Here is a 242,462-nt window from a genome sequence, read left to right as displayed (position 1 = left end):
GTCTGTCTTAGTTGGTGGTGTAAGTTCTGATGATGCTCCTAGTGACTGTTCTGGTGATGGGAGTCTGAGTAAAGCTCTTTGAAAACCCTGGTGAATATAGCTGGTCTTAAAAAGCAGAGGCCTGTTCCACAAAACAATTTTACCATATAAGCCAGGCTTTTTTTTCAGTTCGTCTGACTCAATGTCAGGTGATTTGGTTCCAAAAAGCAAATTTAACATAGCTCAAGCTCAGTCCCTCTGGTGCTGGGCAGGCTAACTGGCCGACAGTAACACAATAATATCCCCACTCACTCTTGCGCATACCATGATTTGACTTTATTAACCACTATCAGTATTTGTACTAAGATTTACAGATGTAGAATATAGTTATGCACTGAGGAATACAGCATTAAAATGCACAAATATAGTTTGACATAGTGGATAGATTTAATCCATGATAGACCTTTAGGGCTACTTAATTAAGAACACATCAAATGATCTTGACTCATTAAACATGGGTCAAATTAGTGGGATTGCGTGAACTTAAATGCTCCTTTATGGAACCGCTTTAGCCCCAACTGATTTGTTAGGTTAATTCAATTCAGGTTTTGGACAGTAATTTTCTAAGTGCACTTTATGGAACAGACCTAATAAGTTGAGGATGGGCTTGCTTGTATATAGAGAATGTAATTTTCTGAATGAGCTACTCATGCAGCTTTATGTAACTAAAAACTGTGCTGAATCAATAGGTTTTTATAACTTTTAGTACATTCAAAGTCTTTAAACATTCAGACAAGGCTGTCAAACCTTAATGTAACACTCATTTCAGTGACATGAATTAAAATGTCAATAAAATTTCAATTTAAAAAAGATTTCTAAATTCAGTTCAGTCCTGTTGTGCATTCTCAATGCACCATATTATAAAATGTGGAGATTGTGGATCGAAAAATTGTACCAATCGAGCCGTCTTCATGAGGTTCACGAGGTCTATCACACTTCCCCATATTGTAAAAATGGGCCCGGCAGTACGAGTCTCTGTGAAGGACATGTGGACAGTAGACAGATTGTCTTTGTTGGTTCCCATCTGTGGTTGGAACCCCTTCAAAAGCGGTGCCCTCTCTTCTTGGGTTCCCTATACACATCCTGCTGGCAAGATTCTCAGACAAATGTCCAGCTGCACTCTTCGGTAATAACAAGACCCTTCCCTCAAAAATGCATTGAATTAACACTTTTTAAACTTAAACAGTTCAGCTAATATTCTAAAAAGGTCATTTTTAAAAGGAGGATCACATGTATAGACAGCAAGGAGATCAGCTGTGACCTTGGATATGCTGTGTTTGTGTGCTGTGCTGTGTTGTGAGAAAGATGGCTGCCTCTCTAGCAAATCCTGATCCACAGTTTAAACAAAGGGGAAATGTATACAATACATTTGGACATTTAAGATTTATAACAAAATTGTCATTCATTTCTCTTTGACTGTTTCATTTATGCTCCAGCAATTGATGAGCAAATACAAAACTGAAGTGATTTGAAATGTTTTATTTTGGATGAACCTAGGAAACTTTGCTAATATTTATGAAATGTATATTATATAGCCAACACATATTGCTTTGCATTATTGCTTTGCCAGCTATACCAGGTGATTTATCTATTGCTTTCGCCATGTGTTGATTAAGCAGTAAATAATGAATTAGCCATGCAGGAGCCTATTATTGTTGTGATTTGTTTTTAATAATTACATTGTTTCACATTTTACACGGCTGCAGTGGGTTTTAAAAAAAAAAAAAAAATTCCAAAGAGCCTTGTACTATGAGATACTTATTGAAGTATATAAAAAAAATATTGAAAACTTTCCCTCTGTTGTGTTTCTCAAAAAAACAACAACAACAAAAACAATAATTAAACAATATTTAGACTTAATTGTTTATTCTTTTTTTAATACCCCACTGCTAATCTGAGAGATATCAGTGAAATTGGTGTCCTGAGAAATAACACTGGTCTCTGTGGCAGCTTTAGGCTCCACCAAAAAAAAGAAAAAAAGAGAAACCTTTAACAGCCTTTAGTGTTTTCATCTTTCAGGCCTGAAATAACCCCCCAATGATAACACAATTACCTTATTAAAATAACTACATTTAAAAAAACAGATATTATTCAGGTTGTGAATCTAAAAGCCAAGCTGTAAGAATAAAGAGTAAAGACCCTTTTAAAAGATAATATAAATAATATAAAAAACATATCTAAGTGTTTGGTCTCAGGGGGCACTTTTGACTCAATTATCAGGAAATAGGTTTTATCAAACAGCACAGATTCTGCCTAGAAAAGGTCAACCTCTAAAGTTTCTCAAACAAGAAGGATAGAGAAGCCACAGAGAAGCCAACAATCACTTTAAAAGAGTTAAGTGGCTGAGAAACGGAGTGAAAGTGAACCAGTCAACCACAGCTACAGGGCTGTTTACTTCCAAAAAGGGACTGCTAAAATATATTAGGGAGGGTATTGACAGATTAATCCTCTCATTCCCACACACTTTAAACCATATACAAATTTAGGGATCAAATATTATTTGTAAACGAAAACAAAAATATTTAAATAATACAAAAATTATTTGTATTATTTAAATATTTAATTGAACTTCAGAATGTATTTGGTTTGTCCCTCTATTATATCACTGATAGCAGCATTTTAGGGTGCTTTCACAAATGCCTCATTTAGTTCGGTTGAATCGTACTAGAGTTCGTTTCCCTCTTTGGTGCGGTTCGTTTGGTCAGGTGTGAAAGCAGAAATCGCACTCGGGTGCGCTCCAAAAGCGGACCAAACAAGTGTACTGAGACGTCCTTGAAGAGGTGGTCTCGGTACGCTTTCAAACGAACTCTGGAGCGGTTCGTTTGTGGTGAGAATGTGATCCGACCTCGAACAGAACCAACTGCAAAAGTACTGATCATTTTTAAACTAAACCAGCTGCCGTGTTTTGCTGCGCTGACATTATGTGCATGACATTACCTGATAGATTCTTGGCAATATTTTTGGAAGATGAGCATGTCAGAGTTAAGAATAATTAATGCACGCCTCCGCTTGAAGTGATGAGCGATGCGCGCTCTCCGTTTGCAGTGCGTTAGAACTTTGTTTTCAAGTCGCATTCAGACTTCATTACAGAAATATATTGTTTGCATAGTGTGGTAAATACACACAATGTAGTAGATTATGGCCAGGGACAAAACCAGCCCGTGCAGTCGTCTCTCCATAGTTTTGTTGTTTGCTGGCTTTTCCTCTTCTGTTGGAATTTTCCCACATGTAAATTTTGACCAATCAAAAAGCAGTTTAGGATATACGCTATTGCCAATAAGTGATGTGGATGTTGTCATGTGCCTGTATTTTGGTTAGTTTCAACTGGATCGGACCAAAGCAATCAGTGTGGTGTGAAAAAAACCCAAAAAAGCAGAAAAATTTAACAATTTTAAATTGTTTGCCCTTGGTTCGGACCAAATGAACCGAATTAGAAATGTGAATGCACCCTTAGGGTCTGTTTACACTTGTCATGTTTGGTTCGATTAAAACAAACCCTGGTGCGATTGCTCGGTTAATGCCGTTCATTTGATCATATGTGAACACTGCCACCCGAACCCTGGTGAGCACCAAGTGGACCGAGACTGCTAAAAAGATGGATCTCAGTCCACTTCAAAATGAACTCTGGTGCGGCTCGATTGATATATGAATGCTACACGGACCAAAGACATGTAAACGAACCAAAAACAGAACGTAATGTCACAAAATGTGACGCTACAAGTCAGCTGATTTGACGAAGCGGAAAGATCAGTGTATCCAAAATGAGTAGAGGGCGACGTATGTGGAGCAACGAGGAGGTAAAGTGCCTCATCAATATTTGGTCCGACGAGCATGTTTTGAAAATGCTCGAAAAACGCACAAAAAGCATACCTGGTTCTTCTCATCAAAGGACCTGTGTTGCCCATTAGTCGGTACAGACGACGAAACTACCGTCTCTTTTGCAGCAGATCTGTGTCTCTGAATACAACGGAGGAACTCCTGCTGCTGTTTTAATTGTTTTGAACATTTTATGAGCTCTGTGTGAGCTGGTAAAAATAAAACCATATGTACACGCATAAGATGATCGTGTTTAATCCAGCACACAGCATTGTTTTGAATGTTTGGTAAGCAAGTTCTGTTGCAAATTATACAACATAAAGCCAACCAAACTAACTAGTTAAGTTTGGTAACTTAAGGTTCGCTGTTAAAAATGCCAATGTGAAAGCTAAGCAGACCAGGGGTTTATTGCACAAAACTAGGATAAGGGACTAAGCCGGGATATCTTGGTGATCTTGTCATCTGTATGCAAAATTTAGTACACCGCTGTAAGTGTAAACGTACCCTGAAGGCACACTCACACCACGAACAATAACGATAACGAAAGATAACTGTAAATTAGCGAATTCAGCCAGGATCACCAAGATATCCCGGTTTAATCCCTTATCCTAGTTTTGTGCAATAGGCCCCTTGACTATATGTTTTATTTTTGTTTGTTTTTTTGTCCGTAAATAAACCAAACAAACCAAACTACCTGTGAATGCAAACCTTAATGTAAAACCTGATTATCATATTCTTTAGCATGATTTGAGAATTATTCAATCCTGAAAACATATTTTTTTTGAGGATATTTGTGTGTGTATTTATTTTTGTACTTTGATTTTCTAAAGTGTGTATAGAGACACTAAAGCTCGACTTGACTTGTATACACTATATTGCTAAAAGTATTGGGATATGCCTTCACTTCATTGAATTCAGATGTTCCAATAACTTTAATGGCCAAATGTGTATAAAATCAAGCACCTAGGCATGCAGACTGCTTCTACAAACATTTGCACAAACAAAAAAATGGGGTCGCTCTCAGGAGCTCAGTAATAGGTTGTCAGTGGAAATTTTTGACCATTCTGAATCTAGAAGAGCATTTATGAGGTCAGGAACAGATGTTGAACGATAAGGCCTGGCTCGCAGTCCCCACTCTAATTCATGTGTTCTATCAACAAAAAACATATAATAATAATAATAATAATAATAATAATTATATATATATATATATATATATATATATATATATATATATATATATATATATATATATATATATATATATATATATATATATATATATATATATACACTGTAAAAAAAATTTGCTCCAATTGAAAATTTTCTAGTGACTGATCACATCTAAATTTTTCAGTTGGCCGAACTGAAATTTTGTGAATTAATACATTTTTCAGTTGGCCAAATTGAAATTCTGTGAATCGATGCAATTTAAATCACAGGGAATTCAATTTGGCTAACTGAACAATTTAGATGTGATAGGTCACTTGAAATTTTTCAATTGGAGCAACTTTTTTGTTTTTTTACAGTATATAAAACAAAACAATCTGAAATCACAATATATGATTTTTTTTTTTTTTTTTTTTTACGATTTATTTGTATGATACAGCTGCAAATAGGTATTTGACCACCTGTCTATTAGCTAGAATTCTGACCCTCAAAGACCTGTTAGTCTGCCTTTAAAATGTCCACCTCCACTCCATTTATTATCCTAAATTAGATGCACCTGTTTGAGGTCATTAGCTGCATAAAGACACCTGTCCACCCCATACAATCAGTAAGAATCCAACTACTAACATGGCCAAGACCAAAGAGCTGTCCAAAGACACTAGTGACAAAATTGTACACCTCCACAAGGCTGGAAAGGGCCACGGGAAATTGCCAAGCAGCTTGGTGAAAAAAGGTCCACTTCTGGAGCAATCATTAGAAAATGGAAGCAAATAAATATGACTGTCAATCTCCCTCGGACTGGGGCTCCATGCAAGATCTCACCTCGTGGGGTCTTAATGATCCTAAGAAAGGTATGAAATCAGCCCAGAACTACACATGAGCAGCTGGTCAATGACCTGAAAAGAGCTGGGACCACCGTTTCCAAGGTTACTGTTGGTAATACACTAAGACGTCATGGTTTGAAATCATGCATGGCACGGAAAGTTCCCCTGCTTAAACCAACACATGTCCAGGTCTGTCTTAAGTTTGCCAATGACCATTTGGATGATCCAGAGAAGTCATGGGAGAAAGTCATGTGGTCAGATGAGACCAAAATAGAACTTTTTGGTCATAATTCCACTAAACGTGTTTGGAGGAAGAAGAATGATGAGTACCATCCCCGAGAACACCATCCCTACTGTGAAGCATGGGGGTGGTAGCATCATGCTTTGGAGGTGTTTTTCTGCACATGGGACAGGGTGACTGCACTGTATTAAGGAGAGGATGACCGGGACCATGTATTGCGAGATTTTGGGGAACAACCTCCTTCCCTCAGTTAAAGCATTGAAGATGGGTCGAGGCTGGGTCTTCCAACATGATAATGACCTGAAGCACACAGCCAGGATAACCAAGGAGTGGCTCTGTAAAAATAATTTCAAAATTCTGACGTGGCGTCTCCAGACCTAAACCCAATAGAGAATCTTTGGAGGGAGCTCAAAATCCGTGTTTCTCAGTGACAGGCCAGAAACCTGACTGATCTAGAGAAGATCTGTGTTGAGGAGTGGGCCAAAATCCCTCCTGCAGTGTGTGCAAACCTGGTGAAAAACTACAGGAAACGTTTGACCTCTGTAATTGCAAACAAAGGCTACTGTACGAAATATTAACATTGATTTTTTTGGGTGTTCAAATACTCATTTGCAGCTGTATCACACAAATAAATAGTTAAAAAATCAAACATTGTGATTTCTGGATTTTATTTTATTTTTTTATAGTTTACGTCTCTCACAGTGGACATGCACCTACGATGACAATTTCAGACCCCTCCATGATTTCTAAGTGGGAGAACTTGCAAAATAGCAGGGTGTTCAAATACTTATTTTCCTCACTATATTACAAAAACATTTCAAACATATAATAGTGATATCAACGGGTGCTATAGTTAGTAGGATATATCATAAAACTTGACCTATCATTATGCATCTATGTCAATATATGATCAGAGCACACAAGTTATCATAATTACTATAAATTGCCAAGGCACTCAGTGAATTTTTAATCCCAGAATTCCAACCTGATTTGGCCTGATGCCACTCAGCATGTCATTCTCTTCCAAAGTAAAGTAAAAAGAGGAAGAATTTACTTAGCACGATTGACAGCGAGAGAGGGAGTGAAAGACAGACAGCGAGAGGGTGGGGGGGGGAGAGAGAGAGAGAGACAGCTGGACGGGGGATGGGAAGGATACAGAAATAGACATTCAGAGAGATAAATAGTTACCCCCTTCCTCTTACGTCCACTCTCAGATCTCAAAACTCAGCACAGAGGTGCATCATGGGGCAGGCGACTCCTCCCACCTCTGACCTAGCTCTAATTCACCTGCTGGATCAAGCATTTGTTTGTTTGTGCAGATCTTGTTATATATGTGCCACAAACAGTGATTGCATTATTGACTAGGATAGTGAACAGTGTATGTTATGTGAACAGTGTATGCCTATTTCATCCTTTATGAGAGAAATTGACATCCAAGTGCTGCAATTTAGGACAAAAAAATGTTGGTTTTACAGTCATAAACTGAGATATATAATCCACAGAGTAACACTGCACAATCCTTAAGGTGGGAAACTCAGGCTTAAAAGTGTTATAAGTGAAATACAAAGACTGTATTTGAAATAAAGTATTGCAAATATAGTTTTTATTGTATAGTAATACTTTTTTTTCTTTCAGTTTTGCAGTTGAGAATACAGAACCGCAAACAGCAGAATGAGCTTAATGCAGAGTCTGGTGAGTCTCTGTGTGTGTGAATTTTGATCATTGTGCTTGACCACAGTAAGTCAATGAAATTTCCCCTTATGGGGCAGGAAGATCATAATATATTTGATTCACACTTTTCAAACCAGCTGGACTGCTCTCTTTATGCATTTTAGTTATAAATAATAGCTTTATAACAGCTTGTCTTTTTGTTCTTTCTCAATTTCTCTGTGCTCTCTAGGTACAAAGGCGTCTGTCCCTGATAAAGTTGGGGAGAAAGAACCCAGCAGTGCTTTGGTGAGCTATTATTTATCTATGTTTTTGGAGAAATAGTAAAATATAGACCAAATTTTAAATATATATTTCCATGAAATGATTATGTAAAACTGGATTTGAGGAAGAAGTTCTAAACTAAAACTATAGTCGGATCTAATGGCTTTCCCGCTTGACACACTCCAGGCACAGTATGTGTATTCCTTTGGTTTATATGAAAACAGACTGATGTGAAACAGAGTGCCAGTGTAGATAAGAAAACTACTTAGAGATGCCAAAATGGTCTGATAACTGACATGACTTGGTCTTCAAACTCTTTAGCATAATTTAATGTTTGTAATTACATGTCTAGTTACTGTCGCAAACTATTAGTATTAGCCGTGAAACACTGTTAGCTCAGTTAATTATGTTTAGTAAGACAGTAAACAGCAGCTGGTTCAAGATAATTACTGTCAGGAGGGAAAATGTATTCTTACAGGAGAATGTTACCACACAAAGCAAACAATTAGTTCTTTTCAGAAACCTCACCCACGTGCTACCTTTCATTAACAGTCAGAGAAAATAAAGGTTTACAGTATTTGTTGATGTTTGTTTTCTGATGTTGATTTGACTGGGTTTTTTTTCCCAACGCAGCGTCAGACAGATGATGATGCCACTCAGAAGTCGCCCCCTAGTGGCCTGACTGCTCAAACTGCACCAGGTGATGCCACTGACAGTTTGCCGATATTTCCTGACCTTCAGTTATTAAAGAATATCCCAATACTAGTACTGAACAAAGCTGTAACCTTCCTTAAAGCTGGAACGAGCGGTCTGTCCATTAGCCATTCACGTATCCATCGGTCCCCATTCATCAAACAGCTCTTTGTGTTTGCAAATCATTCAGCTGAAGGTCCTTCTGTACTGCACTTATTATCAGTAGCTTTCTGAATGCCTGAATTGGATTACCCAACAACAAAATCTTTTGTGAAAAATCATTCATATCTGTCTTTAAAATATTCCTCCTCTTCTCCTCTCTTATTATAAAGCAGAGCAATTGATCTTCCATTTACATTCCCCATCTTTCACTATTAATTTTGTTCTCTCTCTGAATCTCTTTTTTCATGTTTTCACTTTCTCTCTTCGTATGTGTCTCGCTCACAGACAGGAGTTATAGTGGAGCTCACAGGCAGAAGAAGGCTCGTCTGGCTGAGGATCTGAGTGACAAAATTCAGAGTCGACCTGGACCACTTGAACTCCTACAGAGGCACATTCTGCCTCTAGAGAACAGTGAGTCATTCAAAATAACTGAAACTGATGCCTAACAAAATACTAAACTCAAACTAAATATGGTATGTACACACACACACACACACACACACACACACACACACACACACACACACACACACACACAGAAACAAATACTCTCTTATATAATAGTTATATATACTTATCATAATTTTTTTTGTGATTAACTAATTATTTTTGGAACTAAGAGAGAACGCTATAATGCATATTTACAAAAATGTTGGCATCATCAATGAGTGTATATACTGTACGTACAGTAAAAACACCAGTCAGATGTAAAATGTATGCAACAGTAAAAATCAGTGACAGTATTTATACAAACAAAAAATTTTTGGAGTACATGCTAAGCAAGAAGGCTAATCGGTTAGCGGTATGCTAGGCCTGTATGCTAAGTTGATAGCTTGTAAAACATCAACCTACTAAAAATAAATTCAGTCTATAGCTTCGGGTTATGTTAATTAATTTTAACATTAATGATAATAGTTTTAATGGACATCAATCAATCAATCAACTTTATTCATATAGCGCTTTTACAATCACGATTGTGTCAAAGCAGCTTCACAGTGTCAAACAGGACAATATTGCATAAAATTAGATTTGGCTGTAGTCGTTCTGGAGAAAACAGTGATGTTATCAGCTTATTTTAATTTATCATATAGCGACAATGTTGGCAGATCAGTATAATAGTTTATAGAATTAAATAAAACCTAATTCATTCATTTTATTTGTATATTTAGTTAAATAAATTTGATCATAATTTTAGTGTCCCCAACTGAGCAAGCCAAGCCAAAGGCGACAGTGGCAAGGAACCAAAACTCCATCAGGGCATGATGGAGAAAAATAAAACTTGGGAGAAACCAGACTCAGTCGGGGTGCCAGTTCTCCTCTGGCCTATTAACACACCGTGTATGATTATTATTCTGGCAACCTTACAGGTCAGAAATCATATTAGGAATATTCATATATTTTCAAATACATATCGGAATATTCAAATTTTCAGGGTATCACGCAATAGAGGGGTCGCCATCTAACCTATGACATGATAGAATAGGTCAGATGGCATACACATCATAAAATAGCCTACACTGTAAAAAAATTGTGTTGGTTTTTGTTGGTTTAACTTAAAAAAGTAAGTACCCTGGTTGCCTTAAAATTTTGAGTTTATTGAAATTAAAAATGTGAGTTTATACAATGAAGGAAATTTGTTTAATAAATAGAAACTTAAAATATTATTGTATCTAAACCACATACAAAATGTGATAAATCATCTATTTGGCATGTTTCTCTGCGTCATCAGAAATCAAACACACACAATTACCCAATATGCTTACAAAGTCTTTTAATAATATTTTAATGAATGTTGCCAAATCTCAAAAATTTTTCATTGTATTAACTCAAAATTTTAATTTCAATGAACTCAAAATTTTAAGGCAACCAGGTAACTTTTTCTAAATATTTTTTTATAGTGTACTAATTAAGAGTTTTTTTAGCTAATGAAATTCACTTCTAGGCAGACTCGATTCAGCGAGCAGACCACATTGTTCATAATATCAGCCCTGATCAGATCCAGTTGACTTAGAGGCTTTCAAAAGATTTCACACAGAGTGAAATGCAAATTTAAAAAAAATGATAAAAATTTAATTGTAATGCATATTGTACATTGCTATTACAGATAAAGCTACATTTTTGTTCATATGGTTATGCCACCAAAAATCATAAAAATAAATCTTTAAAAAAAATACTCACAATGTTTAAAAAACCTGCATTATTATCTATTACCGTTCCACATTTCCACATAACATTTAACTTATACCCAGCATTGTTACAGAAAGCTTCACACATAACCATTTTCTCTGCCTCAGCTGCTTCTTTGCCATCAGATGTTTTTGAAGATGACAACTCCTCTTCTGCTTCTGCATCTCCCGAGCAACTCGGGATGCACCAGTCTCCTGGCTTCTTATCGTCACCTGGGCAAGGAGGTGACCAATCACCAAGTGATGCGTCACCTATTACTACTCCCATCAGCTCAAACAATGTACAGGTATAAGAGGCGTATAACACCTACCCAACATTAAACACTAAATATTTTGACAAATTACTTTTTGCCTTGTATCTTCTTCTTCAGTTTAAAGATGAAGTCTAATTTTGCAAGCACTGTGGAGCTATCAAATATTTCTCTGTTCATTTGAGCATCCCTACAAGCCGAATATAGCAACACTAGGTCAACCAATGTGGTGATATTTGTTGCTATCTGTTTGCAGTATTTGGGAACTGATGGGCCATTAGTGTCACAGAAATTGCACATTTTACCATTAAAGGGTTATTTCACCCAAAAATGAAAATTTTCTTATTAATTACTTACCCTAATGTCATTCAACACCCCTAAGACCTCCGTTCATCTTCGGAAACACAAATGAAGATATTTTTGTTAAAATCCGATGGCTCAGAAATGCTTTTATTGACACCAATGTCATTTCCTGTCTCAAGACCCATAAAGGCACTAAAGACGTCATTACAAAGTCCATCTCACTACAGTGATTCTACAATAATTTTATGAAGCGACGAGAATATTTTTTGTGCACAAAAAAACTAAATAACGACTTATATAGTGATGGGCCGAATTCAAAACAAAGTTTCAAATGGTTATGAATCAGCGTATAGATTCATGATTCGGATCGCGTGTCAAACTACTGAAATCACATGACATAGGCGATCCGATTGATACACTGATTCATAACGTTCAAAACTTTGTTTTGAAATCAGCCCATCACTATTTAAGTCATTATTTAGTTTTTTTTTCTGCACAAAAACTATTCTCGTCGCTTCATAAAATTATTGTAGAGCCACTGTAGTGATATGGACTTTGTAATGACGTCTTTAGTGCCTTTTAAGCCTAGTTCAGACTACACGATTTTCAAACTCGTTGGGTCACTGCTCTTTTCACACTGCATGACTATCTGGGGTATCATTCAGTCACTGCTGTGTTCACACTGCACGATGGTTTGACGACAGAGGAGTTCACCCTGCATGACTGAACAAGAGGAAGAATCGCCGACAACTCTCTCTCTCCGATGCACAAACTACGTTTCCCAAACACACGTGCGAGGTGACAAGTAAACAACGCAAGATCACATGTGCGTCAGACCGGCGTTCTCACGCGAGATTTAGAATTGTTATTAAAAATGATAAACTGCACAAAGTTTGCTTCAAATTGTATGTGCGCTGATTTGTAGAGAAAAAGAAAAAAGATTATGGCGGAAGAAATTGTTGGAGAGACAGAGGGAGCCAGGATTATGTTCTGCAAAGACAGTTTAAGGGTAAATAAACAATTTTGTAATGTGCTGCTGCTGCTGTGGCTGGATGTGCAAATGTTTGGCCTTTGTTTCTGTTTGATAGAATTATAAATATATATATATTAAAATACTGAAATTCTGCTCTATAACTCCTCCTTGAACCTCCCGCTGCCCTGTATCTCACTCTTTCATTGGCTGTCAGTCATCGCCAAAGTAATTTTCAGTCAGAACGCAGTTCACACAGGAGGAGTTGGAATCGCCGACAGGTCCAGATATTTAGCATGCCAAATATCTCACCGGCATCGGTGACTCATGGGCGATTCTCTCTGATTGTGTCTTTGATTATTCACACTGCGTGATTTTCACTCGCATGCACGAGCACCGATTTGCCTATGATCTCGGGCATTTGTTAGCATGGCGATTTCACAAGACCTGTCGGCGACTCAAAATCGGGCAGTGTGAACTAGGCTTTATGGGTCTTGAGAGAGGAAATGACATTGGTGTCAATTAAGGCCTGTCTAAGCCATCGGATTTCAACAAAAATATCTTCATCTGTGCCTGAAAACGAACGGAGGTCTTATGGGTGTCGAATGACAATTTGGGTAAGTAATTATTGAAAGAATTTTTGGGTGAACTAACCCTTTAAGTTCAGGTTAAATGGCTGGAAGATGTTTACTCAGAATTTTCACCAACAATCATCTCATCTTTTCAAAACAGTGCAGATTGGCGTTGCTCCCGGCAACCGAGTGCATCAGCCAACCAATGACCATGACAGTAACGGGGTCAAACTCCATATCAACAACTGGGCGACCCAAAGGGATGTATATGCCCTCCCAGACACCACCACTGCTGCCAAAGGTAGAGATTTCAAATAATGATTTGTTTTACTCCTTGCCCCATTTCATCATTCATTATTTCCCTCATCCACTCGCTCCTGTAATTTTTCCAAATTATATTACTCACATTCTCCCTCTGTATTCCTCAAGACTGCACAACCTCCAGCTCCATCTTCTCATTCCATTCTGGGTGGGTCCTTAACTTCATCCCGCCCTCCAAGGCCACGAAAGCCTCGTGATTCCAAACCTAAAATGAGGAAGCTGAAATACCATCAGTACATTCCCCCAGATCAAAGGACTGGGACTGGAAGTGGAGCCGGAAATGCTTCGCAAAAAAATAACAACAGTCAGGCTCCGTCCACGGATTCCTCTTACTCCCACCTCTTGCAACAACAGCAGGTGTTCTTACAACTACAAATTCTTAACCAGCAACAACAGCTTACGGTGACAAACAGGTAAACATCCAAACAAAGCTTCCATGAAAAAGACCATGATTTGTACAACTGAAGCCAGGTTGCACAATTCATGATTTTGACATCATCTTGAGTAAAAGCCATGCCATACTGTGCAAAATCATTCTTTCATGCTAGTCTGTTCAGTCAGAGCTGCTGCTGGCCAAATTAGGTGGGTGGGATGGGGTTGAAATCCTCAGACTAGATGGCTGTAACCATCATACACAATATGAAATCTAGCAAATACAATCTCCCAAAATGTGTAGACTGGCTCTGACTCAAGGCACTAGCATCAACTTGTAAATTGGGGGCTAAAGTCTGGGTAATAGTGTAATTCAATGCTTTGTGATCTAATATTGACGGTTTTACCTATAACACATCGTTTGCGATCCCCAAAATCTGTCTAAGAGAGCAAAATCGTAGATAGCATAGAAATCGTACAGTGCAAACAAAGTGTAAGATATCCTACTCTGTGATGTGAATGGTATTGTGGAAACAATTACTTACCTATACTCTACATTTAAATAATAGTGAGAACCATTTGAAGATTTCTGGAACTACACCTCAAAGTTCCCCACAATCTGGAACCCCTTCAACAAACCCCTCTACTCCTGATACAAGTCCCGTCCACCAGGCAGAGTTACTCCCCTCAAACCTTGACGACTTAACGGTAAGAATCTCATTGGTTAAGATTACTTAATCTAGATCCAGGTGAGTAGGTGTCCAATCCTGCTCTGTGAGGGCTACTTCCTCCAGAATTCCAATACTTCTCCAAAACACCTACATATTATTTTCAGTTAATCATGAACACTTTGATTACCTGCTTCTTGGGTGTTTGATTAGGGATAGAGCTAAACTCTGCAGGACAGTGCCCCTCTGGAAGTAGGTTTGGACACACTTGCTCTATTGTCTAGTCTTCATAAACTGTTTGTATGAACAAGCTTTGTATAGAATACTGACTTTATTTCCTCCTTCTCAGGTGTCAGTTCTTCGTCAGCAGTTGCGGAAACGTGGACTCCCAGTTTCCGGCACTAAGCCAGCGCTACTAGAGAGACTCCGTCCTTTCCAGATGCCTCGTCCCCCGTTAACCCCTGCTCCACTTTGCCAGCTAGGGGCCACACCAGAAACCTCCCACCCTGCTGGCCTCAACCAAATCCCTACCAGCGTAGACACCGCCACCAAGCCTGCTCAAATGTACATCCACCCTTCGGGTTCAGCAGAGCAAAGCATAGGTAGTGATAGTTACCTCACTTCTCCTTCTTCAGCTGGCTCCAGTCCTACCTTACATACACCCTCTCCTCCAATGCCTTCTGGCACTACGTGGAGGCCAGGCCAGGCAGTAGATGAACTTAGTGTGGAGCTGGAAATGAGAGAGAGGATGAGGAGCAGACCCAGAGAAGGAGCGAAGGACCCTCAGGTGAGAATGAATAATTGACTATGAGTTAGATTTTTTTGACAATTACTAAAACTGGCACTTTTTTATTCTCTGAATCTATTTAGTCATAAGTACTTTAAGAATTGAATGTACTATTTCATTTTTTTTCAGCTGTGTGGAAGTTCCCTTCATTCGTTCCTGCAACAGGAGCCAGGATGCACCAGAGGGAAACCAGACACAAGCGGACAGGAACTGCTTTTTACGTACTGCACTGGTGAAGGAAAAGTACGTACTTTGAGTATTTAGTAAGACAAGCAGGGACATACTAGTAAGACAGTACTATGACATACTTCTGCACCATTACATGGTTAGTGCACCCAAAAATGAAAATTCTGTCCATTAATTACTCACCCTCATGTCGTTCCAGACCTGTAAGATTTTTGTTCATCTTCGCAACACAAAAGATATTTTTTGAAGATATTTTTTGATCAAATCTGAGCGATTTCTGTCCCTCCATTGAGAGCTACGCAACTACCACTTTGATGCTTTAAAAAGTTCATAAAGAGATAGCAAAACTAATGAATTGAGTGGTTCGGTCAAAATTTTCTGAAGAGACACAATCACTTTAAATGTTGAACAGATAAAAAAAAAAAAATGTATTTACATATAAACATTCATCAACGCACACCTCAGTTATGATAAACGGAAACTCAAGCATGTTCACTTGACGTGCGGGAACCAACGAGGTTCATTCTTGTGTTACGCAGCACGTTTGAGTACCAGACGATTGTTCTCATGGATCAAGCAGGTTTGGTTAAGCCACTCAATTAATATGGATTAGTTTTATGATCTCTTTGTGAACTTTTTGAAGTGTCAAGGTGGTAGTTGCATAGTCTGTAAATGGAGAGTACAGAACTGCCTCAGTTATACCACAAATATAAAGTCTTACGGGTTTGCAACGACATGAAGGTAAGTCAATTTTGAAAGAATTTTGAATGCGGGTAATATTAGGCACACACAAAAAAAATCACAAAAATATATTTCACCACTAAAATAAATTATATTCTTTGTATTTTTTCCTAATATTAGGTGAACTGCTGTCAGCTTTGTGATGCAATTGGTCAAGACTTTGATTTGCCTATGCAAATCACTGCCAGTCCAGCACAGGCATCACCCACTGTCCGAAGTTTGGAAGAGGAACTACAGGAGGCTATTCAAAGAGTGCAGGTGAGTGTTTTTGAGTTTGTGTGCTGTCTGCTGTCTCACAATTACCTATGTTATGCAACTATTGACGTATTGATTGCTGTTCATTAACAATGAGCACTGAGCATTCGACTTCCTGTCCACTCTTTTTCTCACCATGTAAGATGGATCCCACTCAATCCATAGAAGACATTCTGGATGAGACTATTGGTTGTTCAGGTGAGTGAAAATTTGAAAAGTGGTGGGTGAAATATTTCAGGAGAGAGGAGGCAAAGATGTTGCTTACCAATGGCTAAAAACATTTAATTTGAGTACATTTTGATGACATTTTTGGTTAAACGGACATAAGCCCCTTTCACACAGAAATTCCGGGAAATATACTTGTTTGATTTTGGTTCATTCAAACTGCCAGTGATTTTCTGGAATCTGTCTGTGCGTACACACACATCCCTTAAAGATCCCATAAAGACAATGTCTCTGTGGCATCTTAAGTTTGCTTATGATCTGCGATTTCACTTTCTCTTGATTTTTTTTTTGGCATAAACTAGCAGATCACGTACAGATCCACTAAGCCGGTGAGCGATCTCAGCTTTAGCATCATCACTATGACAGACCCCTTATAGCATTGATCCAGCCTTTTGTTCACACAAGCTGCGTTCCAGGACTGATCTCAGCAGTGTTACCATGGCCCCATCCCGGGACAAGTTTGTGTTCACACAGAGGACACTCTAGCAATTTTATGGCAATTTTGGGATAAACGTGCTGTGTGAAAAGGGCTATACTGATATGCCTGTGTTCTCACAGCTGGCAAATAGGTTACATCCGACTAATATTTCAAACACCACTAAGGCCACATTTACACTGCATGGTTCAAGTGACCCAATTCCGATTTTTTCCTCTCATGTCGCACAGATCGGATATGACGTGAACGTGTAAGCAGGAAAAAAATGCATGAATTCCGATATCCTCAGATCGGATTCAGGCCTCACTCATATGTGGTAATAAAGCCGATATGAATCGGATACGTGCATTAAAAAAGGGACGGAGGTAAATGATGTCAACTCAGGTGGACACAAACTGCGATGAAGAGCTCTCCTCTTTTATGAGAGAAATGTTTTGCTGACCTTAAAAGATGTGTGGGAAAGTGCGGAAAGTAAAACAATGAATAATAATTTTGACTGCGTCCATTGCATAACGCGCCGTTTTACTTCCTTTTCCGATTACGAACATCTGGGCTTTTTCGCCAGTGTACAGTTTAAATGAAAATATTGAATACAGGACGCTTTTAAAAGATTATGTAAACGGATTGTCAAAAAAATCTGATATAGTCACCAGTCACGGAATTGTGCATCAAGAACTGCAGTGTAAATGTGGCTTAAGTAACCATGAACTCATGTCTTTATCTTTCAGATAACTCCTCACTCATCACAGACGTCCAATCAGCCACTACCATCCTCTCAGGTTCCTCCCCTGCCTCGCAGCCTGACCAATCACAGCTCACCAAGCGGCAAAAAGAAGACAACTTTCTTTCCTCTCCTCTGTGCTCTTCGCTTCTTTTAGAGCTTCCTCCCTCACCTAACAACGCTCCACCCCTCGGTTCAACCCCAACTCCACTTCCTCCTCCCCCCATCTGCACCACTCCACCATCCAGGTCACTGTCCAGGAAAAGAAGGTCAGAGGTTCTTGTTTTTGACCCTGCTGATTGGCTGGAGACCTTGACCTCTGGCCTGCACCCGTTGACGCCCCCCGCCGCCCCATTTTTAGAGAGCGACTTTGGCCTTGACTCAGACCTGAACGTCAACAGGGTCCTCGACCTGATGGTGGAGCAATGGTGAGGAGGGGGCGTACTGTGTGTGTCTGTATGTGTGTGTGTGGCTAATTGGATGCCTGATTGGAAATTAACCACCTTTCAAATCGTGTACCCTCGAGAGGCGACCCCTCATCCTCTCACGCGTTCCTCCGTTTTCGCATCCATCCATCTCTGTCAACTGATGTGACCAAACAGATCTGACTGGCGTTGACTGCTAACCTCTACTCCACGCAATGTCGAGAGAAAGAGGGAAATTGAAAAAGAGATATGCTTTGGTAACTTGTTGAGAAAGAGCCACAAAGAGCATGCGCACATACACCACACTTTCACAATGATTGTATTTTTATAAAAGCTTTAAAAATGAAAAAAGATTATAATATACAAAAAAGCGGGTTTCCCAGTTGATTTGCCTCTTGCTTCGGTGCCAGACAAACTGTCGGCATGTGGCAACTGTGTGGAGCAGTGGGAGCTTCAAACAATCTGTGTGTATTTACAGGGAAGTGTATGCGCTCCCTGTATGTGTGAGCACGCTTCTCTTGGCTGCTTTATCTGCGCGTGTGTGTGTGTTTGTGTTGGCGCGTACACACTTGCCAGTATTTTCTGTATCTACAATTTCAATGCAACATAAATTAGGTGCCTAAAGCATCCAAATGCACTTGTTTCTGTCTATATTGGTGTACATTTTTTCCATTTAGTATCAAGTTACGATCTGCTTTGTCTGGACTCGTGCATCATGGTACTGATGTTAACCTAAAAGCATTGGCCACACAACAGATCCTCTTTAGATATTAGGGTAGTATAACTCAAGCTACTTTTAGGCAACAATACAGTGCAAAATAAAGCTGGTCTGACGCCAGTATGCACCTTCAGCAGGATTGAAATTCATATTAGGAGAAAATGTGTTTTTAAAAAGCCTAACGTAATTAAGTTGGGAAATCTAAAGGCTTTTAAGCTGATTGATCAGGCTGCCCAGAAAACACTGTGAAAAAGTTAAAGAAGAAATCTTTCAACTGCTACTGTTTGAATTTTCTTAATGGGACCCATATAACATCATCTGCCATTGTTGTTTACAGACAGTTGACCTTTTGACTGCCCGTTGCTTTTATGCATTACTACACAGAGATACGACATATCTGAAATTTCCAAAGAAAGAGAAACATGAACTCCTTATTCTGTCCCAGTCTTATATGTGAATGTATGTGTAAATAGGACAATGTGTTTGATAATCAAATATATTGCCTTGCATTCAGTATGCAGACAGGTGCAAGAGAATCTCAGCATTTGTGCAGCTGGCCATTGTTTATTCTCAAATGAGGATTTTTATGTAACCCTACAAAACACAACTATTGTTTCTTTTAAGCCACATGTCTAAATCAATGACCAATTAACCAGCCAACAAAAGTAGTAATTTATTTAAACTGTCAACTATCCACGTTAAAGTCATACAACTTAAAATAGTAAAATTAAAGTCTTAATTGATTTTCCCACTTGTGTCTGTTTCTTTGTCTCTTCGATTTTTGATTTGGTTACATTTTTATTTTGTGATATTGGTGAGCTCAGTATACAAAAAAGGTTTTATTGTTAAATACATTTGGGTCAAATTACTCTAAGCAATCATGGTGATCACTGTGCTTTCATTTTCTTTTAAATGTCCCTTAGGCTGCCTCATTGATTCATTTCACTGCCCATAATGTTCCTGTAGTGTGGTGTCAGCAGTAAATTTGCTGTACACCATTTCAGTCTATGCCTTCGCTCCTGCTGAAAGTGGGTTGAGCCTCTGTGAAGTTTATTCTTTTAGTTCCCAACATTTCAAGTCAACATTTGTAGATGGTTAGAACTTAGCTGGAGCTTGATTGCCTTTCTGTCTAAATCATAGCGTTAAACTGCACTATAAATCATCTAAGCAGAGGCGGCTTTTGAAGATGCTGGATGGTAGAAATGAAACATACATCAGGCAACCCTTATGAAAAGATCTGCTTTCATATTTGAAACACACTTCACACCAATCATATTAATTCACACCAGCTGATTAACTATTCAGTGATCCTAATAAATACAGTTTACAGAACCATGCATTATGCATTTTTGCTACCTTTTGCAAAGCAGAATTGCTTTAATTACTTCAATGTGTTAATTAGATCGCTCGAAATGTTTGACACGGGCTGTGAGCTCACTAACACAACGTGACAAAGTCAATATACATCTTGATCAAAGAAAATATGTCAAATTGGTGGCAGCTTATAAGAGACATGGCATAATATTAGGATTTATTACAGGTAAAAAATATGTTTCCTTGTTTGGTATAGATTTGGAGAAAATTATGAAGTTTTAATATGCATTACTCTGCAGTAGAGCATATAGATTTTATTTTTATTATAATTTTATAGTTTTAGATTATTATTTATTTTATTACACAGCTTTCTGGAACACTTATTGTGTCTGGTTGACTAGATATGACTCCACTGTCTCCCACTTTTCATACCAATGCAACTAGAAATAGTTCATTGCTGCATATTGTAACTCATCAGCACTAGGTAACTTTTGCTCTCGCGGTCCCCCTACAGTTGGGAAAAAATATTGTCCTCTACTACTGTCGTAAACTGTCATCCTACATCAGGGGATGCGCGCGTGCATTTGTTGACATGACAACCATGATAGCCCTGAACTAGTGATGAGCGGGTTGTCTCATAACTCGCGGACCTAGTATGTCTATTTAATGGTCGTGGTGCGGGCCAAATACCTTCATAAAAGCGGGACCCCCACGGGGTGGAAAAAAGCAGACCCGCGCATCACTAACAGTTACCCTGAACACTGTTCACATGCAGGTGTTCTGCTTGTGCCGCGTGTGAAATGTCTTCATCCCAGGTACAGTGGCATATGTTTCAGCATGTGATATGAATATAATTTCATGAGTTTTATTTTTTTCAAACACCAAATGATCGCGATGCTCATGTTTACAATCCAGCGTCATTATAGTAGCCTAGTCTATCTATTGGTTACCATTTTACAGAATCTATGATACTTCAATTCAATGTTTGAGTGGTAAGTATTAACCATAGCAAGCATGACAGCCAAGTCAGCATCGGTCAAGCACGCCTCCCTCAGCTCACGCCAACGAGCAAATGCTGGCCCAATGTTGATCCTCGTCCTGCCTTTAATCCAAACACTTTTTCATTTCCTCTTATTATTTTCCTCCAACAAAACCGTTGCTTTCTTTTTTTTCTGTGCTGCTTCGGACATGACTCTAACGTAAAACAAACAAACGATAGTTGGGCTCGCACGTCTGAATGTAACCAAGTGGTGGTGGTGGTGGAAGTGACGTGTATGCCATAAAGCAGTCGAATTTTGTAGTTCTTTTTTGTATGATTTAAAACGATACAGACTATGGCAGTGGCAGACGTGTCATTCAACCTATTGTGAGTTGATGTATCATCACAAGAGTCTTGAAAATATATTATGAAGGTTGAAAAGTTACCTAGTGCTTGTTTAAAATGACTCGAGAACAACAGGTTTGAGTCTTTCATTCATCAAGTCCCAGCCTCATAGACAAGGCTGTGCAGTCACCGGAAACAGAAAAGATTAGTTCATCTTAAGTCTTCAGTCCCAGTCTTGTTCTTTTGTCATGTGACGTGACAGCCGTGTTGGATACAGAAATTTGTTTATTCGCAACCTTCCTCACAAACAAGTGCATTTTTTTTTTGTTGTTGTTAAGGTCTTATTTTTTATTTTTTTAGCAAGTTAAATAATTGATTTTCCTATGAATTCTGGACACATTGGGTTGGTCAGAATGGATAGGCATAATACAAGTTTATTGCCCATATCTTCTGATGATTTTATAATAATAAATATATTACAACATGTAGTCAATAATAGGACTGTAATGTTGTATACGTTGCGAGACACTGGGATGAACTGGGAAGTGGTCATGTGACCAAAGAACGAGACTCAAAGTCAGATCCTTGAGAGATGAACTAATGATTTCGGTTTCTGCATTCAGCCTATGAGGACTACTTCTACTTTGAACATGAAGACACGAGAGATGAACAAATTTTTTTTTGTTTCCGGTGACTGCCTTGCCTATGGGGCTGGGACTTGAACGAAGAACTCAAAGACTAGCCTGGCGAGATGAACGTACTCGGTTACTTTCGTAACCTCGGTTCCCTGAGAGAGAGGAACGAGTATTACGTATGGGAAAAACTCCTTTTCTCGAGAATGTGAAGCAAAACTTTTAATAAAGGTATCTATGTAAAGCGCAGTGAGCTGCACGGCCATAGCCCAGCGCGAGGAGCGCTCTGATTGGCCGGGCAGCGGCAACTGCAGGAACCTATGGTGAGGCGGCTGAGAGGAACGAACCAATGGGGGGGCGTTCCAGAAGCCCGCCGAAAAAGGTGCTTATATTTGCATACAGGAGGCTATATAAGACCCTAATTCACCATAGGTGTCAGGTTTTAAGATCGACTGAAGCGATACCTGAGAAGCATAAACACGGCACGGAACGTAATACTCGTTCCTCTCTCTCAGGGAACCGAGGTTACGAAAGTAACCGAGTACGTTCCCTTTCGAGAGAGGTTCCTCGTATTAAGTATGGGAACACAATGTAAAGCGCCGTGTGTGCTGACTGACCCAGTATACCCAAAGCACATGTTATAAACCCCCGAGACACCGACAGAGGCGGCTTATAAGGGGAATGAAGAACCGGAAGAGTCGGTTCGTTTGAACAGCTGATCGGACATAGTCGGATCTTATGATGAAAGAATAGTGCTTAAGGACTAATGTGTACAGGCCAAAACGTAAGGCAATCTGTTTGCCAGGGTCAAGATAGAGCCTAGATGGAGAGAAGCCCTGCTTGTAGAGCTGGAACCTCCAACTTGTAGAATCTGATAAAAGTGGACGGAGAGGCCCAGCCTGCCGCCGCACAGATATCTTCCAAAGAAATGTAACACGACCAAGCCCAAGATGAGGCCATGCCTCTAGAGGAGTGGGCTTAAATGCCTGTAGGACAGGTTAGGTCCTAGACCTATATGCTAGTGGGACTGCATCCACTATCCAGTGTGAGAGACTGTTTCATGACAGCACAAACTTTAGTGCGGCCACCGAAGCAATGAAGAGCTGATCCGACTGCCTGAAGGGGGCGGAGCGCTCTAGATACAATCTCAATGCTCTGACTGGGCAGAATAGGTTTGCGTCTTATTCTCTCTGAGACGCGGGTTAAGCAGTGAAAAGACCTGCATACTGAAGGGGTTGATAGCACTTTCAGCATAAACCATGCCTCGGTTTGAGCACAACCTTGAAGTTGCTGGACCCAAACTCAAGACAGGAAGGGCTCACGGAGAGTGCAGGTAAGCCACCCACTCGGTTAACTGAGGCCACAGCCAGCAGAAAAACGGTTTTGAGTGATATGTGCTTCGTGTTCTGAAGTGGTTAGGAGGGGGAACCCTTCACGGCCTCCAAAACCATGGCGAGGTCCCAAATAGGGACCGAGGTAGGGGCAAGGCGGGCTGAATCTCCTGGCCCCTTTAAGAAAACACACAATAAGATCACTTTTCCCTAGTGAATGTGCCGCGATCGGAGCGTGGCTAGCTGCTATGGCGGAGACACACACCCCGAGTATGGAGGGGGGACGACCCGCATCCATTAGCTCTTGGAGAAAGCGAGCAGTTCCGCCAGTTCGCATGAGTGTGCGTCGATGTTTCGCGTAGCACATTGGTTAGAAAACCACTGACCACTTCAAAGCAGAGCTGCCAGATAGCAGGGGCTCTAGCTTCCGAAATAGTGTTCATAACTTGTCAGATAGGTTCCCGGATACCGTTGATGGGCCATACGTGGAGGGCCCACAGCTCGGGATTGGGATGCCAGACCTTCCCTTTCATTGGCAGAATAGGCCATAGGGCTGTGTCTGACAGCTGAAACAGTTTGGAGAACCATGTGCGGTTCTTCCAAAGTGGGGCTATTAAAAAGCACAGGCTTGCAGCTGGATCGCGATCGGAGGGAACATATAGAGGGAGTCTGGGCCAACATGGGCCAGGGCATCCCTGCGTTTGCAGAAAAAATATTGGGCAGCGTGTGCTGTGCGAGCTGAATCGTTTGCGGGTAAAGGGACCATCCCCCTGGGGACATGGGTCCTCTGGATAACATGTCCGGACCCTGATTCAGAATACCTGGCACGTAAGCCGCCCTTAGGGAGCTCAGATTGTGCTCTGCCCATAAAAGGAGATGCTTAGCCATGCAGTGAAGAGAGTCTGATCTCGGCTGCCCTAGCGATTTTATGTACATTATTAAGACGTGGTGGTTCTTATGCCGTAAGACGCTCGTTGAGTCTTGAGTCTATGACAATGACTGTACTGATAAGCCTGCCCCTCGAAGGCGAATCTCAAGAATGGCCTGTAGTGGGGGTGGGGGGTTATCGTAACGTGAAGTATGCGTTTTTCAGATCTATTGAGAAAACCCAATCCCCGGGGCGAATGTGCGCGAGGATTTGTTTCACCGTCAGCACCTTGAAACGAGCGTGTCATAAGTGCTTTGTTCAGATGCCTGGAAAATGGGCCTGAGACCGCCACCCTTTTTCGGCATGAGGAATTAGCGGCAGTAAAAACGTGACTCGCTAGCGTCGGGTGTACTGTTTCCGCCGCTCTCTCCTTTAACAGTCTCAATGCCTCAGCGAGAAGCACGTGACTGACACTGCTTCTTACAGAGGGCTCGACCACGGCTTGAATCGCGGGGTCTGCGAGCAAAACTGTAGGGAGAACCTCGTTTTATATGTTCAACACCCAATATTATATACCAGGAATGGCCTGCCAGGCCTGGGCTCGTAAAGCCAGGGGTTGAATTAGATTCGGGGGCTGGCCGCTTAGTAATAGGGGCCTGTTAGCCGGGTTGCTTGTGCTGTAACACTGCTTGTAACATGTGGGGATAGTGTTAGTTTTGGCGGTGCAGGCTTTGCAGTGCGCGCGCGCCTCACATTTATATTGTGTGTGCGAGAGTGAACTTTGTGAAAAGTGCTTGGGTGCAGGAGTGCAGACTGTAAAGTGGGCACATTTCCTACATAGAAAGCTCTTTTGTGTGTAGTGTAAACAATGTGCAGTGGCGCACAACCTACGTAGAATACCCACGGTGCAAACCAGTGAGCAAATCCACAGGGGTAAACGCACACAGCATTAGTGTGCAGACGAGCGTGTTAACACAGGCTAGTTGACTGCAATATTTCATCTCCAGTCACTTAACTTAAGGGAACTGGGAGAATGTAAGGAAGTGCGGGTGGTATGTGAGCCATTCCACAATGCCGTTATGCTCTAGTCTAGACTGAAAGCACGCATGCAGACAAGCGTGTTTGACCACAGGCTAGTTGACTGCAATAAGGCTAGTTGACTTTATATGGTGTAATCCAGCCGCGGCGGGATTTATTTGTGATTTTGTGAGGCTGAATTAACAGTGCTTATGTAGGGGTGCACACTGTGTAGTGGACACTTTGTCTACAGTGTAAAAACCTTTCCAGCCGCCTGAATAAAGGGGACTGGAAGTGATAGAGTGAAAAAAGGGCTTAGCTTGGCAGCCATTTTCCAACGCCCTTATGCTCTGACAGTGAGCGCGTGCTATGACGTAAGCCGCGCTCTAGTCAGCAACGCGCTGTGGAAGGGGCGCGCGCTATCATGACAAGGCAGCCATTACAACTTCCTTGGCAGTAAGCGCGCGCTGCAGCGACATTGTTCTTGACATACCCAACAGCCCGAGCTCGCTCGTCTAACTTACTCTAGTATTCTCTGTCCGCAGCGCTTCAGCACGGCGGCGGTAGAATGAGCACGGCGAGAGCTTCGGCTCGAGTTTGTTTATTCACTCTAGTATTCTCTGTCCGCGGCGACAGCGCGACTGAACGAGAATTGGAAGCGTGAGGAAAAACTCTGTCCGCGGCGCTTCTAGCACGGCGAGAGCTTCGGCTCGAGTTTGTTTATTCACTCTAGTATTCTCTGTCCGCGGCGACAGCGCGACTGAACGAGAATTGGAAGCGTGAGGAAAAACTCTGTCCGCGGCGCTTCTAGCACGGCGAGAGCTTCGGCTCGAGTTTGCTTATTCACTCTAGTATTCTCTGCTCGCGGCGATAGAGCGACAGAACGAGAGAATTGGAAGCGTGAGTTAAAACTCTGTCCGCGGCGCTTCTAGCACGGCGAGAGCTTCGGCTCGAGTTAGTTTATTCACTTTAGTATTCTCTGTCCGCGGCGATATCGCGACTGAACTAGAGAAGAGGAAGAGTGAGGAAAAACTCCGTCTGTCCGCGGCGCCTCCTCAGCGCGACGGTATAGTGACGAGAGCTTAGGCTCGAGTTCGCCTATTCACTCTAGTATTCTCTGTCCGCGGCTGTAGCGCGACGGAATGAGAGAAGAGTGAGAACAACTCACAAAGAAGAGCCGCGGCGGCGGCAGAGTGAAGAGAGCTTCGGCTTGAGTGTGCTCATGTCCTCTAACATTCTCTCTTTCCGCGGCGCTATACAGCGCGACGTAACGAGAGCAGAGGGAGAGTGAGAAGAGCTCCGTCTTTCCGCGGCGCTAAACGACGCGGCGGAACGAGAGAGTCCTCGAATAGAACAAGCCTGTAAGCTCTAGAAGTGGCGTTGCAGCGGCAACACACACACAAACACATACAACACTCAACATAGACACAGTATAAAGGATATATAACGCCGGATGGCGTAGCTGGAACGGCAGAGATGGCGGAGAGGGAGTCCGTCCTCCTCAGCTGCAGGTTCCGCTGGTGCCTTTTCAACGGCGGTGCTTCTTCCGGAGGTCAGCGAAGGTATCGCTGAAGGAGATAAAATCTGACACCTATGGCGAATTAGGGTCTTATATAGCCTCCTGTATGCAAATATAAGCACCTTTTTCGGCGGGCTTCTGGAACGCCCCCCCATTGGTTCGTTCCTCTCAGCCGCCTCACCATAGGTTCCTGCAGTTGCCGCTGCCCGGCCAATCAGAGCGCTCCTCGCGCTGGGCTATGGCCGTGCAGCTCACTGCGCTTTACATAGATACCTTTATTAAAAGTTTTGCTTCACACTCTCGAGAAAAGGAGTTTTTCCCATACGTAATACGAGGAACCTCTCTCGAAAGGGAACTAATATTTTCTGTTTCCGGACGCATGTAGCCTGCATGAGGCTGTCACGGACAGACATGATGACGGAACTAACGGCTCGAACCAAAAGTCATCATGAGGTGTACTAATCTTTCTAGGGAACAGACGTGGTTAAATGTGAAGTGACGAAAGAAAGAAATATTTGGGAGGTGAGGTGAACTGCCTAAAGCAAGCTGAGCAATTAATTAATCATTTCTTTCTTAAAGTTTGGCCATGACTGACTGCATTAGCTTATAATTTATTTTTTATTCCAAAAGTAAATGTGTTGAAAAATGTAGGCTAACGTGTAACATGTTAATTAGATTCTGCTTAAATAAACGAAATTGCTTAATTTTGCAGAACGTGATTCAAAGATCCAGTAAAATGATCCGAACTTCCCACTAATGTCCCGAATCGCAATGAGCCTGGAGTCTCCAGCCTCTGACAGCGTGCTACGGTATGTTCAGTTAGACATGTACACAAAATCAATACTATCTAACAATGCAATAAGCCTACTGTCACATATAAAAAAAATAAACAAAAAACATACTCACATTGCTTCATTCATGCTTCCCCACATGAGCTGAATATTCCTTACAAATAAAGTTCATCCACGTATTCATAATATTAGAATCCGAATGAAGCTTTTGTGGTATGTTTACTGCTTAGAAATTCGATGCGGTTTAACCTAACTAGGGGCACGAGATGGTGGGCGTGGCTACAGAATCAGGCGTTCTTTTTCTGTTATCAAGGTGTGTGGCATATTCTGAAATTGATAATTTACTGGGCCTGGTGTCAATAAAAGCTTTTCTTTGACTAACAAGGAAGTGTTCAGCTCTAAAACTTACAGGATATTTTTATATCACCGTGACCTTTTATAGGCTATATCAAAAGATCAAGGGAAAGTTGATTTCTCAATTCATGACCCCTCCAAGTTTTTTGGCTTTTAGTCTTATTTACTGTTTTCTATAAGCTAGTCTGCTCCAAAACAATGTCAAAATTCAAATTTAGAAGATAGCATTCAAAACTAACAGTCTATCACTTCCATGGATCAATAATTTTGATGACATCACTCTGCATTTTAACTTCCCATCAGATTTCCTGTCCAATCAAATCTCTCTTGAATCAGCGTCCTTCCACTACATTATAAATAGACGCTAGAGCTGAGGCTGAAATCACTTGTTCACACATTACTATTTTGTAGGTGCACTATATAGGACACTAGGGATAGGGAATGATTGAGACAGTGTAAATATTTTCCATTGGGGCAAATGAAGTCTGGTTTCACGTTAGCGTCACGCGAACCTAGCCTGACAAACCAGACCCACATCAAGATGTTTGGTCTGGAAACTCACCATAGAAAGGGCTCAATCCGAGGGGCGGGATAAACGGTTGTCTTTCAAACTTCCTCTGCACGCGATAGGATAGCGCTACAACAGACCAGAGCAACGAAGGTGAAACAGAGCTTGTTAATAGATTAAACATTCACCGTCGGCTAAACTCCGAACACATCTTCCCTTTTTAAGAATGACTTCAGTGCCGTTCTTTGTTCTTTTCTCAGAGAAAAGCTCAACTCCAAGTCTTCCAGAATCGCAGTCAAAGCTGATTCGAAAGACCGCCGCCGTTCGCCAGTTTCTGTGTTTACAACAGAGGTGGACAAAGTACACAACTCTATTACTTGAGTAAAAGTAAAAGTACTACTGGTCAAATATTACTCCGTTACAAGTGAAAGTTGTAAAAACAGATTTTTACTCAAGTAAAAGTACACAAGTATTTGTTTTCAAAAGTACTTTAGTATAAAAGTAAATTTCCTTTTTTATGCCAATGCATTATTTTATTATAGTTGTATAAATGCACACTGTCATCATGGTTTAAGCCATTCAGTGATGCTCCATCTGACATACTACCATATGACTATCTTAAACTCATTTAAATACTTGTATAGAAGTTACAAAAGCTGCTGTCACTTTAGGGCCGAATGCACGGATCCAATACACTGATACACATCTGATATTCTCCCTACTTTGCCATTCTCTTTCTCACAGATGTTTATATTTTTAATATTTTATAAGACATGCACCAAGTGTATGCCAACTAAACTAATCTTGATTTTTTTTTTTTTTTAAACTGAAACATACTTTCAAAGTATGGCTATGGGTGCACACACTTGTGCCTAAGAACAGTCTTCTTCCATTTTGCTATGAAGAGATCAGTGTTCAAAAAAAGTTGGGGAAATGTATATGACCCTATAAGAGTGATTCCTGATAGACTGTCTGAAACAACAACAACAACAACAACAACAACAAAAAACCTTTTAAAGAAGGAAAAAATCATCCACCGACTTTCAGAGCTGCAACAGAAACGACTTTTGACCTTGATAGAAATGTAGAGGAGTAAAAAGTACGATATTTTTCTTTAGAATGTAGTGAAGTAAAAGTCATAAGTTTCCAGAAAAAATAATACTCCAGTAATGCACAGATACTCAAAAAGTGTACTTAAGTACAGTACTCAAGTAAATGTACTTAGTTACTGTCCACCTCTGCTTTACAAGAAGCACGCAAACGCAACTCGGCGGTCATCATTATGGCCCCGCCCGCCGACTCTATACACGATGTGATTGGCCCGTCCAGATTGAGAGGAAGACAGCTCAGAAGGGTATTGAGAGTTCCTAGACGACACTTGCGGGCAGATTAAATTTGCTGCCGCTAGGGTGCGTCTAGATTTCTAGGCTAACCTACCCTACCTTTAATTCTGAAGCCTGAATGCAGTCGCCAGAAGTAAAAAGCTAAAGGTAACCATGCTAACTCAAATTCAGCGTCACCATCACTAAACTTCCCACAACTCTTTCAGTTTTTATCCTCAGTTTACCTGTTCTGTGTGATGACGTTTAATCTCTTCGACAGCCTCTATAGTTCCATTTAGCCACTTGTTAGCAACCGCCTTTTTCAGACGCATAACAGCGTCAAACAAACTACGAGCCAATTAAACAAAATACCATTAAAAAAAACATTGATGAACAAATTGACAATTCAGGACGATAAAACCGGAGGTTCTAAAATGCATACCTGCACCACTCTATAATGCTGCACGTATCAAGGCACTTCAGTGGGCCTTTAAACTATACAATTAAGATAAAACATTTAAATCAAATCATGATTTCATGTTCATGAATTTATATTGCCTTGTAACATGCAGGATAATGTAGCCTACAGATATTATCTCCAAATAAAGTACTGATGTGAAGTGGACATTATGCCTCACTTAACGCCTTTGAAATATACTGATGTACTTCACGTCTGAAAAATGGGCCTACGATAGTGACTTTACAAATGAGTGTTGAAATAGAAGGCTTACTGCAAATTTCACAACATGGAAACATGCACCTCATGCAAATACCAATACCAACAAATTCAATTTGACATACTCAGGCAAATTAAGATGAATAACATAGTACTGGGGATTTTATTTTTATGTGTATATATTTCACAGATTTTTGAAAAGTAGTATGTTCAGAGAGATAAAAGGTTTTTAAACATGAACTGTGTAAAACGAAGATAACCATCAAACAAGCAGCCTAATCCAACATAAATCAAGCAACCATTCATCCGTTTCCAATTCGAAGACCTCGCTCGAGCCAATCCAGCGATTTAACGCTCTGCTCACGTGAACTGTATGTAATGAGTTTCCGTATAATGACTTATGCTGTCACGGATAACCTGCTTTCTTGCTTGGTGCTGAGTTTTACTCCAGCTTCATGGAAATTAACCGCTAACAGGTACATTTCATGTGTAAAGCAGCCGAGTAGAGATGGAGTCTTTTTGCATATTCTTTTTGCTTCCACCACGTGAATCTACTGGGATGCGCTGTGGCTGATTAGAACACAGAAAAAAGGTCAGGTTAGTTCGATCAGATGCTATACTGACCCTGATCAAGTCATGTGAATGAGGAGAAGGAGCGTTTAATTGTTTGGATTTGGAGCAACAGAGCGTGATCATCAGACAATTGAAGCAGGTTTAACGGCTGATTCCCTTCCTTATACACACTCATACATTGCATATCCAATCTACCTTACCTGCATATTTTTGGACTGTGTGGGGAAACCGGAACACACTGAGAAAACCCACACAGACATGGGGAGAACATGCAAACATAAATGAATAAATACATTTTCAAAAGAAACTACTTATATTATATATGGCTTTGGCTGATTTATAAACCCAAAATATGGTCATTTATGGTCATATTTAAATTGATAAAGTAAAAAAAATAGCAAGTCCACATAACAACGATAATGCCACAGAAAAACAATATAATTAAAATCACTTTAACAATTTTTTATGCGCACATATTTTTTTGTTTGGTTTACAAACAATAAAGAAAATGGCAGCCAATCAGAATCCATCCCGCTTTAAAAAGAAACATTTAAAGAGGCAGACAACCTGACGTGTGTGCATATAATAAACAGAATTATATTGTTAACAAATCAATCAATCAATCAATCAATCAATCAATCAATCAATCAATCAATCAATCAATCAATCAATCAATCAATCAATCAATCAATCAATCAATCAATCAACCAATCAATCAATCAACCAATCAATCAATCAATCAATCAATCAATCATTCTATCCTTTTGTGGTCAAAAAAAATGTAAGGTCAAATTTGTAGTCATTTTTTTATTTGTCTCTATAATAGGAGTTTGCAGTCATAAGATGCATCCTCTATTGATGGTCCTGTGAATGGATATTGATAAGATGCAACTAAACTAAAACACTAATGGGTTCTGTTCGGTGAGCCCTAAAACCCAATTTCTTTCACACTTCTATGCCTACCTGAATAGAGTATCATTTAACCAGGTTGGACAGGTTTTAACAGAAGTTGGACTTTTGGACCCTTGAAACATTCTGTCTATGATAAATTGTGATTTTCAAATGTTCCGTTTAAAATGGAATGTGTAGTACTGTTTAATGATTTAAAGAGTTAGAGTTAATGTGTGTAGTGTTTTTGGAATCGTGAATCCATCATTAGGTACAATGGGCTTGTCACTGGGGCAGGAGAAATTTGTACAATTTTTAGGAGTATTTGCCATGTGTGTGCTGTGTGTGTGTGTGTGTGTGTATGAGAGAGAGAGAGAGAGAGAGAGAGAGAGAGAGAGAGAGAGAGAGAGAGAGAGAGAGAGAGAGAGAGAGAGAGAGAGAGAGAGAGAGAGAGAGAGAGAGAGAGAGAGAGAGAGAGAGAGAGAGAGAGAGAGAGAGAGGCCATGAGTTAGAGGAGCTCATGATCCATGCTGCCTGCCTGAGCTTTTACTGATCCCTTTAGATTCTCTTACCTTGACCGATCATAATTTTTACAACTTGAGTCATATTCACTCCATTACACACTGAAGACAGACCACACATTATGTGTGACAGCCCTGCTGGGAACTGGAGAAATGTATATTACTCAGTCAGTGGTCTGGTGTGATTTTGATGATATTTTTGTTTCAACTTCCCCTGTTTTAGACTTAAAATATGTTGTCTCTACAGTATCTTCAAAAGCCATGCGTGTTTTGAAATGAAGAGGAGATACAGTTTACACTATAAAAATGTCTATAAAATTGGGTCCAATGTTATTAACTTAATAGGGAATTTTGTCTATTGCTTTTTCACAGGAGTTTACCCAGTAGTTTGAATTATGTTGTATGTTTTAAGGTCAAAGTAATTTTATGGAATTATGGAATGTGATTTGGAATTTCCTTTCTTACAGTGCACTTCAATGCCTCCCTTAAGCAGGAAAGTCCATGTGCCCCTTTATTACTGAACAGTTAATTAAAATGTTAAATCAAGAAACATAAGTATGGGAAAGAAAATCTCCCTTTGATTTTATGCTTCTTGATATTATCATTGAACATGTCCAAATTAAGGCCAACCTCCTCCTGCTGACTTTATATAACTGCGGTAAAATGGAGGAGTTTCTACACAGGGTATCAGATTATGAATAAACAGGTTTCGTTCCAGGTGATAAGTAGATGCAATTATGTATTCAAGAGCTCATCATGCATGTATTATGTAAACGAAAGTTGCCATCTGATCTGTCAGCACTTCTTAACCACTTGCATTACTGCCATTTTCAAAGAAAGTGCAATAATGGTTAATCATCATGTTAAACAGCAATTTTTTTCAGCTGTCCACAGGCAATGTTTGGATTTGCAGTGTCTCCATCTTCCCTAATGGTCAATAGTCCCAGAGAGTCCATTTATAAATCAGCCACTAAACATGAAAGAATTGATGGGTTAGTTATAATAACCAATTAGCACAGTGCTGGAAAACCCAAAGCAATTACACTCTTAATCAGCTGCACTCACTGACCCTCAGTTCCTCTCAGGTTTGATGAGTCATCAGCACCATTGTAAAGAAGCAGCCCATGGGGGAATGAGCTAGCCTGACCTCCTCCGACACTGATAAACACACATAGGGGAGGCTGGGAACTGGTTCAAAACATTTCTACATCTTTATTTCTGTGGGGTTTTCCCTTGCATTATGCCTCATATTTGTCTCATATTTATGTCTCATACATGTCATTCTCAAATATGTCTCATATTTGTCTGCAATTAAATAGTTTAGAACTGATGAAATCAACCCGATCTCACGGGAATTCATACACATTTTACGAGGTGGCTAATTCATACGAATTTGTAAGATTTTTGCTAAATTGTACGTATTTGATGAGTTACCAAATTCGTATGAATTCGTATGAATGACCTACCTCAAACCCAGCCCCAAAACCCATCACTGGGGTTTAGAAAAAAATGTACAAATTCGTACGAATTAGAATTATTGACGAATTAGTAAAATACGTATTCTGATCCTGCCCATTGAAGCATTTTATTGAAATATGGTATAAACATAAAGGAAATATTTTCATTCAAAATAGCACATAATTTGAAAAATAAATATAGAACAAAAGGTGGGCCAACTCCATATTAACCCCTACAGGTTAAGAATAGGATGTCATTAAAGTTCATGTGCATGTAAAGACAGGCGTCCCAAAACCTTTGCCAAAACCTCCCCCAGTCCAGGAGTACATTGAAAAGTCTGGTCAATTAATATTTCTAGTCTTTTCGACAATTCAAAAGTTTGGTCAGTAAGATTTTTTTTGTCTCTTATCCTCACAAAGGCTGCATTTATTTGATCAAAGTTACAGTAAAAAGTAGTACTCATAAATGCTACATTAAAATTTTTATGTCACGGTATTACCTGTTTTACTGTATTTTTTTTTACCAAATAAATGCACTACAATGTAATTTATTCCTGTGATGGCAAAGCTGAATTTTCAGCATCATTACTCAAGTCACATGATCCTCCAGAATTTTGGATTCAGCCCCAGTTTCCTAGTGTGTGCCCTTAAGTGTATATCCCCTTCACCTGTTGCCCATTAATTGGCTCTTTTGTTCCTCTGTGTATTTAATGCAGCGTTCCAGTCAACCCGTAACCCGTGTTTTTCCGATCTTCTTCCCATGAAAGTGCCCTGGAACGGCAGCCAAACCCATGACTTCTCACCTGTGAACTCGTACTAGATCGATGTACTCCCAGTTACGCGCTCTGGTGGCACATAGCCCGCGAAACAACAATGGCAGCCCTACGGATGCTGTGTTTATTAACCAAATATACAACTAAACGTAAAATAAAAGGTATAACAGATTATATGCACCGTTTTTTCCTCTTCTGTTGGTTTGAAGTCGTAACTTACAGGCTGCCAAAATTACCTAAAATGCAGCATAAGTCCTGTCTTCCTTCAATTCGCTGTTCGGTGTCATCAACTTTAAGGTGTGTTTTGTTTCCTTGAGTTCACCTGCAATATTTTTGGATTAAAGACTATTTCGTTTGAATCTTATAGGCTGAAACTAAAATCACCCCCCTAAACCCTCAATTACTATTTCCTATAGTGCACTAATACAGTTAAATTGAAGGAGTTAATGAAAACAATTGAGTAAATTTGGACAGCCATTGAGTGTACATTGCTGTACCAATACTATGACCTCACTCGTACGGTTTTTCGAAACCCCAGTGATGGGTAGGATTTGGGGCGGGGGTTAGGGGGAGGTAATTCGTTAAGAATTGGGCAACTCGTAAAATACGTACGGTTTGAAGTGAGATCCACACATTATTGTGGCGAATGTGTAATAGAATGAGTGCACTCGATAATGTCCACTATGGTTTCGGACACCAATACAAATGGCTGTACCCTCAAATAATGCCCTATTTGAAGGTATTGGGGGCGATTTCAGATTCAGCCAGTCTTTGTGTGCTTCCTGGTAGCACCTTATATACCCCTGTCTGACATATACTCTCATTTCACCTCAAGAAGATGGTGATTATAGTATTATGATTACTATTTACAGTGTCACTATTTTACTACTATTATACAGTGGCTGGATGGCTTCTGAATAATGATTGAAACCCACACACTGTCGTCAAAATCAGAGGAAATGGAGCACCTTGTACTTGTTCCTTGGAGAAAAAAAAATGTCATCATTGGCCAGCACGCAGAATCAAACCCAACACCTGTTTACTCAAGGCTCTCACTTTTCATCACCATCCTGGAATCAGATTATAGTCAGTGATAAACTATATGATTTATATATCACACGGTTTAAAATGCATTTAGAATGAAGTAGGAATCACACTTAACTCATTTAAATGAGTTTATTTGGACACTTCTTGTTGGCTATGTTGTTGTATTGCTATTGTCATGTAAATTAGAACTCAGCGGCAATAAACATTCAAATGAATCGAATCTAGTTTGTTGTTGATATTCCAAGCCATTTATGCCGAAGTGTAAGTTAACAATGCTGTGGAACCTACCATTTAAACTATAAGAGCCTGCCTGAAACCAAGACATTGATATACTGGTGTGACATTGCATCGAGAACGAGGTGATACTAGAATTACCTACAAGTGGTTACAGCTGTGGGACAGCATGATTCACCTGACCTGTCCTTCTTGCTTTCACTTCGTCTTTTTTTGTCTGAAGCACAGTGAATCACTAGAGTAGAGGTCAACATATGAAGCAGGCGAGCGGTGTGTCAGTGTTTGAGCGTTAGCTGAGTAGAAACACATTGTGGTGGATCTGTTGTCCCTGCTGGATGCCTGTTTGAACAGGTGGGACCGTGGGGGGCCAAATGAACCCAGGGAAAATGATTACATAATGACCAACACATCATTACCTTACATATGTCAACTCGGCCAAGCATGCAAGGTCAATTCAGCTTTGAATCTCTCCTTCTGTTGGCCGATCAGTTCCATTCAGCACGAGGCTGTTTATTCTGATGGAGCTGTTGTATTCCGTCAGCGGCGTTTCAATTGAAATGTTCTGATCCACAGTCAAGGACTTAACGCTCAGTTAAGCGAAGTCATGTTTAATACGATTAAGCTTTTTTAAGCTCTGAAATGATGTAATGGATGGTGTTTGAATGCAACAAAATGCAGTGGAGACGGGGTGTGAATTTGTAGGTCAGACAGAGAGGAAAGGAGGGATAGAGTCAAGAGAAGAGGTATAAAAGATTCTTTAGTGTAGAGAGGGGAGGAGAGAAAGTGAGAGGGCCCTCTAAGTCTCAGGAGATGTGCCTCTTGAGTTAGTGATTATAAGCTCTTTCAGTATGTAGATAACAACCTGAACAGCATGGCGGGAGTGAATGAGAGAGAGAACGATAGAGAGAAAGAGTGAGTGAGAGAGTGAGTGAGTAATTACAACCTCAATTAAACAAGAGAATCTGAGATTAGGGTCAAGAGCCCTATCGCACTACATCACTGATACAACTCTGCCACTTTATCTCTCTCTTTGTCTTTTCTCTTTCTTTTTCTGTTTTCCCTCCGCCCATGTTCTCTACTCTCGATGACTCTGGTTTTTGTTGCTAGTCATTTTTAGTTTTATAGTAATGAAACTTTTGATATGAGCTGCAGCATTAAGCCCACAGGGAGGTCTCACCCCAATAAATATTCATGAGCGCACAGTCGACCATCTCCCCCATCTACTGAAGGTCAGCCTTTCTGTTTTTTCCACAAGGGCCCTGACTTATCGGAGAATCTGTACATCGAAAAAACGCTTCAGGGCCCTTTGTATCCTATGGGAGGTGTTTCAAGATTATATGAATGAACAGCAATGCATTACCAGTTTAAATTTGCTACCAGTCAAATTTTTTACTCAATATTCAATAAAATGCGTGCTCCATTTTTTAAATTTTGGCAAATGTGATTTTTGTTGTTGTTGTAATTCATGATAACTGAGTTAATGGATTAATTATTGAATAATTATTTCAATAATATTTTTTTATGGAAATGCTCTTGAAATATCACCTGAATGAATGCACTCGGTTAACTGTAGGCTAAGGTTCTAGATGTTCTAATTTTCTGTATGGAAAACCTTCAGGAATTAAAATAAATAAATATTTATGTAATTCATTTATTCTCACATGTATTTAATTCCAGATTTATTTACATTTATTTGTTTGTACTTTTTCAAGTGCAACACGGAAATTATGGAGGCTGTCCTTTTTCTAGCTCCAGTGTATGATTGGTTGAGCGCTGTACATTTTTGGGATTAATGCTGCCGTCACGTGCAATCGTAATTATCGTAAATACAAGTTTCCTAGGTAAAAATTGCACATAAATGCCCTCCCATTTGAAATTTCCGACAGCAGTGAAGGCAGCATAACAATAGCATTTACTTACAAGTGTGTGAGTCTCAATGTCCCGTTCCTTGTAGTAGCGTCTGCGTCTCAATACTGTTGTATTAGCTAATTTACCAAGCGGCAAGCCTGCCTCTTAAACCAGTTTGTTTTTGTGACATATGGGGACATTCCATATAGGCGTGATCAGAGATGGGCATAAATACATGGAAATGTATTTAAAATACAAATACAAAATACTGTGAGGAAAAATGTATTTAAATACAAATACAAAATACTGTGAGGAAAAATGTATTTAAATACAAATACAGTATTTTGTATTTTGAAAATACACCAAATACATGTGAAATTGGCAATTCAGTGAAGGTATCCATATTAGGCTGTAATCTATCTGGGCCTATTCTGAATGCCAACAAGCATTTAGATGTGTGCAACTGCTTAGAAACTTTCGTTTTCAATTTGAATTTGAATTTCCTTTAGCGGCAGTTATAATAACACAAATTACACCAATAACTCATTCGCCCTCACTTCTTTTTCCACTCCAAAATTCCAATTATTCCTGCCCACTAAAAGCTGCACAGATATATGTGCTTACCCCGATAGGCCTATCTATGTAAATGATTTAGAAAAAGTTCCATCGATTCACATTTTATATTATTGCTACGAATCTACGATATGTATTGTCATATGATATCACTCATCCCTAACATGCAGTAACGTTAATACTTCAAACACATTTGACAAGCTACTTTAATCAACAAGTAGAATTGACCATGACATCCTCACCTTATTCCAACAATTTTGTAAAGTTGCCGATCCAAGGCTGGGTTGTACTGGGTTGTACTAGCCTAGAAATCTAGACGCACCCTAGCGGCAGCAAATCTAATCTGCCACGAGTGCCGTCTAGCAACTCTCAATACACTTCTGAGCTGTAAAAACCTAAATCTGGTCGGGCCAATCACATCGTGTATAGAGTCGGTGGGCGGGGCTTAACATAATGACGGCAGAGTTGCGTTTGCGTGCTTCTAGTAAACACAGACGCTGGCGAACGGCGGTCTTTCGAATCAGCTTTGGCCGTGACTCTGGAAGACTTGAGTTAAGCTTTTCTCTGAGAAAAGAACAAAGAACGGCACTGAAGTCATTCTTAAAAAGCGAAGATGTGTTCTGAGTTTTGCCGACCGGATACGGCGAATGTTTAATCTATCAATGAGCTCCGCTTCATGTTGCTCTGGATGGTTGTAGCGCTATCCTATCGCGTGCAGAGGGAGTTTGAAAGACAACCGTTTATCCGCCCCTCGGATTGAGCTGTCAATGGTGAGTTTCCAGACCAAACATCTTGATGTGGGTCTGGCTTGTCAGGCTAGGGTTGTACAGCTGCGGCTCACCTGAATGAATGTTGGGGGGAGGGGCGTGTCTGGTCTGAACTAGTAGATGCATGAAAACAGCTCCTGATAAAGAGGTTGCCTGGCTCAAAGTATTTTGAAAATACAAAAATACTCATCTTAAATGTATTTAAATACAAATTACATTCGATTTTTTCCAAAGGCTTTAAAATACAAAATACAAAATAGTATTTTGTATTTCAGATACGTATTTTAAATACATGTATTTGAAATACTGCCCATCCCTGGGCGTGATGGTTTTTATACCATACAAACCTAACTAAACCTACCCATCACTGAAAACATTCTGCATTTTTACTTTCTAAAAAAACTCATCCTGTATGCATTTTGAAAAGTGAGGACATGGCCAATGTCCTCATAGTTCACTCTCTCCTTGTAATACCTATGTCCATTAGCCTAGAAATCTAGACGCACCCTAGCGGCAGCAAATCTAATCTGCCCGCGAGTGTCGTCTAGCAACTCTCAATACGGGCTGTGAATGTTTGGGTAGGCATTTGGGTAGGCATTTCGATTCACGATTCATAGGTTTCGATTTGATTCAAAAACATTTTTTTGTCAATTCAGAACGATTCGATTCGAGACGATTCACATCAAAATTCGATACGATTCAATTAATTTTATTCGATTATGCATTTTCTTATATGCATTCATATTGAAATGCTTCCCCTAATGTGTCTTATTCAGGGTGTGAATCACACAGCGGCCTTCAGAGGTGAGAGAGTGGGCAAAAAACCCAGTAACACTTTACAATAAGGTTTATTAGTTAGCATGAACTAATAATGAACTGCTCATTTATTTATCTTTGTTAATATTAATTTTACCATTTGCAAATGCATTATTAAAATCTGGGTAACATTAGTTAATGCCTAACAAACCATGAACAGCTTATGTTAAAAAGATTAACTAATGCTGAAACAGAGGTGTTGTTCGTGTTAACTAATGCATTAACTAATGAAACAATGTAAAATGTAAACCAAAAAAAAAAAAAAAAAAAACTAACAATGAGCTGTAGGCTACATTTGTTACTGTGTTTGTTCATCTTTGTTAAAAATCCAGCATTTCATGGTTTGTTCACAGTGCATTCATTTAACAAGATTTTAATAAAGTAAATGTTGAAATTAACATTAACAAAGATAAAAAATGCTTCATAAGTGCAGTTTATTATAATTGTGTGAACTAATGAACCTTTCTTTAAAGTGTTACCAAAAAAAAAAACCTTTGTCCACTGTTAATGTTAATTCATATTACTAACATTACTTTATTGTTTTATTATTATTACACTTTACTTTAATAAAGAAATTAAAATAAGCCAAATTTTAAAAAGAATTTAAAAGTATTGTTAGTTAATGCTAACTCTTGTGTATTATAGTGTCAATTGCTACACAACCGTTCCTGGCATTAAACATGCAATGCTTCCAGAGAGGAAATATCAGGCACTTTCCCAGCTAATCCTAAACTAACTTTTCTTCACGTAATATAAAAGAAAATCCCTCTTTGTTCTCTTTATACCGAGCATTTTCCTTATGTTGATAATTGTGAAATAAACGCACAGGTCTGTTGCTATAGTATCGGACGTAACTTTAATGCGCCTCTGATAAGATAAACCGCGCGCTCTTATTTCAGTGTTGGTAATGTTGTAGTTACTTTAGCAGTTTGCTTCGTATATTCAGTTAAACGATATTAAGTTAGATTTCATGTATCATTCACCAGAACTTTGCGTATGCATTTTAGACACTTACAAATGTGTTTTATGGTCCATCCATGCAATAAATGTAACGTTACATCCTTGAATAAGCAGGGTTTTACTTCAGTAGCTCAGGTATGACCCATTTCCTTAAAACAATATTTAATTTTATATAAATGAGCAACGAGCAGAGCGCGAGGGCAATCCAGTGATGTGGTAAAGAGCGCGTGCATGTCTGTGAAGGAGATCAACTGTGAGGGCGTGGATGACGCAGCTGTCGCTGCACAACGTCTCTTAATTCGCATGCAGTAGATATAATCAAATGTTTATTTTAAGCACTTCATCGTTATTGAATCGCGATTCATCCGATTCTTAGCATTTGACATCGAGTATTGGCGAGAAAACGAGTGAATCGTTACACCGCGGCGCTACTCAATACCCATCTCTGAGCTGTAAACGCCAATCAAATGGTGTATAGAGTCGGTGGGCGGGGCTTAACATAATGACGCCAGAGTTGCGCTTGCGTGCTTCTAGTCAACAAAGAAGCTGGCGAACGGTGTTGCAGTCGATTCTGTTCCCTTCGGAATGTCTGTTTCCCTTTACGCAAACATACTGCAAGTCACTCGTAGTTGCCGAGTTACCATGCGTACCGTCAGAAATAACGTGAGCACGAAGCACAACTGGATGTACGGGAAGCCGAAAGGTTCAGAAAGGTTTTTTTTTTTTTTTTTTTAGAAGCGAGGGTTTCCAGCTGCCAGTTTAACCCTGCTTATTTCTTGTCAGTTTTAAAATGTATTATCGATTTCAATGTATTGTTTACTAAGGCTTTGGTTAGATGTTCACAGGTGTTTGTCACATTTTATATTTTGAAAGTAAAGACATACTGCTTGTTTTCAGACACCGATTTTCAGGTGTAACGGTTTACCAAAAGTGAAAAATAAACACAAACTCCAAAAACAATTGCTTCATAATAGTCATTTAATGCAAGAAGCACATTTGTATTCATCTTCTGTAGATGGATTGCCCACACACTTCATGTGGAACCAGCGCCCACAGTAGTCACAGGAAATCTGTAAAAAAAGAAAAATTTGTTATTATTATTTAGTGTATGCAACACCAACTAAAAATGCAGCCATAGTTACCCATTGGATATCTCCATCTGCATCTTTTGCGTCATCCTCCGAATCATCATCTGTGTCTTTTGCCTCATCATCATCTTTGGCATCTTCAAAGATTTCTGCCTCCCCACAAAAGTGGCACAGATCACTTAGGTCATCTATAAGGTACAGTACAACACTAATGAAAGTGATGCACATCAAAAAGAATAGGTCAATAACAGTCAAGAGCTTATAAAGCCATACCAGATTGGCGGAGCAAAAATAAAGCAATCTCCATTCTGTATTGGGTTACATCTTGTGGCCTGTTGGAGAAGTCAACTGCAGTGTTTTGCAGAATGTGTTCTGCAAACTAAGGAAGTAACCACAAAAATAAAACCACTGCAAGGTATCATACCATTTTAATGAACATTATTTACTGCTATTGAAAAAAAAAACCTTTAAAGCGAAAACGCCACATGACGTAACATCCCTCTGAAGTGGGTGAGGCAGGCTTTCACACACCCATTGTGAAGCTGAAATGCCATTTTCTGTCATCAGGGCTCTACAAACAAGAGTTTTCTCAAGAATACATAATTTCACAATAACACTACATCTGACTGTGGTGCAAAAATACCTTGTTGTCTCCAAACACCTTTTCTTCTTGATGTTGGACTCTCCCATTGAGTCAAGCAGAATGGATTTTTTTTTAGATGGGTATACAGCCTAAATAAAATGCAAAAAATATCCAGACAACACGATACGACAACAGGAATATTGGAGAATATCAACAGGAAAACTATTCACTACCACAAATACTTACAACTAGGAACCAGTGGTGGCCCTTGTTCACAATGCCCACTATTAGCTCATAGTTTGCTGGGTCCACCTGAAAGAAAATGTGATGCATATACCTTGCTCACTAAAGCCTATGTACCAATAAACAAATGAATTTTCACAGTCCCAAACAAAGATGGATATTAACACCAATAATAAAATGCAAAATAACAACATTAAAATTTACAGGACACCTTGAGCCGTCGATACTTTTTCTTCCACATGTCGGTCATGGCAAAGGTGTCCATATGGAAGGCTTTTCCCGGTGAGGTCAAATTGTGGTCCCTCACCTTCAGTGACAGATATGCATTTATAACCTTGACAAACATAGCAAAATTAAACATTAATACAAAATATTAATGTGCAGATGAAAGGCTTAGCTGTTAAAAATCAATTAAATGTGTACCTCACTCTCCAACTCCTTCCCAGGGCCAATCTGAAAGTCTTTATAAAATAATTTATATGGTCCCACTCTGGACAGCAGTACATAGCTGTTGTTTCCAGCCCAGGCACTTTTGATATCTACAGAGGATAACCAAAAAGAGCATTGCACCTACCACCATACAAATATATTAGAATTCAGACTAATATGGAGCTTTTATAAGATCTGACTTTACATCACTTACAGCTATGCACAGTGTCTGTTTTGTCAGCTGGTACAACTGAAGTGGTGTGGGACACAGGTGAGGAATGTGGCATTTCCAGTGTTGATTTTTTTGACAAGTCCAGTGGAGACAGGGGAGAGGAAATGGTAGATTGTGTGGATGTAGGTGATTGTGGGGGCTGGTTTTCTTGTGACTTAGTGATGGTGAGGTCTACAGGTGGGAGTGAATGGCATGGTCCAGTTTCTTTGTGCGATCTTTTATGTTGTGATTCTTGGGTAATTCTGTGGGGTATCCGGGGGGTGTCTTCTTTAAATGGTTTGAGGTGATCGGTGTTGATTTTCGGGAATATCTTCCCTTTTTCATCCCTTAAATCAGCACTTTTTTCTTCAACATGCGTTATTTCATAAGGTCCCAACCAGCTGCGCTCAAGCTTGCCCCCTTTCCTTTGCTGGGACCTTATGTTTTTTCTTAGGACCTTCTGGCCTAAGGAGAATGGTACCTGATTTACCACCTTCTGTGTCCTGTCCTGTTTTTTTGTTACATTTTTTTTGACAATGTTGTCCATTTTCTCCTTTAGAGAAATGGCCTTGGATATTGTGTCCTCTGCAATGACAGATTCCACTGTGCTGTTGATCTTTTCAGAAACAATATTGAAGATTGAAATAATTTCATTAACTTTTAATTGATACTATAATGATAGTTATATGGAACATGTAAATTATAACATACCTCATAAGTCTCAGGAACCTCACAGGGATATCTCGCCTCCATGCCAAACATTAAGAAAAACGGTGAGTACCTAGTTGTTAGCTGCGTCTTGGTTCTAAGACCAAACATTACCGCATCTAGGTACTCATCCCATTTTTCAGGCCTTGTATCCACTAGTTTACATAAGGCTCTAGAGTCAGAACCAAAATAAGTTGAAAGTTATGAGTAACCAGTTGCAAAGACAACTATTTCCTTGAATTTTGCACACCCACAAAGCAACCTGTTAATGAAGATTTACCTCTGAATGGTTCCATTTAATTTTTCCACAAGCCCATTTGTTTGTGGATGGTATGGGGCACAGAGGCTTCTCTCCACACTGAGGAATGTGCATAGTTCTTCATTGATCTGTTTGCAAAACATACATTAAAAATTAATTTAAATAGATTAGAATCATAAATGTGCGCAAATCATAATCCAACAAATCTTATGAACATGACATTTCTCATGCATACTTAATTTGGTTCATTCAACAAACTACAAACCTGGTTCACAAACTCAGTGCCTTGGTCTGTAAGTATCCTCTTTGGTGCCCCAAACCTATAGAAAAAGTTAACTATGCAGCGTGACACAACTGCTGCCGATTTGTTGGGGATGGCATAGGCCTCGGACCATTTTGTATAATAGTCAACAAGGACACAAATGTATTCATTGCCCTGGTTGGTCCTGTTGACTTTTCCCACCAAATCCATGCCCAGCAGTTCCAGAGGTTTATCCACCTTAAAAATAATATAGCCCAATGAATACATTTCAATTTGGTGACCCCAAGAATTACCCATCTCAAACTCCATATACATGTGGACAAGTTTACATACACATATTGGGATGTACTTGGGCTCCTGCTTGATGGTCAGTCTGCTGAACTGGCACTGGGCACACTGCAAAATCTAATGTTCAGAAATAGGCAAGACATTAATTCCAAAACAATCCATTTGTATGTCAAACAGCAAAGTTAAAAGGGAACAATTTAGTATTTACCCATTTATCAATGTCCACCCCCATTCCAGGCCAGTAAAACCTTGCTGAAATGGCAAGCTTTGTCTTCTCCATTCCACAGTGTGCTCCGTAGGGGCTGGCGTGGAATTCTGAGAATATTTGGTTGGCCTCTTTTTGTCCAACGACCACTTTTCGTCGTACATTTTTGGAGGAAATGTGGAAAAGTTGGCCATCTAATGAAATAGCTTTATTGTTAGTAAAATCTAAACAGGTAACCTGCAAGGAGGTTTTGAAGGCCCAATGGAAGGAGGCAAAATTAAACAACATATTTTTTAAATGTTTTAGTTGCTAGCAAGTCCATTATACATATAGTTCATTGACAAGTATTTACTTTTTGATTGTACCAAGTCTTGGTGTATCACTACTTCACTCCTGTCAGTGGAGCTATGTGTAGAGGAATTATCATTTATTTTGAGTATTTAGAATTTTGCTTACCATCAACTTGAAAATTGTAGCAACGTCTCCGGATAACATATTTATGCTCTTTTTTTATGCCAAACGGATATGTGCCTTGAGTTTTATAATTAAAGATCTCCTCATACATTTTTGGATCCATTGTTGGAGTTCGCCAGCAAGAATAGAAATTCAGGTGACAATGTTGTGTGGTCATCTCCCCAATTTATAACACCATTTATTTACCTTTTTGATTGATTAATTGATTTAATTAGTGCCCTCTGAAGCTGTATGGTAATTATGATAAGAATGTTATGTTGCACCCTTGCATCTTGCATGTGACAAATATTAAAGGTAATAATAGCCATATATGGTTTTATTCAAATGTATTTATTTATTTCATTTTAGACAGGGAACATAACACTGAAATTAAATGAGCAAAAAGTTATCAAAAGATGTGTTTTTACATTGTTTTACCTCATCAAAATAGGTTCAACTCATTTCAGGTCAATTTAATGTAATTTCCATTGAAAAAAAACGTAAACATCTGAATATGTGTTTCCCTTATGACAATAATATGAGGCATTGAGTTTTGAAGTCAGCATGGACAAATTAGACTAATTCGCATAGGTAGAATTCAACTGCATACATTCAGACATAATAGGCCTACAAGAACAAGTGCAAAATTAAATTCACAGAATAAATGGAGTGTGTGTGAGAGAATCATTTTATTATGCTGCAGTGCGTGTGACATTTGGAAGTAGCGCCAACACTTTTGGCCTTTTTCGCTTTCCGTACACCCAGCTGTGCTTAGCTGCTTCTGCATCCGCTATCAACAGACATGCTTCGTTGAGGGGGAACAGGAATTCCGGAAGGGAACGGAATCGACTGCTTCAACGGCGGTCATTCGAATCAGCTTTGACCGCGACTCTGGAGTTAAGCTTTTCTCTTAGAAAAGAACAAAGAACGGCACTGAAGTCTTTCTTAAGAAGGGAAGATGTGTTCGGAGTTTTGCTGACCGGATACGGCGAATGTTTAATCTATCAACGAGCTCCGCTTCACCTTTGTTGCTCTGGTTGGTTGTAGCGCTTAACTATCGCGAGCAGAGGGAGTTTGAAAGACAACCGTTTCCGCCCCTCGGATTGATCCCTGTCAATGGTGAGTCTCCAGACCAAACATCTTGATGTGGGTCTGGCTTGTCAGACTATGTCCATGTCATTTTACACATTTGTGTCCTCATATGTCACCCCACAAACACACACACACACACACACACACACCCACCCACCCAGAGCTGCTCTCTCTGTATGACACATGACGTGACAGACAGCTAACTTTAGTTGTCTCGTGCGGTTCCCTCCAAACTGCGCGGATTTACCGAGAATGCGGTTGAGTCCTGAAAATCTACCGGAGTGGTTATAGAATGCGATTTCACTCCCGTAAATAACCGTACTGTCTGTGGATGTAACCGTATTAACGACTATACATGACTGACGTAACTTATTCTGCTGCTGCATGAAGCGTGAGGTCGTAATTTGCTTTATTTATTTTACTATTATTAATTTTATTTATCCATATACCGGTTTTTAACTATGTAAAATGTAGGCTATTCCATATCTGTAAACTACAAAAAATAATACATTAAATAAAATGAACAGTTTTGGCGGCAGTTCCAAAACAGCAAAGGCATCCAGCCCTTTTAATAATTAATTCATGAATAATTTATATTGATTATAGTGATGTCGAACCTCTCAAGGGCTTAAACAAATCACACAGATACAGTATGTCCTGGTGATGGAGTCAGAAAAAAAGCTTAAACAGCATTCCTAAGGCAGGTCCAAGATGAATCAAAAAGTTCTGGGGGTTTAAAGCTTTGATGATGTAGCAATTGCATCATTTTTTTGTTTATTTATAGTCCTCAAGTGTGCAATGACCCTTTATTAAATATTTAATATTTAGAGTAAATTACTTCCCTTGTGCAGCCTTGTGTAGCCTTGTGTTTGTGTCTGGCTTTGTTGAAAATAAGATGGTATTACCATCCATCCATCCATCCATCCATCCATCCATCCATCCATCCATCCACCCACCCACCCAGCCACCCATCCATCCACCCATCCACCCATCCATCCATCCATCCATCCATCCATCCATCCATCCACCCATCCACCCATCCATCCATCCATCCATCCATCCATCCATCCATCCATCGGTATTAACATTGCTTTTGTCGGTCTGCCATCTATGGAATAAAAAGGAAATTCAAATGGTGTGAAAAGGAATGAGGTAAGAGAAAGGAAAGATAAGGCAGAATTGCAATATTTGCTGGTGGCTATCTGATGTTTTAATAGAAGATAAGTGCTGATGAGGAATCAGATGAAAATTGTGGAGAATTCCTGGTTTCCTGAATAGGATCTCATTACTATTAGGGCCATGTTTAGGGCGGAGAGGCTTTTTGGCTGCTTGCTGGTGGAGTCTCATTATGTAATGACATATGATGACCCCTGTATGTCATGCCCTGTGTGTTTTTGTGTGTGCATTCACATTATGTCCATATAATGACCAATCTAACCGTTTTATTTTCTACCCTTGTTTGTGACCATGACAACACTAAAGGGTGTATGTGTGTAAGCTTATGTTAATATGTGTGTGTGAGTATATAATTATCGCATTGTGTGCTTTTTAGGTTCTCTGCTTATATGGAAAAGTGTAATTCCACCTTTGTGAATCAATAATACATCTCTATTAAGATCCATTGGGCTTTATTAGGCAACATATGCTGTGTTGTAGTGCAGTTCTGGCTATGTAATTAATGGGCTGGGTGGGCCAATTAAATTTTGGTCCTTTATGGTTGTGCTGATTGCTATGTTTAGGGCCTGAATTTCAATGAATGCCTCCCAAACATTCCCACCCTCTTTGGGGAATATGTGCGTGCATGTGTAACTCTCTGCATTTGCTTGCATGAGGGGATGCTTGTACGTGTGCCCGTGTGTGTGTCGGCTGGGGGTGGCTCCAGCAATATAATTACTGCTCATAAATTACCCTTGAGATCTTTTTAACCCACCTATACATTTTTATGATAATAATGATTAGAGACAGACAATAAAGGCATCACTGTCTGGGTTAGTTCACAGGGCTTGGGTCAGTCTGTCTGGGTCAGCAGCTGGTAAGATCAACAGATCTGCTCTGTGAGATCCATATTGCAGTTACAGTGAATTCTATGAGAAAATGAGTGATGTTATCTTTGTCTTGTAAGTCTAATGTTAAATATCAATTGTCTGTTGACATTTAATGGTTGTGGATGTTCTGCATTTCATTCCAGTTTATCATACTTCGAGATAATACGGGCTGTCAGATATAATGACATTCATGCTATGGTGTAGATACACCTCTGTGAAACACAAAATGTGCAATTTTGATGAATCTCAAATAGCTGCTTGATAGAAAATGTATTATGGAAAACCAAATCATGCACAATATTAGTAGCGTTTTAATGACACTAGTATTGTGTAGGTCCTATATACGATTTAAAGCATTTTATTTAATTGGTCTGTTTATTCTATTCTGAACTGATCTTTTAATCTGCCTGCACTAGTGGTAGTGCCTTAGAAGCTTTCTTTTAATGAAATTTATACATCAGAAATGCTCTCCTGAGAGCAATAGAATTTGGGATGTGAAGGAGGGGCAGCAAGGAAACGATGAGAGAGAGAATGCAGATACTGATAAATTGAAGGAAGAGAGAGTCAGAGCTGTAACAGAACAGCCTGGAGTCCTTTGAGTGCTACTAGAGGACTTCAGGAACCATGGATTCAATCTTTGCCTTCCATATCCCTTCGTCAGAGAGATAAAAAGAAGGAAATAAAACGCTAGTAATGAATGAATATGGCAATTGCCACAGGAGGAAGCAGCAGCGAGGATCTTTGCAATTAAATGTGATGAGAAAAGGTGAATGTACCGATGACAGCAAAAATGCAAACGCTTAAAGCTTACAACATGCCTGCGTTTAGACTTTTGTTTACAAAGTAACTTTTTATTAATGCTTTTTCTAGGTCTTTTACCCCAAGTAGCAAGTAGGGATGCTGTGTTAAAACTTGATAATGTGTATATATATATATATCAGGGTTTTTCCTGGGTCAGAAATGGTCTTTGGTGGTGGCTGTCTAGCTGACCAGACATGGTCATACACACACACACACACACACACACACACAGACACACACACACACACACACACACACACACACACACACACACACACACACACACACACACACACACACACACACACACACACACACACCACACACACACACTAAAAGTACCTACCCTTGTGATATTTGATCCCAATACAGACAATACATGTAAAATAAATGCAAAAAATCTTTTTTTTTTTCTCATTATGTATGATGTCTTGATGTGTTTCTTTTGTTCCCCGTTTTTACCCAGTTTGTATGGTTTACTGATTAATTATTTTGGTTAATTAATTACAACAATCATTAAAAAATAGCATTAAAAATGTAATAACAAATAGTCTCATTCTCTACCATATCTACAATTTAATAACATTATCAGCCAGCTATTAACAACTTGTGTTGCTCTGGTTTCACCTTATTCCAGTCTAAACTTAGCCTAGAAATCTAGACGCACCCTAGCGGCAGCAAATTTAATCTGCCCGCAAGTGTCGTCTAGGAACTCTCAATACCCTTCTGAGCTGTGTTCCTCAAAATCTGGACGGCCCAATCACATCGTGTATAGAGTCGGCGGGCGGGGCATAATGACGACGGCCGAGTTGCGCTTACGTGCTTCTAGTAAACACAGAAACTGGCGAATGGCGGTCTTTCGAATCAGCTCTGACCGCGATTCTGGAAGACTTGGAGTTAAGCTTTTCTCTGAGAAAAGACCAAAGAACGGCACTGAAGTCATTCTTAAAAAGGGAAGATGTGTTCGGAGTTTAACCGACCGGATACGGTGAATGTTTACTCTATCAAACAAGCTCTGTTTCACCTTCGTTGCTCTGGTTGGTGGTAGCGCTATCCTATCACGTGCAGAGGGAGTTTGAAAGACAACCGTTTATCCCGGCCCTCGGATTGAGCCCTGTCTATGGTGAGTTTCCAGACCAAACATCTTGATGTGGGTCTGGCTTGTCAGGCTAGTCTAAACTATTGTTTTTGTGGTAATTTACTACACATATTCATTTACATATATTAATATAAATACCCAAAATAAATAGGCCTACAGGAAAATACTGTGGATTAGTAAAACTAATTCTGACTAACCCCTCTTGTTTAATGGGGTAAGCACACTTGCATTCTCATTTCAGAGTTGTTGTGAGTAATTGGTTCAAATGAGTCATTAGTTTCCCGTGAATCGGACAATAGCGGACGTGTAATGTGTGAATCCAGACTGTTAAAACAACGCAAAAGATTGGTCATCACAGAAAACACTTTATAAGGATATATTTTTCCGTGTATTTGAAAGTATGGTTCATGGCCACTGCGTGTGCAAAACGTCTGTCAGAAGAGTTGCGTTTATTGAGCGCAATTCACACCCAACAGCAATTCAGGGGGAAAAAAATTGCAAACGTGCCACGTGGAACATGGAATCAGTCTTCCGACCTTTTACTTTTGTGTAAGTTCAGCTGATTTTGATTGATATGCGCGAGTGAGAAAGAGCTCAGACGGTGATCATTTTGAAGACAGAGTGTGCGCAGCTCTCTGCTCGTTATCTGTCACTCTGTTAACGTGTGCCCTGTCACGCCCATTAGTCATCCACATCAATATATAAAGCACAATAACTCATCAAATAAGGCTTTGGCGGGACAAAAATTTGTTTTGGCGGCCGCCAAAAAAATTTCAATGTAGGAAAAACCTTGTATATATATATATCTTTTAAAGAAATTAATACTTATTCAGCAAGGATATATTAAATTGATTAAAAGTGAAAGACATTTATAATATTACAAAAGATTTAATTTTTATTTTAACTTTCTATGCAGTTTAACCAAAGATAGGAGGGTCCTAACTATTGTCTGTAGTTTGATGAAATTAAAAGTTTTTTAACATTTGTAATTTAACAATGAGGCCGAACCCCCCCAAAAAACTAGCCTAGAAATCTAGACGCACCCTAGCGGCAGCAAATCTAATCTGCCTCGAGTGTCATCTAGCAACTCTCAATACACTTCTGAACTGTAAACGCCAAACTCTGGTCAGGCCAATCACATAATTTATAGAGTCGGTGGGCGGGGCTTAACATAATGATGGCCGAGTTGCGCTTGCGTGCTTCTAGTAAACACAGAAACTGGAAGACTTGGAGTTAAGCTTTTCTCTGAGAAAAGATCAAAGAACGGCCCTGAAGTAATTCTTAAGAAGGGAAGATGTGTTCTGAGTTTTGCCGACCGGATACGGCGAAAGTTTAATCTTTCATCTAGCTCTGCTTCACCTTCGTTGCTCTGGTTGGTTGTAGCGCTATCCAATTGCGTGCAGAGGGAGTTTAAAAGACAACCGTTTATCCTGCCCCTCGGATTGATCAATGATTCGGATCACCACTGTAACATGATTTCAGCAGTTTGGCACGCGATCCGAATCATGAATCAATATACTGATTCAAAACCGTTTGAATCTTTAATTGAGGATTGAACACAAATGCCGAAGAGAAGACAATGCTGAATAGTCGTAGTCGTAGTTTTTGTGATTTTTGGACCAAAATGTATTTTCGATGCTTCAAGAGATTCTAACTAACTGATGTCACATACGGACTACTTTGATGATGTTTTATTACCTTTCTGAACATGGACAGTATAGTGTGTATGCACTTTGATACGCTCTCAGACTAAACATAAAATATCTTAAACTGTTTTCCGAAGATGAACAGGGTGAGTCATTAATGACATCAATTTCATTTTTGGTTGAACTAACCCTTTAAACCCTACTTTTGGTCAATCTGCACAAATACCTCCTTTATTGCTTGTTTGCTTTGTGGCCCCTTTACATACAGTTAAAAAAAAGACCAAGCATTCGATCTACGTCAGAGTGTCCACAAATCTACAGCGTCGTTGGCAGGGCGGCAGTGTGAACGCACGGTAAGACACTAGGTACTACTCTTTTGTACCGTATGCCGTAGGGATGGGACGAAATATCATTTGACAAAATATCGCGATACAAAACGTGACGAAACGTATCGAGGTCGAAAAAAATGTATCGTAGGGATGGCTCGATACCACAATTTTGGCTTCGGTACGGTACCACAATCTAATACCGAAGTACCGATATTAAATCGATACCACAAGGTCTGATATTAGCGCGGGTATATTGCACGCAAATGAGAACAATTATGCAAGTTTTGAGTTTATAAAGTGGGAAATTACCACAAATGTTTATTAGTAAATTAATCAGCAAAGCTTATCACATCAAATCAGTCATTTGAAAACTTTCTTGTGAGAAATAATTTCAGCAAAAATCTCTCAAAATTAGCAAATTGCATCTGGTTTCAAAAGACATCGCACTACACTAAAGCAATCTGCATAATCCGATTCAACATTTCACGCTCGTCTCGGGATGGAGAACGGAAATCATTTGAACACGCAAGAGATTTTATAGCATTTCGTAACAGTTACAGGAGATATTAGCTCATACGACACACACACACACACACACACGCCTGTCACTTAGTCACGCTCGCACATTACACATTAAGTTTCCTTAAACAGTCAAATACACAGAATTATGTACAAATGTCCGTCTTTAGTGAGTAAGTTATTCACATAAACACAGGCGGTTGTGTCTAACGCGGATGTAAATAGTGCAATAGTACGCGTGCAAATATAATGAGATCTAAATGTCATTGGTTGAAACGAACGCTGGAGATTGTGATATTCGATCTTATGTTAGGCTGTGTGTGTGCGTTGATCAGTGTTAAAAGAAAATAAATGTCTAAATGAGATGGTTTGAATGATCCACTGACCTGTCGATCTCTTAAGAAGTCCTAAAGTCAGGATAGTGACAGATGCTTCTTGGCTAGGTTTGATGGTTCTTCATCAGTTTTATAAGCAAAGTCATTACAAATGTCACTTCTACTCCTCTCTTTATTAATTCGTTTTGGGCATCTTGAGTGAGATTCAACTGCTTTATCCATTTTGTCCGTCTATGTTGTTGTCACATTTGCCGGTTGTTTCGGGTCAGTTTGGGTAGCGCGCTGCCATCTAGCGGTGAACTTCGGAAAAGCAGCATATACCGAAATGTGCCAAATCATGATATCGTACCGTTTTAAATAAAATATATACCGGTATTTTTCCAGTACCGGTATATCGCGCATCCCTAATGTATCGCGAAATAAAGATAGATGGCACTGCTGCATGATTTGCGTAGAATGAGGGTGGGGTGCAGCAGCAAACATTAATAGGGAAAGAAAAGGGTTGACATTAGCATTAATATTCTAAACCAAAAATGCAGTTATTGCCTACATAAACTACCATATTTTCTGTTTAACTTTTATTAGACTCCAGAAAGAAAAGGGCGTTTTTTCACTGAGCACATTCTCTGCAGTCTGAGCGCGATGCACTGCAGCTCACTCTCGCTCATGTCTGAGGTAAATCATTTACACCATCACCCCGCTTACAGTACACCTGTTTTATTGAACTAAATACATTACAATCGCCTAAAACGAATGCACAAGTTACTTTCCTGAACAAGCGCGCTCCCGAGTCCGTGTTCTTCACACTGTCCACGTGAATCGCGGTTCGCGGCCCAGTTCGGCGCGCAGCGCACACGCAAAATACCGGCAGTTCAACAGGAAATGCGGATCTCTTAAAGGGGCCGCACTATATTCCTACTCATGTAATATGGACCTCCTCCAGGTATGGTGTGGTTCTGGTGCGCTCACTGGTACACATTAACAATTTTTCATACGAACTTTGCCCTGCTCTGAATTAAACTGCCAGTGTAAAAATTCCCTTTAATGAGAGAAATCACTAACAGTTACTTACTCATTATTTTTAAGTTTAGGCTTAAGAGAACAATTTCTTAGATAAACATATCTATGACCTTTGAAATGTCTAGTCTTCATGCTGTATTGATTATTATTGAATAAGTATGGTTTCACTAATAATAAATGTACATTTGCATAAAGCATGCATATTTGCCCATACCTATGTTGATTAGAGTATTAAAAACTTAATTTAAACTTAATTTAAGATACATTTACAATTGCTAAAAAGGTGCGATTTAAAATCGAGTTAACTCATGACAATCATGCAGTTAATTGCGATTCAATATTTTAATCGATTGACATCCCTACAGTGCCCTCAACAATTATTGGCACCCCTGTTTAAGATGTGATCGCGGACTTCTAAAAATTCTTCTTTTTTTTAAAACAACATAGAACCAAAATGCAAAAAAAGAGAAAAATCCTAACTTTCGTTTAAGTACATTACTTTGGTGGTAAAAAAATCACAGATTTGAAAAAAATAAAAATAAAATTTGATATCGTATCGTGACGTATCGTATCGTAACCCTGGCATATCGAGGTGCATCGTATCGTGAGTTTAAGTGTATCGTCCCATCCCTAGTATGCCAGGAGCGCCGACCATTTTTTCAGTCGTTCAACTAGCAAAAGTGGATTAGTGCACCTGTGCCATGCACTTCAGACCACGCGCTTAGATCTTTAAAATAGGGCCCAGAATATCATTGTGTCATGTATCCAATAAAGAGATGTGATATCAATGTCAAATAACAGATAATGTTCAGAGTTTTTAATCTTCTCACCAAAAGTACTACTGATAATGTTCTTATATGTGCTGCGTGACTAAACAATCAATCACGTTCCTTCAAAGTATTGATACAGGGTCAAAGGTTAGTCTTAATAACCCTTAACTAACTAGAAATTGTGGATAGTTGCTCACAATCACCAGAATCAATATAAATTTGGGTTTCACTGAACCGGTCTATTGATTTCATCATGATGTCAATAGAGGCTTTTTATATCCATTCGGTGCTCAGTTGGGTCTGTGGTCCCCTTCATGTCCATTGGCAGTGGAATAGACTGCTTTGCTCAATCCATTTAGGTGATGTGGGCTTGTCTGTGAAAATTGTCTTCACTTAACGTAGAGCCAGAGTCTTTTATAATATCTCAAAATCTTTAGCAAGATGTTTTTGTAAATGTCGATCTCTGCTTGAAGTCCAGTGTGAATGGAGATCAGAGAGTGACACTTTGGAATGTCTTTCTATCAGTTTTGGTAAGAAGAGAAAGTCCATGTTGAGAGAATTTTGGCAAATGTTTCAAGATGTTGTACTGGCAGTGGTCCTTGTGGGTCTTACTCCGGGGTAGAGTTTAATCTCAAGGGACTTTTGAGGGAGGAAGGGCTGGATGAAGAGTCTGGCATGTCAACAGTCTTTACCCCCATCTTTTTCAGTGACGATTCATCCGTAACAGAGATGGAGCGAGTGAAGCTGGGTCGCATTGGAGGAGCAGAGTCTGAAAGGCAGACGAGAGAATCAGTTTTTGCCACAAATGCTTCAGATTTATTGTGTCATGTTGCAACAGTTTTGTTAGATGAGTCATGATGACTTCCATATTAATAGTGAAGTTGCATCACAGTGCTGACTAAACTGTAACAGCTGTGATGTGGTGTAAAACATTCACCAATAGAGGGCAGTGAGAGATGACAGAGTTCACATTGGAAATCCATTCAAACTCTAAATCCAGAAATGTTATAATGAAAATGATATAAAATGGCACTGTTTCTAGGTCACTAATCAATAAGCACATTTGTGATATTCCACATTTTTTACTCTCACTCTTATGCTGATAATACAATTTCAGCAATTTGCTTGCGTTTTCTCGGAGATGTTACCTGTGAAGGTAATGTCACTCTTGAGCTGGCAGTTGGTTTCCTCCTGCTGTTTTCTCTCGTACTCTCTCACCTGCTCGATCGTCATTCCTGCATGCACACACATTTGTTATACGTTTGCTGTGTATTTGTGAAGAATTAAGACAGATGACGTACAGCTTTCGAGAGCCAAGTAAGGGATCAGGATCCTTGTGTGTACTTAACAGAGCATGTGATAAATTATGGTAATGAACAGAGCGTGTGATAAATTATGGTAATGAAGCATTACAATACGTCTCATTTACCATGCCACTCGTCAATCCATGCCACCGCCTGTCTGTGTCCCACCAACAGAATGTCACGAATGTTCTATGGTGAATCATAACATGCTGTAATATGACACATGATGGGATTACATGACTAACAGCATGACGTAATGGGACGTTATAGTCAGTACCCTGTGAATGAAGTCCTCTGTTCTTCCCTGGAAGCCGTAGACCTCAAAGCTACAGGTGACTCTCTTGTAGGAGCACATGATGGGTTTAGTGGTGTTCCTCCAGCCATCCACTAGGGGTCCCCGGCCTGTTTTCTCTGACACCCAGTGTCTCAGATCCTATTTGTTTTTAAGTAGATACACATTACCTGCTGAGTGAGCAGATCATTGCTTGTGCGTGTGTGTGTGTGTTGCATGCTGCGCATGAATCACTGTGCAGGGGTGACATTACTTTTCACAGTTGGTCATGTGGTGTCCCATTTTTAAAGCGTTAGAGGCACAAATTCCATGCTTTTTGTTGTGTGACCTATTAGATATGTTTGATAAATGATCATCTAGCATAAAATTAACCTAGCATGAAAAGTAGCTAGTATTAAACCCCTGGGCAAAATGAGTGATTTTGGCTTGATCGTTTAACGTACTAAAATCTTTAACATTTTAACAATTTGTTTAATAATTAGCTTTGTCCCATTTTTTTTTTTTGCTTGGTGCATTAATATTTTCCTATTGCAAAAAGTGTAACATGTAACACTGTGGATAATCAGGCTCTGTTTTTGTTTATTTATTACAGTAATTGAGAATATAACTCATATTAATAATATAATTATAATAATATAATTATAATATATAATTAGTATTGGGCAGTCGATTAATTGCATCCAAAAATAAAAGTTTTAATACATTTAAAATTAGTAGGTATATATAAATACACACACACTTCTTTATGTATATATTTAAGAAATATTCACATGTATATACTGTATACATTTATATATTATATATTTAAATCTCTTTTTCTTAAATGTATACATGCGTGTGTGTGTTTATATATACATAATAATTATACATTTTATGTAAACACAAACTTTTATTTTGGATGTGATTAATCGATTGCCCAGCATTTAATATAATATATTAATATAATATAATATATTAATATAATATAATATAATATAATATAATATAATATAATATAATATAATATAATATAATATAATATAATAATTTTAAATATTGATTGATATATGACTCGTGTCCATATTTTAAGGTTTTGTTTTTGTCCCTTTTGTCTGGAGGACTGGTAGGCTCTAATAATAGTTTGTCTTTTGTCAACAAGTCTGAGTATTTCTTTGGTGTATAGCTGTATTTTTTTTTTGCTCATTGAAAAACTAATCCTTGGATTTGTCTTATTCCTAACTTGGCATATGACAGCTATGGATTTGAGGTTGTGCATGACTGAATCTGAGAGTGTAAAATGAAAACATGCTTTCCTCTGATGTATTATTTGTCCACTGAAAAAGCAGCAGAGTCCAATAAACTGTATCTCTAAGTAGAGCACACCGAGGAATGTGGTTTTTATGTAATGTTTGTCTTGTGGTTTTTGTTTCTGCAGATGTGTGTGCACGTACTTAGAGCTGTGAGAGTCTCTGTTGTGTCATTTAAATGCTTTGAAGACATTTGCACTGCTGTAAGGGCACAAAGACTTCGAGAACACAGTAGACTGGATGATTATTTATTTGTGAGTCAAAGTTGTTCACTGTTCAGATTCAACCAGAAGATTCAAAATTTAGGGAAGAACAAGCAATTATATCTGTAATTGCTGTTTATAATAATAACATCGTTCAGTTTGACCCTTATCATAAACAAAGCATAAACAATACAGTCAGTATTTGAAATGCCACATATAGACATTATTTAATTGTATATGTCATGGTGGAATAACATTTAATTTCACAGAATTCTCTGATTAATTCAGTGTATTACATTTTTCATTTTGTAAAGTTGTCTGAAAACAATGTGTCTAATTAGTTTTTTCAAAAAATAAAAATGAATCCATTTTAAAAGATTTGAATTTTTTACATTTGTTTCCACCTTTTGTTTCTGATTACATCAGATACACTTTGCTCTTTCTTGTTGATTTTAATACACTAACAGCACAAAGCCAGCTAATTAATTTATATAAAATTTAATGCCTTAATAAAATCACCTTTTAATATTTTTCTCTCTCTCAGTATAAATTGCTCTTTATACGTAGGACTGCACGATTATGACAACATAATAACTGTCGATTTATTCCCTAGAAATTTACATTGAATGCTATTTTGAATGGCCTTATGCCACTGTTTGAAGCGCCTGCGTGCCATATTGTTATATCAAAATAAACAAGCTGAAAACACTCTTCCTGAAAAACTTGTATTGCTTTTCTGTAGCATTAAGCCTCAAATGTCGAATATACATTGGTTTGGTTTCTTTAAATAAAAAAAAGTAAAAACACGCATGTTATTATAATATTATGCTATAATTAAAACAATGGGGAAAACCCCTTAAGATACCCTGCTGTAGAAGCTCAGAAGCTCTGCTGTATGTCATATCTGTTTTGATGTTCATGTTAACTTGACAGCACTCCATTTAGACTCAGTTTAGTCTAATGAGCTGAGCATTTTTTTAGCCTGCATATTAGGAGATAAATAGGCATAATTAGTCAAAATGTATGATTTATGTATGTTTTGACGAAACTTGTGTTAGACTAATGAAATTCCTCTTATGTAGACTGCTGTTCTATACATTCCTCTTTCTGACGTTCCCGATTCAAATCCCAATTTAGCCTCTGGTGGCGTGTGGCCAATTCAATTTACATTCTAACTCATGAATTGGAAATGAAACCACTCATAAATTCTGAATTTTTACCCACCCCTGATTTAGTTTTGCCATGTATTTATGCATATGAATATGTACCTCTGATGTCTTGTAATGCTTATCAGGGATTGGATCGCTTAAAATATCCAAAAAGCAGACACTGTCCTTTGGAGTTGGGTCATCACCAAACACCTGCACAGGAGACATCAGATGGCTTGGTCAGACAAATCAAACCAAATCAAATCAAATCAAATCAAATCAAAGAAAACACTCCTTTCTTATTCCAGCAAGTCGCCCAAGTATTATATGATACTAACTTAAAGTCTTCTGAACATAGAAGAATAGAAATGCTTCAAAGTTCTGCATCTGATTCAAGACAAATGGAAGTGCTCAGCATTGCTCACAGCAATCTTAATATAAAATACCACACAATGCAATGCAAACGGTTAAACATTCTGTAGTGTAGCCCATTACAGAACCTTGACACACTACATAACAGAAAGACCGTAGGGCATAGGCAGAGACTCTGAATTAATGCAAAAAAACATGGAAACAAAGAGGGCAAAATCAAGCCTACTATAGGCAGAAGTACTGAATTATGCAAACTACTGCAGGCCAATGGAGAAAGATAACTGATAACAAGCCTTAACTTAAAGAGTGCTGCCTTGACTGCAGCATTGCAGGTGCTTTTTGCACCCGCTGGAGTCTAAGAGAAGAGAATGAATGAAAAATAAGCAATTAAGAAAAGCGGTGTTCTGATCTCTCTATTGTGGTCTCTCTGTTTCAAAACCTGTTTTGTCTTTTTCAAAGTTGTTTATGGGTTAAAAAAAAAACCAAGTGTTTAAGCAAACCCCTGCTCTTTTCCCTCTCCTGTTCTTTCCTCTCTCTCTTTTTCTTTTTATCTCTGTCTCCTCGTGAGAGAAGCTGTTTACTGTTCCTCTTGTCTGCTGTGTTGACACTTGCACCAGTAATATTTTGATTTGTTTGACTGTGCTGGGGTTGCATAGCCTGTATGCAAAATGGATATGTTGGTGATCATTTGGAGGTTAAGTGCGCATGTGTGCGCAATATACACAGTGCTGGGTAAATGACTTACAAATTGTCTGTTACTGATTCCAAATTACATGACAAAAATTTTAATTGCCGTTGTGGACGAGCGAGAGACGTGGGAGGAGCGAGGAGACCAGTGGGTGATTGAGCGTCACCTGCGAGTTACACCGGTCTCAAGTCCTCTCATGAGGGAGCTTAGTCTGAAAAGCCAGACCCAAGATGTTTGATTTGGGAACTCACAATTGACAGGGCTCAATCCGAGGGGCGGGATAAACGGTTGTCTTTTAAACTCCCTCTGCACGCAATTGTATAGCGCTACAACCAACCCGAGCAACGAAGGTGAAGCGGAGATAGTTGATAATTAAACTTTCTCCATATCTGGTCGGCAAAACTCTGAACACATCTTCCCTTTTTAAGAATGACTTCAGTGACGTTCTTTATTCTTTTCTCAAAGAAAAGCTTAACTCCAAGTCTTCAAGAGTCACTCCCAAAGCTGATTCTGTGATTCTTTGTTTACAAGTAGCATGCGGAACCTCCACAGCTCTGCCATCATTATGTTAAGCCCACTCACTGACTCTATAAACAATGTGATTGGCCTGACCAGAGTTTGGTTTTTCCAGTTCACAAGTCTATGGAGAGTTGCTAGACGACACTTGCTGCAAATTAGATTTGCTGCGGCTAGTGTGCAAGCTTAACAAGAATGTGTCTCCCTCATCTACTTGTGATCTGAGCGCATCTTAAAGGAGTGATGAATTGAGAAATCAACTTTTCATTCAGCCTTTAAATAAGTTTGTTGTGATATAAGAATATCCTGTAAATTTTGGAGCTGAAAACTTCCTTGTTAGTCAAAGAAAAGCTTTTATTGACATCAGGCCCAGCAAATGTTCAATCTCAGAATATGCTAACCCTTGACGCCAACGTGTGGTGAAATGCCGCCTCAACATAAGAATAAGTAAGCTTAATTCTGTAGCCCCGCCCACCGTCTCTTGGAGCTAAACGGATCGTTTTGTGTGTTAAGACATCAATGTGACGCCACGAGCTGCAGAGTTTAATATGGATTTGTATGTCTATTTGTTTTTTACTCTCATAGTGGCTCTCATAGAAATACATCCCATTGACATGCATTATACGAGCAACGGTTGGAGTTAAAAATCTTAATTTGTTTTCGACTGAAGAACCAAACACACCTACATCTTGAATGCCCGGGGGGTAAGCAAATACTAGGGCTGTCAAGATAGCGTGTTCATTTCAATTAATTAATCTGAGAAAAAATAACGCATAAAAAAAATAACGCAGATTAATCCATTCCGTATTGAACTTTGACCCTGAGCAGTTCTTGCCGCCATTCAACTGTAAAATGAAGATGAGAACGTGTTGTCTAGATCATTGATTGGAACATTTACTTATAGAAAAAAAAACGGACTTGATGGAAGTGTTGATAAAAGTACCAAATGCACAGCATCCAGGAATTAAAGTTAATCCGGAGGTACGACCTAACGTCCCGTGATAACAACTGTCAACAGTCAACGTCATCTTCAGACCGCACTGTAAGTACAAACTGCCTGGGACAAACGCTGTCAAGATGAGATGTAGCTGGGCTATGCCTGTTATTATGCCAAAATTATCTTCATGTCTTGTTATGAAATAAAAAGTTTAACACCTCAGAAAAATGAACTTTCCTCTCTTGTCAACAAGCCTGTTAGCGCGCTTTTCAGTGGTGGAGGCGCGCGCCGTATATTACTATATATTACCGTATATTACTATATATTACCGTATATTACTAATAATACTATTACGCCGTATATATTTTATATATTACTGTCTATGTGTATATAACAGTTTATGATCACGTAACAAAAGGACTTACACAGTAAACGGATCAGGTCGTTTACATGGTGGAACATCATCGTTACATCGTTTACAATATTTGAACAGTGAAAATAATAATAAAAGAGTTTTTGAACTTTAATATCACTAATGCTAATAATTAATAGATTCATTTGAATTTAAATATTTAATATACTTTCACAGCAAAAATGATGTATGCGATTTAATTTAGATTAATTAATCACAAAGTATGTGATTAATTAGATACATTTTTTTAATCGATTGACAGCCCTAGCAAATACACAAATGAATTTTCATTTTGGGGAGAACTATCCCTTGCTTTAAATATTACTTTTTTTTCTTTTTTAGTAAATATATATATATATATATATATATATATATATATATATATATATATATATATATATATATATATATATATATATATATATATATATATATATATATATATATATATATATATATATATATATATATATATATATATATATATATATATATATATATATATATATATATATATATATATAAAATCTATCATTTACTCACCCTCAAGTTGTTCCCAACCTGTATGTTTTTCTTTTTTCTGCTAAACACAAAAGAAAATATTTTGAAGAATATGGGTAACCAAACAGTTCGGGCCTCAGTGACTTCCATTTAGTAGAAAAAAAGCTATGGAATTCAATGGGGACCCTCACATGCTTGGTTACTCTAAATATTTTCTTTTGTGTTCAGCAGAAAATTCATACAGATTGTACAACTTGAGCGTGAGTAAATGATGGCAGAATTTTTATTTCTGGGTGAACTATCCCTTTAAGTGATGTGTTTGTGAATGAGCGAGTGTGTCTGCTGGTATGTGGAGAGAAAGTTGGATGACTTGGAGGAAACTGTATCATTTACAAAGTATCAATAACAACCCCCATCCCCCACCTCCCTCTCTCTTTCTCACAGGCAGACTTGCTCATAAATCTAGAGTTTCTTTGTGGCAGGTTGGATCTTGTTTAAGTCGTATTTTTCATTTCTTAATAACAAGGAGCACTCCGGGGCACAACGTCCTCTCCACCAGCCACCACCCACCACCCCACCCACTCTCTCGCTCATTCGCTCTATGCAAATAAACAAACGCAAACCAGTAATAACTCAACTCATCTCAATAAGTGCTAAGTAAAAAGTCTGAATGTCAACACAGCTAAATGAATTGTCTGTTTGCAGCTATACTGTCTGTTTGTTCAATGTATTAAGCAGGAGTCTCATATTACCTGAAGGCCAGTAAAAAACAAACCCAAAAACATTTTTTACAACCTAAAACTACTTTAACTGTCTTAGTGCGGTTTTATGATTGTTGATGCACTAAAAGACCTCAGAGCGACTCATTAGATTGAATTTCCCGAGAACTGCAATTTTGTCCTTTCAGGTATCATCCCAATAAGAAGTCAGAAAAAGTTATTTAAACAGATAAATACGAATGCACAACTTTAAGATGATAATTATTTTATTCTTGTTTTGCCATTTATTTCTAAATAAGTTAAAAATAAAATACTAAAAATGCTACATGCTACATGAATTTAGCTAAATCACAACATTTTATGAAAAATATGTTGTTAAATACTGTTGACACCTTAAACAATGAAAAATGCAATATCATCCAAAACAATATCAAATAAATCTCTAATATTGTTGATTAGTTTATATGGTCCAAATATATTGTGTATCCCTAAAATAATTAGCAGACTACAAAAGTAAATCAATCAATTTGCATATATATTTCTTAATAAACGCATATTATTTTTACTCAGATGGGCAAGCTAAATAAAGGTTCCAGAGTACACTATAGTTTAAATGGTTGAGGTCAGTAAACCAAAAAAACAAAAAAAGTTTATTACCATTCGATGCTCAACAAAGATGGAATTAATTTGACCAGTAATACAGTAAAAACAGTACAATTGTGCATTTTTATTATTAACATTTAAAGTAACTGTTTTCTATTGAAATACATTTTAAAATGTAATTCTTTGCTGTCATGGCAAAGCTGAATTTTCAGCACCTTTCTCCAGTCTTCAGTCACATGATGCTTCATAAATAATACAGAATTTGTGCTCAATAATATTATTATGTAAGTGTTGAAAACAATTATGCTGCTTAATATTTTCGTGGAAACCAGTATTCAGGATTCTTTGAATAGAAAGTAAAAATAAAAATGCATTTATTTGAAATTATTATAAAATCCTTTTACAATATAAAGCCTTCAATATAAATCAATTTAATACATCCTTTCTCAATAAAAGTACCAGTTTCTTTTTTCTTTTCTTTTCCTTTTTTGAATGGTAATGTACTGTAGCTGTACTGAAAAATCAAAATGCATTAAAAATAAAAATGATAACTTGAAGGCGGGTCACACTGCAGTGCATTCTGGTGCAAACAACTTTGTTGACTTTTAAATACAAAAGCCCTGTAGCTTCGTCTAATGTCTGACCAATACCAGTATTTGAGACTCTGCTTTAAAGGCACTGGTGTCCTGTGTCTCAAGAGTGAGGTGGAGTGTTTGGATCTGCTTACTTGACTGTTACTACTGAACTGAGTGCTTCAGAGACAGACACAGGCACAATGGCCTTTACAAGGACGCAGCCGCTACGTGTGCCTCTGATGAATCGTCCTCCTTTAAGAGGATTATCTCCTGGAAGAACACACACACTGTTTGTGTGTGTGTGTGTGTGTGTGTGTGCATGTGTGTTGCCATCTCTTACTCACATTTTCACTGCAACCATTGTCATTTGCAAAGTGTGTCTCGATCCGGACACGGAACTTCGGTAGGAAGGAACACTTTTGGAAGGAGCAAAGAAACGAGAAGGAGGAAGAGTGAGGTGATTATGTTGTCTGCTCAGTGTGAGCCAAGAGCAAACTGCATGAGTTAGAGCTGACATGTGAGAATACTTACAGAGTACTCTGTGGTAAAACACCAGTGGACGGAAACAGAGAAAAGTATGCAAAAGAGAAATAAAGTGTTAGGTTATGGCTGGTTACTGATGCATTTAAAACACAAGATTAATGTTTGTGCCATGTGACTGCACGTTAAAATTCAAACACTGGTGTGTTTATTGTAACAAAATGCTTCAACTGACCCGTAATGGTGTAAGGGTAGAAGTTCCAGGCAGTTTCTGTTACATAAAAAGCCATGGGAACAAACTTTCTCATCCAGGTTGGCAATTTGCTGAACACAGACAAAATGGGAAACGAGAAGATGTTATGAGGCAACAGATGCGTTATACAAAGACAAACACTGACTAGAGTCAGTAAGATTTTAATGCTTTTATTCAGCAAGGATGCATTATATTGATCAAAAGTGACAGTAAAGACATTTGTTATGTTACAAAAGATTTGCATTTCAAATAAATGGTCATTGAAAAATTCTGAAATTCTGATAATGAAAAATCTGAATATTAGGATATTAGAATGATTTATGAAGGATTATGTGACATTAAAGACATGTTTGCTTTACTGCAAAAATATCAGGCCCTTTTGCTTTGTGTTTACTGTATTTTTAATATATCCGACCTCAGACTTTTGAACGGCAGTGCACATTTTCTTCATTGTTTGACTGATCCACCCTGAAAAAAGTTATTTCTGAGAAATTGTCTTGCATTGTTTGTTTGCAGTTGCCTGTTGTTTTGATATTTTGTGTCTTGTGAAGTAAAGATCGTTTAAAGTTTGTCTTAAGTGTCCAGAAACATTTAGGGACTGCTGTAGATGTGTATGTGTGCTGGGGTGAGAGGTCAGGCAGCCGTCACAATAGCTATAAGTCTCATTTCCAGAGGTGTCTGGTGCCATCTGTCCCCCACGAGAGAGAGAGAGAGAGAGAGAGAGAGAGAGAGAGAGAGAGAGAGAGAGAGAGAGAGAGAGAGAGAGAGAGAGAGAGAGAGAGAGAGAGAGAGAGAGAGAGAGAGAGAGAGAGAGAGAGAGAGAGAGAGAGAGAGAGAGAGAGAGAGAGAGAGAGAGAGAGAGAGAGAGAGAGAGAGAGAGAGAGAGAGAGATAATGAACTCAGCGCTGTAAGATAAGGCAGCACAGACAGCGGTTGAGATTTACAGCCTGAGGACTTGAGTGATGGATGGATGGACAGAGGATGAGAAGAGAGGGGTGGAGAAGAGAAGATGTAGATCATTCACGGTCAGCCAGTCGTGTCGAGCTCCACGGATGTGGCCGCGCGTTCTCACACTCTCTCTTTCCCATTTCTGAAGTGACAGACATTTCCACAGTGTGTCCGGCGGAACGGCACATTCCCACCAAACAACTGCCATTACGTTTACAATCCTTTGACGCTTGTATCTTGATGATACAAGTTAAATTATTCATAATTACAATGCAGTGGTTCAGCATGATGCACTTGTAAACAGCATATAATGATCTCGTCTGCGGTAATATCAGCATTTGAATTAGACTCACATGCTCCACGATAAGATTTATTTGACCATTAGGAACTTAATGCTCTGCCCTTTTGGTCTTTGCTAACACATTAATGGCTTGAAAAATTTGTTTTACTGCTAGAGGTGCAGTAATTCATATTCACAACAGCATCTAATGACTGAGTGTGTGTGTGGGGTGGGGAAGTGTTTTGTCCTTGTAGGGCGAGAGTGTAAAGAATGTAAGAAAACGGGCAATTACAATACGTGTGTATGTATGTTCATAGCGTGGGATGATATCAGACTGAATGCCTACGTGATTTTGCTCGGGACGGTTATGTTGCTGTGCAATTCAGCTTGAAGCCCAAAGAAGGGGAGAGAAAAGGCGTTTTTGGAGGTAAAGTGAGCGATGGCTGGAGCTCTGCTGCATGCATAAAGGTGTTAGCTGCAGTCATCAATAATAGCTGATCGCTGGCACGTTGACAGGTGGTTAATGTAAGCCGTGAACAAAACAGGATTGCTTACGCGTGCATGTGTGTGTGGGGGTGTGCGTGCGTTCTCACCTGTTGAGGTAGATGCGTTTCTCTGTGATCTGGCCGGCTCCGTGTTTGTGGTCTGTGCAAGGTTCATTACGGACGACCTCCACCCCTTCGCCGCCTCCGCTCTGCTCTCTGCTGTGCTTGCTGATCATGTATAACTGGCCGATTTTGTACTGAGGAAGAGAGAGAGAGAGAGAAATTGCTGACCTCTGTTTGTGACCTCATGTTTCATTTCTCTTTTTTTGGCCTTGTTTTTTAGCTAGGTTGAGCAAAATCCTGGATTTTAGAAATGGCTCCCTTTCAGCTCACGATTTGAAATGTGAATTGAATCGGACACTTTCCACATGGATGTTGAAGTAGAATTTAAATCAGAATGGCAGGAAGCCATTCTGAAAAAACATAATCCAAAATGTATTTACAATACATTTCAAGTATTACTACAAACCATTAGCATATTTACTGACATATCCCTTAAGGCTCACTCATATAAAGTGGGGCAAAAAAGTATTTAGTCAGCCACCATTTGTGCAAGTTCTCCCCCTTAAATCTCCAGTAGGTAACTTTTGTAGTAGGTAACTTTTAGAATTTTTTTTTTGTATATATTTGTTCAGCCTTTCATTATGTCCTGACAGTAGAATATGAGAGGAGATCTGTGATAAAATCAAACTCCTCTGTCTCCTCCCACTTGTCCTATTGCCATTTGCAGGAATACACCGCTCCCGGTAAGAAACAACCAATCAGAGCCAGGAGGAGTGTCTTAGCAGTGTCAATCATGCTCGTGCGTGCTGATCACAACCCCCTCTCGTGCACAGCGTGTACAGGCGTTCAATATTAAGATGACCGGTGTGCAGCAGCTTTGCTTATGACGAACAATCCAAACTGCCAATTCCTTGAGTGGCACCTGCTCATAAAATAAAGACGGGCAAACGGAAAAAGACAGATGATAATGCTAAAAAAGACAAAAAGAAATAAATCGATAGACCCCGAAATGAAACGAGGGTAAATATCGGAGCGGCTTTTCCGAGACGGAGGGAGCTAACGTTACGTGTCCTGAAAGGATTAAAAACAGTTGCAGAGTTAGCAATATTTCTGCTTGACAAGTATCCCTGCTTGAATGGTTTCATTCCTTGAAGTCTCTGTGGGTGTGAATTCCTCGTCGGAGCCCATTGACTCAAAACTTTAGCCGCATAACATACAGATAAAATGTCACGCACTGTGCAAAGCATTTATTGAAACCTACTAATTCACTGGCTTGTCATGTTGCTGAAATAATGTACTAGTGTACCTTATTTAGCATTACATATCGATAAAATAATTACTTGCATACTGTAACGTTAGTTACCGTCATATTATCTTACTAGCTACTTATTACTTAAAGAAATAGTGCAACGTCATATAGTTATTTTGCATGTATTGTAAAATACGTAATGTTTTGAGGACCAAGTTTGTAGTCAAAGTATGGGCAGGCCATAGTCAATGTAAATCATATTGTTGATGTTTCGTCCGTTCTCCATGCCAGTGAATGTGCCATAACTGTTTATGCACCGGTAGCCTTGTTTGCTTACTAGCCTGCGCGTTCACGGCGGCTCCGTTGTGATGGGGAGGAGCTGTGGAGGGGGAGGGGCTGTGAAGGGGGATGAGCTATGGAGGGGGAGGGGCTGTGAAGGGGGATGAGCTATGGAGGGGCTGTGGGGGGAGGGGCTGATGAGGGGGAGGAGCTGTGGAAGGAGAGCTGTAGCGCAGCACAGAGCAAGGGGGAGTGACCTGTGAGTTGTGCTTGTTCAAATTTTCAGGCTAAGTCAACGTTTCTAAAAACTCCCTACTACAGCTTTATAAAGATGAGAGAGACCTATGATTTTCATCAGGTACACTTCAACTATGAGAGAAAGAATGAGAAAAAAAAAATCCAGAAAATCTCATTTTCAGATTTTTAAAGAATTTATTTACAAATTATGGTGGAAAATAAGTATTTGGTCAATAACAAAGTTCGTCTCAATATTTAGTTATACTCTTTGTTGGCAATGACAGAGGTCAAACGTTCACTGTAAGTCTCTACAAGCTTTTTTCGCTGGTAGTAGTTTGGCCCATTCCTCCATGCAGATCTCCTCTGTAATGTTTGGGGCTGTCACTGGGCATCCCAAGTCACCATTTTACACTGGCATGCTCTAAACGGGCAAACTGCTCTACAGAGCGCTAGCCACTCAGACAACATATCTGGCCTGTGTCGGCCACCGTAGCTTCTCACAGATTCTTCTGTGCATCAAAAGCGAGGGGATAGATGATGCTAAAATGTACACAGTGCACCTTTAAATTATTACATTTCTATAGGTGCAATTTTGCAGTCAATTAGATATTTTTGTTTTATTAATATAATATAATATTTTATATGTTGTGATGTGATGTGCTATTATGACATATAACAGTTTATGGCTAATTTATTCTGAGGAATACGTTTTAGTTTAAAGGCTTTTTTAAAATACAAAACAGTTACTTTAACACCACTAGCGATATCCATTGTTGTGAATTTAACTTATGCGCAAATGGAATGTTGCATAAAACTTTTGCAAATAAACTAGTATTTCCATCCCATGTGTTCAAGAGAACAAAATGGTCACTTCCTGGGAAATTTGGATGACTTTGGCTCAGGCATTTCAAAATGAGCAAAACCAATATTTGAGATGCTGCATGTGCAATGAAATTGGCAGTTATCCAAGTTATCTAATCCCATCCACTGTTGAGGCAAATTCACAAAATCTATGTTTTTTTTGTTGTTCAGTGGGAGATTTATTTGGTAAATGTGTCTTTATCGTTACACGCATGTCTTATCAAATAATTGTATTGTTTTATCCATCGTAATTAAGCACATATTTTATTTTTTAAATCCAGGGTTGAATGGATTTAGGTTAAATTTTTATCGTCAGCGTGCTTGATCTTTCATTGCCACATGTTATTTTATTTTTTTATATATATTTTTTTGTCTAAAGATTGATATTCACAGAAGAGCACACATTTTTTTAAGGAAAAATACACCCCCCCATAACACCCACACACACACACCCACACCCACACGTGCACACACGCACACACACACACACACACACACACACACACACACACACACACACACACACACACACACACACACACACACGTATTCTCCTAAAAAAAACATGCTGGCAGCACTGACAATGTTCCTGCTGTTTGTCTGAGGACTAGTTCTTTTGAAATCTGTTAATGTGAAAACTCACTCCAACAATCACTGATGATGACGACAGAGACCTTGTGAGGCTTGGAGTATAAAACCGCTGTCTGTACGCACAACTGAGCTTCTCCAGAAAAAGGGGGCGGAGCTCCTGTCTGGAAACTATGCAGTCTAGTGCTGATGTAGTCCATAGATTTAGAATTCTAGGGCAGACTTTTAGGTCAGGTGTGCTTGTGTGGGCTTGTCTGATCTGGAGGAGCACAAGTTGGCTATTCGAAGGTGAAACATAGACAGACTAAACAATCCCTGAATCTGACCCTTGTTTAGAAATCCCAAGCTGTTTGTGGAGAAAGCCTTTGTGTTTTGTTTATAACAAGGTGAATGCCTCAGTCCTGCCTTCGGAATAAAAGCACGTAACTGGTCAGACCCGTTTAAGCAAAGGAAACGGCTGAATTGGGGAGATTATGAAATGCAACCCACAGACATACACAGAACTAAATTAAGGTTTCATCTGCATAAACAGAGTGGAATAAACATCTTAATAATGTTTACTTTCATGCACACTAATCACGTGGACAACTGCAGTATACACAAACATATGGAAGCAAACCCAAACACATGTAAAAAGTTACAAACTTACCTCATCGACAGTGAGCGGCATGCATATCCGGTATTCTTTGATCAACATGATTTGGTTTCAATGAGATTTGTTTTATCTTTTTGTCTTTCGTTCTTTCTCTTTCTGTCTCTCGGAAGTGTCTATTTCCTACTTTCACACTGTGTCAGCGCATAAAACAAGTGGTTTCCGTAAAGCAATGCTGCACCCCTCTTCCTCTTTCCCTTCACTGATGTCAGAGCTGGTCCTGTAAACTCTGCCAATGTGTATCCGCCGTGTTTATTTTATTGTTCTCATAGTCTCTCTGTCTTTTGTCTGTCTTTCTCTTGCAGTATCCCTCTTTCCTGGCTCTCTGTGTCATGGATGTTACTCACTCCCTTAGCATTCAGTTCTTCCGTTCTGTTTTTAATTTATGGTTTGGTGCGATATTGCAGAGATGAGAGCAAAAGCGAGGCTTCCTCTCTCTACTTCTCTCTTTCTGTCTGTCAAAGAAGAAAACAGACTGCAGTTCATGTGTAACCTTGCTATGTTCTTTGCCCCTCCCTCTTCCCTCCCCTCGTCTCTGTTCTCTGTACATTCTTTTCTTCTGTGCTTATCTTTATTCTTTCTCTCCTCCCCTTCCCTCCTCCACCTGACTTTACTTTTCTCTGCTGATTTCCCACACAATACCAGTTCTCCATCTTTTAGATTTTCTCATACTTAGTCCTACTTTAGCTTTCTCCCTCTTTCCCTCTTTGTCCTGCTCTCTCAATATATCAATATAACTTCACTTTGCCCCCAGATTAAACAACCACACTCTGTTTACAATACAAAATGTTCAATCCTTTCTGCCAGATTCACAGGTTTACACTATCGTTCAAAAGGTCTGGTTCAGTAAGATTTTTTATTAAAGAAATTAATGCTTTGTTTGCCTTTTTTGTTTTGTTTTGCAAGGACACGTTAAATTGACCAAAAGTGACTGTAGAGACATTTATAATTAAACAAAAGATTGTCATTTCAAATAAATGCTTTACTTTTGAGCTTTGTATTCATCAAAGAATCCTGAAAAAAATGTATCGTGCTGCTGAAAAATATCAGCAGCACAACTGTTTTCAACATAATCGGATACGTTTATTGAGTTTATTAGAATGATTTCTGTAAGGATCATGTGACATTAAAAATTTGTCTTTGCCATCACAACAATAAACCGATACCAGTATCTGTATCGGGCCTGATACCAAACTCATGTACTCGTAGAAATACCCCCGAAACCAAAGACCGATACCATACGTGATGTAACTGACAAAATTTTCACACTGACACAATGTCAGCCTCAGGGGTGTGGAACTATACAACAAGCCAGTACTCAAAAGAAGCCAGTACTCAGTACTCTGCTTACCATTCACAATGCTAAGCTTGTAATAATGTGTTATAATTAGAGTGGTATGTTGGATTTCCTTGGGAAATTCAAGCATTTCTTTGCATCATTACGTCACGTCTGTATACACAAAGAAAGAGTCCGGCTAGTAGGCTATTGCATGTGAGGAGCGGATCACATGTTCTGCAACGGATCATTTATAGCCTTTTCTCACAGCAGTTGGAGAAATCAAACTTATCATTTTGATGGTGGATTGTAATCCAGAAAGGCCCAAATGATGACTATACAGAATCTACTGGTAATGCGAATACACACTAAATACACAGTCATGCAATGCCAAGGCTGTTAACATTAACAACTTGACAATGAAGTATAATAATAATAATAATAATTTGCAAGGTTTGATGTTGCGATCGGTAGCTTTAATTACCGGTAGTGCAATTTTTTTGCAATGTTTTGTTCCCAAAAGTGGCAGAATGTTACTTTGTTCAGATGACATTTTCCCGTGAAAATTCTTATTTAGGTTATACTCCAGAATGTAGAATCTGTTATTCTGAAGTACATCATCTACACCGGTGCTGTGACTGACATCAAGCCACACTAACTCCTCAAAAGATTAGATTCTTCCGCGCTGAGGAGCCGCTGATGCACAACTCACTCAAAGATAGCTCTGCAAATAATTGCAATTGCAGCTTTCAAACCAAGATGGTGACACAGAAGCAAAACTTAAAGGTGTCATGAACTGGCTTTTCAAAAATGTTTATACTGTTGTCTAGGTCAAATTATGACGTACGAATGGTTTTTACATTCAAAAACATCATAACTAATAAGTAATAGGCTATTTTCTACACTGGATTTGAGGCTCTCTAAAAAACGCTGGGTTTTGATGGGCGTGCCACACTGAAGACTTAGTCTTAGAAGTAAATGCCCACGGCTAGGATTCAATAAGATTTGCATATTTAATGAGCTTCTGCTCCTGTTAGTTCATGTGAGGGAGGAAGTGTTTTGAAGGCAGCCGGAATAATTATCTGACGGGGCTCAGTTTTTTTTTTTTTTTTTGTATTACTTGGCCCGGCCAATCGGTGGATATAAGCGCCAACCGCTCTTCAAATGCAATGAGATTAAGAAATGAATGTTATTTCATTATTTAAGATTCACCGGCCTGCCGACGTGCTTATGTTTTGGCAACCCGTCTGGAAAACATATAATGTTAGCCCCTGGACATTGGGCTTTGCGAGCTCTGGGAGTCTGAACCCGGATCGCAATGAACCAACATATAAGGGATTCCAGCCTGTGACAGTGTGCTGGTATGTTCTGTTAGACATGTCACATACACAATCAGTACAATCTGTAACAATGCAATACTATTGCATATAAACAACGTGTTTTACTCACGTGTTGCACCATTCCTGTCGTATAATATTCCAATATATAAGGCACAGGATTATGTTTTAATCTCAATTCTTTAATGTCTGCAAATCCAGTGTCAACCTGTGTCTTGTTTACAAACGATTATCTTGCTATCTTTGGCGTTTTTATTGCTCGGTAATGCGATCAGTTTAGCTACAGAAGCAGTGTATACACATAGAGGCGGCGTTCTACTCTTGTAATACGTCATTGATTAGAGAGCCTCATTTTCTCGGCCTGGTATGTATAAAAGCTTTTCTTTTACTAACAAGGAAGTTTTCAGCTCTGAAACTTACAGGATATTCTTATATTACCATGACGTTTTATATATCAAAGGCTCAAGGGAAAGTTGATATCTCAATTCATCACCCATTTAAGGACTGCAGCTTTTAAAAACATTTTTTTGGGGCAGTGGTAATTATGCCCTTCGCAGGTAATTGGATGCTGAAATTTGTGCTTTAAGTTTGTGATAAGCACATAAAAATAATACTTTTTTTTAATTTGAGTAATAATAAAGAAGCTGTCCTTCATTCATTAGTGTCACTGTGTTGCGCTTGGAAAATGGCCACATCACCAAAAATTTTTTTTAATAAATGTATAGGTAACGGTATCAGCAAGTATGAGAAAACAAATATCGGTACTCCTACTTGGTCCTTAAAAAATGGTATCCATGCATACCTAATTAAAATATATTAAAATAGAAACCAGGTATTATATATTTTACAATACAAGTAAATGAAAATAATTTTTTTTGAACTATTTTTGAAAATTGAGACTTCATTCAAAAACATAGAATAAAAATGACTTGAACATTTTATAATGAGCATTTTTTTTATTTCTGAGTTTAATGTGTTTTGATATTTTTGGGGCATAACTTTCATGATATTGTAAAGAAGAAAAAAAAAGCTTTATTAAGAGAAAAGAAGAAATCGTATAGAGAGGACATGATTGTGTCACGGTCAATAACTTTTAAAATATCAGATAATTTGAAATAAATGTCATCTCTTGCGACTCCCCAAAATTGTAATGATTATTAATGAATAAATAATTCATGAAATTTGTAAATAATCTTAAATATATTTAAAAATAATTGTTGTGTACATTGACAAGACAAAAAGTTGTACTACTGTTTGCTTGATTGTTATTTGCCAGATGACATTTTAGTCATTAAATGAAAATTGAAAATGGTATAAAAGTTAAGGACTTGATTAATGAGTAGTGATATGGAATCAAAATATCATTAGCTCAGTAAAAAAACAAAAACAATATAAATCTATGGATATTCCCCACTATGGTAGAAAAACAAACCATGCGTGCGTGAATTTTCTCAGAGGCGGCTGCAGGGCACTCGGAGTCCATGGTGCTCATCTGATTAAAGATTACCTCAAGTACAGGAGAGAGGTAATTAAGCATTACAGGAGGAAGTCTATCTCCCCCACCATACCCTCACTCAGCAGATCCAGCCCCCATTTGCAATTTGAACGCCCCAAGCAAAACATAATAGTTTTCTGCTCTGGTGATTTTGGTTTCACTGTAAACTGCCCAGTATTCTTTACTTAGCATAACTATGTTGTCTTCTCAAAGCACAATAGTTTTAAACATTCAGTCCTCAAACAAAAGGAACCGGCTCAGCTTGAGCAAATGGTAATGTCTTTTGGTTTCTGTTCTATTCAGTTGTTTTATCAGCTTAACTGGATCAGGCTAAACTAAACCCTGTCATCTTGTAGGCAGCAGCAGAGTCAATATGTCTTATTTTGGGTAGAGATACCAGTGGGCTGTGTAGAATGGAAACCATGAAAGAGAAAACTGAGGGGGAACGAGGGAGAACTGAACACAGTCTAGCCTGCTGTGATCTGAATGAATCTGTGAGAGCTGGCTGAGTGACTATGTCAGTGGAGTGTGCATACTTTTTTGATCTTTATTTACAATGTATTTTTTACAACATGACAGTTATGACGCTACAACGTCTCTACATCTGCTGCTCTTATTCCTTGTGGGTTTTTTAGGGCAAAAGATAGATTAATAGTAGATATCAGCAGGACAAAGTTAGCATGGTTGTAATGTTTTTGTTGTTTTTTTTACTGTAAAATATCAAAATTGCAGTAGGTGTTAAAGGTCTTGTTGGTTTGCATTCCGCACTGGATTAATGAAATAATGAAATGAAACCAGTTTGACAATTGTACATTCTTTCTCTTTATTACTTGCACCCCTGCAAAAATGTATTTACGATGCTCTCCTTTTCAGTATATGTATTTTTTGGGAAGGTGCCACCTCAGAGATTGGCAGTAGTTTAGAACTGTGGGTGGCACTCAGAGTGGCCAAGTTTTTTTAATGAAATTTTATTTTGTAGCTACACCTTTTGTGTGTTGTTTTTTGTATAGTTTGTACAGCATTTTGGGACAATATGTTTACAACATTAATACAATGAAAATATTCAATTTCTTGGTAGAGGCAGTTATTTAAAGTTGAGATTAATCATAAGGAGCGACAGATCTTTTGTTTTTCATTTTGACGTACATCTAAGTGTAACGGCTTATCATAAAAGAAAGAATGCAGGATGGAGACTTTGTTCTGGCTTGGCTCACTTGTTGTTGATTAGTTTAAGATGCGGGCCTTTTGACAAAGTTGCATTGAAGTAGCGAGGTTAAGTTCAGTCAGTCAACTCATGTTTTCTTTTTAAACAAAATCAAGGTTGAGGTGCTTGAAATTGAAGTGAATGAGGCCAAATATTAAAAAGAAATGTGAAGCTTATCTTATAAAAGCATGTACAATAATTCTTGTTATGACTACAGGCTCTGGTCATATAATTAGAATATCATCAAAAAGTTGATTTATTCATTACACAGACTGATATATTTCAAATGCTTATTTATTTTAATTTTAATGATTATAACTGAAAACTAAGGAAAATCCCAAATTCAGTATCTCAGAAAATGTGAATATTGTGGAAAGGTTCAATAATGAAGACACCTGGTACACTCTAATCAGCTAATTAACTCAAAACACCTGCAAATGCCTTTAAATGTTTTCTCATGCTGCGTCCCAATTCGCCTACTTATACTACGTCCTAAAAGTATGTACTCTTTTTGTGAAGAAAAAGTATATACTTTTGAGAGTGTAGCAGAAAAGTATGCAAGCTTCGGGACATACTACTTCGCCATCTTTAACGGACTCTGTCGCTTAGTTACAAGCATACCGTCACCGTTTAACTGCCCTGTCAATCATCGTCAGATTCGTCACAGTTCAAATCCTCCACATTCAGTTTTTTTTCCTACCGTATGGGAGAGAAATGTAGTAGCACGTTTATACGCCGGGTCTTTAGTGCAGACTCCCCTCATGTGTTTGCAGTTTAAATATAATGACGCATTTAAAAGTTAATGGGCAAACATATCATTACAAAAAATATAATGTAGATAGCACTGAATAAAAATATATTTTCGTCAGGTTAAATACTGATAATTGATCACTCACCTTTATCTAAACCGCTCTACTTAACCGTCTGACACGCACATCTGTCATGTTTGTAGTTCTAATCGAATCCCCGTCCAACTTGCAATGGGTTGTGGGCAATATCAGCCTGTGCATCGATTTGCACTTATAATTCTGACCGGAAATAGTAAACCATCTGGGTATCTTTGGAATACTCTTTTCAACATACTACGATTTGGGACATACTAATTCTGTTTTCGAATACTATTTAGTATGGATAGTATGTGAATTGGGACGCAGGGTCAGTTAAGTTCTGTAGGCCAGTGTTTCCCAACTTCTTTTCAGTCATGGCACCCTTTGAAAATTTTTGGCAATTTTGTGGCACCCCCTCACCAGGGGCGGAGCCAGACGATGTAAACATTCGGGGCTTAGCCCAAACCTAGGGGGGTCCGGGGGCATACTCCCCCGGGGAGATTTTTTCCATTTACATCAGCTAAATGCACTATTTTTCAGGCTGTTGGAGATAATAGAATGCCTAAAAATCTACATACTATCTGGGAAAATAAGTTACTCAATAAAAAATAAAAAAATAAAATTCACCCAGTAGAGCCTACAACCTGTTTTGTATTTAACTGTTCTCCAGCTGTAGTGAATCCAAAACACCAAACATGTTAAGGATGACTCATTGGCAAATAAAAAGGCAACCATTATCTGACTACCTTTAAGTTGGCTTGCATAGGTGAAATTGGAATTTGGTGTAAACATCATTATTAATCTTTAGAGTTCAGTTTGGTTTACTTTGTGCTTAGCTGACAGATTTGCTACATCAGAATCCATGACCAATCAGATGTTGTTTTCGGCTGCAAACTTTTGCGGTTGGTGAGTTCTACAAAGGAAATGCCCATATTTGGATTAGACAGCGCTGTGTGTGAGACTGAGAGCTTTATAATGACACCAGGCATGACATGCTTCTGTGAATGGAGACGGCACGGGAGCTCGCGTTAGAGTAACTTTGGATGATTTCAGGTAGAAATCTAAAGGCGCACGGTAACAAAGTATAATGAAATAACCACCTTAAATGTGTAATGTTGCCTTTTTTTATTGTGACATGAAAGCTTACATGTTAAGGGAGTAAACTGGCCCAAAATCTAAAAATTGACTATGTTTTCACCTGTCGTGTCTCGCCTTAATAAGTAAAACCTAACGTTAACTCTAGCTAGCCAGCAATACAGTCATGTAACTCAAGTGTTACAACAGCGGATTCACAAACCTGTAACACTTTCGTCTGACGCAGAATCTCTCTCTGGCCGGTGAGGTTTAGTGTTCCTTTAAAAAAAATGTGTAGTGTCCATTAACTATAGTTAACTACGACGCCGGTGAAATACAAAACCCGCCAATCCCTGATGACAACGACGAAGAAGAAGATGTATATTCTTCTTCGTTAGTTTTTATTGGCAGTTGGCATTGGCAAACAAGCTGAGTGGTGTGCGACGCATTGCCGACTGCCACACACACACACACACGGTAAAGGAGCTTTTGTTTCATTTTTTTGCCGCTCCAGTCTGAAAGACTGAGAGGAAATGAAACAAAATTATTATTATTTTACTAAAAGATTCGGGGCTTTTGACAAAACATTCGGGGCTTAAGCCCCATTAGCCACCCCCCCGCTCCGCCCCTGCCCCTCACATACGTTACGCTAGGGGTGTAACGGTACAGATTGCTCACGGTTCAGTTTTAGGTTCACGGTTTCGGTACGGTTCGGTATTTGTTATATTCAGGGGAAATAGGACTACTGTCAAATAAAAATAAAGAAAATAAGAACAAATAACTTAAATGCAAGCAGCAGTACAAATAAATACTATTGAGAAAAGATACTAATAAAATAAACAATGCTTTACAGGTTTTTTAGGTAGGTCTAACATTGCTTTCCAGGTAGAGAAGTTGAATAAAGTAATCAAATTTACTTTATTTTCTAAAGATTATTCATTATTAAACTTACAAAAGCTATTAAATCAAGAGCAGTAAGTGATGTCCTATAGTGTTAATTTTGTCACATTTTTTATTTAGTCTTAGTCTTGTGCTAAATGTCCTAAAATGTTAGTTTTAGTCATATTTAGTCATTCACATATCTTTTGTAGTTAGTCAAGTTTTAGTCGACTAAAAGTCTTGCATTTTAGTCTAGTTTTAGTCAAAAGACGACTTAATGTATCTTAGTCACGTTTTAGTCGATTAAAAGTCTTGTCATTTTAGTTTTAGTCAAAAGAAAACTCATTATTTCTTAGTCAAGTTTTAGTTAAAACATCACAGAAATAAATGATAATTTAAAGTATAATAAATTGAAAACCAAATATTTAAAATTGTAATAATATATCAAAATATTTTTTTTAATTCTGTATTTTTGATCAAATAAATGAGGAGCAGAAGAAACTTCTTTCAAAAACATTACAAATAGAAATGTATATATAGCCTACTGTACATATAAGGGAAGTTTGCCTTTTTAAGCACTATTTTAAACTTTTCTTAGGTTAAATTATATTTGCTTGCATTCATGTATATTCACTCTATTTTAACCTTAATCACTACACTAATAGTAATATAAATAATAAATATATTAGAAAAGAAAAAGGAAAATATTTTAAGTGCTCATTAATGGACCATAATTATTGCACAAATAGTTTTTCTAACAAAAGCTCTCATCAAAATGTTCATTACTTTACTGTTTACCTGTATGGTGAAGCTGTTGTCTATTCAAATGTATTGCCAATTTTCTCTTTATCTGACTCCATTTAATCATAATTTAGAATTTAGGTTAGAATGCCAATTGGTTATTTGGTCATTTATATTTAATAGTTTAACTACACATTTAATTATTCTGTTTAACCCTTTGTTGAAATTATACCCAACCTGAATAATTCCAGAGCAAGTCAGAATCAATCAAAGTGTAACAATTTATTAACAGTCAGGCAAATGTATAATGCCAATTACATAATCAATTCAAAGGTAGCCTAATCCATATAACATCAAACACTCTGAAATAAAGAATGAAATGTATACCTGACTTCTGAAAATTACATAATGCTGGCTATCTTGAAACATCCAGCATTACGGGCTGACCTGTTTAAAGTGTCAAGACCCGATCTCTTTGCAACTTTTCCTTAAATACCCAGAAACAAATGCACAAACTCTTTCAAATGTTAACACGAGTTCACAATGGGAATTTGCATTAATCAAGTCTTATAGACTTGTATGGATGCAAAGTCCAAATGGCTGAAATCCACACTCACCATACTAAGACAAGATATCTCTAAACTCTTAAAACATTGATTATCTTTTGGTTAACTTCTTTGGGGATGAGATCTTTGTACCAGTAGCACTGAGACATTTCAAATGATATCAAACACATATAATATTGTATTGTGTGGATTGACATTGTAATATAGAGATTTTGGGTGTGTTTTCAGTGATCTCAGCATGAGAGAGGGAAGGAATTGGGGGAGAGGGGGTCAACAGGGAAAGATGTAAGGCTTGTTCGACTTTACCTAGCGATGCGCAGACCGATCGGCGGCTGACTTGAAGCAGTACATGCTGGTTAGAAATTTTTTTCCGACTTGAGACCATAGACAGTAAAAGAAATCGACAGAGCGTTCCCATAGACTTCAACGGCGGAAAATGAGGTAAATTAGAGGCACTCACTTCCTGATGGCTGAGCGAACTGCGCAGGCTCAGCTTGAGCTTGACGACGTAGATGTGACGTAAGCAACCTGTCTGACAGCTGTAGGCCTTCTAGTAGTTTTGGAAAGTGAAATCTGAATCACGTTGTTTAAATATTTTCTCCCGTTGCTTTTGGCTCACTATCGGCTTCTCCCCTTTCTTCTTCCTTGACTTTATCGGACTTTATGTTTCTACGGGCCCCCCGACTACCTTATAGACAGTAAAAGATTGTTTCTAAGTGTCTCCTCCTGTCTATATGGTAATTTTTCAACTGTGCGACAGAGTCGCGTTGGTTATGATGCAATTGTTAGCCTATTTTTACAGAAACAGCTTCTACGGGGCGATAGTGTAAGATACAAGGTAATGGAGCCTTTTATGCATTGTCGTGTTTCTTTATAAATAAACAATATACAAATAGAGTCTTTAAACGCCTCAGATGTAAAGTTATTCACTGTCAAAGTGACTCAAAAATGAATAGGAGTCAATGGGATGCTAACAGCAGGTGATGGCTTGGTTAGCCTCCCTATGGGTGGAACGCTTTCCGAGTGCTAGATTACCCCCTTGCTTGAGACAGCGCCAACAGCACGTGACTGTGACGTATGTCAACAAAGTACCGCGAGAGCGATTCGAGAGTAGCCAGCTAATGCAGCCGGTGCAGATTCTTAAGGGGGACTGCAGGAGGCTGCTCGAGCTCTGATGACGACACAGCTGATCCACGATTGGCCGGATTCACCGCATGACAGCGAACACATGTGTTTCGTGTTTATTCTAAAACCTTATGTTACAATAATGCTCACAAATCATTTATTTATAATAGCAAAACCTCTTTTTATATAGTCGCAATGTTATATTCTCATGTTTATCAAACTAAAACTGATAAAAACCATTGACAACACTTCATTGATAGTGTAGGTTAATATGTTGAACATTAATCTTGTCCAAATAGACGCTTTATTAAGCTGTATATGCTCCTGAATGTTTTCTCCGGACCAGAAAAACCATGCTTCATCTGATGCCTTAGATGTCTTCAATGTTTATTGTCTTCAGGACAATCCACATCACACATATCAAATGGACAACATGAAAAAACTGAAAATAAATAAAAATTACAATCAAATTCGTGATAAAGTTGTTTTTTCCATGACGTTGTTCGATTACGACCATAGCTTATGAAACTGAAATTAATACACATAGTACATTAAATTATAAACAAACAATAACCAAGCTATAAACAAACATACCGTGTGCTTTCCAATTAGGATTCAGGAGACATTAGGAGACATCTTATCAAACACTCTTTTCAATCTTCAGAACTCTCAATTCGTGTGCGCAACACCTCATGTTTTCCATGTTTTATGCTAATCAAATCACATGACTGGTACATATTATTTTACTCATTTTCTCCTGTAGGTGTCACTATTGCCAAACTATCATGCAAAATAAATATACTATTCTCAAATAAGTATTCATGAATCACAACATTTTGAAACAAACAAAACAAAACTTTCAAGAAGTGACCAAAATATTCAGAAAGAAAAATACTTTATCTGCGACAGCTACACTGCCACCAAAATTACAAGGATTTATGTCAGCAATATTTTGATCAACTCAAAGCCTGTAATTTTCCTTTAAGCTGTTATTTAACTTTCATTCACCTTTAAAAACTTTCACAACCAGTGTTGATGACTTCTATTTAAACCCTATTTGTTCAGCACTATTTTAGATGTCAAGATTACTTTGTCTAATCCCAGTTTCTGGTCCCTCTACTAATTTTAGGAGTTATTTTCAATGATTACCACTAATTTTTGGATTGGACGCTCCAAAAGGGACAAAAGGGACGTCAATCATTAAACTTTTTTTCCTAACTTACTTTGTCCCATTTGGAGTTTAACCTTTCGCACAAACCCATCATCGTCTGCATTTGTCTCCACAACTCTAGCTAGCCTACGTTCATTTCTGGGAACATTGTCCTCTTTGACAATTACGACATCTTCAATGTGAACATTTCTTCTAGGCGTGTGCCACTGTTGTCTGAGGCTTATGTTGGCCAGGTATTCTTTGCGCAATCTGCTCCAAAACTGCTCAGACAAGTACTGCACTCTTCTCCATCTTTTCCTAGCATACAGATCTTCACAGACAAATTTGCCAGGAGGAGGAAGAGGCACTGAAGTCTTCATCGTGAACAGATGAGTAGGTGTCAAAGGCTCAACACTCTTTGGGTCATTTATTGTGTTAGTGGTAAGCCACCGACTATTTACAATTACCATTGCCTCATAGAAAAATTTCCTTAATGAGCTGTCATCCAGTCTTCCTTTAGCTTGAGCCAGAACAGCATTCATCACACTCCTAACTGTCCTTAGTTGGCGTTCCCACACGCCTCCCATGTGGCTTGCTTCAGGAACATTCATAAGGAAATCACATTGTTTACTTGCAAGATAGGTCGAGATCCTCTCTTGGTCCAGATCCTTCAAACCTTTTTTCCAGCTCATTCTTCGCCCCCCATGAAATTCCTGCCTTGGTCGGATCTAATCTGTCGAACGGCTCCTCTGATTGCTATGAAACATCTTATAGCATTAAGAAATGCATCGGTAGTAAGATCCTCTAACATTTCTAAATGTACAGCCCTGGAGCTTAAACACGTAAACAACAGACCATACCTTTTGAATTCCTTCCGACCTTGTTTCGTGTAGAAGGGCCTGAAACAGTCAATACCAGAATGCGAGAATGGGGGAGAGGGTTCCACTCTGTCTGCTGGAAGGTCAGCCATACGTGTTCTTCAACTGGTCTACGCAGCTTTCTGCAAGTAACAAAATTTTTGATGTACTTGGCCACTACATTGCTGGCACCTAATATCCAATATCCATTGGCTCTGAGCTCATTCAAGGTCTGACCTCGGCTTTGATGTTGAGTTTTCTTGTGACAATGGTCAAGGATTAGTTGCATGACAATGCCTTCCTTGGGAAGAATTAATGGATGTTTCACCTCAAATGCTGCATTAGATTTTCTTAAGCGTCCACCAACCCTGAGCAGTTCATTCTGGAGGATATGATCAAGTTGGTATAACTTGTTATTCTTTGGCAGCTTAGCAGGGTTTTGATCGAGCCATTTACGTTCTTCTTTGAAGGCTTCTTTTTGTGCTGCTTTGACATACACTAATGAACCCTGACATGTCTCTGTTCACCAGTCTTTTAATCCTTGCAATTGTATTAAGGGCTGTATTCCAATTTGAGAATCTTGATAGTCTTTCAAGAAAGCTGCTTCTTACACAGGCATCTATTTTCAATACCTTTACCTCAGGGTCACCTACAAGAAGATCTGGGGGATTTTCATGAGTGATAATATCTCGTTCCCATAAGAACTTGGGACCCATCAACCAACTTGAGTCCATCAGGTCTGCCACCTTGAGACCCCTAGATGCACAGTCTGCAGGATTTTGACTTGTTTCCACATAGAACCATTGCCCTGGACCCGTAGAGTCTCTAATCTTCTGGACACGATTAGCTACAAAGACATGAAAGCGCCGGGCTTCATTCTTGATATACCCTAGGACTACCTGGGAATCGGTCCAGAAAACTCCTCATTTACCTTCAGATCAAGCTCCTCTCTAAGAACATGACTTACTGCTGCAGAAACTGTGGCTGCGGTCAGCTCAAGGCGTGGTATGCTGAAAACTTTCGTAGGGGCTACTCTAGCCTTACCCATAACCAGTGCGCAATGCACTTGTTTATCAGCAACAATCCTAATGTATGAACACTGCCCATAACCCTCACTGCTGGCATCTGAAAAATGATGCAGCTCTATTTTCTGGATTCTGCCCATATTTTCAGGAATGAAGCATCTTGGTATTTGAACCCTTTGGAGATTTTCCAAGTCATGGAGCCATGTATCCCACTTTGGTTTCAGATCAGAGGGAAGAGGTTCATCCCATCCTACCCCTTGTTTGCACATCTCTTGGAGCACTCTTTTCCCAATCAAGACATAGGGAGCGATAAAACCTAATGGGTCGTACACACTTGCAACCACTGACAGAATGTGTCATAGTCTGTTCGCTACTCCTGCTGGTTTCTCCTCCTCTCTTCTCGTTTCCCTCCTCAGCTGTTCCCCATTAGCGGGGTTCCTCTGATCCGTTGCACCTGCCTCTCTCTCCCTGCTTCTTGCTATTTAACCCTCCCTTTCTTCTCGTCAGTTGCCGGATTATTTTGCTGAGTAAGCTGATGTTGACGATCTATTACTCTCCTGTCGGGTGTCCACTATCTGGATCAGGTCAGCCCTAACACCTTGCTGCTTTATAACCTCTCTACCACTCTGTGTCCAGCCCCCGCAGTAGACGATCTCCCGGAGCGGTGCTCTGCACATTGCAGCCGCCTGGTGCGCAGATACGAGGGGGTTAGTCCCGCTCGCTGGTCTCCCGGACTCACGGCCACCTTCCCCGTCTCCATCCTAACCCGAGAGAGAGAGAGACTGTCCCGTTTGCAGGGGAATCTTCTAAAGACTGTGCTGCTAAACCTTTGTTATATTTCTGCTCTGCCTTTGTTCCAGTTACAAGGGATTCCCGGTCCCGCAGCTACTTGCTTTCTAATTTAACGAGATATGTTGCAGCACTCCCTAAATAAACTATCTCTCTGTGCATTTTTGGATCCTGTCTGTTCCTTACAACAGAATGCCTCGCCGAGTGGCAGCTCTTTCAGGAAGGTCAACTTTGAATGAGAATGTATCAGTCTCTATGTTCCATTTTACTCCAAGTACAGTCTGCATTGGAAGCTCATTGTAGTTCAGATCCACATCCTTCACAACACTGGCACGTTCGCTCTCTGGAATTGCACTCAAGACTTCTCTGACATTAGACACAAACTTGTGCAAACGCAGTTTTCCTTTTGCCAAGACTTCTTTCGCTTCACCAACCAACCTGTTGGCCTTCTCGGTGGAATCAACACTGACCAGTCCATCATCCACATGGACATTTTTGCGAATGAAGCTTGCTGCCAGTGGATAGTCCTTTTCATATTTACTGGTAAGATATTTCATGCAGTAGTTCGCACAACCCGGAGAGGATGCTGCTCCAAAAATATGCACTCACATGCGGTATTCCTTAGGTTCCTTTTCAGTGTTCCCTTCTTCCCACCATAGGAATCTCAAGAAATCACGATCATCTGGACTGACGTGAAAGCGATGAAACATCATCTCCACATCGCAAACAATCGCAATCTGATGCTCACGAAATCTACACAACACTCCTGTCAGAGCATTTGTTAAGTCTGCACCTGCGGGTAAGTGGTCATTTAGAGACGTACCTTCAAATTTGGCAGAGCAGTCAAATGCCACTCTTATTTTTTCTGGCTTCCTGGGATGATACACCCAGTGGTGCGGAATGTTTCATGTATTGCCTTCCTTTGATGTGGCCTCTGCTCTTCGGCATCACCATCTCTAAATACACTCTCCATAAACCTCTCTGTACTTGGTATTTCTCTCCAGTTTTCTTTTCAAATGTTTCAAGCGAACCGTAGCAAGCTGCTTATTGTTCGGTAATTGAGGACGTTCTCTAAAAGGTAAGGGCATTTCCACATGCCCTTCTCTGTTGTGCTGAGTTGTTTCATCCAGATGTTGAAGAAACTGAATGTCTTCCTGAGATATTGTCTTTTCTCTTGAGTCTGTATCCCGAAAGTCTGCTTCTAATGCCCTGATCACAGAGGCAGGTGTGATAGCTGGGAGTTCCTTTACAGAAATGCAATGACAGAACCCTACTACATTTCTAGAGCAAGTACTGGGTGTTATGGATCCCACTATACTCCATCCTAAGTCTGTCTTGACTGCGTATGGTTCGTGATCCTTTCCTGCCCTTGGACAATCATAGCCAATTAGAAGTCCTACAAATCCGGCATCTTGCCTGAAACACTGAGCAGGTGACTCCATCTTTGAGCCTTTTTGCAAGTAGGAATGTTATCTCGTTCCAAGGGAATGTATTCTCGAGTGTATACAGGTGGCAACTCAATGTACTCTTGCAGATTATAACCTCTCACTCTTAGCCCAATAGCTCTCTGACAATTCTCAATTAAAGCTCTATCCGTCATTGTGGACAGCTTTAATTTCACAGATTCTGTGTTTGCTTGCAGTTTGTCACAGATGTCCTGACTGATAAATGTATTACTGCTCTGCGTGTCCAGTAATGCATAGGATAGAATTTCTGGGCTGTCCTTTGTTGCACAAGAGAGCATGATCAGATGAGAGCAAATGATTGTTGCACTGGAATGATCATCGAAGTATGATTACCATTGTCCATCTCTACACTGCATAAACTAGTGGAAGCCCTTTCCTCAAGTGAAGCTTCTGGTTTTACTCCTTGAGAGCGTTCTTCGTGTAGTGGAGAGGGGTGACGCTGTCTACAGATGTTGCAAGTAGCTCGCTTTTTACAGTTTTTGGAGATATGACTGATTCTGAGGCAACCAAAGTACATCTTATTGTTGATGACGAACCTTTTCTTCTCCTCAAGAGGCATTGCCGCAAACTTTTCACATTTGTATATAAAGTGATTTTGCTGACAGCAGACACATTCTATTTGCCTCTTATCCTGAGTGGAAGAAGGGCTGGGTTTGAAGCCTTTCTCTCTTTCCAATGCACTCAAGCTCTTTGCAATGGGTTTAACATTTTCCGCCAGAGCACTGGCCTTGAGACGTTTCTGCTCCTTTGCAGGCCTTTCATCTGCATGTTTTAAAGCAAGTAGTGAGGACACAGGATTACATGCAATATGTGCCTCCTCTGCCACAAAGTCTGAAAACTCTGTGAAATTTGGATATGGCTTCTCTTCGTCTAGTGTTTTAGTGACATACCTATTCCAGCGAGTTGTTTCCCAGTCAGGAAGTTTCTGCAGAAATTTCTGGTTTTCTTCACAATCTTCCAAAACCCCCAAACCATGTACAAGCGGCATTGCATTTTTGCAAGAGATGAGGAAATCACTAAACTCCCTTAAATTCAGCGATTCTTTGGGTCCAATTTTTTGCCAGTTACTCAGCTTTGCCCTAAAAGCCCTTTGAACTACAAAGGGGTGTCCATAACGTTTGTTCAGGGTATCCCAAGCTTGCATGTATGCATCCTCATCACTCCTATAAAATGTTCCCTCTAGTACAATAAGCGCATCTCCACTTATGTACATTTTCAGATAGAACAGCCTATGTGCGGGAGTTGTACAGTTCGTTTTGATCAAAGCTTTAAAGCAAGTGCGCCTGTAAACGTGAACGGCAATGGAGCTGGAAGTTTAGTCATGGCCAGAGATTCTTTTAGTGCTTTCACTAACAAGACCTCATCTACTTTTTTCTCTGACTCATTTTCAGAGCATGGTTGAGTTTTTTGGAAACCTTGTCGCATGAAGGGTTATTGTGCTGCAGTGGATGCTGACGTGGAGGTAAAGTGATTTTTTCTTTAGTATCTCCTATTTCAGCATTCAATCTTGATTCCTCTTCTGCATACACAATGTATTCAGCTTCCATAACTTCAAAATTTCTTTGCTCCTCCAGCATTTTCAACCTCTTGTTGAGCTAGCACCTCTTTTCTTTGAGCTGAGATTTCTTTTTCTCTGTTTAGTTCAGCGCGCTTTGCAGCTAAACGTGCCGCTGCTTCCGCCCTTTTTACTGACATATGACTTCCCTGCTGACTATCTCTTTCAGCTCTCGACTCAGTTGATCCATAAATTGACCTGGCGTCATCTCTTTGCAGTAACTGGGTGAGTGTTTCTTTTACAGCTTCAGCATCAAACGCCTTAGTGCCAACTTCTGCGCAACGTCTTTTCAGTAGTGCGGTTATTTCACTAGTAACTGAAGTGCAGCTGTCCATTCTCCTTCTGATATCTTGAGATGGGACGTTCAATGCACGTATACTCTCATATGTTTGTTTCAACTCTGCCTCACTTTCCTCTACCGTTCCCATCATGTCATTCAACTCCTTTTTAGAGCATTCTTCTTTTAGTTTAGATCTGATAAACTGCGCTTCAGCTTTAAAGTTTAAGTATGTGAACATAAAGTTTCGTTCTTTTTTTGCTAACCCGTCACGTCGCGACACTGCCTACTATCATTCGTCACTGCAGCAATAATCTTTTTGCGTTGCTTTTCTGCGCGGCAAGGAATGAAGACACGTAAAACGCAATGGAGTTTTAATGCAACGAAATCGCGACGCTCCCTTGAATGGCGACATCTTCACTTTCACCAATGGCCACATTTTCCACCGTGCTGAATATGCTCTTCACATCGAGGGCTGGCAATGATCTTTCCTTTTCCATGATGAACTCTTGCACTCTTCCAAGGGGTACACGTTTTTTCACTATAACGGCTCCTGAATGTTTTCTCCGGACCAGAAAAACCATGCTTCAACTGATGCCTTAGATGTCTTCAATGTTTATTGTCTTCAGGACAATCCACATCACACATATCAAATGGACAACGTGAAAAAACTGAAAATAAATAAAAATTACAATCAAATTCGTGATGAAGTTGTTTTTTCCATAACGTTGTTCGATTACGACCATAGCTTATGAAACTGAAATTAATAATAATAATAAATTAATAATACACATAGTACATTAAATTATAAACAAACAATAACCAAGCTATAAACAAACATACCGTGTGCTTTCCAATCAGGATTCAGGAGACATTAGACGTTACTCATTTTCTCCTGTAGGTGTCACTATTGCCAAACTATCATGCAAAATAAATATACTATTCTCAAATAAGTATTCATGAATCAAAACATTTTGAAACAAACAAAACAAAACTTTCAAGAAGTGACCAAAATATTCAGAAAGAAAAATACTTTATCTGCGACAGCTACACAGTACATAAAGTGTTGAATGAAAATGTAATTTGAAACATCTGTGTATTTGAGAAATACTGCATTTATTTAACTTCAGTTGTGATAAAGTTTGCAAACGCAGCACTGCGGGAGGAAGAAAGTGTCCGACTTCACGTCTCCGTTTGCAGCTCCTCCCCGCCTGCACTCGGCTACTCTTGCCGATCGCATACATCCAGCCGCAGCCGATGTCGAACACACCTGTAGATTAGCTGATAGTGAGGTGAGACTTGCGTCTCTAGTGGTGCGTGAGGGACAGTTCAGATGTTAATTTCCTTAATTTTCTCAGAGAGTCCTTGTGCTGCTGTCTCTGGATGAGCTCCTCAAATTGTCTCACAGACTTTTGAAAGTAAGTGCAGAACCGGCCATTATAAAGTTTTAGCTACTGTACAAGATTTGCATCCTCATCCCCTTCAGACTCTGTTCTTTAAGACTGGCTACACCCAAAACCTTCTTTTCGGTTCTTTAAATAAAATGAAAAGCTTGTCTTAACTGAATGATGAATTGTCCGTCCCCCCCTTTTTCGTTAAGCTTTTTCGTTACGTGTCCGGTGTGAAAGGGCCTTTAGTCAGCATTTTTGGACATTGGTGCAGTCTCAGTATCATCTCGTCTTAGTCATGGAAAAAAAGTTTGTCGTCTGACGAAATTAACACTATGATGTCCTTATCTTTTGTTTGACATTAAACACACAGCAGTAAAGGCTACTGCTCCTTTAAGACCTAATGCAGGGATATGCGTTGTCTTTCTCGACTGTATAAAGTTCACTAATGGCATATACAGACTATGTCTGTTTGGATACTCATCTAAATGGACATGTTGACATACTTTTTGTGTGAGTTTGTCCGTTAAGGTGAAAGACTTGAAAGAGAACTCAAAAATTGCACGCTATTTGCCTATGTGCACGCGCTTTCAGATGAGTGCACAGAGACAGATCTTCTCACAGCGCACGCAAGTTCTCATTCGCGTCTTCTGGCTCTACATCCGGGTGATGATGGAGAAAATGACTGGTCACATTCAAACATATGGCAGCACTCGCATACATTAAAGTTTACAAAGAGAGACCGTTTTTGCCCGCGTTTTTCTTTTATTATGGCTGTTGTAATGTTTCACTGAGGAGCCAGTACTTGTATCCATTGACAGAAACATACATAAATAAATTAGATCAACAATAAAGTGCACTTCCACAATCTCTTGAAAACAAGTAGGCAACATTTTGGCAAAATATATTCAACAAATTCCAGCTAGTAACTCGATCAGAATATTAAAGGCTGGTTCACCATCAGCCAATTCCAACGTATTGACCATCTCCTTGAATCCAGCATTGTCAACTGTGCTAGTGGGGCGCATATCTTTACCTAAATGATAGGCAACGGAATCAGTTTTTTTTTTTTTGCCTTTCCGAATTCAACGGATAGGGAGTTGCGTTGTAGAGTGTGTCTGTTATGGAGGCCTGGGTTATGGAGGATGTTGAGTGGGTTGTGGATTACTGTTTTTGTTTCTTTATAAGATTGACATAGGTCACTCTGTGTTTAATTATTTAAGTGGTTAAACAAATTTGTTGTGTTCCCTTGCGTTGCAGCCACTACCATGTAGCAAATCTTGCACTTAGCATGTTTCTGCTCGTCGTCTGATTCCTCGAAGCCAAACTTTTCCCAGACAACGGAGTTGGTTTTGCATTTTTTGCTTACTAAACGCTGCTGTAACTGCTCTCCTTCTGCCATCTTTACTTGTGCCGAGTTTTTAAATTCCAGCGGATGATATGCACACGAGTCACGACCTGAGAGAGTTTGTGGCTTCGGGAGGGGCGGATGTGCACATTTCATTCAGAACACAAGACAAATAAGAGTGTTCTTGCAAAACAGAACATGGCAAAATATTGTGGTCATTTTGTACTATTTTTTGTACAATCCGAAATTCAATGAATTTCACAGCCCTACATTATAGATATTCATCATGTATATTCATTCTTTTATTCACCTTTTATCATTTAAAACAAAATTATTTGAAGTACTTTTACACGTCACCCCTGCTTTTGTCAGGCGGCACCCAAGTTGGGAAACACTGCTGTAGACTACACAATCATGGGGAAGACCAAAAGACCACCATTGACACCTTGCAAAAGGAGGGGAAGACACAAAAGGTCATTGCAAAATAGGCTGGCTGTTCACAGAGCTCTGTGTCCAAGCACATTAATAGAGAGGCAAAGGGAAGGAAAATATGTGGTAGAAAAAATTGTACAAGCAGTAGAGTTAACCGCACCCTGTAGAGCATTGTGAAACCAAACTCATTCAAAAATGTGGGGGAGATTCACAAAGAGTGGACTGCAGCTGGAGTCAGTGCTTCAAGAACCACCACACACAGACATATGCAAGACATGGGTTTCAGCTGTTGCATTCCTTGTGTCAAGCCACTCTAGAACAACAGACAGCGTCATAAGCGTGTTGCATGGGCTAAAGACAAAAAGGACTTGACTGCTGCTGAGTGGTCCAAAGTTATGCTCTCTGATGAAAGTAAATTTTGCATTCCCTTTGAAATTCAGGGTCCCAGAGTCTGGAGGAAGAGAGGAGAGGCACACAATCCACATGGCTTGAGGTCCAGTGTAAAGTTTCCACGGTCAGTGATGGTTTGGGGTGCCATGCCATCTGCTGGTGTTGGTCCACTGACATAGAAAGTCTATAGGGTATTGTGAAGAGGAAGATGCGATATGCCAGACCCAACAATGTAGAAGAGCTGAAGGCCACTTCTGCAACCTGGGCTCTCATAACACCTGTTTTAAGTTCAATACAAATACAATGTATTATTATTCTTATTATATAGCTATTACATAAGAAAAATTTGCCATTATCATGAGACTTACAGGACTAGTAAGCATATAAGCTAACTTCAACATTGAAGTCTATGGAGAAACGCTAATTGTGATTATTATGCTAAAAACAGACAATACACAAAGACTATAGCAAAGTAGCATAGGACTTTGTACTGAAATACTTACAGACTTAGACCTTCATAAAATACCAAAGGCAAAGAGAACAGGATAACAGCTGCATGTCCTGTCCGTAGATTATGCTGCCTTCACGTGCTATCGGAATTATAGTACATACGAGTTTCCTAGTTAAAAATTGCACATGAACGGCCTTTGAAGTCACTCACTTCAATGCAATGAGGTCGTAATTGCTATTTTGGAAATGGGAATTATGAAATTTCCGATAGCACATAAAAGCAGCATTAGAGTCAGAAGCGAACAGGAAAAACTACGGCAAGAGAGGAGGGACTAAAATATAAAAACTTGAATGCAATACAAAATTAAACCACTAGATGTCTCTAATGCAACACAAAGTGGGGGCAGAACACTCCCCACCTGGTATTAAATAGTACCACTAACTACCTTTACTAAAAAGCAGCACAACTTCTGAAACAGGTCTTGAATACACATTGGGAATACCCTGTCTCATGATCATCACTTTGACTTTCCCAATCCTGCCATCACAGCTGGGGAAGGTTTCCACAATAACACCTGTGGGCCACTCATTCCTTTTAACTTGAGTGTCTTTAAGGAGTCCCACGTCTCCAACTTGCAGGTTTGGTCTTTCTGATTTCCATTTTTTGCAAATCTGGAGCGTCTCCAAGTACTCTTTCTTCCAGTGTCTCCAGAAAGTTTCAGCAAGGCTTCGGACTTGCCTATATTGCTTGCTATAGAGATGTTTGAGATCCATGTTCCCCAGAGGAGCAGTTACTGGGTCAATCTTCTGAGTGAGCAGTATTGCTGGTGAGAGAACAGCTGGCATTCCTGGATCAGAGGACACTGGAACTAGAGGTCTTGCATTCATGATTGCCATGACTTTAGCCATGAGAGTCAAAAGTACTTCATGAGAGAGGCGACAGTTCTCCTTCAACAACATAGCATCCAAAATGTGGCGGGCAACACCAATCATCCTCTCCCACACTCCACCAATGTGAGAGGAGTGTGGAGGATTAAATGTCCAGGTGCAACTTTTTTCTTGCAGGTGAGCTTTCAACTCTGTATCTTCTGAGTTTATTTGCAGTTCTTTGCAAGCTCAAACAAAGTTTGTGCCTCTATCAGAACAGAGCTGTCTCACAGGACTGTTAGCGGTAAATCTCCTCAAAGCATTGATAAAGCTGGAGGTTGACATGGTCTCTATGATCTCAATATGCACCGCTTGCGTACTCAGACAGGTGAACATAACTGCCCAGCATTTGTTTTCTACATGACCACCTCTGGTTCTGGGCGAGGAGATGGTCCAAGGTTCGAAAACGTCAAGTCCAACATTTGTGAACGGAGGATCCATGGTGAGTCTGTCCAGAGGTAAGTCAGCCTTTTTTTTTTGTTCTTCCAACTTTTCTCTTAATCTTTTGCAATCTTTTGCACACATTTGTAAATCACACTTGACACCAATCTCTTACTTCCTGTTATCCACAGTCCAGCTGTTCGAACTGCCCCTGCGGTAAAGTGTATTTCTTGGTAAGAAACCTGTTCATGGAAGTGTCTTACCAGCAGAGTAGAGACATGATGGTTCATTGGAAGATGGATTTCTTCCCATGACATGTCTGCTGACGATATTTGGCCTCCAACTCTCAACAAACCATTATCATCAATGATGGGATCCAAACTTCTGACTGAACTGTGTCTTGAGACTTCTTCACCCTTTGAGAGGTTTTTTATTTCCTGTTTAAAGAAGTCCTGTTTTACACTTCTCATAATTATGTGTTTTGCTTGAGGAAGCTCACCAATTCTCTGTTTGTGGTCTGTATTTTTGGAGTAGGCTTTGAATGAGCCTGACTGTTGCACAGGTAAGTGATTTCCAACTGGAGTATCTATTAAACCGATAAGAGCCGTTACCTCCACCTCTAACTTTTGTAGCATAGGTTGAAACTTGAGGGCAAATTTCTGCATCAGTCTCTGGATGTAGAAGATCAAATATCCCTGGCTGAGGAGACTCATCCAACTCAGGTTTTGTCAAAAAAGCTGGACCTGAAAACCAGTTGGTGTCCTTTAGGAAAGCGGTTGGGACAGACCTGGATCTGTGATCTGCAGGATTATGGCAGCTGCTGATGTAGTTCCACTGATTAGGGTGTGAGGATTTCCTTATTCTTGTCACTCTGTTTGCGACATAGACAGTTCCTGGACGTGTTATGAATGTAGCCAAATACAATCCTGCTGTCCATGTAGAACTTGACTGTGTGAATATCCACATCGATTTCATCCATTATCAGGTCTGCAAGCTCTGTTGCCAAGACAGCTGCACACAGCTCCAAACAAGGGACAGTGTGCGCACTGCGCAGGACATGGAGCCAGCTTGATCTTCCCCATGATGAACCCAACATGACTGTGTCCTTCTGTATCAACTGCCTTAATGTATGCTACAGCAGATATAGCTAGATTCGATGCATCAGCGAAGATACAAATTTCTTTGTGTACAGTTGCAAGCAGAGAAACAGAAAAGTTGGTCCTCTGGATTTGGAGCAGCTTAAGTTCCTTTAGGGAATCTTTCCAGGCTTTCCACTGGATTATTTTGTCGTCTGGTAGTTGAGTGTCCCAATCATACTCTTCTAAGGAGAGATCTCTCACCAGAGCCTTTCCCTGAATCGTGATTGGTGCCACAAACGCCAAGGGATCGTAGACACTATTGACCATCGAAAGGATGCCCCTTCTAGTGAATGGCTTTTCCTCATCAGAAACGCAGAAGGAGAAACTGTCTGTCTGCAGGTCTCATCTGAGGCCTAGACTGCGTTGGAGAGGCAAAGGATCTGATGACAGATCCAGATCCTTAAGATCTTTGGCACGATCTTCAGATGGGAAAGCGTTCATAACAGTGCTGCTGTTTGATGCTATCTTGTGCAACATGATACTTGACTCAGCTAACATCTCCCTTTTTCTTTTTAGAATGTCTATGGCTTCTTCTGCAGTGGAGAATGAGACGAGTCCATCATCCACATCAAAGTTCCGCTTGACGAACTGCGTAGCATCTTGACCATATTCTTTTTGTCCTTCTTGGGCTGCTCATCTTAAGCCATAAATGGCCACAGTTGATAAAGGGCTGTTACTGAATACATGTACTGTCATCCGGTATTCAGACACTGGTTTTGTTAAGTCATTATCTTCTAACCACAAGAACCTTAGGAAATCACAGTGTTCCTCACATACTGTGAAACAGTAAAACATCTGTTGCACATCTGCTGTGACTGCAAAAGGCTCCTTGCGGAAACGAAAAAGAACACCAAGAAGAGTGTTATTGAGGTCTGGTCCCTTCAAGAAGATGTCATTGAGAGTACCTGGCACTGGAGTCAAACACCACCCATATTTGGTCTGGTTTCTTAGGGTGGTAGACACCTAATGTTGGTAGATACCAGCACTCTTGATTCTCTTTCAACTGCGGTGCTAGTTCTGCCTGGTTTGACTCGAAGATTTTCTGCATGCAATCCATATATTGTTTTTTCATGTCCTGTTTTCTTTGCAGTGTGTGACACAGAGATGATGCAGAGACGTTTAACTGCTTGCTCTCTATTATTTTGGAGACGGCGCCTTGAGGAATGGAAAGGTATAGAAGCTACCCAACTATTTGAATCATTCATGTCAATGGTTTTGTTGATGATCTCAAGGAAGGCTTGATCTTCTACAGACAAAGCAATTTTCTCATCCTCTTTTGTCCTTTTGAATACTTCTCTCCCAAGCTCATCTGTGTCATCTGCCAGTATGTCCATCTCTTTCAAAGTCTGTATACCGTGGGTTGATCTTCTCTTGTCAAACCTTTCTTGGATGGGAATAACACTATGACATGATCTAAGGAAAGACGTATGGTACGGTACGTAGGTAAGACATCGGTCCTGTAAACATTAAAGCTTGTGGGCTCCACTGAGTAATACTTCTCCAACAATGACCCAGCTGAGTCCAAGTTGTTGAGCATATGGAGCATTGCTGGGTCCATTATACTGTTTACGTACTTTGTGTATGCGCAGTATGTCTCTGCCTAGTAGGAGAAGAATGGCTGCATCCAGATCAATGGCTGGGATTTTATCCACCACTGGCTTGAGGTTGGAATAATGATGTGCTATTTCTGCTAAGGGGATCTCTGAACGGTCGTCTGGCATTATGTCACACTCTATGAGTGATGGAAGCGAGATCTGTACATTTTCATCTATTGATTCAACAATGAGGTTGCTTGCACGTCGTCCTGATGTTTCCACAATCCCTGAACATGTTTTAAAGGTGTATTGTTCAGCATTTTCTCCAATGCCCAAAAGGTTGAATAGCTCTGTCTTGGCCAGGGACTTATTACTCTGCTTATCAAGGTGCACTTCTGTGCACTTTGACATAACCTCTGGAGTCTCATCTTCCTGCTGCTCCCCGCCGTCATCATCCTGATCAGCAGAGCTCAATGACTTCCATGGCATTGGCCCTGGGTGAAGTGCTGCTAAGTGTTTGTTACTGTAGCACTTTTTGCACTGCACAGATTTGTCACAGTTCTTGGCGAGGTGACTTGTTGAGGCACAACACTTAAAACAGATTTTTTTCTCTTAAGGTATGCTTTTCAATCACTAAAAGGTAGCATTAAAAATGTTGTAACAAATAGTCTATTTCTCTACCATATACAGTTTAATAAAATTATTGGCTATCAACAACTTGCGTTGTTCTGGTTTCACCTTATTCCAGTCCATGTTGTGAGTAAGGGATTACACACCGAATTGTGAGTTCAGTGTTGGACAGATCAGTTCATTAAAATGAATCGGTTCAAATGAGTCATTAGTTCGCGATTAGAACATAAGCATACGCGTTATGTGAATCCAGACTGTTAAAATAATGCAAAAAAATTGTGTCATCACAGAAAACACTTCATAGAGATATTTTTCAGTTTATTTGAAAGTATGATTCATGTCAGCTGCGTGTGCAAAACGTCTGTCAAAAAAAGGTGGCTTTTTGGAGCACAATTCACATTCAGCAGTAAAATGTTGTGCGAACGTGCCACATGGAACATGGATTCAGTCTTCCGGCCTTTTACCATTGTGTCAGTTCAGTTGATTTTGATTGATATGTGCGAGTGAGAAAGAGCTAAGACGGTGATTGTTTTGAAGACAGAGTGCATGCACGGGCTCTCTGCTCGTTCTGTCACTCAGTTAACGTGTGCCCTGACACTCGCATTAGTAATCTACATCAATTTATAAATCCCAAAAACTCATCAAATAAGCCTTTGGCGGGACAAAAATGTTTTTGGTGGCCACCAAAACATTTTCAATGTAGGAAAAACCCTGTAACGGACATGGATCCTCAGCCTTTTTATCCATAATGTTTCGCTTATCTCCATTTTCAGAAGGAACATCAGTCTTCCTGCTGAACACAGATGGTTTGGCGGATTTCAGACGTTTATCACGTTTTGACTGAACGGAACGGTCAGTTCGGCAAAGCTGGGGTCGTTTCTTGTCTTTGCTTGGTCTCTGATGAACTTTACAAAGACGCAAAAGGGGGAATATTGAACCTGATGGTCTTCTTTTTATTTAGAGCCAGTTGAGATCCATTTCTCCAGAAGGTTATAGGGGAGCTTCTGTGCGATGGGTTTGACTCCCTGTAGTGTGTTAAGGTAAGATAGTCCGGGTAAGAATCCATCTTTCATAGCTGCCTCCAGCTCTAGCAACAGGTCCCCTAGCTCCCACAGCTTCTCATTGTCCTTGTTTGATATTTTAGGAATCTCCTCTAACTTCTTAAGAAGAGCATTTTCTATCATTTCTGCTGATCCATAACATTCTTCTAATCTCTGCCACACCATTTTGCATACAGATGCCTAAATTTGGCCTGCTCTGCAGACTGTGGTCCCAGCCATTTAGTTAGTAAATCTAACTTTTCCGTGGGGGTTCAGTTCAGATCACTGGTAGAGTTGACAAAGGAAGATTTCCAGGCCCAGTAGTTTTCTGGTTTATTGTCAAACTTTAGAAGCCCAGAGCTAACTATTTATTTGCGAATCAGGTATCTGGCCAAGTCTGTTGTGTCTGACTGATCCAGGGATGCAGGGATGCTCTAGAGGGTATGAAATAGGTTTTACCTTTAGATTGTGGGACGTGAGTCTGTAGAGGGCGGAGTTCATCCTGGTAGAACTTCAAAGGGCGTGCATGACTTTGCTGAGCATAGGCTATGCCAGTGCTCTGGCGTTGTGCTGGTAATTCTTAGAACATGACATCGCTACATTCTTCTAAACTGTGTGTTTGGATTCCACGATTATTTGTATCACCATTGTCCATGTTTGTTCCATGAGTTGAGACTGTTGATCCCCATGCTCCTGAGAATGTTGTTGTACATACTCACTAATTCGTTGATGTGAGTGATACGGAGCTAATTTGGTCACATTCTGCTGTGTTGGTTTTCCAATTTCTTCCTCATAAGCTGCTTCAAGGATTTCAGCCTCCGTAATAGCTGCTTCAGCAGCGCCCTGTATTTTCAGTGCTTTGAGGTTGGCCTGTAACTCAGTTGCCCTACGTTTCAGTTCCACTTCAAGCTCAGTTTTTCTCTTAAATTCTTCTGCCTCAATCAGTGCCTGCTTTATTAGTATGTCTGCTTCTTTTTGTGCATATGAAGCTTTGACTTTTGCAGCTTCCGCTTTAGCTCTAGCTCTTGTGGCAGCAGAACTGTGTGATGAGGCACAACTAGAATAGGATAATTGTTTGGAGTGGTAGGAGTATTGAGACTGCCCATCTTCTGTGTATCGCAGCGGTTTTTCTTCACTTTGTTCCTCCATGATAGATTGTTGAATCTATGCTAAGCTTCTGGTTTGCAGTGTTGATAACTCTCTCTTCTTATGACAGCAGGCTGAATTTTAAGTCTTTTTACTATTCTGCTCTTGCTTTAACTGGTTAGCATAGCAGATAGCTAACATAAGATCTGCGAAATAAAGACCCAGGAAACCGGAGTAGAGAGAGGTCTGTAGTAAGGATCATTCTTTTGTAAAACTGTGAAAAATTATATATGGCATTATAAACTGCCCATATATACATATACGTGAATATACAACTCAAGTCTATCATAAGAAAAATTTGCCATTATCATGAGACTTATAGGATTAGTAAGCATATAAGCTAACATTTTAACATGGAAGTCTATGGAAAAAATCGTGATTATCATGTTAAAACGGACAATACACAAAGACTATACGACAATTCACCATGACGTCACAACAGTAATAAACGTTCTTCCGGGTGGCAAAAGCCGAAGCGTTCCTATGGCAACGCTAGTATTCAGACATAGTTAACATGATTATTGAGGGACCGATTAATTAATTCAGGAGATAGCAATACATGAAATGCCTAACCTTGGTCTAGTAGATGTAGTGCTAGTCTAATACCACAATTTTTAAATGAGCTTCAGCCTACCATTGAGTAGTTATTTTAGTGACTGTTGCTGTTTGAATTACAATATGTTAGGCTATCGTAGATAGTCTATTTCCCTGTTCTCTGCTTTTCAACAAATCCTTAGCACACATTTTTTCTTTATTTTTTGTATCTGAAGCTATAGAAGTAACATTGAAAGTTCCGGTGTCTGTGTTTAACACGAAACCTTGTGTGATTGCGGCCGGCTCGCGGTGCAGTCATGCTGTTTCCCAGCTGATTTGATGCAATGATCCACTTTAATGACTCGTGGCATCTGCAATATCTCACAAACTCCCGATGTTAAAATATGTTATATTTATAATTTTATATGGAACTAATCACTACACCTGTGAGCAGTCATGTAAACATCCATTATTGATATAAAATAGCCGAAATCACATGAACAATCACACAAAAACCTTATTCCATAGTTATCGTGTGTTTATTAGCTTCTTAGTTCACGCGTAGAAATTTAGAATAGGCCCGTTTGAGCCAGAATGAGGAAATGTCCGAGACAGTAGGAGAGAGGTCTGCGCATGTTTTAACTCTTTTATATCGAATAATTCCGTGAGAAATGAATAGAAATGGTATTCTGTATGACGAAATATTTTGCAAACGTGATATGTCAATATTTCTCCAAATATGAGGACTTTTAAACTAAGAGCTAAACCGAAAGCTGTTCTTTGCGATATCTATGAACACAAATGAGCCAGTGAAGACGAGAGAATAAAGTGCGTCTGATAATCTATTCAAAATATCGTTCATAACGGATCGATAATAATGCACTCCTGACATAAATTAAGAATTGAATGTCACTGCAACCCAGTTTTATCATAAACAGTGTTCAAATATCAAAGCTGGAGTCTTTAATCTTTCTGATGATACTGAGTTTGTCCAGATAATGTGTGATGAGCAGTGAATGTTGAACAATAGTAATCTGAGGCCGTATGATCTTTGAATCGTAAGGGGTTAAAAGAGATCGTAAGTTTACTAATAGTAGTCTCGAAATTCCCCAGCTGAAGATAATTATGCTCTGCTATGATTTTGTAGATGGACCATTTTGAGAATACTTCTCTGTAGCGCCACTTTTGACGACGTCCACTCGCTTTAGCCTCCTCACCCACAGGTTTTGCTGCATATATTTACTTCTTTCTGAATGAAATCGATAAAATCCTACACCTTTTGCTGTATATCTGATGGCGCAACCCCAAACACAACACGTTTTCGTCATAGTTTCAACTTTAAACAAGAGCAATGTTCTTAACTATGTTACTATTTACAGTAGCCGGCTGATCTCTTCAGTTTGTCAGTAGAAGCCGCTCGCGTTCTGCCACCCGGAAGTATCTTGAGGCGATTGTTTACAAACATTCTGAAATGGTCTATAGCAAAGTAGCATAGTACTTGTACAGAAATACTTACAGACTTAGACCTTAATAAACTACCAAAGGCAAAGACAAAAGAGTAACTGCTGCATGTCCTCTCTGTAGATTAGAGTAAAAACTACGGCAAGAGAGGAGGGACTAAAATATAAACACTCAAATCCAATACAACTTTAAACTACTAGATGTCTCTAATACAACACAAAGTGGGGGCAGAACAACTGTATTCTGATTGTTCACTGAGCACTGACTGTCAGGCCATCTAGTGGCGATTTTCTATTTATTCGTTTATTTGTTTAATTTTTTTAATCGTTTCTATTACAAGTCCTTCTAAAAAAATTAGCATATTGTGATAAAGTGCAATATTTTCCATAATGGAATGATAAAAATTTAACTTTCATATATTTTAGATTCATTGCACTCCAACTGAAATATTTCAGGTCTTTTATTGTTTTAATACTGATGATTTTGGCATACAGCTCATGAAAACCCAAAATTCCTATTTCAAAAAATTAGCATATCATGAAAAGGTTCTCCAAACGAGCTATTAACCTAATCATCTGAATAAACTAATTAACTCTAAACACCTGCAAAAAATCCCTGAGGCTTTTAAAAACTCCCAGCCTGGTTCATTACTCAAAACCACAATCATGGGTAAGACTGCCAACCTGACTGCTGTCCAGAAGGCCATCATTGACACCCTCAAGCGAGAGGGTAAGACACAGAAATACATTTCTGAACGAATAGGCTGTTCCTAGAGTGCTGTATCAAGGTACCTCAGTGTGAAGTCTGCGGGAAGGAAAAAGTGTGGCAAAAAACGCTGCACAACGAGAAGAGGTGACCGGACCATGAAGAAGACTGTGGAGAAGGACCGATTCCAGACCTTGGGGGACCTGCAGAAGCAGTGGACTGAGTGGAGTAGAAACATCCAGAGCCACCGTGCACAGGCGTGTGCAGGAAATGGGCTACAGGTGCCGCATTCCCCATGCAGGTCAAGCCACTTTGGGCTACAGAGAAGCAGCACTGGACTGTTGCTCAGTGGTCCAAAGTACTTTTTTCGGATGAAAGCAAATTTTGCATGTCATTCGGAAATCAAGGTGCCAGAGTTTGGAGGAAGACTGGGGAGAAGAAAATGCCAAAATGCCTGAAGTCCAGTGTCAAGTACCCACAGTCAGTGGATGGTCTGGGGTGCCATGTCATCTGCTGGTGTTGGTCCACTGTGTTTTATCAAGGGCAGGGTCAATGCAGCTAGCTATCAGGAGATTTTGGAGCACTTCATGCTTCCATCTGCTGAAAAGCTTTATGGAGATGAAGATTTCGTTTTTTTTCAGCACAACCTGGCACCTGCTCACAGTGCCAAAACCACTGGTAAATGGTTTACTGACCATGGTATTACTGTGCTCAATTGGCCTGCCAACTCTCCTGACGTGAACCCCATAGAGAATCTGTGGGATATTGTGAAGAGAAAGTTGAGAGACGCAAGACCCAACACTCTGGATGAGCTTAAGGCTGCTATCGAAGCATCCTGGGCCTCCATAACACCTCAGCAGTGCCACAGGCTGATTGTCTCCATGCCACGCCGCATTGAAGCAGTCATTTCTGCAAAAGGATTCTCGACCAAGTACATAACTGAACATAATTATTTGAGGGTGTACTTTTTTTGAATTAAAAACACTTTTCTTTTATTGGTCGGATTAAGTATGCTAATTCTTTTTTTGAGATTTTTTTGGGGGTTTTCATGAGCTGTATGCCAAAATCATCAGTATTTAAACAATAAAAGACCTGAAATATTTCAGTTGGTGTGCAATGAATCTAAAATATATGAAATTTTATTACATTATGGAAAAAAATGAACTTTATCACAATATGCTAATTTTTTGATAAGGACCTGTATACTTGCCGACCCCTGCCCTAGGGTCTTTTTTCTGTCCGCCAGTAGGAACGCTGCAGTGATATTAGACCATGCTTATTGTTGTGACTTTTATTTTGATGGCACGGCAGACTTTTTTTTTGATGGTGCTGAGCACAGAGCTCTTACATTCACTGTCATGATTAGCTTACAATCTTTTTAACATTCCTGTTGAAGATGTTATTAGATAGAACTGTTATACAAAGAAAGACATTATATGAAAAGGTATGAACGTTTGCCATGTGTTTGATGTCCAATGTCGTTAGCTGAGCAGAAATACATAATCATTTTTCGCATACACTTTTGTCAGTGGTAGTTCCTATTGTGCTGGGTTAAGCCTTGTTTATAGTTTTGTCTGGCTCCGCAGCACGAGCCTCCACTGAATGCCTTTGCCATTGTCAGCGGCGTAGCACCACATTTTGGGCCCTGGGTACAAACCATCTTGCTGGGCCCCCGTACCAAATACCATAGTGATACCAATGGGTGGGGTATTGCATTTTTATCATAAAAAAACACTTAAAACGTAAACAAAATAAGCCACATTCAGATTAATGTATAGAAAACTACTGACTTACTGACTTCTAAAGGGCCCACCCAGCCTCGGGCCCAGGGTACTCTGTACCCTTTACCCCCCCAGTCTGACGCCCCTGGCCATTGTGCTATTCTTTGAAGTGATAGTTTCATGCTCTCAAATTTGTGGGAAAAGTTTAGGGATGGCCCCTTCTCGTTCCAACATGACTGTGCACCAGTACACAAAGCAAGGTCCATAAAGACATGGATGAGAGAGTTTGGTGTGGAGGAACTTGATTGGCCTGCATGGAGTCCTGACCTCAACTCGATAACACCTTTGGGATGAATTAGAGGGAAAACTGAGATGGGCTATCTCATCCAACATCAATGCCTGACCTCACACATGTGCTCCTTAATCCTATGGATTAAGAATGGGATGTCATTAAAGTTCATGTGCAATGGAAAGTCAGGCATCCCAAAACTTATGGCGGTATGTGTTATGTATTTATGGCATTAAGTTGTCTTGGAAAATTAAACATCGTTATACAAAAAAGGATCACCCCTCCACGCACACAAATTAAAATAATTTTATCACATATTGTTCTGTCTCTATATTTGTGAAATAGTGGGTGTTTTAATGTTTATGGATTGGCCTCATTCACTTCCATTGTAAGTTTCCCCAAATAGAAATACATTTTTTTTTGTTAATCATCATTATGCCACAAAAAATGAAAATGTATTTTTGTTTCATGGTGATGAAAGACAACAATTCCCAGAATGCTTCGCTGCCCTGTGAGGCCATTCCCAAAGCCACCGCTACTGGATTACAATGACCATATGCTAATCGCTAAAGTAACCCTTTAAAAAGCATATTGCAGGTTAGAGACTACAATGAATCAGTGTATAGAAAAATAATGTAGGACCTAGATTTTCTTTAAAATATACTTGTAAATACGCTAATAAGGCTTTTTGAGTCGTTTTTGTGAGAAAATCGAATCGCATCTAAAAATGCTCAAACCGGAAGTGACATAACGAGAGGGAATGCGGTGAATTTCAACGATAGGAAAACAATGGATCGCAATGACAGTTCGGACGCTGAGGAAATTATAAATGTTTATACTCATATGGCAGACCACAGCCATGCAATTATGACACACAATAAGGGACAGGGAAGGATTAGACAGAACAACGATTAGAGGAGATTAATTGAGTTGTCGTGTGAGGAGAAACAGTGGAAAACAGAGCAGGTGAGAGACAATCGTGGATCCTCGTATGGTCGTTGCTCGCCTAGCAGCATGTGAGCGGAAATACGAGATGAGCCGAGCATGTTTCTCACACCTCCCGCTCTCACTATATTTTTTAAACATAAAAAATTCGGGAGTCGGCTCGATTTTCATGTGATCCTTTATTCACTCATTCTGTTTTATGGGTTTATTTTGTGCCGATTTACCGTCGATAGTGTGAGGATGTATGACGTTTTGAGTATGTATTTGAGTAAACTTGAATGTACATATACATGGCATGAATAAAATATTTACATTATCAGCACATAGTTCCAGACTTTTTTGTGTGAGACTATGCATTTGTGTTTATGTAGCCTACATACTTTATATTCATCAATGTTGAAATTGATTCACGTAAAAACAACAACAAAGAAGCATCACGTGTGGGTGTTAAATAATTTAATATTATCCTTTAACAATACATGAGTATTGCAATGTTGAACTCCATCATATTGCTAGGATGATAATCCGTGGTGTAAAGTGAACGTTACACACACCACCGCGTGTGTCAAAGCAGATGCAGAAGTGAAGCCCCGTCTCTTCACCTGTACAAAATGCCACCTTCAAGCTTTTCTAACTTTTTTTTAGTAAACCTGTGGACTCGATGTCCTGACAGGCTGGACACAAAAATTTTCCATGACAATGATAAATTGAAATAGAAAAACTACCGAAAATACACTGATTCCTACTAAATACCAACCTATTCTGCAACACAGAGCAACACAGAGCATGGCACACGACTCCCTCTCGTAATGTAATATGCGATGTTGAAAAAAACAGCAGTTTTTACAAACAGCCAATGAAACGGTCAATTTATCTACTAAATTTGTGCTCTTATGTCTTTTAATAACATTTTAAATCCTGCATTACCTGTTCCTATGGCATTTTCATACAAGGTTATATATTCATCTAAAAAAATGTAACCTGCAATATGCTCTTTAAACAAAGTAGAGCAGATAGAACAATGTGTACTTCATAATGGCTGGGGTTCAGCATGTTTAGACAGCACTGATTGTTTGGGCCTTTTAACTGATATATCTGAGAATTTGGCACACACTGGGATAAAAGCCCAAACCCCTGGTGTTCTGGGTGATGAAGGGCTTTCCAATCTTCTCATCGAATCTCTATCCGACCCTGTCGAATACCTCTCGAGACAGAGAAAGAAGGATCTTGAAACATGCGGCATCATGCCATCATTAGCCGTGGATGAAGCTGTTCGTTGAGAGTAATTCTGTTTAAATGGAATTATAAGTGATCAGAGAAATGACCTCAGGGACTCAAGGCTCTTGTGGCTTCCATCAGTTACTTCTGAACCCTTCAACTATACTGTATCGTCACAAGCGTGGAGTTTTAAAGAATTATTCATGCAAAGTCTTCACAAATTCACAAATGTGGATACTTGGAAAAACTGTGATGTACATTTGCGCTTGTTGCGATAATTAGCTCGGGATTACAATGCCCATCATTTACCGCCTGTGAAAACGAATGTGAGGTTCTGTAGCTTTTTCTTTCTGTGCTGAAAGCCTATGTGTACGAGTGTACGTTTAACACAGGCCCAGTCAAAGACAGGGTTCAGTCTCAATGTGAGGGGGAAAAATTATCTTTATAAAGAAGAAAATTTATTCAAGAAATTAAATGTAGGGGATTTGAACGGAGCCGTTCTGCGAGGCCACCGTAAAGGATTAGCTCTATTCTTCTCAGAAGGTCGCTGATAGCTATTGCGCAAAAGTACTTGGTTATTTTCTATTACAGCTCGGACGGAGAAAAAATTCAATCGTCGCCGAGGTCTCCCAGTGCGAAAGGAAAGTCTGTGTGGCACTGCTGAATAGGGCTCTCACTCTCTCCATCTTCCCTCAGGCAGTCTCTCTCTCTCTCTTTAGTTCTCCTATTAACTTCTTCTGCACATCTCCTTTCACGTCTGCTTGTTTTATCCGACACTAATACCAGATGCCGTGTCGTAGTCCGTATTATTATCCCAAGGCCTTATGAGCCTTCAATATGATTCCTATAAGGCCACTGCCTTATGCGTGCCTCTAGGATTGCTGCTCAATTCCTCCACCTACTATTTACTTGATTAAATGGGATTTTTCTTTATCAACTTTAATCAGACTTTGTGAGTAGTGAAAGAGAGAATGAAAGAAATGCCAACAGAGAGGGAAAAAGAGGAGCTGAGGACGAGGGCAGGAGTGAGCGTAGCCTTTGCATTCCCCAATCTGATTTGATGTGATTTACTTGTGACTATCGATGTTTACTCATCTGTTGTGCTCTGAGCTGTAACTCAAACAACAGGACACATACAAAGAGAGAGAGAGAAAGAGGGAGGGTGAAAAGGGTGTGAACATGAATTCCACTGAATGAAACTTGTTAACATGCCCACACTTCAAAATCACAATCATTCGCTTTGACAGTTTATGTTGCGAACCATTCAACTGCCATCTGTCGTTGGCCAATGAGAATCAGACTGATGATTGATATATGTGTACGTGCAAACTGACAACTAGAACACTGGTCCCCTTGTTCTCTCACAAAAATCATTGTGATGTACTGGGTAGGTTGAACCAGTCCATTTTTTATGGTCTTACTTAAAGGGATAGTTCACCCAAAAATTATTTATGATTTACTCACCCACACATTGTTCCAAATCTGTATTGCTTTCTTCTGGGGAAAATCAGAAGCCGATTTTCAATGGGGTCCAATGTTGTATGGACTTTTGACTTGATATTCATTGGCATTTTCCACAGAAGAAAGCCATGCAGGTTTAGAATATTACAAGGGTAAGTATATCATGATGGAATTGTAATTTTTGGATGAACATTCCTTTTAAATTGGGATGTAAAGTGTGCACTAGCAGCTTAGTTGCTTTTTTAACTAAGTCTGTACTTCATTCGGTTGCACTATTAAAGCCCAAAGTATACTTCACTTTTTACGCAAGGGTCAGCGTACATTGCGCATGACGCAAATTTCGTGATCAGAAGAGTATGCGCATACTTTACACGCAACCCCATATTTTATGGCTGGAAAAAGCCTCTGATGAAGCAAATATCGTCATTTTGCGCCATCGGACATTTTTTTTGGCTAGGGGATAGAGTCTACAGCCAGTAGTAGTTCTGCATGTTTTCAACCTGCCCATAGGGGTGGGATCTCACTCACAGAATGTAAATGCGCACGGCCACTCGGGCATTAATAATGGAGCGGCCAGAGCAGCACGAGTTAATTTCTTTGAGTTTTCAGTGAATTCCTATGAAAGTTAAGCTTCCATAGACATGAAATGAAAACACACCAGTCAGTGCACACACACATCGTGAATGACCGTGCAGCCGGGAATGAACAACAATGCGACCGTGAATGAATGTTGGGCAGATGTGCTCATTTTAGTTTGGGTTTTGAATTAGCGCTAATTCAGCAGTGGGTTGCTTGAATTGTGGGTTCATTATCCTATATTACTCTTAAAGTTGCCATGTGTCAAAATTGAGGTAAAAATATCCAAAAAATGACCTACACGCACCAAAAGAATGAGAAGAAATAAGGGCGATTATGTCATTAAAAAAATGACAAGTTATAGTGCTGCAGAGCTATCAACCTTAATTAGCAGTAGCATTACTAGCCCCGGCCCGACAGGTATCGTAATACCAGTCTCAGCCATGGGAGGCGGTATGCGGGCAACATAAGCACCAGCCAACCTGGCGTACTTGAACCTGATGTCAATCATGTGGAAAATACAGCCCACGACTTCATTTCAGTTCAGGGAAGAGAGTGGACGGATGGCCGAAGCCCTTGGCCCCTAAATGTATCTGATATGATAAAAATAGCTGTTTTTACCTGACCGGAAAAAGCGGAAGTGCGGGCGCCCGGCGACTGTGTCCCGTCTCGTCATAAGTCCCGGTACTCGCGAGCCGTTTAGAATAGGCGCCCTCCAGTGGACGAAAAGTTGCATAGTGCACCTTTAATGAAAAACACAACAACTAAATTTTAGAATGACAAACTCACTTAAATACAGTGGCAGCTCCAGAGATTTAGTGTTGCAGGTGCTATGGGGATGCTCAACACTTAAGAGAAGGTGCTTTGAATTTTGCGGCGTCATTATAGCATTGTTGGCATGCATTGACATATGGCATTGCACCGTCACACCCACATTATATATATATATATATATATATATATATATATATATATATATATATATATATATATATATATATATATATTTGGGCCGGGACTCGATTATTTTTTTTTTAGCTAATTAATTAGAGGCTTTCTAATTTATTAATCGGAATTAATCGCATTTTAATTGCATATAAATATTTGACCTGAGAACAATGAGAAGTAATTTTTCACATGGGTTTTTTAGTATACCATTGAATAATGACTGAATACATAAGCTTAAGTAACAAAATATTGTTCAGTCCAGTAGACCAGTGCAATGTTTGCATAATTACAGTGCAGCAAAAGCATATTTGTGATATTTGAGGCTCGATGTGCTGCGGTGATAAGCAAAATCTATAGCTTGCACACAACCATGCTCTTATCGACGCTTCCATGCTTTCGTTTTTTAAAACAAAATTTCCCATCCCCGGGGCCAAGCAAAGCAGTCTCATCAGCTTCGTTGATGTTCACTATGGTTTGTTTTGTCGTGACTCGTGAACGCTAGTTGGTGTTCCAGTATAATCGGTCGAAATTCAAACGAAACTCATTCATTGAAAAACGTTCCACGGTGCAAAAATAAGTGTGGTTAAATTGTTTTTTTGTTTTTTTTCGTAATTAATCTTAATTAACGCGTTAAAATCCCGTAATTAATTCATCTTAATTAACGTGTTAAAGTCCCGGCCCTAATATAATATATATATATATATATATATATATATATATATATATATATATATATATATATATATATATATATATATATATATATAATCTCTTGAGGATGGTTGCTAATATCACCTGCAGCCCAAACCGTAACCATAATTGCCAAGTCCATGTGTTACACGCGACTTTGGGCTTCTTTTTTTGGAAAGTTGCATTAAAAATCTCGAGTCGCGGGTTGCAGTTTTTTGGGCTTATTTAAAATAAATGTGGTTGCTTGTTAGGAAAATATGACAAGCAACTTAGTTTCTTTACATTTATTGTCGCTGTTTTGTCCAATACATTGCCTGACACTGTCTTCTCACAGCTAATGGCCATTCAATGCAACGATACAACTGCTGTAGTAATTCGTCCTCATACATCCCGCCTCGCCCCTCATTGAAGAAAAATCGCGTTCAACGTACAGGCATGTCATGTGACCATAGACTGGGACGTTGTAAATGCATGTAATGATAGTTTGTATATGTAAATAGACGAATACATTTTTTGTTTTTGTTTTTACAAACAATGCAACCAGCAGTGATGTACAGAGACGGAGGAAACAGGGAGGAGAGGCACCTAATTTACTGAATTTTTTTAAATGATAATAATAGATTTTATTTAAATTATTTATAATGCATTATAATATTTTTTATTTATAATGCATTATTATATTTATATTTATAATGCATTATTATATTTATAACACATTTATAATATTTATAATGCAATTATTTATAATGCATTATAATATTTTTAATTCGGAAGAATCTCAATGTATTTATTATTACAGGCTATGATAAAAAAATAAATTAAATAAATAAAATGTGTGCATGTTTACCACTGCTAATATGTGTGCACTAACTCTGGCTATGGGTTACCATAATTAGCCTTTACAACACTTTTTCTCTTTTTCCATCTCCAAAACTTCTGTTCACAACCTTTATTGCAATTTGAAGAATTGTGTAATATCACATCTGTTTATGCTTTTCAAACTCTGATAGGTTTTAATTTAATAGCAGGCTCATTTATTGATAAATTATTGATCATAAATTATACTGATGATAATAAATAATATAATAATATTGGGCTTGTTTGGGCTTGCTTTTGAAGCTGTGGTTGCTTATTTGTCTCGCGAGAGATGGCAACACTGACCAACCGTAACCTTAGCATCCTCAATGGAAACCGCCGCCGCCGATTCTCTGTCTTTAAGTTCATCCCCAGGATTTTCTTGTTCTTGAGGCTCTGTGACGAAGAGTGTTGTGTCTGCACCTTCACAGTCTCGTTTCTCGTTTCAGGATGTGACTCAGAACGTGGACATTTAGGGAGCAAAAAACGATCCATTTTGGTGTAAAGTTATTTTACTTTGCTAAAACTCACTATCAAAAACAAGCTGAAATGAGTTAAGGTCAGAGGTTCGCGGGCGCCGACCCCACTGGCCAAAGAAGATCACCTGTTGGGCCTCATGTTATTTTAAACTAAAATATATACATTTTAAAATTATTATTTAACTCCTATTTTAAAAACATGAGAGAGAATATTTAAACATGATATTAAAATATAAAAATAAAAAATTACAGACATTTCTTGAGGGTGCTGGGCAGGTGGTATGGCTATTATAGGGGGAACTGCAGCACCTAGGAAGTTGTTGTCTTTCCTCCATATGTGCCAAAAATTTATTTTCTGGCTTTCTCAGTCTAGAACGGCAACAACTTCTAAAATAATTTCATATTTCTACTACATAAATGACCCCCAATTTAAATACACATTCATCTTTATATATATATATATATATATATATATATATATATATATATATATATATATATATATAATGTTAAGTGGACAGAGCTGTATAGTATTTGTTACTAGGGCTTGGTACAATTATTTCGATTTCTCAATTTTTAATCCGTTCTCATTTTTATGAACCGTTCCCAAGAATCGATTAGTCTTCCGGTTTTCAGTTGATAAATGAACAGAACATTGTAGCGTGCCTCCCATTAATTAATTCTAAATAATCTTTGTGCTTTACAATTGATATGAAACAAAGTCTCAGAGTTAAAATTCTTTCCATTTTATTACGAAATTCAAAAACATAAATTCCGTTTTGGCGCTTTTGGCTAAGCGGCAGGGCGGAGTTCTTCTCTTCCGCCAGTTACAGCATGAAACAAACATGACTGAGATTCTGAAAGTGTAAAAATATTGTGTACAACTTACTAAAATCCGTATCATGTCACATGGAATCACTCAATCAGTTTCAACTCATTTTAACTGTGAAAAGACATCAGTAAAACGTTTTGTAAAGAATGTCATGTAACGTCACATTTACCTCAGAAAAACCATATCCAGTGACCATAAACTCATTAGTCAACATTTTGCTAAATATATGCCCCCTATTATATCTTCATTATAATTTGTAATGTTCTCCAATATTTAATGCATGTAAAAAAGTTTGTATGACAGCCACCATTTAAAGGTCCCATGGCATGGAATTTTTATTTTATGAGGTTTTTCAACATTAATATGAGTTCCCCAGCCTGAATGTTGTCCCTAAGTCGCTAGAAATTTTGATCGGTGTAAAACGAGCTCAGGCTGTCTTTCTCTGCCTTTGAGAAAATGACAGCCCAGACAAGCTGATCTTGAATTCTCCTGTTATGACATCATACCAGGAAAGGTTAGAGGTTAGCGCCCCTTCCTCTGCTCTGCCCGCCCAGAGAATTAGTAGAGAAAGGAGTCAGTTTATCAGTGGATGTCAGCAGCACAGGCTTTACCATAAGGCTTCTCAACAGCACCGCCACAAACAGTGAGTAACAGTGTTCATTAATGCCTGATCTGGGATCAGTGAGTTCTGATGTGTAGCTAATCATTCAAGTTCACACAGACTTTCTTTCTAAATCGTTTAAAACTGTCAGTCCCGCCGCTGGCCATCTTGATGCATCAGCGAATCCAGCCAGTGACTAAAACCATCAACTTCACGTCATTTCTGTTAGCAGCATGAAACAAATCTGTTATTTAAATGATTAAACTACGGAGAGCAATCAAAGAACACTCTTTGTGAACCAATGTTCGGATTGGTCAATCACACGTTTGAATGATGCTGCTCATTATGCTCAACAGAAGCTCTTACTGTATTCATGTCGATGTCGTGTTTGTTGTTAGCTGTGGTGAAAGCATTTTGTGAGAAAAATAACGTTGCAAAGTTCACTCGTGTTTATTCAGAGCTCTCGGATACAAACAAAATAAACTTGCGCTCTCAAAAACTCAGTACAATAACACTTCCTCAGCAATCTTTCCTCAGCTCCGTTTCTCTCTTGACTGTTGCTGCAGCTGCTCCAGTGCCTGACTAAACCACGCCCCCTCCGCACGTAATCTCATTTTAAATGCAAAGATGTTAGCCAATCACAACACTGGGTGTTTTCACTAAAGACTCACAGCAGACAGGCCTCTTGAAACAGAGCATTCCAAACAGAGGGCTAATATCAGTATAGAAAAAATGCCTTTTATTTCTAAATTATGACATTTTTTTGATGTAAAAACCATACTATCAATATAAGTACACCCCAGGAAATATTATAAAACAATAAAACAACCCATGCCATGGGACCTTTAAATGTTTATAAAAACGCTTTGGAGTAGAGATATAATTATAACTAATTGTAAAGTTAATATTATAACTTTATTATTATTTTAAAAATGGGAGTAATTTAAGTTAGTAAGTTTGTATACAAATCAGTTCATTTTTTCCTTCAATAAAATAGTAGGCTAATAAAGCTTTGGTTACAACTGACTCTCATCAAGTTTCAGTTCATTGAGATATATAGGCAATAGTGTGTGCTCATGTAATCCAGTCAATTTGCCATTTTATTCCAACCGTTGGTCAGAGGCTTTCATAAATATTTCATTTTTACATGGGTTTCAACTATGCATGGCTCGCATTTTCCGTGTGTAAGTTAAAGTTGTGATCTAGTGCTAATTTATCATTAAACTTATGCATTAAATGAGTGACTGTTTTGATTGTTATAACCACTATATTTTCTTGCACAGACGTAATTCTGGTAAATGTCTAATGTGGAGATGAGTAAACAGATCAGTTACTGTAGTTTGCTTGAAAATGCAGGTTCCCAAACCTGTTCCTGGAGGGCCCCAAAAAGTACTCACTTTGGATGTGTCCCAAATCAAACACACTTGATTAAACTCGTCAGCTCATTAGTAGAGTACTACTCAAAGACTTTAGGTGGTTAGCCTATATTCGATGAGGAAGACATCCAAAATGTTTAGCGTTGCGGGGGGTGGCGGGTGGTCCTTTTCAGGAACAGGGATGGACACGACTGCGTTTTAAATGGCTGAACGGTATATTTCATCAATAGCGCTGCGTCACGCTGGGATTCAGTAAGGAGTGACCTTCTGAAAAAAAACATTGACCATTTATCATCCGAGCTCACTAAATGAAACACCGTGTCAGTATCAATCACGGGCTTTTGAGTTATTGGTTTATTAATCGATTGACAAGTGACTACATCCAGTAGACCTCAGATAAAAAGAAAAAAGAAAGCTGCAAAAAACTAATGAAAAATATGGAATTCAGTAAAATAATATAAAAGCACTCAACGGGAGAAAAAAAAATCTTATACAATAAGCATATTAACACGTTGATTCTCCGTTAATACTGCAGCTCATGCTATACTCATCCATTCCCCCGGTATAAGCAACTCCAGAACACCCGCGCGCGCACACGAGCAGTGCGTATTTCCCTCCGTCTTTGCTGTATGAATACATGCGTGTCTAGTGAAACGGACGGACAGCGTGACGGACGCACACCTCTCCGTTTTGCACGGAGAAGCAGAAGTGGCAATACGGCACCATTGATTCGCAGTACGGGATGATGGGAGGGGAGAGACACACGGAGGGGGGCTGCGGGGGGCAGGCAACAGAGGACTGAGTGGCTCTAGTAAATATTTATATTGCATGATGATATGCGCGAGCGAAAGGAGGAGGTGTGTGTGCGCGATAGAGTGAGTGAGTGCATGTGTGGAGAGAGAGAGAGAGAGAGAGAGAGAGAGAGAGAGAGAGAGAGAGAGAGAGAGAGAGAGAGAGAGAGAGAGAGAGAGAGAGAGAGAGAGAGACCTCGAGCCACCCAGTTATTAATATTATTCCACACCGCTAAGTTTAGCATTCAACACGTGTCGCTAGTGATGGAGAGAGAGGCGGGAGCGCGCGCGTGAGAGAGAGAGGTTGACGGTTGACGGTTGCTAGGTGACGAGGCGCATATACTGAATTTTAACAAAAGAGCGGAGAGAGAGAGAGAGAGAGAGAGAGAGAGAGAGAGAGAGAGAGAGAGAGAGAGAGAGAGAGAGAGAGAGAGAGAGAGAGAAGGGAGCGGGAGATAGGTGGAGAGAGAAAGAGAGAGAGAGAGAGCTCGCGAAAATTGAATACATGTAGAATATATATATTTCTAGGTGTATTTTCCCCGGAGAAGCCGCAAAAAGGATACCTCGAGGGGAATGATGTGAAGAGAATGGAGGGCCGAAAGGAGAGAGGGGGGACAGGCGCGTGAATACACAGTAAGTAACAGTTTAATGAATACTGCTGTGTTTCTGCACTGACTTGACTGCGTGAAGCGAGGAGACATGGCACTGACAGTGCACCGGCGGCTCCGGGTGAGGGTACTGGAAAAGATGGATGGATGGCACGCGAAAGAGCGATGGATACGGCCGGCGCGCGCGGGGGTTTGACCCTTCTGTCATTGCTGCACGCGCGCACATATGCCAGTGCTTATAAGCCCACTTGTTCCTCAGTGAAACGGCACATACTTAGACTTTTCTTGCACTCTCACTGCACAGATACGCGCAGAGGTTACAGCGACACGCGAAAACGCACGCGCCTGGAAACGGCACTGAGACACGCGCAGTCTGCGGGCACAATTAGTGATTTTCATAAAAACAACAACTGTGAAGCAACTGAATATTAAACCGTGTTTAAAATGCTGCTTTGCTGCGGCTAATGATCGTGTCGATGCGCCGCGCTGTCAGGCTGCTCGTCTCCAGTTGTGTATGTAAACTGCGGATTTATCAATTTTACTGAGCACAGTTTTCAGTGTCTCCCAGTGTATGTCTTTTAGTACTCGTTGTGTTTCAGTGCCATGCGAGCTTATTTACATAGCCTAGCCTATTCGAGTATTTATTTTATTGGTAATCAGGAATGCAGAGAATTGAAATACCTCAATACACCAATTGCTGTCGTTTTTCAAAGTCTGGCCATTTGCTTTTTAATAGTTGGCTAAAAAATCTGTGAGATTTATGAGCAGCACTCATTATGTTAATTTCATATGAGCCCATCATAGGCCCACAGTTTTCCTCCTGCGATATGAATCAAACCGTTGGCGTTTAAATGAAGTAAAATCATTTATGTGGGGCTTCTGCTTCATATTCTGTAATAAGTTTTACTCCCTCCTTGCTCCAAACTTATTAAAGCTGTTATGATGGAGCCTGGAGTCCTGCAGAGGGAATGTGAGGTCTTAATGTACACCGAGACAGGCCTGAGATAAGTGCTGGCATACATTTTACACGATAAAACATTTGAGCGCAATTATATGTTTTAGTGTACAAGCGGCTTGTTGTGCAACGTGACCTTTCATGTGCTTCACGCTGTACTGATTTGCTGTCTTGAGACTCTTCACATACATACAGTATTTGATCCCGCAGGTCTATAAATAAAAGATAGGTGAGAAAAGATTATGACCTCCAAAAAAAAAAAGCACATTTATTGAACAAGGCATGTTGTGGATACTGGGCACGCAAATCACCAAGGACTACACACACACACGCACACGCACATGCACACACACACACACACACACACACACACACACACACACACACACACACACACACACACACACACACACACACACACACTGCAGTACTGTAATGCGCACAGTAATGTTAATGTGTTGCCTTCAGTGTCAATATAGCTTCACTCCAGCAGTCTGTCTTACAGCTGCTTTCCAGGCTTTACTGAAGAGGGAGGGGGAGTTCACTTCTTTTAAAGAAGAAGGGAGAGTGAAAGAATGAAAGAGTATTGAATGAAAGAAGGTGAGAGACTAATGCACTAAAGAGGAGGATGTAGCAGAGGTGTGGATACAGATGAAGCTGGATGGGGAGTAGAAGACTCATAGACAGAAATACAGTGAAGGATGGGGAAATAGAAATACAGTGCAAACTGAACGAGGGAGCGAGAGGAGGAAATGAAGGAGAGGAAGAAAGCGAGAAGAGGAATTGAATATCTGAGACTGAACATGGTTGGAGGGCTCAGACAGAAAGATGAGAGCAGCTTGAATCAACGTTTGCATTTCTCCCGTTCTGTTTCAGAGCATTGATTCTTTATCTTCTCCTTTACCTTTGCTCTCTATCCTCTCTATCATTCCTTCTCTTGGGCTTTCGGGCTCTAGAGTATAGCTGCTTTTTTAAGATCTCTTTTTTCCCGCTGGATCCCACTCTTCACCGTTTCCGTATCAGTCTCTCCATCTGATTACTTTCCTCTCTCTCTTTTTGTTCGCATAGCTGTGTTGATGAGTCCAGCATGCCCAAAACTGTATCCAACTCCCTCTCAGTATCCTCCGTTCACTTAAATGTGACTAATTAAGGTAAAGCTCGTTAACACAGAACATCAATTAGTCTTTAACGAGATCATAGGCTGGTGTTTGAAAGAGATTACATTGCTCCCCTCTCCTCCGACTCCCCAGAGGTTAGACTGGCTCGCTATTGATAAAGGCCATTCTAATTTACATTAGACCTTAGACACAGTTTGGGTGCTCAGGTCAGATGGAGAAAGCACGTGGGACCCCACAATTTCTCAACATTTCAGACCCAAATAAAGCAGCCAACCCTTTCTCACACAGTGCTATTGCTGCTTTAGGGGCCAGACAAAATGCATTTTTTAGATGCATTTTTAAAAAAAGACATGATGCGGTGGAATGACAGGAAAAAGGAAGCTTCTATAAAAGTTATGAAAGCCACGTATGGACTGCATTTATATAGCGCTTTTAACAGACCCTATGGCCATCCAAAGCTCTTTACATTTTGCCTCACATTTACCCATTCATATACAGACAGTAATGTCAGCCACGTAAGACGTCATCAGCTCATCGGGAGCAGCTGGGGTTAGGTGTCTCGCTCAGGACACCTCGACACTTGGACAGGTGGAATCGGGGCTAGAACCATCAAACTTCTGTAGACAATCTACATGAACCACTGAGTCACTGCCGCACTTATGAAGCCACATGAAAATAATCATGCTTTGATAACAGTCAAAACTGACATAAAGTCAAAATTATTTTACATTAACTACAAAATGATATAAGCTACTAACAGATAAGTAAAATTATGTAATTATGTTGAGAATTGACTGAATCTGACAAAGTCAGAATTGATATAAGTATAAATGTTGAGATACTAAGAGATGTCAAAATTCTGAGATGTCAAAATGACATAAAAAGTACAAATTATTTACAACTTCTTCATTTTTAGAGACAACTCAGTACAGTATGTCAAATTTGACTATTTACTCTAAGTATGAGAGAAAAAAATCAGACTTCATTCAATTATTTTTTATTCTATTATACGATCTTTTTAGAATGCCTTATGATGTAATAATTCAAGCTTTTTATTTCAAAATTATGACACTTTGTCTTAATTTAGATTTATTTAAAAAAAACTATCTATATTAACTTGACTGTTGTGTTTTTATTATAACAAGACTTTGCAAAAGACGTGTGCACAACAGTCAAACATGCCTGTCTAGCGCATGTTTACAATATAATAATAATAATAAGAACATTTCTAAAAGCATTTTGTGTAAACGGCAACTTATAGCATTATTCAGCTGAGGCCAAGTGGTAGTAAAGGAGCAATGGAAGGAGGAGGAGGAGGAGAATAAAAAAGGAGGAGAGTGTTTTCTGAGGAAGCTCTAAAAAGGGAAACAGAAGTTACTTTTAACAAGAATCCGGAAATGTTAGTGGATTAAGAGGAAACGTTAACACAGAAAGTGTAGCACTCAGTGGCATCCTGTTCTAATCAGTCAAGAGTTTCCACAGGAAGCAGAGTCCTCGCTTTCACCCATCTCCACGGTTACCGTAACCACGGATATTTCGGTCTAACTACAACTGCGGTCCTGTACAGTTACCACGGAAATCCCTGCAAGTCTTCCCTCGCTTCCATAGACATTACACCTGACAGCTTAACGTGTGCTCGCTGACACTCTGTGAGATCACAGCGTCTCTTGATTCATTCATCTACGATATCCAATCAAAGACATATCCATAATGCTATTGACAGATGTAAACTAACAATGGCCAGCGGGGCCGTGCTTTCCCCCTGGGGAGGTCTCTAGTGATAAGACGGGTATTGTGATGCTGTTTCTGTGAAGTGGAGAGGGGCAGAGATGTGTATAGCAGCTGTTGAATGAAACAAGATGAGATTCAGGGGCAGTGAAATGACACGGATAATGGTGGACCAGACTGAGGAGACATTTTGGGCTGTATGTATTCAAGGTGCTGATTGATCATACTGACAGATTTCTGTTCAGTATGTTAATGGAGAAAAAGGAGGACAAGAAAGATGGCATGCTTTTGCCTGACACAGATCTAGAAAAGATAAAGCTGAAATATTTTAGTTTAGATCAAAGCAAGAACAGAAACTGTTCACTGATAACTTTGTTTTGCAGATGTTTTACATACTGTCGCTTAGTTTTCTTCTTCTTCTCAGTATGCCTTACAGAGTTCACAGTCCAGTTTTTCAGCAGCCTTGGTTCCGGAAGTATTGTTACCATTGCAGCACAACAGCTTTAAAATGTTTATTTTCGGTACAGATCTGTTAAATTTTATATTGTTGGGAAAAAAATGACCAAGTCTCATCAGCTTATGTTTAGCACAGACCTTATTTTACTCGTTAATTGAAAAAACCCATAGGAAAATCCAGAAGGATCCACTTGCAAATTTTTCGGGTTTTGACATCATCCCTGCACACTGGTCATAGTAACTAATGTCAGAATAGAACTGTTAACTACTGTTAACTGGATATTGTATTAAAGTGCATCTATTATTCTTTTTAAAAGTTTTCTAATTTGGTTTTGGAGGTCTCCTACAACAGGTTTTAACATGCATCAAAGGTCAAAAAACTGTTTAATTTTCTCATATACATTGCACATCAGAACGTTTTTCAATGATTCTCAATGTTACTCAGAGATGAGATGTTGCAACTGTAATTCCTCATAATCAGCATTAACAAGAGTATGTCCATCAAAAAGCCCATGTGTATATTTCTAATTTATTGTGGTGCACATGCAGGGATTGCGAATCAATAACAGCGCACATGTTAGCCGAGCACTAACGTGAATGACTGATGTAACATAAACCATTGCAAAACAAATCTAGCTCCATCCTTTATCATTACTCAAAGTAGTAAGAACAACAGACAGTCTGTATTAATAGACACCGTTTTAGGTAACAGTGGCCCACAGCCTCTTAGCAGAAGTATTTCAGTGAGATGGCAATAACGTGAGTTAGCTAGTTAGTCAGAAACGTACACAATATTAAAACACAAAACAACACATTTTGAACAACTGGTAGAAAATATATCAGGGCTCCAGACAGACTAACTGTTTTAACTAGGAGCACTGTATCCCATAACTAAATATTTTTCGGAGCGCAAGCTGAAAAATTAGATGCACACCTTAAATCAGCCTGCACCGCAGTTATTCACATTTCCCCCCATTTTGACTGCATTGTTGACAAATGCCTTGGTAATAAGTTGACTTAACATACAGAAATTACAATGTGCAGTTTTATTGTGCAAGTTCACAGCTCTCCAGAATAACATTTGAGAGCAGCATCAGCAGTGCCTCAAAGTTCTACAGAAAGTACTTAGTAGCACTGGGGGGCTGACACTGAGCTAAGTTGAGGTTTAGATAAAATTAACTTTAATTATTATCATTAATGTCTTAATATTAATTCAAAAGCAAAGCAAGTGAAAAAATAGATATTAGGGAGTAAAAATAGCTAATAAGCACTGCTCTGCAGCCACAGGGTTACAACGAATTTATTTATTTTTGCGAGTTTTTCTACATCTTAACTTTTTGTTTTATGAATGGGACAATCTTTGAAGGATGAACAAATAATGTTTTGGTCATCACATTAAAAATAGCATTTAAATATTATAATATTATAGTTTTGACTTGCTGGAAAAACTATAACATTTGCTGGAAAAACTTGACGTGCTGGAAAAACGTGTAGTACTTTAAAGCATTTGACTATTTCTGTCATGTAGTGTTACTACTTTAAACCCGTGGTGAATGTTGCTGGTTTGTGGACAAAGTCTTTTATAACTTGTTCATTCATGGCACAATGTTGCTCCTGGTTTCCACTTCAGTGCTGTTTGATCTGATATCTATGGTTTATAACAGAGAACTCTGCACTGAATCGGGATGCTTCTCATTAGATCTTACAGCGATTAAAGACTACAGACTTTGCAGCATTGCTGTTAATTCTATGGCAAATGCAACAGATTTCTTTACTGGGTCTCCCAGCACTGTGTTCTGTCACCCGATCGAGATCGGCCCACGACTCGCAAGTAGCTCCCAGTCTAGGGCACTATATAAATAATTATTCATACTTACAGGTTGTGATTCTGAGGAGCAAGCTGATCAAAATAAACTGGGTACTGACCTATCTTTCATGAGCAAGCGTTTTGCGAATCCTGCGCTGAACTTTTGAGAAGCAGTCAGTAAAATGGCGCGTTTGTGGACGTGTCAAGTTGTTCACGGATGGACAACGTATAACAAAGATGGGCATTATGCAAATGCATTTTCTAGTGATGTAGAACTGTTGCACAGTGGAATTTGTGAATCTCGTTTAGAGTCACTTACACTAGAGACACTTTATTTATCATGCCCTTTTGACTTTAAAAAATGTGCAAAGCTGATTCGAAAGACCGCCGTTCGCCAGCTTCTGTGTTTACTAGTAGCACGCGCAAGCGCAAGTCGGCCGTCATTATGTTAAGCCCCGCCCACCGACTCTATACATGATGTGATTGGCCTGACCAGAGTTTGGTTTTTACAGCTCAGAAGTGTATTGAGAGTTGCTAGACGATACTCGGGGCAGATTTGCTGCCGCTAGGGTGCGTCTAGATTTCTAGACTACCCCTTCCCCTTAAAAAGAGGAATTTACTAATCCTCATGTCGTTCCAAACATCTGTGACTTCTGCAGAACATACACATACACAAATACAAATTCAAAAACAGTTCAAAATTAAAAAAAAAAAAACTTCCATTTTATGGACAAAAAAAAGTGTATGCTCCAAAGAAGGAAGAAAGTCAAACAGGTTTGGAATGACTGACATGAGGGGGAGTAAATCATGACAGTTTATTCTCTTTTTATAACTACCGGTATCTCTTTCCATAAAAAGTATGAACATATAACATTTCTGACACATATACAATATGTTTCTAAAAATAAAATTTATAACAATTTGTGATGAAGTTAGGGCTGAGTAAAAATTTGAATCAGCTTGATCAGCAATAAATCCAAAACATTTTAACCCTGCAAAATATTTTTTTTATTGTTGAGTTTTAATACTCCTCGTCTGTATTTTGTTATTGTGCTACATTTGTTAGTGTGTGTGTGTGTGTGTGTGAGAGAGGAATAGAGAGAGAGGAGAGAGATAGAGAAAGACAGAGAGAGACATTGTAAGTGTATTCAAGCATGTGATGCACAGGTGTGCATGTTGGTGCGTCAGTAATCTAATGTTGTTGTGGGCATATATGAGCAGTGCTGTTACATCCGTGCATCAATGTCTGATTGGAACAATTGTTTGCCATGTAGTTTAAATAACATACATGATTAATCTTTAATCTGTATTTTTTTAATGTGGCTTAGGGTCTGGCATTTCCTATTTTGTGTTATGTTTACCTATCCTGTTTATATTTTGTACATGTGTGTTTAGGAATGCTGACTGCATTTTAATTTAAATATCTATAGATACACTGTCTCAATGATTGAAGAGAGGAGGGTGTTCTTGCGTTATTACAGCCATAATTTGCTGGTTAACTCACAGCATGGTGTGCTGAGCATGAGAGAAACTGTCTCATTGGGCAACAACTGTCATCTGTTTCAAAGAAATAGGACAACGCAAGGCTGCATTTATGAAATGATGCATTAATTTAAACTCTGACACAGAGGTTTTTTTTTCTTTTCTTTTGCTTAGTTGCCTCAGTGAAGTTTTGTCCCAACAACGTTTATTAAAAGCACAGGAATTATGAGCTCCCCCCATCGTTTTGTCAAACTCTCTCTCTCTCTCTCTCTCTCTCTCTCTCTCTCTCTCTCTCTCTCTCTCTCTCTCTCTCTCTCTCTCTCTCTCTTTTTCATCATCTCTTTCTTCCTGCCGCACGTGGTAATTAGGGGCAACTGCACAAAAGCTACCTAGAGAGATTACCTTGAGTCTAATATACATACTAATAGCATAGTACTTTACATGCTTAATAAGCCCATCCGAAGAGCTTAATACACAGTCTTCAAAAAAACTGTAAGACTATGGGCGCGGCCTCATTCTGGATTCTGACCAGCCAGCATTAAACAGGGAATTGATTTTATGATTAATATTCTTTAAGATGCTGTTGCCTTTAAAGGGATAGCTCACCCAAAAGAGATTCAAATGTGAATTCTGTCATCATTTACTCAGCCTCATGTTGTTCCAAGGCCAAAAGATTTTAGTTCATCTTCGAAACACAAATGAAGGTTTTTTTTTTCTTTCTATGATACCAGAGAAATTTCTATTTTCTAACTTTCAAGCTTCATGAAGTTAATAGACAGGGCCATTTTAACATCCCATAGGTGAAATCTTTACCCCCAGCCAAATCTTAAAAAGCACCATGGTATTAATTTGAATCCTTATTAAAAAAACATACACATATCATTTGAAAAGGTAATCCTTATTAAGAAATATATATAAATACAATTTGGAAATGATTCCAAATTTACCGCAAACTACGTATAAAAGCTTGATGACTCATGTGAAACTAACAAGAATAAATATTGACCAGCAAACTTTGTAACTCATTGAGGCTTGAACTTCCCCTTTAAATAACACGACGCTATGCCCTCTGTATGACACTGCTTGCAGGAAGCACTATTTGCATCAATTCAGCATTTCGACACCATCCGTAAAGATGTGTTAATTTCAACAAAGCAGTTTAATAAAGGATGTAATTAATGTTATGAATTAGCACATTTTATTATAAAAATGTTGAATTGTCCATTAAAGTTTTATATGGGACAATTACAAAACACACTGATCCTTTAACAATGCATTGGCACAAAAACGCACACCTTTTGGAGTTGTAAGAGAAGAAAGCTTTATAGAGTCAAAAAATAGTCATGAAATGCTAAAGTGAGTTTGGTTAGCCTATATCTGGCTTCTACAATACAAACTGAGCAATATTACGCTATTTGCCAATTTCACAGTGTGATTTCTCGAATGCCACAAATACAGCCCTAACAAAATACCCTTTTTTTGTTTTTTTTAATTGGCCTTTGAATTTAGCTTTGTGTGGTTAAAAAAGTGTTACCTTGTCAAAGCATTGACCGAGCTCTTTGATTCAATGGTATTGTTGAGCGCTCCAAATACAAACTTTACATACAGCAGTCAGATAGAAATTGGCAGTAATCTGATGCAATATAAGAATCGTTTGATAGACAGTACTCTAGCCCAATAGTGTTGGGGGAACCAGTGGGGACAGAAATCATATTTCAGGGTGGCCGTGACACCCTTTACACACACCCCTGATTGGCTCCCCTTCAGCTGATGGAGCCCTAGGTGACCGCCTAGTTTGCCTATGCCTAAAACGGCCCTGTTCATAGACATAAAATAAATCAATAAAGGCTGTGTATTTAAAGAGACAGTATTACTTTTTATGATGAACATTTTCAATTTACACATTTATTCACATTTAAACATTGATCAATTCACATATCCTTGTGAAATAAGTATACATTAGCATACTATTCTGTAATGGATTACTAATCACAGAATTTTTTGTTTTGTAACACTTTAAAACAGGGGGAGTTTAAAAGAATAGGATGCAAACATGTAGAATGACATATCATGGCCATATTTCAGGATGACAAAGCCAAAATTCATTAGGGTCAAATTGTGAAGGAATGGTTGGGAGGGAGCATGAAGAATCATTTTCACACATACATTGGCATCGCTGAGTCCAGACCTTAAATAAGTTGAATGTCTTTTTTGGGGTGTGCTGGAATAGACTTAACAGAGTGCTTGACTCACATCACAGCATTGATTTCGATCAAGAGATGTATCAATTATTGGACAAGATCTTGTATTGACAATGTAGGAGATGAGCACTTTGTGAAGTGTGCCAATTCCTGTGTGAAAATGATTCTTCATGCTCCCTTCCAACCATTCTTTCACAATTTGAGCCTGATGAATCTTGGCGTTGTCATTCTGAAATATGGGCCTGATGTGTCTTCCTACATGATTGTTTAAGAAACGAAAAGCTACAATTAGAGTTAACATATTACATGCTAACATGTACACAAACATATTACATGCTAGAAACATAATAATCACAGCAATAATGATCCAACATAGACTGCTTATTTAAATCCAAACAGCATTTTTACTTTTTTTTTTTTTTTTTAATATATGTTTGTAATAATTGAATTTGCAATTTAGTATTTTTAAATGTACAATGTTAAAAACAAAATGCTCCAAAGTAACAACATTTATAAATTCTAAATAGATAACTATACACAATAACATTTAATTTACTTGAGGTTCTGACAAAATATTCATGGCTGCGGTCTATATCTTTAGATCAAAGAAACGGATTATGGTGACTTTGGTCTCTTTTTAATTGTGAGAGTCTGCTGTAAATACAGATGTTCCATTTTCCACATTTCATGAAGTTATGAGTGAAAAACACCATGTGAATGCCGCATCAGTATATTATTTACACATGGGTCTTGCAGGGCTTCATTTACAAAAACTTGCTTAAGTTTAGTCAAAGCACAAAAAATTAGGCTTGTTGTATTCTACTCTGAGACCTATCAAATGACATATGACATATGACTATCTGAGCTGTATGTTTTTGACACATTGCAGTACATAGTAATCCTCCCTCCATTAATTTTTTTTTCTTTCTCCTTTTAATCAGCAAATTACGGAGCCCCGCACATAAAAAAACTAGAAGGCTAAATCGTGCGCACGATTTACTATTTCGTTCCCTCGATTTATTAATAGTCTGCCTAAAATCATCATATCATCAATCATCAAAGCCTGCAAAATCATCATAGGCCTACTTCAGTTCTCAAAAATATAAATACATACATTTTTACAAAAAATTGCCTTGTCAAATGACTATCGTTTTAACTTGTATGGTGGAAAAGGTGATGTTTGCTAGAATGTGTGACATTATAAAAACAACATATTGTTTCCAAACTTAAATTGTCTATTAATGTTGGATGCATAAACCTAAAGAAGAATAAGCAACTTTCACAATAAATGTATGTAAGCAGCTGGCAAAAGAATACTGTCTTACAACCCCAGTGAGTGAGATAAAGGGGACTATGGTGAGTAAAACCCACTAAAGGTAAAGAGCAAACATAAAATTCTGAAATGTATACGGCAGAGAAACATTTAGAAATGTAACGCATTTAGAATATTCAGTAGACGTTAGTCAGTTTTTCTGTCTTTTTATTCTCTGAAAGTTTCTGGGGACCCCTTAGAACCTTCTGGAGGACCCCTGGGGGTCCCCGGACCCCAGTTTGAAAACCCTTGATCCAGACAATGCTGTCTCTCTAAGAAACGTTGAATTTAATCAGAAATTGTTTAAACAGTCAATTTTAAACAGTCAATTGGATAAATCACTACTTACTGCATGCAGGAATACAGTTGTAATTGCCCCTTTCTTCAGTTTAAGACGCTGAGCAAAGCTTGCTTGAAATGGCCCAAACAAACAAACGATTTTGAATTAAATTGTTGTGTATCCGATTATAAACATCAACCATTTTTTATCTGTGGGAAGGCTATGAAAAGTCCTCACGTCTCCTGCACAGCCTGGAACATGACATTTGTGTCCATGAGAGCTGCTGTTTTTGCTATCCGTGTCTTGTTTACCTGCAGTCCTGATGATTCGGCTCCGTCAGTTCCGCCATTTGCAAATAATAGGGGTTGACATATTAATGATCCCAGTGATTGTGTCACTGGGGGCGTTATGTTGATAAGCACTTATTTTTCTGTGGTGTTTTTCATGCATAAGTTTTACATATGAAGGAGAAGGCAATGGTGTTTGAGACTCCATGTACTGTACTTGAGATGTCCATGTACTGAACTCTTATTATTTCACTATGGCACGGTTAATTCAATTTTTCAATTTTTTTCATTTAGGGCACCTTTTAAATGTAATATCGAATAAAACACTTAAAGGGTTAGTTCACTCAAAAATGAAAATTCTGTCATTAATTACTCACCCTCATGTCGTTTCAAACCACAAGCACAAATTAAGATATTTTTTAATGAAATCCAAGATCTCTCTGACCCCTCCTCAGACAAGAATATTTTTTACCAGCAAAAACACACAAAAATAACAACTTTATTCAACAATTTTGTTCTAGCCTTTGTCAGTCTCCAGTGCAGTCTCCATTGTAACTACAGTGCAACTCCTGCGTCATCATTACACGCATGCGTGGTGCTCACGTGAACAGCATGGGCTGCCGTAATTTGAAAGCGCTGCTTTCTGCAGCTGCGTAGGAGACTGACACAGGCTAGAACAGAATTGTTGAATAAAGTTGTTATTTAGTTTTTGCACTCAAAAAGCATTCTTGTCGCTTCATAAAATTAAGGTTGAACCACTGGAGTCACATTAATTATTTGAACAATGTCTTTCTGGGCCTTGAGAATGTTAAATCAGTTGCTGTCTCTGGAAAGGTCAGAAAGCTCTCGGATTTCATCAAAAATATCTGAATTTGTGCTCCGAGGATGATCGAAGGTGTTAGGGGTTTGGGTGAAGGAGTATGAGTAATTAATAGGGTTGGGTACCAAAACCCGGTGGGTACATACAACTGGTATGTACCGGACTGAATCAGAATGCAGATTTCGGTTCCTCATTTCGGTGCCATCAAACTTGCTTTCGGACTTTGGCTGGCACTGAGCCAGAGACAGGTGCGCTCAGTGCTCGTCACATATCAACTATTCAAGTGTTTTCAACCATATCATGTTTATTTTAGTTTTTTTAGACATTTAAATGCACATAAGTAACGTTAGCAGCAAAAACACACACTGATGTCTGTGGCAATAACAATCTGTAACAAACAATAATTTGACTGTTTTATTCATATCAGACATGTCAGACACATTATATAAGTTAGTTTACTCTATTCTTCTCTGAGTTCACCGGTCACTTAATTTCATGTATTTCGTGAGACAAGGATGAATTTACGTGATGTAAATCCGACAGATCTGATTCTCTGAGGCGCAAACTAACGTTGCGGCCCCCATCGCACATTATAGATCAGCTAACATGATCATTATGGCAAAACAGATTCACTTACACATATTTGAAAATCAGAATATCAGATCGCTCATGACATACTAGGTAACAAGTTTTCGAATACTTTTTTTAATAAAAAGGTAAAAAACTAAATAAACTGTTACAGCTGAGCTCTGAGCTGTCATATGCGCCTTTGCAGCTGCTGTGTGTCATGTAAGAAGCACGACGCGTTCCCATTGAAAAATAAGGGTATACGTTCTAAAATATTTAGCCAGAGAATATGGTCATATTAATGCAAAAATAATGCTGAACTGAAGCTGAAGCTGATATCACTAGTATTAGTGCTGTTATGTAGTGTAATATTAGGCATATTGTAGTTGGGTTAGGTGGCTTAGCTTTTACTGTGAATTTAAGTAAATTGTGTTTTGTATATATTTATATACTTAAGTATACTTTAAACTTTTCATAAATTGTTCAATTCAAAGAATAATAAAAAATAAAAATAAAAAACGTTTTGTAGATCTTTTTTTCTCTCACCCAAACGATACCCAAACCTAGTATAATAATGACAGATTTTAAAGGGGTGATGAATTGAGGAATCAACTTTTCCTTGAGCTTTTGATAAATAAAAGTTCATGGTAATATAAGAATATCCTGTAAGTTTCAGAGCTGAAAACTTCCTTGTTAGTAAAAGAAAAACTTTTATAGACACCAGGGCTGTCAAAATTGCTCAAAAATGACGTTCGAATATTCCCTCTAAAACAAACACGAATATTCAAACTATTCGAACATCTGGGTGTGCATTTTGTCAATGACGCACATTACGTCAATAACTGGACAAATTAATACAAAGAGACATTAACTACTTGTATAGATTGTCTATTTAAGTTTATACATATTTGACAACGTATTACTTACACAAAAACAAGTATATTAACTAATGGCCAAGACCGCAGAGCGCAGACCTCTCTCTCTCTCTCTCTCTCTCTCTCTCTCTCTCTCTCTCTCTCTCTCTCTCTCTCTCTCTCTCTCTCTCTCTCTCTCTCTCTCTCTCTCTCTCTCTCTCTCTCTCTCCTCTCTCTCTCTCTCTCTCTCTCTCCCTTCCTCTCTCTCTCTCTCTCTCTCTCTCTCTCTCTCTCTCTCTCTCTCTCTCTCTCTCTCTCTAGCAGGCTTCATTCAGTGATTGAAACAAATATTATTAATATTAATTGAAGTTTAATAGCACTGTGCTGTGCTAAACATGGAACTTTTCCTTGACATGAAACGGTAAATAATCACACCAGTGAAAGCAGTGCATTTATCCTTTATTCATGCAATATCTATTCAGTCAGTACAGTAGCCTACACTTTAGTGTTTCTGTTTAACGTTGTATATAAAATTAGGCATGGTACACTCTAAAAAATGCTGGGTTATTTTAAACCAACGTTGGGTCAAATATGGACTAACCCAGCAATTGGGTTGTTTTAATCCTGCGGTTGGGTTAAATATTTGCTTAAGACAACCCAATCGCTGGGTTAAAACAACCCAATTGCTGGGTTAGTCCATATTTTACCCAACATTGGGTTGTTTTTTAACCAGAATTTTTTTGAGTGGATGCTAACAGTAGCTTACATAGCTTGCATATAACTTTATCTCGCGGCTCAACAATTTTACCTCCTACCGACCAAAATCCGACGTACTTCCAGAAATGGCTTTTTAGATTTTGTAGTTAATATCGCTTTCTCTGGTGCGGTTGAGTTGAGCTCTTGGCTTTTTTCCCCTGTTTTTTTATTATTATTTTTTATTTTAATTTTAATTTTAATTTTCACCTTCAAAATTAAAACTATTCGAATATATATTCGAATTTAGAATATTCGTTGACACCAGGCCCAGCAAACGGTCCTGTGCTTCATACTGACATCAGTGTGCAACTGAAACACCGCCTATACAGAATCTACCTTGCGTCTAATCCAGTAGCCCCGCCCACCGACTCATGGAGGACTTGTGCTAGCTGGTCAACAACAATATACATGCCTAGGAAGATTAAGATATTGCGCTATTCCTGGTTGTGGAAGAACACAGTTGATGCTTCCTTTGGAAGGAATATTAGGAATGAGTAGTTGAACTTAATGAAGTTCCAGCTCACGTGGGGAAGACATATTCACTTTATTTCTCTGTGGAATCATTTGTAAACAAATCTCCGGTCGAGGCTGGATTTGGATCCGACAGGAATAGTGCAACACACATGTGAGTAAAACGTGTTTTTATATGTAATAGTACTGCATTGTTATAGATTGTTTTCCTTATGTGTACGTGTCTAACAGAGCATATGGGCCAGGGCTCGCAAAGCCCGGCAGGCCGATGAATGTCATTATATTCCATTCTTGTTCTGCTGTTCTCTCTCTCGAGTATCCGGTCGGCAAAACTCAGAACACATCTTCCCTTCTTAAGAATGGATTTAGTGCCTTTCTTTTCTCAGACACAAGCTTAACTCCAAGTCTTCCAGAGTCGCGGTCGAAGCTGATTCGAAAGACCGCCGTTTGCCAGTTTCTATGTTTACTAGAAGCACGATTGACGCAAGCGCAACTCGGCCGTCATTATGTTAAGCCCCGCCCACCGACTCTATACACAATGTGATTGGCCCGACCAGAGTTTGGCGTTTACAGCTCAGAAGTTTATTTAGAGTTGCTAGACGACCCTCGCGGGCAGACTAGATTTGCTGCCGCTAGGGTGCGTCTAGATTTCTAGGCTATAGAAACCCTGGAGTATAATCAAATGATTGTGCTTCCCCTCCTCATATCCCCCTGAGATGAGATTTATGCATTTTATTTCTGGAAAAATTCCTCCCGTGATGCAAATTGACGATATTTGCGTCATCTTTGGAATGTTTGGCCAGAGGCTAAAGACTACAGCCAGCAGAGGGAGCTATTTCCACGTTTTCAACCCGCACATGGGGGATGGGAGATCACACTCACAGCACAGCTCGCAGCTGCAGGCATTAATTTAAACAGATGCTAAGTAATGTAAGTGTTTTAACTTCTCAAAATAATTTCTATGAAAGTTAAGCTTCCAAAGGCATGAACACGCATTGTGAATGTATGCTGCGAATGTGGTTGCGATTTCCTCAGCTCTTTTATCACGAGCGCTCATTAGCTCATTTATGACGTTAAATATAATCTGACTCCTAATCTGAGTTAGTGCTGTGAGACTCACGTGGCAACTCGATCGTTATTTTGAACAGACACCTTCAGTATTTAATTGTAGTGTCTGTTCTCTAACTCAGTCACTGTAATCCAGTAGCGGTGGCTTTGGGAATGGCCTCACAGGGCAGCGAAGCATTCTGGGAATTGTAGTCTTTCATCCCCATGAGACAAAAATACGTTTTCTGTCTTTTCTCAGTCTAGGAAGCACCAAATTCAAAAATAATTTCACATTTCTACTACATTAATTACCCAGTTTAAATACAGATTCATCTTTCCAGCACTAAAGTACCCCTTTAAAGTGAATTGATTTACATGTGCTTTAGTATGTTATTCTATAAAGTAAAAAAAACAAAAACAAAAACAAGGTCTGTTCTCTAATGTCAGGAAAGTACGGTTGTGCATCCATGTTTACCTACAGTATTTGATGTGCTCTGTGTGCGTTGTTCAATCTTTATATCTAAATAAAAGCCTAAATTAAATCTGTTCAGCATATAAAGAAATTGTGCATCCTCAGAAGACTTGGATTAAACGGTTTGATTTATATGGATTACTTTTATGATGTCGTTGTGAACTTTTTTGTCAGTGTCTGATTTTTGGTGTAATGGACCTTGCCTGATATAGAGGCAGAAATCTGTCAGGTTTTATAAAAAATTTCTTCATTTGTGTTTCGAAGATGAATGAAAATCTTGTGGGTTTGATACAACATGATGAGGTGAGGTAATGACAGAATACATTTTTTTGGCCAAACGATCCCTTAAAAATATGTTGTAATTTTCCCATTTGATGTTGTGATGATTTTTAATTCCACTAATGTCTCCCTATTTCTTCATAAAGATTCATGACACCTCATAACATGCAAGCAAACAGACATTTCCACAACAGCACAAATGACCCAATAAAACCACAAGACGAGAGTCTGTTACCTGTGAAACATTCTAAACTGTGCATGTTTCATAGCAGTCGTGTCAAAGATTGAAAGTCCACGACAGGCTTTTTGTCATGTTAACAACATTCCCATTGACCTTTAATAATGACCATGTCAAACAAAGAGTCACGGCGCTTGCACAGCAGAGGGCAGATGAGGCCAATAATGTGACCATTTCCGATTTACATTTACATTTATTTTCTTGGCTCTTCTACTAAGCGATTTGCAAGAGGCTGTGTGTGTTGCATCGGTGCAAACCGCAGCATGTTTTTGTGTTGTCTGTGCAGTGGAGTGCTGGGTTGCACATGAGTGTAAGTGTCATTATGCTATATGCCATGTGAGCACATGTGCTCCCTATCACCAATTTTATTATGTATGTCTGTGTGCAAGCATGTGTGTGTGGTCGCTCTGTGCATCTGTGCCTGAAATTACATGTTAGTGGGTAAAGCCAAGTGTCCTCTTGCAAGTGTGTGTGTGTTGTGTGTGTGTGCATATGTGTGTGTGTTGAGGCGGGCACAGGAGGAAGCTGACAGCTGTGAGAGTGTATCAGTGTCCATGAAGATTGTGTTGATGTGCACAGTGTGTATCCGGCTTCTTTTCTGGCACCCGGTGTGTGTGAGGACTGGCCAGATGTGGTGTGAAAGCATGTGTGTGTGTGACTGATTAAGAGAGTGTAATTTGATGTGTGTCCTTATTTCCATTCCAAGTGGTCGATGCGGATATGTAGTCGAAACTTCACAAACAACTTGGTCCGTTTTAAGAGTACAGGTTATTTCCTGAGAGTATTTGTCTACACTGAAAAAAACTAAACAGATGTGTAATTTATTTAAAGTGCATTTTTGTATTGGTCTATTTGAAAATCATGATTTTTGGTTTAGGTTAGTTTGTGTAAGCAAAAAACACGTTTTGTTATTTATTGTCCATTCAGAATGACTTTTGAGCAGCAACCTTTTTATTTTGGGTATATTATTTATGCCCCACTTTCCAAAATGGGCATTGTGTGGAAAGGGGTTAAAGATCCCCTGTGTTGAAAATCAAGCTTTTAATTTTGTTTATATGTCTATCTGGTGTCTTTAAAATGTTTTAAGACAAACCATGTGTACATTTATCAATGTCAATGCCATTGCTGAGTAGTGTTGTCACGATATACCAAAATTATGATTTTGATACGATACCAGACTAAAATACCTCGATACCTAAACTGAATCAATACCACGGCAAAAAAAACAGTAAAAGTAATTGAATATTATGACAACTTACTTGTTTTATCTTCTTTTTTCTTTTCTTTTGTTCTTTTTAAACTAAAAACTCACTTGGCCAGCATGTTCCTACCCTGCTTTTTGACCATTCTCTCCTCTTTCTATAAAAAATAAAATAATATAATGATAATAATAACTACATGCCAGTGTGAACATCCTTACAGAGATCTTATTTCATGATACGAATAATTACATTTTTCAAATGTAATTTTATATTTACACTATAGATATTTAATTTAATTTTATCTTTGTTTTTTAAAAAATAAGCAAAAATGTAAATTACAAACAATATGACAAAAACAGTGCTTCATTTTCAGCTACAATAGGTCTATTTAACAATAGTATTCAAGAAAGAAATTAAATGATCAAATGTTTAAAAAAACAACAACAACTGCATAGTCACAGAATATTTGATCCGGCCCTTTAAGACCTGCACGGACCCAATACACTGTAACACATCTAAAACTTTTTCGCTAAAGACATACTCGACTGTGTTTACCCGAATACTTGTCAGGATGTGCATTTTTTACATATTTTTGACCATTCAAACCCAATAATCTGGGAAAATGATGTCGTGATCACATGCTGTCTGAGGCCCCATTTACACTGCATGGTTCAAGTGACCCAATTCCGATTTTTTCCTCTCATGTGGCACAGATCGGATATGACATGTGAACATGTAAGCAGGAAAAAAATGCATGAATTCCGATATCCTCAGATCGGATTCAGGCTTCACTCATATGTGGTAATAAATCCGATATGATTCGGATGCGTGCATTAGCGTCTGCCATGTAAGCGGTCAAATCGGATATTCCCCAGTAAATGCGAGTCGTACGTTATTGAAAAAAGGACGGAGGCGAATGACGTCAACTCAGGTGGACACAAACTGCGATTGGGTTTTGCCAAGTCTGCGGTTTTCATGAGGAAATTGGGCTACTTTAACACAGTTTTGAGTTGCAATTGGGCGGGTTTTGTTGTGAAAACCTGGCAACCCCGTCAAGCGTTCTCCTCTTTTTCTCCGCCTTAAGAGAGAAATGTTTTGCCGACCTTGTGTGGAACAGTGCAGACAGCAAAACATTGACCAATCATTTTGTCTGCGTCCATTGCATATCGCGCTGTTTTACTTCCTTTCACCGGTTAAGAACGTCTTGGGCTGTTTTGCCAGTGTACAGTGTAAATGCAAATATCGGATATGGGTCGCTGTTGAAATGATGATGTCTAAAAAATCGGATATAGTCACCAAATTCGGAATTGTGCATCAAGACCTGCAGTGTAAATGCAGCCTAAGTGAAAGGCATTTGCGTGTACTTTAGGTCAGAGCCTGGTGTTGTGCCGAATTTCAACCCCCTGCTAAATTATTACCCCCCTCATTGAAGTCACTACCTGATTGCCTAATCCTAACCCCTCCCCCACAACTAACCCTAAACCTAGCAATACTAGGGGGGGTAATAATTTGGCGGGGGGCGGAATTCGGCACAACACCGGCAGTGCGAGCATGTCCCACGCCATGCTTTATTTTCTCGTGCATGTTTCTGTTGACTGCTCTGCTTCCACTGTTTAGTAAATGTAAGGAGTGGAAGCAGAGCTCTGCACACACGTCTTGACTCCTGCTCTCACACATCAACGCAAATTAAGAAATACTGCTCTAATTAGAGTGCTGTCATTCTTAAAGTACCAGTACTAATACCAAATCTTACCATTTTTAATAGCAGGGTATCATGATACTTTTCTAGTACCGGTATATCGTGCAGCACTATTGCTGAGTATTTTCTCCTTAACTGCAATAAACCATAGACAGTCTCAAATACGGCACGCGGCTTGAAACCAATGTTCTCTATGTCACAAATATGCTGTAACCAAACACATCAATGTGCGGGTGGGCTTTAGCATATTATTAACTATGCTGTGACACAGGGGAGTCTCAAGGAAGTCAGGTTATATTTTTCTGCTGATATGAAAAATCAGGTACATTTAGCAATATAGAGGGTGAATAATATAAGATGTGTATTATGGTGAACTATGCCTTTCTCCGCTGACGAAGGATTTCGATTTTTATCAAAAATCAAGGCAGCTGTCTGACTCTGAGATGGTGAACGAGAGCATGGTTTGTGTAACATTAGCAACACATTAGGGTGCTTTCACATCTCTAGTTCGGTTCATTTGGTCTGAACCAAGGGCAAACAATTATACATTGTAGCATTTTTCAGCTTTTTTGGTTCCTTTTCACACCACACTGAACCAAAACACAGGCACGTGACAACATCCACATCACTCATTGGCCATGGCGTATTTCCTAAACTGCTTTTCGATTGGTCAGAATTTGCGTTTGGAAAAATTCAAGCGGAGGCATGCATTAATTATTCTTAACTGACATGCTCATCTTCCCGAAAATATTTCCAACGATCTATCAGGTAATAATGTCATGCACACAATGTCAGCGCAGCTAACTACGGCAGCTGGTTTAGTCCAAAAATGATCAGTACTTTTGCGGTTGGTTCTGTTCGAGGTCGGATCACGTTCTCACCACAAACGAACCGCTCCAGAGTTTGTTTGAAAGCGTACCGAGACCACCTCTTCAAGGAGGTCTCGGTACGCTTGTTTGGTCCGCTTTTGGTCCGCACCCGAGTGTGATTTCTGCTTTCACACCTGACCAAACGAACTCTAGTACGATTCAGCCGAACTAAATGAGGCAGGTGTGAAAGCACCCTTAGTTGTTTGATAACGTAGTCAAGCAAAAGGCTAATCATGTTAATTACGTTATGTGTCCGATGTTGTAAAGATATTGTAAACATATATACATAAAACACATTACCATGTTATTATTTATGCATTTTAGAGTTTATTACAGCCATTTTAAGGCATGGAGAAATTTTCTTAGAAAAAAAATGTTATAATATTTTATTTTGATGATCAAAGATGAGTTTTAAGGGATAAAATTGAGTACAGGGGGCATTAAATAGTGTAATGTGTAGAACATGTATACTGACTAGCTTTACTGACTCCAGAAATTATGCAGTTATTGAGGATTTTATACATTTGTCTATTTTTCTTTTTTTAGTACATAAAAATATGATATATACATTAAAAAAGACATTACAATAAAAATTACAACAATATGAACAAAAATCATATGTAATTTAGCTTTAGTTTTTTCTTTATGGTGAAATTAAGTTGAGGAAAAAGTTAAAAAACTTATTTCTATTTCTAATATTGAATCAAAATGTAATACTTTTTGTTTTGTTTTTTAAAGTTGGTTTAAATTTTTTTTTTTTTCAGTGCACGCATTGTGCTACTGTGGGTATGTGTATGTTGAGCGTTATTATGCAGCTGTTGTCAGCGAAGTTCCCTCCTCACAGCGGTGTGTGTCTGAGAGGTGTAAGGAGGGATGCTGTAAGACTGCTGGCTTTCAGCTCTAGCTCTCCTCCTCCTTCATCTCCTCTCATCAGCACCTCCCACTCATCCTGTGCCACTCCACTGGCTCCCAATCCATTCTCTCCCCACCGCACTGAACAGATAGGAGCACTACATTCACTTTGGCTCATGTAGAACTGTAACCGCCTTTCATTTTTGGATGCTCATCAGATGCTTCATTAGGTTTTTTGAAAGAATTTAGGTTTTCATTCTTGATTTGCCAAAAATGTAAAACAATACGCTTGTTTGGGCTACTCACTGAATAAAACCACATAGCGAAACGTGACAATCAACCCAAGACAAAAAAAACTAAACTAACCCCCCCCCCCCCCCCCAAAAAAAAAAAACCATGCATCTATATATATATATATATATATTTTGTTTTTATACAAAAAACAATGTATATAGATATATTAGACAATGTGTATTCTAGTCATTGCAATTGCATTTCTAATGAGTAGTATTTTAGGTAATTTAAAGATACAGACAAAAAAAAAGAAGAAAAAAAGTGTGTTGTGTCGATGACCCGACTGTTAAGATATCAGTGCATCTAAATCTGTGTGTTTTTGCTGGATAATGGTCTTTTTGCACTGTAGCGCTCAGCGAAGAGGCCACTCTCTCTGATGGATTGCATCTCCTGGCTTGCTTATTTCCCCCGCTCGCAGGAAGTCTCTTTCTCCAGGGCAATTTCCACTTTAAATCTCAATCATATTCAAATGTTAGAGTGGCACAACACAGGGCAACTGTTTTTTGTTGTTTTTTTATTTATTTATTTTTATTAAACCCCCCAACCAAGTTGATGATGTTTTTCAGGTTTTTTTTAAATTAAACAATTGTGCTCTTTACAAAATGTGCAATTTAATCTAGGCAACCAATGAATAGCTAATGCTCATGGTAGGTAGTTAATTATCTGTGCATAGAGGCAGGAGGAGGCCATTCCTGGTCATTTATAATTAAATTTTAGTTAAGAGTTCGTTTGAGCGCTTCGTATCTTTGGAGGAGCTTTGATTCAACAGCTGAAGCTTGACTTACACGCATCATTTACCGCTGTTGTTCAGTGCTAACAATCTTTTAAAGCTGCAATAAATTAGCTTCTCTAGTTAAATCCATCTGTACAAGGGAAAAGGAAATTCAGCGACCAATACTTGTTGAAGAAATCCATATCCAGCCTTGAGGTGCTCAGATTCTTTGTGGGTTATACAGAAGCTAGGATCTTCTGAGGACTGGTGGTGTTATAGAGGGTGAAGTCGGATCTTAGGGCAGACGCTGCCCAAGGGCTCATAGATTTTGGATGGTTTATGATCCAAGTTGACTCACGGCATTTCCCTCTGTGTGTCCTTAGAACGTCTCTAATCCTTAAAACACTTCATTGTGCTTGACAGAAAGGCAGGATGCAGGATCTCAGTGGGACCTGGAAGCTTAAGGGATGTGCTTGTTTAGCCAACTCTAGGCAGGGCATCATGTAGAGACCGCCACAGAGGTTTGTGGCGCTGAACTCCTACTCGAGGGTCCTCGGAGCCAGCTGCCGGCTGGAAGCAGTTTCCAGGAGCCCATTTATCAATGCAGAGCCTCTGAATAGCAGCCAAATATTCAACCTAGGCTCAATGGAAAAATGTGTCTCTACCCACATTTTTGCAAAACTCCAAAAACTTACCTATGCATGCAATTCACTGCAGTTTCCAGCTGTAATGATCACTAGTGGCAGCAGCTTTTATTCCTTTTCAAACAAATTATGATTACATGGGCAGATTATAAATGAATTAGGACTTGTTTCCACGCAGCTCCTCACACAATACCATTTTATGACCTCAAAACACTTTTACCATACTGCATGATTTGTAAAATACATTTTGACATTTCCATTGTGTACCACATGTCCAATAAACACATCTAGTAAACACATAACCAAGTGTCAAAATAAAAGAGCTCAAAGACTTGTGAAAGCAAGCTAAAATGGTATGGTTGCTTAAGCAAAGGCCTTTTTTCCCCTCTCTTCCTGCTCACACTGTCTGAGTAGGTCTAGGTCTAAGGTAGGGTTTAGGTGGTACATTATTTTTTAATGCGATAGAGCATAGCCCTTTAGTGCCACTATCCGGTCATTTTTTCCAATAGTTTTCACTGTAAATTGAAAGAATCATGCATATTAAAGCTAAATTTACTCACTCAAGAGCTGTGAGTATTTTCTCTTTACCTTTTGTTGTTTAATTCACATTAAAGGGCTTGAATTGAGAAATCAACTTTCGCTTGAGCTTTATAAACATTCATGGTAATATAATAATATCCTGTAAGTTGTTAGTCAAAGAATTTTAAAGACACCAGACCCAGAAAACGATCGTATTTGCATCTTGAACTCATCGACTGACGAAACACAGCCTCTACAGAATAATAAGCACGTGTAATTCAGTAGCCCCGCCCACCAACTCATGGAGCCGTTCGGATTGCGCTAGCCAGCAGCAGTAAACATCCCGAAGAATATAGCTAGATATTGCGCTATTCCTGGTTGTGGAAGAACCCAGTCGCTGCATAAGCTTCCGTCGGATCCTAATATTAGGAATGTGTGGTTGAACTTTATTTTTAATGAAGTTCCAGCTCACGTGGGGAAGACATGGTGTTCACTTAATTTCACTGTGGAATCGTTTGTAAACAAATCTCAGGTCGAGCTGGATTTGCAGACATTTGATATTAAAACACAATGCTGTTTATTCTATATTGGATCCGACAGGAGGAATGGTGCAACACACTTATGTGAGTAAAACGTGTTTTTTATATGTAATAGGATTTCATTGTTATAGATTGTTTTGCTTATGTGTACGTGTCTAACAGAATATAGCTTTAACGCGCTTGACTCAGGGCCAGGGCTTGCAAAGCCCAATGGCTACGTGTTTTCCAGATAGGCTTCCAAAACGTAAGCCCGTCGGCAGGCAGATGAATTTCATAATATTTCATTCTTGTTCTGCTATTCTCTCTCGCTTGACTTGACATTAGAAGGGCGCATGCGCGCACGTGTGTGTGCGCGGTTCGCGCTTATATCGAACGATCGTGTGGGCTATGTAACTAAAATAATAGTTCAAGCAATTAAAGCATTTACTTTGAAGTCTCCAGTGCGGCACAGCCATCAATACCCAGCGTTTTGAAGAGAGCCTCAAAACCAGTGTAGAAAATAGCTAATTACTTATTAGTTATGATGTTTTTGAATGTAAAAACCACACAAACATCATTATTTGACCTCAGACAACAGTATACATTTAAAAAAAAAAGCCAGTTCATGACACCTTTAATGGCTTACTTGTCAGCAGGTTTATTAGACGTAGCAAGATCGAATGCAGATCTAATATCATTCTCCTATTTCTCCCAACTATTTATGTCCATTTAAGATATAAACTGTGTTTAAGTGATTCCTCTCCAAGCTGGTCATTTTGACATTGGCTATTTGTTGTGTAGTTGATGGTTTAGATGCGTACACAAAGCCTACAACAGTGGTCTGCAACTGGCAGCCCGCGGGCCAAAATGGGCCCGCCAGCGATAATATCTGGCCCACGCCCGCAGCCAGATTTTTTTGATAGCGACTGGTTCTGAAATATATCTGTCATAATAGTGTCTTCTTCTTCTTTCGGCTGTTCCTCCATCTAGTCCTATCCTCTGTATCCTCTTCTCTCAAACCAACTACCTTCATGTCCTCCTTCACTACATCCATTAACCTCCTCTTTGGTCTTCCTCTTGACCTCCTGCCTGGCAGCTCTAACCTCAGCATCCTTTTACCAATATTTTCACTCTCCCTCCTCTGAACATGTCCAAGCCATCTCAAAGTTGGAGGCCAGGAAGTCTCCAAAACATCTCACATGTGCTGTCCCGCTGATGTACTCATTCCTGATCCTATCCATCCTCGTCACTCCCAAAGAGAATCTCAACATCTTCAGCTCGGCTACCTCTAGCTCTTCCACCTGTCTTTTCCTCAGTGCAACTGTCTCCAAACCATACAACATCACTGGTCTCACTACTGTCCTGTACACCTTTTCTTTCATTCTTGCTGGTACTCTTTTATCACACAACAGACCTGACACTTTTCTCCACCCATTCCAACCTGCCTGCACATGCTTCTTCACCTCTTTTCCACACTACCCCATTGCTCCGGACTGTTGACCCTAAGTACTTAAAATCCAGCACATTCTTTACCTCTTCTCCCTGTTACCTCACTGTTCCACTTGGTTCTCTCTCATTCACACACATGTATTCTGTCTTGCTACAACTAACCTTCATTCCTCTTCTCTCCAGAGCAAACCTCCACTCTCTAGACTTTCCTCCACCTGCTCCCTGCTCTCACTACAGATCACAATGTCATCCGTAATCATCATAGTCCATGGAGATTCCTTTCTGACCTCATCTGTCAGCCTGTCCATCACCACCACAAACAAGAAGGGGCTCAGAGCCGATCCTTGATGCAGTCCCACCTTCACCGTGAAGTCCTCTGTCCCACCTACGGCACACCTTACCACTGTCCTACTGCTCTCATACATATCCTGCACCACTCTAACATACGTCTCTGCCACTCCAGACCTCCTCATACAATACCACAGCTCCTCTCTTGGTACTCTGTCATATGCTTTCTCTAAATCTACAAAGACACAATGCAGCTCTTTCTGACCCTCTCTGTACTTCTCCATTAACATTCTCAAATCGAATAATGCATCTATAGTGCTCTTTCTTGGCATGAAACCAAACTGCTGCTCACAAATGTTCCACTTCTCCCCTTAGCCTTGCTTTCACTACTCTTTCCCACAACTTCATTGTATGCCTCATCAGCTTAAAACCTCTGTAGTTTCCACAACTCTGCACATCTCCCTTGTTCTTAAAAATCGACACCAAAACACTTCCTCAGGCATCCTCTCACTCTTTAAAACCTTGTTGAACAACCTAGTTAAAAACTCTACTGCCATCTCTCCTAGACACTTCCATACCTCCTCTGGTATGTCATCAGTACCAACTGCCTTTCCTCTCTTCATCCTCTTCAAAGCTCTCCTAACTTAACCCTTGCTAATACGTTCTACTTCCTGGTCAACAATATTTGCCTCTACAACTCTTCTCTCCCTGTCATTTTACTCATTCATCAGTTCCTCAAAGTACTCCTTCCATCTTTCCCTCACCCTCCTGTCACCTGTCAAAACATTTCCATCTCTGTCTTTAATCTCTCTAACCTGCTGCACATCCTTTCCATCTCTATCCCTCTGCCTCGCCAACCGATTCCTGTCTACTTTCCTCCGTTCTCTCACTGTCCCACTTCTTCCTAGCTAACCTCTACCGCTGGATACTCTCCTGGACTTCCTCATTCCACCACCTTTTTTTCTTTTCTTCTTTCCTCCTTCCAGATGACACACCTAGCACCTTTCTACCTGTCTCCCTGATCACTTTGGCTGTAGTAGTCCAGTCATCTGGAAGCCCTTCTTGACCACCTTAAGCTTGTCTCAAATCCTCCCTGAAAACCACACAGCACTTTTCCTTTTCCAACTTCCACCACTTTGTCTTCTGCTCTGCCTTTACTCTCTTCATCTTCCTCACTGCCAGAGTCATCTTACACACCACTATCCTATGCTGTCTAGCTACACTATCACCTACCACTACTTTACAATCGCTAATTTCCATCAGATTACAGCGTCTACATAAGATATAGTCCCCTTGTGTGCTCCTGCCACCACTCTTATATGTCACCCTGTGTTCCTTCCTCTTCTGAAAATACGTGTTCACCATCTCCATACTTTTAGCAAAGTCTACCAACCTCTGTTCTTCTGGGTTCCTTTCCTGAAGACCAAACCTGCCCATCACTTCCTCGTCCCCTCTATTCCCTTCCCCGACATGTCCATAGTCGTTCTCACTATTCCTTTCCCCTCTCACCTCTGGGAACAATCTGCATCACTTCCTCCAACTTGCTCCAGAATTTCTTTCAGTCTTTCTCATCTTGCTTACAACCAACTGGTCTGCACGTAACGCAAGTTTACCTCCAGCACACAAACAATTAAACAATGCAGTTTAGTAAGTGATGGTGCCAAGGAATAATTCTTAGTGTAACAGTAGTCTACGTCAAATAATTATTAGAAGTTACGCTCCATTGTGTAACAAGCTAATTTAAATATGTTTATTATTCACAATATGGAAAGAGGAAATAAAACACAATTTGTTAAGAGCATGACTAAAACATGCCATTAATTTGGCTTAGGGGTGGGCGATATCTCGATATTTAAAATATATCGAGATATTTTTTCTACTCGATATGGATTTGGACATATCGTATATATCGATATATTGTTTATATTTAATTCTGATTCCGCCACTTTGCTTGTTTGCCTTCTCTGTGCTGTGCTCGCTCCCGCTCGCGCGCCTCCCGCCTCTTGCTTTTGTTCCCCCTCCCCTCGCGTGTCGTCTCATTGAACACGGCTGCTTCCTCAACCAGGTGAGGATTAGTTATCATGTTGACAAGCGCGCGCGTTATTCGGGACTCAGTTTAGAGACCATGTTTTCCTTCTAACACAACTGCTTGCTAAAATTCATAAAGAAATATTAATGTTCATCATAGTTCAAAGCGCAAGTTTCACCCACAGTCAGGTGATTGACACTATTGGTGCGAGACGCTGTCGCAATCATGTCAGTTGTATGATTTGTGTCTAACTGATCGCATGGTTTTCGGTTAAAATGTCAAAATGATCACAAATCATTTGAAAACATTTATAAAGTATTGCAATATCATTACTATTATTATTTTGTCAGCTTTATCACGGGATTATGATGAATAGGTCTATTCATGTTTTAACCAAAAGGGAAAAACGCGACATCCCGGGTGTCCTGAGACACAGTGCTCTTCTGTCAGTTGTACTGTATCATATTATCATATAGCCTACCTTCTGACATTCATATTTCCTTCTGTAACTGGAAAAGAAGTGAAACTCAGCTCATGTGTAGCCTACATGATGAGTTTGAATTTTGTCAAACTCATGACAAACATCACTGTTTGAACTTTGATACAAAATCAGTTTATTTATATCTCAGTCATGCCCCCATCTTTCTGCAAAATGCTTACTGTTTACTTTAAGTGTAAAAAAGGGAGTCTTTGATTCATCTTTTGAAAGCATGAAATAAATGAAAAGAAGGAAATATTATTTATTTTCTTTTACAGTTAAATTATTATTATTTATGTAATCAGGGAGTTTTTTTTAATGTTGCAAAAGCAATTTGTTCCTACATGAACTGACTACCTCTTTGCACTTCAATAATAAAAAAAAGAATTTGTGGTATTTGGCATATTTGTTTTTGCTGTAGTTTTTAGGGGGTTATTTTTCCTGTAAAGATATCGAGATATATATCGTATATCGAGATATAGCAAAATATATCGAGATATATTTTTTGCTCCATATCGCCCAGCCCTAATTTGGCTTACTCAAGTCCTCTTTTGTTTTTGAAAGTTATTTTTATCCATTCCACTTCGACCGCACGTTTATTTTAGCAAGGCGGTCTTTGATGCAAAGTGGTGAATGAAGAATGGAATGAAGAAGGAATCTTTTTTTCCGACCCCTGGCCTACAGTATAGTGTGCACGTTGGTCCGTTTCGCAGTGCGTGCACACATAAGCCGCCTTAAAGTTGGGAACATCTTCTCTTGCATAGATTATCGTGCATTTAATAGCTCTTTTTATTATCAAATACGTCCCGCAATTTATCAAGAGTGGAGACCAATCGCAGATTGTGCTAAATCCCTTGTTAAGTTTGGGTTTAGGGAGAAATGGCAGCGCACAGCAGTGAAGGGGAGGAAGTTACGCTCATCGGAAAGCGGCTAGTTTTTAATAGTTTTACCTCATATCTTGTTTTTATAATCCTTGGAAGAAAAATTCAAAGTAAAATTAGATTAATATCAAACCTAAAGAGTAACCAGACTACATTTTTTTTTAGTTCTCTTGGCTATCGTCACTCATCAAGCAGGGACTGTTGTGTTGTGCGCGCCATAGCTCAGCTTGAGAAAGCTCTCTTTTTTTGAGTTGGGAATAGAAAAAGAGCATGTGAGCTAACCAGAGCGCTATGATTTAATATTCCGCTCTATGCCAGCGCGTTTCACTCAATCACTCATGGCCAAAACTAATGCTCCACTCATGCTCACCCGTAAAACAGCGTTTGCTCAGATACCGCTCCGACAAGAAATTTCTCTGTACTTTACTATACATGTTGTAGCTATTAAACAAAACATTTAGTTTTATATTTGTTTAAAAATTATAGTTATGTTTTATTTAATTTATGTTAATTATGAAAAGAGAACAGCAAGAGTAAGATAGATTAGATTTCATCATAAGATGTGCAAAATATCGGGAGACATAGAGTGGGTTAGACATGATTTTGACCTTCAAAACAGGTGACTTTGCTGACCACAGAGTGTTAAGTTTTGTTTTTAAGAAAGCCTTTCTTTAAACTTTAAAATTATATCTTAATTTCAATCAATGTGTTAACAACCAATTGCCTGGATTTAATGAATAAGAAGAAAATGCAGCAGACAATATAATCATGACAAGGAGGTGCGATGCTATCCCTTGGATTTTTTTCTGACAACAGCAGAAACAACTTAAAATGCTCTGTGATCAAAATGCTTTTGGTCATATATACATATATACATATCATTATATCATTCAAAACTAAAGTGTGTCTACTACCTTTTTTTTTCTTTTTTTTTTTTTGGTAAACTCACAACAGCAAGAACATTTTTAGGAAAAAACAGGATACACTTTCTGCTGTCTCGGTCTCCGGAAACTGTAGCTGTAGCAAGGCTGTTTGCCTCACAGATATGAGAAATATCTATAGAAAGCTTTTAAATGAACCAATTCAAAACGAAAATAAATATACTACTCTCCACTTATGTAAGCCACATCAGTCGTGCATTTCTCAATAGGCGAGTCCACCACTGCGGAGATGGCGAGTCAGCATCATCAACAGCCTACACTGACACAGAAAACACTAGTTTATTAATAAACAATTAAAATGTATCCTTGCTATTTTTGACACATTCATAATCATTATTTTTGTCGGTTCTTTTTGGCAAGCTTTATGCATGCACTTGAGTGCACAATAGACTGTACGTAAAATGCTCATTATGGTTTAGATTTCGCTCTAGTATTTAAATGAATATATGTGCGATTAGTAGTGTTGTAGTCAAGACCACCTAAACCGAGACCAAAACCAGCGTCTGCCAAGACTAAGACCAGACCAAGCCGAAGGCAGGGCGAGAGCGAGTTAAGACCAAGGCCAGACCAGCACTCAGGGCCGGCCCGTGGCAGAGGCGGAGTAGGCAAATGCTAGAGGCGCCACTCATCTATAGGGGCGCCAAAATTAGTGCTTTTTTTTCAAACTACTTTTTATTAATATTAATTCAAAATATTACCCAAAAAAATCCCCAGACTCTTCCCAGACCACCGCATCAACCTCCTCCTGCCCAGCGAGTGCTTTAGTGTGTCCGATATTGAACGCGCGATCAGTTTAACGTTGGGAATTTGTTGTCGTATCGCCTCTCACGCATCTAACAGACAGGAATGCTTTCGCTTTTAATGTGCTTGTTTGTTCGCTTGGAAAGTTGCCTAATAATTTATGACGGATGGCCAATGTGTCAAAAAGACCGAAGCCCTCTGATGCAGGAGGAATATAAAGGAATAAGGAGATAAAGACAGAGGTAAAGTGATGAAATTAATGAACAGTTTATCTAAATACATTATCTAAATATGAATGTTTGCTAATTAATTCTAGTTATTTTTATCTTAAACTTTATGTAAGCAACTGTTCTGGATGATCAGAATCTGTAAAAAATTCATGTCAATTGTTTATAAACATATATATATTTTTTAATAGTCTAATGTTTTTACTCAGTTGTGCAATTGTAAGGGGATATATGGCGTTTGTAAAATTTATTTTCTGAAATTAGTAATTATATTTATATACAGGTTTATATAAAATAGCTAAAAAAATAAAATAAAATGCACACTAAATATAAAAATTTCTTAAAAAGTTTCATTCATGGTGAAAACATGAGCATGCATAGTTTAGTGGAGGATATACACACATTTTTGTATATATACATGTGTGTGTGTGTCCTTGTTTATATTACATTGTGGGGACCAAATGTCCCCATAAGGATAGTAATAGCTGATAGTAGTCACTTTTCAACCAGCTCATTGAAAAGTGAGCCGGTCCCCACTTTTCAAAATGCTTATAAATCATACAGGATACGTTTTTTTTGAGAAAAATGCAGAATGTTTCCTGTGATGGGTAGGTTTAGGGGTAGTGTAGGGGGATAGAAAATACGGTTTGTACGGTATAAAAACCATTACGTCTATGGAGAGTCCCCACAAAGATGAAGTGAACCAGACGTGTGTGTGTTTGTGTGTGTGTGTGTGTGTGTGTTTTTTATTTTTATTTTAAAAATTATAAAAACACAACCAACATATAAAAACCTTGATACAAGGGGCACCAAGTAAAATCTTGCCTAGGGCAGCAAATTGGTCAGGGCCGACCCTGCCAGCACTCCTTAAATTCATCTAAAAGATTCATATCTACTATTTGAGAAATTACTTATATTTAGTTAATACAGTGCCTTGTGAAAGTATTCGGCCCCCTTGAACTTTGCGACCTTTTGCCACATTTCAGGCTTCAAACATAAAGATATAAAACTGTGAATGGTCCTGTATTTGGCTCCATCCATCTTCCCATCAATTTTAACCATCTTCCCTGTCCCTGCTGAAGAAAAGCAGGCCCAAACCATGATGCTGCCACCACCATGTTTGACAGTGGAGATGGTGTGTTCAGGGTGATGAGCTGTGTGGCTTTTAAGCCAAACATAACGTTTTGCATTGTTGCCAAAAAGTTCAATTTTGGTTTCATCTGACCAGAGCGCACCTTCTTCCACATGTTTGGTGTAGGGCTGCACGTTTTCAAGTTTTTCATTAACCGTTAACCGAGGCCCTTAGCGGTAAATACTCGGTTAACCATAGTGTGCGTCAGGGTTATTTTTAGCTTATTAATTTGACGACCACCATTTCCGTAGTGAACGCGCCTATAGAGAGAAATGCACATCATAGATTACACAATCAGAGAGTAGCCTATTTCTTTTCGTTTTAAATTGTGAAAAGACATTTCAAGTTTCTTAAGATCTATTTCATGTCTGCGAGGCGTACGCTGAGTTTCGTTAAATTAGGATGAGATGCGCTCCAGTTCACGAGCAATGCGAGTGGCCGCCTGCACGATTAGAGCATGTAACGTTAGTAAAATATGCAGCCGAGAATGATTCACACAGACTCAGCGTTTGACTCGCGCGGCTGATGAGCCTCTCCCGGCAGAGAGTTCAAGCATCTGTGGACTCGTCCCTTCAGCTCTGGCCATCTTGCTTTCAGTCCGTGATCAGCTTTTTTGTTTTCTTCATTACAATTAAAGTAACGTCTGCTTTTCTCTAGTCATTCACAAGTTTCTCACTTCAAACGTTCTTTCTTCTGATCCGTTATGCACAGCGCGCGCGGCTCGCGCTCTGCTTCTGCCCTAATGCGACTTTTAGTCCAGTGCGACGTATGTTATTTTCCTCTTCATGACGCATATTTTGACTGATGCGACTCATACTCCGGAGCAACTTATAGCCTGAAAAATGCGGTAAGCACTGCATTGCAATACTTGCATTTCGCCCCGTCACTCTCATTTTTAAAGTGCTCCCACGCTTTCTTTGCCCGCTTAGAAAGCTGGTCATGACTTCTTCTTGTGGATACTACCCTAACCCTATGGATACTACAAATGTCTGGGAGCGCTCTGGCGGTCTATAGGGGTGCAAACATATATTACAACTAAATTCAAGGCACGTCATTGACGCCACTTAACCGAGCAAAATGTTTCACTCGGTTACGCAATTTTTAACAGTTAATCGGTCAATCGGTTAACCATGGACACCCCTATTTTGGTGTGTCTCCCAGGTGGCTTGTGGCAAACTTTAAACGACACTTTTTATGGATATCTTTAAGAAATGGCTTTCTTCTTACCACTCTTCCATAAAGACCAGATTTGTGCAGTATACGACTGATTGTTGTCCTATGGACAGAGTCTCCCACCTCAGCCGTAGATCTCTGCAGTTCATCCAGAGTGATCATGGGCCTCTTGGCTGCATCTCTGATCAGTCTTCTCCTTGTATGAGCTGAAAGTTTAGAGGGACGGCCAGGTCTTGGTAGATTTGCAGTGGTCTGATACTCCTTCCATTTCAATATTATCGCTTGCACAGTGCTCCTTGGGATGTTTAAAACTTGGGAAATCTTTTTGTATCCAAATCCAACTTTAAACTTCTCCACAACAGTATCTCGGACCTGCCTGGTGTGTTCCTTGTTCTTCATGATGCTCTCTGCGCTTTAAACGGACCTCTGAGCCTATCACAGTGCAGGTGCATTGATACAGAGACTTGATTACTCACAGGTTGATTCTATTTCTATTTATCATTATCATTAGTCATTTAGGTCAACATTAGATCATTCAGAGATCCTCACTGAACTTCTGGAGAGAGTTTGCTGCACTTGAAAGTAAAGGGGCCGAATAATTTTGCACGCCCAATTTTTCAGTTTTTGATTTGTTTAAAAAGTTTGCAATATCCAATAAATTTCATTCCACTTCATGATTTTGTCCCACTTGTTGTTACTTCTTCACAAAAAAATCACAGTTTTATATCTTTATGTTTGAAGCCTGAAATGTGGCAAAAGGTCACAAAGTTCAACGGGGCCGAATACTTTCGCAAGGCACTGTATATGTAATTAGAATAATAAGACACTATAGCACTGTTACCAGTCTAACCACTGACAATAAAATTAATGGCACAGAAGTTTCATCTGAATTAGTACAATTACATCTTCAAAAATAATGTTAAGATTAATTTAACATTATAGCATTAACATTATTTAATATTCACAGAATCATTTATTCAACCGATTTGTTCAAAGCAGCTGATTCATTTAATAACGAAACAATGCCGAAATTAGTAAAGATACAGTTTAAAATTTGTCATTTAATATTAAATTCTTGTTTTTTGAGCTTTTGTATGAATCAATATCATTTGCTATCACGCTTATATTCATGCAAACAGCTCTCTGGCTCTTGTGATATGGCTTAATTATATTCTATGCTATATAAAAAAAACTACATATCAGAACTTTTTGGTAATTTATATACATGTTTGAGACAATGCTGCATTGCTTTTGAGATAAATCACATTACAGCAAAGTTATTGATTGCATTTTAAACAGTTTTACATCAAATCACATTAATGATGTTAAATCAGACAATGCACCAGCAATTTAGTTATTATCCTTGCAGTTGAGGTCTTAACTGGTCTTAAAATCCTGAGTCCTCTAGGTCTGAGACCGAGACAAGACCAAGACCTTCAAAAAATGGTCTTAAGACCGGTCTCAAGACCAAGACCGGTCTCGAGTACTACAACACTAGAGATTAGTTAACTAATGGCTTAAATAAACATCTACTCGATGACTAGAAAAAAACCTTAGTTCGGGGGAACCCTATTTATTTCACATATTTCCGAACCTGCCTGTCACAAATGTCATTGTGGGATGAGCAAGCGGACTGAGCGAGTGGAGCGGAATCTTCAGAAAGGCTCTCACCGCTCCGGAGAAAATATAACCACTCCGCTCGTGCTCCACTCTGCTTGAGGCAGATACATGGCATGATGTTGTTTGAGGGACTGTTTTTAAAAAATAGAGGGTAAGGAAGTCCTGTGATTTCTTTTTAAAAAAAGCAAGGTGAATTAGGAGAATCTTTCTTTTGTAAATGCAGTGAATGAATTGCAGGGGATCTATTTTTTGTAGAATAAATTGTGAAATTGTTCTTTCCTTATGGACGGGAAACTTGTTTTCTCAGCATGGATAAATTGGGCAAATTAATGTCTTTGGCTTAGCTTGTTATGCTAATTGAGGCCATGGGGGTTGTTTTTAGTGAATGGAAGTTATTAGGGTGCTGATTTATGAATGAGAGGATTCATAGGTGTTTCTTTGTTTTGTGAATGGGGACATAGGAGCTTGTTGAATTGAATCGTTTCAGCATAACCACGATGTGCATGTTTGAAGCAGAAGCACGGTGTGATCGGCTGGCACGCTACACAAGAACATAGTGTTCTTCAACCTTTAAAGCAGTTCAGGCCCTCTGAACAGAAGGCAGAAGGAGAGTGGGAAAATGTGAGTGAGTGAGTGTGAGAGAGAAAGTGAGCAAAAATGCTGCATAGAGGGCTGTGTGGAAAGGCCAGCTCACAAATTTCTCATTTCAGCTCTCAGGTTTTCCAGAATGAATTGAGAAAAATGATTCACACTGAGAGTTTTTTTCTATAATGTTGTTCTTGTTTATTTGTTCAGATGTGGCTGCTGTTTCAAACATCTCCGCTTCCTGCCTTCATCAGTGAAATAAATTACGAGATAATGAGAAAGAGGCTGCCATCGAGGACCTGCTATTTCTGACAGTGAATGTTGTGCTGGTTTAAAGTCACAATGAAGGAAAGTGGAATGGTTTTTATTTAAGACCATTATCAAGATTCGTAAGATTTCAGGACTCCAAAAAAGTCTTTGTCAACTGGCTGTTCTTTTTTCATCTATTTAGGTATTTAGTTTATTTGACGTAGACACAAATGCTATTCCAAAACCTACTCTGTCCGAAATTGCATTCTGAGTTGGTTCATTTAATGAAGAACTTTATGCATCTGTTCTATGTACTATGAATGTATGAAGTATGAATGAAATCCAGACCCGCCATGTTGGCTTGGCAACATGTGACCTATGGTTTTGCATTTGTGCCTTTCATGACTCTTTTCCTGTGACCTCAATGGGATTGTAAAATGTCCATCAAATGCGCACTCCAGAATTTTGTTGGAATTAGTAGGTAACCTGAGTACTTTACACCTGTTTTTTGAATACTATACAGTAGGGAATGGGGTTGTCAAACATACTGGTGCTACCGGTACCATTTGGTACTTTAAAAAAGTTGATGGTACCAGCATTTCTGCAGAACCGAGCACCAGATATGAACGCTTTCAGTCATATCTGTTGAGCACATAATAATAATAATTCATTACATTTATATAGCGCTTTTCTAGGCACCCAAAGCGCTTTACATAGAAGGGGGAATCTCCTCAACCACCACCAATGTGCAGCACCCACCTGGATGATATGACGGCAGCCATATTGCGCCAGAACGCTCACCACACACCAGCTGATTGGTGGAGAGGAGAAAGAGTGATGAAGCCAATCAGGATATGGGGATTATAAGGATGCCATGATTGACAGGGGCCAGTGGGCAAATTTGGCCAGGATGCCTGGGTTACACTCTTTCATTATAACCAATAAAAGGTTAGCTCGTTGTATAACAGTTTTATTGTTTTTTTTATTCTTAGGCCGTGTGTCCACCAAAGCGTTTTTTCATGCAGCTGGCTGCCGTTTTCAATTGTTTTCAATGGGAGCGCTACGTTTTTAGAACGCCTGGAGTGCAACAAGGTGCTGGGCGAGTATTTCACGCTCAAGCACTGAGCACTTAGCGTTTTTTACTGGTCGTCCGTATCATAACAAGCAGAGAGTCTCAACTGAAAAAAATGCTGCCTGCCAAAACGCTCTCAATCGCTCACAGCGAGGCGTTTTCAGCAGAGCGCCTAGCGTTTTCAGCTGGCTAAAAACGCTTTGGTGTACATGCGGCCTTACAGGAGTTTTTGTGAGAGTTTAGAATTCATTGAGCTTGCTCTCTAGAAATTGTCCGCCTAAATGATTATAAAGGGAAGACTCTTCTCTTGCTTGCTGTTTATTACCCATTCACAATCTGAATACAAGTTAAGTTTTTCATGCTGCTAAGTACAATGCAAAGTTTCTGGATTGACAATCGCATTTAAATAGGCCACTGATTCGAAAAATGTGATAATTGACAGTGACAATAAGGCTGTTGTTATAATTGCAATATTGTAATAATATTGTTAGCGTTGTCATCCTTGATGTTAACAAATATTAAGAACGATAACTAGCCTTATCTATTTGTGATAATCTATTTGTGGCCATCCTCACCAATGAACAATAACTGACTTTTTATTCTAAGCTTGCGCACTGTGGTTTCAAAGTCTGTACAACATGTAATTTAACATGATTTTTCGATGTTGTCGAAACTAGCGCTCACCTCCATTAATATTTCTAAGGATTTATTCTGAGGGTATGACCAATTGATTTACATACAGTATCCATTTTCTTTAAAGTATTAAAGAATTCTCTGAAAACCCATGCTGTGTGAACGGAAGCTCACTGGACAACTAGTTGTCTGTCACGACATACAGCGCGAGAGAGCAGCTCTGCCAAAGAGGTTTTGTTTGTAGTTTTGCTTTCGGTAACTTACGAGCTGTGTTTCATCTGAAGGTTTTAGATCAAGTCACTGCTCTCCACCACAGCGGCTCCCGTCAGTTTTGTGTTCTATGCACCACTCAAATGCGTTTCATGCAAGCGGCAACCTCCCACGGTGTCTTTTGTAGCCAATAAGGAAGTAACTTAGACTGCAATTCATCGACTGGCCATTAGGGACAGGCTCCAAAAGGGAGCAGAATCTCATTGAGCCCCATGTTAAAATGCCCAACTTTACAGCAGAAAAAAAAAACATGTTTACAGCCTGGTACAAATTGTGGGTTTTGTCTATACGGCTAATTTTGCCCTTCATGACAACTGTGAGGGGGGTGAATTTTTTATAACTCATTCTTTTACATTATATAAAGCCTTAAAGTTCTGCATAATTAAGGGCATGTCCACTTTGTTTGACAGGTGGATAGCCATTTATCCGCTGCCTGTTAAGCCTGGTTCAGACTGCACGATTTTCAAACTCGTCAGGTCACTGAGCTATCATTCCCGGTCTGAGGGTCCCTGTCCATCATTCAGTCACTGCTGTGTTCACACTGCATGACTGAACAAGAGGAAGAATCGCCGACAACTCTCTCCAGTGCGCAAACTACGTTTCCCAACTACACATGCGATTTGACAAGTAAAAAATGCGAGATCACACGTGCGTCAGACTGGAGTTCTTGCACAAAACTTGGAATTGTTATTAAAAATGATAAACTGCACAAAGTTTGCTTCAAATTTTATGTGCGCTGATTTGTGGAGAAAAAGAAAAAAGATTATGGCGGAAGAAATTGTTGGAGAGACAGAGGGAGCCAGGATTATGTTCTGCAAAGACAGTTTGAGGTAAATAAACGATTTTGTAATGTGCTGCTGCTGCTGTGGCTGGATGTGCAAATGTTTGGCCTTTGTTTCTGTTTGATAGAATTATAAATATATATATTAAAATACTGAAATTCTGCTCTATAACTCCTCCTTGAACCTCCCGCTGCCCTGTATCTCACTCTCTCATTGGCTGTCGGTCATCGCCGATGTAATTCTCGGTCAGAACGCAGTTCACACAGCAGGAGTTGGAATCGCAGACAGGTCCAGATTTAGCATGCCAAATATCTCACCGGCGTCGGCGACTCATCGGCGATTCTCTCTGATTGTGTCTTTGATTATTTACACTGCGTGTTTGTCACTCGTGTGCACGAGCACCGATTTGCCTATGATCTCGAGCATTTGTCGGCGATTTCACAAAACCTGTTGGCAACTCAAAATCGGGGCAAAAATCGGGCAGTGTGAACTAGGCTTTAATCATCTCGTCACCTCAGCTCCGCCTACACCCCACCTCTTTTCCCATGTTCTGTTATCCGGCCATGATGCGTGATGACGCGTTGCCAAGATGGCAATGGTCAGCTCGTCTCTATTTTACACTTCAAAACTGCACCTTACGTCACGGACACTACGTCCATATTTTTTTTACATTGTATGGAGATGCAAAGAATGTGAGTGCAGTGGTTGAAGGGTCCGGCTAGCTTGTTTACATTGAAGCTTCTGTCGGTTAATGAAGATTTGACGGATAAAATCGTAGCTCTCACAAGCCATCTCACCATTACTACATAAAGTAATGGCTCAAGCTGATTGGCCTTTGCTGATTCTGCTAAAGAGAGTTTTCTCAGCTTATAAATAGTATGGTTCAGTTTTTGCTTTACACTAGTCCAGGAGCAGTCCTGAACCATCCACCTTCTGCAGATCTATCTGCCTAGATCTGCTACAGGATGTAGGCCCTATGTCTGTCTATGCATGTCAGCAGCATATCTTACATGCTTACAGTAGTGATGGACAGACCGAGGCTTTGTGAAACACTGAAACAGTTGCAAATGTTTTATTGAAAGTAAAATCTTTGAAATGCAATTAAATCATCTAATAAAATTAAATGTTAAGTGTCTATATGTTACAGTAAAACCCCACTACAGTAAAACTGCACATTTTAGAGTGGCCTTTTATTGTGCACACACCTGTGCAATAATCATGCTGTCTAATCAGCATCTTGATGTACCACACACACCTGTGAGGTTGATGGATTATCTCGGCAAGGAGGTGCTCAGATTTAGACAGATTTGTGAACAAAATTTGATAGAAATAGGCCTTTTGTGTACATAGATCTTTGAGAATCCAAAGTGTTGCATTTATAATTTTGTTCAGTGTATATTTAACCTTATTGGGTGGTTGATGCATGATGTTTATAATGTGAACCTTTTAATCAATATCAAGATTTAAGGTAAAATAAGTTGATTTCTAAGATAAAGTACATATTTGCTTACTTTTTATTAAGGTTTATTGTAATGTTTTTAAAGATGCCCTAGAATGAGTTGAAACAATATGTTAAATTGTTCTCTGAAAGGGTATGTGACTTATTTAAGGGTTCAAATTGTCCAGATATGGTTTTATAGGTCCATTTACAACCCCAGATATTTTCCCTACGATTTAATGATCTGTTTTTGCCTTATTTGGAAGAGTCATGAATATTAATGTTGAGTTTGGCTCTGATTGGCTGTTTCACTGTCGTCTCATTTCTATGACAGAACACATTTACAGTATACTGTCAATCATGGAGAGATTATGCATCCAACCTTATGTTTGATCCTGTTTCTGACAAAGATAAAGATTTTGAGGAACAACCAATTGTTTTGAGATTGGAAATGGACACTTTTGAATGGTGAGTTTAGTCTTTATTTTCAGTAAGACCTGAACGTAACGTCAATACTATAACTTCAGCCTACATGTGAACTAGCATATAACATTAACTTTACATGTTAACATATATATGTCAGCAGTCACAACTTTGTTTTTAGCACTTTAAAAACATTTTAATCACTGTAATGTGTCACCGTTTGATTTTTTACAATGATAGCTTCTTCACTTTGAATCACAAACTCTAAACAGCGAACTGGGTAACATTAGTGCACAAATATGTTTTTTTATTTTTTTATTTTACAAATTGCCAATGCCTTGTCAAATTACTACTGTTTCAACTAAAGTGGTGGTGATGACGTTAGCTAGAAGGATCAAATGAGCGATATTTAAGCATTACAAAATTGCCATGGTAAACGTTAGATCCTCAGTTATGTATTGTTGATGAAAATAGCCTATAGACTAAATTATAATTCTGTCTGACAGTCAATATAGTTTGAATTGCCGCTTCTCCAGTATCAGACGCTGAGTGAAGCCTGCTATTGTCCAGGTTAGAAAAACTGTCCGTGGTGAAATGGGCTGAGCAAACGAACAACTTTTAATTAATTTTTTGCAGTTTCTGGTTATAGATAAACACGCCTGTTGACAGTTTTGTTCAGTGGGAAGTCCCCACGTCCCCTGCACAGCCTGGAACATAACATCTATTTCCATGATCTGCCATTTTCACTATCCTCGCGTGACGCATGCGCTGCCATATACAAATGTTGGGGGCGTACATATTAATGATCCCCAGCGATTGCGTCACAGTTGACATTCGCCTGAAAATCGCCTGTTTTTCTGGGGTGTTTTTTCACAAACAATATTTACTAAGGAGGAAATAATGGTGTTTAAGACTGTATCTGATGTCCATGTACTGAACTCTTGTTATTTAACTACGCCATGGTTAATTCAATTTTTCATTCCAGGGCACCTTTATAAATTTTTTAAATGGTCTAGTGGTGTGACAATTTTTTTTTTTAAAAGTACAAATATTCTATGTTGTCTTTTAAATATTAAAAGTCATTAAAGCTGCTCATCTAACAATTATAAAATAATTAGCCAGTTCTGTTTAAAATACATTCGGATGGAGTGTAGCATGTCATATTAAAGGTCAACAGCCAAATTAGATTATTCAATCACTCCACTCACGCTGCCCGTATTGAAATCAATTTGAGTCTCCCATGCTCAGTGTTTGAGGAACGCTATTTGTACGGTGCACGGAGGTGCCTATGTAGACTGCAAGGCAGATCACTGCGTTTTGGAACAGCTAAATTTCTTTTCTCAAACATATCATGAATTATATTGTGTTAGAACTAAATTTGAAAAAGATGGGAATCAAGCCAAATGAGAAATGCGTTTTGTGTATTGCAGAAATGTGAAGCTTTGGAGACGAGTCCCCAGGAGTGTATTTACTGTACTCTTTCTCATAGACCTCTGTCAGGGCCTAACAGTGTTGTATTTGAAAGAAAAAAATGCTGGAAGCACTTTTGCTATTTTATCATTTACTTGACACTTTTATCCAAAGAGAAGACTTAATACAAGGAAAATCCCCCTGGAGCAACCTAAGGTTAAGTGTCTTGCCCAAGGGCACAATGATAATAGTTCATAAATTGCTCCTTGTGGGATTCAAACCTACAACCTTTTACTTATCGGCTGCAACTTCTTGGCTACTCAGTTTACCAACCAAGTTGCTGAAGATGTGAAGGTTTCACCAACTGGTGGAGAGGTTTGCACAATGTTTTAGTATTTTCTGTTTACATTTTTATGACGTGATACAAACACTTTACAGAATGGAAAGGGCATAATAAGCCACATGTTGTTTAATGCTGATGAGAGAATTAGGGGAAACAGCTTGTTTTTTCTTAGTCTGCTGAGATTGAGGGTGAAAATCTGGTAAAGGAGCAAGATAAAACGGCTATTGTCTTGTGATTTAAGATTACTCTTGAGGAAGAAATCTTGGAGTGGGACTAGATTAAACTCACTTCTTTATATTGATACAGCAGCGTCTCCGTAAAATACGTTCAACATACTCGTAGTATCTAAATAGTGTAGTAATGTTTTTGTGCAGTGCAGCATGGGTTTTGTTATTGTGACAAGGATCTGCGCCCGTGTGGAAGGTTGATGGATGACGTGGTCGTTTGTCAGCTAAAGTGCTTTCGATAGCGTCGGTCATCACGGTGCATGCGAAGCATTTTACGAGCTGTGTTTACAGCCGTGCAGTAAAGGGGAGCATTCTCACAGTCAGTGCAGCCATGGGCTCAGCCATAATGATCACGAGCTGTCAATGCATATGGCCCCAGATCCAGCCAGTGTTTGTGAATACAGTCTATCTCATGTCTTGAGCATTCTGTTGTCCATTTGTTGTGGGTTTTTTGGGGGGGTAGGAGGGGCACGGAGCTGTTGGCATCGTTCTTATCGGGATGTTGCACTATAACGGTGTTGACCATAACTGTGACCAAAAAAAAAAAAACAGTTTAATGAAGATTGTGCTTTTTTTCAAACAATAAAAATCAATGGGTACATTTACATGTGTACCATCTTTACAAGACTTTATTAAAGACTTTATTATCAGGTTATTCCCTGGTAGTGACACCAAAGTGTAATCATTGGTGTACTGCAAGTATCATCATTGTGTGAGTTGATGTTAAACTAAAGTGTTAAAAACCCAATATTCCAAAATGTCAGCTGGAAACTTGTTTGGACTCATTCTCCTCATGCAATTATGGATTTGCCATTTTGACTGTACTACTTCTACTTCAGCACGAGATTAAGACATGTTTTTATAATTTCTTGGGACAAGAAAGAGTTGCAATGATGCAATATATTTTCCCCTATAGCGAAACACTTGCTCAGGCTAGATGTGCTTAAATCCTCAGTAAGGACGCTTTCCTGTCATAGGCAGACATGCATACTTCAATAAACAAGTTAAGGTGTTTACATGCTGGCGAATTTGAGTGCATTGGCAAAAATATAGCTGCGTCGGCTTGTTTATGCTCAAGCCATTTATGTCTCTGATAAAGAAAAACGGGTTAAAGCATTTACATAACATGACCGCATACATTGTCTGCATAAATGGTCAGTTTATATGCCCATATACACCATATATTTATATGCTATATATGGTGTATATGCCTTTCTTCTTTCAATCAAACACAATCAGAGTTATATTAAACAAATATCCATGCCTTAAAATGGGAGTGAATGGTAAAAAAAAAAAAAAGCCCAAAAGCCGTCCATTATAAAAGTAATCCACACTGCTCCAGGGGTTAATAAAGGCCTTCTGAAGTGAAGTGATGTGTTTTTTAACACGAGTCTGTACGCGAGTCTAGTTCTGACGGAAGAGTGAACTCTAACCCACCGCATGTCATATTGATGAACACGGAAGCGCAAAGGATACAGAAAGACAGAGAAGTCTAAAACGAGAATTTTTAAAGAGAAATGTTGGAGGTGCTTGTGTTTGTTGCTCTGCCCTATTTATTTGAACTGTGAGAGCTCACCTAAGCTTACACTACACGACTCTCTCATGAACGCGTTGACGGCTGTTACTGGAAGCTATAGTGACTTTGCCCCTTTCATTCTCAATGGACTACTTGCACTGAGCTACGTGACGCATTTCCGTTTTAAAATACATCTCAATTATTTCCGGTTGTGTATATTTTCAATGTACTATAGCAAGTTGAATAAACTCCACCTAAATTGTGTGTCCACAAGAAGATTTAAAAATCTGGACATTTTCACAGACAGGAGAAGAGATATTCTGATGATTACAAAAACTTTCCAAACTCAACGGAGCGCGGCGTTTTAATACAGCCAATCCAATCTGAGAAGGCAGCGGCTGGTAAACATACGGCATTGCTGAAGTGTGTGACAACATTCCTCCTATGATGCAAATATCATCAATTTGCATCATAGGACGCATTTTTCCAGAAATAAAATGTATAAATCTCTTGTCTCAGGGGGATATGAGAGGGGGAAAGCACAATTATTTGAATATACTCCAGGGGTTCTACTGATACAAAGCCATATGCTAATCGCTGAAGTAACCCTTTAATATTCAAAGTAGGCCTAGTTGACTGTTATTCTCCTCCACTGTGTGCGTTACAGTTATAGTCTGCATAAAAGTATTTTTTTCCATTGGCTCAACATATTATTCCTAATTGAGCCCATGTTAACAAACTGTTAGCACAATTGATAAAATTCAATTCACAGAAATTCAATTTGGTCAATTGAAAAATTTAGATGTGATGATCGGTCACTGAATTGGACAGGCCTGAAATTTTTTTGTGTATGATATTGCTCTTTTCTGCTTCTTTGCTTCTGTACTCGTTAAGGAGATACGCAATATTAGTCCCTACTGTATAACAGTGGAAACATGGAAAGCTGGTAAATATTGTCAAAAAAAAAAAGACATCTGGTCTTGACTGTATAACTTTTAGGTTAATCTATTATATGCAGATATAAATATTTTACCAACACTGTAAAAAGATTTAGGCCTCTCCAATTTAAAATTTTCTAGTGAATTTTTCATTTGGCCAATTTATTTTCTGTAAATTGATACAATTTAATTCACCGAAATTAAATTTGCCCAGCTTCAATTTTTAGATGTGATCAGTCACATCTAATTCTAAATCACATCTAAAAAATTTAAATTGGAGAAATGTTTTAAAGTGAAACTATGAGGTTGGTCCAATTAAATATTTTAAATTGTAGTAACAATTGTGTATTTCTCACTGTCCCAAAATACAAAAAATTACTAAATACGTAAATATAGTTGACAACATGGTTGACAGTTTATCACATTATTTTGTTAAGAAGTCAATTCCAGCACATGATATTTGGTGATATGGACGATAAGGAAAAAATTCTGAATACATTCAAGAAGTCTTCTAACAGGAGGCATTAGTGTAGTGAAGAAAACGCAGCACTGCATATGTTAAAAATCTGCAATTTAAAATAAAAAATGACAAAGTCACATCTGGCGTTACTACATTATATAATAAGGATGAGACGAATGAATTGACGAATAAGAAACAAACTTGACGTGTTTGACATTAAAAGGCAATAAGCCCTGTAAGAGGCCGACGGCAATCTGTCACCCTGTTCAACGGTCGCATGGCGCACATGCAGTATCACACAAATGACTTAATTTACTTATTACATATTATTTTAAGACATGAGTGAAATAAGACATCTGGCTACCATTAGATAATGTGGTAACAGAGAACGCCCTCATGAAACCAATGAATGCATGAATTCGTGATTCTACAAAATCTCTTTTAAACTTCATATCGGGTCTTAAAGCAACGCTGGAGAATAATTTCTGTGCTCAATACTCACCAACGTCTTGTGACGATGAATATCTCTATTCTCTTGGGAATGTTTGTCTCGGTCTTCAGCACAGGCTGGTTATCGCACATCCACATTTGAAATCTCCATTCTCCACAGTCCACACTAACGGTTTTCCTCTGGCGCATTTTGTGCATATGTATACAGTTTCTCGGACATAGGGTTTGACTTGTTCATCCAAAATGGATTTTTCACTTCAACTTCATAGATTTACTGAGCACAATTAAATATGTTCGATGAATATACAATTTTAATTTTGAGTGATGACCTTAAGCTATGATTAGTACAATGCATCTTTTTGCATGGGGATACTTATTTGAAAGTAATTTATTGGGCCAATATGAAATGATCAATTTGCACAAATTTCCTCATTTTTTTTTATTTTTACAGTGTAATGTAAGCACTAAGCAGATGCATATGTAAAATAACCCGATGCTCAACATTTCAACTGCATATAAATCAAAACGGCCTAATGTTACGGAATGAAATGTCGACTCAGGACGAGAAGCTTTGAGTGCGTTGACTCAATCACCTCCATCTGTGTTTTGATCATCAATCTGAATCTGATCCAGACGCAGTCTTTTACATAAATGCCGTTTTCTCAGCTTAATACTCAAAATGTTACTTTTTCATGAAACTTGCAACATTCACATTGTTTTAAAAAATAAAATTTTAAGCTAGAATAAAACTGAAGGTCTGTTCTTTCTTTTGATATATTGCATGTTCCGATATTCTGTGGGCTATGAAACTTGTGAAAATGACCAAAAACACTGGCGGTGACTGGCAAAGACAGGCATTTTGATACTGTGAGACACAATGATTTTGTGTGACGCTGTGAGACACGTGGCTGTGCTTAATGTGTGTTGCTGCACTTTGCGAGTACCAAACTGAGAGACACTTTCGCATGGACTAGGTAAACCCAGCACGATCTGCCGTCGATTTGATTTCGCCTTTCAGCTCAAGCTGGAAAGCTGCAATGGTTTTTATCCTTCTTCTGTTACAAGTCTATGAGGACTAATCACAAATCACTGGCTTATCCACCTGGCGAGCTATTGGCAGGTTTAACACGATGACGATAGAGAAGAGACGGCAAGCCGCTTTTTGTGTACGTTGAATATTGCGGCCACCAAAGCCATACTGTTTGACGGCTCTGCAAAGTACGTCACCTGGATAGTTGGTCTGGTTGAAGGACTATCCAATTGCGTTCAGAGTCATTTGAATTATGCCCGTTGATCACGCCTCTTGTGTAGTAGAAAATACAGAGCAGACTCCCCAGACTAATGTTGAAAGATCGAGCTTGGTCTGGTGATAACAGTAAATTTACTCGTCTATGTCTGCTTGAGTATTTAAATTGGCAAGGCTTAAAAATGTGCAAATGATAAACTTCCATGAAGATGGAGCACTGGCCCGAGCGGGCATGTGACAGTTGCAGCAGCTGGCCCGAGTGTCTTTCACGCTGGCACCGGGCCATTGGGCAGCCCTTATTGTTGACCATAATGACAAATAATTTTTGTTATTCTTTCAGGGGGTGGGGGGTGGGGGGTGAGGGGACGACAACAATGGTAGGGGAATCTTCACTGTAAATAACTGAACTGAACATGTCTTTTAAAATAGCATTCACAGCATATTTAATAAACCAGTCAGGGACACTAGAGATTTATGTAAATTTATATGGCGCCGTTATAGTAATGTACTCTGTAGTATTTTAGAATCGCCCGGGGGTCTGTAAGCAACAACGAAGCACATGTCCCTTCCTTTGTGGATGATATATTGTTGAGTTTTTTGGCTCTCTTTGATGAATTCAGGACTGCATGTGCACTTCCCACGTCTCCCACTGTATAATGCAACCTGTGGAAGCGGCAGTAAATTGCTGCTTTTGCACAACATTAGCACAGTTGGATCCCAAATGGCAAGCCCAGGCTATGATTACTCCAGGTTAATTTGAAGTGACTCAAAAACAGTAATATGCTGTTGTGGAATGTGGTCTTGAGCTCTTTCGTACCTTCCACCCCCTCCCCCCACCAACCTTTCAAACACGCACACACATACTGTCCCTTGTCTGTCAAAACTGGAGGATTGCCAGCGTGTTTGTTCAGGCCAAACACGTACACATACCCCAGTAATCAATATTTCTCTCCTTTCCTCTATTCCTCCATATTTTATCCCTCTTTCTTTTTCTACACTCCCTCTATCTCCCCCTCCTCCTCATCTTTGTCCACATCTTAGTCATTAGGACTATATTTACCTCTTCCAGCAAAACAGAAGTCCAATGTCTGCTTGTCTCCCTCTTTCTCTCTCTCTGTCTCCATCCCACCCATATTCTTCTCATTTCTTCTTCGTCTTTGGCCTCTTAATTCTTTCTCTCATTCATCTGAAGGACTTATCAGGGTCAACAGACCAACAGGCTTAGAGATGGATAAATATAGCAGAGGGAGAAAGAGAATGCAACAAAAAGAGAACAAACCCAGAGTGGTGACAGAATTGGGAGAGAGGGAATATTATGTCAGAGAGCCTGGTGATTCCAAGCAATTGCATTAGCACCTGAAGTCATGAAACAGAGAGGAGCAGGCAGGAGGAGGCTGCCACAAAAGTAAATTGAAAATGATTTGCTTGTATTGTGTGTGTGTGTGACTGAGATAGAAAGGAGGAGAGTAAGATAGCATGGAGACACTTTCTTATATATCAGCTGCACTAACTCTCTAAATCTTTTTATTGGTGCACGTGTTCGTTGATGTTGGTATGTGAGTGTGGGTATGAAGTATTTATGTGAGTGTTTATATTTTAATGTTTGTTATTAATCATTTACCTTACAGTAGGCACAATTTATTCCTTGGCTGTTTTTTATTAGTACACACACAGAGAGACCTTAGAAGCTTATTAATGAGGACCTCTCATAGACGCTGTAGTTTCGTACTAATTTTGGTCAATGACATGCTCATTTTTTGTGCATCTAATAATGTATTCAAACGTATGTTAAAATGCAATTCACACATTAAGGGCCAGATTTACTTAGAGTTTGTGTCAGCACAAACCTTCTTTTGCCGTTAAAAAATGGTGAGGGTTTACTAAAGACACGAAGTGAAAAAAATAGTGCTGAAAAGGCGTTGACAGTTATTTTTGTAGCTGACCTTATTGCGGCTGCCCTTTTAAGATACAAAATGTATTTAAATTATACAAGGTGATTTACTAAGGTTTGCACTCGTCAATTTACTGGTGTTTGCGGCATTATTTACCATTATTTATTTCTGTGCCAAAAATACACAAGTTTCAGAAAATGATTTTCCCGTATGGTCCTGTAAGAAGTCTTAAAGCGCGTAAAATCTTTGTATGTACACTTCTCCAGGAAAAGCGCATGCACACACCAAACAGAGCAGAAGAAAGCACACACAACGTTCGGGTAAAGCAAGTTAAAAAGGATTTTTTTATGTCACTAAAGTAGTGTGTTTTTGGTTGTGAGGGAAATATAACCTTGTTCTGCTTCCTAAAGAACCCAGCATTAAAGGGATCCCCTGGTGTTGAGACTTGTATGGCTTAATATACCATAAACGATGTCTCTTACTGAAATATGTAGTAGAAAACCCATGAAAGATCTACATTATTTTAAAAAATCTATTTTATATTTGGACCATGGGCGGCGCCATCTTGTTTGCGTTCTAGGTTGATGACGTAGAGTGGTTGCACTCAGCAATCAGCTGGCGTTACCCGTAGCTATTTTTACCACAACGCAACTCGAAAATTGTTTCAGAGTTAAACAAAACCAATGAATTGCTTTGTAATTGTACTTAAAACACACTCAAACATACATGTGCAAACAAACTCACCTACACAAGTCACAAACAGATCGGCAGGCGCGCACACACGCCTGACAGACTGCGCTGTCTCAATCGAGATGTTGGGCTGCTCAGTCTCCACGACGGGCTGAATCTGAAATCGACCCCCTATACCCTGAAATAGGGCATTATTTGAAGGGACGGCCATTTGTAGTGTTGTCCGACACCATAGTGGACATGTTTGAGTGCAGTCATTCAGTCTCACGTTGCACCGCAATAACGAGTGTACAGTCGATTTACAAACAGCTTTCCGACTTCACGCACTCGTCTTCATTCACTCCTTCAAGTTGTATTAGTGAACAAAAGTAGGGAATGTTATTTGTGTCTTAAAAATTGAAAGTTTAAAGATTGAGGTTAATTCACTGAGCTTGTGCTCAAACTTTAATGCACAAACCAATCCCATGCATCATCATCAAAACATCCTACCTCTCTTCCTCACGTTACCCTTTCCCATGGTCCTAGATAGTTCCCTCTGCTGGTTACATTAGGCATTACAGTTAATCTACTGCATATCAACAGTCTATCTATGATATCAACACAGGGAATAGTGATTGAGGGTTATGTATGCGCGCACACAGTGCGTGTGTGTGGGTGTGTGTTCGCGCCGATCTATTGGGGATGTGTGTGAGTCTGTGAGAGAGAGAGTTTGTGTGCACATGTATGTTTGAGTGTGTTTTAAGTACAATTACAAAGCAATTCATTGGTTTTGGTTAACTCTGAAACAATTTTCGAGTTGTGTTGTGGTAAAAATAGCTACGGAAACGCCAGCTGATTGAGGAGTGCAACCATTCTACGTCATCAACCTAGAACGCAAACAAGATGGCGCCACCCATGGTCCAAATATAAAATCGATTTTTTAAATAATGTAAATCTTTCATGGGTTTTCTACTACATAATTCAGTAAGAGACATCATTTATGTTATATTAAGCCATACAAGTCTCAACACCAGGGGATCCCTTTAAAGGAACAGTGGATGCAGTTTGTTTTTCAAGTGTGTTCCTGACATTTTCGGTGACAACGATTTTATAAGTGGTGAGTAAATCTGCATCAAATGTCTGTTTTTTGTTGGCAATTGGCACATAAGTGCATATAATGTAAACAGCATGAATGTATAGTGAATCAAAAGTTATCCGTGATGCAATAGAGTGGTGTAACTTTATTAAAACGTGGGTGAGTGGGGGAAGTCATGTTTAACGTCACAGTTTCATCTTAAATCTTCTAACTATAGCATAATACAGTATTGTCAGTCCTGAGATTGTTAGAGCGTGGTCAAGTGGTAGAGCATTTGTCTGACGAGCCTGTCTGAGGTTCGATTTTCGTTTTGTATTCACCATCGTAATAGGTTTTTTTCTCAAATTAAAACCAAAGGTGTTCACCAGTGACTCTGCATCAAGAGCAGGGACTCATTTGTGTACATTTTATTTTGTGATTTAACCGGAACGAATAAAGTGTCTATGATGTGATGATGCTTCGTATGTGTGTGTGTGTGTGTGTGTGTGTGTGTGTGTGTGTATGCACACATGACTAGCTTGTGTCATGTGAGAACCAATGAGGTTTGTTCTCGTGGGTCAAGCAAGTTCGATTGAGCTTCCGTTTATGTTTGCTGATCAGTTAATAATATAAAGCGATTGTGTCTCTTCAGAAAATTTGGACTAAACCACTCAGTTCATATGGATGCGTTTTACAATGTCTTTATGAACTTTTTGTAGTGTCAAAATAGTGTTAATTGTGTAGCTGTCAGTGGAGAGTACAAAACTGGCACAGATTTAATTAAAAGTAACTTAATTTGTGTTCAAAAGATGAACTAAAGTCGCATGTGGGTTTGGGGCAACACAAGTTTGAGCAAATTTTTACATTTACATTTTTGGGTGAACTAACCCTTTGAGGTAAAACATGATTTGGCTGATCAGTAAGCCCTCCAAATGGCGAAGTCCACTTCAGATGCTCTCACAAGACGTTTTCACTAGGACATTTAGACCTTCACACGAACAGCTAAACCTGTACATGCAGTTTCTCTCTATCACTCTATCAATTACCCTCTCTCTCTCTCTGTTTGCTTTCCTCCTGTGTTTCTCCATTTCAGCCTGTGGCCTGAATAAAGCCCATTTCATTTTCTTCCATCCTTTTGTCTGTTCTCTTACTTTCTTGCCATCTTTCTTGTTCTACTTCACTTTCTTTCTCTCATTCTAATAATAAAAATTTTCTTTATCTCTCAAGTTTTTTTTTTTTATTATATGCAATATATTGAATTTACAATTTTATTTTAATTGCAGTTTCTCTCTTGCTTTTCCCTTTCTGGTTTCACTTAGGCTTTCTTTGTGCCCTCTCGTTTGGCCTCCATGTTTGTTGCCATGGTCACAGTACCCACGCTGTCTCTGCTGTTGGCCCTGGTAGAATGGGCGGGTCAGACTAGCTCCTCCCCTCATCTCTTGCTCCGGCCCCGAGAGCGTGAACGGGACCCGGTGGCATCGATGCACTTCAACATCGCAGTGATCCACGCGGGCTCGACCATTCAACAAGGGGAAGCAGGGGCGGCGGCAGCTGCGGGTAGGGTGCCGTACCCAGGTTTCGGACGTGTGCACAGCAGCTTTGGTGAGAGTGTCGTCACCCAATGGGGATCAGCAAATGTAATCTGGCTTCAGGTCAGTCTGAAAGAGGTCATGCAACTGGAACGGAATTGATTGCTTTCAGGGTGGAGACAGATTGTGATTTTTTACATTTAGAGTAACCTAGAATTCCTGAACACTTTGGTAATTTTAAACTGAAGTGTGAACACAAAAGTAGAGTAAAATTATGGGCACTTAATCATTAATTCATAACTACAGAAGTCAATGTGGTGTGAATGTGAACATGAATGTGAAGTGAATGTGAATTGACTACAGGTGAATGACAGCAGTCCCAGGACACTGCTCTCTCAGCTGTGTGACCTTCTGGCAGCCAGACCCCTTCAGGGACTCGTGTATGAAGATGAGAGACCCCTCCCGCTGGCTTCCGGCCCCCTGGCCCCCATGTTGGAGTTCGTTTCGGCCCAGACCGGCCTCCCCATCGTTGCTGTGGGAGGGGGAGCGGGTCTGGGCAGGGTACCACAGGTATGGCTGTTTACAGAATTAAGATACGTTCACATTTGCTCAACGAAATTCCTGAAATCCATTAATTTCTAAAGGAATCCACAAGATTAGGAGTTCCCCCGATCAGATTTCACGCATGTTCAAGTTGATCATGCAAGCAAAAAGCTGCTTGGTTTGAAAGTGAGTGAGTCTGTGTGAGTGGTGCTTCATGCATTGCTACACTATTGACAGTAAACCTTTATTTTGGCTGCAAAATTTTGCCACTGTGACCACAACTTTAAATTTGATTTTGCTCAATTACAGTAAGTGCATTCAAATTAGAAAGCAACTAGTGATTATTCACAATGATTCCATAATCTGAATTAAATTATTTTGACTTAACCTCATTTTTTCAACCTTGGATATCACAGCAAATCTTATAGACTGGTGCCAACTAAATGAACGATTTTAAATACAGATCTAAAGTCTACAGACTTAAGCTTGTCCTTTTTGAAGTATTTCCTGTAACACTGCTGGTGTCAGCAAATGCTAAGTCAAATGCCTATTAAAAACGATTGAACCCAGCCAGTGATTGATTCTCATTCTGAAGTTTAGCTGTCTTGAAATGAATAGTGTTTTTTCCTGATTAACTGTACTGTCTATGCCATTTAATAGCACAATAAAACTGGTCCATTGAGGATTTCTCTGAACAGACCAGTTTGAACAGTCTCAGATGCTGTTTTAGATACACTGAATTATTTGACTGCGCTATTTTTTCTTAAAACTATATTGTTTCTTTGGACTGTGGAAATTCCTCACAAACATCTCTCTGCAAGCTCTTGGTGTTAATGAGCTCTAACACTTGCTAGATAGTGTTTGGCTTGCTGCAGTGCTATAAGGGCATTGTTTGTTAATGGTACCGCCTGAGGAGGTGTGTTAAACGGACAGAGATAGGGCTGCCATCGTCTCTGTCGGGGCCTGATCGGGGCACACCGATAACTGTAGGAAGGGATGGCATTACTAACATCCATTTGGATAAATAGCAAGGCCAAGGGTCATGCATTACTGCTGCAGGCCATATGGTCTGCTCTTTTTCTCTCTCTCTTGTGTTCTCTGAAGTGCTGCGGTCTGGGTTTCGCAATTTCAGTTGCTCGTCTCGACTTTTATAACATGTTCTCTTTAGCACAGTATGAAAGCAAAAAGACATTTTTTCATCATTGACAGATGTTTTATTATTAACTTTGGAGACATGATATTGAATCCTTTTGATAATGTTGCATGGAATCCTACACTCTCCTACACGTAGCTACACGTACACTCCATTGCATTGCAAATTAAATTTAAATCTGTGCAAAGTACTCCGGTGATGATTAGAGTCACTGAAGTACCTCCCTCCTGTTCCTACCGTGGCTGCATGTCTCAGGAACTCTTTATAAGAAATTGAATTCCTATGATGCTTTATGGAGGCAATAAATAGTCTTCAGTCACAGGAAATGTAGTTATTTTCCCCCCTTAATTGCACTGCAGAATACCAGCTCTGTCTGCTGTTACGATTAGAGAATGTTACATTTGAAACAGTTCATGAGAAATGTAGTTCCCATGATGCCTTACGCAAGGAATGAATCCACGGTCCTAAGTCTTGGGAAATGTAGCCGTTTACCTTCTTAATTACTCTGCAGGAGACCGGTTCAATCTTCCTGCAGTTCAGCTCTTCCACCGCTCTCCAATTGGAGGTGATCTTTGAGGTGCTGGAGGAGTACGATTGGACGGCCTTCTCGGTGGTGTCCACACGTCACCATGGCTACCAGGACTTCCTGTCGGTGGTGGAAGGCCTGACCGACGGGTCATTCATTGGCTGGGAGAAGAAGAGCATAGTGATGTTGAATTTAACCGATGACCCAGGAGGAGCACGAGCACGACGGTTGCTGAAAGAGAATGAAGCACAGGTAGAGAGGGAAGGTCATTGCATTTATGTCTCACTTAATCATTCACTCATTTAATCATTCGCTTACTCTTCCTCCCACCACCTGACATCACTTCCTGTCCTTAACCATTTATTTGACTATTTCTTTTGGCTGTTTACTCCACCATCTTTCTGTGACCTCTCACCGTCCTTTCTCCGTTCCCCTCTCATTCTCTTTCCCATCTCTACCTATATTTGTGTAATGCGTATGTGTGTGTATGTGTGTCGCAGGTTGTCCTCTGTCTCCCCCTGGCTCCAGGCTGTTATTGTTCTGTGTATGTGTGTGTTAGAGGGTGTTATTGTGCCTTGTGGGTCCCAGTACACTGATGTCAGTGTTAATATAACACAGAGCCTGTGGCGGTGCCGTATGCATTAGATTCAGTCTGCAGTGCTTCTGCTCAATTACACACACTCACATTCACACACATACCAAAATAAATATTGCACACATACATAAAGTATGCATTTTATACACAGAAAGTAACATAGTTGAATAAGTAGCATGATGGTGATAGAAATGTTTTAGTAGGGATTTTTTATTATAGTACTGCAGTTTGCTGTGTGAGCAAAACTTTTTGATTATAATCAGGACAATTTAGTTTAATTTTATTTGCGAGATTATTGTGATTTTTATTTTAAGAATCTTAATGAGAAATAAGAATCTTATTTGGCATGGAATTCTAGAATTGGTTCTAGAATTTAACAGTTATTGGCTTCTCACTTAATAAGCAGCACAACATTGTTATTGGTTTCTCATCTCTCTATATATTTTCTATATCTAAAAATATATTTTGAGTGATGTATTAATATTAATATACAGTTATGAATTTTTTAACAATGCAGCATGGCATTGTGTGTCTTATTGCAAAACAGTTACTGAATATTAAAAATAAAACATTATTTTATTAAGATAATTCATCAAGCTGCATCCTTCTGCTAAAAGATATAGTCCCTGACATATCAGAATGTTGTGATGCAACAAAAAGAGAGTTGTGCAGTGATGTGATGAACTTGATGTTTTGTGCTTAATGTGTGGATTTTAGCATGGGTGGAACGTTCTGTTGACGATCAGAAGCCAGGACCAGGCCTGTCCTTTTTATCTTCTTCTTCTTTCGGCTGTTCCCTTCAGGGGTCGCCACAGCGAATCATCTGCCTCCATCTAGTCCTATCCTCTGTATCTTCTTCTCTCAAACCGACTACCTTCATGTCCTCCTTCACTACATCCATCTACATCCAGAGCTGCCTGGCAGCTCTAACCTCAGCATCCTTTTACCAATATATTCACTCTCCCTCCTCTGAACATGTCCAAACTATCTCAATCTGGCCTCTCTAACTTTGTCTCCAAAACATCTCACATGTGCTGTCCCTCTGATGTACTCATTCCTGATCCTATCCATCCTCGTCACTCCCAAAGAGAACCTCAACAGCTCTGCAGCTCTGCTACCTCTAGCTCTTCCTCCTGTCTTTTCCTCAGTGCAACTGTCTCCAAACCATACAACATCGCTGGTCTCACTACTGTCCTGTACACCTTTCCTTTCATTCTTGCTGGTACTCTTTTATCACACAACAGACCTGACACATTTCTCCACCCATTCCAACCTGCCTGCACATGCTTCTTCACCTCTTTTCCACACTCCCCATTGCTCCGGACTGTTGACCCTAAGTACTTAAAATCCTGCACTTTCTTTACCTCTTCTCCCTGTTACCTCACTGTTCCACTTGGTTCTCTCTCTTTCACACATGTATTCGGTCTTGCTGCAACTAACCTTCATTCCGCTTCTCTCCAGAGCAAACCTCCAATCAACTCTCTAGACTTTCCTCCACCTGCTCCCTGCTCTCCCTGTCCTTTTTATAATGTTATATATGCATTAGGGTGATTATGATTTTACTCATACCGTGATTTTCGCACACCCCTACTTTAGGATATACTGTATAATCTACATAAGCACACACACAAGTTTGTTTTTGTTTTTGCACGTTTTCCATAGGCGTAATGGTTTTTAAAGTGTAAAAAACGTATTTTATACCCCCCTACACTGCTCCTGCCCCTAAACCTACCCCAACACACACAGACACACAAAAAACACACTACCCCTGCCCCAAAACCTCACAGGAAACCTTCTGCATTTTTACTTTCTCAAAAAACAAAAATCATCCTATAATGATTGATAAGCCTTGATAAGTATGATTTATAAGCCTTTTGAAAAGTGGGGACATGGCCAATGTCCTCATATTTCACCCTCTCCTTGTAATACCTATGTCAGACCCATGTCATTATGCCTGATATTTCACTTAATTTATCATAAACATAGAGAGAACATAAACATAATAATTTCATCACTTAATTTAAGTTTTGTTCAGGTCTGGTGACTTTAGATACAGGTTTGATTCTATATATTTTTTTCTCTGATTCATTCTCTTGGTCTTTTCCTGGTTCTCTTTTGCCCTTTTTTTCTTTTTTTGCAGTCTTTTTCTCTCTTGGTTTTTTTCTCTCTCATGTATTGTAAAGGTGAAATATTTAGCCCCTCTCTCAGTTTCTGTTCTTTTCTTCCTTTCTCTCTCTCCTTCCCAGATTGTGCTAGTCTCCTTTCTTCCCTTTTTCTTTCTCTCCTTCTCTTTCCATCCAGTATCTGTCTGTCTTCATTAACGAATGTCCCAGCACCATTACTCCAAAGCTGCTCCTCTCCTGTAAAGTAATTAGACATTTCTGTCTGTTACATGTTTCCCTGAAATAAGTCCAAATACATTTAGCTCTTTTGATATTTAGTTCGATGATAAGTTATTTGATTAATCAGATATATTGACCAGTATTGTCCTTTAAACAATGTGAACATTGAAAGATGTGCTTTAATGCTGAATACAAAGTGGTAAAAAATTATAGGGATTATAAAAACTTTTTTTGAAATATTTTTTTATTAACAGTGTTAACTGTTAAGCGGTAGAACGTGCAGGAATGAACACGTTCTGCCCTCTGAACATGGTACATACTGTAGTACATCAATGTACTGTAATCCGTTTATTAGTTCCTGTAATGAACCCTTTATTTTTCAGTAATCCCATTAAAGTTATTGTTCATATATCATTAATTGCAGTGCGCCTAGGATTTCAAGTTTCAATCCAAATTCACTGATCCAAGTGATTGCACTCCCTTTCTGTTGTGCTCCATTTGAGCTGCATGTGTTCTATGAAGTATCTGGAATTTAATGACGACGGCAACATTTTAATCGCTCTTTTGATTTTTAGGAGGCTCTCATAGAAATGGAATACTCTCATTATAAAAATGTAACAGTAAAATATAATTAAATGATGGTGTTTTTTTATTTTTGAAAGACTTTTTCAAGCACTGAAAGAGGTTCTCCATGCACATCGCAAAGACGTGACATTTTCATGATCAGCTATTAGTGGTTTTACATATTAGTTCTTCCAGCACTACAATATATAAACCAAAAACCTCTCCTGTCCTCTCTTCCGTGTCCTCTTCTCATTCTGCTCATGGTCTTTTCCTTCCTTTTGACCTCTGTTCTTGTTTGCACTCTCTTTTGTTTCCTCTCTTGCTCCTGCTCTCTGGTTTTCATCTTGGTCCCCTCTGTCCTGTTTGCCCCCACTCCTACTGTAGGTGCGGTTGTTGTACTGCTCTCAGGAGGAAGCAGAACAGGTGTTCCACGCTGCTTGGGCAGCTGGTCAGGCCAGTGCCTCCCACATATGGTTCGCGGTGGGTCCAGCTCTGTCCGAGCTGGGCCTGACCGGACTACCCAATCGCCTTTTTGCAGTCAGACCGCAGGGATGGAGGGACGAGCCCCGCAGACGTATCGCCCGTGGGGTGTCCATCCTTACCCACGGAGCTGTTGCGTTGCGCAAGGACTACGGAGCCACTGGAGGTCCACACTTTGTCACTAACTGTCAGACGGATGGCAACAGAACGCAGAGGATTCGCGGTAGAATGAAGTAAGAGAATGAACATGAACATGAAAATGTATTCGGTACATGAAATTGTACGGTGGGTTTTCATTGGGTAATGAAAGAAGGCCGTAAAATAGTTCATTTTTAAAATAAATGTACTACTGTTCCAAAGTCTGAGATCAGTAAAAAAAAGAAGAAGAGATTAATACTTTTATTTAGGAAGAATGCATTTACTTGAACAAAAGTGACAGTATTCATTGAAATCTATTTCAAATAAATGATATTCTTAAAAAAAAAAAATGCATCATGGTTTCCACAAAATAAACTGTTTAAAATATTGTAAAATAGAATTTTAATTAGAATTTAAAAAAAATCACAGTATTACTGTTTTAACTGTATCGTCATCAAACAAATGCAGCCTTTGTGAACGTACCATAAGAAACTTTTTTTGTATAGTAGGTAAAGTGTAAACAAGATTATAAAATAATTTTTGGGACTAATGAACTATGGACAGTATAACCATTGACATTTATTTAGAAATGTTAATTTTGTTATATATGCAGTAGCCGTAATTATATCCGCCATATAAGTAATGACTTTAGATGCTTCCATAGGAGAACATTCACTAAAGAGTTAAAGCATTTTTGTTGGAGTTGCAGCGCTAATAAATACTGCTTTTGTGAACATGTGTGCGTGATATTGCCTGTGTAATTCATTTAGTGAGTCAAGTGCTAAACCAGCACATGCAAATAAATGGTGCTTTCAGCGTAGTTTATGGTGTTATTGTATTGTGTGATCTTGAAAATCTTTTAAAAGCCCTCAATTTATGTTCATCCTGAGAACTGTGTTTAAAGCTCATCTCGTTTGGCATTAACCTTCAACTTTGTTTTTGTTTTTTTGCTGCTTTGTTGCATTTATAGTAAGTCACTTTATCCGTAATGACACACTCTAATGAGAGTAAAAGTGCTGCACCTTTGAGGCACGGACGTCCTTTATTCCCCCCACCACAGGGACTGTAGGGGAGGCGTTCAACATGCCTCTGTGTTTAAAATGATAAAGTGGGTGGGAGCCGATAAACAATTGCAGCACATTTGATGCTGTCTCTACCCTGAAAACATGTAACAACAAAACAAGAATATTTCCGTTATAATTAACAATCACATGCCAGTTTCATTTATTATACTGGAAATGTTACCTTTTTTTAACGAGTTCGTTTTTAACTTAAATGTGCAAGGATTCTGGTATGAGCTGCTTTCATTTGTTTTAGCTGTTCAAAAACAGACTGTTATGCTGCCTTATATTGCAGACTGGTACTTGTTAGCATATTATCATAATCATAAACACTTGTTATAGTGGAAAACAAAATGACCATATACTGCATTTTGTTATTCTTGTAGTTCTTTAAGTTTTATAGTGGCTAGTGAATCAGAAGTCTCGCAGACTCACAGGAAATCGGTTAATTCTGTGTTTAATCATTAGAGGCGTTTTTTGTTTTGTTTTATTTTATTTTATTTTTTTAGTTAATATTTTGTCAAATTTGACAAAAATGGCATCTAATGTTTGTAGACGGAAAAAATAAAAAATGTTATGAAATATTCAAACATTTCATAATTCTGATATTATTGATATTATATAAGTTTAGATTAGATTTTTTGTATCTTATTTTCATCATCAGTATGGTTAAATTAATTTTGCGTAATCATCATCACTGCATTTTTTGCATATTCTTCATACATGTCTGCAAAATAAAAGCTTCTTAAACAAACAGTTTCATTAATAATTTTGATGAGAAAAACACTGGCTGCCAAGTTTACACTTTATTTTAAGATGTAATTATACATTTAATCAATAATATGCTAAATGTACTTACTGTAGGGTCAGGATTAGGTTTTGGTTTAGGGTAAGTTGCATGTAATTATGCATAATTTATAGTTACTCCTACAGTTATTACATGTAATGCGTAACAAGGATACTGTAAATTGAAGTGTTACCCTTGAAATTAGAATTTCTGAACAATGGCCATGTTCAAGGAAAAATCGCCTTTTATAGCATGTTTTGCACATGATAAGGAGAAATTGCATAGACTCACTGAGCAGAAGCTCTCAACGTAACATCCAGTGTGAGTCACACTCATTACACAGAAGAGGATTGATGGGAAAAAGAGATTCACCTGTTTAGTGCTGCTGTTGTAATTATGGTTTGCATTTATCACACAGATCTTTGGCGGAATTTTGTGAGGTATATTCACAAAGGGCTTTCAAAAGGCTCATAAAAACAGAGCAGAAGAACTTTGCTCCTTCAAATTTGTTCACCCAGTCACATTTTTTTAAGTGTGCAGTCTTCATTTTGCCAAAAGCATATTGGATTTAAGATAAAAAGATTCATTTGAAGCAGTCACAAAGAATGTCACATTTAGGCACTGTTCTGGGTATTTTACTGGTTTAGATTAAGTGCTCGAAATAGAGTGACTGCCTCCTTTGATTCCATTGCTGAAGGAAATAAAATGGTTACCTTCAACACACTCTTGCAATCTGACCTAATTAGGATGTTTGTGAAGTGTTCTGTGCAAGATTTCCTCTTTGACGTGTCCTCTGAGTCTTTTACACTAATTCTTTCTGGGTCTCTTCCATCTCAACAGACTGTTTCTGTTCTGTTCTCTTCACTCTGCAGGTATTTCAGTAACATCACTCTCGGTGGGCGGGACTATTCATTCAATAACGAGGGCTACCTGGCCAATCCCTTTCTGGATGTCATCTCCTACACGCCTGGGAGTGGCTGGGAAGACGTAAGAACTAATCAGAATTCCATTTCTGTTCGTTCTTGTGTAACTGCTGTTATGGATTGGTAATGTCCAGGATGAAAAGCAGCATTGCAGTAGCCATGCTGAGCACTGCAGTACCAATGCGCTGGAATGCATTTTGTAAGACCACATATCTTTCGAGATGTTCGTTCATGACATGGACTGTGTTTTGTGCGCTGTTAATTACGCATATGAGCGATTGTGGTGCGTATTGGGATTTAAAGGCAACGACAAGCGCGGTGCTCTAATAAAATGTGCGATTTACTCCATCACGACTGTCGTAATGATGTACTTGCTGCCTAAGAGCTGAAAACCTAATGTTGCAGATTGTAGCAGTAAGACATATAGATTGAAAGCAGGTTTAAAATGATATACAACTTGACACTATACTAATTTCGAAAACCATTTCCCATGACAGTCCACAGCAGAAAAAAACCCATTACAATTAACTCTGAACAATGCATCACATTGTGCAGCAGAGAGAGTGTTGTGATGTGTTGTGTTGACGGTGCACTTCTCCTGTACTGCGGAGAAATGTTAAAGCCTCAATGATATAAACATATAATTAGGGTTTCAAGAGGATGTACATAATGTACAATTAGCTTATGTTTACATTTGGCCTTGTTATCTAAGCATATCCATGATGCCCCCGGTATGTTATTAGGATTAGCAATGCTTTTCCTACATTATTAGCTCGCGACTTTATTATTTTTATGTGAATAGCAACAAATGAAAAATAATTAATTGTGAAATGGTTTTAGAGAGCGGATTTGATTTCCTCTTTTCCCTCTTCCGCTTCCTTCGCTAGTTATGCTTGCGTTAAGTGTCTCTGAGTGGAATAGGAATAAATAAATAAATGAATATAAACTGTCTTAAATTTATTGGCTTCTCGTGTATCAGCATATCGTAGGTGCCACATGGGACGTTGTGGCTCCACATTTTTCCCGCAGAGCGCTGCTGTCGTGAGACAAAATAACTGATACCAAACCCAACTGAGTAAATATAGCCGAGGAGAATGTCATGCAGATGAAGGTGCCACTCAAACCGTGCCTTAAAACAGAATTATTAATATTTAGATGCCACAAAGACAAGCGGATAGACTGAAAATTGTAATCCCTGGCAGCGCTTGTGTTCTCCACCTCTACAATCTGTTAACAGAGAAAATTACAACGGATTATGTACTTGGGAGAAATTCCGAATCCTTCGGGCAATATTCACTGACATTGAGCCATAAGAGCAAAAAAGTTTCGATAGAGTATATCGAGTTGCTGGGTTTTTTTTTCTGTTGATTCACATCCATATTTATTTGTGCGCTTTATATACTGTACTCTTTGTATTCAGTAGCACAACATAGCTTAAGATCAAGGCTTTTCACTAGTACTGTCATGCCGTGGACCTCTGATAGCACTTCGAACAGCAGCACGTTCTGTCATGCCGCCGGTTCACGTTAACAGGCTCCAGTAGGAAAGTGAGAGGATGCACAGGGATTGTGTTGCCGAGGGCGTCTTGAAAGGTCGGGTGTTGATCGTTTGTTCCGTCGCTGCTCTCGTATAGGCTTTGTTTAGGTGCCAGCCAATGTCTCTACGCTGTCTGTTCTACATTTAGTCCATTTTGAATCAGGCTAGTCTTTCATTTCCCTGCAATCTTGTATCTTCTCCTGTTTTAAACAGTTCAATCAAAAAATTGAATTCTGTCATTTACTCTCATGTTGATCCAAACCCCAATGATTTTCTTTCTTCTGTCGACCATAAAAGGAGATGCTAAGCAGTATGTTAATTATGTTCTTCAATGAAAGTGAATGGTGACTACTGGGGCTGTCAAGCTGCAAAAATAAAAACACCATGAAAGAGCTCCATATAAATATAGTCCAACTCATCTGAAGTCTTATTATAGCTCAACCGGAACTATTTAACGTAGGCGATTTCATATGAATTTGTGCAATGTAATTTGTTTGATAGCTGAGTGTGTTGTGTAAGGAACAGGCCAGAATTATTGGTTTTGAAATGACATGAGTAAATCTTAAGAGAAGTTTTATTTTTCTATTCCATTAAAACTTTTGGTCAAGTAATGGCACACTCTATAGAAAACAGTCGTGTTTTGTAGTTTTTAAAATCTGTGCACGGAACAACTCTTAAAAAACCCATCAAACGGTGCAACAGTCTGTTAAGGGTTGCATGGTGCTGGTTCTGGCTTTGGCGTCTGCGTCTCATTTGCAGATATGTTCTGGAGAAAAGTGCTGTTAGAGACGTCTGGATGCTTTTGTACTTCAGAGTCTTTGTGATTCACATAAAATATTTAATGGGGCGCCATAATGTACATTTAAAAGGCTTCCACGCTGACTATAGGAGGTTTTCAATTTCCATTTGTTTTAGGAGGCTGCTCTATTAAAATGTGATGCTCGCCTTCTTTGTCTTCGCTCCGTTTTGTCTCTGGTTGTCTTAAATGCGTTCCGTCTAACATGGAGTAGACAATGGATGTTGATGACTCAACTTCCAGAAGCCATCGCGCACAAGGCACTTCATGTGACGGCTTCCACATGCAGCATTTATAGTGCTTTAACAAACTAACTGCTACAGCGCTTTTGATCCCGTTCGTCCACGCTGTTCTCATAAATCGATACATATCAGGGGGGAGACGTTTAAGAAATGAAATGCCAGGCACATTTCTCCAAACCCTCTTTGTACCTGTCAGGATGTGTCCATGTGTGTTTATGCTGTGTAAATCTTCTAGTGGATTTGTAAGGATCGCGCTGAGGTAAAAGCGCCTCGTTTCATCCTCCTCTCACAGGGACGGGGGTGTCATGGCAGCGTGTTTGTGTTTCACCCTGTGAAAGCATTATCCATTCCCGGGGGAGACGGTGTTTGATCAGGCCCCCGCTCTACCTCTGCCTGCGTGAGGCTCTGCCCCCTCAGCTTGGGCCCAGATCTTTGCTACTCCAGCTCTTTGTTATTCACCACAGGATCTCTGGTTCTCCACACATGCTCCAACACTCCTATTTCGGTCATTTTGTCGGCCCACATTCCGACGTCGAGAAGAGTTAAGACGTCTGGCTGCCGCTGACACGGATCGGCCCTGAGAACAGAGGTGGGAGAGAGTAAGAAAGATTCAGGGAGAAAAGGAGAAAGATCAGAGAAGAGAGGAGAGGAGAGGGAGAAGAGAAGAGAAACCCAACAGCACGTTCATACACATTAAAGAGTATTGTAAGGACATGACACTAAACACTGTGCATTATTAGCATTTCTATCCCTCAAGCAGCAGCAAAAAGCCACTCGGATCCCACACAGTCCTGCCTTTCCTGGTTGTGCTACTTTGTGACACGCCATGCATATTTTATGAAGCTGTTCAGACATCCTTAATACAAGACGGTGTCACCTGTTGAGATGTGTGACTGATTCACTTTCTGTGGCGGATTCTGAGCTGAAGCTGTCTGTCAGATGGAGACACGAGCCAACATACTCAACATTGCCTTCCCATTCGCTTCGCTCCTGTCAGTGGAACTCAGAGAAAATAGATCTTGGGTTAACACACTGTAAAGGTGGACGTTTTAGAAGGGGGGAGAGAGACAGAGAGAGAAAGCTGACAAATGGACAGTCAAACTGACCCAAGCAGACAGATTGATGAACAGAGAATGAGACGGGGACCAGGTGAGCCGATGTCGCCGAACCGGCTTTTTGTAATTTCCACTGATCCGCCCTGGATGCATTTGATTTCGGAGCCTTTGTAGTAGCACTGCTTCAGTTAAGGGGCAGTTAGAAGTGGGATAACTAGCCCAATGAGACCAGTACTTGCAGGAATCCAGTGCTGACTGCTGCCATTTCCTGCTCAATTCCTTTCAATTAGTTGCCTCTGCACTGATCCTGTGCTAATATGCAAAGACTTCTAGCTGCCAGCCTCTGGCTGATGTCTTAGAGTCATATGCGTGCACATACACAGCGTATGAGAAGTATATTTATTTTTCGCCTGCCATGGAGACTTTATAACAATTTTTGAAGAGCTGAACATCTTTTGCTGTATCTGAATGGGTCCCAAGAGCTGCTTTGGTGCTGATAGCTGCCAGTCTCTGCCGGTGTGTACAGGAGACTCATACGGCCCAATGCTGCGAACAAAGTTTGGGTGTTGGGATTGGGAAAAGACAGTTGAAGTGTGTGCTGCTTACAAACTGCCAAGAGGTTGTTGTGCCCTATAGGAATATTTCTGAAAATGAACAATTCTGTCATCATTTACTCATCCATGTGTCATTCCAAACCTGTATGTTATTTTTTCACAAACAAATCATCATCATTTGTTCATGCAGCCACAGTTCACGGATTACAGACTGTCAAGCTTTTGAAATGAAGTAAAAGCACTCTAAAAGTCTTTTTAAAGTAGACGCACATATGACCTTTTTGCAGGTTTGACATTTGGCTCAGATATTTGATGTCATGACATCATCATCAGACATAAATTTCAGTTTGAAAGTAAATCAGTAAAAAAAACAGTATTTTTTTGTGTTGCTTTTGCATTTCTTTTCTGCCCTTTTTAAAGCTTGAACACGTGTGGTCACTATAAGCAGTTGTATGGAAAAGACCTGTGAAGATTCTTTATATATTCAATTTGTTGTGGGTAATTTACAAAATAAGGGTGAGTAAAACAGTGACGGATGTTTCTTTGGGGTTTTTTTTTTTTGGGGGGGGGGGGGGGTAAATATTTCTTTAAATTGATGCTTTGTATTGTGGCTTTTCTTTTATTACTGTCTTATTATGCTGAATTACCTGTAGCATTACTCATTTGTGTTTTGCTTTGGACAAAAGTCTTACAAATTAGTTTTTCATTAACTTTTTTCTGACCCATTATATTATATATTATTATTGTTATTAATACATGCAGATTATGATTTTTGTATAAAGGCTTTATATATTTATATTTAGTCTTAGAGCGTATCTAAGTGTATTCACACTATACTGTCCATGTCCAGAAAGGGAATAAAAACATCAAAGTAGTCCATATGTGACATCAGTTAGTTTGTTAGAATCTCTTGAAGCATCGAAAATACATTTTGGTCCAAAAATAACAAAAACTATGACTTTATTCAGCATTGTATTCTCTTCCTTGTTTGTGTTCAATCCTCAAATAAAGATTCAAACGGTTATGAATCAGTGAATCGATCAACGATTCGGATCGCCAGTGTCACGTGATTTCAGCTGTTTGGCACACGATCCAAATCATCAATCAATCCGCTGATTCACAACCGTTTGAATCTTTATTTGAGGACTGAACACAAACAAGGAAGAGAAAACAATGCTGAATAAAATCGTAGTTTTTGTTATTTTTATTATTTTTATTTTTTGTTATTCTAAGTATAATCTACATATATTAAAAATAGAAATAATAATTAATAATAATATTATTTTATAAAATAAAAGTGAATGATAACAATATTCAATCTAAACAAAATACTCAAATGTAAAGCACACTTTTAATTGCCAACTTTGCTTTAGTTTTTTTCTGTCAAGCTCTATGTGCATACAACTCTCTGATACATACAATTCTGCAGGTCTTGGTCTTCTGTATATGGATTATGAGCTCCGTTATACTGTCATAGGCCATCTTGACACATTTTACCCCTTCTGTTTTTTTTCAAGCTTGTAACCTTTTCCTCTGTGGCCCGTCACTTAGCTAAAAATCTGTCTTTTCTCTTTTGAAAAGAAAAATCCACTCATTCCCCAGCGAGTAAAAAGGGCACAGGACTGTTTTTAGAGAGCCCTCAGCTATAGGCTCACAGAGAAACATAGAGGCGATAGTCTTTCATTTTTCACTATCCTTCCCCACTTTACAGGCTTAACCTGAGTAAGGGAAGCCATTCCTGCCTGTAATCCAGCCTCAATGACTTCTTTAGAATACACCATTTTAAATAGCTGATATCGCTGAATAGACCTTTGACTTTCATGTATTATTGATTTATGAATTGTATTCATAATGAGAAGTGCTCATGTTTAAACATATTTTTCCATGGTCATTTTATTATTAATGGCCACAATAATTATTATATATTATTGACCACATGATCTCTGACCCTCGACCATGTACTGTCTGTGTGGTCTTAGGTAGGATGGTGGGAAAATGGAGTGTTGCGTCTGAGATACCCTGCTTGGTCTCGCTATGGCCCCTTTCTGCAGCCACCCGATGATGCCCAGCACCTGAGGGTTGTGACCCTCGAGGAGCGCCCCTTCGTTATCGTGGAGCTTGCAGACCCTGCCTCTGGAACCTGCATTAGGGACTCTGTGCCATGCCGAAGGCCTCTAAATGCCAGGTTAGTACTCATCAGACCTGCTCTTCTGCCATTTTTCATTGCTTTTCTATATGGGGGGAAAATGTTGTGTACTGTCCAAGTGCGTCCCAGCCAGGGAACCAATGTTAAATTAGAAAATTGTACGTTTCAGTGGACAGGGTAAGGAGTTTCTTCCCTGTATGATTCTATGACCTTTTAGTGAAACAAGCTTTCCTATGTCATTCCACGTTTTCCTAAACTGTCTGAAAGTGGTATTAGTAGAGGAGTCTGACACTGCCAAGATTCTATTAGTACTGCACACACTCAGATTTCAAAGCTATAATCATTATTAACTCAATCATTGTTTGTATACAACCGAGTAGTAGTCTTAGTAGTTATTGTGCCCTATTTTAATGATCTGAGCACTTGGTCTGAAGTGCATGGCGCAGGTGCACTTAGGCCGTATCTGAATCCACTGTTGCTAGTTTAACGACGGAAAAAGTTTGTGCCTAGTTTCTTAAAGGTAGGGTAGGTAAGAATTGGTTAAAAAACTTTTTTCCAAATTTGTTTAAACTTTCTTTATATATAAATACATAATTTAAATGTAAGTACTCTGAAAAAGATAGTATAAACATTGAGTGTCTGTAGACCTCTCACGACTGTTTTAAAGACAGCTCATTATTTCCATTCACTCCACCTTCTCCCTTCTGGGCTCTTTCCAAAGCCACGCCCCCAAAATGCATGAACGCAGTACACCGACCGCGCTCAGTTGGAAGACGCATTATTCACCTGAGACAAGCAGAGTGCATGTAGTCATATCATGTCAGAATCACATGTAATAAAAAATCGAACTTTATCAGTATGAATGTAAACAAATAAGATGACTTTTAGTACTCACTATCAACCTTGAATACATATACTGGTAAAGTTTAAAATATATTTTTGTTTGATTCTGTAATGAGCTAGTTATATTTACAAGGCAAAGAAAAGCGGGTAGCATCGATACATGCTTTTCCAATAACATCAGTTTTACTGTGATGGAGATGAATTTCGTGTAAGATTCATAACATATACAGTGTTTTGCATGTAAGAGTTTCCATGATGAAAGCATTGTTGATTAGTAGTAGCTAAAGCTAACCTAGTTTAAAAAAAAAGTTCCTGGGTGTACTAGCTTTTAAACATGCATTTTGTTATCTAAAGTTAAATTTTGAGAAATTCAACACAACAGCGATCAACTTGAACTAAGCATATTGAGTATTTATCATCTCTACTAATGGCTAAGTGTATAACATTGTAACTTTATGCTAAGTAATGTTATGTTAGCTATATTAGGCAGCTTCATGTGCTCTTGACACATGCTTCATGAAAACATAAACCAAAAAAATGTATAATCAAAATGAAAGATTACCTGTCCAGCAGAAATACAGCCAGTGAGCAGTCGTTTTTCAGCCCCTGGAGGTCCCTCAGTTCTCACCATCGTTGAAAAGTTACGTCGATATTTACTTGCGTTTGATTTCTTTGTTTATCTAAAGACTTTTTCTGCATTGCCTTTTTTTGTACTGTCTTTCTTTTTTTTCATTGTTTGCCTTCGCTGACTGCAAAACCCGGCACTGTGAATTTTGAATGCTCTTTCTCTGCCATTATTTTGCCTAGGTTTCGTGCCTCTTGCGCGCACGTGGGCAGATCCTGTAGCGAAAGCGGTAGTAGTCATGGTAGCGAGAGAGAGTGACAGACGCCCAAGCCAATCATCCAATTCAATCGTCCCGAACGAAAATAATGAGCTGTGTTTATTGCAGATTAAAAAGTCTAGAGTCACTCGATTTTTTTTAATACTCTCCTTTTCAGAGTACTATGTATTGACATATAAAGAAAGTTTAAACAAATTTGGACAAAAGTGTTTTAGATCATTCTTACCTACCCTAACTTTAATGAGTCATGGGTATGTTTTGGGCGTAACATGCAATAAACCAATCTGAGTCTCATCTCACATTCCCTTTGAAAGCCAGTTGTGCTTGCACCGTGGCGGATTCGCTATTTACATGGCGGCATTTGTGAATAGAAAGACTGAACGGCGCTCCAGAGGGGAATCCTTTTACTTTTAATTATATAATTACTTTAACACGTTAATTAAGATTAATTAATTATGGGACTTTAACACGTTAATTAAGATGAATTACGCAAAAAATAAATAAATAATTTTAACCACACTTATTTTTGCATCGCAGAACGTTTTTCAGTGAATGAGTTTCGACGGACCGATTATACTGGAACGCCAACTAGCGCTCACGCGTCTGGCATAGGAGTCACGACGGTCACGACCTATGGTCACGACAACAACAAACCATAGTGAAAATTTACGAAGAAGCTGATGAGACCGCTTTTCTTGGCCCCGTGGATGGGAAATTTTGTTTTAAAAAACGAAAGGATGGAAGCGTCGACAAGAGCATGGTTGTGTGCAAGCTATACAACAAGGAATTTTCGTATCACCGCAACACATTGAGCCTCAAATATCACAAATATGCTTTTGCTACACTTAATGGCAAACATTGCACTGGTCTGTTGGACTGAAATAAATAAACAATATTTTGTTGATTAAGCTTATGTATTCAGTCATTATTCAATGGTATACTAAAAATCCATGTGAAAATTACTTCTCACTGTTCTCACGTCAAATATTTATATGCAATTAAAATGCGATTAATTTTGATTAATTAATTACAAAGTCTCTAATTAATTAGATTAATTTTTTTAATCGAGTCCCGGCCCAAGTTTTAATATTTAAAACATTTTATGTGCGCTGCTGTGCGCCTATAGACGCACATTACCAACGCGCTCCTTAAAAAACACAACAAATATGGATTGAGTCCAGACTGAACCGCCCGAGCTCAAATGTTGTGGTTGGGACTGAGTTCGGCTGGCATCCAGGCTAATATTGGCCTATCCCATGGGCGAATGGATGGGCACGAGTGCATTTGCTATTTAAGCAAATGCACTTGCGCCCATCGATGCCATGAAAATGAAACCAGCAAAAAACACTTTCATCACGCATGCATGATGAATGCTAAATTTGAATTTTGCTAACTTTTTGCTCTTGAAAGTCTTAGGGTGTGACCTTGCGCTGGTTTCACAGTTCGGTTAGATTACAATTATCATGCCATCGATTTGGGTCAATTTGATATCGCGATGCATTGACGATCCACTGCGTCCTCATGTATACATGTATACAGTTTTGTCAGTAAATACAAGCAGTCAGTTATATGAACTGAACCTTTAATTTTAACCTGTTCAAAGAAAACAAGCTTTAATGTATCAAACATCAAACAGAACTCAAGTCTGGGCACAGAAGACAACAGAAGCATTTAGAATAAATACACAAAAGTAAATACTAAAAGCCACTTTAAGAGTAGTCTGGTCCACCTTACAGTCAAAACTAAAGTCTAAATCCGTCTGGTTGTTGAAACAACACATGTAAATTTTACTCCTCCCAACAATGCTAAAAAAAATAAACATATGAGAGCATGTTATAGGCTATATGTCATGTTATAGTTAGATATGACAGCACTACCGCAGCACGCATCGCCACAGAGTATCTCTTCATTAAGCCTGTTCGCACAAACTACCGCACATTAAACCGAAAGTAAAGTGTTTTCATTAAAAGTAAAGAAACTGAATGATCTTATTAGTGCGTTGTCTGCTCCCGCTCATATTGTGGTCTTTGAATTTGAAATTAGCTGATGATCAATAAAATGCAGCTCATATTTGTTGTTTTCAGTGACATGAACTTCATTAAATCTGCATATAGTGTGGGAATTAAAGATTGGATTTACATTCGTTTTGTGGGGATACATTTATGTGCCCAAGTGCAAATGAAATCATTTTGATAAATCATACCTTTATTTTACACACAGTTCTCCAGGTTGTGCTTACTGGGTTGTTCATTAAAGCCGAAATGTACCCAGATGTCAGCTTTTAAAGTAGTTGGAGCATTTTTAATTACTTACGTCTTTCCCCTCCCTCTGCCATTTTTGTGCTACCGCAACAAATCACGTACATTACAAATGTCATCAGAAAATAATCAGTACATTATAACCAGTTATGGTCTATTACTAAACCAATACCGAATCATCCTCGTCTGCATCACGATGCATCGAAGAAATAATTAATTTCGATACCCCTATTGTAAGGACATATTCACACAACATTACATCAAAAAATGCTGGTCTCTGCAAGTATGCTAGTAAACTTAGTCTGTTGTATCTTTAGTGAATATAAACAGTTGAGAAGCAAAACACATGTAAAAAAAAAATTCAGACTTTTTTATGGCAATCAAACAACAATGCTCTTGACTGAAGAACTTTTGTAACTTTTAAAAACAATTCATCTAGATTTAATTTATACAGTGAAGATAAGCAGAGCTATTTTCCATTTGTTTATTCATTTTCTCTACCTGAAAAACATGCAAAGCAGTGTTTATTTTATTTGTATATTTGTATTATATTTATTTGTGCTATTGCTTTTAATTTGATTAGTTGTTATTTTTTTATTTCTGACAGTTTACTTGTCTTTAACAATATTTAACAAAAATTATATGAGTACGGCTAGTAGTTTTTGATGTAAGAACCGGCCCCGAGCTGGGCCAGTAGAAAAAAAGCTTAGCATTCAGCCCCTATATAAGCGTGCATGTCTGTATGAATGTATGATCATGGCCTTTTTTATTTCTTTATGTTGTTCCAGAGAATTTACACAGAGTAAATTCTCAGGAGTCTTTGGTCATCTTTCTCCAGTCATTTGTCACATTCTTTCAATTTTGTCTTTATCTCTGTGTCTCTCACAACCCCAAGATATCACTATGAAGTTCCAGGGGCTATACTCACCTATCTTAGCTTTGCAATCGATCACTCATTTCCTCTCTCTTTTTTTCTCACTCCCCCTCTCATTTTGAATTGCCTTGTGGCGATCTCTACTCATACTTAGCCATCATGTTGCTTGTCAATCTGCTTGAGCTCTTGCTGTGTACGTGTGTCTCTGCGGATGCTTTTTCACTACTCCCACACCAGTCGTGTGTGCGTCCGTGTTTCATCCCATTATATCGTAATGCACTTCTTATTCTTCTGCCGCATATCATTCTTCGGTATGATTAATATTAGTAGTATTAGTATTAGGTAATAATATTATAAAAAGTAATACAGTGTATTACTGTTTATAAAGAGAGTATAAATTATTAAATATATTTTTTTTCTGTGATGATAAAGCTGAATTTTAATCATCATTACTCCAGTCTTTAGTGTCACATAATCCTTGACAAATCATTCTAATATGCTGAATTGCTGAAGCAACTTTTCTTAGTATTCTTATTGTTGATAACAGTACCTTGAATGAAAGTAAAGATTTGAATGTCCCTTTTGAATAATTGAATAATTGAATGCACAAAAAATCTCTTACTGATCCCAAACTTCTAAATTATTATTTATTTTTTATTTTATTTTATTTTATTTTATTTTATTTTATTTTATTTTATTTTATTTTATTTTATTTTATTTTATTTTATTTTATTTTATTTTATTTTATTTTATTTTATTTTATTTTATTTTATTTTATTTTATTTTATTTTATTTTATTAAAATGATTGCAAAATATTTTATTCCTAAAAAGGAATTATTACACATTTGGTACCAAATGCATCGACAAATGTTAAATTGAATCTTATTGGAAATGTGATGGATTTTCTTGACACATGCAATAAAGCTAAGTGAGCACTTTCTCTCTGATTACAGTGCACTTCAGGAAGGGGTGGCACCTATGAAACAGTGCTGCAAGGGATTCTGCATCGACATTCTTAAGCGATTGGCCAGAATTGTCGGCTTCACCTATGACCTTTACTTGGTGACCAATGGGAAGCATGGGAAAAAGATTGATGGTGTTTGGAACGGGATGGTGGGAGAGGTGAGAGAGGCTTTTTGCATCTTTCTTTGCATCCTACTTTAAACTTGCCAAGCTTGTATTCCCATCAGCCCCTCTCCTTATTCTCCTTATTCTGATGAGCAAGTGCCCTGGATGCACTGTCAGCGATAACTCTTAGAAGACTTTACTTGCATATGTAAATACAGGCATTAGGTGGAGAGAGGACTGCAGATTAAAGGCAAGGCTGCTATTCCCTTTAGTATTAGTACTCATGATGATCAAACACTGGGATTGTGGGATAGATGAGGTCATGGTGCAGTGAATTTGCAGTATGGAGGCAATGGGAGTCTAGGGCATATTTCAATGTTCTCTGTATGTGGGTGTGTGGTGAGAGAATATCCAGGGTTTTCAACTCAAAGGCAAATCTTAAAATATGATGATCCCCTTGAGAGGGACTCATTTCCTAAAATGTAAAAGCAGCTATATATTTTCATGCATAAACATCCGTTTATAGGGTCATGGAAAAATAGCATGTAATAGCGTGATATTATATAAACAATATGTTGTTTGGCTTTTATATTGTCTTTGCAGTCAAATATTTTATAAGCGATAATTATATTTGTTTTAATTGTATTTATTAAAAATAAAAGTGTGTATTTTTTCTACTAGTACAATTACAGTACAATTTTCAAGGATCCTTAAAAAGTTAGAAACAAAGCACAACAAGAAATATTTATTTTCCACAAACATATTTGTATTTTATTTTTAATTGTTAGAAACTATGGCTGTCAGTCCAATAAACTGATGGATTAATCTAAGACTAAAAACTGAATAAAAAAATAAGTGTGTTTGTATTTTGAAGTAAGTATATTTAAAGGGGGGGTGAAATGCTGTTTCATGCATACTGATCTTTTTACACGGTTAAAGACATGGAATCCCATACTAAACATAGACAAAGTTTCAAAAGTTAAGGTGGACGTTTGATGGGAGTATTTCTTTGTCAAAAATACTACTTCCGGTTAGTCATAAGTTTCGGCAAGTTTTTTTCGATCATGGGTCCACTTGACGTTAATAGGTCGGAATTTCCTTGTACGGGCAATTCTACCGGAAGAGCGTGAGAGAGAGAGGGAGAGTGCGAAAGCAACAGGCTACGCCCATCAAAGCGGGGCTCGTAGGCTGTGCTGCACAGGTGATGTGACTTCAAGAAATTAACAATGTCACCAAAAAAGTGCGTTTTTGGTTGCCAGACCAAGACAGCCCTGTACAGATCGCCAAAAAACCCCGCGTTAAGGCAACAGTGGATGGAATTTGCTTTTCCGGATCAGCAACTGAGTTGCGCAAAGGTTTATGTCTGTTCACTGCATTTCGGTGCCGACTGTTTCATAAACAAGGCCCAGTTCGACGCCGGATTTTCCGATCGCCTAATGCTGAAGGATGGAGCAGTCCCAACGATAAAGGTCCCAACGTAAGAACCGCAGGCGGTGAGTAAGACTGCTTCAAATGTCTGTGTTTTTGCCTATGCCCATCAAGTAGCCCAAACATGATCACGTATAGTTAATTGATCAATGGAGCATGCGATGTGTAGTGCGTGTACATTTGTTTAGCTGGCCACTATATGTGTAACTTTATGTTTGTGTATTGTAAAAGCACTCCAAACAACAATACACAAAGAGTGGGGAAATATGTTGAACTAAATAAGCGCGCTTCATCATTCAAATGCGCTAGCCTACTATTCCATGTCTTTCTATGTAAACACTAGCCTGCCGTGCAAAACCAGTCCGCTTTCTACAATTGTCTACACAAACCACGCGTAAACACACACACGTGCACAACTGCACTTCCCACATGTACACCTTCAAAGACAAAAAATACGATGATATAATTCAAGTATAAATATGTAAATAACACAAGTCGCTAAGCATATTATATAGTTAGTGTATAACTTGTACCACATAGAGACGTCCTGCTCTAGTCGTTTTTTGCTGCTGCTCCTGTTCAACTGCAGCCTCTGGGTCTGATTCCGGATCATAGATGTATGGCTGTATCTGATTAAAAGCCATTTTTTTATTTTGAATAAAGTTTTTTCCCGCTGTTAGGGATGACACAGCTTTACGACGCACTCAACACAATAACAGCGGCGCGCCACTCGTCATTCTTTAGCTTCGCCCACACGATACGCCCCCACCCGCTCGGCTTTTTTCGGAAAGACTCCGAACAGCGCATCTTTCTTATATAATTATAAAAAAAATAAAGACTTTTCGGAGATATGCAGGATGCAATGCTACTCTATAGGTACTCAAGATTGACATGACACTGACTGAAACTGAGTGTTTCACTCCCCCTTTAACCAAAAGCATATTACTGACATGAAATATGTTTGCAAATTAAACAGTTTAAATGGTCTTAACCCTTTTGGATACTGTAATATGTTTGGAATTATATATTTAAATGTAATTTGTTCCTATGATGGCAAAGCTGAATTTTCATCAGCCATTTACATTTTTTTCAGGATTCTTTGATACATAGTAAGTTCAAAAAAGAGCATACAGTTACAAAAGAACATGCTGTTACTGTCACTTCTGACAGTATAAATAAAAGGGAAATTAATTAAACTTTCTCTAATCTAACTTTTAAATGAGATCATTTTATAATGTGGTAAAGTGTTAATGTCCTTAATAAAAGCTATTATAATAATAAAGGTTTGCTGAAGAGATTGATATTTTGTGATATTCTTGAGAGTCTGAGTGATGGGTCTCTAGGACTGTAGGACTGTAGTGCTGCTCTTTGTAAAGGATTTGAACTTGTAATTCCAGTACAGTGCATGATGTAACAGAGAAGTCACTTGTTTCCCTGTTTGATGACTGAATCCCACCCGTATCTGCCGGCCTCCAGGACTGCTGAAACACTCTGAACCCTTTTAACACAGTGCTGAGGGATTTGAATAATAGGTCACATGCACATACACAGAGGTATCCAAGACAGAGGCCTGAAGCCAGCCAAAAACGACTTGCCAATGATATGTGCGAGTGCGAATGACAGACAGGAGGTTGTTGTTTTGAGAGCGAGACCCCGCTGTGGCGCTCACACCCTGGAGTGACGCCTGTTCGAGACAGTTGCTAGGGAATGGAAACGGCTCTTTTCTCTGTCTCATTCCTTCTTCCTTTCCATCCTTCTGCTCTTAATATTTCTCACGGTATTTTATGTTCTCCCCCAACCCGCTCCTTGGTTTTTAGCATATCTCTTTTTCTGTGACCACATCTTTTTCTTTTTCTCAGTCTTTTCCTTTCCCTCTCTCTCACTCTCCCTCTCTCGCTCACTGCATATTTTGATGCTCAGCCAATCAGCTGTCAGCACAGCCCCTGTAGGCACAGTGCTAAGGGTTATTTTCTCAGGCTGCGAGAGTGTGTGTGCGTGAGCGGCTTTGATCTTCTATCTACGACAGGTCCACATTTCCCCTGTGCGTTGTGCTGGCCTGCAGCAGGACCGGGACTGCGGCGTGCTCGCGAGGAAACAACTTCATCGATGTTCTTTCCGCAATCTCTGCAGACCAACAAATGTGCAGGCTCACTTTCCACAAAGATGCGAAAGCTTTCGATACACACTGGAAATTACACCACCTAAACAATCCCGTCTCCCACATTCATAGGCACAGACAGGTGCACGTCTTTTCAGCGCTCAAGCTGTCAAAGGAGCTTTGGGAAAGCTTGTAACCTGCATGATTTTAGGCAGTGACTCAACTCTGCACTCGTCGCCATAAATCCCATTCCTCTGCATCATGAGCTTTTCACACCATTTAGGAATATAAAACAGAATGCAAAGTGAGAAAAGTGCTGCACTGGAAAGTAAAGATGTTAATGTTGTCCCTCCTTTTTGGTATTCCCGTACATGCTTTCTCTCTGTATGGGGTATACTGTCTCGAGATGGATAACCTGCCTCCTGTAGTGTCTATGTGTGCAGGCTTCTTACTACACTATCTGCCCGGCCAATTTATGTATACTGGAATGCAGCCAGTATGTGGATTGAATATTAATTAGAGATGGAGGTTCTCTGAATTTGCAGATAGACCACCTGTTACACACCACATATGGCCCCTGTGTTCAGGCAAAATGCTGATTCCATGCCGAGGACTCGCCTCTGTTGTACATCACCAGTTCTTGATAGTTCTTTGAATGTCTAGTTTTAGTGCACACTGCACAGTGAGTGCTTTGATCAGTAAAGTGTAGAAGAAATTTTGGGCCGTGGTGCTCATGCGGGCTTCACAAGTTTGATTCATCTTCGTGTCAATTCCCCAGCTCGTTCCACTCTTCTCTCCCTAACATTTTATGTCCTCTTTCTGCCAGGGGTGTAGCTGGCGCTTCTCCCCATGGAGTCAAAAAAGGTGCACCCTTATTTGGGCCTGGGGGTAGGGTTCAAAGAGCCAAAGCATTCAATTCCGTTGACTTTTGGAGCAGCAGTTTTACATTCTCTGTAGTATTATGTGGGATTAATGTAACTATGGGTTACAGATTATTTCAGTAGTTCAGTTTCTTATTTACATAATTCTAACCTATGATTAAAGTAAATTAAAGTAAACCTTTACCTTATTTTTGACAAAGAAAATAAGTTGACTTTTAAACATTAACAGAACAGAACATTTAGTCAAACAAAATCTGACATTATCAAGATTAATTTATTCTGACACCGTTTTTTGGCATATTTTATTACCATTTTCTAAACTTTGGCAAAAAACTGTGATAATAGCCGCATTTCCTCCGCGGGAACTTTCCCTAGGAACTAGGGAATTGATGTAGTTCGGCCGCAGGTACTGGGGTCTAAATATAGGTCAGGGTAAAAATTCCCTGATCAAAACGGCCCTGCTTGCGAGATGGTACTTTTTCAAAGTAAAGGCGGTGGGACTTGGGAGGTGAACATGTTGATTGTTTGAGTTCATGCAGAATTTTATTTAAATCTTAGTGCGTGCACTAAGAGTTGTTTACTTTTCGAATCAACAATGAAGTTTAAAAAATACGATTATCCTTCGAAGAGGTTGAGGCTTTATTAAAGGTTTACTTCGGCAATTAGCATATCACAACAATATCAATATCGCAACGAATGTAATCTGACTCCTGCTGCGTTTGTGCCGTGACTCTTGCTCACTCACTTTATTGAACAGACACGTTCAGTTTTTAATTGTAGTGTCTGTTCTCTAACTGAACTGATTTTATGATGATGAACGTAGTGGGAAAGTGATCAGTGATTCAGTAGAGGTGGCTTTGGGAGTGGCCTCGTAGTGCAGCGAAGCATTCTGGGAATTGTTGTCTTTCATCCCCATTAGACAAAAATACATTTTCTGTCTTATCTCAGTCTAGAAAGCACCAAATGTAAAAATGATTTCACATTTCTACTACATTAATGACCCAGTTTAAATACAGATTCATCTTCCCAGAGCATTAGTGAACTAACATAAACCATATTTTAAAAAAATTGATTTAATGATCATTTTACATTAATTTAGATCTAAATTCAATGTCTACCAACTAATATTCACTTACATAACTTATTTAATAATATTTACTGATAAGAACAAAGCCACTTTAGCACATTTAATGGCACAAGCACTTTGACCACATGAAACTATATGCTCAATCTTTTTTTGAAGTTTTAATATAAAGTACTCCATGCTTTGGACTACTTCGGCCATGCACTTTTAATACAGCAGCTTTCTTTGTGGCCTTTCTTGATCCATAATGCATTTTTTTATTTTATTTTATCAGAGCTGTGGCACAGAGGGTGGTGCTTCAGACATACAGTTTGCAGTGCTGTTGCACTCATGGGGAACTGAGTTCAAGTCCCAATCCCAGTCGTGTTCCCCCTCTCTCTTCCTGTACTTTCCAGTTGCTTCTTCAATGTCCAGTCAAATATAGGGATTTGCCATAGCTATTCAATCACACATTAGTTAGTTAGCATGGTAGCTAGCAACCTTTCAATCTCTCATTCCTCTGCAAGTCACCGTGGCCACATTATCTCTGAGCAAATCTGAGGTTCCCAAGAAGATCTAAGGTAAGAGAAGAGGTATCCACCCTAACATAGTCCCTGACATTTTGGAGATGATCATATCCATTGACTAAGATAGCCTGTTTCTTAGGTCAGTATATGGTAATTTCCCTTGTCAAACAAGGATTAATCAGTAAAACTTTACTGGGCCACAACAGCATTTTACAGGGAATCATGCTCCTGTAAAAAGAGGCCCTATAATCCTGTAAATAAAACTTTCCTACTACAAATAAAAGTGGCAAAAGGGCAAAAAATATAATCCTCCTGTTCTCTAGGTTGTGTATAAGCGGGCAGACATGGCCATCGGCTCCCTCACTATCAACGAAGAGAGGTCAGAGGTTGTGGACTTCTCTGTGCCCTTTGTGGAGACGGGGATCAGCGTCATGGTCTCTCGCAGTAACGGAACGGTCTCCCCCTCTGCTTTTCTTGGTGAGTTTGAGTCTTATGTGAGCCATAATGTTTCATCATATTTGACTTTAATCAGTCTCTGCTGCATGTGATTATGATGTATGGCTTTTCAGGTACTGGTGCGTATCTTTTCAGAGCTCATCAATCAGACTTACAGTTCCCTTTCAAAACAAACTATCTATCACACTTCAGTGAGAAGCACTAAATCAACATTTTAATTTTATTTTGTTTTATTATTATTAGTTGTTTTTTTTACACTATATTGTCAAAAGTATTGGGACCATACCTGTCAAGTATACCGTTTTGGCCGGGAAAATATTTTCCCGTATTATTAGAGGAAACAAACAAAAACATTTCCAATCTGAGCTCTGTAACTAGCCTTGCGATAATTGCCATTTGCAGTAGCCTACAGTACTGTAGGTTGCCGTTATTGGGAGGTTAGTGTGTGAGGTCAGATGACGAGTGACAACGTGGGGAAAAAAAACACACAAAAAACAGACGGATGATGGACGTAAGACGGAAGGCACTCCTGCCAAAAAACCAAAACCCTGTAAATATGTAAATACTGTGATCAATGGGACAGCGAATGTAATTTTTCTGAAGAGGAGCAGGTGGAGGACAGTCACGCAATTTGTAAATTTTGTCAAACACACCCCAATCTCGCCTGGATTTTGATACCCAAAAGTTGACAGGTTTTATTGGAACACCCCTCCACATCATTAAATTCAGGTGTTCCTTTCACTTCTATTGCCGCAGGTGTATAAAATCAGACACCGAGGCATGCAGACTGCTTCTACAAACATTTGTGAAAGAATGGGTCGCTCAGTGAATTAAAGCATTGTAAAGCATGCTGTTACTGAACTCTAGAGCAATTGAGACGTGTCTTTGTGAATTTGTCTATGTAAATCATGCTTTTCTGTCTGACAATCAAATGGACAATCCTGGGTTTGGCAGTTGACTGGATAACGGTACTTGCTTGACTGCGTTGTGCCAGGTGTAAAGTTTGGTGGAGGGGGGAAATGGTGGGTTGTTGTTTTTCAGGGGTTGGGCTTGGACCTTTAGTTCCAGTGAAATGAACTCTTAATGCTTCAGCATACCAAGACATTTTGGACAATTTCATGCTCCCAAGTTTGGGGATGGCCCCTTCCTGCTCCAACATATCTACCCACCAGTGCACAAAGCAAGGTCCATAAAGACATGGATGAGTGAGTTTGGTGTGGACGAACTTGACTGGCCTGCATAGGGTTCTGACCTCAACCCGATAGAACGCCTTTGGGAAGAATTAGAGTGGAGACCGCTGGACAGGCCTTCTCGTCCAACATCAGTCCCTGACCTCACACATGCGCTTTTACAAGAATTGTCAAAAATTCCCATTAATACACTCCTTAACCTTGTGGAAAGCCTTCCCAAAAGAGTTAAAGCTATTATAGCTGCAAAAGGTGGGCCAACTGCATATTTGAAGTTCATGTGCATGTAAAGGCAGGTGTCCCAAAACCTTTGGCAAAATAGTGTATATCATGGTTTTAAAAGCCTAGTTAAGTTAGTAAGTTAATTTAATTCCAATTAAAATTTTGTCTCCTTCAGTTCTAATATTTGCTACAACCCTCCCTGGTATTGATTTCTTCTCTGTGTTGAGTAGAAAAACTACTACTAATGCTTTTGATTTCTCTGTCCTCTTCTCTTTCTCTGTGCCCTCTCTCAGAGCCGTACAGTCCTGCTGTGTGGGTGATGATGTTTGTTATGTGCCTGACCGTGGTGGCAGTGACGGTTTTCATCTTTGAGTTCTTCAGTCCAGTGGGGTACAACCGCAGCCTTCAGAGTGGCAAGAGTGAGTCCGGTTTGCTCTTAGTCCTGCATGTGTCCTTTTAATAAGGTCAATCTTTAGTAGTCTTAAGCATTATCTTAACAGAGATAAATGTGCACAGTTGCTTGTTACTGAGTTTATTCAGGAGTCCGAATGGATGAGTTCACCTCTGTTCTTTATTGGCCTGGATGTGGGTTTGATATTTGTGGTGCAGGCAGACACTCATGTATAATAAAGGACTGCAGACATGTTCACTGTATTCCTATCCCTCTTCTGTTTTCTTCTTCATCCTCTGGCATGACACACCTCTCTCACCTCATCACCTGCATAATTAGGAAGCCTCTTTTTTAATCAATTCAGCAGTTTTGATACTTTTTAGTTTGTTTAGAGCTTATGAATATTTAAAGTGCCATTAAAAAGGCAATGTTAAAAGTATTTTCTTTTTCTGTTTCACTTGCTCTTCTCTGTCAGAGGCCGGTGGTTCTACGTTCACAATAGGGAAGTCAATCTGGCTTCTTTGGGCTCTGGTCTTTAATAACTCAGTTCCAGTGGAGAACCCCAAAGGAACTACTAGCAAGATCATGGTTCTTGTCTGGGCTTTCTTTGCTGTCATCTTCCTGGCTAGCTACACTGCCAACCTGGCTGCCTTCATGATCCAAGAGGAATACATTGACACTGTGTCTGGCCTCAGCGATAAAAAGGTAGGGGAATAGGGGTTTCAGAGATACTGTAGATGCAGCTTGTGTTCATTGGTGCGTGTAGATGGGCATATAAAGTTTTCATAATTTGTGATGTGGTGTTAACATGGATTTTGGAATGAATATTCTTTAAGATTACAGAGACTAGAGTTGGACTAGAATTTGAGGTTGACAGTAGCTTAAATTGGCTGCTAAGTGGATGAACAGCATGCAGAAACATTTGCTCACTATTTGTCTTTTGAAGAGCTGATGCTTTTAAAGTCTATAACTGAAATGATACATTTTGGAAGAAAGACTATTATGCTGATTTTAAAATGTAATAAAATATGTATAAACTTTCGATTTTAAAAATGACGTTTCCACAAAAATATTAAAGGGTTAGGTCCCTCAAAAATGAAAATTCTGTCATTAATTACTTACCCTCGTGTTGTTCGACACCCGTAAGACCTCCGTTCATCTTCGGAACACAATTGAAGGTGTTTTTGTTGAAATCAGATGGCTCAGAAAGGCCTCTATTGACACCAATGTGTAATGATTCATAAAGCTCCGAGGCTTCAGAAAGCTGTGTTTTGAATTCGGCCTATCACATTTATTTTTGCGCACAAAAACTATTCTCATAGCTTCATAAAATTATTGTAGAACCACCGTAGTGAGATGGACTTTGTAACGATGTCTTTAGTGCCTTTTATGGGTCTTGAGAGAGGAAAAGCCTGTCTGAGCCATCAGATTTCAACAAAAATATCTTTGTTTGTGTTCCGAAGATGAACCGAGGTCTTACGGGTGTCGAACGGCATGGGGGTAAGTAATTAATGACAGAATTTTCATTTTTGGGTGAACTAACCCTTTAAGTAGCACTACTGTTTTCAAAATGGATAACAATAAGAACTATTTCTTGAGCACCATAAGCATATCCGAATGATTTCTGAAGGATCATGTAAGCCTTTATTTGAAGGAGTTTTTTCCCAAACATAAAAATCAACCTCAAACTGCACACACACACACTTACAAGTATTTGAAAGCCCTACATTCTCATCTTTACCGTTTGGCCAGTCAGCTCCTATATTACATGAAAAGCAGCCTAATTCTATAAAAAACCTTATCATAGCTAACAATAAGGACAATTTATATTCAATCTTCTGCTAGCAACCAGAGCATTTGGCATTGATGTGCCTCTACTTGTGCTTGCGGTTTAATACGGTGGTAGTGCTCATTTATTGTGTGTCTGTGAGATGTTCAGTAATTTGCCATTCTAGCGTGGAAATGTTCCTTTGCCCTCACTCTCAGTGTTGACCTTGGAGAATCTACAGGGATTATTGAGGAAACACACAGACATTAAAAACACTGTTTTACTGTCATGGTAAATGAATGTACTTGCGAACACCCAATGAAATGTATTTGTGTCCCATTGTGTTTGTGTCATTTTCAGAAAAAAAGCTACATCAAATCTGGATACTTAAAGTTATTTAACTTGCGGTGGCTTTTGTTGGTTCTTTTTCTAAGTGACTCATGTTTTTGTAATCCCCTTTTAAATGAAAATAGTTTCCCCCATCTGCTTCACTATTGTGAAGCGGAATGAACACAATGTGCATGTCAGCACTGCTGCTTTGCATATTGTTCTGTGCTTATGATGTATTGTAGTTGATTTTGACAGCTGCAGTAGCTGTAGTCTGTTTCTAACATGCATTTGCTTTCACGTCATTCATGTGCATTCTTACAATATTTTTTTCATTGTGCTCTATTGTTAGTCCACTAATTACTTTGAAAAAACAGATGCAACATCAATTTCAATCACTGGTTCACACTGTGTTCCCCTCTCTCAGTTTCAGCACCCCACAGAGCAGTACCCTCCTCTGAAATTTGGAACGGTCCCTAACGGAAGCACAGAGAAAAACATCCGCAGTAACTATCCAGACATGCACCAGTACATGATTAAATACAACCAGAAAAGTGTGGAGGACGCCATCAACCACCTCAAGACTGGGTCTGTGCTGGGTTTCTTACTCTCACTGGCTTCCGTTATTTATTTCTCATACAGTTTTTTGACAATTGTTTTGTATTATGGTTTTTATTTTTTATTTTAATGGTGCATGCATATATAGTTCTTTCTTTATAAAAACAACAACTTAGTGTTTCAGGTTCAAGTTCTACAAACTGTACATTTAGCTGCAATTGAAATTACCCTAGCTTTTCATTTGAACTGGATCCACATTGGAGATAAAGAGTGTCTTATAAGCTAAAAAAAAACTTTTTTAGCATTTCATTCACAGTGATTGTTGAGCACATTTATAGTTTTGGGATCAAATGATAAAAACCCTACGGTTTTTCTGAGATTCTTTTTAGTACAGGGCTCCAGACGGCGACCTTTTTTTTCTCCTGCTGGTGCCACCACCACGTTGCCCAACTGATAAGAGCTGCCATTTGTGTTACATGAGAAACATCAAACGGCAAACGAAACTAAAGCGGAACGGAACCGGACGGTTTATCAGCTCGGAGCAATAATAGACAGCGCAGCGCGAGCTCATAATGGGCCGATCTCAATCACGTGACAGCATTATTATACAGCGCTGGTAGATCCAGTGAGAAAGTGTTTGAATTCACCACGGAATTAATAACATAACTACTGCAAAATCTAGATTGCTGAATCCTCTGTTGAAAACCATATATATCAGATCTAACAGCGCTGATGTGGAAACGAGGAGCAATATTGGGGCTTGAACGAAGTTCAGGGGTTTCAGTACACAAATTATAAACCTTCACAATGGATTTAATGAAGTAACACCACATAGTAAAAGGTCTTCACACTTTGTCCAGCACTTTAAAGATCTAAATATTATCCAATTTTAATGTTATTTTTAATGTGTATGCAAAAAAGCTTTTATTTTAAAAAGCTTTTAAACTTTTATTTAAAAAGGCAATGACATTTTATGAAATTACCACTATAACCGGTAGGTGCACTTAGGAGCACTTTCCACTCCTTAATATAAGGAAAAAAGTAGGAAGTCACACAGTCTCATGAAAAACAAAAACTTTTCTTCAAATTGTGACTGTAAAGAGTAAAGAGTGCTCCTTTTGAGTACAGTTCAGTGTGATACTATAAAAGAACAATTTAATTAAGAGAATATTAAAATTTCTTCTAGAAAATTTGGTTCCCTTTCAGTCGGTCACGTTCGACGTACGTCAGAACTGAACCGACGAATTGGGATCTGCCCTCAGAGACCTATCCACTTCGAGTGTGTAAAAACGAGCCAATCGGAGATTGGCATGTGATCCACACATTCCACGCTCCGCCCCGCAGCGCGGGTATAAATAGGAAGTGGAATGGTAGATCAAATGCTTTCAACTTCGGAGCCGAACAGTTCAATACTGTTTCCACGAAGAGTGTTAAAGACAAGCTGAGTCTTGGAGAAAAGGAGGAACTGCCAGTGCGGGTGTCATAGCGCTTCTCAGCGAGTGACCGTATATTGTTGCAATCGCTTGCATTCAAAAGAGCTTCCAAACTGTTGGTTCGCTGGGCGTTTTCCTAAAAACATTTGAGTGTCACACGCAGGCTTGCACTGTGGACTGCGTGCTGACCGCGGTCATCTCCCTGAGTGCTTCAGCACAAACTAAAAGAGCAGTTTTTCCATTCTAAAAGAGCAACACGGTTTGACCCTGCGTCTTTTTCAAGATGTCATTCAAACCGTGCATTCCTGGAATGCAACTGTTTCCTGTCCTCATTGACAGCCACGATCGCATGTGAAATTGCAATCGTGGGTGATTCATGTTCTCGCAGAAGAACATGGTCACGTCGGCGGGTTGTTCGTCTCACCCTTTCTCATAAAAGGCTTGAGTGTTCAGCGCGCCGTGTGCCGTCGAGCGGCCGGCTGACAGCGGTGGTTGTCACAGCAACCGACGCGCGTCAGTCGGTGCTCTAGATGCGCGGCCGAGACTATGAAACCTCAGATGGGGTCGAGTCCCTTCGCCTATCCCCCGATCTAGTTCATATTCTGGTGTTACTGGAAAAAGGACTACTTTGGCTGATAAGCGCTGGTGGCCTGAGGATTACAGTGGGAATTCCCCGCCGGGTAAACCCCTTCGGGCCCCCACTCCTCTATCGCATCAAAAGCATGCTGAGACTCTGTTCGTGGGTGGTACGGATTCTCTCGTGAGAACATGACCACGTCAGGGCATTGTTCGCCTTGCCTTCTTCATTGAGGCTTGAGCGTTCAGTGCGCTGTGTACCGTTCTGACAGCCACGTTCACTGTCTCACATGCCTGCTTGTAGTGAGAGATGGAATCGCTGGTCCTGGAAGAGAAAAGGGCTTAGCGTTTCATTTTTTGCTCTGGCAGAGGACAGATGTCAATTGCTGCATCGGAGAGAGGGAAATATGGAGGGTCAAAAGGGCCAAAAATGAGAAGAAAAAAAAAAAGTATCATTGTTTTCCCTCTCTCACTGCCCTCTGCCCTGCACGCATGAGGGTAGTCCCAGCCCAGGGGTTGTGCAGGAACTGCGTGCGGTATTGGACCTCGCCCTAGGGGCGATGAAAATCACTGCACGCTCCCTGGGTCAGGTGATGTCCACACTAGTGGTCCAGGAACAGGGGGCTAACCCGGCAGATATGCGTAAGGAAGGCCTGTCTGTCGGGCTGGCCTCCTCGGCGACGCCATCGAGAACTTTGCCCAGCAGTTCTTGGTGGCCCAGAAGCAGACAGAGGCGTTGCATCAGGGTGCCGACGACGAGCTGCTCGGTCGTCGGTCGCGGCGCCTCTGCCGGCTTGTCGCCGAGGGCATCCCCTCCTGCGTCCGCCTCCACCCTGCTAGAGCCGAGCAGCAGCCTCCACTGGAGGAGCAGGGTGCCGGGCGCGAGGGAGGCGCCCAACCCGTCCAGGGCCCCGCTAACCGGCAGGCAAGCGCAAGGGGACGCGGCCCTGAGACGGACAGGCTGGGGAGAACAGGAGCTGCTCGGGGGGAGGTGATATTCGTATCCCTCCCCCACCCCCCCGGAGGAGGACCGGGGGGCCCTGACTGGTTAACGTTCTGCCACTGGCTCTCCGGAGTCCAGCGGTACCCACATATTCAGAGCAGTTTCCTCTCTCTCTGGGCCTCAGAGGGCCAGGTTGGAAGTGTGCGACGCCCCCGGGCCTTGCTACTTCCTTCCTCCCCTCTCTCGCCAGGGGGCAGTAGTGTGGGCATCGAGACCGCCCCTGGGCCTTCTCACCCACACTCTGCCCCAACCTGGAGTACTTGGACAACACTCCGGGCCGCCTTCGGGCCTCCCGAGTAGGGTCTGAGTGCCCCACCCCTCTGCCTTCGGGCAGCAGGCAGCAGAGTCGGCTTCGAGGACGCCTCCGGGCCTTCTCACCCACTCTCTGCCCCTCCTGGGAAGACTCAGACAACACTCCGGGCCGCCCACGGGCCTCCCGAGTCGGGTCTGAGCATCCCACCTCTCTGCCTTCGGGCAGCGAGCAGTCGAGCGGGCTCAGAGGACGCCTCCGGGCCTTCTCACCCGCTCCCTGCCCGCACCAGGAGTGCTCGCGCGACACTCCGGGCCGCCTCAGGGCCTCCCGAGTCGAGCCAGAGCTCTCCGTTGCGCTGCCCCACCCCGGGCATGTCTGTGGTGCCGTTGGTCCCGCTGGTACGGTCCCTGGGAGCGTGGCTACAGCTCCCTCGACTGTCCCGTTGGCTCATCCGTGCCATCAGACTCGGCTACGCTATTCAGTTCGCGCGCCGGCCACCCAAGTACAAGGGCATCCTCTTCACCTCAGTGCGAAGCAGCGATGCTCAAGTCTTGCGGTCAGAGATCGAGGTCCTACTGGCGAAGGACGCGATCGAGCCGGTTCCTCCAGCCGAGATGAAGTCAGGGTCCTACAGTCCCTACTTCATCGTGCCCAAGAAAGGGGGTGGGCTCCGGCCAATCCTGGACCTGCGCTTCCTGAATCGGGCCCTGCACAAGCTCCCGTTCCGGATGTTCACGCAGAAACGCATTTTTCAATGCATCCGTCCCCAGGATTGGTTCGCAGCGATTGACCTGAAGGACGCGTACTTCCATGTGTCCATACTCCCTCGACACAGACCGTTCCTACGCTTGCGTTCGAGGGGAGGGCATACCAGTACAAAGTCCTGCCCTTCGGGCTGTCCCTGTCGCCTCGCGTCTTTACGAAGGTCGCGGAGGCAGCCATTGTTTCACTCCGAGAACGCGGCGTTCGCATTCTTAACTATCTCGACGACTGGCTCATTCTCGCCCAGTCCCGGGAGCAGTTGTGCGAACACAGGGACATGGTGCTCAGTCACCTCAGCCTGTTGGGCCTTCGGGTCAACGAAGCAAGCTCTGTCCTACGCAGAGAATCTCTTACCTCGGTATGGAGCTGGATTCGGTCAGCCAGACTGCGCGCCTCACGGAGGAGCGAGTCAGGTCGGTGTTGAACTGCTTGAATATGTTCAAAGGCAGAACAGCGGTCCCACTGAAACTTTTTCAGAGGCTCCTGGGGCATATGGCATCCGTAGCCGCGGTTACGCCGCTCGGATTGCTTCATATGAGACCGCTCCAACACTGGCTTCATGGCCGAGTCCCGAGGTGGGCGTGGCAGAGCGGCCAGTACCGGGTCCCAGTGACTCCTTACTGCCGCCAAACTTTCAGCCCGTGGTCCAAACCTTTGTTTCTCCGGGCCGGGGTGCCCCTAGAACAAGTGTGCAGGCATGCTGTGCTATTCACGGATGCCTCATCCACGGGTTGGGGGGCCACGTACAACGGGCATGCAGTTGCGGGTCTGTGGACGGAACCGCAATTGCATTGGCATATCAATTGCCTCGAGTTGCTAGCAGTACACTTGGCACTGCGCCGCCTCAAGGGGCCGCTACGTGGCAAGCATGTACTGGTCCGTACGGACAGCACGGTGGCCGTTGCGTACATCAACCGTCAGGGTGGTCTACGCTCCCGTCGCCTGTTCCAACTCGCCCGCCACCTGCTCCTGTGGAGTCAGAAGCATCTGAGGTCGCTTCGGGCCATGCATGTCCCTGGTGCGCTGAACCAGACAGCCGACGAGCTCTCTCGGCAGCCAGCACCTCCGGGAGAATGGCGACTCCACCCCCAGGCGGTCCAGCTGATATGGGACCAGTTCGGAGCCGCACAGGTAGACCTGTTTGCCTCTCCGGACTCGACCCATTGCCAGTGGTACTATTCCCTGACCGGGGGTACCCTCGGCACAGATGCACTGGCGCACAGCTGGCCCCGGGACCTATGCAAGTATGCGTTTCCCCCAGTGAGCCTTCTTGCACAGACCCTGTGCAAAGTCAGGGAGGACGTGGAGCAGGTCTTGTTAGTTGCGCCGTATTGGCCCAACCGGACCTGGTTCCCAGAACTAACTCTCCTCGCGACAGCCCCTCCTTGGCCCATTCCCCTGAGGAAGGACCTTCTTTCTCAGGGACGGGGCACTCTATGGCACCCGCGTCCAGACCTCTGGAATCTTCATGTCTGGTCCCTGGACGGGACGCGGAGGTTCTAGATGGACTACCACAAGCAGTTGTAGATACCATCTCTTCAGCTAGAGCCCCCTCTACGAGGCGCCTCTATGTACTGAAGTGGAACCTGTTCGTTGAGTGGTGTTCTTCCCGCCAGGAAGACCCCCGAAGGTGTTCGATTGGTGTTGTGCTTTCCTTCCTGCAAGACGGGTTGGAGCGAAGGCTGTCTCCCTCCACCCTCAAAGTGTACGTCGCCGCAATAGCGGCGTATCACGACGCAGTCGAAGGTAAGTCCGTCGGAAAGCACGACCTAATCGTCAGGTTCCTCAGAGGTGCGAGGAGACTAAATCCTCCTCGTCCATCCTCGATACCCTCTTGGGACTTGGCTCTAGTGCTCAGAGCACTTCAGAGTTCAAGTTCAAGAGTTTTATTTGTCACATACACAGTTATACAGAATACAACCGGCAGTGAAATGTAAAGAGCCCTCCCTTCGAGCCGTTGGAGTCCATTGAGATTAAAATCCTGTCAATGAAGACAGTGCTCTTGACTGCTTTGGCCTCGATCAAGAGGGTAGGGGACCTGCACGCACTTTCGGTCAGCGAATCGTGCCTAGAGTTCGGGCCTGGTAACTCTCACGTTGTCCTGAGACCCAGGCCCGGATACGTGCCCAAGGTTCCCACCACTCCCTTCCGGGACCAGGTGGTGAACCTGCAAGCGCTGCCTTCAGAGGAGGCAGACCCAGCCCTGGCTTTGTTGTGTCCGGTCCGCGCTCTTCGCGCTTACATTGACCGGACCCAAAGCTTTCGGACCTCAGAGCAACTCTTCGTCTGTTACGGAGGCCAGCAGAAGGGAAAGGCTGTCTCCAAGCAGAGGTTAGCCCACTGGATAGTGGATGCTATAGTCTTGGCTTACCAGTCCCAAGACGTGCCTTGCCCGTTCGGTGTAAGAGCACACTCCACTCTGAGTGTTGCTTCTTCCTGGGCGCTGGCTCAAGGCGCCTCGCTGACAGACATTTGTAGAGCTGCGGGCTGGGCGACACCTAACACGTTTGCTAGGTTTTATAGCTTACGTGTAGAGCCGGTATCTTCCCGCATCCTCGCCCCTGGTGGCCAGGAGCGCTAAGTGCCCGTTCTAAGTGTCGGCTTGCAACGCCACTCCCGCCCTCTGGGCCGGATACGTGCGTTTATTTGTCTCCAGTTGTGTTCCCCGGGAAACCGGCTAACCCTGTCGAGCTCCTCCGTCACCCCATGCGGTGTCAGACGTTGCGGACCGTCTGACGCTAGGCCTGCACCCGTATGCTTGTGGAACGTGGTTGTAGGCTGGGTTCCATATGTAGCGGTTCCCTCACGGCAACCCCATATGTGTATTCGTCCACGGTATCAGCTACCCTTCGGGCTAGCTCCGTGTCTTTCCCTCGACAGAGCCCGCTCTGTCGTCTCTGGGCGTGTTCTTTCCCCCCTTCAATTAGGTTGGAACCACCCCAGAGACTGCCATATGTTGCACTACCCTGCCAGGTTAGTCCTTATGTGTATTCCGCCACCACTCCTTCCCTGAAGGACGTGGCCCCGCAGCGTACCTCTTCCGAGAGGGCACGCTTCCCAGCGGTCTATGGTCACTCTAAGTGGGTCTTGCAGAAACAGCAGTGACTGACCTCCCTGCTTGGAGCCCTGACTTCCGTACCATACTAGACGGTCCAGTGCGCTCAAGCAGGACGCTGGAAGGGCCAGCATCCTGGCGTTTTCCAAGGGGATCCCAATTCGTCGGTTCAGTTCTGACGTACGTCGAACGTGACCGACTGAAAGGGAACGTCTCGGTTACGTATGTAACCCTCGTTCCCTGAAGGAGGGAACGGAGACGTACGTCCCGTCGCCAGGAGCTGTGCTTCAGCTAGGAGCCCAGTCACGGATTCGGCTCCTCAGTTGAAAAAAGCATTTGATCTACCATTCCACTTCCTATTTATACCCGCGCTGCGGGGCGGAGCGTGGAATGTGTGGATCACATGCCAATCTTCGATTGGCTCGTTTTTACACACTCGAAGTGGATAGGTCTCTGAGGGCAGATCCCAATTCGTCGGTTCAGTTCTGACGTACGTCTCCGTTCCCTCCTTCAGGGAACAAGGGTTACATACGTAACCGAGACGTTTTTGCACATTACTGTTGTGACTGTACAGACTGTACTGTTGTTAATTTTATCTGCATATTCATATGCAAAATATTAAATTAACTTTATGATACTTTTTCCTCCAGCACCACCAAATCAGGTGCTGGTGTCAATGGTGCCACTGCAACTAACTCTCAAATGTTAGTCTGGAGCCCTGTAGTATTGTTTTTTTATTCATTAAAACTGATCATGGAGCCAAAACCATAAGGCCTATTGATCTGAAATTTGGTAGTATGGTAGAACTACTGCCCATTACTTTATGCGCACAAGGACACAGTCCAGACAGCCAAGTGTGGGCGCTATAATGAATGTAAATGTGTTTAAGGTTATACGTTTTGAGCCTTTGTCTCTCCTGAACTGTAAATTACCAGAACCATCTCTAACTGTATATAATCTAAGACTAACCAAATGTGTATCCTAAATTAAATGTCTGTTATTTGTGGGTGCGGCCCAGTTTGCTCAAAAAACACGATTTTCAAAAAAAGACAGTCAGACAATAAATGGGGCTACAACGATGATAAATATGAGAATGGTCAGATATCTGCTCTCTAATTGTCCTGAAATAGCTGGGGGGGACGTATTCTTCCAGTTCCAGCAGTACTTAAACTCTGCTATTTGTCGCTTGCCTCTATATCTGCAGTTTAGCTTTGCAATCTAATTTATATTTCTGTTATATTTCCGCTGTGCTTATTTACTTTCTGTCTTTGTAATAGTTTTCATAAACAATAATAACCTTGTTTGCAACACGTTATCTAACATCTCTCGCTTTTCCATTCGCTTCCTTACACCTCCCAGCCCCAGGTTGCTCTCACAAACAGGAGTTCCTTTACGATGTGTTTGCACTTTTTTCCCTCCTCCCACACTTCCCCTGTTAGCCCTGCACACTTCACACACTCTTCCTCTATTTGTCATGAGTTGTTAATCCACACCATGGTTTTCCTGAGCCAGTCATTTCCTTATTCATTTTTAGCAAAAGTGATAATATAATGCTGCCACACTACAACTTTCCTCTCTGCTCTCTTTCTGTCTGTCACCCTCCTTCATCTCACGCTCTGTCTCTTCTGACTCCAACTCTTCCTGTCTGTGTCTGCAGTAAGCTGGATGCCTTAATCTATGATGCAGCTGTGTTGAACTACATGGCTCGTAAAGATGAAGGCTGTAAAGTAATGACCATCGGCTCAGGGAAAGTATTCGCCACGACTGGTTACGGCATCGCCCTGATCAAGAACTCCCGCTGGAAACGGCCATTGGACTTGGCCTTACTGCAGCTGGTGGGCGACGGTGAGAGTCTAAAGGTTCTGCAGTATCAAAGTGCTAAAATGAAGGGATTGTATATTAGTGCATTTATGCTGTTGGGATGGAGAAGATAAAAGCCTTTGGGAGATAAAAGTCTTTTTTTATGCATGTTTAATAAGACTTTATTCATTAGCCTGTACAGCTAGCGCCAAGCCATCTCCCCAGCCATCTTGGTGTTATCCAGTTTCCTTAACATGATGCAATATGTATCTTTGTTGTCTGCCAGGTGGTATTTGTCTTTGTACTAGGAGGCCGTTTACTGATTTAAAGATGATAGCAACCTCTTGATGCATAAAAGAGATGTATCGTTTGTCAAAGATTCAGTCTTGAGAATGACAGAAGTGGTGTGTGTGCGTGCGTGCGTGCGTGCAATAGAGAAATGTAGAAAGAAAGGCTGTGCGTGTTCCAAAACCTATGAGCTGCTTGATGCAGGATTTTAAGGCATCAAGCTGTGTATTTAACGTAGTTCGTCAAATGTTTGTGTGTAAAATCCAGCCATTTCAATAGGAAACTTGCAATCTGGAAATATGTATGAGAGTGAAAGATTTGCCCATGCCGAATTCGCAACAGGTCCAAGTTGATCACCTTTTTTTGTGACTGCACTTCCATATCCGTAATTGCAATGTGAAATATTTTCCAAAAAGTAGGCAGCTTCATTATGTGGCCTTCTTTGATACCTAAGAGTGTAAAAATGATCATCTTTTGCTATGTATTTTTGTGCATATTAGAGTATCTTGTTGTTAGCTTAACAACATGCTAACAGCAAACTGTTGTCAGTTTCTCCTGTTTCTCCTGTGCTGTTCATATGGTGTGCACGCCACAAAGCATTCCAAATTCCAAACTAGTCACTTAGACAGTCCCATGATGGTTAGGAATACTACACATGCAGTTGCCCGTGTTGGCAGCAGGTAGCTAGTCAGCTCGCTAGGTTTTGGAACTGAGCTATTGTGAGAGATGTGTGTATTGAGTGGCTGTCCATTCTCACACTCCTTAGAGGATTAGCTGTTATGGATTTGCAATGTCAAAGTGGAACACATCTGATTCAAATGTGCTTGTCCAAGTACTAATTCTTTAATTGTCATTTATACACCATCCTCCCTGCCTTCTCCCAACACACACATACACAAACACATAAATGCTCTAGCTATCTCACACAGTGTTTTGTTTCAACTGGATGATTTGTTTGATTGCTGTTTAAATCCTCTTTGGCTTTTGGTGTGTCAGAGAGAGGGAGACTGAAAGAATGTGTGAGTACGCCAGGTTCCCACAGTGCGATCGTCACACTGGTGCCAGGTTCCATTAGCTAACACCACAATTTAACAGCTGAGAAGCTTAACAAGTGAAATGAACAGTGACTTTCTTTATTCATCTGGTTGGTGGTTGAGGCATGGGTGTTTTATCTGATGTTATTTTCTGAATTCTGTCCTTGTTTTACCTTTTAAAGTGTTAAAAGCCTTTAGTGGTTTTCTTAGGATAATAAGTCTCTATTATCAAATATTTTATTCTCAGTTAGGGCAGCTCTATATGTAATCATTCTTCTTTTTTTAAAACACTTCATTGGAGAATCATGAAAACGTTGTCAGAAAATCTGTTGTTAGAAAGATTACCTTTAAAATATGTTAAGTAACATACGATTCTTAACTGATGAAACTGTGCCAATCCAATAAATTAGCTTAACTTACTATGGGGGTACTGAATCATTTTTGTTGTACAACCAACGACTATAATTTGTACTTTTATGTTTCTTTAGAGCCTTTAAAAGCCACAGGAAACCACTTGTCCATCTGCAGCCTTTTCATGTCTTTTAAACGCCGCAGGTAACCTTATTGGTCAGTACCACGCAAAAGCACTTCTTACCTGCTAAAAGCACTATGTTATTTTATCTCAGGGCCAGCAGCTTTCTGTGCAGCGTTCTTCTAGAATAGGAGTCCTTTCACCTGCTAACAATTCCAAGGACTTATTACAGTGGTCAGAGATGCCTCTGCGGTTCCGATCTGTTTATAAAAGTGTTGACCTTTAAGGCTGATCCAAGAGCAATGTTTGCTTTAGCATGATAGTTGTTTGGGTCAGGGTGGGATCAGAGGGGGTTGCACAGGGAACAGTGTTGGAGGTCACACAAATGGCACAGACTGGCTGTCTGCCTGAGCTTAAAGACCTTGCTAAAGCATTATCTGTTAAAATGTGCCCACTTAATCGTGCCAACACTAAGTTACATTGCCAAACAGAAGCTGTAATGGCAAGAGCAAAGGTGTGAAAGTATGTCTGCGTCTGTTTATTATGTGTGGGTGTGTATTTGTAACTTAGCGTGCATCTGTAAAGCTGTGCAAGTGTGTGAATGGTGTTTGTGTGTTCATAATATAGTTGTGTGTGTATGTGTGTTCTCAGTATGACACACCTGCTAAGTTTGGCTGTGGCCAGTGAAGTGGTCTGCCAGAGCCTCTGGCAGGAGTCAGAAGGAGGTGAATGGACGGTGTCAACAGAGTGAGGCATTGCTCTGATCCAAGCCGGGCTCATGCTGTTATCTGTTCTAGTCCCGTGTGGGATTCAGCTTGCGCTTCTTCGTTCTGCTTGACTGCATTTTCTTTTGTGAAATGTTTTATGTGATGTGTCTGCGGCACCTCATCTACATTGTGATTAATGCCCGCAAGTTACTTTTGCTGGATAGTTTGTTTTGATAGCATAAAAGACAGACGTCATAATTCAATCTATGAGAACAAAGCAACTGTCATTTACAGTGTGATGGGTGATGATGTACTTTTATTATGTTACACAGCACTATTTTGAGATGGCCCATACTGAGATAACATGGTGCAATTGGCCAGTTCTCATCAAAGCAGTCAATGCTCTGCAGTACATGCCTCGGTCTAGTAAGGATTGCAGTAATTCACAAGCTCGTCTTTTTGTAGATAAAAGGTGAGATTCTGATTTTCTCTTGAGTTTGCAGCAGGCCTGACCATCTTCGAGCACAATTAAATGATTATGATCTCACCCTTTCAGCGTTCTGTCTCCTTCTCTGTCCTCTTGTTTTTCTGCCCCCTGCCTATCATTCTGTTGCTCCTTCTTTATTTAATTTACCCTTTTCTGTTCCATCTTTCACAACCTCAGACACACATAGACAAACATAAACAATGCACATATACTGTTTTCCCCCTATTGCCATCTGTCTTCATCCCTCTTTTTATGTCATCTTCCTCCTCTCTGAATAGAAAAGGTGCTTCTGCTATTTGTCATAATGACAAATTCACTCTCTTCTTCTTTTCCACATGCCTTTTACGTATTTCTTCACATCCTCTCATTTCCCATGATACAATGCAGCATTGAAAAGACAAAGAACTTTGCTCTCCTTCCTTTTTATCTTCTCATTTAACCTCTGAGGAAAAGAGGATATGGGTAGATCATTATGCAAGACCTAGCCTTTGCTAGCCTACAGCCCTCTTGCTCTCTTCATCTTCCTTTCACTCTAAGATTAACAAAAACTGTTTAAAATCAGCCTTTAATCAGCTTCTAAACAGATCTTCACAGTAATGTTTCCCTTACCCAAAGGCACCTGTTCACTTGACCTCTGACCTGTAATGTTTTATAATAATCTCAAAATAGCACCTTACACCTGGGGTTCACAACAGATTTACACACATTTAGTATTAGCATCTGCTTCCCGCTACAGCAAGCATGTGAGAAAGGCAACTCATTGCCATATTGCATTCATACATGTTGTATTGATGCATCTGTGCCAAGAAGTTATATCCCTTATTAGACGAGAAAGTAAAAAATGTTAATGCCTTGTATTTTTCTTCCCTCTCCATTCAGATGAGATTGAGATGCTAGAGCGTCTTTGGCTCTCAGGGATCTGTCATAATGATAAAATTGAAGTGATGAGCTCCAAACTAGACATAGACAACATGGCCGGTGTATTCTACATGCTGCTGGTGGCCATGGGCCTAAGTCTGCTAGTCTTCGCCTGGGAACACCTGGTTTACTGGAGGCTGCGGCACTGCATGAGCAAAATGGGCCAGTCTGGCAAACTGGACTTCCTACTCGCCTTCAGCAGGGTGAGAGAGAGTGTGAAGTGAAAGAGTGAGTGGTTACTAGTCACTGGATGAAAGAAATATGGAAGAGTTTTGAGTAAAAAGAAAATAATGGTGACATGGACATGCCTGTTGTATTACAGATGGTGAGAGTGATGCAATGAAAACTAATTTGCCCTTATTATCAGAATGTGACATATTTTTTTGTACTCTTTTAGGGAATGTATAGCTGCTGCAGTTTTGAAGATGAAACTGCACAAGGTGGGGCTAAAGTTACAGTTGCTGGACACCATCACACTGCCATGATTCCTGTTTCTTCTTCCTCACATGTGGTCACTTCAGCTGTATCGAATCCAGCCATTGCCATGGTGCAGCAGCAACCACAACAGCCTCAACCTCCTCAGTCTTACAAGACACCTCTTCCTGGTTCCCCTCCTACAATTGTTCATTCTGGAGCAGCTTTGGGACCTGCAAATACCCAACTAATAGGAGCTCCGCTCCCATGTACTACTTTCTTACCCCGGCCAGATCGCCGACTGGCGGTTGTGGACCGCTGGAGACTACCCAAAACCGCTAGTGCCGCCACCTCCATGGGTGTGAGAGGAGCCCTAGCAGAAACAGGGCCCTTACCCCAAAAAGGGGCACCTACCTGGGCAAGTGGTGGAGGTACCGGTAGTGGTCTAGATGGATATAAGCGCTACTATGGACCTATTGATCCAGAGGGACTTGGGCCATGTGTGGACCAACAGACAGGCTCTCAAACTCCAAAAACTGTCCCCAGAGCCCACCAACAACCCCCACCAACTAGTGTGGCTTTCTACCAGGAGAAGGGCATGGACCATGGCATGGGGAAGAAGGTGGGAGTGGGTACTGGTGGAGGGGGTCAGGGTAGAGGGGTTAAATCTCTGGGAACTCCCAGGCTTCCTCCAAAAAGCCAGGCCCCAGCCCCGCTGACACCTAACCCCCCGCTGCAGCACCCCTCTCCCCCTCTCCCTTCATCCTTCTGGAGAAAACGGCGACCAAAAAAGCCCAAAGAACCTGGTGGCCCACTATACGAAAATATCCTGCCACTGGGCCGGAGAGGTGGAGGGAGGGAAGCGAGTCGAAGACCGAGACCCTCTCCTCCTCTCCCCATCCCTGTGCCAGTCACACTTTCCCCAACCTACACACCTCCTTCTCCCTCTCCCTCACTCCCCTACACCTCCACATCATCTTCCTCATCCAGCACCAGTTCCTCAACCACATCTTCAGCCACATCCTCACGTTCTACCTCTCCTTCGTCCACTTCCACAGCATCATCTCGCAGCACCCGAGACAGAGAGGCTGAGGAAGAGGATGAGGAGGATTTGGATGAGCTGACTGAAGAGTCTAGTCTTCTGCAGGGCCACAACAGAACCAGGGACAGAGAACGGTCCATCCTTTCCCCTAGATCTCTCACTCATGGACCTCCTCCTCCTATACCCCCACGTAAACCATGGGGCACCTTTGGTGACCGGGAGCATAAGAAGGACAGAGAAAGAGAGAGGGGTGGCAGTCAGCTAGCACAGCTCCAGGAGTGGTGGGCAGGGTGGGCAGAGAGAGAGCGGGACAGGGAGAGGAGTGGTGGAGCTCAGGGTGATACAGAAAGAAAAAGAGAGAAGAAACGTAGGAAAGAGAGAGAAAAAGAGAAAAAGAAAAAGAGGAAGAAAAATAAAAGGCGGAAGAAAAGGGAGGAGCGTGAAAGGGAACGAGAAAGAGAGAGGAAGCGTCGCAAGGTGAAAAAGAAGAAAAAGAAGGCAATGAAAACAAAAAAGAAGAAAAAGGTTTCTTCTGACAAGCGCTCAGAGCCAGAGGAGGGTGATGTTGAGGCAGAGAGAGATGGAGAGGGGGATGGGGATAGAGAAGGAGAGTACTCATCATTTTCCACTCAATACCGCAGCGCATTTGTGGACAAAGGCAGTCTTTCAGCTTGGGAGGGAGAGAGAGAACGAGTTAGGAGAGATGAAGGTGAGGACGAGGGGGATGAAAGAGAGGATGAGAGTGGAGGAGGTAGAGGAAGGGAAAGAAGACCCAAAAGCTCCCATTCAAGACATCGACCATCCAGTAAACGCTATCCCAACCTCAACAAACTCCCCTCTTCAGTCAAATTCTGGGTCAGTGGAGGAGAAGCAGGTGGCACAGAGGCCTCCGGACCCTCCCCTCCCTCCTCTTTACATACCCTCCTCTCCTCGTCCAAGAGACGGAGGAGTAGTGGGGTAGAGAGAGAGGCAGAAGGGAGAGTAGGAGAGCGCAGGCCACTGCTTCTCCACTATGAAAGGGGGCGAGTTAACACAAGAGAAGGCCTGTCCCTCCATGAGTGGGACTCTGAGGATGAGGAGGAGGAGGAAGGGGAAGAAGAAGAGAGAGAGAGAGAACGAGAGCGAGAGAGAATAGAGGAGAGAGTGCGCCGTGCAGGGAGAGGAGCAGTTTCAGAGTCAGAGCGGGACAGAATAAGAGCAGAGGAAAGCTTTTCTGATGAGGGGTCCTCAGGAGAGTTTGGCCGATTTGAGAGGTACTGGGAAGGAACTGGTGTGGGTGGAGCCAGTGGAATTGGGGGTGGGGGGTGGTTTTTTGGAACATACCCTGCTCGAGAGAAAGGTGGAAGTGTCAACAGTAGAGATGACTCCATTTTGGGTCGGGCAGAAGGGTGGGGTGTGGCAGGTGATTTCTGGGGTTCAGGTCCAGGGATTGGATGGGGTTCTGGAGGAGGCAGTGGAGGGCTGGGTTCACAGTGGCCACCCCCTCCCACTTCCCTGCCACCACCACGACGCTATTGGTCAGTGGACAAACTGCAGATGAAGGGTGAGAAGCGTAGCCGCAGTGGTCCAAAGAGCAAAGGTCAGAGGTCTCGGGATAGAATGCAAGATGCAGCATCATGTACGTGTACACAGTATGGGCACGGTAGGCCCCACATACACCACAAACACAGCAGTGCTCAGTCCCACAGTCAGGAGGATCTGCTTCCTCACTGCCACAGCTTCACTGGAAGCTCTCGGCCCAAAGCACCCCCTAAACCTGACAAATCCAAATCTGGAAGCCAGTCCAACCTAAGCTCCCAGCAAGCCCAACTCTCAGAACACATATCCCAGCCATCACCCTCCTCACCTCAGCCACTCCTGCCCTCATTACCTGTACCTTCTGCTCCCAACTCCCTACCCATGCCCATTCCTCCACCTCCATCCTCTGCATCCATGTCCCCTCCACCTGTGCTTTCCCCTGGGGCTACTTCCGGCTCCTCCCAAGCAGCCACCGCCAGTGCTAAGCTTCAGTACCAGAGACTTCGGTCTGTGCCCCAGCCAAGGCGATTTTACTCCCCACACCTGCCACTCAAAGCCAAGAGTTTATGCTCACGCCGTGGTTCTGCCCATTTCTCCAGCCTAGAGAGTGAAGTATGACACGGGGCTTCGCTGCTGCGCGTGTGTGTGAGCTCTACTGTGAAGCGCAGCTGGAGTGTGATGCACATACATGCGCCGCACCAAGATGAGGAAAACGTCCACGACAGTGACCAGAGCAGCAAAGAAAGGGCAGTCAAAGCAGGGAATGGCTCAAGAAATTCTGCCCCGGTCACAATGGATTCTCCAGCCGTGCTACATCTTCGGTCTGAGCTGAGTATTATGATGTCCTCTGTGCTCCTCTCCTCCAATGAGAACAGTGGATAGCAAATGTCTGGGATTTTTCTGTGAGTAATGATGTCATGTTTACACATATACACTCCCTCAAACAAGGAAAAGACAAAGACGTTTTTGCATCGTCCACATACAACATGTGACGACAGACATCAAATACTGCTGTGGCTCAAACTGGCTATTCAGTTTATTTACAGATGACTCCAAATTAATCTATATTCAATTTGAATGCAGTCTTGGAAAGGCTCAGATGATCAGCATCAACCCACTGACTGAAAAATTGTCTCCATGGCAACCTGATGCACATAGATACAGAAATACCCTTTTTTCAGTTCTTTTTTCTTCTTTTTTTCTTCTTTTTTTGACACTTGCAACAGTGATGTTATGGCATCAGTACCTGTTTGACTTCCTCTTTTAAGGCCATGCTGGAAAATTATTAATTGAAATTTGACCTCAAACTAAACAAGAGTAAACTGTCACTCTTTCTGTATTTCTGATTCCAAGCTAATCAGAATCTTCATGGAGCCATTTCACTCATCAGAACTTTTGTTGTCCTATCAGAACTCCAATGCCATGGTGTCACTTTGACATCAAATAGGTTTGACTTTATCTTCTAAAGACACCGACTTCAAAAGAAAAACAATAAGAACACAAACAAAACAAAAATGTAGCAATTTTTCCTGTATATTTTTTTCCCCTTCAGGTTTCCTTTTCTTTTATGCTATTTATTGCTCTCACTGTGGTCGTATTTTAACAAAAGGGTAAACCAGCTGTGTCTGATGTTAAATAGTGGGATTATAGATGTGAAGACAATTTTTAAGGGGTTATTTATTTCTTTTGATAACAGACTTTTCAAATTGTCACAACTAGATCCACGGCACTGCCCAATGTGATGGTCCTTTCTTTGCATACAAGCAATACTTGTCTTTCATCAAATGATGATGGGTTGCAATATTTATGATTGGCACTAGATGGCTACATAATATTAAAAACTGTACGTTAACAATTATAAATGGTGGACCATGAGTGGATCGTGCTTGTTGTTTTGTTCCTTAATCACCATGCGTTAGATCTCGAACAGGCAGCTTGCTGTGTTTCTGGGATGGTTAAGGGCAATGTTTTAAAGAGCTGAGGCTGTCGTTGTCACTGATTGTGCATTATCAAGTCAAGCCTACTTCCAGTGCAGAGTTGCATATAATAAAGCACAAGCTGCTGGCTCTTGTCAGTGCAAATGTTAACATATGATAATGATGAGTCAAGGACAAACATTACTTATCGATTTTTAACCAATAGCATCCTACACCATTTATTTTGGCAAGAGTATTGATGTCAATCATACAGAGATTCAGTTTCTGAATACCTATTTGACGTCAGGCACCGCTTATTTGCCCGTGTTGTAGTTGAATGTAGCTTTGAAATGATTTAGCAAAAAGTAGACATGCGGTAGATTTTGTAGCATTCTGGATGCAGTTACTCATCACAAGAAGTGACAATTACACTTTCATTCTGGGGGGCATAGAGGGCTTGTACATGTCGTCACAGATCAACAGATTTGATTGCCCTTTATTTGATACAAGTGATGTTTGTCTCCCTTTCATATCTTGTTAATTTTAACAAGACCATTGGGGAAGGTTCGTCATAAACTACAATAAAATTTAGGGCTTTTACACATTTTAAAGACCCACCTGTCATCGCATGAGTCAAGAAATAACAAGCTCAGGTATTGAATTGCGTGTTGTGTAAACTGAATCACACACAGCCGCTTAATCCCCTCGGTCAGCGTTTCTTCCAATGCCGGGAATACGGGTGCGTCAGCGGAAAGTCCACCGCGCCCGGCATGGAATCGCGGCGGGGGGGCAAGAAGATGGATGTAGAATGATTGAATTAATATAGTGTGCCACGAGTACACTTGATCTGTCATTGACCCTTACTGAGTCAGAAGGCGCTAACACAGAATTCTGTGACTGCATGTACAGAACAGACTTATAATTCCCATGTAGCTTTTTCTTGAGAACAAAAAGAAATATTATCTCTATATACTATGTTTTTGAGAATGTATCATGTTAAACTGTGAATTGACATAGATATTTTATTGCCCATTGTATTCAGTTTTCATTGCCATCATATAATTTATCTATACAAAATATATATGTACAAATAAATATATACATATATATATATATACAGACAGGTATATATATATATAATGAGTTAAGTTTGATATACTTGGAGGAAGTGGTAGAAATAGTTTTAAATGTTTTAGCTTTGTAGCAATTCTAGACTCTGGAGACATTTTTGGATTTTGATTCCTCCTATATGACTGTGAAAACATTAGTGCCTGTGAAGAAGAAAAAAACTAATATCCTTTCATCCATCCATCCATCTGTCCATCTTTTCATCTATTCTAATTTATAGCAGATCTTCACAATTACTCTAATACTACCTAAATAGCTTTCATATCATTTGTGTTTTAGCCCTTTGCCCATGCCCATGCGTCTGTCCTTTTGATATTCTGCCATTCCAACTGTCCATCTAGCCAGTTAGTATTCCATCCATCCATTCAGCCACCAACCAGTCCATCAGTCTAACAATAACTACCGATTTCTTCTTATTCTGTAGTTTTCTTAGTATCTTTTTTTTCCCACTGCATCATTGATTAGGCAACTTAAACAATGTACCTCTGGCATTGTCCTTTTTTAGATATTTTTAATCTCTCTGTTTATCCCGCTGTACGTTCTCTCAGTTAGCAAAAAAACGAAACAAGAAAAAAAACAGAGACCAGTAGCTACTGTGTTCCTGCTCCGATCAATTGATTATTGAAGATAATGATCAATTAAAGATGATGTAATTGATAAATGACTGAAAATGTGACTGAAGAGTTGTACCTGATGACCATGACACTGTAGTAAGAGTCTGGGCTGTACTGTACACAACTCACTGTGCTGAATTGATGCATGATGGGAAATGTTTGTAACTGTAACGTAATGTTGCCGTACTGACTGATGTTAATTAGGAGGTACCATAGGCAATAGATATGTCATCCCATCGCCAAACAAACACCCACCAAAGGCTTCACCCTTCGCCTCGTCCGTTTAGGCTTGTGAAATAGACAAAGTACAAGGGTTGGATTTTGTTGGTAGAATTGTCAGTGGTGGTCAATATTTGGCTGGGAAATTAGTCTCATATTGTGTTAAGGGCTGGTCAGCTGCTACTTAAGATTCAGTATGGCTGTTTGTATGTGTAATCATCAGAACAGGAGAGAAAAGCCCAGTGTCCTTTTTCTGCATTGATGTGTTATGTGAGATCTTATGTGCGTGCATCTCATTTGCTATTAGTGTTGATAGGTTCTCTGTCATTCATGCAGATTCATGTAGAATTGAAACACACAGCATTCAAAAAGTTGTACACACCCAATGCCTCTTGTTCACTCCGTTCAAAAGTTTGGAGTCAGATTTTAATATTTTCCTCAGTAAAGATGCATTACACTGATGCAAAGGGGTGGTAAAGACATTTATAACGTTACAAAAAATATTTTAAATAAATGCTGTTCTTTTGATATTTATGTTCATCAAATAATCCTGAAAAATATGCATCATAGTTTTCATAGCGGTATTAAGCTGTTTTCAACATTGATAATAGAAATGTTTCTTGAGCACCAAATCAGCACATTCGAATGATTTCTGAAGGATCATTTAAAAATATATATTAAAATAAAGCAAGTTTTACAGACCCAAACTTTTGAATGGTAGTGCATTATACTATTATTGTATTATATACGCATATAAATCCTGTCTGCAAATATAAAAACATTTGAAAGGTCCCCAGATTCCATCTGGACTTGCCAAGTGAGTGTCACAATGAATTTAGGTTCTGAACTTAATAAGTGAATGAGAAAGAGAAAGAGACAGATTATGTGCAGGTATGGACTGCATACAGCTTTGTAGGTGTTTCATTATTTATGTGGTGATTTTGTGTGTGTGTGTGTGTGTGTGTGTGTGTGTGTGTGTGTGTGTGAGAGAGAGAGAGAGAGAGAGAGAGAGAGAGAGAGAGAGAGAGAGAGCGAGAGAGAGAGAGAAAGAGAGCGCATACAGTATTTATATATACACCAATACAAAGCCTCTATCTGTCTCCTTTTTCCTCTTTTTGAATCATATTTTTTCAACTGTTTCCTTGCACTTGTCGGGCTGCTATAATGCATAATTCACTCACTCAGGACAGACATACATACTCACACTCGCTTGGATAGCACAAATCCTGCAGGTGTTCTAGAACTTTCTCTGGCTCTCTCTCTCTCTCTCCCTCCGGAGCTTGAGACTCAGAGTTGCTCCAGGTAGCTGTTGGCACCGTGATGTGAGGCATAACTTGACAGTCAGCTCGACGGATAAAAGCGCACCTCTTCCCTCTTGATCACAGCTGAGCAGAGATCAGTGTGTGTATGCATGTGTGTTTGTGTGAAAGCAGGTCAGCCCCTGTGATAGACCGCTACATATTTTACTTAGCCTACCCTTATTCCACAAGCTGCAGCTGAACACCAACAACAATGTCTCGGAATCAAGGCTGGAAATTCACTCTAGTTTTGCTTCGTCACGCAATTGATGAGCACTTACATCTTACATGTTGCGAAACCCATATTTAAACAGGGTCCTCCATGTCACATCAGAATCATATAATCCCATTTCCCATTCAAAATGCAGAAGGAAACTAAATGATTACATGTTTTACTTGTCTAGTAAACAGCTAGAAAACATTCTGTCAAATTTTTTCCCCACTATTTTTATCACTATTTTATTTTAAATGATTGATGTGGCATTGTGTAAACTGCACTGTAACTAAAGGCAATGTGAGTGTGTATGTGTGTGACAGGCATCAGGTGAGGATGTGTATTGCCTTTGTACTGTACAGTCCAGACAGAATTCATCCACCAATCAGAGTTTGTTTGGTTTTGACATCATGTCCTGGGAAGGGGTTTGAATGGGTCAGTGCTAAGAATTGCTTCATAAAGAATACTCTTTAAAATACTCATTGCCTTTGCTTATTTATCCTGTAACTGTATTTATGTGTGAACATGGGAAGGCTTGTTTATGTGCGTGTCTATGTGGGTGAGAATGTGTGTCTTGCCTTCCACACATGCCGTTGGGGGTTATAAAGTAAATTCTCTTGTATCTTGGTAAGAACTTTCTTCACTTTCTTGTACGTGTTTCTCTGAACCTCCCCCCTCTCTCTTCCTTTTGAGCGATGTGATCTGAGCCTTTGATCTTTGAAGACCAGACCTGACCTTATATAAGCCACAATCTCTCTACACAGTCATGAGCCGTGATGAGCTGTGATCTTCCTCCCCTTGTCGGTTAAAATGACTAATACAAACTGCACACAGTATTGCACAATATTATTATCAATGCTTTGATACAGTTTGTTTCTGTCTTAAGTACATTTTTCTTTTCTAAATCTTTTCTAAAACTGAACTTAGTAATGGGTAATAAAAAATATCTTTTTTTTATTATCTTTAAAGTTATTATTAGATGCGTTACTATGCAAGGTTAAAGGTGCCCTAAAATGAAAAACTGAATTAACCTTGCCATAGAGAAATAATAAGAGCTCAGTACATGGACATCACATACTGTGAGTCTCAAACACCATTGCCTCCTCCTTCTTATGTAAATCTTGTGCATGAAAAACACCACAGAAAAATAGGCAAATCTCAACATAACACCAATTGTGATGCAATCGCTGGGATCATTAATATGTACGCCCCCAACATTTGCATATGACAGCACATGTTCAATGTCAGGCAGAACTGCGCAGCAGGTAAGCAAGCGTCACACTAGGATAGCGAAAATGGCAGACACAAATGTCATGTTTCAGGCTGTGCAGGGGATGTGAGGACTTTTCTACCCTTCCCACAGATAAAAATAAGTGCTTCTGATCTTCTTTTTGCTTTAAATGATATGCGTAAAATACTGAAGGTTTGCCACAAATTTGTGTCACCACTTACAATGCAACCGAATGCTTCAAGCACCTCCATGCTCGCAAAACGCGTTTTTTAAAACATTTAAACAGAAAATGACAGAATTTTACCATACATTTTTAAAGCGGGTCTATTCGAATGGGATTAGGTTACAAAAAAGGGTAAAACAAAAGGTACATTTCTCTGTAATCTTTACTGACATTGTCCGTTATGACTATCAAGATGGCACATTCAGACGGGTTTAAAAACACTGAAAACCTCTGGTACTAATTACTTTACCCCCATCTCTCCATGTTAAACTAATCCCGTCCAAATAGGGCTTTAGAGAGACAGCATTGTCTAAATAACACAAGATGCTAGTACAGTAACAATTGGAAACTCCAAGTGCCATACAAAACTAAATAGTGTGTCTAATGACAGGTTTTGTTTTGTTTTTTTATACCGTTGTCTGTTGTCTGAGGTCAACGAATGGCGTTTGTGTGGTTTTTACATTCAAAAGCATCATAACTAATAATTAATAGGCTATTTTCTATACTGGTTTTGAGGCTCTCTCCAAAACGCTGGGTTTTGATGGGCGTGCCACACTGGAGACTTGGAAGTAAATGCCCACGGCTAGGATTGGATAAGATTTGCATATTTAATGAGCTTCTGCTCCCCTGTCAGTTCAGTTCACATGAGGGAGGGGTTGTTTTGAAAGCGATTCTCTCGACCACAGGGCTCATAAACGTCTTTATCAAACAAACACAATGATTTATTTCTCATGCAGCCGCGATTGATTGGACTATTATTTGTCTATTACATAGCCCGCACGTCCGTTCGATATAAGCGCGAACGGCACACACACATACACACGTGCGATTCAAATGTCACGTCAAGAGAGAGAATAGCAGAACAAGTAAGGAATATTACGAGATCCATCAGCTTTTGAATCATTGAGCTTTGCGAGCCCTGGCCCATACATGTCCAGCGTGCTAAAGCTAATGTTCTGTTAGACATGTACACATAAGCAAAACGATCTATAACAATGCCATACTATTACATATAAAAACACACGTTTTACTCACATAAGTGTGTTGCACCATTCCTCCTGTCGGATCCAATATAGAAAAAACAGCATTGTGTTTTAATCTCAATATGTCTATAAATCCAGCGCCACCTGAGACTTGTTTACAAATGCTTCTGCTTTGATATGAAGCGAACACACGAATGTTCTTCCCCACGTGAGCTGGAACTTCATTAAAAATAAAGTTCAACCACACATTCCTAATATTATGATCTGAAGGAAGCTTATGCAGCGACATTATTCTTCCACAACCAGGAATAGCGTAATATCTTGCTATATTCTTCGGCATGTTTACTGCTGCTTACTAGCGCAATCTGAAAGGCTCCATGAGTCAGTGGGCTACTGAATTACACATGCTTATTATTCTGTAGAGGCGGTGTTTCGTCCGTCGATAATGTCAAAATTTAAACACAATCGTTTTCTGGGCCTGGTGTCTATAAAAGCTTTTCTTTGACTAACAATAAAGTTTTCAGCTCTGAAACTTGACGGATAATCTTTTATACAAAAGCTCAATGGAAAGTTGATATCTCAATTCATCACCCCTTTAATATTATTCTGTATTACAAAATAAAACCATATAAGTACTACTTTAGTTTAGTTGCTTACAGATTGCTCACTCCATCCTTCTAGCTAACTTCACCTTCTCCACCATATAAGTTAAAACGATAGTCATTTAACAAGGCTTCTATTCATTTTGTAAAAAATATTTATATTTTTGAGAACTGAAGTATGATGTTTTTGCATGATTGTATGTCATAGTACATTTCAGTCACTGTGTGCATTGTGATTAACGTTATATTAACATGCAATATTGTTGACGAAAAAAGATGAGTTTAAAATGTAGTTTAAAAAATAAAAACTTGAAAAAAAAGCACTGGTTTTGGCGGGGTAAACGAAAAGTGTTCGAGTGTTCATTCTTGCGGTTGCCAGATTTCAGTAAGTTAAAACATCCAATCAGTGCAAAACAAAATCCCCCAATCAGTGCAAAACAGTTTTTCACCAAACAGAGCATTTCTGTGAAAAGAACACGTATACTATCCGGTGTTTTACCTAAACGTGTAATCTCGCAACCATATGCACGCGAGCTCTCTCTCTCTCCCGTGCGCGGATGATCTGAAACACCAATAAACAAGTAGGCTGCATTTTAGCAATTTCCATTTGAGATTTTCTGCTTAAAGTGTAATTCCAGTCTGTGTTCTGTCAGGATTCCCGAGCCGCTTCGCTGAACAACTGAACTTGTGTGAGCTGCTGAAATAAGCCAATCAGAGCAGAGCTCAACATTAATATTCATGATCCTTCCAAATAAGGCAAAAACAGAGCATTACATCCTAGGGACAATTTCTAGGGTTGTAAATGGACCTGTAAAACTATCTGGACAATTTCAGCCCTTAAATAAGCCACATACCCTATCAGAGTTAACATATTGTTTATCATAATTTAACATATTGTTTTGACTCATTATAGGGCACCTTTAAGGCAGCATTTTGTTGTATTTGTTCAAGAAAGCAAAATCATCACTTACTGAGAAATTAGCTTAATTATAAAAAAGGAAATGGAAATTATACACTGGGGTCTTTAAGAGCAAATTATTCAGTCACATGTCTTGAGACAACTAAACATGGCCTCTTGCCCCTGCATTTAGGGTTGTGTGCGAAATCACCCACTATACCCTCATTCACTATTCCCAACATTACTCCACTAATCTATAGTCTTGAAGGAGCGAATAAAAACAAGCGTGTGAATTTGGACACTGAGTGCATCGGAAGGGCTGCCACTTTTGCATAGTTTGTGCTTGCTGTGTAATAATCATTTGAAACATGCAGAAAACTGGCAGCTCCAGTAAGAACAAAAGATTTATCTTGAACTCCTTTATATATATATATATATATATATATATATATATATATATATATATATATATATATATATATATATATATATATATATATATGTATATATATATATATATATATATATATATATATATATATATATATATATATATTTATTTATTTATTTATTTATAATTATAAAGGATTGTATATCTGTGTCATATTGCATTGACATTGATTCTTGCATCTTCAGTACAAGATCTTGACCAAAAATGAATGCACCTCTTGATGGAAATAAATGTTATTTCCATCAAGAGGCACAATCAATTTTCAGTCAAGATCTTATATTGACAATGCAATTAATAAAAATGCGATACATTATTTTTCATGCTCCCACCCAACATTCTTAATTTGAGCTTTGTCATCCTGAAATATGGCCCTGATGTGTCTTCCTACACACTCCATCAACTAGAGTTAGAAGAGCTGTTCCCAAACATATAACATGCTAGAAACATAATAATCACAGCAATAATGATCCAGTCAAAGACATTTAAATGTTTGTCTATTTAAATCCAAACAGCGAATATTCTTTTGGTTAGGCAGTGTATATTTCACACAAAAATAAAAATTGTCATATACTCGCCCTTTGTGCCGTTCCCAACCTGTATGACTGTTTCTACTGTGGAACGTGAAAGAAGATATTTTGAAAAATGTATCAGTGTTGTGAATACAATGGAAGTCAATCGTGATTAAAACTATCTGGTTACCAATATTCTTCAAAAGAAAGTCGTGTGGGTTTGGAAAAATGATGACAGATTTTTCATGTGTGAACTATCCCTGAAAACACATTCTTGAAAAACAAGCATACGATAACCAAATAATAACCTCTGCTGTTGGAAATCAGCTCTTGTTCTCCTCGTCCTCGCTTACCCTGGAGCCGTGTGGTGTGTGTGTGCCCACTGGGGCAAGAAAGAGATTGCTGGATAGCTTGTGTTTTATGCATATGCTGTGTGAGGGAGATAGCTGAAGTTCACTATATCTAGTGTTATCAGTGTGATGGCGGAGAGCTTTCAGCCTCGTCTTGGGAGTGTTTTCAGCGGCTGTAGATGATCCATCTCTGGGGTGTGCTGATGTCTGCACATCGATCAACACTGAGCCGTGTTTATGTCACTCAAAAGCTGCACGAGTATGAAGAGTTCTGCCACGGCACAGCAGAATCTGAGTCCTCACTTATCCTCTCACTGTAGCATCAATGCTCAGATTAACACCGCGTGAGCGAGCGAAGAAAGTGTTAGTAGCTTGCGCACACACGCTTGTGTATTCACACATTTGCACACATCCAGCATATGATAGAGGCAGCAATGCTCTCTCTTTCATCATTAGCCCAGCGTGCCGCAGGCTTCACCAACGCATAGACTTGATCTCCCAATACCCCGCACCCCCCACCCCACCACACACCCACATCCACAAGAACAGGGGAAAGACAGCGAGAAAGATAGAGAGCATTTCATCCACAAAGCAAATCCTGTCAAATCTCCTTTTTTCCCATGCACATTACTGCTGGGACCGAACGACAAATTACCCAGAATTCACGGGGGCATACTCCAACTTCACATGGCAGAGCGCTCGTCTCTCATCATTATTGACATTAGCATTAATATCAATTTGTCAATCGAACCATTGCGAGCGAATGCTTCACATGGTGCAGAGCCGATTAAAGCCGCTTGTTTTTCCCAGTTATTTTTGTCAGTTCAATGGTTCAAAGTCCTTTGGATTCTCCGCAGCTGCTTTGTGTCATTCAATACGCACCTGAAATAGGCTATCGGTTTGTAAATGGTTAAGAAATTCTCTTTTCAAGTTAATAAAAATGAAAAGTTTATAATAACAGATGTTTAATTCAAATGTGATCATTATGATATGGCAGAGTTGAATAGTTTTTTTTTGTGGGAAAGGAGAAGCAATCTGCCGGTGTCTTTTGGTTTCCAGAAGCAATGTTTTCTGAAATGTAATTTGTGTCTAATTTCATTTGAAAGTTGGAAAAGCAAGACCAGACACAAGCACATTTGGATGTTTTCATTTTGCTGTAATAGATTCATGTAATTGGTCAGATACTGGTCGGCTTGAGAGAGAGAGAGAGAGAGAGAGAGAGAGAGAGAGAGAGAGAGAGAGAGAGGGAGGGGGGCAGAAAAAAACAAGTCTGGGGATTGTATAGATGCAGAATTTTTCCTCTTCATTAGTGTAATGTCACGACTAATAAGCTGATGGCTTGTGGCCAGTATAAACTCTGTCTGCTTTCTACAGTAGAGAGAGAGAAAGAGATGCACTTTGATGTTCTAATCTTCTGAATCTACCTTTATCTCTTTGTAAACAAATGTTTCATAAGAGTATATCATAAGCTGCTTACAAAGCTCTCAAAACCATTAATGTGGTGAACAGTGGTGTCACAGAAAATAATTACAGGAAAAAAGCTGCATAATTTGTTTTGCATTTTATAGTTTCTGGCCACATAGCTGCCAGTTCAATATAGCTTTCCTTTGAACAATTAATCCCCATTATTTGGAAGAGAGATTTATTTAGATCGGTGTTACCGTGATAGATGTGGATTTTCAAATGTTACCACGCAACAGACCAGCTTGTGGTTTAGTACCACTGAAACGGATAGATCTTTACTCTTTTGACCTTCATTTATCTGGATTCTTGGATGCTGCAACTTGTTATACCTGAGTAGCTAATTGAGTAATTAAGCTAATTAGAGTGATTAGCTGGCCAGACAGTGCACTCAACTGGGATGGCCAAATTTCATCAGCATCTGAGAGTTCCTAACAAACCCACCCTGCAGTTAAGATCAACAAGCTGGAAATAAAGAAAGCTGCGGGTTTTGCCATGTGTGTTTTTGGCTTCTTGATGGGTGTCTAAGCGCTTGTTTTTCGGTCTGTGTTTTGTTAAAGTATACAGAGTGGCTCACGTTACATATATGAAATAATCAAGGGGGTCTTTAGTTGTAATTGCGATTGCAGTCTGACTGATCAGCCGTAGGAAAAGGATGTAATGCCAATGCTGATTGACTGATGCCACAGTCCCAAGCCTTTTACTGATGACTGTCCCGTCTGTACATGAGCTGTGACGCCAAAGGCAGCAGACGTGGATAAACATAAGCCCATTTCATGCTTTTAAGATAATTTCAAAGAAAATGGGCACTGACAAAATATCGACTATAATATAATTAAATGTTTACATAATGCATTGTTCTTTTTGAATGTCAATAGAGAGATATGCCTTTTGGCAGGAGAATCTAGCAGCAGGAGCTAACTGGACCTAAGCTGCCAAATTCTGAACCCTTAGAAAATATATTTTTTAAAAATTCAATGAAGTATGTACATATATTCTGATATGTACAGAGCCCCTAAAGGGACATTGTAATGGGAAAAATATATAAGATGAGAGAAAAAAATATACATTTTATTTAGGGCTGTCCCCTAATAATCATTAGTCAACTAGAAGAGGCTTAGGCCATGTTCACACTATTACATTTTTGTTTGAAAACGCATATTTTTCTGTCCATTTTGGCCTTCCGTCTACACTGAGACATCGTTTTTATTTGAATTGTATTGTGGAATGTGAAGACGAAGGTATTTGAGAACAACAAAGCATGTTTAGCCATGTGCTACATATAGATAGCCTATGTATGTTTATACTGCTACTGTGCCTGTTATGTGCTATTCACTTTCACGCAGTTGCATAAATGTTACTTTGCAGTTTGCACACTTCATATTACAGTCCTGCAAGAATGACATAAAATAAATACAAATTTCGAAAAAAAAAATAATACTACTAATTTTAGACCAAACCTAATAATGGTGAGTGAGTGTGATGGACGCATCAGTGAATGGTGAGATATTGCTAAATAAAATTATCACCATGCCAGAAGAATTGTGTGATAACTTTATGATGTCTGTCTCATCTGTATCATCTCAGTGAGGTTTTACGCATGTGTTGTAAGGTGAATTTGCCGTTTTCTGACGTTTCACTGAGAATTATAAACTTTTGGGAAACGCTAGTGTGAACGGAGAGCATTTTGAAACTAAAAAAATCAGTTTTGGAATCTGTCCAGATGAATGTAGTCATAGCCTTAGTAGACCAAAAATTGTATTCGTCGGTTAGTTGCAGAAAAAAAAAAAAACTGGTGGCGAAGTCACGCAGTCCGTGAGAGGCAGATTATTAAAGCTACACTATGTAACTTTTTTAGTTTTTCTTAGCACTTAGTTCTTTCATAAATATGTGTGCTCATTAATGTATATTTACTTCTTTCAAGTAATAAAGTATTCTCATAAGTTTATATGCCATTGAAAATACATACGGGTGAGGGGTTCGAATGCTGGTCGCCATGTTGCCTCTCCATCTTGAAAGTACATTAGCCAAAGAGGGACATACCCGTAAATTCAAGTTTTGCCTTTTGCGGTTTAAGACTCGATGGCACTGTGTCGAATGTGAAGAGGGGGATTGCCATGTTAATCTTGGACTAAATCGGCCACCGTAGGAATTAACACCAAATCAGAATTGAGAGGAACAGAAACTAATATTCGCTGGATGGTCATATACCTTTTCACCTCTAGATGGGGGAAAACTGAAGTATTAGCGCACTTACTGCAAGACATGGATGTGCTGGCACGATCACTTGCATTTTTTTTCCTGCAGAGGAAACAACTTAAAATACAACATTTTTGGTCATACATATAAGAGAACATTATTCCAAACTTTATTTCATTTGTGTAAATGCACAATAACAGCGAAATGTTGTGCCTTTGTAAAGAAAACAAACAAGATGCACTTTCGGCTGTCTCGGTTTCTGTGAACTTGAGCGCATCAAAAAAGAAACCAAAACTCAAAGTATATTTGCCTCACAGACATGAGAAATGTATCTATAGCAAGCAATTGTCGACCAATTAAAGTGGAAAACAATTCTCTGATTATGTAATATACATTAAATGTGCATATAGGCTCGTCCACTACTGCGGAGATGACGAGTCAGCAGTGCCGACTTCATCTCTGCAGCCGAAAACACAGAAAACATCATCAATAAATTAAAATGTTCAGTCTCCTTGCTTTTTTAATTACGACACATTCATAATCATTACTTTTCCCGGTGCACTTTTCTCTCGCAAAACTTTTGTGTTCCCCTGAGAAACTTTGCTTTTGCTCGCAAAGAACCCAGCGTTTTTGCGAGGGAACGCAGAGTTTCTTGGGAGAACGCAAAGGTTTTGCGAGCAAACACAAAGTTTCTCTGGGGAATGTAAAACACGTGCAAGAGAGCACATAAGTATTTACATTTTTTTCTCCCATCTCACATTTTTCCCCTTCACCATGTCCCTTTAGGGGATCTGTAGTTGTTCACAGTGTCGTTAAAAGCTAATTAGCATTGATCATCTGGAAAGTGTGAACTATTTTACATGTTAGTTTGGTCAGTCATAAGTTATTTACATAGATACGTCTTAAAGGTATTAGCAGTTTAAGTATTAAGTAAACATTATAATGTGATAATAATGGTGAACATTGTTTAAAACTACAGAAATTATATACATTAATTTTTTCCAGGAAATGTGCAGCTACTCTGTATAAATATCCTTCTCAGATTCCAATCTGCACATTCATGAAAACCATCCAGATGAGAATCACTACAGAAACCCTCCAAAAGATTTAAGGAAAATCTGTTAAACGGAAGTTATTAATATCCTCCTGCCATTCATCAGACTCGTTTAGACAGCCTCATCATCCTCATATCTGTCAAAAGTCACACAGGAGGTGTCAGTGACTCACTGATGATTTAATGAATGTGGTGCTTTTTCGTAAAATAGGCTGCCATGTTTTAGGTTAGTTTAAGAATGCTTTGTGCCTGAAGCAAAAGTGCCTCCGTTATCAGTGCTCTCTGGATTTAAACTGCCTCAAACTTTATCAGCAAACGAAGAAATTAGCTGTGAAATGCTGGAGCTTATAGGAGTCTTATGCAGTCATCAAAAAGGTTCAGTCAGCAAATGGAAATATTGGCTAATAGAAATGTGAATATGTGAGGGTTATTTGATACGTTGATTAATTAAATATGCCGGTTTTGTGTGTATTGGGGGGTTTACACGTGAGATCATGTATGCATCTCTAACAAAGATCTGTATGCAGCGGCGTAGCACCAAATTTTCGGTCCTGAGTACAAATCATCTTGCTGGGCCCCCGTACCAAATACCATAGTGATACCAATGGGTGGGGTATTGCATTTTTATCATAAAAAAAACACTTAAAACTTGATACTCTGATTAATGTATATGTATGTATAGAAAACTGACTTCTAAGCCCCCCCCACCACCACCACCACCACCTTGGGCCCTGGGTACTCGGTACCCTTTATCCCCCCAGTCCGATGCCCGTCTGTATGTAGAATCTTTCTGTATGTAACGTAGTCATTTTAACACTATAACGGCCCCAAAGAGGTAATGAAGGATTTTTATGGGTTGAAGGTGTTTGAGTCGTGGATATCTCCAACTCTGAACTACCTTCCTTCTGTTTCTAACAAGCCTCCAGATAGTCAGTGACTATTGCCTTTGTTCCATTTTATCACAGTCCTTCTCTTTTTTAGCAACTAATCAGCAACAAAACAGTCTTTCTCTCTTGTTCTGTGTGAGAGAGGTGTGTTCCCAGAGTACTGCAGGCGTGGTAGAGTGCTTTATGGCGGTAATGTATTTCCACTCAGCATTGCCATAGTTCATTTTTACGAGCAGGAGCGGGGCATTGTAAAGCAGGCAGAGATAGTGCTGTGAAATATTCCTCCCTGTGTCCACAGCATGACCGCTGCTCTTGTAATTTCAGCTGCACTCTACCAAAATGAAACAAAGAAATTAAATAAATAAATGGGCCTGAGAAAATTCAGTTTATACATCATTATATATATTTAGTTTGAAACATATATTTTTTTTTGTACTGTATTTTGTTAGTAGTGCATATTATTATTCTGGTAATGTAGTAATATATGCCCTGGTTTCGCAGACAAGGCTTAGATTGTGCCAGGAGTAGGCCTTAGCTAAAAGATTAGTTCACTTTAAAATGAAAATTACCCCATGAATTACTCACCTTCAAGACATCCTAGTTGTATATGACTTTCTGATGAACACAATCGAGTTATATTAATACATTTCCTGATGTTTCCAAGCTGTATTATGGCAGTGAACGCTTTTCTCATGCTTTATTATAAAAATGCTCGCAGTTTTCTCAATTCTGTTTTGTTTATTTTGTTATTGAGAGCGCGCAGCACATATTTACATAATTATTTAAATGTCGCTCTCAGCATTGTTGGTGGCATCAGATGTTTGCTAACTGTCTCGCTGCTCACATGCAGATGCGGATAGTATTTTTACTTTCCAAGTAATTTTATTTTACAAGTATATGTACTTTAATGGTGTTCTTCTTTGGAAAACTTTTACTTTACAACATTCCAAAACATATTGTGATGTAAAAAAGATTTTACTGCACTTTATTTCATATTGAATATCATTTAATACTTAATTACAAAAAATGTAGTGCTGTATACTTTTACTTAAGTAAAAATAATTCAAATTTTACAAGTAAGAAAAAAAGTACAAGTAAGAAAGTATGATATGTTTAATGTAATTAAGAGTTAAAGGTAAAAAAAAATACTTTTATTCATAAAATGGAGTGCAGTAAAAAAAAGTATGACATTATATATTATGCTTTAAAATGTAGTGAAGTAAAAGTTTTCCATAGAAAAACACTGATAAAGTGTATACTTCAAAAATGTACTGGAGTAGAAAGTAAAAATACTCCACTATTGTCCATCTCTGCTCACGTTTTGAACTTTTTTACCTCTAAATGAAGAACAAACTTTGCTGTGAGTATATCGGGGCCTTAACTCTATTCTCTTAAAACTATTGTGGTAGATGGAAAAATGTTGCTATGATTACCTACAGTAAATGCCCCTTTGAGATTAGAGATTGTGAGAAGTTTAGTTTCATTCTTATTAAGCAACATTGTTTAGATGTTTGTTCTAGCAAGGTGATGACAAAACGCTCCCCTTTAAAAAATGACAGGTGTGAAAAGGCTAAACATGATTCATATCTGCGATTTGCCTCATGGCCACATTTATAACATGATGCTGAAAGCCTGCCATACTGTGGCAGTGCACATCAGATATGCCGTTTACGTGTTTAAAGGTGAAAATGATTTTGTCCTCTTTTCCATCACCTTTTCATTCTGTCTGTGCCAATCATTTGTTCAATACTTGTCCTTTTAATCTTTATTTTGTTACATTTTTATTTCTTATTACACAATACAGGAGCCAGTGTTGCAATGCATCTTCTATTATTAAAGGGATAGTTCACCTAAAAATAAAATTCTGTCCTCATTTACCCTCATATCTTTCCAAACACATATATCTGTCTTCTATTCCCTTATTCTTAACGTAGATGCTGGCACGACCATTTTAACTGATTGTATCAAGGTCTTGCGTCCATTTATTTTAGCTGCATACAAAAACTGCTTGAGATTGCAAACTATTACTTATCATATCTTTTTTTTTTTATTATCGTAATCATAAACACACTGGTTTGTAGCCATTTACAGCATTTTGTTATCTTGCCATTATTTACCTCTAGCAGCAAATGAATCAGAAGTGCCCAGACAATCGCAGAAAATAGCTTACTTCTGCATTGCTACAAAAGGTGAAAAGAACACAAAAGAGACATTTTAAAGTCTTCGCTTGTTGCTCTTTTCTCTGCAGGTGCAGTTAATAGGGACTGGGGATTTCAAATGTCTAAGGGTGCTTTCACAAATGAGCATTTGTTTTGGAACCTGGTGATTTTTCTCCCTTGATTCAGTTCGGCAGTCGTACTTGTATCCACACTAAAACAATCGCTGCGAGGCCGCCTGAACTCAATGGTTCGCTTGAGGTGTGAAAGCAATCCAACACAATGGACCAAAGAACCAAGTGGTATTATAATTCATAACAGGAAACAGTGATTTGTACTCGAGACTTTGACTCGGACTTGGTCTCAAGACCATATTTTAATGGTCTCGGTCTCATCATGGACTCGTATGCATTTGGACTCGGAATTAACTCATACTCGAACATGTTAGGACTCTGACTCATTTCCGAGTGCACTTGAGTCCCATTCAAAATATTCATGATTATTACTCTATGTTAATATTTCTAGTTAATAATTGATGTTTGACACTTCCAATGATGTGTGGTTTTCTTAAGCACAACTGCACATGTCTAACGCAAAGGTAGCAGGACTCAGGTCAGGAAGGATCATGTGGAGCGAGCTAGCTCTTAACTATGTGTGGAAATGTCTGCTACATCATCTGTTATTCAGTTTGCATACAAGAACCACAAAGAGTTCTTATGTAGTAAGACTCTAAAAAACAAAAACTTTCTGCGATGTGTAAATTCTGCGGTACATCAATTTCCGGAGCAAAGGGAACAATGTCCAATTTTCATCGACATGTGGAGCAAAAGCACAAAGATTAAGAGCTAATAATTTCTGTAGCCTATATGCATAAAATCTCAGCATTGTGACAGCTAATGCTTAGTAGTTCGTTCTTTGTAGAAGTCTGCAAGTGACTTTTTACGCCCACGCTCCTGCTCACGCTTCTATTTTACTGTGTCCACCTGGCATCCTGTACTGATCGCGTTTTCCAGAAAGTCACATTGCTGCTACATTATTTGTCTCAACTGTTATTTTTAATATATTTACTGTTTACAAAGTAGGACAATAGTGTCTCAGAGAAAACCAACCTTATTTAATTAATAATAAAATGAGCATCTCCACCCTCTCTTCCTCCGGCACACTTCTCAAACACACAGACATACGAATCCATATCAAGGCCTTTGGTTTGTGCCTTTTGGCTTGTTTCCGTCGAAGAAGGTCAAAATCCTGGCGTGATTATATATATATATATATATATATATATATATATATATATATATATATATATATATATATATATATATATATATATATATATATATATATATTCATCATTAGTGCCTGCGTAGATCGGTCAAATGAGTAATCTATGTAAATGTATCTATGATTGCACCGGCTCTCTCTGGTCTTGGTCTCGACTCGGACTCAACCCTTTTTGAACTCGAAATCAACTCAGACTCGACCCTCTCTTAACTCAGACTCGACCCTCTCTGAACTCGGACTCGACCCTCTCTGAACTCAGACTCGACCCTCTCTGAACTCAGACTCGACCCTCTCTGAACTCGGACTCGACCCTCTCTGAACTCGGACTCAACCCTCTCTGAACTCAGACTCGACCCTCTCTGAACTCAGACTCAACTCGGACTCGACCCTCCCTGAAATCGAACTCGACCCTCTCAACTCGGACTCGACCCTCTCTAAACTCGGAATCAACTCAAACTCGACCCTCTCTGAACTCGGACTCAACTCAAACTCGACCCTCTCTGAACTCGGGACTCGACCCTCTCTGAACTCGGACTCGACCCTCTCTGAACTCGGACTCAACTCGGACTCGACCCTCTCTGAACTCGAACTCAACTCGGACTCGACCCTCTCTGAACTCGAACTCAACTTGGACTCGACCCTCTCTGAACCCGAACTCAACTCGGACTCGACCCTCTCTGAAATCGAACTCAACTCGGACTCGACCCTCTCAACTCAGACTCGACCCTCTCTGAACGCGGAATCAACTCGGACTCGACCTTCTCTGAACTCGAACTCAACTCGGACTCGACCCTCTCTGAACTCGGACTCAACTCGAACTCGACCCTCTCTGAACTCGGACTGATCCTCTCTGAACTCAGACTCTACCTTCTCTGAACACGAACTCAACTCGGACTCGACATTCTCTGAACTCGAACTCAATTCGGACTCGACCCTCTCTGAACTCGTACTCGACCCTCTCTGAACTCGGACTCAACTCTCTCTGAACTCGGACTCGACCCTCTCTGAACTCGGACTCAACTCTCTCTGAACTCGGACTCGACCCTCTCTGAACTCGGACTCGACCCTCTCTGAACTTGGACTCGACCCTCTCTGAACTCGGACTCGACCCTCTCTGAACTCGGACTCGACCCTCTCTGAACTCGGACTCGATCCTCTCTGAACTCAGACTCGACCTTCTCTGAACTCAAACTCAACTCGGACTCGACCTTCTCTGAACTCGTACTCGACCCTCTCTGAACTCGATCTCAACTCGGACTCGACCCTCTCTGAACTCAAACTGAACTCGGACTCGACTCTCTCTGAACTCGATACTTAACTCGGACTCGACCCTCTCTTAACTCGAACTCAACTCGGACTCGACCCTCTCTGAACTCGAACTCAACTCGGACTCGACCCTCTCTGAACTCGGACTCGACTCGGACTCGAATGAGCTGGTCTCGACTAAAACACTGACAGGAAATGTGCTATATAAAAAGCAGGGGTGTCTGATTCTGAGTGAGCACTTTGTTTTCAGCTCTTCATCTTAAACTTGTATATCTCCACACTAAAAAATTATATGTTCAATAAGTTATGACAACATATGTTTTTACATTGTTTTAACTCATCAAAATAAGTTACGACATGTTAAACATTTTTTATAAGTTATACAAGATGTAACTCATTTTTTAAAGTCATTTTAACATAATCTAAGTTGAAATAACCTAAACATCCAAGTCGATTGTACTTTAAAAAATTCAGGCTGACTTTTTTTTACAGTGTGAGAGTCTCGATGAAGCCTTGATTCCTGCTCTAGCTGCATCATAACATTAGTGTTTGCTTGTGCCTTGACACAGTTAACCTCTAGACAGCGCTGGGAGATCAAGAGAGAGTGTGTTTGAATTTGTTGCAGTAATACAAATGTAGTATATAATTTAACAGCAGAAACGACGGCTACATTCGAAAATGTAGTGTTTGCGTGCGTCTCGACAGTTACAAATAAAGCCACAATAAGCTCATGGAGAGAACTTGTCCATCATCTTGATGTATGACGCAGAGGAAACTACTAAACTATGCATAAAGGCATAAACACATTTTGGTGTGCTTTGAAAGATTGCCTTGTGCAAGCGAACCGTTCCAAGCTGAAAATACAGCATTGTAACAAATTAAGTCCCGTTTCAGAACAAAGCAAACAATCTACAGTATAGGTGTGAAAACGCTCTAAAAGAGCACCAAGGCATCAGATAAATATCTTAAAAGTGGTCCATGCACACGACTTGTGCACTAAAGTCTTCTGAATTCATCTGTGACCCTGAACCACAAAACCAGTCATAAGTCGCACAGGTTTATTTGTGGCAGTAGCCAACAATACATTGTATGGGTCAAAATTAAAAATATATATTTTATGCCAAAATCATTAGGATATTATATAAAGATTGTTCCATTAAGCTATTATGTGAATTTCCTACTGTAAATATTATTTTAAAAAATTGTTAGTGTTAAAATGCATTGCTACGGACTTCAATTAAGACAACTTTAAAGGGTTAGTTCACCCAAAAATGAAAATTATGTCATTAATTACTCACCCTCATGTCGTTGGACACCTGTAACACCTTCGTTCATCTTCAGAACACAAATGAAGATATTTTTGTTGAAAGCTGATGGCTGAGAAAGGCTTCAGAAAGGTCTCCATTGGGATTTAGAACATTTCGACTGACCCACTCACAAGACCCATAAAAGGCACTAAAGACTTCATTACAAAGTCCATCTCACTACAGTGGCTGTACAATCATTTTACAATGCGACGAAAATAGTTATTGTGTGGACAAAAATCAAAATAACGATATAATCCACCAAATTATTGACGTGAACTCGACGCATGCGCGAGAATATGACGCAGCTCTGCCGTTCGAATCATAGCAAATCATAGACAGTAAAAGAAATGGACCGAGCAATCCCATTTACGTTAACGGCGAAATAATGAAGTCAACCTAGGGGCACTCACTTCCTGATGGCTGAGCGAACTGCGCAGGCTCAGACTGAGCTTGACGACGTAGATGTGACGTGAGCCTCCTGTCTGACAGCTGTAGGTCTTCTAGTAGATGTGGAAAGTGAAAGCTGAATCACGTTGTTTAAATATTTTCTCCCGTTGCTTTTGGCTCACTATGGGCTTCTCCCCATTCTTCCCCCTTGATTTTATCAGACTTTATGTCTCCACGTCCCCCCCGACTGTCTCATAGACAGTAAAAGATTGCCTGTGAGTGTCTCCTCAGGTCTATACGGTAATTTCTCAACTGTGCGACAGAGTCGCGTTGGTTATGACGCAATCGTTAGCCTATTTTTACAAAAACAGCTTCTGCGGGCGATAGTGTAAGATACAAGGTAACGAAGCCTTTTATGCATTGTCATGTTTCTTTAGAAATAAACAATGGACAAATAGAGTCTTTAAACGTCTCAGATGTAAAGTTATTCACTGTCAAAGTGACTCAAAAATGAATGGGAGTCAATGGGATGCTAACAGCAGGTGATGGCTTGGTTAGCAATGGCAGCCCCTAGGGGTGGAACGCTTTCCGAGCGCTAGATTACCCCCTTGTAGCGAATACATGGAGGACCCGGAAGAGGAGGAGCGCCGCTATCGCGTGAGTTCACGTCCGAGACCTACACGGAAGACAATATCTTGGCAGATAAAGTCATTATTTTGATTTTTTTTTGCGCACAAAAACTGTTCTCGCAGCTTGGTACAATTATTGTACAGCCACTGTAGTGAGATGGACTTTGTAACAAAGTCTTTAGTGCCTTTTAAAGGGTTAGTTCCCCCAAAAATGTAATTGATGTCATTATTGTTGATGGCACCTGTAAGACCCCCGTTCATCTCCGGAACACAGTTTAATATATTTTATATTTAGTCCGAGAGTTTATCCAATAGTATTCACACTATACTGTCCATGTCCAGAAATGGCGATTTTCTCATTATTCATTTATGAATGTATTTCGCACCCTCAGATTCTGGATTTTTAAATAGTTGTATCTCTGCGAAATATTGTCCTACCCTAACAAACTATATGCATCAATGGAAAGCTTATTTAGTTCTCAGGTTCTTTTGCATTGTGTGAGTAACGTACTATGAGTTAGTCACTGTCAATCTCCTCCATTGAGCTGTTAACTGCAGTGACCCACAAATTGAGAGACGGATCAGTCTGATTTGAGAATTAATCATTCTGACTGCTTTTGTGAATTGGTTCAACTGATTCATTGATAAAATGTAATCAAAAGCGTATTTGTTCATTAAATGCACCAAGGAGAGCTTGAACAAGGAAAAAATGTCTCTTTTATGACTTTTTTTTAGGGGTTAATTCAGGTTGATTGGGAAAATCTCAAGTCATCTCACCGGCAAATTATTTTATTGCACCCTTATTGCATGGAAAAGAGTGTCTAGTACAATTCCTCCAACTTGTCCTTTTCTGTTCCACAAAGGAAGAAAGTCAAACAGGTTTTGTACGACATGAGAATCAATAAGTAATGACTGAATTTTCATTTTAAGATGAACTTTAAATGTAAGAATTATTTAACAATATAGCTGACTATATTCTGCATTATGATGCTATTACAGCATGACCAGAGACATGAAGCTGCCGTTGATTTATGACTGCAGGCATGAGACACTGAAGCTCTGAAATCATTGCTGCAGCATGTGCCTCTCTCTGAAATTAAGATATAAAACACGCTGACCTACACACCCTTACTCTCAATGACAGAAACACACACACACACACAGATCTAAATCTCCATACACATACCTGTCCAATGACACCGTTTTGCTCTCTAACAATCTTGCTAATTATAATTGTTAATTAATTTTCTCACAGTGTCCCCATCAGGAGACTAATAACCTACATTTTACATAATTAGACCTTCAACCTTTTACTCACTCTCCCGTTCCCTCCCTCTTCCTCTCATCCTCTCCTTCTCTTCACATCACCTCTTGGACTCTGTCTCTTGTTCTCTGGATGTTAGTGGGTTAGTGTTATGTCCTAACGCCGTTTCTTGCGGCCTCGTCCCGATATAACAACACTGTGGCCGGTCCATGGTCGCCCTTCCCGCTGGTCTTCTTCCCTCTTTTAATGTCAGTGTCTGACGGCCATCTTGTCTGCCTCCTCCCTCTCTCACATACTCTGTGACCTGGTTTCAGATGCAGCTGTGAGTGCTACAGACAGCCACCTGTGTGCTGGAGCCTAATGCATGCACCCGTTTGTTTTCGGGGGGCACCGGGGGCACTTCTGACTCACTTTTGCTCTAGGCCAGATAAGATGTGTTATTCTGGTGATGTTGTTTTTGCTTAGTGTGCCTGGCTTCAGGAACCTGGTTTCAAATTCTCACATAATACTGTATTTTATTTTTGAATTATTCAAGCGAAGTGAACTTGTAAGCCATTAATTGCCATGGTTTTTTGTTGTATGAACATTTGCATTTTTATTGTAACTTTTATTTAATCTAGAGAGAGGGGAAAATGTGCCTTTTCTAGTAATTATTTTTATTTTATATTTACATTTTCTCTTATATATTTTATATATATAATATAACTTTGTATAATATATAAGAGTTTGAAATACTTTTTTGTTTTGTTTTTTGCTCATCAAGGCTGCATTTATTAGATCAAAAATACAGTAAAACAGTAATATTGTGAAATATTATTACAATAAAAAAAATGGTTTTCTTACTTAATTAAAAAAAAAAGAGGAAAAAAAAGTAATTTAATCCTGTGACGGCAAACTGAATTTGCATCATCATTACTCGGCTTCAGTGTCACATGATCCTCCAGAAATCATTCTAATATGCTGATTTGGCGCACAATAAATATTTCTTATTATCAATGTTGAAAACTGCTTATATTGTGCTGCTTATATTTCTGTGGAAACAGTAATACATTTTTTTCCTAAAATGAAAAGTTCAAAAGAACCGCATTTATTTTAAAAAGAACAATACTATCTGTAACATTGTTATGGTAACTTTTGATCAATTCAGTGCATATTGGCTGAATATAATATATTAGCTAATTAGACTGATATATTTAATCATTTTTTATTTTATGAAAAAAAAGTCTGAAAAAAAAAAAATCTGCTGTATAATGCTTTCTGTTACTCTTTTCAGGGATACTGATTTTCCTGTCTCAGCGGTTCACTGGAACATTCGTGAAGGCCTCAAAGTCCTCATGTGTGAGCATAATG

The 242,462-nt window shown here is 39.7% G+C and overlaps 3 protein-coding genes across 12 annotated transcripts in view; 2 read left to right on the top strand and 1 right to left on the bottom strand.

Moving 5' to 3' along the window:
- Positions 1 to 19,762, top strand: part of si:dkeyp-69b9.3 (myocardin) — a 25,853-nt gene extending 6,091 nt beyond the window's left edge. For 3 of the 4 annotated variants that reach the window (XM_067449704.1, XM_067449702.1, XM_067449703.1), the window contains 13 exons: positions 7,726 to 7,782; positions 7,991 to 8,046; positions 8,656 to 8,722; positions 9,163 to 9,288; positions 11,172 to 11,350; positions 13,320 to 13,460; positions 13,589 to 13,893; positions 14,422 to 14,560; positions 14,870 to 15,307; positions 15,437 to 15,550; positions 16,355 to 16,492; positions 16,633 to 16,687; positions 17,879 to 19,762. In XM_067449704.1, the coding sequence (XP_067305805.1) occupies positions 7,726 to 7,782; positions 7,991 to 8,046; positions 8,656 to 8,722; positions 9,163 to 9,288; positions 11,172 to 11,350; positions 13,320 to 13,460; positions 13,589 to 13,893; positions 14,422 to 14,560; positions 14,870 to 15,307; positions 15,437 to 15,550; positions 16,355 to 16,492; positions 16,633 to 16,687; positions 17,879 to 18,303 (2,240 nt within the window). In that variant the 3' untranslated portion in view covers positions 18,304 to 19,762. The remainder of the gene's footprint in view (positions 1 to 7,725; positions 7,783 to 7,990; positions 8,047 to 8,655; positions 8,723 to 9,162; positions 9,289 to 11,171; positions 11,351 to 13,319; positions 13,461 to 13,588; positions 13,894 to 14,421; positions 14,561 to 14,869; positions 15,308 to 15,436; positions 15,551 to 16,354; positions 16,493 to 16,632; positions 16,688 to 17,878) is intronic. The other variant, XM_067449705.1, reaches the window with a different exon arrangement.
- A 27,194-nt stretch (positions 19,763 to 46,956) lies between these two features.
- Positions 46,957 to 222,449, top strand: LOC137083203 (glutamate receptor ionotropic, NMDA 2D). 7 transcript variants are annotated; one of them, XM_067448971.1, is made up of 15 exons: positions 46,957 to 46,975; positions 168,378 to 168,710; positions 168,951 to 169,157; positions 170,795 to 171,061; positions 174,695 to 175,023; positions 177,649 to 177,763; positions 183,862 to 184,067; positions 189,800 to 189,968; positions 196,235 to 196,388; positions 198,070 to 198,195; positions 198,643 to 198,872; positions 200,690 to 200,850; positions 209,560 to 209,747; positions 213,570 to 213,811; positions 214,006 to 222,449. In XM_067448971.1, the coding sequence occupies exons 1-15, from the start codon at positions 46,973 to 46,975 to the stop codon at positions 217,198 to 217,200; spliced, it is 5,925 nt and encodes a 1,974-aa protein (XP_067305072.1). In that variant the 5' UTR covers positions 46,957 to 46,972; the 3' UTR covers positions 217,201 to 222,449. The 7 variants fall into 7 exon arrangements, with proteins under 7 accessions (XP_067305072.1, XP_067305073.1, XP_067305071.1 ...); XM_067448972.1 differs by lacking the exon at positions 46,957 to 46,975 and adding an exon at positions 115,822 to 116,007; XM_067448970.1 differs by lacking the exon at positions 46,957 to 46,975 and adding an exon at positions 116,444 to 116,494.
- pitpnc1b (phosphatidylinositol transfer protein cytoplasmic 1b) lies at positions 55,533 to 71,934 on the bottom strand. The gene is made up of 10 exons (XM_067448968.1): positions 71,441 to 71,934; positions 67,623 to 67,771; positions 65,784 to 65,872; positions 65,600 to 65,607; positions 65,413 to 65,484; positions 59,866 to 59,958; positions 57,094 to 57,249; positions 56,942 to 57,005; positions 56,661 to 56,747; positions 55,533 to 56,281 (listed from the first exon to the last, which is right to left on the bottom strand). Exons 1-10 carry the CDS (start codon positions 71,486 to 71,488, stop codon positions 56,121 to 56,123), a joined length of 927 nt encoding a protein of 308 aa, XP_067305069.1. The 5' UTR covers positions 71,489 to 71,934; the 3' UTR covers positions 55,533 to 56,120.
- Positions 222,450 to 242,462: the final 20,013 nt, after the last annotated feature.

The sequence above is a fragment of the Pseudorasbora parva genome, chromosome 7 (genome assembly GCF_024679245.1).
Source record: "Pseudorasbora parva isolate DD20220531a chromosome 7, ASM2467924v1, whole genome shotgun sequence".
Classification (NCBI taxonomy): Eukaryota; Metazoa; Chordata; class Actinopteri; order Cypriniformes; family Gobionidae; genus Pseudorasbora; species Pseudorasbora parva.
The sequence above is the reverse complement of the archived record's forward strand: the minus strand, read 5'-3'. Positions and strand labels throughout refer to the sequence as shown.

Excerpts from the sequence above, each read along its gene's own strand:
- pitpnc1b (XM_067448968.1), bottom strand. The coding sequence starts at position 71,488 with ATGTTGATCAAAGAATACCGGATATGCATGCCGCTCACTGTCGATGAG. Across the intron at positions 59,959-65,412 it reads ACAATGGTTGCAGTGAAAAT|GTGTTTGGTGATGACCCAAC; the intron begins GTGAGTAAGAGA and ends TCTCCTGTGCAG. Across the intron at positions 56,748-56,941 it reads ATGGATTGACGAGTGGCATG|GAATGACGATCGAGCAGGTG; the intron begins GTAAATGAGACG and ends GTGTGCATGCAG.
- LOC137083203 (XM_067448970.1), top strand. The coding sequence starts at position 116,447 with ATGATCGTGTCGATGCGCCGCGCTGTCAGGCTGCTCGTCTCCAGTTGT. Across the intron at positions 116,495-168,377 it reads GGCTGCTCGTCTCCAGTTGT|GCTTTCTTTGTGCCCTCTCG; the intron begins GTATGTAAACTG and ends GGTTTCACTTAG. Across the intron at positions 209,748-213,569 it reads ACTGCAGCTGGTGGGCGACG|ATGAGATTGAGATGCTAGAG; the intron begins GTGAGAGTCTAA and ends CTCTCCATTCAG.